We start from the raw sequence: 283,383 nt of genomic DNA on the forward strand, positions 1-283,383 counted from the left end.
GAAAAATGATAATGAGATGTGGTTCTTGATGCCATCTCTTATTTTCAACAAAGTTGGGGGGATCCTTTTAGTATGTGATTTTGACATTTCTAAACTACCCATAAAACTTTCCAAATTTCATCAACAAGTTTTGTTAAATTGTAAATTAATGTTTAAACATAACTTTAGTCCCCACAATGTTCCATTGTGGAATAATAGGGTGATATTGAATCGGGGGAAATCTATGTTTGTGGACGAATGGATGACAAAACAAATTTGGTCTGTGACACATATAATGGATGAAAATGGAGATATACTTGAATTAAACAGGCTTAATGAGAAATATGACATGAGTTGCTCGTTCGAGCTCTATAAAAAGGTTTCACAGAATATCCCAACAGTCCTTGTAAATACAATAAAGAACAATTTTTCAAATATACAGACTACAAATTTACATAAAGTTAAACTAGATGGTCTTGACTTGGTTAATGGAAAATGCAATAATCCATTTTTGAGGAGGTATTTGGTTAACACCTTATATCCAGGTAGGACAAAATTCTCCCTGTTCCATAAATCTCTTAAGCTAATAAATAAGCCCCAAGCAATCAAATTGCATAGATTTTTAGAAGAGTTTGATTTTTCTTAGCCCCTTATTTAAGTTATGTGTCTTGTTTATGGAACCTCACTTTTAGAGATTTTATGATCCCCCTTGTCTTCTTTATTTCTGTTCCTTGTTTTTCATTCTTTTTTTTATTGTTATTTATTTTTGTATTGGTTATTCATCTTTTTATATTATTATTATGTAGATGTGTGAATATGGATGTGTATGTATGCATGTGTATATGCATATATATGTATATATATGTATATATATGTATATATATGTATGTGTATGTGTATATATGTGTGTGTGTGTGTGTGTGTGTATGTATGTATGTTTACTTTCAGTTATTGTCGATTTCATTGTGGTGTACAGGAGATGTGATTCTGTTCTGATTGATTTAATATGTCGCTTGTCTCTTTGAGATTGTCATTGTTATTGTTCTAAATAAAGTTCATTTAAAAAACAAAACAAAACAAAAAACCTCACAGGGAGACGCCATGTTGTTTATACGGAGTTTATTCTCGTCTTCTTCCGGTTGACGTTCAGGCTCTCTCACGGTGCAGCGCCACCTCAGGTCAAATTATGTCATGCTCTAATGTATCGTGTTTTTCTTTTCTGTGCTTTAATTTGTCTACAAAGTGAAAATAACCATAAGAGCTTTTAAGTATACACAGACATGCGCTTCTTAAATTTAGCTTAATTGGCTCCACAGGTAGGAAGTAAAAAAGTAAAAAAAAACTTCCTTGCTGTACTTAATTTTTACTCCCTACATTTTTAAACAAATATCTGTAGTTTCCACTCCGTATTTTTGACAGAGAGGAGGGCTGGGTAGCCGTAGTTTTTGTTGACCGCTGCGCTGCACAACATGTTTCGCTTTGTTACATTAGAGCCTGTGATGTTTTAAGAGTCTGAATCAGGAGCTGATGACATTACTCTGTAAACTCTCAAAGCACTTTAATAAACAAGCAAACAATTCCACCTCTTGCATTATTGCGTAAAGTTGACAGCGTGTCAGGCAAATAGGCAGGCTCCATCCCTGGCCTCTAGCGACTGTGGAAGTCGCTACAGTAATGTTTGCATCAGTCTATCAGATGAATCCCCTCCAAGTCCAATATTTACATCAGTTACAGTGATAATGCTTGGTGTCTACTTTCAGCCACCGCAGTAGAATGCCAGGAATGAATCTCATTGAAATTGTAGTTGCATTTGCTATTTAATTTAATTGTCATGGATGATACACAGACAACCCAACAGCAAACAGAGGAAAACAATGGGCCACGTGGGACACAGGGGCAAGGCAAAGTAACAGAAACCTAAAGCCTAAGAATATAACACAAGAAGAAAACAATAAAGAGAACCAAAAACATACATAAGAATAATCAATGAATATAAATGAACAAACACAAAACACTGGGTCACAGACTCAGTACCATGACAGTTAAATGTACATAATAAATACTTTAAATCAGATGACAATGTAGCTGACACTGTGTTTATTAGTGTGTGGTCAACCACAAATCTTCATACTGTCATCCATAGATGAGGTCTTTATACAAATGATGAAAGATAATGAAAGAAACTGTTTAATTGATATGAAATGATTGAATTATATGAAATATTATGGCTTTGTCTGCCAGAGTGTTTTTCTGTAAACTACTTTGAACTACTGGCAGTCAGTGAAGTCACTGAAAGGCAAGATTCTATGTTGTGTTGCCGTAGTTTCCAGAGTTTACTTATAAAGCTCACTTACAGAATTCAGTTAGAAAAGTCAAGCATTTGAAAGGTGCACATTTGAAGAAGTATTAACTCAATATTAACTCATTACGGTTTACATTTTCGATTTTAAAGGGTCTCCGAAATTACAATGAAAAAGGAAACAAGAAAAATTACCACTCCGGCCGATAAGAAAGATTCAGGAGATCAAGGTAAGTAAAATAATAAAATAAGAACCTGGTAAAATCCAAATCCTAGAAATGTTGACACTGTGTGAATCATTTTTGAAGCAATTGAATCATATGTTTGATTGAAAATAGCTTTAATACAAGATGTCTAATCAAAGGAAGGTTACCGGTCTTTTGGTAAAATAATGTAATAAGTTTATTCTTGGACTCAACAGTAAAAACAGACCAACAAGTGTCATCAAGATCTAAGACTTAGTAAACCTAGTATCAATTCGCACTGGTCAGTTTTTTTAATCCCAAGAATAAACTTGTGATCATTTAAGCAAAAGCAATTTCAAATTCTTTGCCATCAAACTGCTTCCAGTCCTGATGTCGGGGACTCTTTTTCACCACTGTGTTGTTGTCGTCGTTTATAGATTGTAAGAGCAGGACTGCTAAAAGAAAGGCCAGTCCTGAAAAGGAGACCCCAATAAAAAGGAGGAGGGTCGCTGAGCAGGCTGGTCCTTCCACCAGCTCAGATGTGGTCAAAGGAGTGAAGCGCAAGGTTGTGCAAGATGAAGAGGGCACAACAAAGAAAGCAAAGAAGGCTAAACTTCTCGACCATACGAGCGGTGACAAGGAGCAAGCATCCTCCTCGTTGGACTCTGGTAAAGGTAGGCTAATTAGTTGAATAAGGGGGTAGATTAAGTGTGGTTGCTAGGTTTAAGATATTGGTGTTTAGTGTTTGTGTCTATCATCCAGTGAGCTGATGTGCTTTTGGTGTTTTCCACATCTCCAGACTTGAACAACAAACAGGAGTGCACAAAAAATGGCAAAAGAAAGGCCACGGGAGACAACAGAGAGCCACCCAAGAAAAAAAAAAGGAATGTGGACCAGGGCAAAAAATCAGTGGCAGACCAAAAACGTAAGTAGCAAGCAGCTTGGGTTTTATATTCAGGGGAAGGGCAGAAGGAACATTTAGGCTACAGAGGAGAGTAATTTGTGTCACAGCTGTAATAAAACAAGATTTGCTGTTTTGTCTGTTCAGGTGAATTCCAAGCCAGATATGTGGAGGAGCACCAGCTCGGAGAAGGAGGCTGCGGAGCAGTGTTTTCTGGCTACCGGATAGAAGATCGTTTTCCAGTAAGTGTTCAGATGATGGTAGTAAGACAGGCAGTAACGCAGATAATGGATAATATCGTAAACTGAGACGTCTGCTGTGTTTCCACCTTTCATTATGTCATACTGAGGAAATGCTCACCAATGCTCTGTGTCTTCTAGGTTGCCATCAAACACATTCCCAAAAATAAAGTCTACTGCAAAGTGGCGGTAAGCGTCCAACACTTGAATTAGTTTCACATTACTGGATTGAATGCGGCGTTCCTCATCATCCACTTTGTTGTAATATTTCAGGATGAAAATGGGAAGATGCTCTCGGTGGAAGTGGCCATTATGCTTAAACTTGCAGGTGAAGCAGAAGGGTCAGTGGGAATATCAGCACCTGTGTCCTTGCTGGAGTGGTTCGACTTTGGCAAAGAGCTGATCCTGGTGCTGGAGAGACCTGTCCCTGCTGTGGACCTGCAAAAATACAAAGCAGAAAATGGAAGAGCTTTACCAGAGGACAAGGCCAAGGTAGGTTGACTGGGAGAGCCTTAGACTGTACAGCATTCAATCAAGGCAGAAAAGCATTAACTCATTATTGTGTTTTTCATCTTTTCCAGGTCATTCTGAAGCAACTAGTTGATGCTGTAAAGGAACTTGAGGAGAAACACATCTTTCATCGGGACATCAAGGGACAAAACATTCTGATTGAGACCGGCTCAGATGTGCCTCGAGTTCGCATCATTGACTTTGGACTGAGCTGCTTTGTTAAACAGCGATCTCTGTATCGCATCTTCTATGGTAACATATTCTGCTCCTGCTTTTCACAGATGTAACAATTTGTGTCTTTTGTTTTAGAAGAAATTGCAATTGTGTCTGTTTGTTAGGCACTCCTCTTCACATCCCTCCCGAGTGGTACATTAGGAGCTGCTACAGGTGTGGACCCACCACGGTGTGGCAAATGGGAGTGGTGTTGTATGAAGCGCTTCATGCACGATACTTTAGTACCGCGAGGTTCCTCACAAAGCAACTGAGCATCAAAAAGCGTCTGTCCACAGGTAAGAAAACTTCACACTTCCACATTCACTGATGCCTTGGATCACTAGAACTATCATCTTCATCTTTTTGATCTTTTCTTTCTTTCAAGAATGCCGGAATTTCTTGGACGCATGTTTAGCTATAGTCCCGGAGAAGCGCCCAACACTGGAGGAGCTCCAGCTTCACCCCTGGCTAAGATAACACACACAAACACACAATTCACACCTTATCATGTAAGTGTGATACATTGTAGTAACTTCCTTTCTTTTTTCTGTTGGACAGGAATAGATAGAGTGGGTCAATCTTAAAAAATAAATAAATAAAAATTTAGCTTTTTCGGAGTTCCTGTAACCCCCCCAGCCATCCCAGGAAAGGGGATCTCTCTTTGAATGGGCTTTCCCGAGGTTTCTTCCCATCGATCTGGCCCCCTGGGGAGTTTTTCCTCGTCTTCATAGAGAGCTTGGGCTGGGTCAGGAGCTCCATCAAAACTGTCTTTATTTGATGACATTAAAGTCATCAAATAAAGATGTGTTTTACTTAAAGTAAAATTTGATCAAAATAAAACTTGTTTAATTCATCTTTGCTGAAGATTCTCCTTCATTACTATTTTGTTTTGTTTTTTTTACCCATGGTGCATTTTGACAAATAAGAAAACTGAATCAGGTTAAAGTGTGCACAAAGACAGTCACACTGCAAATGATCTGAAGACTTGCATCTGTTGCTCTAACCCCCAACTAGTTTAGACAGATTTCCTGGTTCTACCAGAGGTTTTTTCCTTCAAGAAGGGAGTTTTTCCTTCCCACTGTTGCTGAGTGTTTGCTCATAGTGGGTTGTAAAAGCATAAAAGTTAATAAGAGGCATTCATAGCAGAGTTATCACAGAGGGAACTATATAGCTTAAATGTACAATTTCTACAGGACGAATTATAACTTCATTATGTATAAAAGCTCCTGTGGATAATTACTCCTATTTGTAACTTTACACAAGAGAAAGTTTGCTGTCACACTATTTATAACAGGTTGGGTTTTGTCCTCTGAGTTGAGCCTTTGGTTGCAGTTTATTGAAGAATTTCCTCTAAAGTAGCTGTTGATAAAGATTTAAGGTCCTGTTTATATACAGAAATATGCTTTAGTTCATGTTTTTTTACATGTCTGCCTCAGTGGATCAGTAGAAGATCTGGCACAGGAAACTAGATGATGAAAAAAGGTTACGAATACACATATATATCTATATAGATACAGATATACTCATGGTGGGTTCACGCCCTCGGCCCACGCCCCTCTGAGGAGGAAACACCTGGGCCTCATCAGTGCAGCCAGCATTTAAGCCAGGGAGTGGCTTCTACTCATCGCTGGATCGTTGTGTGTGACTCGCGTCAGTGCAGCCCGGCTCTCAGCAAGTTCTCATTTGCTTCCCTGTGCAAAACCTCTAACGTGTGTTTCCTTCTGTACATAGATCCCCTGGACCCGACTCTGCATTCCCCGAGCGGATTCCCTTTTTGTGTGAGTGTTTGGAGAGAGAGTCAGAAGAGGAGCAAGTGTCTTTTCCCTACCTGGATTTCCCCGGAGCCTTTTCCCTGTCACCGCTTTGTATATAGCACTATCCCCTGCACTGTTTGTATATACACCTGGTGGAACTGTAATAAATACTGACTGTGCCTCTGAGTCCTGCATGTGAGTCCTCAAGCGAACCGTGACACCCACACAGATGAGAGCTTAGCAGTGAAGCTCTCTCTTAAAATTTGAGTTATAAAGTCAGAAGTTATCACTGACAGAGATCCATGTTCTTTTAACATAAGAAAGAATATTTGCTGAAATTGACATTAATCCAAGCCCTTAAAACGCCATTTTGGATTAAGCATTTCCTTTTAGAAAAGTCTTCAATGAGCAGGAAGCTCCAGTACTGAAAAAAGAAGCCAACATCAACTGCTAAACGTGCTAAAAGTAAGTAAGTCCCTGTAGACTCCTATGATCAAAACACATACAGTATAAAAGTTATAGGTTACAGATCTGAAAAGTAAAACAAATGTCAAAGTGCAAAAAGACTTATGGTCCCATAGAAGTCTATTCCATTTGCCTGGAATTAGGTGAACACCTTTGTGACAAATTTAATGGCTCAGTCATTTGTTTCATGTCATATTTAATAAAAGACTGACATGGTGGCATGTTGAATTGTCCATTTTGCACATATTTGGTCATTCTAAGCGTCAGAAGGGGAAAGATCATTCTGGGAATGCCTACTGGCGAAGGATGTGTGACTGACAAGTCCAGTGTGTGAAGTTTAACTACAGTCTAAGGAGCGTGGAAAGAAAAGCATCTGGACTTCTTTAAGTTTCTTGAAGATGTTTCACCTCTCATCTGAGAAGCTTCTTCAGTTCAGAATTTCTTCAGAGAACTGAAGAAGCTTCTTGAATGAGAGGTGAAACGCTCTTCAAGAAGCTTAAAGAAGTCCAGATGCTTTTCTTTCCAAGCTCCTTAGACTACGATGACCTGAACGACTGAGAACCTTAACAGACAGTTCTTCCCTTCATTCATCATGCCTGATTTCAAAACACCAAGATGGCAGTCGTGAAAACACTCATCTTGAGTCTTCATGGGACTACGGTGAGATCAGTTATGCCTCTTATGATGCTGTCCCAGACTTCAAAGCAGTATAAAACATGTTTGCATCCTGTAACAACTCCCACTTCCCTCATTACCTTCTGTGTATTTATAGTTTTGTATGACTTCTTATGTTCCTGTTAATAAAGACCTGCCTTTGAGTTCATTCCCGTGTGTCTAGAGCCGTGCATTTGGGTCCTCTCTTGCCTTCACACAGCCGCCGCACGACAGAACGACGCAACCACGAAATGGACCCAGCAGGCTCCGCCCGTGAGGGAGATATTCTCCGTGTACAGAGTCTGGTGCAACGAATAACCCGCGCCTCGGACTCACGGACAATTTCCGTCGGACTTAACGCCATAAAGGCAATAATCGAGGGAAACCCTTTCCTTCACCAGCTCACCTGCTATGAGGGCTTTATTGACGAACTGAGCCGAGCCAAGGAGGCATTACAAGCTCGTGAGCTGGCAGACAGTGTCTGTTCCCGGGATTCCACACCACAGCGACTGCAGACGGAGATCTCCGCCAGTCAGCCGCCGCAGCAGCAGCGGACTAAGCTCGCCGCGACGGCATCGCAGCAGCAGACGGGGCTCTCGGTATCGCAACAGCGGCTGCTAAAACGAGAGGGTTTTTTGGCGCTGCTGCCGCGGAGCCCTTCTCCATCCCCTCTCAGCTCTGACCGTCGCTCTCCCGCTGCTTTCCTAGCAGCGATGAGGTCGGATGATGAAGAGGAGACCGTCACCCCCGCATCATCACCGGTTTCCCCCGTCACCTCCGTTCCCTCATCAAGGAGGAGACGCCGTCGCCGGTCCTCTCCTCAGCCGGATTCCGGGACTACTGAGCAGCCGGCTGGGGTGAGTGACAAAGACACTCTTTCTGTTCACTCTGAGGCTAGTTCTCACTACTCTGAATGCAGGAATGCAAACTCTGTGACTCTTGCCGTAGGCTCTAAAGGCTCACGATCTGTAAATGTTGAATCCGAACCCGAACTTCTTATGAACCGTTGTACTGCCCGGAGGGTCAACTCAGAGACCGTTTCTCCTACGTTTGGACTCATATTTGAGAAAGATTATCCTTCGCTAGTGTTTCCTAGGTCTGAAAACTTGAAGTCAGCATTTCCTGAGTTAGAGACACCTGCTTCTGTGCCCTTTACCTGTGTGTCTGCTGAGAATGATTGTTTTGCAGTTAAGCTCACCACTGGGGCTTTAAAACCTGCCTCCTTAGATGTTAAAGCAGTAAAATCCAAGACTGTAAATGTTCCTGTGATAGCTCGACCCCAGCTCGTTACTTCTGAGCCATCACCCCAGGGGAAAGTCCATTCTGACGTATTTACTGATTCGAATGTTCTTGAGTCAGGGGGCTCTACACCCACCACTGTTTTCCCTAGGTTTACTGCTTCCAGCGATCCGGAGGTAAAAGACTTTGTTTCATCTGCCTCTCCGGTGCACAGACCTATGTTTACATCGGCTATTAACCCCTCCTCTGTCAGTATAAGCATGGTTAGCTCCGAAGAAAGAAGCTCTAAGACTGTTGGTGCATCAGCTGATCACATTTCTCTAGAGTCTGTAAACACTGAAGGTGGTGCATTAGTGCCTGTAAGCTACAGCTTTAGCACACTTAACGCTATGAAGTCAGAGCGCTGTTCCTCATCCGCTCACTCAGGGCAGGGAATTGATCTCTTGCAGACTGTTCTTTCTAGGCCCGCCTCCCAGGCCCCTTGCGTTCTAGGGATAGCTGCGGCCCAGCACTCCCCTGCACCTATCTCAGTTCCCCAGGTGAGGGGGGCTGGCGCCCAGCTGGTCCCTGTTCCGGTTTCCGGGTCGACTGAGGCTCTGCTGGTCCCTGCACCCGTATCAGCTCCTCGGGTGGGGACAGCAGCCGCCCAGTCCCTGCCGAAATCTGTGCCAACCACTGAGGTGAGGCCCGCCAGGACCCAGCCGATCTCTGCACCTGTACCTGCTCCTCAGGTGGGAGCGACTGGTGTCCAGCAGGTGCCTGCACCTTTCATCCGCATTGTAGGCTCAGGGGACCCGACACCACCACCTGTCCAACATTCGCTCCCACAACCATCATTACACTCAGCTGCACAGGATGCTCCTCAGTCAGTCAGTCAGCCTTCTCCTCAGTGTACAGTCCAGCCTTCTCCCCAACCGCCATTACTACCACTAGTTCAGTTTGCTACCCAGTCTCCCTCAGTTCAATCTGTAGCTCTGCCTCCTGTGTCCCCGCTGGCTCTGTCTCCTGTGTCCCCCGCACCTCAGTCAGCTACCCCACCACAAGCTCAATTTTCACCTCTACCATCACTTCAGTCATCAGTTCAGTCTGCCACTCAGTCGCCCGTAGCTCCATCATCCACACCATCACCCGCTTCTCTTCCACCACAACCATCACGACACTCAGCCATTCAGGCTGCTGCTCAGTCAGTCATTCAACCTGTAGTCCTGTCATTAATGCACTCCTTAGCTGAACCATTAGCACAGTCACCGTTAACTCAGTCATCCACTCCACCGCCCACTCCACTGTCACCACAACCATTACTACAGCCATCAGTTTGGTCCCCTGTAGCAGTTTGGTCTTCTGGTCAGCTTAACATTCAGCCAGGGGTCCCGATACCCTCTGGCGCTACATCAGCTCCGGCTGGAAGCTCGGATGAGCCCATCCAGCACTCCGCGGCTTCCACGCTGCCACCTGCCTTGTCCGCTGGGGGTTCTGGAGAGCCCAGCCAGCCCTTCCTCGTCTCCGCTGGAGGGTTCGAGGGGCCCGGCCTCCGGTCCCGCTCTGTAGCCGCCGCCTTCCACACGGCCGGCCTCCGGATCTGTTCTGCCGCCGTTGCCGTCCGCAAGGGCTGTCTGGAGTCAGCCCTTGAGGGGGGGTATTGTCATGGTCCTGGGTCATTTTGACCCAGTGTTCTCAGTTTTCCTGTGGTTTTGTATTTTGTTCCTTATGTCCATTGGATTGTTTGGTTTGGTAGTTGGATTCCCCCTGTGTCCATGCTTTTATTGTGGTGTTTGTTCTGGTACCGTGTTCCCGTCCGTTGTGTTCTGTGTTCTCCTCATCCCCTCGTATTCATCCTTGTTCTCTGCCTCTCTCTCTGTGCTCATCTCTGTGTACTGTGTTGTGTTTAAGGTCCACATCTTGGTGTCAGTATTTTCAGTTTCGTGTCCTCCCTGCTCGGTCATGAGTAATTGTCTTCAGCTGTGTTCCCCGTGTGTTCCCACTTCCCTCATTACCTTCTGTGTATTTATGTCAGAGTGTCCCTTTGTTCTGTGTTGCGTCATCCTTCTAGGTTGTGTGCATTTCCCGTGTCTTCCCAGCGCCTCAGCTTTAGTTTCTCCCAGTATAGTTTTGTATGACTTCTTATGTTCCTGTTAATAAAGACCTGCCTTTGAGTTCATTCCCGTGTGTCTAGAGCCGTGCAATTGGGTCCTCTCTTGCCTTCACACAGCCGCCGCATGACAGTTAATACTTCTCATGGATATCGCAGATCTCCATCACAAATAAAATAATAAAGGGCCATAATAAGAGTTAGAAATCCATTGTTACCGCTCAAGCTCCAGTCTGGCCCTCTCCTCCTCCAGCCGAGCCTGGATCTCCATATTAAGGGCAACTTCCAGCTGCTGCTGTGTCAGCTCCAGCTCCCTGATCCTCTTCTTCTGTTGTTCAGCCTCCTTTTCCTTCACCTGCATCTCAGCCTGCATGCTGTCTTTTATCTATGCACACACACACAGCTACATAAACAGATGCACCAACAGAGCGGTATAAACTGACCTATTCCTGAATCACCTTTTCCTGGACTGTCATAACCATTTTTCCAAATCATTGTGAATTTTATAATGACAGTCAACATTTTGCTGCAGTTCTCAAAGATCAAAGTCAAGGAGAAAAGACTCTGTACATAATTGGTGTCAAGTGGAAAACTTTTTTTTTTACCATCTCAGCCTCTTTCAGCTGTCTTTCCAGTTCCATCTGCACCTCCCTCTGCTTCCTCCGCTCTCTCTCCTCTGCCTCCCTTCGGCGAGTTTCCAGTTCCCGAGCATGCTGTGAAACAGATGAAAGAGCCATTGTTTGGTTTGTGTTTTCACCTCTATCCAGCAGGTGACACTAGGCCATCAGCTTCGAGGTTCAACGTATTGTGCTTTCAGCGGTGCTCTTCTTGATAACTTGGTTGAAGTAAGTGGGTATTTGAGTTCATGTTGCTTTCCTTACAGCTGTAAGTAATCTGCTCATTCCGCTTTTGATCTTTGGCACCAACAAGTGATTTTTTTCCCAGAGAAGTGCTGCTCACAGGAGATTTCCTCTATTTCAGACCATTTTCTATAAACCGGTTAGATGGTTGTACAGTTTCTGAAATACTCAGACAAGCCTGTCCGACACAAACAACAATGCATGTTCAAAGTCATTTAAATCCCATTTGACCTTCAGCAGGTCATCTTATTAATGTATACATGCCTAAATGCACTGAGCTGCTGCCATGTGATAGGCTGATTAGGTATTTGACCTAATGAGCAGCTCAACAGGTGTATCTAACAAAAATGTGGCCAGTGAGTGTACATGGTACTTTTTAAATGGACAAAATGAACTGCACTGGCAGCTGCCCAGTGCCACTATGACTTAGTTAAATAATCACTACCATGGATAGTTTGGTGCATGATGTAATTAAATAAATATTACAAAAAAAGATTCTTATAGCCCTCACTTACCTTGATAATGTTTTCAATCTCTAAGTCCTGTTTGTCTTTCTCTTTTTCTGTCTTCTCTGTCTCATGGATAGTCGAGTCATCAGATTGGCTGCCCCTGCTGCTGCAGCTGCTGCGGGCGCTCCGGCTGCGTTCCCGCTGACTGTTTTCCCGCTGGATCCGTCTCTTCAGTTTGAGTTCATGGTGAAGGGAAGACTTTCCCTCACTCTGAAGACGGAGGGCAGTTTGAATGGCTGAATACCAGATGTAAAATCTTGGGTATACTTTCCATTTAACTTTCCGAGTCAGACTGAATAGGATGGGTTATCTTTTAAAAATGAGGACTGGTGTAGCTTTACAGAGTAATTGAATACATGTTTCGGAAAATATGTTAATCCCTTTTGGATAAAGTGGCTGACTGACCTCCACCTGCCGGAGCACCTCTCTGAGAGGTTCAGTAGCCGATGCCATCAGCTCAGTATGGAACGCACCACTGACTGGGAGAGTTTTGGTCCGCATGAACTTTAGGCGCCGAGAGTTTTCCTGGAGGAAATCCAGAGCCTGAGAAGTCAAAGAAGACAGCAGAAATGACAAGAGCAGCTCTAACAACTTTTTTGATGGTTGAGAGAAGACAGAAAAGAGAACACAATAGATTCACGGTATATTAAAGCAGCAAGAATATATGAATGCATTACCTGCTGGTGCCCTGCAATAACCCTGCCATCTGGAAAAAGCTAGTTGGCCACAGAGCACACAGGATTCTCCATCCCCAGACTCTTGCAGTGCTCTTTTGCCTGCAGACTAGGGCTGCCACAAACGATTATTTTGATAGTCGACTAGTCACTGATTATTTTTGCGATTAGTCGACTAATCAGACTATCCACTCTGCCATAGCTCGGCTACAGACTCAGCACCCGAGTGCCTTTATTGTGATCTCGGGTGACTTCAACCATGTATCACTGGACAATACACTACCAACATTCAAACAATATGTGGACTGTCCCACCAGGGGAGAGAAAACTTTAGACTTACTGTATGCTAACGTCAAGGATGCATACAGCTCCTCCTCCCTCCCCCCACTTGGTAGGTCAGATCATAACCTGATTCACCTCACCCCCCGCTATGTGCCAATTGTGAGGAGGGAACCTGTGACCACCAGGACTGTTAGGAGGTGGTCAGAGGAGGCAATAGCGGAACTACAGGGCTGTTTCGAGGTGACCGACTGGGAAACACTCTGTGAGCCTCACGCCGAGGACATCAATGGGCTTACTGAGTGTATCACAGGCTACATAACTTTCTGCACCGACTCCATTGTTCCAGCTCAGACTGTTCATTGTTACCCAAATAACAAGCCGTGGGTGACTAAGGACATCAAAGCCCTCCTCAACAACAAGAAGAGGGCTTTCAGAGGGGGCAACAAAGAGGAGGTGAGGAAGATCCAGGTGTTACTAAAGGACAAGATCAGAGAGGCTAAGGACAATTACAGGAGGAAGCTGGAGTGGAAACTCCAGCAGAACAGCATGAGAGAGGTGTGGAGGGGCATGAAGACCATCACTGGATTCAGGCCAACCAACAGCAGGGGAGCTGAGGGAGGTGAGAATAGAGCCGACGAGTTGAATCTGTTTTTCAATAGATTCGACACCACAGTGTCTGCTCCTACCCCCACAACCTCACCTGCAGTCAGCCTGGAATCCAGAACCACACCACTGTGCCAGCCTCTCTCTTCACATGTTGCCTCCTGTGAGATTCCTGACACCCCTCCCCCACCCATCACCTTCACTCAATACCAGGTTGAGATGCAAATGAGGAGACTTCACTCAGGCAAGTCTGCTGGACCAGACGGAGTGAGTCCCCTTGTCCTCAAGACCTGTGCCCCCCAGCTGTGTGGAGTCTTTCATAAACTGTTTATGCTGAGTCTGAGTCTGCAGAGGGTCCCGGTGATGTGGAAGACATCATGCCTCGTCCCTGTACCAAAGACGCCTCGTCCCAGTGGCCCCCAGGATTACAGGCCCGTGGCACTGACCTCCCACATCATGAAGACCCTGGAAAGGCTCATCCTGGACCAGCTGCGACCCATAGTAAGACCACATCTGGATCCCCTTCAGTTCGCTTATCAGCCTCGTCTCGGAACAGAGGACGCCATCATCTACCTGCTCAATCGTGTCTACACCCATCTGGACCAGCCGGCGAGCACTGTGAGGGTCATGTTTTTTGACTTTTCCAGTGCTTTCAACACCATCAGGCCGACCCTCCTGGGTGATAAGTTAGCAGCGATGCAGGTGGATGCTTCTCTGGTGTCCTGGATTGTTGATTACCTGACAGGAAGACCACAATATGTACGTCTCCCACAGTGTGTGTCTGACAAGGTGATTAGCAACACAGGGGCACCACAGGGGACTGTCCTCTCCCCCTTCCTCTTCACCCTCTACACCACAGACTTCAGCCACTGCACAGAGACCTGCCATCTTCAGAAGTTTTCTGATGACTCTGCGGTGGTTGGATGCATCAGCAGGGATGATGAGACAGAGTACCGGGCTGTGGTCGACTCCTTTGTCACGTGGTGTGAGCAGAATCATCTGCAGCTCAACGTGGCAAAGACCAAGGAACTGATCGTGGACTTCAGGAAGACCAGGAAACACTTGACCCCTGTTTCAATCCAGGGGGTCAGTGTTGACATTGTGGAGGACTATAAATACCTTGGAGTACACATTGACAATAAACTGGACTGGGCTAAAAACACCACAGCACTTTACAGGAAGGGCCAGAGTCGTCTCTATTTTTTGAGGCGACTGAGGTCCTTCAACATCTGCCAGAAAATGCTGAGGATTTTCTATGAGTCTGTTGTGGCCAGTGCGATCCTCTATGCTGTTGCATGCTGGGGGAGCAGGCTGAGGGTCGCAGATGCCAACAGACTTAATAAACTGATCCGTAAGGCCAGCAATGTTGTGGGGATGGAGCTGGACTCCCTCAAGGTGGTGTCGGAGAGGCGGATGCTGTCCAAGATAAAGACAATGTTGGATAACACCTCCCACCCACTCCATGACATGTTGGTCAGTCACAGGAGCTCGTTCAGTGAGAGACTGAGATTACCGAAAAGCACCACTGAACGACACAGGAAATCATTCCTGCCTGTGGCCATCTCCCTGTACAACGCATCCACTTAACACACTGTTTACTGCTACAACTACACATGTTTCTTTTCCAACTATTTATTTATAAGTGACTTATGTATGTATGTATGTATATATATGTATATATTGTACTATTCTTAGTTAGCGTATTGTCTGTCTTGTCTTAATGTTGGTTTAAAATGGAGCACTGTAACAAAAAATAATTTCCCCCAGGGATCAATAAAGTATTCTGATTCTGATTCTGATTCATCATCCATTGGATGTAAAATGTTCAGCTTATTGCACCAGCAGCATCTGCTCTTATATAACTATCATTAGCTTACAGCTTTAAGTGTTTAAGGTATGTGCTAACTAAAAATAAAGACAAGATGATAGTTTATTAAATTTTAATGAAATTTGCAGATTGTTTCGGTGAAGTTTAATAAACTCCTTGCTATCTAAAATATAACAGGACACCGGAGAATATTCTCGAGCATCTCACACTTCTGATAATCAGCTGTCTGCTTGACGTTTATTCAGCTGTGTAAAAACTATAACTTTAATCTCAGCAAAACAGATTTACTCAGGAACAAATAAAATACTAAAATAAGCCAAACAATAACATTTTTAAGTTATCTAAGTGACTTATATATCATGTTTAACCTGAGCAGCGAAAGACAGCGGTGTGTTTGAAAACGATCTGCCGGGAGTCCGGTGTTCTCACAGCTCTAGTGAGCCTTGCCCCGGCTAGCTATCGAGCTAGTGGGTAACAGACGTCTCCGAAAACATCGGAGCGCTTTTGAAAATATGTGGTGTCTTGATAAACTGAGCAGATATTTGAGGTTTACACAGCTACATTCTCGCCTGAAAATATGTTAAACGTTTATTTTGTGACCCAGAAAGAATAATAAGAGTAATATTAAAACTAACTAGCTGCCGCCATTGTTGGAAATAGGGCTGGGTATCGTCACTGATTTCTAGAATCGATTCAATTCCGATCCACAAGGTCCCAAATCGATTCGATCCACGATTCGATTTAATTCGATTCGATTCGATTTAAATCTGGGAAATTTTGACAGTCAGAAGTATAATTCAGATCAGAACATTTACATATTTTTGTATCTATAAAAAGGAAGCTGACACTCGCAAGACTTTATCCAAGGTGTGAGCATCACAGCAGATGCCTTTGTGTCAAAGTAGCTGAGGATAAAACACAGAAAAACATGAAGGTTTTCCTGGCCTGGGATTTTATAAAAATATTCTGCAGTACATCAAAAACGAAAGAAAACCATTAATTAATGAACATTACCTCTGACGTTACAGCGGTTTTATTAGACACACGGCTAAGCATTTTGCATTTTGAATAATATTAAAAAGTTTAAATTTGTTCAGTATTGAACATCAGAAATGAGGTTTTCTTTTCGGAAGAATGTAAAAGGGAAAAAAACAGCGGCCGACAGCGCTGTAAACAACAGTAGACTTGTGCGTAACAAGCAAGCGAATAATGAAGAAAGCGAAACTGTTCGAGAGAGGGGGGGGGGGAGGGGGAGGGAGAGAGAGAGAGCTGCGCATCGCAATGGAAGCAAAACAGAGTGAATTCATGACGATGTTTATGTGAAGCGTTTGGATCTTCTTTTGCTGCTGGTTCGGTCAATATTGTTTGGAGAGAGATCAAACTAACAGCTTTAGAATCAGCGCATAAAGGGCGTGAACACAAAGCGCGGACCCGGATCAGCGAGCTGTCGGCTTTCAGCCCCGACTGTGAGAAAGGCGACATCTAACTGATTCTGATCCGCGGGTCGCGCTGTGTGTTTAAGTCTATGTGCAGAATCCCTGTACCTGCTCTCATTTACTGTTTGGTGGTTCTTGAAATTTTGTGAGATGTCACCAGAGATTCTGGCATTTCGGACAAAATAAATTTATATTAAAAAATCGATTCAGGATTTTAATGAATCGATTTTACGTTATCCAAGCCAGAATCGATTTTAATCGATGAATCGATTATAAAAACCCACCCCTAGTTGGAAACTGAGCTAGGCCGCGCTATGAATTCTGGGACACCGCTTCTTCTTCTTCTTCTTCTTCTTCGGGGTTTAACGGCAGCTGGCATCCTTGTATATGCAGTGCTGCCATCTTCTGTTTCAGTCCGTTATTACACTCTTAAATCCTGCTACTTATTCCTGCGTCTTTTGTGATCTTACAAAGCTTCAAATGCCGCCTCGACTATTAAATCAGTCGTCGACGATTTTGATAGTCGACGTAATCGTGACTAGTCGACTAATCGTGGCAGCCCTACTGCAGACAGGCATAATTATACTGAGCCTGAGGTCTACCAGTGACTGACAGCATCCCACTGGGAACCAGTTCTGAGGCCTTCTGCATAGTCTCCGCTCGCACCTTCACTGCATACAAAGCTAGAAGATGCATAAGGAGTAAATACAGAATATTAACCAAAGTTGTGATTAAAACACCTTTTACAAGTGCACAAAAAAACCCAAAAAAGAAATCTTTCTACCTTCTGCAAAGTCATTGCCCCAGAAAAGACAAGAGCAGCAAATTCTCCGACACTGAAACCTGCAGCAGCGACACACATCTCAATGGCCTGTGTACAGCAGGAAACAAGTCAAAAAAAAAAAATAAAAAAATAAAAATGTAACAGCCTCCCGATTATGACCGATATATCATTTATGTCACTGATACATCCGTAACTGAAATTAACTCAGAACAATTTGTTTATTTTTTTAAATGGTCATTCAGAATCAGAAGATTATTTACGGTGATGTTTTTGGTGGGAGTGAAACAACAATCTACTGATAAAAACAATAAAAACAAGATGTGATAATAAGAAATAACCACTGTTGGAAGCCTTATTTACTCTACCGCCTTAATCAGGTGCAGTAATTAAAGTTGAAATGAGAAACTTTGCATTTGAAAGATGCTCTTCTACTGGGCACTCAAGCATCATTCATCCACACCCTCATACATAATGTGCGCACATTTTAAATATAAATTAATATTACTGTAGCAGTATTTAAAAAAAAAAAAAAAGATAAAATGGCCACATTTAAGAAGGCAGGACCTGCAGTTATTGTCCTTTTTCCAGACATTTATCTGGCACTTACTTTGGGGTTTTCTTGGTTGAGTCTCTCCACAGCAGCCAGGGAGGTGACAAACACCGCCGGCTGACAGTGAACCGTTTTCTGCAGCTCGTCCTCGGGGCCCTCCAGACACAGAGACAGCAGGTCGTAACCCAGGATCTTCTGGGCTACGGTGAACATTTCTTTAACGTTGGGGTATTTTAAAAGTCCTCTGCCCATGCCCACAAACTGGCTGCCCTGACCGGGGAAGAGGAGCACGGAGCAGCCGCTGGGGTCTTTTTTGGGTCTCCGCTGAGGCGCCGCGGCTGGCTCGCTGTTCGGGGGAGAAGCGGGAACTTCAGCCGGAGAAGGGTAATCTCCAGCCGTGGAACCGGGCTTGTTGGTGGACAGCGTCCTGCTCAGAGAGACCAGCGACCTGACCTTCCCTCTGGAAGATGCTGCCATCCTGACTGCCACTGATGCCAACATGAGCTGTTCCTCATCCAACGACGTGTCTGCGGATGAAATAAGACGCACAGCCCGCCCGGACAAACTGTAATCACCGAAAGAGTCAACTTTGCTTGAACTCAACTCTGACATCTGCTCGGCATGACACCTCACAGGGAGACGAAAAGAATATTCAGAATACAATTGACAAATGCAAAAAAAACCCTCTAAACCATTGACTACAGAGAGATTTAACGTTGTTCGGCAGGATAATGTTGACCAAGGTTGAATCTTTGTCCAGTTTAATCTATCCAGCTTATTCCCTAGCCATCCCACCAAGAATTATAAAAGACATAAATAAGGCGAATTTTAATTTCATATGGAAAAATAAACATCATTATATTAGTAACAGGGACTTGATAAAAGATTATGAAGAGGGGGGTTTAAAAGCAATCGATTTTGAAATAATGAATGGCATTTTAAAGATTAATTGGCTACGATCTTTCTTGAAAAATGATAATGAGATGTGGTTCTTGATGCCATCTCTTATTTTCAACAAAGTTGGGGGGATCCTTTTAGTATGTGATTTTGACATTTCTAAACTACCCATAAAACTTTCCAAATTTCATCAACAAGTTTTGTTAAATTGTAAATTAATGTTTAAACATAACTTTAGTCCCCACAATGTTCCATTGTGGAATAATAGGGTGATATTGAATCGGGGGAAATCTATGTTTGTGGACGAATGGATGACAAAACAAATTTGGTCTGTGACACATATAATGGATGAAAATGGAGATATACTTGAATTAAACAGGCTTAATGAGAAATATGACATGAGTTGCTCGTTCGAGCTCTATAAAAAGGTTTCACAGAATATCCCAACAGTCCTTGTAAATACAATAAAGAACAATTTTTCAAATATACAGACTACAAATTTACATAAAGTTAAACTAGATGGTCTTGACTTGGTAAATGGAAAATGCAATAATCCATTTTTGAGGAGGTATTTGGTTAACACCTTATATCCAGGTAGGACAAAATTCTCCCTGTTCCATAAATCTCTTAAGCTAATAAATAAGCCCCAAGCAATCAAATTGCATAGATTTTTAGAAGAGTTTGATTTTTCTTAGCCCCTTATTTAAGTTATGTGTCTTGTTTATGGAACCTCACTTTTAGAGATTTTATGATCCCCCTTGTCTTCTTTATTTCTGTTCCTTGTTTTTCATTCTTTTTTTTATTTTTATTTATTTTTGTATTGGTTATTCATCTTTTTATATTATTATTATGTAGATGTGTGAATATGGATGTGTATGTATGCATGTGTATATGCATATATATGTATGTGTATGTGTATATGTGTGTGTGTGTGTGTGTGTGTGTGTGTGTGTATGTTTACTTTCAGTTATTGTCGATTTCATTGTGGTGTACAGGAGATGTGATTCTGTTCTGATTGATTTAATATGTCGCTTGTCTCTTTGAGATTGTCATTGTTATTGTTCTAAATAAAGTTCATTTAAAAAACAAAACAAAACAAAAAACCTCACAGGGAGACGCCATGTTGTTTATACGGAGTTTATTCTCGTCTTCTTCCGGTTGACGTTCAGGCTCTCTCACGGTGCAGCGCCACCTCAGGTCAAATTATGTCATGCTCTAATGTATCGTGTTTTTCTTTTCTGTGCTTTAATTTGTCTACAAAGTGAAAATAACTATAAGAGCTTTTAAGTATACACAGACATGCGCTTCTTAAATTTAGCTTAATTGGCTCCACAGGTAGGAAGTAAAAAAGTAAAAAAAAACTTCCTTGCTGTACTTAATTTTTACTCCCTACATTTTTAAACAAATATCTGTAGTTTCCACTCCGTATTTTTGACAGAGAGGAGGGCTGGGTAGCCGTAGTTTTTGTTGACCGCTGCGCTGCACAACATGTTTCGCTTTGTTACATTAGAGCCTGTGATGTTTTAAGAGTCTGAATCAGGAGCTGATGACATTACTCTGTAAACTCTCAAAGCACTTTAATAAACAAGCAAACAATTCCACCTCTTGCATTATTGCATAAAGTTGACAGCGTGTCAGGCAAATAGGCAGGCTCCATCCCTGGCCTCTAGCGACTGTGGAAGTCGCTACAGTAATGTTTGCATCAGTCTATCAGATGAATCCCCTCCAAGTCCAATATTTACATCAGTTACAGTGATAATGCTTGGTGTCTACTTTCAGCCACCGCAGTAGAATGCCAGGAATGAATCTCATTGAAATTGTAGTTGCATTTGCTATTTAATTTAATTGTCATGGATGATACACAGACAACCCAACAGCAAACAGAGGAAAACAATGGGCCACGTGGGACACAGGGGCAAGGCAAAGTAACAGAAACCTAAAGCCTAAGAATATAACACAAGAAGAAAACAATAAAGAGAACCAAAAACATACATAAGAATAATCAATGAATATAAATGAACAAACACAAAACACTGGGTCACAGACTCAGTACCATGACAGTTAAATGTACATAATAAATACTTTAAATCAGATGACAATGTAGCTGACACTGTGTTTATTAGTGTGTGGTCAACCACAAATCTTCATACTGTCATCCATAGATGAGGTCTTTATACAAATGATGAAAGATAATGAAAGAAACTGTTTAATTGATATGAAATGATTGAATTATATGAAATGTTATGGCTTTGTCTGCCAGAGTGTTTTTCTGTAAACTACTTTGAACTACTGGCAGTCAGTGAAGTCACTGAAAGGCAAGATTCTATGTTGTGTTGCCGTAGTTTCCAGAGTTTACTTATAAAGCTCACTTACAGAATTCAGTTAGAAAAGTCAAGCATTTGAAAGGTGCACATTTGAAGAAGTATTAACTCAATATTAACTCATTACGGTTTACATTTTCGATTTTAAAGGGTCTCCGAAATTACAATGAAAAAGGAAACAAGAAAAATTACCACTCCGGCCGATAAGAAAGATTCAGGAGATCAAGGTAAGTAAAATAATAAAATAAGAACCTGGTAAAATCCAAATCCTAGAAATGTTGACACTGTGTGAATCATTTTTGAAGCAATTGAATCATATGTTTGATTGAAAATAGCTTTAATACAAGATGTCTAATCAAAGGAAGGTTACCGGTCTTTTGGTAAAATAATGTAATAAGTTTATTCTTGGACTCAACAGTAAAAACAGACCAACAAGTGTCATCAAGATCTAAGACTTAGTAAACCTAGTATCAATTCGCACTGGTCAGTTTTTTTAATCCCAAGAATAAACTTGTGATCATTTAAGCAAAAGCAATTTCAAATTCTTTGCCATCAAACTGCTTCCAGTCCTGATGTCGGGGACTCTTTTTCACCACTGTGTTGTTGTCGTCGTTTATAGATTGTAAGAGCAGGACTGCTAAAAGAAAGGCCAGTCCTGAAAAGAAGACCCCAATAAAAAGGAGGAGGGTCGCTGAGCAGGCTGGTCCTTCCACCAGCTCAGATGTGGTCAAAGGAGTGAAGCGCAAGGTTGTGCAAGATGAAGAGGGCACAACAAAGAAAGCAAAGAAGGCTAAACTTCTCGACCATACGAGCGGTGACAAGGAGCAAGCATCCTCCTCGTTGGACTCTGGTAAAGGTAGGCTAATTAGTTGAATAAGGGGGTAGATTAAGTGTGGTTGCTAGGTTTAAGATATTGGTGTTTAGTGTTTGTGTCTATCATCCAGTGAGCTGATGTGCTTTTGGTGTTTTCCACATCTCCAGACTTGAACAACAAACAGGAGTGCACAAAAAATGGCAAAAGAAAGGCCACGGGAGACAACAGAGAGCCACTCAAGAAAAAAAAAAGGAATGTGGACCAGGGCAAAAAATCAGTGGCAGACCAAAAACGTAAGTAGCAAGCAGCTTGGGTTTTATATTCAGGGGAAGGGCAGAAGGAACATTTAGGCTACAGAGGAGAGTAATTTGTGTCACAGCTGTAATAAAACAAGATTTGCTGTTTTGTCTGTTCAGGTGAATTCCAAGCCAGATATGTGGAGGAGCACCAGCTCGGAGAAGGAGGCTGCGGAGCAGTGTTTTCTGGCTACCGGATAGAAGATCGTTTTCCAGTAAGTGTTCAGATGATGGTAGTAAGACAGGCAGTAACGCAGATAATGGATAATATCGTAAACTGAGACGTCTGCTGTGTTTCCACCTTTCATTATGTCATACTGAGGAAATGCTCACCAATGCTCTGTGTCTTCTAGGTTGCCATCAAACACATTCCCAAAAATAAAGTCTACTGCAAAGTGGCGGTAAGCGTCCAACACTTGAATTAGTTTTACATTACTGGATTGAATGCGGCGTTCCTCATCATCCACTTTGTTGTAATATTTCAGGATGAAAATGGGAAGATGCTCTCGGTGGAAGTGGCCATTATGCTTAAACTTGCAGGTGAAGCAGAAGGGTCAGTGGGAATATCAGCACCTGTGTCCTTGCTGGAGTGGTTCGACTTTGGCAAAGAGCTGATCCTGGTGCTGGAGAGACCTGTCCCTGCTGTGGACCTGCAAAAATACAAAGCAGAAAATGGAAGAGCTTTACCAGAGGACAAGGCCAAGGTAGGTTGACTGGGAGAGCCTTAGACTGTACAGCATTCAATCAAGGCAGAAAAGCATTAACTCATTATTGTGTTTTTCATCTTTTCCAGGTCATTCTGAAGCAACTAGTTGATGCTGTAAAGGAACTTGAGGAGAAACACATCTTTCATCGGGACATCAAGGGACAAAACATTCTGATTGAGACCGGCTCAGATGTGCCTCGAGTTCGCATCATTGACTTTGGACTGAGCTGCTTTGTTAAACAGCGATCTCTGTATCGCATCTTCTATGGTAACATATTCTGCTCCTGCTTTTCACAGATGTAACAATTTGTGTCTTTTGTTTTAGAAGAAATTGCAATTGTGTCTGTTTGTTAGGCACTCCTCTTCACATCCCTCCCGAGTGGTACATTAGGAGCTGCTACAGGTGTGGACCCACCACGGTGTGGCAAATGGGAGTGGTGTTGTATGAAGCGCTTCATGCACGATACTTTAGTACCGCGAGGTTCCTCACAAAGCAACTGAGCATCAAAAAGCGTCTGTCCACAGGTAAGAAAACTTCACACTTCCACATTCACTGATGCCTTGGATCACTAGAACTATCATCTTCATCTTTTTGATCTTTTCTTTCTTTCAAGAATGCCGGAATTTCTTGGACGCATGTTTAGCTATAGTCCCGGAGAAGCGCCCAACACTGGAGGAGCTCCAGCTTCACCCCTGGCTAAGATAACACACACAAACACACAATTCACACCTTATCATGTAAGTGTGATACATTGTAGTAACTTCCTTTCTTTTTTCTGTTGGACAGGAATAGATAGAGTGGGTCAATCTTAAAAAATAAATAAATAAAAATTTAGCTTTTTCGGAGTTCCTGTAACCCCCCCAGCCATCCCAGGAAAGGGGATCTCTCTTTGAATGGGCTTTCCCGAGGTTTCTTCCCATCGATCTGGCCCCCTGGGGAGTTTTTCCTCGTCTTCATAGAGAGCTTGGGCTGGGTCAGGAGCTCCATCAAAACTGTCTTTATTTGATGACATTAAAGTCATCAAATAAAGATGTGTTTTACTTAAAGTAAAATTTGATCAAAATAAAACTTGTTTAATTCATCTTTGCTGAAGATTCTCCTTCATTACTATTTTGTTTTGTTTTTTTTTACCCATGGTGCATTTTGACAAATAAGAAAACTGAATCAGGTTAAAGTGTGCACAAAGACAGTCACACTGCAAATGATCTGAAGACTTGCATCTGTTGCTCTAACCCCCAACTAGTTTAGACAGATTTCCTGGTTCTACCAGAGGTTTTTTCCTTCAAGAAGGGAGTTTTTCCTTCCCACTGTTGCTGAGTGTTTGCTCATAGTGGGTTGTAAAAGCATAAAAGTTAATAAGAGGCATTCATAGCAGAGTTATCACAGAGGGAACTATATAGCTTAAATGTACAATTTCTACAGGACGAATTATAACTTCATTATGTATAAAAGCTCCTGTGGATAATTACTCCTATTTGTAACTTTACACAAGAGAAAGTTTGCTGTCACACTATTTATAACAGGTTGGGTTTTGTCCTCTGAGTTGAGCCTTTGGTTGCAGTTTATTGAAGAATTTCCTCTAAAGTAGCTGTTGATAAAGATTTAAGGTCCTGTTTATATACAGAAATATGCTTTAGTTCATGTTTTTTTACATGTCTGCCTCAGTGGATCAGTAGAAGATCTGGCACAGGAAACTAGATGATGAAAAAAGGTTACGAATACACATATATATCTATATAGATACAGATATACTCATGGTGGGTTCACGCCCTCGGCCCACGCCCCTCTGAGGAGGAAACACCTGGGCCTCATCAGTGCAGCCAGCATTTAAGCCAGGGAGTGGCTTCTACTCATCGCTGGATCGTTGTGTGTGACTCGCGTCAGTGCAGCCCGGCTCTCAGCAAGTTCTCATTTGCTTCCCTGTGCAAAACCTCTAACGTGTGTTTCCTTCTGTACATAGATCCCCTGGACCCGACTCTGCATTCCCCGAGCGGATTCCCTTTTTGTGTGAGTGTTTGGAGAGAGAGTCAGAAGAGGAGCAAGTGTCTTTTCCCTACCTGGATTTCCCCGGAGCCTTTTCCCTGTCACCGCTTTGTATATAGCACTATCCCCTGCACTGTTTGTATATACACCTGGTGGAACTGTAATAAATACTGACTGTGCCTCTGAGTCCTGCATGTGAGTCCTCAAGCGAACCGTGACACCCACACAGATGAGAGCTTAGCAGTGAAGCTCTCTCTTAAAATTTGAGTTATAAAGTCAGAAGTTATCACTGACAGAGATCCATGTTCTTTTAACATAAGAAAGAATATTTGCTGAAATTGACATTAATCCAAGCCCTTAAAACGCCATTTTGGATTAAGCATTTCCTTTTAGAAAAGTCTTCAATGAGCAGGAAGCTCCAGTACTGAAAAAAGAAGCCAACATCAACTGCTAAACGTGCTAAAAGTAAGTAAGTCCCTGTAGACTCCTATGATCAAAACACATACAGTATAAAAGTTATAGGTTACAGATCTGAAAAGTAAAACAAATGTCAAAGTGCAAAAAGACTTATGGTCCCATAGAAGTCTATTCCATTTGCCTGGAATTAGGTGAACACCTTTGTGACAAATTTAATGGCTCAGTCATTTGTTTCATGTCATATTTAATAAAAGACTGACATGGTGGCATGTTGAATTGTCCATTTTGCACATATTTGGTCATTCTAAGCGTCAGAAGGGGAAAGATCATTCTGGGAATGCCTACTGGCGAAGGATGTGTGACTGACAAGTCCAGTGTGTGAAGTTTAACTACAGTCTAAGGAGCGTGGAAAGAAAAGCATCTGGACTTCTTTAAGTTTCTTGAAGATGTTTCACCTCTCATCTGAGAAGCTTCTTCAGTTCAGAATTTCTTCAGAGAACTGAAGAAGCTTCTTGAATGAGAGGTGAAACGCTCTTCAAGAAGCTTAAAGAAGTCCAGATGCTTTTCTTTCCAAGCTCCTTAGACTACGATGACCTGAACGACTGAGAACCTTAACAGACAGTTCTTCCCTTCATTCATCATGCCTGATTTCAAAACACCAAGATGGCAGTCGTGAAAACACTCATCTTGAGTCTTCATGGGACTACGGTGAGATCAGTTATGCCTCTTATGATGCTGTCCCAGACTTCAAAGCAGTATAAAACATGTTTGCATCCTGTAACAACTCCCACTTCCCTCATTACCTTCTGTGTATTTATAGTTTTGTATGACTTCTTATGTTCCTGTTAATAAAGACCTGCCTTTGAGTTCATCCCCGTGTGTCTAGAGCCGTGCATTTGGGTCCTCTCTTGCCTTCACACAGCCGCCGCACGACAGAACGACGCAACCACGAAATGGACCCAGCAGGCTCCGCCCGTGAGGGAGATATTCTCCGTGTACAGAGTCTGGTGCAACGAATAACCCGCGCCTCGGACTCACGGACAATTTCCATCGGACTTAACGCCATAAAGGCAATAATCGAGGGAAACCCTTTCCTTCACCAGCTCACCTGCTATGAGGGCTTTATTGACGAACTGAGCCGAGCCAAGGAGGCATTATAAGCTCGTGAGCTGGCAGACAGTGTCTGTTCCCGGGATTCCACACCACAGCGACTGCAGACGGAGATCTCCGCCAGTCAGCCGCCGCAGCAGCAGCGAACTAAGCTCGCCGCGACGGCATCGCAGCAGCAGACGGGGCTCTCGGTATCGCAACAGCGGCTGCTAAAACGAGAGGGTTTTTTGGCGCTGCTGCCGCGGAGCCCTTCTCCATCCCCTCTCAGCTCTGACCGTCGCTCTCCCGCTGCTTTCCTAGCAGCGATGAGGTCGGATGATGAAGAGGAGACCGTCACCCCCGCATCATCACCGGTTTCCCCCGTCACCTCCGTTCCCTCATCAAGGAGGAGACGCCGTCGCCGGTCCTCTCCTCAGCCGGATTCCGGGACTACTGAGCAGCCGGCTGGGGTGAGTGACAAAGACACTCTTTCTGTTCACTCTGAGGCTAGTTCTCACTACTCTGAATGCAGGAATGCAAACTCTGTGACTCTTGCCGTAGGCTCTAAAGGCTCACGATCTGTAAATGTTGAATCCGAACCCGAACTTCTTATGAACCGTTGTACTGCCCGGAGGGTCAACTCAGAGACCGTTTCTCCTACGTTTGGACTCATATTTGAGAAAGATTATCCTTCGCTAGTGTTTCCTAGGTCTGAAAACTTGAAGTCAGCATTTCCTGAGTTAGAGACACCTGCTTCTGTGCCCTTTACCTGTGTGTCTGCTGAGAATGATTGTTTTGCAGTTAAGCTCACCACTGGGGCTTTAAAACCTGCCTCCTTAGATGTTAAAGCAGTAAAATCCAAGACTGTAAATGTTCCTGTGATAGCTCGACCCCAGCTCGTTACTTCTGAGCCATCACCCCAGGGGAAAGTCCATTCTGACGTATTTACTGATTCGAATGTTCTTGAGTCAGGGGGCTCTACACCCACCACTGTTTTCCCTAGGTTTACTGCTTCCAGCGATCCGGAGGTAAAAGACTTTGTTTCATCTGCCTCTCCGGTGCACAGACCTATGTTTACATCGGCTATTAACCCCTCCTCTGTCAGTATAAGCATGGTTAGCTCCGAAGAAAGAAGCTCTAAGACTGTTGGTGCATCAGCTGATCACATTTCTCTAGAGTCTGTAAACACTGAAGGTGGTGCATTAGTGCCTGTAAGCTACAGCTTTAGCACACTTAACGCTATGAAGTCAGAGCGCTGTTCCTCATCCGCTCACTCAGGGCAGGGAATTGATCTCTTGCAGACTGTTCTTTCTAGGCCCGCCTCCCAGGCCCCTTGCGTTCTAGGGATAGCTGCGGCCCAGCACTCCCCTGCACCTATCTCAGTTCCCCAGGTGAGGGGGGCTGGCGCCCAGCTGGTCCCTGTTCCGGTTTCCGGGTCGACTGAGGCTCTGCTGGTCCCTGCACCCGTATCAGCTCCTCGGGTGGGGACAGCAGCCGCCCAGTCCCTGCCGAAATCTGTGCCAACCACTGAGGTGGGGCCCGCCAGGACCCAGCCGATCTCTGCACCTGTACCTGCTCCTCAGGTGGGAGCGACTGGTGTCCAGCAGGTGCCTGCACCTTTCATCCGCATTGTAGGCTCAGGGGACCCGACACCACCACCTGTCCAACATTCGCTCCCACAACCATCATTACACTCAGCTGCACAGGATGCTCCTCAGTCAGTCAGTCAGCCTTCTCCTCAGTGTACAGTCCAGCCTTCTCCCCAACCGCCATTACTACCACTAGTTCAGTTTGCTACCCAGTCTCCCTCAGTTCAATCTGTAGCTCTGCCTCCTGTGTCCCCGCTGGCTCTGTCTCCTGTGTCCCCCGCACCTCAGTCAGCTACCCCACCACAAGCTCAATTTTCACCTCTACCATCACTTCAGTCATCAGTTCAGTCTGCCACTCAGTCGCCCGTAGCTCCATCATCCACACCATCACCCGCTTCTCTTCCACCACAACCATCACGACACTCAGCCATTCAGGCTGCTGCTCAGTCAGTCATTCAACCTGTAGTCCTGTCATTAATGCACTCCTTAGCTGAACCATTAGCACAGTCACCGTTAACTCAGTCATCCACTCCACCGCCCACTCCACTGTCACCACAACCATTACTACAGCCATCAGTTTGGTCCCCTGTAGCAGTTTGGTCTTCTGGTCAGCTTAACATTCAGCCAGGGGTCCCGATACCCTCTGGCGCTACATCAGCTCCGGCTGGAAGCTCGGATGAGCCCATCCAGCACTCCGCGGCTTCCACGCTGCCACCTGCCTTGTCCGCTGGGGGTTCTGGAGAGCCCAGCCAGCCCTTCCTCGTCTCCGCTGGAGGGTTCGAGGGGCCCGGCCTCCGGTCCCGCTCTGTAGCCGCCGCCTTCCACACGGCCGGCCTCCGGATCTGTTCTGCCGCCGTTGCCGTCCGCAAGGGCTGTCTGGAGTCAGCCCTTGAGGGGGGGTATTGTCATGGTCCTGGGTCATTTTGACCCAGTGTTCTCAGTTTTCCTGTGGTTTTGTATTTTGTTCCTTATGTCCATTGGATTGTTTGGTTTGGTAGTTGGATTCCCCCTGTGTCCATGCTTTTATTGTGGTGTTTGTTCTGGTACCGTGTTCCCGTCCGTTGTGTTCTGTGTTCTCCTCATCCCCTCGTATTCATCCTTGTTCTCTGCCTCTCTCTCTGTGCTCATCTCTGTGTACTGTGTTGTGTTTAAGGTCCACATCTTGGTGTCAGTATTTTCAGTTTCGTGTCCTCCCTGCTCGGTCATGAGTAATTGTCTTCAGCTGTGTTCCCCGTGTGTTCCCACTTCCCTCATTACCTTCTGTGTATTTATGTCAGAGTGTCCCTTTGTTCTGTGTTGCGTCATCCTTCTAGGTTGTGTGCATTTCCCGTGTCTTCCCAGCGCCTCAGCTTTAGTTTCTCCCAGTATAGTTTTGTATGACTTCTTATGTTCCTGTTAATAAAGACCTGCCTTTGAGTTCATTCCCGTGTGTCTAGAGCCGTGCAATTGGGTCCTCTCTTGCCTTCACACAGCCGCCGCATGACAGTTAATACTTCTCATGGATATCTCAGATCTCCATCACAAATAAAATAATAAAGGGCCATAATAAGAGTTAGAAATCCATTGTTACCGCTCAAGCTCCAGTCTGGCCCTCTCCTCCTCCAGCCGAGCCTGGATCTCCATATTAAGGGCAACTTCCAGCTGCTGCTGTGTCAGCTCCAGCTCCCTGATCCTCTTCTTCTGTTGTTCAGCCTCCTTTTCCTTCACCTGCATCTCAGCCTGCATGCTGTCTTTTATCTATGCACACACACACAGCTACATAAACAGATGCACCAACAGAGCGGTATAAACTGACCTATTCCTGAATCACCTTTTCCTGGACTGTCATAACCATTTTTCCAAATCATTAAAGATGTGAATTTTATAATGACAGTCAACATTTTGCTGCAGTTCTCAAAGATCAAAGTCAAGGAGAAAAGACTCTGTACATAATTGGTGTCAAGTGGAAAACTTTTTTTTTACCATCTCAGCCTCTTTCAGCTGTCTTTCCAGTTCCATCTGCACCTCCCTCTGCTTCCTCCGCTCTCTCTCCTCTGCCTCCCTTCGGCGAGTTTCCAGTTCCCGAGCATGCTGTGAAACAGATGAAAGAGCCATTGTTTGGTTTGTGTTTTCACCTCTATCCAGCAGGTGACACTAGGCCATCAGCTTCGAGGTTCAACGTATTGTGCTTTCAGCGGTGCTCTTCTTGATAACTTGGTTGAAGTAAGTGGGTATTTGAGTTCATGTTGCTTTCCTTACAGCTGTAAGTAATCTGCTCATTCCGCTTTTGATCTTTGGCACCAACAAGTGATTTTTTTCCCAGAGAAGTGCTGCTCACAGGAGATTTCCTCTATTTCAGACCATTTTCTATAAACCGGTTAGATGGTTGTACAGTTTCTGAAATACTCAGACAAGCCTGTCCGACACAAACAACAATGCATGTTCAAAGTCATTTAAATCCCATTTGACCTTCAGCAGGTCATCTTATTAATGTATACATGCCTAAATGCACTGAGCTGCTGCCATGTGATAGGCTGATTAGGTATTTGACCTAATGAGCAGCTCAACAGGTGTATCTAACAAAAATGTGGCCAGTGAGTGTACATGGTACTTTTTAAATGGACAAAATGAACTGCACTGGCAGCTGCCCAGTGCCACTATGACTTAGTTAAATAATCACTACCATGGATAGTTTGGTGCATGATGTAATTAAATAAATATTACAAAAAAAGATTCTTATAGCCCTCACTTACCTTGATAATGTTTTCAATCTCTAAGTCCTGTTTGTCTTTCTCTTTTTCTGTCTTCTCTGTCTCATGGATAGTCGAGTCATCAGATTGGCTGCCCCTGCTGCTGCAGCTGCTGCGGGCGCTCCGGCTGCGTTCCCGCTGACTGTTTTCCCGCTGGATCCGTCTCTTCAGTTTGAGTTCATGGTGAAGGGAAGACTTTCCCTCACTCTGAAGACGGAGGGCAGTTTGAATGGCTGAATACCAGATGTAAAATCTTGGGTATACTTTCCATTTAACTTTCCGAGTCAGACTGAATAGGATGGGTTATCTTTTAAAAATGAGGACTGGTGTAGCTTTACAGAGTAATTGAATACATGTTTCGGAAAATATGTTAATCCCTTTTGGATAAAGTGGCTGACTGACCTCCACCTGCCGGAGCACCTCTCTGAGAGGTTCAGTAGCCGATGCCATCAGCTCAGTATGGAACGCACCACTGACTGGGAGAGTTTTGGTCCGCATGAACTTTAGGCGCCGAGAGTTTTCCTGGAGGAAATCCAGAGCCTGAGAAGTCAAAGAAGACAGCAGAAATGACAAGAGCAGCTCTAACAACTTTTTTGATGGTTGAGAGAAGACAGAAAAGAGAACACAATAGATTCACGGTATATTAAAGCAGCAAGAATATATGAATGCATTACCTGCTGGTGCCCTGCAATAACCCTGCCATCTGGAAAAAGCTAGTTGGCCACAGAGCACACAGGATTCTCCATCCCCAGACTCTTGCAGTGCTCTTTTGCCTGCAGACTAGGGCTGCCACAAACGATTATTTTGATAGTCGACTAGTCACCGATTATTTTTGCGATTAGTCGACTAATCAGACTATCCACTCTGCCATAGCTCGGCTACAGACTCAGCACCCGAGTGCCTTTATTGTGATCTCGGGTGACTTCAACCATGTATCACTGGACAATACACTACCAACATTCAAACAATATGTGGACTGTCCCACCAGGGGAGAGAAAACTTTAGACTTACTGTATGCTAACGTCAAGGATGCATACAGCTCCTCCTCCCTCCCCCCACTTGGTAGGTCAGATCATAACCTGATTCACCTCACCCCCCGCTATGTGCCAATTGTGAGGAGGGAACCTGTGACCACCAGGACTGTTAGGAGGTGGTCAGAGGAGGCAATAGCGGAACTACAGGGCTGTTTCGAGGTGACCGACTGGGAAACACTCTGTGAGCCTCACGCCGAGGACATCAATGGGCTTACTGAGTGTATCACAGGCTACATAACTTTCTGCACCGACTCCATTGTTCCAGCTCAGACTGTTCATTGTTACCCAAATAACAAGCCGTGGGTGACTAAGGACATCAAAGCCCTCCTCAACAACAAGAAGAGGGCTTTCAGAGGGGGCAACAAAGAGGAGGTGAGGAAGATCCAGGTGTTACTAAAGGACAAGATCAGAGAGGCTAAGGACAATTACAGGAGGAAGCTGGAGTGGAAACTCCAGCAGAACAGCATGAGAGAGGTGTGGAGGGGCATGAAGACCATCACTGGATTCAGGCCAACCAACAGCAGGGGAGCTGAGGGAGGTGAGAATAGAGCCGACGAGTTGAATCTGTTTTTCAATAGATTCGACACCACAGTGTCTGCTCCCACCCCCACAACCTCACCTGCAGTCAGCCTGGAATCCAGAACCACACCACTGTGCCAGCCTCTCTCTTCACATGTTGCCTCCTGTGAGATTCCTGACACCCCTCCCCCACCCATCACCTTCACTCAATACCAGGTTGAGATGCAAATGAGGAGACTTCACTCAGGCAAGTCTGCTGGACCAGACGGAGTGAGTCCCCTTGTCCTCAAGACCTGTGCCCCCCAGCTGTGTGGAGTCTTTCATAAACTGTTTATGCTGAGTCTGAGTCTGCAGAGGGTCCCGGTGATGTGGAAGACATCATGCCTCGTCCCTGTACCAAAGACGCCTCGTCCCAGTGGCCCCCAGGATTACAGGCCCGTGGCACTGACCTCCCACATCATGAAGACCCTGGAAAGGCTCATCCTGGACCAGCTGCGACCCATAGTAAGACCACATCTGGATCCCCTTCAGTTCGCTTATCAGCCTCGTCTCGGAACTGAGGACGCCATCATCTACCTGCTCAATCGTGTCTACACCCATCTGGACCAGCCGGCGAGCACTGTGAGGGTCATGTTTTTTGACTTTTCCAGTGCTTTCAACACCATCAGGCCGACCCTCCTGGGTGATAAGTTAGCAGCGATGCAGGTGGATGCTTCTCTGGTGTCCTGGATTGTTGATTACCTGACAGGAAGACCACAATATGTACGTCTCCCACAGTGTGTGTCTGACAAGGTGATCAGCAACACAGGGGCACCACAGGGGACTGTCCTCTCCCCCTTCCTCTTCACCCTCTACACCACAGACTTCAGCCACTGCACAGAGACCTGCCATCTTCAGAAGTTTTCTGATGACTCTGCGGTGGTTGGATGCATCAGCAGGGATGATGAGACAGAGTACCGGGCTGTGGTCGACTCCTTTGTCACGTGGTGTGAGCAGAATCATCTGCAGCTCAACGTGGCAAAGACCAAGGAACTGATCGTGGACTTCAGGAAGACCAGGAAACACTTGACCCCTGTTTCAATCCAGGGGGTCAGTGTTGACATTGTGGAGGACTATAAATACCTTGGAGTACACATTGACAATAAACTGGACTGGGCTAAAAACACCACAGCACTTTACAGGAAGGGCCAGAGTCGTCTCTATTTTTTGAGGCGACTGAGGTCCTTCAACATCTGCCAGAAAATGCTGAGGATTTTCTATGAGTCTGTTGTGGCCAGTGCGATCCTCTATGCTGTTGCATGCTGGGGGAGCAGGCTGAGGGTCGCAGATGCCAACAGACTTAATAAACTGATCCGTAAAGCCAGCAATGTTGTGGGGATGGAGCTGGACTCCCTCAAGGTGGTGTCGGAGAGGCGGATGCTGTCCAAGATAAAGACAATGTTGGATAACACCTCCCACCCACTCCATGACATGTTGGTCAGTCACAGGAGCTCGTTCAGTGAGAGACTGAGATTACCGAAAAGCACCACTGAACGACACAGGAAATCATTCCTGCCTGTGGCCATCTCCCTGTACAACGCATCCACTTAACACACTGTTTGCTGCTACAGCTACACATGTTTCTTTTCCAACTATTTATTTATAAGTGACTTATGTATGTATGTATGTATATATATGTATATATTGTACTATTCTTAGTTAGCGTATTGTCTGTCTTGTCTTAATGTTGGTTTAAAATGGAGCACTGTAACAAAAAATAATTTCCCCCAGGGATCAATAAAGTATTCTGATTCTGATTCTGATTCATCATCCATTGGATGTAAAACGTTCAGCTTATTGCACCAGCAGCATCTGCTCTTATATAACTATCATTAGCTTACAGCTTTAAGTGTTTAAGGTATGTGCTAACTAAAAATAAAGACAAGATGATAGTTTATTAAATTTTAATGAAATTTGCAGATTGTTTCGGTGAAGTTTAATAAACTCCTTGCTATCTAAAATATAACAGGACACCGGAGAATATTCTCGAGCATCTCACACTTCTGATAATCAGCTGTCTGCTTGACGTTTATTCAGCTGTGTAAAAACTATAACTTTAATCTCAGCAAAACAGATTTACTCAGGAACAAATAAAATACTAAAATAAGCCAAACAATAACATTTTTAAGTTATCTAAGTGACTTATATATCATGTTTAACCTGAGCAGCGAAAGACAGCGGTGTGTTTGAAAACGATCTGCCGGGAGTCCGGTGTTCTCACGGCTCTAGTGAGCCTTGCCCCGGCTAGCTATCGAGCTAGTGGGTAACAGACGTCTCTGAAAACATCGGAGCGCTTTTGAAAATATGTGGTGTCTTGATAAACTGAGCAGATATTTGAGGTTTACACAGCTACATTCTCGCCTGAAAATATGTTAAACGTTTATTTTGTGACCCAGAAAGAATAATAAGAGTAATATTAAAACTAACTAGCTGCCGCCATTGTTGGAAACTGAGCTAGGCCGCGCTATGAATTCTGGGACACCGCTTCTTCTTCTTCTTCGGGGTTTAACGGCAGCTGGCATCCTTGTATATGCAGTGCTGCCATCTTCTGTTTCAGTCCGTTATTACACTCTTAAATCCTGCTACTTATTCCTGCGTCTTTTGTGATCTTACAAAGCTTCAAACGCCGCCTCGACTATTAAATCAGTCGTCGACGATTTTGATAGTCGACGTAATCGTGACTAGTCGACTAATCGTGGCAGCCCTACTGCAGACAGGCATAATTATACTGAGCCTGAGGTCTACCAGTGACTGACAGCATCCCACTGGGAACCAGTTCTGAGGCCTTCTGCATAGTCTCCGCTCGCACCTTCACTGCATACAAAGCTAGAAGATGCATAAGGAGTAAATACAGAATATTAACCAAAGTTGTGATTAAAACACCTTTTACAAGTGCACAAAAAAACCCAAAAAAGAAATCTTTCTACCTTCTGCAAAGTTCATCGCCCCAGAAAAGACAAGAGCAGCAAATTCTCCGACACTGAAACCTGCAGCAGCGACACACATCTCAATGGCCTGTGTACAGCAGGAAATAAGTAAAAAAAAAATAAAAAAAATAAAAATGTAACAGCCTCCCGATTATGACCGATATATCATTTATGTCACTGATACATCCGTAACTGAAATTAACTCAGAACAATTTGTTTATTTTTTTAAATGGTCATTCAGAATCAGAAGATTATTTACGGTGATGTTTTTGGTGGGAGTGAAACAACAATCTACTGATAAAAACAATAAAAACAAGATGTGATAATAAGAAATAACCACTGTTGGAAGCCTTATTTACTCTACCGCCTTAATCAGGTGCAGTAATTAAAGTTGAAATGAGAAACTTTGCATTTGAAAGATGCTCTTCTACTGGGCACTCAAAATGCTTTCTTACAACAAGCATCATTCATCCACACCTTCATACATAATGTGCGCACATTTTAAATATAAATTAATATTACTGTAGCAGTATTTAAAAAAAAAAAAAAAAAGATAAAATGGCCACATTTAAGAAGGCAGGACCTGCAGTTATTGTCCTTTTTCCAGACATTTATCTGGCACTTACTTTGGGGTTTTCTTGGTTGAGTCTCTCCACAGCAGCCAGGGAGGTGACAAACACCGCCGGCTGACAGTGAACCGTTTTCTGCAGCTCGTCCTCGGGGCCCTCCAGACACAGAGACAGCAGGTCGTAACCCAGGATCTTCTGGGCTACGGTGAACATTTCTTTAACGTTGGGGTATTTTAAAAGTCCTCTGCCCATGCCCACAAACTGGCTGCCCTGACCGGGGAAGAGGAGCACGGAGCAGCCGCTGGGGTCTTTTTTGGGTCTCCGCTGAGGCGCCGCGGCTGGCTCGCTGTTCGGGGGAGAAGCGGGAACTTCAGCCGGAGAAGGGTAATCTCCAGCCGTGGAACCGGGCTTGTTGGTGGACAGCGTCCTGCTCAGAGAGACCAGCGACCTGACCTTCCCTCTGGAAGATGCTGCCATCCTGACTGCCACTGATGCCAACATGAGCTGTTCCTCATCCAACGACGTGTCTGCGGATGAAATAAGACGCACAGCCCGCCCGGACAAACTGTAATCACCGAAAGAGTCAACTTTGCTTGAACTCAACTCTGACATCTGCTCGGCATGACACCTCACAGGGAGACGAAAAGAATATTCAGAATACAATTGACAAATGCAAAAAAACCCTCTAAACCATTGACTACAGAGAGATTTAACGTTGTTCGGCAGGATAATGTTGACCAAGGTTGAATCTTTGTCCAGTTTAATCTATCCAGCTTATTCCCTAGCCATCCCACCAAGAATTATAAAAGACATAAATAAGGCGAATTTTAATTTCATATGGAAAAATAAACATCATTATATTAGTAACAGGGACTTGATAAAAGATTATGAAGAGGGGGGTTTAAAAGCAATCGATTTTGAAATAATGAATGGCATTTTAAAGATTAATTGGCTACGATCTTTCTTGAAAAATGATAATGAGATGTGGTTCTTGATGCCATCTCTTATTTTCAACAAAGTTGGGGGGATCCTTTTAGTATGTGATTTTGACATTTCTAAACTACCCATAAAACTTTCCAAATTTCATCAACAAGTTTTGTTAAATTGTAAATTAATGTTTAAACATAACTTTAGTCCCCACAATGTTCCATTGTGGAATAATAGGGTGATATTGAATCGGGGGAAATCTATGTTTGTGGACGAATGGATGACAAAACAAATTTGGTCTGTGACACATATAATGGATGAAAATGGAGATATACTTGAATTAAACAGGCTTAATGAGAAATATGACATGAGTTGCTCGTTCGAGCTCTATAAAAAGGTTTCACAGAATATCCCAACAGTCCTTGTAAATACAATAAAGAACAATTTTTCAAATATACAGACTACAAATTTACATAAAGTTAAACTAGATGGTCTTGACTTGGTTAATGGAAAATGCAATAATCCATTTTTGAGGAGGTATTTGGTTAACACCTTATATCCAGGTAGGACAAAATTCTCCCTGTTCCATAAATCTCTTAAGCTAATAAATAAGCCCCAAGCAATCAAATTGCATAGATTTTTAGAAGAGTTTGATTTTTCTTAGCCCCTTATTTAAGTTATGTGTCTTGTTTATGGAACCTCACTTTTAGAGATTTTATGATCCCCCTTGTCTTCTTTATTTCTGTTCCTTGTTTTTCATTCTTTTTTTTATTGTTATTTATTTTTGTATTGGTTATTCATCTTTTTATATTATTATTATGTAGATGTGTGAATATGGATGTGTATGTATGCATGTGTATATGCATATATATGTATGTGTATGTGTATGTGTGTGTGTGTGTGTGTGTGTGTGTGTGTATGTTTACTTTCAGTTATTGTCGATTTCATTGTGGTGTACAGGAGATGTGATTCTGTTCTGATTGATTTAATATGTCGCTTGTCTCTTTGAGATTGTCATTGTTATTGTTCTAAATAAAGTTCATTTAAAAAACAAAACAAAACAAAAAACCTCACAGGGAGACGCCATGTTGTTTATACGGAGTTTATTCTCGTCTTCTTCCGGTTGACGTTCAGGCTCTCTCACGGTGCAGCGCCACCTCAGGTCAAATTATGTCATGCTCTAATGTATCGTGTTTTTCTTTTCTGTGCTTTAATTTGTCTACAAAGTGAAAATAACTATAAGAGCTTTTAAGTATACACAGACATGCGCTTCTTAAATTTAGCTTAATTGGCTCCACAGGTAGGAAGTAAAAAAGTAAAAAAAAACTTCCTTGCTGTACTTAATTTTTACTCCCTACATTTTTAAACAAATATCTGTAGTTTCCACTCCGTATTTTTGACAGAGAGGAGGGCTGGGTAGCCGTAGTTTTTGTTGACCGCTGCGCTGCACAACATGTTTCGCTTTGTTACATTAGAGCCTGTGATGTTTTAAGAGTCTGAATCAGGAGCTGATGACATTACTCTGTAAACTCTCAAAGCACTTTAATAAACAAGCAAACAATTCCACCTCTTGCATTATTGCGTAAAGTTGACAGCGTGTCAGGCAAATAGGCAGGCTCCATCCCTGGCCTCTAGCGACTGTGGAAGTCGCTACAGTAATGTTTGCATCAGTCTATCAGATGAATCCCCTCCAAGTCCAATATTTACATCAGTTACAGTGATAATGCTTGGTGTCTACTTTCAGCCACCGCAGTAGAATGCCAGGAATGAATCTCATTGAAATTGTAGTTGCATTTGCTATTTAATTTAATTGTCATGGATGATACACAGACAACCCAACAGCAAACAGAGGAAAACAATGGGCCACGTGGGACACAGGGGCAAGGCAAAGTAACAGAAACCTAAAGCCTAAGAATATAACACAAGAAGAAAACAATAAAGAGAACCAAAAACATACATAAGAATAATCAATGAATATAAATGAACAAACACAAAACACTGGGTCACAGACTCAGTACCATGACAGTTAAATGTACATAATAAATACTTTAAATCAGATGACAATGTAGCTGACACTGTGTTTATTAGTGTGTGGTCAACCACAAATCTTCATACTGTCATCCATAGATGAGGTCTTTATACAAATGATGAAAGATAATGAAAGAAACTGTTTAATTGATATGAAATGATTGAATTATATGAAATATTATGGCTTTGTCTGCCAGAGTGTTTTTCTGTAAACTACTTTGAACTACTGGCAGTCAGTGAAGTCACTGAAAGGCAAGATTCTATGTTGTGTTGCCGTAGTTTCCAGAGTTTACTTATAAAGCTCACTTACAGAATTCAGTTAGAAAAGTCAAGCATTTGAAAGGTGCACATTTGAAGAAGTATTAACTCAATATTAACTCATTACGGTTTACATTTTCGATTTTAAAGGGTCTCCGAAATTACAATGAAAAAGGAAACAAGAAAAATTACCACTCCGGCCGATAAGAAAGATTCAGGAGATCAAGGTAAGTAAAATAATAAAATAAGAACCTGGTAAAATCCAAATCCTAGAAATGTTGACACTGTGTGAATCATTTTTGAAGCAATTGAATCATATGTTTGATTGAAAATAGCTTTAATACAAGATGTCTAATCAAAGGAAGGTTACCGGTCTTTTGGTAAAATAATGTAATAAGTTTATTCTTGGACTCAACAGTAAAAACAGACCAACAAGTGTCATCAAGATCTAAGACTTAGTAAACCTAGTATCAATTCGCACTGGTCAGTTTTTTTAATCCCAAGAATAAACTTGTGATCATTTAAGCAAAAGCAATTTCAAATTCTTTGCCATCAAACTGCTTCCAGTCCTGATGTCGGGGACTCTTTTTCACCACTGTGTTGTTGTCGTCGTTTATAGATTGTAAGAGCAGGACTGCTAAAAGAAAGGCCAGTCCTGAAAAGAAGACCCCAATAAAAAGGAGGAGGGTCGCTGAGCAGGCTGGTCCTTCCACCAGCTCAGATGTGGTCAAAGGAGTGAAGCGCAAGGTTGTGCAAGATGAAGAGGGCACAACAAAGAAAGCAAAGAAGGCTAAACTTCTCGACCATACGAGCGGTGACAAGGAGCAAGCATCCTCCTCGTTGGACTCTGGTAAAGGTAGGCTAATTAGTTGAATAAGGGGGTAGATTAAGTGTGGTTGCTAGGTTTAAGATATTGGTGTTTAGTGTTTGTGTCTATCATCCAGTGAGCTGATGTGCTTTTGGTGTTTTCCACATCTCCAGACTTGAACAACAAACAGGAGTGCACAAAAAATGGCAAAAGAAAGGCCACGGGAGACAACAGAGAGTCACCCAAGAAAAAAAAAAGGAATGTGGACCAGGGCAAAAAATCAGTGGCAGACCAAAAACGTAAGTAGCAAGCAGCTTGGGTTTTATATTCAGGGGAAGGGCAGAAGGAACATTTAGGCTACAGAGGAGAGTAATTTGTGTCACAGCTGTAATAAAACAAGATTTGCTGTTTTGTCTGTTCAGGTGAATTCCAAGCCAGATATGTGGAGGAGCACCAGCTCGGAGAAGGAGGCTGCGGAGCAGTGTTTTCTGGCTACCGGATAGAAGATCGTTTTCCAGTAAGTGTTCAGATGATGGTAGTAAGACAGGCAGTAACGCAGATAATGGATAATATCGTAAACTGAGACGTCTGCTGTGTTTCCACCTTTCATTATGTCATACTGAGGAAATGCTCACCAATGCTCTGTGTCTTCTAGGTTGCCATCAAACACATTCCCAAAAATAAAGTCTACTGCAAAGTGGCGGTAAGCGTCCAACACTTGAATTAGTTTTACATTACTGGATTGAATGCGGCGTTCCTCATCATCCACTTTGTTGTAATATTTCAGGATGAAAATGGGAAGATGCTCTCGGTGGAAGTGGCCATTATGCTTAAACTTGCAGGTGAAGCAGAAGGGTCAGTGGGAATATCAGCACCTGTGTCCTTGCTGGAGTGGTTCGACTTTGGCAAAGAGCTGATCCTGGTGCTGGAGAGACCTGTCCCTGCTGTGGACCTGCAAAAATACAAAGCAGAAAATGGAAGAGCTTTACCAGAGGACAAGGCCAAGGTAGGTTGACTGGGAGAGCCTTAGACTGTACAGCATTCAATCAAGGCAGAAAAGCATTAACTCATTATTGTGTTTTTCATCTTTTCCAGGTCATTCTGAAGCAACTAGTTGATGCTGTAAAGGAACTTGAGGAGAAACACATCTTTCATCGGGACATCAAGGGACAAAACATTCTGATTGAGACCGGCTCAGATGTGCCTCGAGTTCGCATCATTGACTTTGGACTGAGCTGCTTTGTTAAACAGCGATCTCTGTATCGCATCTTCTATGGTAACATATTCTGCTCCTGCTTTTCACAGATGTAACAATTTGTGTCTTTTGTTTTAGAAGAAATTGCAATTGTGTCTGTTTGTTAGGCACTCCTCTTCACATCCCTCCCGAGTGGTACATTAGGAGCTGCTACAGGTGTGGACCCACCACGGTGTGGCAAATGGGAGTGGTGTTGTATGAAGCGCTTCATGCACGATACTTTAGTACCGCGAGGTTCCTCACAAAGCAACTGAGCATCAAAAAGCGTCTGTCCACAGGTAAGAAAACTTCACACTTCCACATTCACTGATGCCTTGGATCACTAGAACTATCATCTTCATCTTTTTGATCTTTTCTTTCTTTCAAGAATGCCGGAATTTCTTGGACGCATGTTTAGCTATAGTCCCGGAGAAGCGCCCAACACTGGAGGAGCTCCAGCTTCACCCCTGGCTAAGATAACACACACAAACACACAATTCACACCTTATCATGTAAGTGTGATACATTGTAGTAACTTCCTTTCTTTTTTCTGTTGGACAGGAATAGATAGAGTGGGTCAATCTTAAAAAATAAATAAATAAAAATTTAGCTTTTTCGGAGTTCCTGTAACCCCCCCAGCCATCCCAGGAAAGGGGATCTCTCTTTGAATGGGCTTTCCCGAGGTTTCTTCCCATCGATCTGGCCCCCTGGGGAGTTTTTCCTCGTCTTCATAGAGAGCTTGGGCTGGGTCAGGAGCTCCATCAAAACTGTCTTTATTTGATGACATTAAAGTCATCAAATAAAGATGTGTTTTACTTAAAGTAAAATTTGATCAAAATAAAACTTGTTTAATTCATCTTTGCTGAAGATTCTCCTTCATTACTATTTTGTTTTGTTTTTTTTTACCCATGGTGCATTTTGACAAATAAGAAAACTGAATCAGGTTAAAGTGTGCACAAAGACAGTCACACTGCAAATGATCTGAAGACTTGCATCTGTTGCTCTAACCCCCAACTAGTTTAGACAGATTTCCTGGTTCTACCAGAGGTTTTTTCCTTCAAGAAGGGAGTTTTTCCTTCCCACTGTTGCTGAGTGTTTGCTCATAGTGGGTTGTAAAAGCATAAAAGTTAATAAGAGGCATTCATAGCAGAGTTATCACAGAGGGAACTATATAGCTTAAATGTACAATTTCTACAGGACGAATTATAACTTCATTATGTATAAAAGCTCCTGTGGATAATTACTCCTATTTGTAACTTTACACAAGAGAAAGTTTGCTGTCACACTATTTATAACAGGTTGGGTTTTGTCCTCTGAGTTGAGCCTTTGGTTGCAGTTTATTGAAGAATTTCCTCTAAAGTAGCTGTTGATAAAGATTTAAGGTCCTGTTTATATACAGAAATATGCTTTAGTTCATGTTTTTTTACATGTCTGCCTCAGTGGATCAGTAGAAGATCTGGCACAGGAAACTAGATGATGAAAAAAGGTTACGAATACACATATATATCTATATAGATACAGATATACTCATGGTGGGTTCACGCCCTCGGCCCACGCCCCTCTGAGGAGGAAACACCTGGGCCTCATCAGTGCAGCCAGCATTTAAGCCAGGGAGTGGCTTCTACTCATCGCTGGATCGTTGTGTGTGACTCGCGTCAGTGCAGCCCGGCTCTCAGCAAGTTCTCATTTGCTTCCCTGTGCAAAACCTCTAACGTGTGTTTCCTTCTGTACATAGATCCCCTGGACCCGACTCTGCATTCCCCGAGCGGATTCCCTTTTTGTGTGAGTGTTTGGAGAGAGAGTCAGAAGAGGAGCAAGTGTCTTTTCCCTACCTGGATTTCCCCGGAGCCTTTTCCCTGTCACCGCTTTGTATATAGCACTATCCCCTGCACTGTTTGTATATACACCTGGTGGAACTGTAATAAATACTGACTGTGCCTCTGAGTCCTGCATGTGAGTCCTCAAGCGAACCGTGACACCCACACAGATGAGAGCTTAGCAGTGAAGCTCTCTCTTAAAATTTGAGTTATAAAGTCAGAAGTTATCACTGACAGAGATCCATGTTCTTTTAACATAAGAAAGAATATTTGCTGAAATTGACATTAATCCAAGCCCTTAAAACGCCATTTTGGATTAAGCATTTCCTTTTAGAAAAGTCTTCAATGAGCAGGAAGCTCCAGTACTGAAAAAAGAAGCCAACATCAACTGCTAAATGTGCTAAAAGTAAGTAAGTCCCTGTAGACTCCTATGATCAAAACACATACAGTATAAAAGTTATAGGTTACAGATCTGAAAAGTAAAACAAATGTCAAAGTGCAAAAAGACTTATGGTCCCATAGAAGTCTATTCCATTTGCCTGGAATTAGGTGAACACCTTTGTGACAAATTTAATGGCTCAGTCATTTGTTTCATGTCATATTTAATAAAAGACTGACATGGTGGCATGTTGAATTGTCCATTTTGCACATATTTGGTCATTCTAAGCGTCAGAAGGGGAAAGATCATTCTGGGAATGCCTACTGGCGAAGGATGTGTGACTGACAAGTCCAGTGTGTGAAGTTTAACTACAGTCTAAGGAGCGTGGAAAGAAAAGCATCTGGACTTCTTTAAGTTTCTTGAAGATGTTTCACCTCTCATCTGAGAAGCTTCTTCAGTTCAGAATTTCTTCAGAGAACTGAAGAAGCTTCTTGAATGAGAGGTGAAACGCTCTTCAAGAAGCTTAAAGAAGTCCAGATGCTTTTCTTTCCAAGCTCCTTAGACTACGATGACCTGAACGACTGAGAACCTTAACAGACAGTTCTTCCCTTCATTCATCATGCCTGATTTCAAAACACCAAGATGGCAGTCGTGAAAACACTCATCTTGAGTCTTCATGGGACTACGGTGAGATCAGTTATGCCTCTTATGATGCTGTCCCAGACTTCAAAGCAGTATAAAACATGTTTGCATCCTGTAACAACTCCCACTTCCCTCATTACCTTCTGTGTATTTATAGTTTTGTATGACTTCTTATGTTCCTGTTAATAAAGACCTGCCTTTGAGTTCATCCCCGTGTGTCTAGAGCCGTGCATTTGGGTCCTCTCTTGCCTTCACACAGCCGCCGCACGACAGAACGACGCAACCACGAAATGGACCCAGCAGGCTCCGCCCGTGAGGGAGATATTCTCCGTGTACAGAGTCTGGTGCAACGAATAACCCGCACCTCGGACTCACGGACAATTTCCGTCGGACTTAACGCCATAAAGGCAATAATCGAGGGAAACCCTTTCCTTCACCAGCTCACCTGCTATGAGGGCTTTATTGACGAACTGAGCCGAGCCAAGGAGGCATTACAAGCTCGTGAGCTGGCAGACAGTGTCTGTTCCCGGGATTCCACACCACAGCGACTGCAGACGGAGATCTCCGCCAGTCAGCCGCCGCAGCAGCAGCGAACTAAGCTCGCCGCGACGGCATCGCAGCAGCAGACGGGGCTCTCGGTATCGCAACAGCGGCTGCTAAAACGAGAGGGTTTTTTGGCGCTGCTGCCGCGGAGCCCTTCTCCATCCCCTCTCAGCTCTGACCGTCGCTCTCCCGCTGCTTTCCTAGCAGCGATGAGGTCGGATGATGAAGAGGAGACCGTCACCCCCGCATCATCAACGGTTTCCCCCGTCACCTCCGTTCCCTCATCAAGGAGGAGACGCCGTCGCCGGTCCTCTCCTCAGCCGGATTCCGGGACTACTGAGCAGCCGGCTGGGGTGAGTGACAAAGACACTCTTTCTGTTCACTCTGAGGCTAGTTCTCACTACTCTGAATGCAGGAATGCAAACTCTGTGACTCTTGCCGTAGGCTCTAAAGGCTCACGATCTGTAAATGTTGAATCCGAACCCGAACTTCTTATGAACCGTTGTACTGCCCGGAGGGTCAACTCAGAGACCGTTTCTCCTACGTTTGGACTCATATTTGAGAAAGATTATCCTTCGCTAGTGTTTCCTAGGTCTGAAAACTTGAAGTCAGCATTTCCTGAGTTAGAGACACCTGCTTCTGTGCCCTTTACCTGTGTGTCTGCTGAGAATGATTGTTTTGCAGTTAAGCTCACCACTGGGGCTTTAAAACCTGCCTCCTTAGATGTTAAAGCAGTAAAATCCAAGACTGTAAATGTTCCTGTGATAGCTCGACCCCAGCTCGTTACTTCTGAGCCATCACCCCAGGGGAAAGTCCATTCTGACGTATTTACTGATTCGAATGTTCTTGAGTCAGGGGGCTCTACACCCACCACTGTTTTCCCTAGGTTTACTGCTTCCAGCGAGCCGGAGGTAAAAGACTTTGTTTCATCTGCCTCTCCGGTGCACAGACCTATGTTTACATCGGCTATTAACCCCTCCTCTGTCAGTATAAGCATGGTTAGCTCCGAAGAAAGAAGCTCTAAGACTGTTGGTGCATCAGCTGATCACATTTCTCTAGAGTCTGTAAACACTGAAGGTGGTGCATTAGTGCCTGTAAGCTACAGCTTTAGCACACTTAACGCTATGAAGTCAGAGCGCTGTTCCTCATCCGCTCACTCAGGGCAGGGAATTGATCTCTTGCAGACTGTTCTTTCTAGGCCCGCCTCCCAGGCCCCTTGCGTTCTAGGGATAGCTGCGGCCCAGCACTCCCCTGCACCTATCTCAGTTCCCCAGGTGAGGGGGGCTGGCGCCCAGCTGGTCCCTGTTCCGGTTTCCGGGTCGACTGAGGCTCTGCTGGTCCCTGCACCCGTATCAGCTCCTCGGGTGGGGACAGCAGCCGCCCAGTCCCTGCCGAAATCTGTGCCAACCACTGAGGTGGGGCCCGCCAGGACCCAGCCGATCTCTGCACCTGTACCTGCTCCTCAGGTGGGAGCGACTGGTGTCCAGCAGGTGCCTGCACCTTTCATCCGCATTGTAGGCTCAGGGGACCCGACACCACCACCTGTCCAACATTCGCTCCCACAACCATCATTACACTCAGCTGCACAGGATGCTCCTCTGTCAGTCAGTCAGCCTTCTCCTCAGTGTACAGTCCAGCCTTCTCCCCAACCGCCATTACTACCACTAGTTCAGTTTGCTACCCAGTCTCCCTCAGTTCAATCTGTAGCTCTGCCTCCTGTGTCCCCGCTGGCTCTGTCTCCTGTGTCCCCCGCACCTCAGTCAGCTACCCCACCACAAGCTCAATTTTCACCTCTACCATCACTTCAGTCATCAGTTCAGTCTGCCACTCAGTCGCCCGTAGCTCCATCATCCACACCATCACCCGCTTCTCTTCCACCACAACCATCACGACACTCAGCCATTCAGGCTGCTGCTCAGTCAGTCATTCAACCTGTAGTCCTGTCATTAATGCACTCCTTAGCTGAACCATTAGCACAGTCACCGTTAACTCAGTCATCCACTCCACCGCCCACTCCACTGTCACCACAACCATTACTACAGCCATCAGTTTGGTCCCCTGTAGCAGTTTGGTCTTCTGGTCAGCTTAACATTCAGCCAGGGGTCCCGATACCCTCTGGCGCTACATCAGCTCCGGCTGGAAGCTCGGATGAGCCCATCCAGCACTCCGCGGCTTCCACGCTGCCACCTGCCTTGTCCGCTGGGGGTTCTGGAGAGCCCAGCCAGCCCTTCCTCGTCTCCGCTGGAGGGTTCGAGGGGCCCGGCCTCCGGTCCCGCTCTGTAGCCGCCGCCTTCCACACGGCCGGCCTCCGGATCTGTTCTGCCGCCGTTGCCGTCCGCAAGGGCTGTCTGGAGTCAGCCCTTGAGGGGGGGTATTGTCATGGTCCTGGGTCATTTTGACCCAGTGTTCTCAGTTTTCCTGTGGTTTTGTATTTTGTTCCTTATGTCCATTGGATTGTTTGGTTTGGTAGTTGGATTCCCCCTGTGTCCATGCTTTTATTGTGGTGTTTGTTCTGGTACCGTGTTCCCGTCCGTTGTGTTCTGTGTTCTCCTCATCCCCTCGTATTCATCCTTGTTCTCTGCCTCTCTCTCTGTGCTCATCTCTGTGTACTGTGTTGTGTTTAAGGTCCACATCTTGGTGTCAGTATTTTCAGTTTCGTGTCCTCCCTGCTCGGTCATGAGTAATTGTCTTCAGCTGTGTTCCCCGTGTGTTCCCACTTCCCTCATTACCTTCTGTGTATTTATGTCAGAGTGTCCCTTTGTTCTGTGTTGCGTCATCCTTCTAGGTTGTGTGCATTTCCCGTGTCTTCCCAGCGCCTCAGCTTTAGTTTCTCCCAGTATAGTTTTGTATGACTTCTTATGTTCCTGTTAATAAAGACCTGCCTTTGAGTTCATCCCCGTGTGTCTAGAGCCGTGCAATTGGGTCCTCTCTTGCCTTCACACAGCCGCCGCATGACAGTTAATACTTCTCATGGATATCTCAGATCTCCATCACAAATAAAATAATAAAGGGCCATAATAAGAGTTAGAAATCCATTGTTACCGCTCAAGCTCCAGTCTGGCCCTCTCCTCCTCCAGCCGAGCCTGGATCTCCATATTAAGGGCAACTTCCAGCTGCTGCTGTGTCAGCTCCAGCTCCCTGATCCTCTTCTTCTGTTGTTCAGCCTCCTTTTCCTTCACCTGCATCTCAGCCTGCATGCTGTCTTTTATCTATGCACACACACACAGCTACATAAACAGATGCACCAACAGAGCGGTATAAACTGACCTATTCCTGAATCACCTTTTCCTGGACTGTCATAACCATTTTTCCAAATCATTAAAGATGTGAATTTTATAATGACAGTCAACATTTTGCTGCAGTTCTCAAAGATCAAAGTCAAGGAGAAAAGACTCTGTACATAATTGGTGTCAAGTGGAAAACTTTTTTTTTACCATCTCAGCCTCTTTCAGCTGTCTTTCCAGTTCCATCTGCACCTCCCTCTGCTTCCTCCGCTCTCTCTCCTCTGCCTCCCTTCGGCGAGTTTCCAGTTCCCGAGCATGCTGTGAAACAGATGAAAGAGCCATTGTTTGGTTTGTGTTTTCACCTCTATCCAGCAGGTGACACTAGGCCATCAGCTTCGAGGTTCAACGTATTGTGCTTTCAGCGGTGCTCTTCTTGATAACTTGGTTGAAGTAAGTGGGTATTTGAGTTCATGTTGCTTTCCTTACAGCTGTAAGTAATCTGCTCATTCCGCTTTTGATCTTTGGCACCAACAAGTGATTTTTTTCCCAGAGAAGTGCTGCTCACAGGAGATTTCCTCTATTTCAGACCATTTTCTATAAACCGGTTAGATGGTTGTACAGTTTCTGAAATACTCAGACAAGCCTGTCCGACACAAACAACAATGCATGTTCAAAGTCATTTAAATCCCATTTGACCTTCAGCAGGTCATCTTATTAATGTATACATGCCTAAATGCACTGAGCTGCTGCCATGTGATAGGCTGATTAGGTATTTGACCTAATGAGCAGCTCAACAGGTGTATCTAACAAAAATGTGGCCAGTGAGTGTACATGGTACTTTTTAAATGGACAAAATGAACTGCACTGGCAGCTGCCCAGTGCCACTATGACTTAGTTAAATAATCACTACCATGGATAGTTTGGTGCATGATGTAATTAAATAAATATTACAAAAAAAGATTCTTATAGCCCTCACTTACCTTGATAATGTTTTCAATCTCTAAGTCCTGTTTGTCTTTCTCTTTTTCTGTCTTCTCTGTCTCATGGATAGTCGAGTCATCAGATTGGCTGCCCCTGCTGCTGCAGCTGCTGCGGGCGCTCCGGCTGCGTTCCCGCTGACTGTTTTCCCGCTGGATCCGTCTCTTCAGTTTGAGTTCATGGTGAAGGGAAGACTTTCCCTCACTCTGAAGACGGAGGGCAGTTTGAATGGCTGAATACCAGATGTAAAATCTTGGGTATACTTTCCATTTAACTTTCCGAGTCAGACTGAATAGGATGGGTTATCTTTTAAAAATGAGGACTGGTGTAGCTTTACAGAGTAATTGAATACATGTTTCGGAAAATATGTTAATCCCTTTTGGATAAAGTGGCTGACTGACCTCCACCTGCCGGAGCACCTCTCTGAGAGGTTCAGTAGCCGATGCCATCAGCTCAGTATGGAACGCACCACTGACTGGGAGAGTTTTGGTCCGCATGAACTTTAGGCGCCGAGAGTTTTCCTGGAGGAAATCCAGAGCCTGAGAAGTCAAAGAAGACAGCAGAAATGACAAGAGCAGCTCTAACAACTTTTTTGATGGTTGAGAGAAGACAGAAAAGAGAACACAATAGATTCACGGTATATTAAAGCAGCAAGAATATATGAATGCATTACCTGCTGGTGCCCTGCAATAACCCTGCCATCTGGAAAAAGCTAGTTGGCCACAGAGCACACAGGATTCTCCATCCCCAGACTCTTGCAGTGCTCTTTTGCCTGCAGACTAGGGCTGCCACAAACGATTATTTTGATAGTCGACTAGTCACCGATTATTTTTGCGATTAGTCGACTAATCAGACTATCCACTCTGCCATAGCTCGGCTACAGACTCAGCACCCGAGTGCCTTTATTGTGATCTCGGGTGACTTCAACCATGTATCACTGGACAATACACTACCAACATTCAAACAATATGTGGACTGTCCCACCAGGGGAGAGAAAACTTTAGACTTACTGTATGCTAACGTCAAGGATGCATACAGCTCCTCCTCCCTCCCCCCACTTGGTAGGTCAGATCATAACCTGATTCACCTCACCCCCCGCTATGTGCCAATTGTGAGGAGGGAACCTGTGACCACCAGGACTGTTAGGAGGTGGTCAGAGGAGGCAATAGCGGAACTACAGGGCTGTTTCGAGGTGACCGACTGGGAAACACTCTGTGAGCCTCACGCCGAGGACATCAATGGGCTTACTGAGTGTATCACAGGCTACATAACTTTCTGCACCGACTCCATTGTTCCAGCTCAGACTGTTCATTGTTACCCAAATAACAAGCCGTGGGTGACTAAGGACATCAAAGCCCTCCTCAACAACAAGAAGAGGGCTTTCAGAGGGGGCAACAAAGAGGAGGTGAGGAAGATCCAGGTGTTACTAAAGGACAAGATCAGAGAGGCTAAGGACAATTACAGGAGGAAGCTGGAGTGGAAACTCCAGCAGAACAGCATGAGAGAGGTGTGGAGGGGCATGAAGACCATCACTGGATTCAGGCCAACCAACAGCAGGGGAGCTGAGGGAGGTGAGAATAGAGCCGACGAGTTGAATCTGTTTTTCAATAGATTCGACACCACAGTGTCTGCTCCCACCCCCACAACCTCACCTGCAGTCAGCCTGGAATCCAGAACCACACCACTGTGCCAGCCTCTCTCTTCACATGTTGCCTCCTGTGAGATTCCTGACACCCCTCCCCCACCCATCACCTTCACTCAATACCAGGTTGAGATGCAAATGAGGAGACTTCACTCAGGCAAGTCTGCTGGACCAGACGGAGTGAGTCCCCTTGTCCTCAAGACCTGTGCCCCCCAGCTGTGTGGAGTCTTTCATAAACTGTTTATGCTGAGTCTGAGTCTGCAGAGGGTCCCGGTGATGTGGAAGACATCATGCCTCGTCCCTGTACCAAAGACGCCTCGTCCCAGTGGCCCCCAGGATTACAGGCCCGTGGCACTGACCTCCCACATCATGAAGACCCTGGAAAGGCTCATCCTGGACCAGCTGCGACCCATAGTAAGACCACATCTGGATCCCCTTCAGTTCGCTTATCAGCCTCGTCTCGGAACTGAGGACGCCATCATCTACCTGCTCAATCGTGTCTACACCCATCTGGACCAGCCGGCGAGCACTGTGAGGGTCATGTTTTTTGACTTTTCCAGTGCTTTCAACACCATCAGGCCGACCCTCCTGGGTGATAAGTTAGCAGCGATGCAGGTGGATGCTTCTCTGGTGTCCTGGATTGTTGATTACCTGACAGGAAGACCACAATATGTACGTCTCCCACAGTGTGTGTCTGACAAGGTGATCAGCAACACAGGGGCACCACAGGGGACTGTCCTCTCCCCCTTCCTCTTCACCCTCTACACCACAGACTTCAGCCACTGCACAGAGACCTGCCATCTTCAGAAGTTTTCTGATGACTCTGCGGTGGTTGGATGCATCAGCAGGGATGATGAGACAGAGTACCGGGCTGTGGTCGACTCCTTTGTCACGTGGTGTGAGCAGAATCATCTGCAGCTCAACGTGGCAAAGACCAAGGAACTGATCGTGGACTTCAGGAAGACCAGGAAACACTTGACCCCTGTTTCAATCCAGGGGGTCAGTGTTGACATTGTGGAGGACTATAAATACCTTGGAGTACACATTGACAATAAACTGGACTGGGCTAAAAACACCACAGCACTTTACAGGAAGGGCCAGAGTCGTCTCTATTTTTTGAGGCGACTGAGGTCCTTCAACATCTGCCAGAAAATGCTGAGGATTTTCTATGAGTCTGTTGTGGCCAGTGCGATCCTCTATGCTGTTGCATGCTGGGGGAGCAGGCTGAGGGTCGCAGATGCCAACAGACTTAATAAACTGATCCGTAAAGCCAGCAATGTTGTGGGGATGGAGCTGGACTCCCTCAAGGTGGTGTCGGAGAGGCGGATGCTGTCCAAGATAAAGACAATGTTGGATAACACCTCCCACCCACTCCATGACATGTTGGTCAGTCACAGGAGCTCGTTCAGTGAGAGACTGAGATTACCGAAAAGCACCACTGAACGACACAGGAAATCATTCCTGCCTGTGGCCATCTCCCTGTACAACGCATCCACTTAACACACTGTTTGCTGCTACAGCTACACATGTTTCTTTTCCAACTATTTATTTATAAGTGACTTATGTATGTATGTATGTATATATATGTATATATTGTACTATTCTTAGTTAGCGTATTGTCTGTCTTGTCTTAATGTTGGTTTAAAATGGAGCACTGTAACAAAAAATAATTTCCCCCAGGGATCAATAAAGTATTCTGATTCTGATTCTGATTCATCATCCATTGGATGTAAAACGTTCAGCTTATTGCACCAGCAGCATCTGCTCTTATATAACTATCATTAGCTTACAGCTTTAAGTGTTTAAGGTATGTGCTAACTAAAAATAAAGACAAGATGATAGTTTATTAAATTTTAATGAAATTTGCAGATTGTTTCGGTGAAGTTTAATAAACTCCTTGCTATCTAAAATATAACAGGACACCGGAGAATATTCTCGAGCATCTCACACTTCTGATAATCAGCTGTCTGCTTGACGTTTATTCAGCTGTGTAAAAACTATAACTTTAATCTCAGCAAAACAGATTTACTCAGGAACAAATAAAATACTAAAATAAGCCAAACAATAACATTTTTAAGTTATCTAAGTGACTTATATATCATGTTTAACCTGAGCAGCGAAAGACAGCGGTGTGTTTGAAAACGATCTGCCGGGAGTCCGGTGTTCTCACGGCTCTAGTGAGCCTTGCCCCGGCTAGCTATCGAGCTAGTGGGTAACAGACGTCTCTGAAAACATCGGAGCGCTTTTGAAAATATGTGGTGTCTTGATAAACTGAGCAGATATTTGAGGTTTACACAGCTACATTCTCGCCTGAAAATATGTTAAACGTTTATTTTGTGACCCAGAAAGAATAATAAGAGTAATATTAAAACTAACTAGCTGCCGCCATTGTTGGAAACTGAGCTAGGCCGCGCTATGAATTCTGGGACACCGCTTCTTCTTCTTCTTCGGGGTTTAACGGCAGCTGGCATCCTTGTATATGCAGTGCTGCCATCTTCTGTTTCAGTCCGTTATTACACTCTTAAATCCTGCTACTTATTCCTGCGTCTTTTGTGATCTTACAAAGCTTCAAACGCCGCCTCGACTATTAAATCAGTCGTCGACGATTTTGATAGTCGACGTAATCGTGACTAGTCGACTAATCGTGGCAGCCCTACTGCAGACAGGCATAATTATACTGAGCCTGAGGTCTACCAGTGACTGACAGCATCCCACTGGGAACCAGTTCTGAGGCCTTCTGCATAGTCTCCGCTCGCACCTTCACTGCATACAAAGCTAGAAGATGCATAAGGAGTAAATACAGAATATTAACCAAAGTTGTGATTAAAACACCTTTTACAAGTGCACAAAAAAACCCAAAAAAGAAATCTTTCTACCTTCTGCAAAGTTCATCGCCCCAGAAAAGACAAGAGCAGCAAATTCTCCGACACTGAAACCTGCAGCAGCGACACACATCTCAATGGCCTGTGTACAGCAGGAAATAAGTAAAAAAAAAATAAAAAAAATAAAAATGTAACAGCCTCCCGATTATGACCGATATATCATTTATGTCACTGATACATCCGTAACTGAAATTAACTCAGAACAATTTGTTTATTTTTTTAAATGGTCATTCAGAATCAGAAGATTATTTACGGTGATGTTTTTGGTGGGAGTGAAACAACAATCTACTGATAAAAACAATAAAAACAAGATGTGATAATAAGAAATAACCACTGTTGGAAGCCTTATTTACTCTACCGCCTTAATCAGGTGCAGTAATTAAAGTTGAAATGAGAAACTTTGCATTTGAAAGATGCTCTTCTACTGGGCACTCAAAATGCTTTCTTACAACAAGCATCATTCATCCACACCTTCATACATAATGTGCGCACATTTTAAATATAAATTAATATTACTGTAGCAGTATTTAAAAAAAAAAAAAAAAAGATAAAATGGCCACATTTAAGAAGGCAGGACCTGCAGTTATTGTCCTTTTTCCAGACATTTATCTGGCACTTACTTTGGGGTTTTCTTGGTTGAGTCTCTCCACAGCAGCCAGGGAGGTGACAAACACCGCCGGCTGACAGTGAACCGTTTTCTGCAGCTCGTCCTCGGGGCCCTCCAGACACAGAGACAGCAGGTCGTAACCCAGGATCTTCTGGGCTACGGTGAACATTTCTTTAACGTTGGGGTATTTTAAAAGTCCTCTGCCCATGCCCACAAACTGGCTGCCCTGACCGGGGAAGAGGAGCACGGAGCAGCCGCTGGGGTCTTTTTTGGGTCTCCGCTGAGGCGCCGCGGCTGGCTCGCTGTTCGGGGGAGAAGCGGGAACTTCAGCCGGAGAAGGGTAATCTCCAGCCGTGGAACCGGGCTTGTTGGTGGACAGCGTCCTGCTCAGAGAGACCAGCGACCTGACCTTCCCTCTGGAAGATGCTGCCATCCTGACTGCCACTGATGCCAACATGAGCTGTTCCTCATCCAACGACGTGTCTGCGGATGAAATAAGACGCACAGCCCGCCCGGACAAACTGTAATCACCGAAAGAGTCAACTTTGCTTGAACTCAACTCTGACATCTGCTCGGCATGACACCTCACAGGGAGACGAAAAGAATATTCAGAATACAATTGACAAATGCAAAAAAACCCTCTAAACCATTGACTACAGAGAGATTTAACGTTGTTCGGCAGGATAATGTTGACCAAGGTTGAATCTTTGTCCAGTTTAATCTATCCAGCTTATTCCCTAGCCATCCCACCAAGAATTATAAAAGACATAAATAAGGCGAATTTTAATTTCATATGGAAAAATAAACATCATTATATTAGTAACAGGGACTTGATAAAAGATTATGAAGAGGGGGGTTTAAAAGCAATCGATTTTGAAATAATGAATGGCATTTTAAAGATTAATTGGCTACGATCTTTCTTGAAAAATGATAATGAGATGTGGTTCTTGATGCCATCTCTTATTTTCAACAAAGTTGGGGGGATCCTTTTAGTATGTGATTTTGACATTTCTAAACTACCCATAAAACTTTCCAAATTTCATCAACAAGTTTTGTTAAATTGTAAATTAATGTTTAAACATAACTTTAGTCCCCACAATGTTCCATTGTGGAATAATAGGGTGATATTGAATCGGGGGAAATCTATGTTTGTGGACGAATGGATGACAAAACAAATTTGGTCTGTGACACATATAATGGATGAAAATGGAGATATACTTGAATTAAACAGGCTTAATGAGAAATATGACATGAGTTGCTCGTTCGAGCTCTATAAAAAGGTTTCACAGAATATCCCAACAGTCCTTGTAAATACAATAAAGAACAATTTTTCAAATATACAGACTACAAATTTACATAAAGTTAAACTAGATGGTCTTGACTTGGTTAATGGAAAATGCAATAATCCATTTTTGAGGAGGTATTTGGTTAACACCTTATATCCAGGTAGGACAAAATTCTCCCTGTTCCATAAATCTCTTAAGCTAATAAATAAGCCCCAAGCAATCAAATTGCATAGATTTTTAGAAGAGTTTGATTTTTCTTAGCCCCTTATTTAAGTTATGTGTCTTGTTTATGGAACCTCACTTTTAGAGATTTTATGATCCCCCTTGTCTTCTTTATTTCTGTTCCTTGTTTTTCATTCTTTTTTTTATTGTTATTTATTTTTGTATTGGTTATTCATCTTTTTATATTATTATTATGTAGATGTGTGAATATGGATGTGTATGTATGCATGTGTATATGCATATATATGTATGTGTATGTGTATGTGTGTGTGTGTGTGTGTGTGTGTGTGTGTATGTTTACTTTCAGTTATTGTCGATTTCATTGTGGTGTACAGGAGATGTGATTCTGTTCTGATTGATTTAATATGTCGCTTGTCTCTTTGAGATTGTCATTGTTATTGTTCTAAATAAAGTTCATTTAAAAAACAAAACAAAACAAAAAACCTCACAGGGAGACGCCATGTTGTTTATACGGAGTTTATTCTCGTCTTCTTCCGGTTGACGTTCAGGCTCTCTCACGGTGCAGCGCCACCTCAGGTCAAATTATGTCATGCTCTAATGTATCGTGTTTTTCTTTTCTGTGCTTTAATTTGTCTACAAAGTGAAAATAACTATAAGAGCTTTTAAGTATACACAGACATGCGCTTCTTAAATTTAGCTTAATTGGCTCCACAGGTAGGAAGTAAAAAAGTAAAAAAAAACTTCCTTGCTGTACTTAATTTTTACTCCCTACATTTTTAAACAAATATCTGTAGTTTCCACTCCGTATTTTTGACAGAGAGGAGGGCTGGGTAGCCGTAGTTTTTGTTGACCGCTGCGCTGCACAACATGTTTCGCTTTGTTACATTAGAGCCTGTGATGTTTTAAGAGTCTGAATCAGGAGCTGATGACATTACTCTGTAAACTCTCAAAGCACTTTAATAAACAAGCAAACAATTCCACCTCTTGCATTATTGCGTAAAGTTGACAGCGTGTCAGGCAAATAGGCAGGCTCCATCCCTGGCCTCTAGCGACTGTGGAAGTCGCTACAGTAATGTTTGCATCAGTCTATCAGATGAATCCCCTCCAAGTCCAATATTTACATCAGTTACAGTGATAATGCTTGGTGTCTACTTTCAGCCACCGCAGTAGAATGCCAGGAATGAATCTCATTGAAATTGTAGTTGCATTTGCTATTTAATTTAATTGTCATGGATGATACACAGACAACCCAACAGCAAACAGAGGAAAACAATGGGCCACGTGGGACACAGGGGCAAGGCAAAGTAACAGAAACCTAAAGCCTAAGAATATAACACAAGAAGAAAACAATAAAGAGAACCAAAAACATACATAAGAATAATCAATGAATATAAATGAACAAACACAAAACACTGGGTCACAGACTCAGTACCATGACAGTTAAATGTACATAATAAATACTTTAAATCAGATGACAATGTAGCTGACACTGTGTTTATTAGTGTGTGGTCAACCACAAATCTTCATACTGTCATCCATAGATGAGGTCTTTATACAAATGATGAAAGATAATGAAAGAAACTGTTTAATTGATATGAAATGATTGAATTATATGAAATATTATGGCTTTGTCTGCCAGAGTGTTTTTCTGTAAACTACTTTGAACTACTGGCAGTCAGTGAAGTCACTGAAAGGCAAGATTCTATGTTGTGTTGCCGTAGTTTCCAGAGTTTACTTATAAAGCTCACTTACAGAATTCAGTTAGAAAAGTCAAGCATTTGAAAGGTGCACATTTGAAGAAGTATTAACTCAATATTAACTCATTACGGTTTACATTTTCGATTTTAAAGGGTCTCTGAAATTACAATGAAAAAGGAAACAAGAAAAATTACCACTCCGGCCGATAAGAAAGATTCAGGAGATCAAGGTAAGTAAAATAATAAAATAAGAACCTGGTAAAATCCAAATCCTAGAAATGTTGACACTGTGTGAATCATTTTTGAAGCAATTGAATCATATGTTTGATTGAAAATAGCTTTAATACAAGATGTCTAATCAAAGGAAGGTTACCGGTCTTTTGGTAAAATAATGTAATAAGTTTATTCTTGGACTCAACAGTAAAAACAGACCAACAAGTGTCATCAAGATCTAAGACTTAGTAAACCTAGTATCAATTCGCACTGGTCAGTTTTTTTAATCCCAAGAATAAACTTGTGATCATTTAAGCAAAAGCAATTTCAAATTCTTTGCCATCAAACTGCTTCCAGTCCTGATGTCGGGGACTCTTTTTCACCACTGTGTTGTTGTCGTCGTTTATAGATTGTAAGAGCAGGACTGCTAAAAGAAAGGCCAGTCCTGAAAAGAAGACCCCAATAAAAAGGAGGAGGGTCGCTGAGCAGGCTGGTCCTTCCACCAGCTCAGATGTGGTCAAAGGAGTGAAGCGCAAGGTTGTGCAAGATGAAGAGGGCACAACAAAGAAAGCAAAGAAGGCTAAACTTCTCGACCATACGAGCGGTGACAAGGAGCAAGCATCCTCCTCGTTGGACTCTGGTAAAGGTAGGCTAATTAGTTGAATAAGGGGGTAGATTAAGTGTGGTTGCTAGGTTTAAGATATTGGTGTTTAGTGTTTGTGTCTATCATCCAGTGAGCTGATGTGCTTTTGGTGTTTTCCACATCTCCAGACTTGAACAACAAACAGGAGTGCACAAAAAATGGCAAAAGAAAGGCCACGGGAGACAACAGAGAGTCACCCAAGAAAAAAAAAAGGAATGTGGACCAGGGCAAAAAATCAGTGGCAGACCAAAAACGTAAGTAGCAAGCAGCTTGGGTTTTATATTCAGGGGAAGGGCAGAAGGAACATTTAGGCTACAGAGGAGAGTAATTTGTGTCACAGCTGTAATAAAACAAGATTTGCTGTTTTGTCTGTTCAGGTGAATTCCAAGCTAGATATGTGGAGGAGCACCAGCTCGGAGAAGGAGGCTGCGGAGCAGTGTTTTCTGGCTACCGGATAGAAGATCGTTTTCCAGTAAGTGTTCAGATGATGGTAGTAAGACAGGCAGTAACGCAGATAATGGATAATATCGTAAACTGAGACGTCTGCTGTGTTTCCACCTTTCATTATGTCATACTGAGGAAATGCTCACCAATGCTCTGTGTCTTCTAGGTTGCCATCAAACACATTCCCAAAAATAAAGTCTACTGCAAAGTGGCGGTAAGCGTCCAACACTTGAATTAGTTTCACATTACTGGATTGAATGCGGCGTTCCTCATCATCCACTTTGTTGTAATATTTCAGGATGAAAATGGGAAGATGCTCTCGGTGGAAGTGGCCATTATGCTTAAACTTGCAGGTGAAGCAGAAGGGTCAGTGGGAATATCAGCACCTGTGTCCTTGCTGGAGTGGTTCGACTTTGGCAAAGAGCTGATCCTGGTGCTGGAGAGACCTGTCCCTGCTGTGGACCTGCAAAAATACAAAGCAGAAAATGGAAGAGCTTTACCAGAGGACAAGGCCAAGGTAGGTTGACTGGGAGAGCCTTAGACTGTACAGCATTCAATCAAGGCAGAAAAGCATTAACTCATTATTGTGTTTTTCATCTTTTCCAGGTCATTCTGAAGCAACTAGTTGATGCTGTAAAGGAACTTGAGGAGAAACACATCTTTCATCGGGACATCAAGGGACAAAACATTCTGATTGAGACCGGCTCAGATGTGCCTCGAGTTCGCATCATTGACTTTGGACTGAGCTGCTTTGTTAAACAGCGATCTCTGTATCGCATCTTCTATGGTAACATATTCTGCTCCTGCTTTTCACAGATGTAACAATTTGTGTCTTTTGTTTTAGAAGAAATTGCAATTGTGTCTGTTTGTTAGGCACTCCTCTTCACATCCCTCCCGAGTGGTACATTAGGAGCTGCTACAGGTGTGGACCCACCACGGTGTGGCAAATGGGAGTGGTGTTGTATGAAGCGCTTCATGCACGATACTTTAGTACCGCGAGGTTCCTCACAAAGCAACTGAGCATCAAAAAGCGTCTGTCCACAGGTAAGAAAACTTCACACTTCCACATTCACTGATGCCTTGGATCACTAGAACTATCATCTTCATCTTTTTGATCTTTTCTTTCTTTCAAGAATGCCGGAATTTCTTGGACGCATGTTTAGCTATAGTCCCGGAGAAGCGCCCAACACTGGAGGAGCTCCAGCTTCACCCCTGGCTAAGATAACACACACAAACACACAATTCACACCTTATCATGTAAGTGTGATACATTGTAGTAACTTCCTTTCTTTTTTCTGTTGGACAGGAATAGATAGAGTGGGTCAATCTTAAAAAATAAATAAATAAAAATTTAGCTTTTTCGGAGTTCCTGTAACCCCCCCAGCCATCCCAGGAAAGGGGATCTCTCTTTGAATGGGCTTTCCCGAGGTTTCTTCCCATCGATCTGGCCCCCTGGGGAGTTTTTCCTCGTCTTCATAGAGAGCTTGGGCTGGGTCAGGAGCTCCATCAAAACTGTCTTTATTTGATGACATTAAAGTCATCAAATAAAGATGTGTTTTACTTAAAGTAAAATTTGATCAAAATAAAACTTGTTTAATTCATCTTTGCTGAAGATTCTCCTTCATTACTATTTTGTTTTGTTTTTTTTACCCATGGTGCATTTTGACAAATAAGAAAACTGAATCAGGTTAAAGTGTGCACAAAGACAGTCACACTGCAAATGATCTGAAGACTTGCATCTGTTGCTCTAACCCCCAACTAGTTTAGACAGATTTCCTGGTTCTACCAGAGGTTTTTTCCTTCAAGAAGGGAGTTTTTCCTTCCCACTGTTGCTGAGTGTTTGCTCATAGTGGGTTGTAAAAGCATAAAAGTTAATAAGAGGCATTCATAGCAGAGTTATCACAGAGGGAACTATATAGCTTAAATGTACAATTTCTACAGGACGAATTATAACTTCATTATGTATAAAAGCTCCTGTGGATAATTACTCCTATTTGTAACTTTACACAAGAGAAAGTTTGCTGTCACACTATTTATAACAGGTTGGGTTTTGTCCTCTGAGTTGAGCCTTTGGTTGCAGTTTATTGAAGAATTTCCTCTAAAGTAGCTGTTGGTAAAGATTTAAGGTCCTGTTTATATACAGAAATATGCTTTAGTTCATGTTTTTTTACATGTCTGCCTCAGTGGATCAGTAGAAGATCTGGCACAGGAAACTAGATGATGAAAAAAGGTTACGAATACACATATATATCTATATAGATACAGATATACTCATGGTGGGTTCACGCCCTCGGCCCACGCCCCTCTGAGGAGGAAACACCTGGGCCTCATCAGTGCAGCCAGCATTTAAGCCAGGGAGTGGCTTCTACTCATCGCTGGATCGTTGTGTGTGACTCGCGTCAGTGCAGCCCGGCTCTCAGCAAGTTCTCATTTGCTTCCCTGTGCAAAACCTCTAACGTGTGTTTCCTTCTGTACATAGATCCCCTGGACCCGACTCTGCATTCCCCGAGCGGATTCCCTTTTTGTGTGAGTGTTTGGAGAGAGAGTCAGAAGAGGAGCAAGTGTCTTTTCCCTACCTGGATTTCCCCGGAGCCTTTTCCCTGTCACCGCTTTGTATATAGCACTATCCCCTGCACTGTTTGTATATACACCTGGTGGAACTGTAATAAATACTGACTGTGCCTCTGAGTCCTGCATGTGAGTCCTCAAGCGAACCGTGACACCCACACAGATGAGAGCTTAGCAGTGAAGCTCTCTCTTAAAATTTGAGTTATAAAGTCAGAAGTTATCACTGACAGAGATCCATGTTCTTTTAACATAAGAAAGAATATTTGCTGAAATTGACATTAATCCAAGCCCTTAAAACGCCATTTTGGATTAAGCATTTCCTTTTAGAAAAGTCTTCAATGAGCAGGAAGCTCCAGTACTGAAAAAAGAAGCCAACATCAACTGCTAAATGTGCTAAAAGTAAGTAAGTCCCTGTAGACTCCTATGATCAAAACACATACAGTATAAAAGTTATAGGTTACAGATCTGAAAAGTAAAACAAATGTCAAAGTGCAAAAAGACTTATGGTCCCATAGAAGTCTATTCCATTTGCCTGGAATTAGGTGAACACCTTTGTGACAAATTTAATGGCTCAGTCATTTGTTTCATGTCATATTTAATAAAAGACTGACATGGTGGCATGTTGAATTGTCCATTTTGCACATATTTGGTCATTCTAAGCGTCAGAAGGGGAAAGATCATTCTGGGAATGCCTACTGGCGAAGGATGTGTGACTGACAAGTCCAGTGTGTGAAGTTTAACTACAGTCTAAGGAGCGTGGAAAGAAAAGCATCTGGACTTCTTTAAGTTTCTTGAAGATGTTTCACCTCTCATCTGAGAAGCTTCTTCAGTTCAGAATTTCTTCAGAGAACTGAAGAAGCTTCTTGAATGAGAGGTGAAACGCTCTTCAAGAAGCTTAAAGAAGTCCAGATGCTTTTCTTTCCAAGCTCCTTAGACTACGATGACCTGAACGACTGAGAACCTTAACAGACAGTTCTTCCCTTCATTCATCATGCCTGATTTCAAAACACCAAGATGGCAGTCGTGAAAACACTCATCTTGAGTCTTCATGGGACTACGGTGAGATCAGTTATGCCTCTTATGATGCTGTCCCAGACTTCAAAGCAGTATAAAACATGTTTGCATCCTGTAACAACTCCCACTTCCCTCATTACCTTCTGTGTATTTATAGTTTTGTATGACTTCTTATGTTCCTGTTAATAAAGACCTGCCTTTGAGTTCATCCCCGTGTGTCTAGAGCCGTGCATTTGGGTCCTCTCTTGCCTTCACACAGCCGCCGCACGACAGAACGACGCAACCACGAAATGGACCCAGCAGGCTCCGCCCGTGAGGGAGATATTCTCCGTGTACAGAGTCTGGTGCAACGAATAACCCGCACCTCGGACTCACGGACAATTTCCGTCGGACTTAACGCCATAAAGGCAATAATCGAGGGAAACCCTTTCCTTCACCAGCTCACCTGCCATGAGGGCTTTATTGACGAACTGAGCCGAGCCAAGGAGGCATTACAAGCTCGTGAGCTGGCAGACAGTGTCTGTTCCCGGGATTCCACACCACAGCGACTGCAGACGGAGATCTCCGCCAGTCAGCCGCCGCAGCAGCAGCGAACTAAGCTCGCCGCGACGGCATCGCAGCAGCAGACGGGGCTCTCGGTATCGCAACAGCGGCTGCTAAAACGAGAGGGTTTTTTGGCGCTGCTGCCGCGGAGCCCTTCTCCATCCCCTCTCAGCTCTGACCGTCGCTCTCCCGCTGCTTTCCTAGCAGCGATGAGGTCGGATGATGAAGAGGAGACCGTCACCCCCGCATCATCAACGGTTTCCCCCGTCACCTCCGTTCCCTCATCAAGGAGGAGACGCCATCGCCGGTCCTCTCCTCAGCCGGATTCCGGGACTACTGAGCAGCCGGCTGGGGTGAGTGACAAAGACACTCTTTCTGTTCACTCTGAGGCTAGTTCTCACTACTCTGAATGCAGGAATGCAAACTCTGTGACTCTTGCCGTAGGCTCTAAAGGCTCACGATCTGTAAATGTTGAATCCGAACCCGAACTTCTTATGAACCGTTGTACTGCCCGGAGGGTCAACTCAGAGACCGTTTCTCCTACGTTTGGACTCATATTTGAGAAAGATTATCCTTCGCTAGTGTTTCCTAGGTCTGAAAACTTGAAGTCAGCATTTCCTGAGTTAGAGACACCTGCTTCTGTGCCCTTTACCTGTGTGTCTGCTGAGAATGATTGTTTTGCAGTTAAGCTCACCACTGGGGCTTTAAAACCTGCCTCCTTAGATGTTAAAGCAGTAAAATCCAAGACTGTAAATGTTCCTGTGATAGCTCGACCCCAGCTCGTTACTTCTGAGCCATCACCCCAGGGGAAAGTCCATTCTGACGTATTTACTGATTCGAATGTTCTTGAGTCAGGGGGCTCTACACCCACCACTGTTTTCCCTAGGTTTACTGCTTCCAGCGAGCCGGAGGTAAAAGACTTTGTTTCATCTGCCTCTCCGGTGCACAGACCTATGTTTACATCGGCTATTAACCCCTCCTCTGTCAGTATAAGCATGGTTAGCTCCGAAGAAAGAAGCTCTAAGACTGTTGGTGCATCAGCTGATCACATTTCTCTAGAGTCTGTAAACACTGAAGGTGGTGCATTAGTGCCTGTAAGCTACAGCTTTAGCACACTTAACGCTATGAAGTCAGAGCGCTGTTCCTCATCCGCTCACTCAGGGCAGGGAATTGATCTCTTGCAGACTGTTCTTTCTAGGCCCGCCTCCCAGGCCCCTTGCGTTCTAGGGATAGCTGCGGCCCAGCACTCCCCTGCACCTATCTCAGTTCCCCAGGTGAGGGGGGCTGGCGCCCAGCTGGTCCCTGTTCCGGTTTCCGGGTCGACTGAGGCTCTGCTGGTCCCTGCACCCGTATCAGCTCCTCGGGTGGGGACAGCAGCCGCCCAGTCCCTGCCGAAATCTGTGCCAACCACTGAGGTGAGGCCCGCCAGGACCCAGCCGATCTCTGCACCTGTACCTGCTCCTCAGGTGGGAGCGACTGGTGTCCAGCAGGTGCCTGCACCTTTCATCCGCATTGTAGGCTCAGGGGACCCGACACCACCACCTGTCCAACATTCGCTCCCACAACCATCATTACACTCAGCTGCACAGGATGCTCCTCAGTCAGTCAGTCAGTCAGCCTTCTCCTCAGTGTACAGTCCAGCCTTCTCCCCAACCGCCATTACTACCACTAGTTCAGTTTGCTACCCAGTCTCCCTCAGTTCAATCTGTAGCTCTGCCTCCTGTGTCCCCGCTGGCTCTGTCTCCTGTGTCCCCCGCACCTCAGTCAGCTACCCCACCACAAGCTCAATTTTCACCTCTACCATCACTTCAGTCATCAGTTCAGTCTGCCACTCAGTCGCCCGTAGCTCCATCATCCACACCATCACCCGCTTCTCTTCCACCACAACCATCACGACACTCAGCCATTCAGGCTGCTGCTCAGTCAGTCATTCAACCTGTAGTCCTGTCATTAATGCACTCCTTAGCTGAACCATTAGCACAGTCACCGTTAACTCAGTCATCCACTCCACCGCCCACTCCACTGTCACCACAACCATTACTACAGCCATCAGTTTGGTCCCCTGTAGCAGTTTGGTCTTCTGGTCAGCTTAACATTCAGCCAGGGGTCCCGATACCCTCTGGCGCTACATCAGCTCCGGCTGGAAGCTCGGATGAGCCCATCCAGCACTCCGCGGCTTCCACGCTGCCACCTGCCTTGTCCGCTGGGGGTTCTGGAGAGCCCAGCCAGCCCTTCCTCGTCTCCGCTGGAGGGTTCGAGGGGCCCGGCCTCCGGTCCCGCTCTGTAGCCGCCGCCTTCCACACGGCCGGCCTCCGGATCTGTTCTGCCGCCGTTGCCGTCCGCAAGGGCTGTCTGGAGTCAGCCCTTGAGGGGGGGTATTGTCATGGTCCTGGGTCATTTTGACCCAGTGTTCTCAGTTTTCCTGTGGTTTTGTATTTTGTTCCTTATGTCCATTGGATTGTTTGGTTTGGTAGTTGGATTCCCCCTGTGTCCATGCTTTTATTGTGGTGTTTGTTCTGGTACCGTGTTCCCGTCCGTTGTGTTCTGTGTTCTCCTCATCCCCTCGTATTCATCCTTGTTCTCTGCCTCTCTCTCTGTGCTCATCTCTGTGTACTGTGTTGTGTTTAAGGTCCACATCTTGGTGTCAGTATTTTCAGTTTCGTGTCCTCCCTGCTCGGTCATGAGTAATTGTCTTCAGCTGTGTTCCCCGTGTGTTCCCACTTCCCTCATTACCTTCTGTGTATTTATGTCAGAGTGTCCCTTTGTTCTGTGTTGCGTCATCCTTCTAGGTTGTGTGCATTTCCCGTGTCTTCCCAGCGCCTCAGCTTTAGTTTCTCCCAGTATAGTTTTGTATGACTTCTTATGTTCCTGTTAATAAAGACCTGCCTTTGAGTTCATTCCCGTGTGTCTAGAGCCGTGCAATTGGGTCCTCTCTTGCCTTCACACAGCCGCCGCATGACAGTTAATACTTCTCATGGATATCTCAGATCTCCATCACAAATAAAATAATAAAGGGCCATAATAAGAGTTAGAAATCCATTGTTACCGCTCAAGCTCCAGTCTGGCCCTCTCCTCCTCCAGCCGAGCCTGGATCTCCATATTAAGGGCAACTTCCAGCTGCTGCTGTGTCAGCTCCAGCTCCCTGATCCTCTTCTTCTGTTGTTCAGCCTCCTTTTCCTTCACCTGCATCTCAGCCTGCATGCTGTCTTTTATCTATGCACACACACACAGCTACATAAACAGATGCACCAACAGAGCGGTATAAACTGACCTATTCCTGAATCACCTTTTCCTGGACTGTCATAACCATTTTTCCAAATCATTAAAGATGTGAATTTTATAATGACAGTCAACATTTTGCTGCAGTTCTCAAAGATCAAAGTCAAGGAGAAAAGACTCTGTACATAATTGGTGTCAAGTGGAAAACTTTTTTTTTTACCATCTCAGCCTCTTTCAGCTGTCTTTCCAGTTCCATCTGCACCTCCCTCTGCTTCCTCCGCTCTCTCTCCTCTGCCTCCCTTCGGCGAGTTTCCAGTTCCCGAGCATGCTGTGAAACAGATGAAAGAGCCATTGTTTGGTTTGTGTTTTCACCTCTATCCAGCAGGTGACACTAGGCCATCAGCTTCGAGGTTCAACGTATTGTGCTTTCAGCGGTGCTCTTCTTGATAACTTGGTTGAAGTAAGTGGGTATTTGAGTTCATGTTGCTTTCCTTACAGCTGTAAGTAATCTGCTCATTCCGCTTTTGATCTTTGGCACCAACAAGTGATTTTTTTCCCAGAGAAGTGCTGCTCACAGGAGATTTCCTCTATTTCAGACCATTTTCTATAAACCGGTTAGATGGTTGTACAGTTTCTGAAATACTCAGACAAGCCTGTCCGACACAAACAACAATGCATGTTCAAAGTCATTTAAATCCCATTTGACCTTCAGCAGGTCATCTTATTAATGTATACATGCCTAAATGCACTGAGCTGCTGCCATGTGATAGGCTGATTAGGTATTTGACCTAATGAGCAGCTCAACAGGTGTATCTAACAAAAATGTGGCCAGTGAGTGTACATGGTACTTTTTAAATGGACAAAATGAACTGCACTGGCAGCTGCCCAGTGCCACTATGACTTAGTTAAATAATCACTACCATGGATAGTTTGGTGCATGATGTAATTAAATAAATATTACAAAAAAAGATTCTTATAGCCCTCACTTACCTTGATAATGTTTTCAATCTCTAAGTCCTGTTTGTCTTTCTCTTTTTCTGTCTTCTCTGTCTCATGGATAGTCGAGTCATCAGATTGGCTGCCCCTGCTGCTGCAGCTGCTGCGGGCGCTCCGGCTGCGTTCCCGCTGACTGTTTTCCCGCTGGATCCGTCTCTTCAGTTTGAGTTCATGGTGAAGGGAAGACTTTCCCTCACTCTGAAGACGGAGGGCAGTTTGAATGGCTGAATACCAGATGTAAAATCTTGGGTATACTTTCCATTTAACTTTCCGAGTCAGACTGAATAGGATGGGTTATCTTTTAAAAATGAGGACTGGTGTAGCTTTACAGAGTAATTGAATACATGTTTCGGAAAATATGTTAATCCCTTTTGGATAAAGTGGCTGACTGACCTCCACCTGCCGGAGCACCTCTCTGAGAGGTTCAGTAGCCGATGCCATCAGCTCAGTATGGAACGCACCACTGACTGGGAGAGTTTTGGTCCGCATGAACTTTAGGCGCCGAGAGTTTTCCTGGAGGAAATCCAGAGCCTGAGAAGTCAAAGAAGACAGCAGAAATGACAAGAGCAGCTCTAACAACTTTTTTGATGGTTGAGAGAAGACAGAAAAGAGAACACAATAGATTCACGGTATATTAAAGCAGCAAGAATATATGAATGCATTACCTGCTGGTGCCCTGCAATAACCCTGCCATCTGGAAAAAGCTAGTTGGCCACAGAGCACACAGGATTCTCCATCCCCAGACTCTTGCAGTGCTCTTTTGCCTGCAGACTAGGGCTGCCACAAACGATTATTTTGATAGTCGACTAGTCACCGATTATTTTTGCGATTAGTCGACTAATCAGATCATCATCCATTGGATGTAAAACGTTCAGCTTATTGCACCAGCAGCATCTGCTCTTATATAACTATCATTAGCTTACAGCTTTAAGTGTTTAAGGTATGTGCTAACTAAAAATAAAGACAAGATGATAGTTTATTAAATTTTAATGAAATTTGCAGATTGTTTCGGTGAAGTTTAATAAACTCCTTGCTATCTAAAATATAACAGGACACCGGAGAATATTCTCGAGCATCTCACACTTCTGATAATCAGCTGTCTGCTTGACGTTTATTCAGCTGTGTAAAAACTATAACTTTAATCTCAGCAAAACAGATTTACTCAGGAACAAATAAAATACTAAAATAAGCCAAACAATAACATTTTTAAGTTATCTAAGTGACTTATATATCATGTTTAACCTGAGCAGCGAAAGACAGCGGTGTGTTTGAAAACGATCTGCCGGGAGTCCGGTGTTCTCACAGCTCTAGTGAGCCTTGCCCCGGCTAGCTATCGAGCTAGTGGGTAACAGACGTCTCCGAAAACATCGGAGCGCTTTTGAAAATATGTGGTGTCTTGATAAACTGAGCAGATATTTGAGGTTTACACAGCTACATTCTCGCCTGAAAATATGTTAAACGTTTATTTTGTGACCCAGAAAGAATAATAAGAGTAATATTAAAACTAACTAGCTGCCGCCATTGTTGGAAACTGAGCTAGGCCGCGCTATGAATTCTGGGACACCGCTTCTTCTTCTTCTTCGGGGTTTAACGGCAGCTGGCATCCTTGTATATGCAGTGCTGCCATCTTCTGTTTCAGTCCGTTATTACACTCTTAAATCCTGCTACTTATTCCTGCGTCTTTTGTGATCTTACAAAGCTTCAAATGCCGCCTCGACTATTAAATCAGTCGTCGACGATTTTGATAGTCGACGTAATCGTGACTAGTCGACTAATCGTGGCAGCCCTACTGCAGACAGGCATAATTATACTGAGCCTGAGGTCTACCAGTGACTGACAGCATCCCACTGGGAACCAGTTCTGAGGCCTTCTGCATAGTCTCCGCTCGCACCTTCACTGCATACAAAGCTAGAAGATGCATAAGGAGTAAATACAGAATATTAACCAAAGTTGTGATTAAAACACCTTTTACAAGTGCACAAAAAAACCCAAAAAAGAAATCTTTCTACCTTCTGCAAAGTTCATCGCCCCAGAAAAGACAAGAGCAGCAAATTCTCCGACACTGAAACCTGCAGCAGCGACACACATCTCAATGGCCTGTGTACAGCAGGAAACAAGTCAAAAAAAAATAAAAAAATAAAAAAGTAACAGCCTCCCGATTATGACCGATATATCATTTATGTCACTGATACATCCGTAACTGAAATTAACTCAGAACAATTTGTTTATTTTTTTAAATGGTCATTCAGAATCAGAAGATTATTTACGGTGATGTTTTTGGTGGGAGTGAAACAACAATCTACTGATAAAAACAATAAAAACAAGATGTGATAATAAGAAATAACCACTGTTGGAAGCCTTATTTACTCTACCGCCTTAATCAGGTGCAGTAATTAAAGTTGAAATGAGAAACTTTGCATTTGAAAGATGCTCTTCTACTGGGCACTCAAAATGCTTTCTTACAACAAGCATCATTCATCCACACCTTCATACATAATGTGCGCACATTTTAAATATAAATTAATATTACTGTAGCAGTATTTAAAAAAAAAAAAAAAAAAGATAAAATGGCCACATTTAAGAAGGCAGGACCTGCAGTTATTGTCCTTTTTCCAGACATTTATCTGGCACTTACTTTGGGGTTTTCTTGGTTGAGTCTCTCCACAGCAGCCAGGGAGGTGACAAACACCGCCGGCTGACAGTGAACCGTTTTCTGCAGCTCGTCCTCGGGGCCCTCCAGACACAGAGACAGCAGGTCGTAACCCAGGATCTTCTGGGCTACGGTGAACATTTCTTTAACGTTGGGGTATTTTAAAAGTCCTCTGCCCATGCCCACAAACTGGCTGCCCTGACCGGGGAAGAGGAGCACGGAGCAGCCGCTGGGGTCTTTTTTGGGTCTCCGCTGAGGCGCCGCGGCTGGCTCGCTGTTCGGGGGAGAAGCGGGAACTTCAGCCGGAGAAGGGTAATCTCCAGCCGTGGAACCGGGCTTGTTGGTGGACAGCGTCCTGCTCAGAGAGACCAGCGACCTGACCTTCCCTCTGGAAGATGCTGCCATCCTGACTGCCACTGATGCCAACATGAGCTGTTCCTCATCCAACGACGTGTCTGCGGATGAAATAAGACGCACAGCCCGCCCGGACAAACTGTAATCACCGAAAGAGTCAACTTTGCTTGAACTCAACTCTGACATCTGCTCGGCATGACACCTCACAGGGAGACGAAAAGAATATTCAGAATACAATTGACAAATGCAAAAAAAACCTCTAAACCATTGACTACAGAGAGATTTAACGTTGTTCGGCAGGATAATGTTGACCAAGGTTGAATCTTTGTCCAGTTTAATCTATCCAGCTTATTCCCTAGCCATCCCACCAAGAATTATAAAAGACATAAATAAGGCGAATTTTAATTTCATATGGAAAAATAAACATCATTATATTAGTAACAGGGACTTGATAAAAGATTATGAAGAGGGGGGTTTAAAAGCAATCGATTTTGAAATAATGAATGGCATTTTAAAGATTAATTGGCTACGATCTTTCTTGAAAAATGATAATGAGATGTGGTTCTTGATGCCATCTCTTATTTTCAACAAAGTTGGGGGGATCCTTTTAGTATGTGATTTTGACATTTCTAAACTACCCATAAAACTTTCCAAATTTCATCAACAAGTTTTGTTAAATTGTAAATTAATGTTTAAACATAACTTTAGTCCCCACAATGTTCCATTGTGGAATAATAGGGTGATATTGAATCGGGGGAAATCTATGTTTGTGGACGAATGGATGACAAAACAAATTTGGTCTGTGACACATATAATGGATGAAAATGGAGATATACTTGAATTAAACAGGCTTAATGAGAAATATGACATGAGTTGCTCGTTCGAGCTCTATAAAAAGGTTTCACAGAATATCCCAACAGTCCTTGTAAATACAATAAAGAACAATTTTTCAAATATACAGACTACAAATTTACATAAAGTTAAACTAGATGGTCTTGACTTGGTAAATGGAAAATGCAATAATCCATTTTTGAGGAGGTATTTGGTTAACACCTTATATCCAGGTAGGACAAAATTCTCCCTGTTCCATAAATCTCTTAAGCTAATAAATAAGCCCCAAGCAATCAAATTGCATAGATTTTTAGAAGAGTTTGATTTTTCTTAGCCCCTTATTTAAGTTATGTGTCTTGTTTATGGAACCTCACTTTTAGAGATTTTATGATCCCCCCTGTCTTCTTTATTTCTGTTCCTTGTTTTTCATTCTTTTTTTTATTGTTATTTATTTTTGTATTGGTTATTCATCTTTTTATATTATTATTATGTAGCTGTGTGAATATGGATGTGTATGTATGCATGTGTATATGCATATATATGTATGTGTATGTATATATATGTATGTGTATGTGTATGTGTGTGTGTGTGTGTGTGTGTGTATGTATGTTTACTTTCAGTTATTGTCGATTTCATTGTGGTGTACAGGAGATGTGATTCTGTTCTGATTGATTTAATATGTCGCTTGTCTCTTTGAGATTGTCATTGTTATTGTTCTAAATAAAGTTCATTTAAAAAACAAAACAAAACAAAAAACCTCACAGGGAGACGCCATGTTGTTTATACGGAGTTTATTCTCGTCTTCTTCCGGTTGACGTTCAGGCTCTCTCACGGTGCAGCGCCACCTCAGGTCAAATTATGTCATGCTCTAATGTATCGTGTTTTTCTTTTCTGTGCTTTAATTTGTCTACAAAGTGAAAATAACCATAAGAGCTTTTAAGTATACACAGACATGCGCTTCTTAAATTTAGCTTAATTGGCTCCACAGGTAGGAAGTAAAAAAGTAAAAAAAAACTTCCTTGCTGTACTTAATTTTTACTCCCTACATTTTTAAACAAATATCTGTAGTTTCCACTCCGTATTTTTGACAGAGAGGAGGGCTGGGTAGCCGTAGTTTTTGTTGACCGCTGCGCTGCACAACATGTTTCGCTTTGTTACATTAGAGCCTGTGATGTTTTAAGAGTCTGAATCAGGAGCTGATGACATTACTCTGTAAACTCTCAAAGCACTTTAATAAACAAGCAAACAATTCCACCTCTTGCATTATTGCGTAAAGTTGACAGCGTGTCAGGCAAATAGGCAGGCTCCATCCCTGGCCTCTAGCGACTGTGGAAGTCGCTACAGTAATGTTTGCATCAGTCTATCAGATGAATCCCTTCCAAGTCCAATATTTACATCAGTTACAGTGATAATGCTTGGTGTCTACTTTCAGCCACCGCAGTAGAATGCCAGGAATGAATCTCATTGAAATTGTAGTTGCATTTGCTATTTAATTTAATTGTCATGGATGATACACAGACAACCCAACAGCAAACAGAGGAAAACAATGGGCCACGTGGGACACAGGGGCAAGGCAAAGTAACAGAAACCTAAAGCCTAAGAATATAACACAAGAAGAAAACAATAAAGAGAACCAAAAACATACATAAGAATAATCAATGAATATAAATGAACAAACACAAAACACTGGGTCACAGACTCAGTACCATGACAGTTAAATGTACATAATAAATACTTTAAATCAGATGACAATGTAGCTGACACTGTGTTTATTAGTGTGTGGTCAACCACAAATCTTCATACTGTCATCCATAGATGAGGTCTTTATACAAATGATGAAAGATAATGAAAGAAACTGTTTAATTGATATGAAATGATTGAATTATATGAAATATTATGGCTTTGTCTGCCAGAGTGTTTTTCTGTAAACTACTTTGAACTACTGGCAGTCAGTGAAGTCACTGAAAGGCAAGATTCTATGTTGTGTTGCCGTAGTTTCCAGAGTTTACTTATAAAGCTCACTTACAGAATTCAGTTAGAAAAGTCAAGCATTTGAAAGGTGCACATTTGAAGAAGTATTAACTCAATATTAACTCATTACGGTTTACATTTTCGATTTTAAAGGGTCTCCGAAATTACAATGAAAAAGGAAACAAGAAAAATTACCACTCCGGCCGATAAGAAAGATTCAGGAGATCAAGGTAAGTAAAATAATAAAATAAGAACCTGGTAAAATCCAAATCCTAGAAATGTTGACACTGTGTGAATCATTTTTGAAGCAATTGAATCATATGTTTGATTGAAAATAGCTTTAATACAAGATGTCTAATCAAAGGAAGGTTACCGGTCTTTTGGTAAAATAATGTAATAAGTTTATTCTTGGACTCAACAGTAAAAACAGACCAACAAGTGTCATCAAGATCTAAGACTTAGTAAACCTAGTATCAATTCGCACTGGTCAGTTTTTTTAATCCCAAGAATAAACTTGTGATCATTTAAGCAAAAGCAATTTCAAATTCTTTGCCATCAAACTGCTTCCAGTCCTGATGTCGGGGACTCTTTTTCACCACTGTGTTGTTGTCGTCGTTTATAGATTGTAAGAGCAGGACTGCTAAAAGAAAGGCCAGTCCTGAAAAGAAGACCCCAATAAAAAGGAGGAGGGTCGCTGAGCAGGCTGGTCCTTCCACCAGCTCAGATGTGGTCAAAGGAGTGAAGCGCAAGGTTGTGCAAGATGAAGAGGGCACAACAAAGAAAGCAAAGAAGGCTAAACTTCTCGACCATACGAGCGGTGACAAGGAGCAAGCATCCTCCTCGTTGGACTCTGGTAAAGGTAGGCTAATTAGTTGAATAAGGGGGTAGATTAAGTGTGGTTGCTAGGTTTAAGATATTGGTGTTTAGTGTTTGTGTCTATCATCCAGTGAGCTGATGTGCTTTTGGTGTTTTCCACATCTCCAGACTTGAACAACAAACAGGAGTGCACAAAAAATGGCAAAAGAAAGGCCACGGGAGACAACAGAGAGTCACCCAAGAAAAAAAAAAGGAATGTGGACCAGGACAAAAAATCAGTGGCAGACCAAAAACGTAAGTAGCAAGCAGCTTGGGTTTTATATTCAGGGGAAGGGCAGAAGGAACATTTAGGCTACAGAGGAGAGTAATTTGTGTCACAGCTGTAATAAAACAAGATTTGCTGTTTTGTCTGTTCAGGTGAATTCCAAGCCAGATATGTGGAGGAGCACCAGCTCGGAGAAGGAGGCTGCGGAGCAGTGTTTTCTGGCTACCGGATAGAAGATCGTTTTCCAGTAAGTGTTCAGATGATGGTAGTAAGACAGGCAGTAACGCAGATAATGGATAATATCGTAAACTGAGACGTCTGCTGTGTTTCCACCTTTCATTATGTCATACTGAGGAAATGCTCACCAATGCTCTGTGTCTTCTAGGTTGCCATCAAACACATTCCCAAAAATAAAGTCTACTGCAAAGTGGCGGTAAGCGTCCAACACTTGAATTAGTTTTACATTACTGGATTGAATGCGGCGTTCCTCATCATCCACTTTGTTGTAATATTTCAGGATGAAAACGGGAAGATGCTCTCGGTGGAAGTGGCCATTATGCTTAAACTTGCAGGTGAAGCAGAAGGGTCAGTGGGAATATCAGCACCTGTGTCCTTGCTGGAGTGGTTCGACTTTGGCAAAGAGCTGATCCTGGTGCTGGAGAGACCTGTCCCTGCTGTGGACCTGCAAAAATACAAAGCAGAAAATGGAAGAGCTTTACCAGAGGACAAGGCCAAGGTAGGTTGACTGGGAGAGCCTTAGACTGTACAGCATTCAATCAAGGCAGAAAAGCATTCACTCATTATTGTGTTTTTCATCTTTTCCAGGTCATTCTGAAGCAACTAGTTGATGCTGTAAAGGAACTTGAGGAGAAACACATCTTTCATCGGGACATCAAGGGACAAAACATTCTGATTGAGACCGGCTCAGATGTGCCTCGAGTTCGCATCATTGACTTTGGACTGAGCTGCTTTGTTAAACAGCGATCTCTGTATCGCATCTTCTATGGTAACATATTCTGCTCCTGCTTTTCACAGATGTAACAATTTGTGTCTTTTGTTTTAGAAGAAATTGCAATTGTGTCTGTTTGTTAGGCACTCCTCTTCACATCCCTCCCGAGTGGTACATTAGGAGCTGCTACAGGTGTGGACCCACCACGGTGTGGCAAATGGGAGTGGTGTTGTATGAAGCGCTTCATGCACGATACTTTAGTACCGCGAGGTTCCTCACAAAGCAACTGAGCATCAAAAAGCGTCTGTCCACAGGTAAGAAAACTTCACACTTCCACATTCACTGATGCCTTGGATCACTAGAACTATCATCTTCATCTTTTTGATCTTTTCTTTCTTTCAAGAATGCCGGAATTTCTTGGACGCATGTTTAGCTATAGTCCCGGAGAAGCGCCCAACACTGGAGGAGCTCCAGCTTCACCCCTGGCTAAGATAACACACACAAACACACAATTCACACCTTATCATGTAAGTGTGATACATTGTAGTAACTTCCTTTCTTTTTTCTGTTGGACAGGAATAGATAGAGTGGGTCAATCTTAAAAAATAAATAAATAAAAATTTAGCTTTTTCGGAGTTCCTGTAACCCCCCCAGCCATCCCAGGAAAGGGGATCTCTCTTTGAATGGGCTTTCCCGAGGTTTCTTCCCATCGATCTGGCCCCCTGGGGAGTTTTTCCTCGTCTTCATAGAGAGCTTGGGCTGGGTCAGGAGCTCCATCAAAACTGTCTTTATTTGATGACATTAAAGTCATCAAATAAAGATGTGTTTTACTTAAAGTAAAATTTGATCAAAATAAAACTTGTTTAATTCATCTTTGCTGAAGATTCTCCTTCATTACTATTTTGTTTTGTTTTTTTTTACCCATGGTGCATTTTGACAAATAAGAAAACTGAATCAGGTTAAAGTGTGCACAAAGACAGTCACACTGCAAATGATCTGAAGACTTGCATCTGTTGCTCTAACCCCCAACTAGTTTAGACAGATTTCCTGGTTCTACCAGAGGTTTTTTCCTTCAAGAAGGGAGTTTTTCCTTCCCACTGTTGCTGAGTGTTTGCTCATAGTGGGTTGTAAAAGCATAAAAGTTAATAAGAGGCATTCATAGCAGAGTTATCACAGAGGGAACTATATAGCTTAAATGTACAATTTCTACAGGACGAATTATAACTTCATTATGTATAAAAGCTCCTGTGGATAATTACTCCTATTTGTAACTTTACACAAGAGAAAGTTTGCTGTCACACTATTTATAACAGGTTGGGTTTTGTCCTCTGAGTTGAGCCTTTGGTTGCAGTTTATTGAAGAATTTCCTCTAAAGTAGCTGTTGATAAAGATTTAAGGTCCTGTTTATATACAGAAATATGCTTTAGTTCATGTTTTTTTACATGTCTGCCTCAGTGGATCAGTAGAAGATCTGGCACAGGAAACTAGATGATGAAAAAAGGTTACGAATACACATATATATCTATATAGATACAGATATACTCATGGTGGGTTCACGCCCTCGGCCCACGCCCCTCTGAGGAGGAAACACCTGGGCCTCATCAGTGCAGCCAGCATTTAAGCCAGGGAGTGGCTTCTACTCATCGCTGGATCGTTGTGTGTGACTCGCGTCAGTGCAGCCCGGCTCTCAGCAAGTTCTCATTTGCTTCCCTGTGCAAAACCTCTAACGTGTGTTTCCTTCTGTACATAGATCCCCTGGACCCGACTCTGCATTCCCCGAGCGGATTCCCTTTTTGTGTGAGTGTTTGGAGAGAGAGTCAGAAGAGGAGCAAGTGTCTTTTCCCTACCTGGATTTCCCCGGAGCCTTTTCCCTGTCACCGCTTTGTATATAGCACTATCCCCTGCACTGTTTGTATATACACCTGGTGGAACTGTAATAAATACTGACTGTGCCTCTGAGTCCTGCATGTGAGTCCTCAAGCGAACCGTGACACCCACACAGATGAGAGCTTAGCAGTGAAGCTCTCTCTTAAAATTTGAGTTATAAAGTCAGAAGTTATCACTGACAGAGATCCATGTTCTTTTAACATAAGAAAGAATATTTGCTGAAATTGACATTAATCCAAGCCCTTAAAACGCCATTTTGGATTAAGCATTTCCTTTTAGAAAAGTCTTCAATGAGCAGGAAGCTCCAGTACTGAAAAAAGAAGCCAACATCAACTGCTAAACGTGCTAAAAGTAAGTAAGTCCCTGTAGACTCCTATGATCAAAACACATACAGTATAAAAGTTATAGGTTACAGATCTGAAAAGTAAAACAAATGTCAAAGTGCAAAAAGACTTATGGTCCCATAGAAGTCTATTCCATTTGCCTGGAATTAGGTGAACACCTTTGTGACAAATTTAATGGCTCAGTCATTTGTTTCATGTCATATTTAATAAAAGACTGACATGGTGGCATGTTGAATTGTCCATTTTGCACATATTTGGTCATTCTAAGCGTCAGAAGGGGAAAGATCATTCTGGGAATGCCTACTGGCGAAGGATGTGTGACTGACAAGTCCAGTGTGTGAAGTTTAACTACAGTCTAAGGAGCGTGGAAAGAAAAGCATCTGGACTTCTTTAAGTTTCTTGAAGATGTTTCACCTCTCATCTGAGAAGCTTCTTCAGTTCAGAATTTCTTCAGAGAACTGAAGAAGCTTCTTGAATGAGAGGTGAAACGCTCTTCAAGAAGCTTAAAGAAGTCCAGATGCTTTTCTTTCCAAGCTCCTTAGACTACGATGACCTGAACGACTGAGAACCTTAACAGACAGTTCTTCCCTTCATTCATCATGCCTGATTTCAAAACACCAAGATGGCAGTCGTGAAAACACTCATCTTGAGTCTTCATGGGACTACGGTGAGATCAGTTATGCCTCTTATGATGCTGTCCCAGACTTCAAAGCAGTATAAAACATGTTTGCATCCTGTAACAACTCCCACTTCCCTCATTACCTTCTGTGTATTTATAGTTTTGTATGACTTCTTATGTTCCTGTTAATAAAGACCTGCCTTTGAGTTCATCCCCGTGTGTCTAGAGCCGTGCATTTGGGTCCTCTCTTGCCTTCACACAGCCGCCGCACGACAGAACGACGCAACCACGAAATGGACCCAGCAGGCTCCGCCCGTGAGGGAGATATTCTCCGTGTACAGAGTCTGGTGCAACGAATAACCCGCGCCTCGGACTCACGGACAATTTCCGTCGGACTTAACGCCATAAAGGCAATAATCGAGGGAAACCCTTTCCTTCACCAGCTCACCTGCTATGAGGGCTTTATTGACGAACTGAGCCGAGCCAAGGAGGCATTACAAGCTCGTGAGCTGGCAGACAGTGTCTGTTCCCGGGATTCCACACCACAGCGACTGCAGACGGAGATCTCCGCCAGTCAGCCGCCGCAGCAGCAGCGAACTAAGCTTGCCGCGACGGCATCGCAGCAGCAGACGGGGCTCTCGGTATCGCAACAGCGGCTGCTAAAACGAGAGGGTTTTTTGGCGCTGCTGCCGCGGAGCCCTTCTCCATCCCCTCTCAGCTCTGACCGTCGCTCTCCCGCTGCTTTCCTAGCAGCGATGAGGTCGGATGATGAAGAGGAGACCGTCACCCCCGCATCATCACCGGTTTCCCCCGTCACCTCCGTTCCCTCATCAAGGAGGAGACGCCGTCGCCGGTCCTCTCCTCAGCCGGATTCCGGGACTACTGAGCAGCCGGCTGGGGTGAGTGACAAAGACACTCTTTCTGTTCACTCTGAGGCTAGTTCTCACTACTCTGAATGCAGGAATGCAAACTCTGTGACTCTTGCCGTAGGCTCTAAAGGCTCACGATCTGTAAATGTTGAATCCGAACCCGAACTTCTTATGAACCGTTGTACTGCCCGGAGGGTCAACTCAGAGACCGTTTCTCCTACGTTTGGACTCATATTTGAGAAAGATTATCCTTCGCTAGTGTTTCCTAGGTCTGAAAACTTGAAGTCAGCATTTCCTGAGTTAGAGACACCTGCTTCTGTGCCCTTTACCTGTGTGTCTGCTGAGAATGATTGTTTTGCAGTTAAGCTCACCACTGGGGCTTTAAAACCTGCCTCCTTAGATGTTAAAGCAGTAAAATCCAAGACTGTAAATGTTCCTGTGATAGCTCGACCCCAGCTCGTTACTTCTGAGCCATCACCCCAGGGGAAAGTCCATTCTGACGTATTTACTGATTCGAATGTTCTTGAGTCAGGGGGCTCTACACCCACCACTGTTTTCCCTAGGTTTACTGCTTCCAGCGATCCGGAGGTAAAAGACTTTGTTTCATCTGCCTCTCCGGTGCACAGACCTATGTTTACATCGGCTATTAACCCCTCCTCTGTCAGTATAAGCATGGTTAGCTCCGAAGAAAGAAGCTCTAAGACTGTTGGTGCATCAGCTGATCACATTTCTCTAGAGTCTGTAAACACTGAAGGTGGTGCATTAGTGCCTGTAAGCTACAGCTTTAGCACACTTAACGCTATGAAGTCAGAGCGCTGTTCCTCATCCGCTCACTCAGGGCAGGGAATTGATCTCTTGCAGACTGTTCTTTCTAGGCCCGCCTCCCAGGCCCCTTGCGTTCTAGGGATAGCTGCGGCCCAGCACTCCCCTGCACCTATCTCAGTTCCCCAGGTGAGGGGGGCTGGCGCCCAGCTGGTCCCTGTTCCGGTTTCCGGGTCGACTGAGGCTCTGCTGGTCCCTGCACCCGTATCAGCTCCTCGGGTGGGGACAGCAGCCGCCCAGTCCCTGCCGAAATCTGTGCCAACCACTGAGGTGGGGCCCGCCAGGACCCAGCCGATCTCTGCACCTGTACCTGCTCCTCAGGTGGGAGCGACTGGTGTCCAGCAGGTGCCTGCACCTTTCATCCGCATTGTAGGCTCAGGGGACCCGACACCACCACCTGTCCAACATTCGCTCCCACAACCATCATTACACTCAGCTGCACAGGATGCTCCTCAGTCAGTCAGTCAGCCTTCTCCTCAGTGTACAGTCCAGCCTTCTCCCCAACCGCCATTACTACCACTAGTTCAGTTTGCTACCCAGTCTCCCTCAGTTCAATCTGTAGCTCTGCCTCCTGTGTCCCCGCTGGCTCTGTCTCCTGTGTCCCCCGCACCTCAGTCAGCTACCCCACCACAAGCTCAATTTTCACCTCTACCATCACTTCAGTCATCAGTTCAGTCTGCCACTCAGTCGCCCGTAGCTCCATCATCCACACCATCACCCGCTTCTCTTCCACCACAACCATCACGACACTCAGCCATTCAGGCTGCTGCTCAGTCAGTCATTCAACCTGTAGTCCTGTCATTAATGCACTCCTTAGCTGAACCATTAGCACAGTCACCGTTAACTCAGTCATCCACTCCACCGCCCACTCCACTGTCACCACAACCATTACTACAGCCATCAGTTTGGTCCCCTGTAGCAGTTTGGTCTTCTGGTCAGCTTAACATTCAGCCAGGGGTCCCGATACCCTCTGGCGCTACATCAGCTCCGGCTGGAAGCTCGGATGAGCCCATCCAGCACTCCGCGGCTTCCACGCTGCCACCTGCCTTGTCCGCTGGGGGTTCTGGAGAGCCCAGCCAGCCCTTCCTCGTCTCCGCTGGAGGGTTCGAGGGGCCCGGCCTCCGGTCCCGCTCTGTAGCCGCCGCCTTCCACACGGCCGGCCTCCGGATCTGTTCTGCCGCCGTTGCCGTCCGCAAGGGCTGTCTGGAGTCAGCCCTTGAGGGGGGGTATTGTCATGGTCCTGGGTCATTTTGACCCAGTGTTCTCAGTTTTCCTGTGGTTTTGTATTTTGTTCCTTATGTCCATTGGATTGTTTGGTTTGGTAGTTGGATTCCCCCTGTGTCCATGCTTTTATTGTGGTGTTTGTTCTGGTACCGTGTTCCCGTCCGTTGTGTTCTGTGTTCTCCTCATCCCCTCGTATTCATCCTTGTTCTCTGCCTCTCTCTCTGTGCTCATCTCTGTGTACTGTGTTGTGTTTAAGGTCCACATCTTGGTGTCAGTATTTTCAGTTTCGTGTCCTCCCTGCTCGGTCATGAGTAATTGTCTTCAGCTGTGTTCCCCGTGTGTTCCCACTTCCCTCATTACCTTCTGTGTATTTATGTCAGAGTGTCCCTTTGTTCTGTGTTGCGTCATCCTTCTAGGTTGTGTGCATTTCCCGTGTCTTCCCAGCGCCTCAGCTTTAGTTTCTCCCAGTATAGTTTTGTATGACTTCTTATGTTCCTGTTAATAAAGACCTGCCTTTGAGTTCATTCCCGTGTGTCTAGAGCCGTGCAATTGGGTCCTCTCTTGCCTTCACACAGCCGCCGCATGACAGTTAATACTTCTCATGGATATCTCAGATCTCCATCACAAATAAAATAATAAAGGGCCATAATAAGAGTTAGAAATCCATTGTTACCGCTCAAGCTCCAGTCTGGCCCTCTCCTCCTCCAGCCGAGCCTGGATCTCCATATTAAGGGCAACTTCCAGCTGCTGCTGTGTCAGCTCCAGCTCCCTGATCCTCTTCTTCTGTTGTTCAGCCTCCTTTTCCTTCACCTGCATCTCAGCCTGCATGCTGTCTTTTATCTATGCACACACACACAGCTACATAAACAGATGCACCAACAGAGCGGTATAAACTGACCTATTCCTGAATCACCTTTTCCTGGACTGTCATAACCATTTTTCCAAATCATTAAAGATGTGAATTTTATAATGACAGTCAACATTTTGCTGCAGTTCTCAAAGATCAAAGTCAAGGAGAAAAGACTCTGTACATAATTGGTGTCAAGTGGAAAACTTTTTTTTTTTACCATCTCAGCCTCTTTCAGCTGTCTTTCCAGTTCCATCTGCACCTCCCTCTGCTTCCTCCGCTCTCTCTCCTCTGCCTCCCTTCGGCGAGTTTCCAGTTCCCGAGCATGCTGTGAAACAGATGAAAGAGCCATTGTTTGGTTTGTGTTTTCACCTCTATCCAGCAGGTGACACTAGGCCATCAGCTTCGAGGTTCAACGTATTGTGCTTTCAGCGGTGCTCTTCTTGATAACTTGGTTGAAGTAAGTGGGTATTTGAGTTCATGTTGCTTTCCTTACAGCTGTAAGTAATCTGCTCATTCCGCTTTTGATCTTTGGCACCAACAAGTGATTTTTTTCCCAGAGAAGTGCTGCTCACAGGAGATTTCCTCTATTTCAGACCATTTTCTATAAACCGGTTAGATGGTTGTACAGTTTCTGAAATACTCAGACAAGCCTGTCCGACACAAACAACAATGCATGTTCAAAGTCATTTAAATCCCATTTGACCTTCAGCAGGTCATCTTATTAATGTATACATGCCTAAATGCACTGAGCTGCTGCCATGTGATAGGCTGATTAGGTATTTGACCTAATGAGCAGCTCAACAGGTGTATCTAACAAAAATGTGGCCAGTGAGTGTACATGGTACTTTTTAAATGGACAAAATGAACTGCACTGGCAGCTGCCCAGTGCCACTATGACTTAGTTAAATAATCACTACCATGGATAGTTTGGTGCATGATGTAATTAAATAAATATTACAAAAAAAGATTCTTATAGCCCTCACTTACCTTGATAATGTTTTCAATCTCTAAGTCCTGTTTGTCTTTCTCTTTTTCTGTCTTCTCTGTCTCATGGATAGTCGAGTCATCAGATTGGCTGCCCCTGCTGCTGCAGCTGCTGCGGGCGCTCCGGCTGCGTTCCCGCTGACTGTTTTCCCGCTGGATCCGTCTCTTCAGTTTGAGTTCATGGTGAAGGGAAGACTTTCCCTCACTCTGAAGACGGAGGGCAGTTTGAATGGCTGAATACCAGATGTAAAATCTTGGGTATACTTTCCATTTAACTTTCCGAGTCAGACTGAATAGGATGGGTTATCTTTTAAAAATGAGGACTGGTGTAGCTTTACAGAGTAATTGAATACATGTTTCGGAAAATATGTTAATCCCTTTTGGATAAAGTGGCTGACTGACCTCCACCTGCCGGAGCACCTCTCTGAGAGGTTCAGTAGCCGATGCCATCAGCTCAGTATGGAACGCACCACTGACTGGGAGAGTTTTGGTCCGCATGAACTTTAGGCGCCGAGAGTTTTCCTGGAGGAAATCCAGAGCCTGAGAAGTCAAAGAAGACAGCAGAAATGACAAGAGCAGCTCTAACAACTTTTTTGATGGTTGAGAGAAGACAGAAAAGAGAACACAATAGATTCACGGTATATTAAAGCAGCAAGAATATATGAATGCATTACCTGCTGGTGCCCTGCAATAACCCTGCCATCTGGAAAAAGCTAGTTGGCCACAGAGCACACAGGATTCTCCATCCCCAGACTCTTGCAGTGCTCTTTTGCCTGCAGACTAGGGCTGCCACAAACGATTATTTTGATAGTCGACTAGTCACTGATTATTTTTGCGATTAGTCGACTAATCAGACTATCCACTCTGCCATAGCTCGGCTACAGACTCAGCACCCGAGTGCCTTTATTGTGATCTCGGGTGACTTCAACCATGTATCACTGGACAATACACTACCAACATTCAAACAATATGTGGACTGTCCCACCAGGGGAGAGAAAACTTTAGACTTACTGTATGCTAACGTCAAGGATGCATACAGCTCCTCCTCCCTCCCCCCACTTGGTAGGTCAGATCATAACCTGATTCACCTCACCCCCCGCTATGTGCCAATTGTGAGGAGGGAACCTGTGACCACCAGGACTGTTAGGAGGTGGTCAGAGGAGGCAATAGCGGAACTACAGGGCTGTTTCGAGGTGACCGACTGGGAAACACTCTGTGAGCCTCACGCCGAGGACATCAATGGGCTTACTGAGTGTATCACAGGCTACATAACTTTCTGCACCGACTCCATTGTTCCAGCTCAGACTGTTCATTGTTACCCAAATAACAAGCCGTGGGTGACTAAGGACATCAAAGCCCTCCTCAACAACAAGAAGAGGGCTTTCAGAGGGGGCAACAAAGAGGAGGTGAGGAAGATCCAGGTGTTACTAAAGGACAAGATCAGAGAGGCTAAGGACAATTACAGGAGGAAGCTGGAGTGGAAACTCCAGCAGAACAGCATGAGAGAGGTGTGGAGGGGCATGAAGACCATCACTGGATTCAGGCCAACCAACAGCAGGGGAGCTGAGGGAGGTGAGAATAGAGCCGACGAGTTGAATCTGTTTTTCAATAGATTCGACACCACAGTGTCTGCTCCCACCCCCACAACCTCACCTGCAGTCAGCCTGGAATCCAGAACCACACCACTGTGCCAGCCTCTCTCTTCACATGTTGCCTCCTGTGAGATTCCTGACACCCCTCCCCCACCCATCACCTTCACTCAATACCAGGTTGAGATGCAAATGAGGAGACTTCACTCAGGCAAGTCTGCTGGACCAGACGGAGTGAGTCCCCTTGTCCTCAAGACCTGTGCCCCCCAGCTGTGTGGAGTCTTTCATAAACTGTTTATGCTGAGTCTGAGTCTGCAGAGGGTCCCGGTGATGTGGAAGACATCATGCCTCGTCCCTGTACCAAAGACGCCTCGTCCCAGTGGCCCCCAGGATTACAGGCCCGTGGCACTGACCTCCCACATCATGAAGACCCTGGAAAGGCTCATCCTGGACCAGCTGCGACCCATAGTAAGACCACATCTGGATCCCCTTCAGTTCGCTTATCAGCCTCGTCTCGGAACAGAGGACGCCATCATCTACCTGCTCAATCGTGTCTACACCCATCTGGACCAGCCGGCGAGCACTGTGAGGGTCATGTTTTTTGACTTTTCCAGTGCTTTCAACACCATCAGGCCGACCCTCCTGGGTGATAAGTTAGCAGCGATGCAGGTGGATGCTTCTCTGGTGTCCTGGATTGTTGATTACCTGACAGGAAGACCACAATATGTACGTCTCCCACAGTGTGTGTCTGACAAGGTGATTAGCAACACAGGGGCACCACAGGGGACTGTCCTCTCCCCCTTCCTCTTCACCCTCTACACCACAGACTTCAGCCACTGCACAGAGACCTGCCATCTTCAGAAGTTTTCTGATGACTCTGCGGTGGTTGGATGCATCAGCAGGGATGATGAGACAGAGTACCGGGCTGTGGTCGACTCCTTTGTCACGTGGTGTGAGCAGAATCATCTGCAGCTCAACGTGGCAAAGACCAAGGAACTGATCGTGGACTTCAGGAAGACCAGGAAACACTTGACCCCTGTTTCAATCCAGGGGGTCAGTGTTGACATTGTGGAGGACTATAAATACCTTGGAGTACACATTGACAATAAACTGGACTGGGCTAAAAACACCACAGCACTTTACAGGAAGGGCCAGAGTCGTCTCTATTTTTTGAGGCGACTGAGGTCCTTCAACATCTGCCAGAAAATGCTGAGGATTTTCTATGAGTCTGTTGTGGCCAGTGCGATCCTCTATGCTGTTGCATGCTGGGGGAGCAGGCTGAGGGTCGCAGATGCCAACAGACTTAATAAACTGATCCGTAAGGCCAGCAATGTTGTGGGGATGGAGCTGGACTCCCTCAAGGTGGTGTCGGAGAGGCGGATGCTGTCCAAGATAAAGACAATGTTGGATAACACCTCCCACCCACTCCATGACATGTTGGTCAGTCACAGGAGCTCGTTCAGTGAGAGACTGAGATTACCGAAAAGCACCACTGAACGACACAGGAAATCATTCCTGCCTGTGGCCATCTCCCTGTACAACGCATCCACTTAACACACTGTTTGCTGCTACAGCTACACATGTTTCTTTTCCAACTATTTATTTATAAGTGACTTATGTATGTATGTATGTATATATATGTATATATTGTACTATTCTTAGTTAGCGTATTGTCTGTCTTGTCTTAATGTTGGTTTAAAATGGAGCACTGTAACAAAAAATAATTTCCCCCAGGGATCAATAAAGTATTCTGATTCTGATTCATCATCCATTGGATGTAAAACGTTCAGCTTATTGCACCAGCAGCATCTGCTCTTATATAACTATCATTAGCTTACAGCTTTAAGTGTTTAAGGTATGTGCTAACTAAAAATAAAGACAAGATGATAGTTTATTAAATTTTAATGAAATTTGCAGATTGTTTCGGTGAAGTTTAATAAACTCCTTGCTATCTAAAATATAACAGGACACCGGAGAATATTCTCGAGCATCTCACACTTCTGATAATCAGCTGTCTGCTTGACGTTTATTCAGCTGTGTAAAAACTATAACTTTAATCTCAGCAAAACAGATTTACTCAGGAACAAATAAAATACTAAAATAAGCCAAACAATAACATTTTTAAGTTATCTAAGTGACTTATATATCATGTTTAACCTGAGCAGCGAAAGACAGCGGTGTGTTTGAAAACGATCTGCCGGGAGTCCGGTGTTCTCACGGCTCTAGTGAGCCTTGCCCCGGCTAGCTATCGAGCTAGTGGGTAACAGACGTCTCCGAAAACATCGGAGCGCTTTTGAAAATATGTGGTGTCTTGATAAACTGAGCAGATATTTGAGGTTTACACAGCTACATTCTCGCCTGAAAATATGTTAAACGTTTATTTTGTGACCCAGAAAGAATAATAAGAGTAATATTAAAACTAACTAGCTGCCGCCATTGTTGGAAACTGAGCTAGGCCGCGCTATGAATTCTGGGACACCGCTTCTTCTTCTTCTTCTTCTTCTTCTTCTTCGGGGTTTAACGGCTGGCATCCTTGTATATGCAGTGCTGCCATCTTCTGTTTCAGTCCGTTATTACACTCTTAAATCCTACTTATTCCTGCGTCTTTTGTGATCTTACAAAGCTTCAAACGCCGCCTCGACTATTAAATCAGTCGTCGACGATTTTGATAGTCGACGTAATTGTGACTAGTCGACTAATCGTGGCAGCCCTACTGCAGACAGGCATAATTATACTGAGCCTGAGGTCTACCAGTGACTGACAGCATCCCACTGGGAACCAGTTCTGAGGCCTTCTGCATAGTCTCCGCTCGCACCTTCACTGCATACAAAGCTAGAAGATGCATAAGGAGTAAATACAGAATATTAACCAAAGTTGTGATTAAAACACCTTTTACAAGTGCACAAAAAAACCCAAAAAAGAAATCTTTCTACCTTCTGCAAAGTTCATCGCCCCAGAAAAGACAAGAGCAGCAAATTCTCCGACACTGAAACCTGCAGCAGCGACACACATCTCAATGGCCTGTGTACAGCAGGAAACAAGTCAAAAAAAAATAAAAAAATAAAAATGTAACAGCCTCCCGATTATGACCGATATATCATTTATGTCACTGATACATCCGTAACTGAAATTAACTCAGAACAATTTGTTTATTTTTTTAAATGGTCATTCAGAATCAGAAGATTATTTACGGTGATGTTTTTGGTGGGAGTGAAACAACAATCTACTGATAAAAACAATAAAAACAAGATGTGATAATAAGAAATAACCACTGTTGGAAGCCTTATTTACTCTACCGCCTTAATCAGGTGCAGTAATTAAAGTTGAAATGAGAAACTTTGCATTTGAAAGATGCTCTTCTACTGGGCACTCAAAATGCTTTCTTACAACAAGCATCATTCATCCACACCTTCATACATAATGTGCGCACATTTTAAATATAAATTAATATTACTGTAGCAGTATTTAAAAAAAAAAAAAAAAAAAGATAAAATGGCCACATTTAAGAAGGCAGGACCTGCAGTTATTGTCCTTTTTCCAGACATTTATCTGGCACTTACTTTGGGGTTTTCTTGGTTGAGTCTCTCCACAGCAGCCAGGGAGGTGACAAACACCGCCGGCTGACAGTGAACCGTTTTCTGCAGCTCGTCCTCGGGGCCCTCCAGACACAGAGACAGCAGGTCGTAACCCAGGATCTTCTGGGCTACGGTGAACATTTCTTTAACGTTGGGGTATTTTAAAAGTCCTCTGCCCATGCCCACAAACTGGCTGCCCTGACCGGGGAAGAGGAGCACGGAGCAGCCGCTGGGGTCTTTTTTGGGTCTCCGCTGAGGCGCCGTGGCTGGCTCGCTGTTCGGGGGAGAAGCGGGAACTTCAGCCGGAGAAGGGTAATCTCCAGCCGTGGAACCGGGCTTGTTGGTGGACAGCGTCCTGCTCAGAGAGACCAGCGACCTGACCTTCCCTCTGGAAGATGCTGCCATCCTGACTGCCACTGATGCCAACATGAGCTGTTCCTCATCCAACGACGTGTCTGCGGATGAAATAAGACGCACAGCCCGCCCGGACAAACTGTAATCACCGAAAGAGTCAACTTTGCTTGAACTCAACTCTGACATCTGCTCGGCATGACACCTCACAGGGAGACGAAAAGAATATTCAGAATACAATTGACAAATGCAAAAAAACCCTCTAAACCATTGACTACAGAGAGATTTAACGTTGTTCGGCAGGATAATGTTGACCAAGGTTGAATCTTTGTCCAGATTAATCTATCCAGCTTATTCCCTAGCCATCCCACCAAGAATTATAAAAGACATAAATAAGGCGAATTTTAATTTCATATGGAAAAATAAACATCATTATATTAGTAACAGGGACTTGATAAAAGATTATGAAGAGGGGGGTTTAAAAGCAATCGATTTTGAAATAATGAATGGCATTTTAAAGATTAATTGGCTACGATCTTTCTTGAAAAATGATAATGAGATGTGGTTCTTGATGCCATCTCTTATTTTCAACAAAGTTGGGGGGATCCTTTTAGTATGTGATTTTGACATTTCTAAACTACCCATAAAACTTTCCAAATTTCATCAACAAGTTTTGTTAAATTGTAAATTAATGTTTAAACATAACTTTAGTCCCCACAATGTTCCATTGTGGAATAATAGGGTGATATTGAATCGGGGGAAATCTATGTTTGTGGACGAATGGATGACAAAACAAATTTGGTCTGTGACACATATAATGGATGAAAATGGAGATATACTTGAATTAAACAGGCTTAATGAGAAATATGACATGAGTTGCTCGTTCGAGCTCTATAAAAAGGTTTCACAGAATATCCCAACAGTCCTTGTAAATACAATAAAGAACAATTTTTCAAATATACAGACTACAAATTTACATAAAGTTAAACTAGATGGTCTTGACTTGGTAAATGGAAAATGCAATAATCCATTTTTGAGGAGGTATTTGGTTAACACCTTATATCCAGGTAGGACAAAATTCTCCCTGTTCCATAAATCTCTTAAGCTAATAAATAAGCCCCAAGCAATCAAATTGCATAGATTTTTAGAAGAGTTTGATTTTTCTTAGCCCCTTATTTAAGTTATGTGTCTTGTTTATGGAACCTCACTTTTAGAGATTTTATGATCCCCCTTGTCTTCTTTATTTCTGTTCCTTGTTTTTCATTCTTTTTTTTTATTGTTATTTATTTTTGTATTGGTTATTCATCTTTTTATATTATTATTATGTAGATGTGTGAATATGGATGTGTATGTATGCATGTGTATATGCATATATATGTATATATATGTATATATATGTATGTGTATGTGTATATATGTATGTGTGTGTGTGTGTGTGTGTGTGTGTGTGTGTGTGTGTGTGTGTGTGTGTGTGTATGTATGTTTACTTTCAGTTATTGTCGATTTCATTGTGGTGTACAGGAGATGTGATTCTGTTCTGATTGATTTAATATGTCGCTTGTCTCTTTGAGATTGTCATTGTTATTGTTCTAAATAAAGTTCATTTAAAAAACAAAACAAAACAAAAAACCTCACAGGGAGACGCCATGTTGTTTATACGGAGTTTATTCTCGTCTTCTTCCGGTTGACGTTCAGGCTCTCTCACGGTGCAGCGCCACCTCAGGTCAAATTATGTCATGCTCTAATGTATCGTGTTTTTCTTTTCTGTGCTTTAATTTGTCTACAAAGTGAAAATAACCATAAGAGCTTTTAAGTATACACAGACATGCGCTTCTTAAATTTAGCTTAATTGGCTCCACAGGTAGGAAGTAAAAAAGTAAAAAAAAACTTCCTTGCTGTACTTAATTTTTACTCCCTACATTTTTAAACAAATATCTGTAGTTTCCACTCCGTATTTTTGACAGAGAGGAGGGCTGGGTAGCCGTAGTTTTTGTTGACCGCTGCGCTGCACAACATGTTTCGCTTTGTTACATTAGAGCCTGTGATGTTTTAAGAGTCTGAATCAGGAGCTGATGACATTACTCTGTAAACTCTCAAAGCACTTTAATAAACAAGCAAACAATTCCACCTCTTGCATTATTGCGTAAAGTTGACAGCGTGTCAGGCAAATAGGCAGGCTCCATCCCTGGCCTCTAGCGACTGTGGAAGTCGCTACAGTAATGTTTGCATCAGTCTATCAGATGAATCCCCTCCAAGTCCAATATTTACATCAGTTACAGTGATAATGCTTGGTGTCTACTTTCAGCCACCGCAGTAGAATGCCAGGAATGAATCTCATTGAAATTGTAGTTGCATTTGCTATTTAATTTAATTGTCATGGATGATACACAGACAACCCAACAGCAAACAGAGGAAAACAATGGGCCACGTGGGACACAGGGGCAAGGCAAAGTAACAGAAACCTAAAGCCTAAGAATATAACACAAGAAGAAAACAATAAAGAGAACCAAAAACATACATAAGAATAATCAATGAATATAAATGAACAAACACAAAACACTGGGTCACAGACTCAGTACCATGACAGTTAAATGTACATAATAAATACTTTAAATCAGATGACAATGTAGCTGACACTGTGTTTATTAGTGTGTGGTCAACCACAAATCTTCATACTGTCATCCATAGATGAGGTCTTTATACAAATGATGAAAGATAATGAAAGAAACTGTTTAATTGATATGAAATGATTGAATTATATGAAATATTATGGCTTTGTCTGCCAGAGTGTTTTTCTGTAAACTACTTTGAACTACTGGCAGTCAGTGAAGTCACTGAAAGGCAAGATTCTATGTTGTGTTGCCGTAGTTTCCAGAGTTTACTTATAAAGCTCACTTACAGAATTCAGTTAGAAAAGTCAAGCATTTGAAAGGTGCACATTTGAAGAAGTATTAACTCAATATTAACTCATTACGGTTTACATTTTCGATTTTAAAGGGTCTCCGAAATTACAATGAAAAAGGAAACAAGAAAAATTACCACTCCGGCCGATAAGAAAGATTCAGGAGATCAAGGTAAGTAAAATAATAAAATAAGAACCTGGTAAAATCCAAATCCTAGAAATGTTGACACTGTGTGAATCATTTTTGAAGCAATTGAATCATATGTTTGATTGAAAATAGCTTTAATACAAGATGTCTAATCAAAGGAAGGTTACCGGTCTTTTGGTAAAATAATGTAATAAGTTTATTCTTGGACTCAACAGTAAAAACAGACCAACAAGTGTCATCAAGATCTAAGACTTAGTAAACCTAGTATCAATTCGCACTGGTCAGTTTTTTTAATCCCAAGAATAAACTTGTGATCATTTAAGCAAAAGCAATTTCAAATTCTTTGCCATCAAACTGCTTCCAGTCCTGATGTCGGGGACTCTTTTTCACCACTGTGTTGTTGTCGTCGTTTATAGATTGTAAGAGCAGGACTGCTAAAAGAAAGGCCAGTCCTGAAAAGAAGACCCCAATAAAAAGGAGGAGGGTCGCTGAGCAGGCTGGTCCTTCCACCAGCTCAGATGTGGTCAAAGGAGTGAAGCGCAAGGTTGTGCAAGATGAAGAGGGCACAACAAAGAAAGCAAAGAAGGCTAAACTTCTCGACCATACGAGCGGTGACAAGGAGCAAGCATCCTCCTCGTTGGACTCTGGTAAAGGTAGGCTAATTAGTTGAATAAGGGGGTAGATTAAGTGTGGTTGCTAGGTTTAAGATATTGGTGTTTAGTGTTTGTGTCTATCATCCAGTGAGCTGATGTGCTTTTGGTGTTTTCCACATCTCCAGACTTGAACAACAAACAGGAGTGCACAAAAAATGGCAAAAGAAAGGCCACGGGAGACAACAGAGAGTCACCCAAGAAAAAAAAAAGGAATGTGGACCAGGACAAAAAATCAGTAGCAGACCAAAAACGTAAGTAGCAAGCAGCTTGGGTTTTATATTCAGGGGAAGGGCAGAAGGAACATTTAGGCTACAGAGGAGAGTAATTTGTGTCACAGCTGTAATAAAACAAGATTTGCTGTTTTGTCTGTTCAGGTGAATTCCAAGCCAGATATGTGGAGGAGCACCAGCTCGGAGAAGGAGGCTGCGGAGCAGTGTTTTCTGGCTACCGGATAGAAGATCGTTTTCCAGTAAGTGTTCAGATGATGGTAGTAAGACAGGCAGTAACGCAGATAATGGATAATATCGTAAACTGAGACGTCTGCTGTGTTTCCACCTTTCATTATGTCATACTGAGGAAATGCTCACCAATGCTCTGTGTCTTCTAGGTTGCCATCAAACACATTCCCAAAAATAAAGTCTACTGCAAAGTGGCGGTAAGCGTCCAACACTTGAATTAGTTTTACATTACTGGATTGAATGCGGCGTTCCTCATCATCCACTTTGTTGTAATATTTCAGGATGAAAATGGGAAGATGCTCTCGGTGGAAGTGGCCATTATGCTTAAACTTGCAGGTGAAGCAGAAGGGTCAGTGGGAATATCAGCACCTGTGTCCTTGCTGGAGTGGTTCGACTTTGGCAAAGAGCTGATCCTGGTGCTGGAGAGACCTGTCCCTGCTGTGGACCTGCAAAAATACAAAGCAGAAAATGGAAGAGCTTTACCAGAGGACAAGGCCAAGGTAGGTTGACTGGGAGAGCCTTAGACTGTACAGCATTCAATCAAGGCAGAAAAGCATTAACTCATTATTGTGTTTTTCATCTTTTCCAGGTCATTCTGAAGCAACTAGTTGATGCTGTAAAGGAACTTGAGGACAAACACATCTTTCATCGGGACATCAAGGGACAAAACATTCTGATTGAGACCGGCTCAGATGTGCCTCGAGTTCGCATCATTGACTTTGGACTGAGCTGCTTTGTTAAACAGCGATCTCTGTATCGCATCTTCTATGGTAACATATTCTGCTCCTGCTTTTCACAGATGTAACAATTTGTGTCTTTTGTTTTAGAAGAAATTGCAATTGTGTCTGTTTGTTAGGCACTCCTCTTCACATCCCTCCCGAGTGGTACATTAGGAGCTGCTACAGGTGTGGACCCACCACGGTGTGGCAAATGGGAGTGGTGTTGTATGAAGCGCTTCATGCACGATACTTTAGTACCGCGAGGTTCCTCACAAAGCAACTGAGCATCAAAAAGCGTCTGTCCACAGGTAAGAAAACTTCACACTTCCACATTCACTGATGCCTTGGATCACTAGAACTATCATCTTCATCTTTTTGATCTTTTCTTTCTTTCAAGAATGCCGGAATTTCTTGGACGCATGTTTAGCTATAGTCCCGGAGAAGCGCCCAACACTGGAGGAGCTCCAGCTTCACCCCTGGCTAAGATAACACACACAAACACACAATTCACACCTTATCATGTAAGTGTGATACATTGTAGTAACTTCCTTTCTTTTTTCTGTTGGACAGGAATAGATAGAGTGGGTCAATCTTAAAAAATAAATAAATAAAAATTTAGCTTTTTCGGAGTTCCTGTAACCCCCCCAGCCATCCCAGGAAAGGGGATCTCTCTTTGAATGGGCTTTCCCGAGGTTTCTTCCCATCGATCTGGCCCCCTGGGGAGTTTTTCCTCGTCTTCATAGAGAGCTTGGGCTGGGTCAGGAGCTCCATCAAAACTGTCTTTATTTGATGACATTAAAGTCATCAAATAAAGATGTGTTTTACTTAAAGTAAAATTTGATCAAAATAAAACTTGTTTAATTCATCTTTGCTGAAGATTCTCCTTCATTACTATTTTGTTTTGTTTTTTTTTACCCATGGTGCATTTTGACAAATAAGAAAACTGAATCAGGTTAAAGTGTGCACAAAGACAGTCACACTGCAAATGATCTGAAGACTTGCATCTGTTGCTCTAACCCCCAACTAGTTTAGACAGATTTCCTGGTTCTACCAGAGGTTTTTTCCTTCAAGAAGGGAGTTTTTCCTTCCCACTGTTGCTGAGTGTTTGCTCATAGTGGGTTGTAAAAGCATAAAAGTTAATAAGAGGCATTCATAGCAGAGTTATCACAGAGGGAACTATATAGCTTAAATGTACAATTTCTACAGGACGAATTATAACTTCATTATGTATAAAAGCTCCTGTGGATAATTACTCCTATTTGTAACTTTACACAAGAGAAAGTTTGCTGTCACACTATTTATAACAGGTTGGGTTTTGTCCTCTGAGTTGAGCCTTTGGTTGCAGTTTATTGAAGAATTTCCTCTAAAGTAGCTGTTGGTAAAGATTTAAGGTCCTGTTTATATACAGAAATATGCTTTAGTTCATGTTTTTTTACATGTCTGCCTCAGTGGATCAGTAGAAGATCTGGCACAGGAAACTAGATGATGAAAAAAGGTTACGAATACACATATATATCTATATAGATACAGATATACTCATGGTGGGTTCACGCCCTCGGCCCACGCCCCTCTGAGGAGGAAACACCTGGGCCTCATCAGTGCAGCCAGCATTTAAGCCAGGGAGTGGCTTCTACTCATCGCTGGATCGTTGTGTGTGACTCGCGTCAGTGCAGCCCGGCTCTGAGCAAGTTCTCATTTGCTTCCCTGTGCAAAACCTCTAACGTGTGTTTCCTTCTGTACATAGATCCCCTGGACCCGACTCTGCATTCCCCGAGCGGATTCCCTTTTTGTGTGAGTGTTTGGAGAGAGAGTCAGAAGAGGAGCAAGTGTCTTTTCCCTACCTGGATTTCCCCGGAGCCTTTTCCCTGTCACCGCTTTGTATATAGCACTATCCCCTGCACTGTTTGTATATACACCTGGTGGAACTGTAATAAATACTGACTGTGCCTCTGAGTCCTGCATGTGAGTCCTCAAGCGAACCGTGACACCCACACAGATGAGAGCTTAGCAGTGAAGCTCTCTCTTAAAATTTGAGTTATAAAGTCAGAAGTTATCACTGACAGAGATCCATGTTCTTTTAACATAAGAAAGAATATTTGCTGAAATTGACATTAATCCAAGCCCTTAAAACGCCATTTTGGATTAAGCATTTCCTTTTAGAAAAGTCTTCAATGAGCAGGAAGCTCCAGTACTGAAAAAAGAAGCCAACATCAACTGCTAAACGTGCTAAAAGTAAGTAAGTCCCTGTAGACTCCTATGATCAAAACACATACAGTATAAAAGTTATAGGTTACAGATCTGAAAAGTAAAACAAATGTCAAAGTGCAAAAAGACTTATGGTCCCATAGAAGTCTATTCCATTTGCCTGGAATTAGGTGAACACCTTTGTGACAAATTTAATGGCTCAGTCATTTGTTTCATGTCATATTTAATAAAAGACTGACATGGTGGCATGTTGAATTGTCCATTTTGCACATATTTGGTCATTCTAAGCGTCAGAAGGGGAAAGATCATTCTGGGAATGCCTACTGGCGAAGGATGTGTGACTGACAAGTCCAGTGTGTGAAGTTTAACTACAGTCTAAGGAGCGTGGAAAGAAAAGCATCTGGACTTCTTTAAGTTTCTTGAAGATGTTTCACCTCTCATCTGAGAAGCTTCTTCAGTTCAGAATTTCTTCAGAGAACTGAAGAAGCTTCTTGAATGAGAGGTGAAACGCTCTTCAAGAAGCTTAAAGAAGTCCAGATGCTTTTCTTTCCAAGCTCCTTAGACTACGATGACCTGAACGACTGAGAACCTTAACAGACAGTTCTTCCCTTCATTCATCATGCCTGATTTCAAAACACCAAGATGGCAGTCGTGAAAACACTCATCTTGAGTCTTCATGGGACTACGGTGAGATCAGTTATGCCTCTTATGATGCTGTCCCAGACTTCAAAGCAGTATAAAACATGTTTGCATCCTGTAACAACTCCCACTTCCCTCATTACCTTCTGTGTATTTATAGTTTTGTATGACTTCTTATGTTCCTGTTAATAAAGACCTGCCTTTGAGTTCATTCCCGTGTGTCTAGAGCCGTGCATTTGGGTCCTCTCTTGCCTTCACACAGCCGCCGCACGACAGAACGACGCAACCACGAAATGGACCCAGCAGGCTCCGCCCGTGAGGGAGATATTCTCCGTGTACAGAGTCTGGTGCAACGAATAACCCGCGCCTCGGACTCACGGACAATTTCCGTCGGACTTAACGCCATAAAGGCAATAATCGAGGGAAACCCTTTCCTTCACCAGCTCACCTGCTATGAGGGCTTTATTGACGAACTGAGCCAAGCCAAGGAGGCATTACAAGCTCGTGAGCTGGCAGACAGTGTCTGTTCCCGGGATTCCACACCACAGCGACTGCAGACGGAGATCTCCGCCAGTCAGCCGCCGCAGCAGCAGCGGACTAAGCTCGCCGCGACGGCATCGCAGCAGCAGACGGGGCTCTCGGTATCGCAACAGCGGCTGCTAAAACGAGAGGGTTTTTTGGCGCTGCTGCCGCGGAGCCCTTCTCCATCCCCTCTCAGCTCTGACCGTCGCTCTCCCGCTGCTTTCCTAGCAGCGATGAGGTCGGATGATGAAGAGGAGACCGTCACCCCCGCATCATCACCGGTTTCCCCCGTCACCTCCGTTCCCTCATCAAGGAGGAGACGCCGTCGCCGGTCCTCTCCTCAGCCGGATTCCGGGACTACTGAGCAGCCGGCTGGGGTGAGTGACAAAGACACTCTTTCTGTTCACTCTGAGGCTAGTTCTCACTACTCTGAATGCAGGAATGCAAACTCTGTGACTCTTGCCGTAGGCTCTAAAGGCTCACGATCTGTAAATGTTGAATCCGAACCCGAACTTCTTATGAACCGTTGTACTGCCCGGAGGGTCAACTCAGAGACCGTTTCTCCTACGTTTGGACTCATATTTGAGAAAGATTATCCTTCGCTAGTGTTTCCTAGGTCTGAAAACTTGAAGTCAGCATTTCCTGAGTTAGAGACACCTGCTTCTGTGCCCTTTACCTGTGTGTCTGCTGAGAATGATTGTTTTGCAGTTAAGCTCACCACTGGGGCTTTAAAACCTGCCTCCTTAGATGTTAAAGCAGTAAAATCCAAGACTGTAAATGTTCCTGTGATAGCTCGACCCCAGCTCGTTACTTCTGAGCCATCACCCCAGGGGAAAGTCCATTCTGACGTATTTACTGATTCGAATGTTCTTGAGTCAGGGGGCTCTACACCCACCACTGTTTTCCCTAGGTTTACTGCTTCCAGCGATCCGGAGGTAAAAGACTTTGTTTCATCTGCCTCTCCGGTGCACAGACCTATGTTTACATCGGCTATTAACCCCTCCTCTGTCAGTATAAGCATGGTTAGCTCCGAAGAAAGAAGCTCTAAGACTGTTGGTGCATCAGCTGATCACATTTCTCTAGAGTCTGTAAACACTGAAGGTGGTGCATTAGTGCCTGTAAGCTACAGCTTTAGCACACTTAACGCTATGAAGTCAGAGCGCTGTTCCTCATCCGCTCACTCAGGGCAGGGAATTGATCTCTTGCAGACTGTTCTTTCTAGGCCCGCCTCCCAGGCCCCTTGCGTTCTAGGGATAGCTGCGGCCCAGCACTCCCCTGCACCTATCTCAGTTCCCCAGGTGAGGGGGGCTGGCGCCCAGCTGGTCCCTGTTCCGGTTTCCGGGTCGACTGAGGCTCTGCTGGTCCCTGCACCCGTATCAGCTCCTCGGGTGGGGACAGCAGCCGCCCAGTCCCTGCCGAAATCTGTGCCAACCACTGAGGTGAGGCCCGCCAGGACCCAGCCGATCTCTGCACCTGTACCTGCTCCTCAGGTGGGAGCGACTGGTGTCCAGCAGGTGCCTGCACCTTTCATCCGCATTGTAGGCTCAGGGGACCCGACACCACCACCTGTCCAACATTCGCTCCCACAACCATCATTACACTCAGCTGCACAGGATGCTCCTCAGTCAGTCAGTCAGCCTTCTCCTCAGTGTACAGTCCAGCCTTCTCCCCAACCGCCATTACTACCACTAGTTCAGTTTGCTACCCAGTCTCCCTCAGTTCAATCTGTAGCTCTGCCTCCTGTGTCCCCGCTGGCTCTGTCTCCTGTGTCCCCCGCACCTCAGTCAGCTACCCCACCACAAGCTCAATTTTCACCTCTACCATCACTTCAGTCATCAGTTCAGTCTGCCACTCAGTCGCCCGTAGCTCCATCATCCACACCATCACCCGCTTCTCTTCCACCACAACCATCACGACACTCAGCCATTCAGGCTGCTGCTCAGTCAGTCATTCAACCTGTAGTCCTGTCATTAATGCACTCCTTAGCTGAACCATTAGCACAGTCACCGTTAACTCAGTCATCCACTCCACCGCCCACTCCACTGTCACCACAACCATTACTACAGCCATCAGTTTGGTCCCCTGTAGCAGTTTGGTCTTCTGGTCAGCTTAACATTCAGCCAGGGGTCCCGATACCCTCTGGCGCTACATCAGCTCCGGCTGGAAGCTCGGATGAGCCCATCCAGCACTCCGCGGCTTCCACGCTGCCACCTGCCTTGTCCGCTGGGGGTTCTGGAGAGCCCAGCCAGCCCTTCCTCGTCTCCGCTGGAGGGTTCGAGGGGCCCGGCCTCCGGTCCCGCTCTGTAGCCGCCGCCTTCCACACGGCCGGCCTCCGGATCTGTTCTGCCGCCGTTGCCGTCCGCAAGGGCTGTCTGGAGTCAGCCCTTGAGGGGGGGTATTGTCATGGTCCTGGGTCATTTTGACCCAGTGTTCTCAGTTTTCCTGTGGTTTTGTATTTTGTTCCTTATGTCCATTGGATTGTTTGGTTTGGTAGTTGGATTCCCCCTGTGTCCATGCTTTTATTGTGGTGTTTGTTCTGGTACCGTGTTCCCGTCCGTTGTGTTCTGTGTTCTCCTCATCCCCTCGTATTCATCCTTGTTCTCTGCCTCTCTCTCTGTGCTCATCTCTGTGTACTGTGTTGTGTTTAAGGTCCACATCTTGGTGTCAGTATTTTCAGTTTCGTGTCCTCCCTGCTCGGTCATGAGTAATTGTCTTCAGCTGTGTTCCCCGTGTGTTCCCACTTCCCTCATTACCTTCTGTGTATTTATGTCAGAGTGTCCCTTTGTTCTGTGTTGCGTCATCCTTCTAGGTTGTGTGCATTTCCCGTGTCTTCCCAGCGCCTCAGCTTTAGTTTCTCCCAGTATAGTTTTGTATGACTTCTTATGTTCCTGTTAATAAAGACCTGCCTTTGAGTTCATTCCCGTGTGTCTAGAGCCGTGCAATTGGGTCCTCTCTTGCCTTCACACAGCCGCCGCATGACAGTTAATACTTCTCATGGATATCTCAGATCTCCATCACAAATAAAATAATAAAGGGCCATAATAAGAGTTAGAAATCCATTGTTACCGCTCAAGCTCCAGTCTGGCCCTCTCCTCCTCTAGCTGAGCCTGGATCTCCATATTAAGGGCAACTTCCAGCTGCTGCTGTGTCAGCTCCAGCTCCCTGATCCTCTTCTTCTGTTGTTCAGCCTCCTTTTCCTTCACCTGCATCTCAGCCTGCATGCTGTCTTTTATCTATGCACACACACACAGCTACATAAACAGATGCACCAACAGAGCGGTATAAACTGACCTATTCCTGAATCACCTTTTCCTGGACTGTCATAACCATTTTTCCAAATCATTATAGGTGTGAATTTTATAATGACAGTCAACATTTTGCTGCAGTTCTCAAAGATCAAAGTCAAGGAGAAAAGACTCTGTACATAATTGGTGTCAAGTGGAAAACTTTTTTTTTTTTACCATCTCAGCCTCTTTCAGCTGTCTTTCCAGTTCCATCTGCACCTCCCTCTGCTTCCTCCGCTCTCTCTCCTCTGCCTCCCTTCGGCGAGTTTCCAGTTCCCGAGCATGCTGTGAAACAGATGAAAGAGCCATTGTTTGGTTTGTGTTTTCACCTCTATCCAGCAGGTGACACTAGGCCATCAGCTTCGAGGTTCAACGTATTGTGCTTTCAGCGGTGCTCTTCTTGATAACTTGGTTGAAGTAAGTGGGTATTTGAGTTCATGTTGCTTTCCTTACAGCTGTAAGTAATCTGCTCATTCCGCTTTTGATCTTTGGCACCAACAAGTGATTTTTTTCCCAGAGAAGTGCTGCTCACAGGAGATTTCCTCTATTTCAGACCATTTTCTATAAACCGGTTAGATGGTTGTACAGTTTCTGAAATACTCAGACAAGCCTGTCCGACACAAACAACAATGCATGTTCAAAGTCATTTAAATCCCATTTGACCTTCAGCAGGTCATCTTATTAATGTATACATGCCTAAATGCACTGAGCTGCTGCCATGTGATAGGCTGATTAGGTATTTGACCTAATGAGCAGCTCAACAGGTGTATCTAACAAAAATGTGGCCAGTGAGTGTACATGGTACTTTTTAAATGGACAAAATGAACTGCACTGGCAGCTGCCCAGTGCCACTATGACTTAGTTAAATAATCACTACCATGGATAGTTTGGTGCATGATGTAATTAAATAAATATTACAAAAAAAGATTCTTATAGCCCTCACTTACCTTGATAATGTTTTCAATCTCTAAGTCCTGTTTGTCTTTCTCTTTTTCTGTCTTCTCTGTCTCATGGATAGTCGAGTCATCAGATTGGCTGCCCCTGCTGCTGCAGCTGCTGCGGGCGCTCCGGCTGCGTTCCCGCTGACTGTTTTCCCGCTGGATCCGTCTCTTCAGTTTGAGTTCATGGTGAAGGGAAGACTTTCCCTCACTCTGAAGACGGAGGGCAGTTTGAATGGCTGAATACCAGATGTAAAATCTTGGGTATACTTTCCATTTAACTTTCCGAGTCAGACTGAATAGGATGGGTTATCTTTTAAAAATGAGGACTGGTGTAGCTTTACAGAGTAATTGAATACATGTTTCGGAAAATATGTTAATCCCTTTTGGATAAAGTGGCTGACTGACCTCCACCTGCCGGAGCACCTCTCTGACAGGTTCAGTAGCCGATGCCATCAGCTCAGTATGGAACGCACCACTGACTGGGAGAGTTTTGGTCCGCATGAACTTTAGGCGCCGAGAGTTTTCCTGGAGGAAATCCAGAGCCTGAGAAGTCAAAGAAGACAGCAGAAATGACAAGAGCAGCTCTAACAACTTTTTTGATGGTTGAGAGAAGACAGAAAAGAGAACACAATAGATTCACGGTATATTAAAGCAGCAAGAATATATGAATGCATTACCTGCTGGTGCCCTGCAATAACCCTGCCATCTGGAAAAAGCTAGTTGGCCACAGAGCACACAGGATTCTCCATCCCCAGACTCTTGCAGTGCTCTTTTGCCTGCAGACTAGGGCTGCCACAAACGATTATTTTGATAGTCGACTAGTCACCGATTATTTTTGCGATTAGTCGACTAATCAGATCATCATCCATTGGATGTAAAACGTTCAGCTTATTGCACCAGCAGCATCTGCTCTTATATAACTATCATTAGCTTACAGCTTTAAGTGTTTAAGGTATGTGCTAACTAAAAATAAAGACAAGATGATAGTTTATTAAATTTTAATGAAATTTGCAGATTGTTTCGGTGAAGTTTAATAAACTCCTTGCTATCTAAAATATAACAGGACACCGGAGAATATTCTCGAGCATCTCACACTTCTGATAATCAGCTGTCTGCTTGACGTTTATTCAGCTGTGTAAAAACTATAACTTTAATCTCAGCAAAACAGATTTACTCAGGAACAAATAAAATACTAAAATAAGCCAAACAATAACATTTTTAAGTTATCTAAGTGACTTATATATCATGTTTAACCTGAGCAGCGAAAGACAGCGGTGTGTTTGAAAACGATCTGCCGGGAGTCCGGTGTTCTCACAGCTCTAGTGAGCCTTGCCCCGGCTAGCTATCGAGCTAGTGGGTAACAGACGTCTCCGAAAACATCGGAGCGCTTTTGAAAATATGTGGTGTCTTGATAAACTGAGCAGATATTTGAGGTTTACACAGCTACATTCTCGCCTGAAAATATGTTAAACGTTTATTTTGTGACCCAGAAAGAATAATAAGAGTAATATTAAAACTAACTAGCTGCCGCCATTGTTGGAAACTGAGCTAGGCCGCGCTATGAATTCTGGGACACCGCTTCTTCTTCTTCTTCGGGGTTTAACGGCAGCTGGCATCCTTGTATATGCAGTGCTGCCATCTTCTGTTTCAGTCCGTTATTACACTCTTAAATCCTGCTACTTATTCCTGCGTCTTTTGTGATCTTACAAAGCTTCAAATGCCGCCTCGACTATTAAATCAGTCGTCGACGATTTTGATAGTCGACGTAATCGTGACTAGTCGACTAATCGTGGCAGCCCTACTGCAGACAGGCATAATTATACTGAGCCTGAGGTCTACCAGTGACTGACAGCATCCCACTGGGAACCAGTTCTGAGGCCTTCTGCATAGTCTCCGCTCGCACCTTCACTGCATACAAAGCTAGAAGATGCATAAGGAGTAAATACAGAATATTAACCAAAGTTGTGATTAAAACACCTTTTACAAGTGCACAAAAAAACCCAAAAAAGAAATCTTTCTACCTTCTGCAAAGTTCATCGCCCCAGAAAAGACAAGAGCAGCAAATTCTCCGACACTGAAACCTGCAGCAGCGACACACATCTCAATGGCCTGTGTACAGCAGGAAACAAGTCAAAAAAAAAATAAAAAAATAAAAATGTAACAGCCTCCCGATTATGACCGATATATCATTTATGTCACTGATACATCCGTAACTGAAATTAACTCAGAACAATTTGTTTATTTTTTTAAATGGTCATTCAGAATCAGAAGATTATTTACGGTGATGTTTTTGGTGGGAGTGAAACAACAATCTACTGATAAAAACAATAAAAACAAGATGTGATAATAAGAAATAACCACTGTTGGAAGCCTTATTTACTCTACCGCCTTAATCAGGTGCAGTAATTAAAGTTGAAATGAGAAACTTTGCATTTGAAAGATGCTCTTCTACTGGGCACTCAAAATGCTTTCTTACAACAAGCATCATTCATCCACACCTTCATACATAATGTGCGCACATTTTAAATATAAATTAATATTACTGTAGCAGTATTTAAAAAAAAAAAAAAAAAAGATAAAATGGCCACATTTAAGAAGGCAGGACCTGCAGTTATTGTCCTTTTTCCAGACATTTATCTGGCACTTACTTTGGGGTTTTCTTGGTTGAGTCTCTCCACAGCAGCCAGGGAGGTGACAAACACCGCCGGCTGACAGTGAACCGTTTTCTGCAGCTCGTCCTCGGGGCCCTCCAGACACAGAGACAGCAGGTCGTAACCCAGGATCTTCTGGGCTACGGTGAACATTTCTTTAACGTTGGGGTATTTTAAAAGTCCTCTGCCCATGCCCACAAACTGGCTGCCCTGACCGGGGAAGAGGAGCACGGAGCAGCCACTGGGGTCTTTTTTGGGTCTCCGCTGAGGCGCCGCGGCTGGCTCGCTGTTCGGGGGAGAAGCGGGGGCTTCAGCCGGAGAAGGGTAATCTCCAGCCGTGGAACCGGGCTTGTTGGTGGACAGCGTCCTGCTCAGAGAGACCAGCGACCTGACCTTCCCTCTGGAAGATGCTGCCATCCTGACTGCCACTGATGCCAACATGAGCTGTTCCTCATCCAACGACGTGTCTGCGGATGAAATAAGACGCACAGCCCGCCCGGACAAACTGTAATCACCGAAAGAGTCAACTTTGCTTGAACTCAACTCTGACATCTGCTCGGCATGACACCTCACAGGGAGACGAAAAGAATATTCAGAATACAATTGACAAATGCAAAAAAAACCTCTAAACCATTGACTACAGAGAGATTTAACGTTGTTCGGCAGGATAATGTTGACCAAGGTTGAATCTTTGTCCAGTTTAATCTATCCAGCTTATTCCCTAGCCATCCCACCAAGAATTATAAAAGACATAAATAAGGCGAATTTTAATTTCATATGGAAAAATAAACATCATTATATTAGTAACAGGGACTTGATAAAAGATTATGAAGAGGGGGGTTTAAAAGCAATCGATTTTGAAATAATGAATGGCATTTTAAAGATTAATTGGCTACGATCTTTCTTGAAAAATGATAATGAGATGTGGTTCTTGATGCCATCTCTTATTTTCAACAAAGTTGGGGGGATCCTTTTAGTATGTGATTTTGACATTTCTAAACTACCCATAAAACTTTCCAAATTTCATCAACAAGTTTTGTTAAATTGTAAATTAATGTTTAAACATAACTTTAGTCCCCACAATGTTCCATTGTGGAATAATAGGGTGATATTGGATCGGGGGAAATCTATGTTTGTGGACGAATGGATGACAAAACAAATTTGGTCTGTGACACATATAATGGATGAAAATGGAGATATACTTGAATTAAACAGGCTTAATGAGAAATATGACATGAGTTGCTCGTTCGAGCTCTATAAAAAGGTTTCACAGAATATCCCAACAGTCCTTGTAAATACAATAAAGAACAATTTTTCAAATATACAGACTACAAATTTACATAAAGTTAAACTAGATGGTCTTGACTTGGTTAATGGAAAATGCAATAATCCATTTTTGAGGAGGTATTTGGTTAACACCTTATATCCAGGTAGGACAAAATTCTCTCTGTTCCATAAATCTCTTAAGCTAATAAATAAGCCCCAAGCAATCAAATTGCATAGATTTTTAGAAGAGTTTGATTTTTCTTAGCCCCTTATTTAAGTTATGTGTCTTGTTTATGGAACCTCACTTTTAGAGATTTTATGATCCCCCTTGTCTTCTTTATTTCTGTTCCTTGTTTTTCATTCTTTTTTTTATTGTTATTTATTTTTGTATTGGTTATTCATCTTTTTATATTATTATTATGTAGATGTGTGAATATGGATGTGTATGTATGCATGTGTATATGCATATATATGTATGTGTATGTATATATATGTATGTGTATGTGTATGTGTGTGTGTGTGTGTGTGTGTGTGTATGTATGTTTACTTTCAGTTATTGTCGATTTCATTGTGGTGTACAGGAGATGTGATTCTGTTCTGATTGATTTAATATGTCGCTTGTCTCTTTGAGATTGTCATTGTTATTGTTCTAAATAAAGTTCATTTAAAAAACAAAACAAAACAAAAAACCTCACAGGGAGACGCCATGTTGTTTATACGGAGTTTATTCTCGTCTTCTTCCGGTTGACGTTCAGGCTCTCTCACGGTGCAGCGCCACCTCAGGTCAAATTATGTCATGCTCTAATGTATCGTGTTTTTCTTTTCTGTGCTTTAATTTGTCTACAAAGTGAAAATAACCATAAGAGCTTTTAAGTATACACAGACATGCGCTTCTTAAATTTAGCTTAATTGGCTCCACAGGTAGGAAGTAAAAAAGTAAAAAAAAACTTCCTTGCTGTACTTAATTTTTACTCCCTACATTTTTAAACAAATATCTGTAGTTTCCACTCCGTATTTTTGACAGAGAGGAGGGCTGGGTAGCCGTAGTTTTTGTTGACCGCTGCGCTGCACAACATGTTTCGCTTTGTTACATTAGAGCCTGTGATGTTTTAAGAGTCTGAATCAGGAGCTGATGACATTACTCTGTAAACTCTCAAAGCACTTTAATAAACAAGCAAACAATTCCACCTCTTGCATTATTGCGTAAAGTTGACAGCGTGTCAGGCAAATAGGCAGGCTCCATCCCTGGCCTCTAGCGACTGTGGAAGTCGCTACAGTAATGTTTGCATCAGTCTATCAGATGAATCCCCTCCAAGTCCAATATTTACATCAGTTACAGTGATAATGCTTGGTGTCTACTTTCAGCCACCGCAGTAGAATGCCAGGAATGAATCTCATTGAAATTGTAGTTGCATTTGCTATTTAATTTAATTGTCATGGATGATACACAGACAACCCAACAGCAAACAGAGGAAAACAATGGGCCACGTGGGACACAGGGGCAAGGCAAAGTAACAGAAACCTAAAGCCTAAGAATATAACACAAGAAGAAAACAATAAAGAGAACCAAAAACATACATAAGAATAATCAATGAATATAAATGAACAAACACAAAACACTGGGTCACAGACTCAGTACCATGACAGTTAAATGTACATAATAAATACTTTAAATCAGATGACAATGTAGCTGACACTGTGTTTATTAGTGTGTGGTCAACCACAAATCTTCATACTGTCATCCATAGATGAGGTCTTTATACAAATGATGAAAGATAATGAAAGAAACTGTTTAATTGATATGAAATGATTGAATTATATGAAATATTATGGCTTTGTCTGCCAGAGTGTTTTTCTGTAAACTACTTTGAACTACTGGCAGTCAGTGAAGTCACTGAAAGGCAAGATTCTATGTTGTGTTGCCGTAGTTTCCAGAGTTTACTTATAAAGCTCACTTACAGAATTCAGTTAGAAAAGTCAAGCATTTGAAAGGTGCACATTTGAAGAAGTATTAACTCAATATTAACTCATTACGGTTTACATTTTCGATTTTAAAGGGTCTCCGAAATTACAATGAAAAAGGAAACAAGAAAAATTACCACTCCGGCCGATAAGAAAGATTCAGGAGATCAAGGTAAGTAAAATAATAAAATAAGAACCTGGTAAAATCCAAATCCTAGAAATGTTGACACTGTGTGAATCATTTTTGAAGCAATTGAATCATATGTTTGATTGAAAATAGCTTTAATACAAGATGTCTAATCAAAGGAAGGTTACCGGTCTTTTGGTAAAATAATGTAATAAGTTTATTCTTGGACTCAACAGTAAAAACAGACCAACAAGTGTCATCAAGATCTAAGACTTAGTAAACCTAGTATCAATTCGCACTGGTCAGTTTTTTTAATCCCAAGAATAAACTTGTGATCATTTAAGCAAAAGCAATTTCAAATTCTTTGCCATCAAACTGCTTCCAGTCCTGATGTCGGGGACTCTTTTTCACCACTGTGTTGTTGTCGTCGTTTATAGATTGTAAGAGCAGGACTGCTAAAAGAAAGGCCAGTCCTGAAAAGAAGACCCCAATAAAAAGGAGGAGGGTCGCTGAGCAGGCTGGTCCTTCCACCAGCTCAGATGTGGTCAAAGGAGTGAAGCGCAAGGTTGTGCAAGATGAAGAGGGCACAACAAAGAAAGCAAAGAAGGCTAAACTTCTCGACCATACGAGCGGTGACAAGGAGCAAGCATCCTCCTCGTTGGACTCTGGTAAAGGTAGGCTAATTAGTTGAATAAGGGGGTAGATTAAGTGTGGTTGCTAGGTTTAAGATATTGGTGTTTAGTGTTTGTGTCTATCATCCAGTGAGCTGATGTGCTTTTGGTGTTTTCCACATCTCCAGACTTGAACAACAAACAGGAGTGCACAAAAAATGGCAAAAGAAAGGCCACGGGAGACAACAGAGAGTCACCCAAGAAAAAAAAAAGGAATGTGGACCAGGGCAAAAAATCAGTGGCAGACCAAAAACGTAAGTAGCAAGCAGCTTGGGTTTTATATTCAGGGGAAGGGCAGAAGGAACATTTAGGCTACAGAGGAGAGTAATTTGTGTCACAGCTGTAATAAAACAAGATTTGCTGTTTTGTCTGTTCAGGTGAATTCCAAGCCAGATATGTGGAGGAGCACCAGCTCGGAGAAGGAGGCTGCGGAGCAGTGTTTTCTGGCTACCGGATAGAAGATCGTTTTCCAGTAAGTGTTCAGATGATGGTAGTAAGACAGGCAGTAACGCAGATAATGGATAATATCGTAAACTGAGACGTCTGCTGTGTTTCCACCTTTCATTATGTCATACTGAGGAAATGCTCACCAATGCTCTGTGTCTTCTAGGTTGCCATCAAACACATTCCCAAAAATAAAGTCTACTGCAAAGTGGCGGTAAGCGTCCAACACTTGAATTAGTTTTACATTACTGGATTGAATGCGGCGTTCCTCATCATCCACTTTGTTGTAATATTTCAGGATGAAAATGGGAAGATGCTCTCGGTGGAAGTGGCCATTATGCTTAAACTTGCAGGTGAAGCAGAAGGGTCAGTGGGAATATCAGCACCTGTGTCCTTGCTGGAGTGGTTCGACTTTGGCAAAGAGCTGATCCTGGTGCTGGAGAGACCTGTCCCTGCTGTGGACCTGCAAAAATACAAAGCAGAAAATGGAAGAGCTTTACCAGAGGACAAGGCCAAGGTAGGTTGACTGGGAGAGCCTTAGACTGTACAGCATTCAATCAAGGCAGAAAAGCATTAACTCATTATTGTGTTTTTCATCTTTTCCAGGTCATTCTGAAGCAACTAGTTGATGCTGTAAAGGAACTTGAGGAGAAACACATCTTTCATCGGGACATCAAGGGACAAAACATTCTGATTGAGACCGGCTCAGATGTGCCTCGAGTTCGCATCATTGACTTTGGACTGAGCTGCTTTGTTAAACAGCGATCTCTGTATCGCATCTTCTATGGTAACATATTCTGCTCCTGCTTTTCACAGATGTAACAATTTGTGTCTTTTGTTTTAGAAGAAATTGCAATTGTGTCTGTTTGTTAGGCACTCCTCTTCACATCCCTCCCGAGTGGTACATTAGGAGCTGCTACAGGTGTGGACCCACCACGGTGTGGCAAATGGGAGTGGTGTTGTATGAAGCGCTTCATGCACGATACTTTAGTACCGCGAGGTTCCTCACAAAGCAACTGAGCATCAAAAAGCGTCTGTCCACAGGTAAGAAAACTTCACACTTCCACATTCACTGATGCCTTGGATCACTAGAACTATCATCTTCATCTTTTTGATCTTTTCTTTCTTTCAAGAATGCCGGAATTTCTTGGACGCATGTTTAGCTATAGTCCCGGAGAAGCGCCCAACACTGGAGGAGCTCCAGCTTCACCCCTGGCTAAGATAACACACACAAACACACAATTCACACCTTATCATGTAAGTGTGATACATTGTAGTAACTTCCTTTCTTTTTTCTGTTGGACAGGAATAGATAGAGTGGGTCAATCTTAAAAAATAAATAAATAAAAATTTAGCTTTTTTGGAGTTCCTGTAACCCCCCCAGCCATCCCAGGAAAGGGGATCTCTCTTTGAATGGGCTTTCCCGAGGTTTCTTCCCATCGATCTGGCCCCCTGGGGAGTTTTTCCTCGTCTTCATAGAGAGCTTGGGCTGGGTCAGGAGCTCCATCAAAACTGTCTTTATTTGATGACATTAAAGTCATCAAATAAAGATGTGTTTTACTTAAAGTAAAATTTGATCAAAATAAAACTTGTTTAATTCATCTTTGCTGAGGATTCGCCTTCATTACTATTTTGTTTTGTTTTGTTTTTTTTTACCCATGGTGCATTTTGACAAATAAGAAAACTGAATCAGGTTAAAGTGTGCACAAAGACAGTCACACTGCAAATGATCTGAAGACTTGCATCTGTTGCTCTAACCCCCAACTAGTTTAGACAGATTTCCTGGTTCTACCAGAGGTTTTTTCCTTCAAGAAGGGAGTTTTTCCTTCCCACTGTTGCTGAGTGTTTGCTCATAGTGGGTTGTAAAAGCATAAAAGTTAATAAGAGGCATTCATAGCAGAGTTATCACAGAGGGAACTATATAGCTTAAATGTACAATTTCTACAGGACGAATTATAACTTCATTATGTATAAAAGCTCCTGTGGATAATTACTCCTATTTGTAACTTTACACAAGAGAAAGTTTGCTGTCACACTATTTATAACAGGTTGGGTTTTGTCCTCTGAGTTGAGCCTTTGGTTGCAGTTTATTGAAGAATTTCCTCTAAAGTAGCTGTTGATAAAGATTTAAGGTCCTGTTTATATACAGAAATATGCTTTAGTTCATGTTTTTTTACATGTCTGCCTCAGTGGATCAGTAGAAGATCTGGCACAGGAAACTAGATGATGAAAAAAGGTTACGAATACACATATATATCTATATAGATACAGATATACTCATGGTGGGTTCACGCCCTCGGCCCACGCCCCTCTGAGGAGGAAACACCTGGGCCTCATCAGTGCAGCCAGCATTTAAGCCAGGGAGTGGCTTCTACTCATCGCTGGATCGTTGTGTGTGACTCGCGTCAGTGCAGCCCGGCTCTGAGCAAGTTCTCATTTGCTTCCCTGTGCAAAACCTCTAACGTGTGTTTCCTTCTGTACATAGATCCCCTGGACCCGACTCTGCATTCCCCGAGCGGATTCCCTTTTTGTGTGAGTGTTTGGAGAGAGAGTCAGAAGAGGAGCAAGTGTCTTTTCCCTACCTGGATTTCCCCGGAGCCTTTTCCCTGTCACCGCTTTGTATATAGCACTATCCCCTGCACTGTTTGTATATACACCTGGTGGAACTGTAATAAATACTGACTGTGCCTCTGAGTCCTGCATGTGAGTCCTCAAGCGAACCGTGACACCCACACAGATGAGAGCTTAGCAGTGAAGCTCTCTCTTAAAATTTGAGTTATAAAGTCAGAAGTTATCACTGACAGAGATCCATGTTCTTTTAACATAAGAAAGAATATTTGCTGAAATTGACATTAATCCAAGCCCTTAAAACGCCATTTTGGATTAAGCATTTCCTTTTAGAAAAGTCTTCAATGAGCAGGAAGCTCCAGTACTGAAAAAAGAAGCCAACATCAACTGCTAAACGTGCTAAAAGTAAGTAAGTCCCTGTAGACTCCTATGATCAAAACACATACAGTATAAAAGTTATAGGTTACAGATCTGAAAAGTAAAACAAATGTCAAAGTGCAAAAAGACTTATGGTCCCATAGAAGTCTATTCCATTTGCCTGGAATTAGGTGAACACCTTTGTGACAAATTTAATGGCTCAGTCATTTGTTTCATGTCATATTTAATAAAAGACTGACATGGTGGCATGTTGAATTGTCCATTTTGCACATATTTGGTCATTCTAAGCGTCAGAAGGGGAAAGATCATTCTGGGAATGCCTACTGGCGAAGGATGTGTGACTGACAAGTCCAGTGTGTGAAGTTTAACTACAGTCTAAGGAGCGTGGAAAGAAAAGCATCTGGACTTCTTTAAGTTTCTTGAAGATGTTTCACCTCTCATCTGAGAAGCTTCTTCAGTTCAGAATTTCTTCAGAGAACTGAAGAAGCTTCTTGAATGAGAGGTGAAACGCTCTTCAAGAAGCTTAAAGAAGTCCAGATGCTTTTCTTTCCAAGCTCCTTAGACTACGATGACCTGAACGACTGAGAACCTTAACAGACAGTTCTTCCCTTCATTCATCATGCCTGATTTCAAAACACCAAGATGGCAGTCGTGAAAACACTCATCTTGAGTCTTCATGGGACTACGGTGAGATCAGTTATGCCTCTTATGATGCTGTCCCAGACTTCAAAGCAGTATAAAACATGTTTGCATCCTGTAACAACTCCCACTTCCCTCATTACCTTCTGTGTATTTATAGTTTTGTATGACTTCTTATGTTCCTGTTAATAAAGACCTGCCTTTGAGTTCATCCCCGTGTGTCTAGAGCCGTGCATTTGGGTCCTCTCTTGCCTTCACACAGCCGCCGCACGACAGAACGACGCAACCACGAAATGGACCCAGCAGGCTCCGCCCGTGAGGGAGATATTCTCCGTGTACAGAGTCTGGTGCAACGAATAACCCGCGCCTCGGACTCACGGACAATTTCCGTCGGACTTAACGCCATAAAGGCAATAATCGAGGGAAACCCTTTCCTTCACCAGCTCACCTGCTATGAGGGCTTTATTGACGAACTGAGCCGAGCCAAGGAGGCATTACAAGCTCGTGAGCTGGCAGACAGTGTCTGTTCCCGGGATTCCACACCACAGCGACTGCAGACGGAGATCTCCGCCAGTCAGCCGCCGCAGCAGCAGCGAACTAAGCTCGCCGCGACGGCATCGCAGCAGCAGACGGGGCTCTCGGTATCGCAACAGCGGCTGCTAAAACGAGAGGGTTTTTTGGCGCTGCTGCCGCGGAGCCCTTCTCCATCCCCTCTCAGCTCTGACCGTCGCTCTCCCGCTGCTTTCCTAGCAGCGATGAGGTCGGATGATGAAGAGGAGACCGTCACCCCCGCATCATCACCGGTTTCCCCCGTCACCTCCGTTCCCTCATCAAGGAGGAGACGCCGTCGCCGGTCCTCTCCTCAGCCGGATTCCGGGACTACTGAGCAGCCGGCTGGGGTGAGTGACAAAGACACTCTTTCTGTTCACTCTGAGGCTAGTTCTCACTACTCTGAATGCAGGAATGCAAACTCTGTGACTCTTGCCGTAGGCTCTAAAGGCTCACGATCTGTAAATGTTGAATCCGAACCCGAACTTCTTATGAACCGTTGTACTGCCCGGAGGGTCAACTCAGAGACCGTTTCTCCTACGTTTGGACTCATATTTGAGAAAGATTATCCTTCGCTAGTGTTTCCTAGGTCTGAAAACTTGAAGTCAGCATTTCCTGAGTTAGAGACACCTGCTTCTGTGCCCTTTACCTGTGTGTCTGCTGAGAATGATTGTTTTGCAGTTAAGCTCACCACTGGGGCTTTAAAACCTGCCTCCTTAGATGTTAAAGCAGTAAAATCCAAGACTGTAAATGTTCCTGTGATAGCTCGACCCCAGCTCGTTACTTCTGAGCCATCACCCCAGGGGAAAGTCCATTCTGACGTATTTACTGATTCGAATGTTCTTGAGTCAGGGGGCTCTACACCCACCACTGTTTTCCCTAGGTTTACTGCTTCCAGCGATCCGGAGGTAAAAGACTTTGTTTCATCTGCCTCTCCGGTGCACAGACCTATGTTTACATCGGCTATTAACCCCTCCTCTGTCAGTATAAGCATGGTTAGCTCCGAAGAAAGAAGCTCTAAGACTGTTGGTGCATCAGCTGATCACATTTCTCTAGAGTCTGTAAACACTGAAGGTGGTGCATTAGTGCCTGTAAGCTACAGCTTTAGCACACTTAACGCTATGAAGTCAGAGCGCTGTTCCTCATCCGCTCACTCAGGGCAGGGAATTGATCTCTTGCAGACTGTTCTTTCTAGGCCCGCCTCCCAGGCCCCTTGCGTTCTAGGGATAGCTGCGGCCCAGCACTCCCCTGCACCTATCTCAGTTCCCCAGGTGAGGGGGGCTGGCGCCCAGCTGGTCCCTGTTCCGGTTTCCGGGTCGACTGAGGCTCTGCTGGTCCCTGCACCCGTATCAGCTCCTCGGGTGGGGACAGCAGCCGCCCAGTCCCTGCCGAAATCTGTGCCAACCACTGAGGTGGGGCCCGCCAGGACCCAGCCGATCTCTGCACCTGTACCTGCTCCTCAGGTGGGAGCGACTGGTGTCCAGCAGGTGCCTGCACCTTTCATCCGCATTGTAGGCTCAGGGGACCCGACACCACCACCTGTCCAACATTCGCTCCCACAACCATCATTACACTCAGCTGCACAGGATGCTCCTCAGTCAGTCAGTCAGCCTTCTCCTCAGTGTACAGTCCAGCCTTCTCCCCAACCGCCATTACTACCACTAGTTCAGTTTGCTACCCAGTCTCCCTCAGTTCAATCTGTAGCTCTGCCTCCTGTGTCCCCGCTGGCTCTGTCTCCTGTGTCCCCCGCACCTCAGTCAGCTACCCCACCACAAGCTCAATTTTCACCTCTACCATCACTTCAGTCATCAGTTCAGTCTGCCACTCAGTCGCCCGTAGCTCCATCATCCACACCATCACCCGCTTCTCTTCCACCACAACCATCACGACACTCAGCCATTCAGGCTGCTGCTCAGTCAGTCATTCAACCTGTAGTCCTGTCATTAATGCACTCCTTAGCTGAACCATTAGCACAGTCACCGTTAACTCAGTCATCCACTCCACCGCCCACTCCACTGTCACCACAACCATTACTACAGCCATCAGTTTGGTCCCCTGTAGCAGTTTGGTCTTCTGGTCAGCTTAACATTCAGCCAGGGGTCCCGATACCCTCTGGCGCTACATCAGCTCCGGCTGGAAGCTCGGATGAGCCCATCCAGCACTCCGCGGCTTCCACGCTGCCACCTGCCTTGTCCGCTGGGGGTTCTGGAGAGCCCAGCCAGCCCTTCCTCGTCTCCGCTGGAGGGTTCGAGGGGCCCGGCCTCCGGTCCCGCTCTGTAGCCGCCGCCTTCCACACGGCCGGCCTCCGGATCTGTTCTGCCGCCGTTGCCGTCCGCAAGGGCTGTCTGGAGTCAGCCCTTGAGGGGGGGTATTGTCATGGTCCTGGGTCATTTTGACCCAGTGTTCTCAGTTTTCCTGTGGTTTTGTATTTTGTTCCTTATGTCCATTGGATTGTTTGGTTTGGTAGTTGGATTCCCCCTGTGTCCATGCTTTTATTGTGGTGTTTGTTCTGGTATCGTGTTCCCGTCCGTTGTGTTCTGTGTTCTCCTCATCCCCTCGTATTCATCCTTGTTCTCTGCCTCTCTCTCTGTGCTCATCTCTGTGTACTGTGTTGTGTTTAAGGTCCACATCTTGGTGTCAGTATTTTCAGTTTCGTGTCCTCCCTGCTCGGTCATGAGTAATTGTCTTCAGCTGTGTTCCCCGTGTGTTCCCACTTCCCTCATTACCTTCTGTGTATTTATGTCAGAGTGTCCCTTTGTTCTGTGTTGCGTCATCCTTCTAGGTTGTGTGCATTTCCCGTGTCTTCCCAGCGCCTCAGCTTTAGTTTCTCCCAGTATAGTTTTGTATGACTTCTTATGTTCCTGTTAATAAAGACCTGCCTTTGAGTTCATTCCCGTGTGTCTAGAGCCGTGCAATTGGGTCCTCTCTTGCCTTCACACAGCCGCCGCATGACAGTTAATACTTCTCATGGATATCTCAGATCTCCATCACAAATAAAATAATAAAGGGCCATAATAAGAGTTAGAAATCCATTGTTACCGCTCAAGCTCCAGTCTGGCCCTCTCCTCCTCCAGCCGAGCCTGGATCTCCATATTAAGGGCAACTTCCAGCTGCTGCTGTGTCAGCTCCAGCTCCCTGATCCTCTTCTTCTGTTGTTCAGCCTCCTTTTCCTTCACCTGCATCTCAGCCTGCATGCTGTCTTTTATCTATGCACACACACACAGCTACATAAACAGATGCACCAACAGAGCGGTATAAACTGACCTATTCCTGAATCACCTTTTCCTGGACTGTCATAACCATTTTTCCAAATCATTAAAGATGTGAATTTTATAATGACAGTCAACATTTTGCTGCAGTTCTCAAAGATCAAAGTCAAGGAGAAAAGACTCTGTACATAATTGGTGTCAAGTGGAAAACTTTTTTTTTACCATCTCAGCCTCTTTCAGCTGTCTTTCCAGTTCCATCTGCACCTCCCTCTGCTTCCTCCGCTCTCTCTCCTCTGCCTCCCTTCGGCGAGTTTCCAGTTCCCGAGCATGCTGTGAAACAGATGAAAGAGCCATTGTTTGGTTTGTGTTTTCACCTCTATCCAGCAGGTGACACTAGGCCATCAGCTTCGAGGTTCAACGTATTGTGCTTTCAGCGGTGCTCTTCTTGATAACTTGGTTGAAGTAAGTGGGTATTTGAGTTCATGTTGCTTTCCTTACAGCTGTAAGTAATCTGCTCATTCCGCTTTTGATCTTTGGCACCAACAAGTGATTTTTTTCCCAGAGAAGTGCTGCTCACAGGAGATTTCCTCTATTTCAGACCATTTTCTATAAACCGGTTAGATGGTTGTACAGTTTCTGAAATACTCAGACAAGCCTGTCCGACACAAACAACAATGCATGTTCAAAGTCATTTAAATCCCATTTGACCTTCAGCAGGTCATCTTATTAATGTATACATGCCTAAATGCACTGAGCTGCTGCCATGTGATAGGCTGATTAGGTATTTGACCTAATGAGCAGCTCAACAGGTGTATCTAACAAAAATGTGGCCAGTGAGTGTACATGGTACTTTTTAAATGGACAAAATGAACTGCACTGGCAGCTGCCCAGTGCCACTATGACTTAGTTAAATAATCACTACCATGGATAGTTTGGTGCATGATGTAATTAAATAAATATTACAAAAAAAGATTCTTATAGCCCTCACTTACCTTGATAATGTTTTCAATCTCTAAGTCCTGTTTGTCTTTCTCTTTTTCTGTCTTCTCTGTCTCATGGATAGTCGAGTCATCAGATTGGCTGCCCCTGCTGCTGCAGCTGCTGCGGGCGCTCCGGCTGCGTTCCCGCTGACTGTTTTCCCGCTGGATCCGTCTCTTCAGTTTGAGTTCATGGTGAAGGGAAGACTTTCCCTCACTCTGAAGACGGAGGGCAGTTTGAATGGCTGAATACCAGATGTAAAATCTTGGGTATACTTTCCATTTAACTTTCCGAGTCAGACTGAATAGGATGGGTTATCTTTTAAAAATGAGGACTGGTGTAGCTTTACAGAGTAATTGAATACATGTTTCGGAAAATATGTTAATCCCTTTTGGATAAAGTGGCTGACTGACCTCCACCTGCCGGAGCACCTCTCTGAGAGGTTCAGTAGCCGATGCCATCAGCTCAGTATGGAACGCACCACTGACTGGGAGAGTTTTGGTCCGCATGAACTTTAGGCGCCGAGAGTTTTCCTGGAGGAAATCCAGAGCCTGAGAAGTCAAAGAAGACAGCAGAAATGACAAGAGCAGCTCTAACAACTTTTTTGATGGTTGAGAGAAGACAGAAAAGAGAACACAATAGATTCACGGTATATTAAAGCAGCAAGAATATATGAATGCATTACCTGCTGGTGCCCTGCAATAACCCTGCCATCTGGAAAAAGCTAGTTGGCCACAGAGCACACAGGATTCTCCATCCCCAGACTCTTGCAGTGCTCTTTTGCCTGCAGACTAGGGCTGCCACAAACGATTATTTTGATAGTCGACTAGTCACCGATTATTTTTGCGATTAGTCGACTAATCAGACTATCCACTCTGCCATAGCTCGGCTACAGACTCAGCACCCGAGTGCCTTTATTGTGATCTCGGGTGACTTCAACCATGTATCACTGGACAATACACTACCAACATTCAAACAATATGTGGACTGTCCCACCAGGGGAGAGAAAACTTTAGACTTACTGTATGCTAACGTCAAGGATGCATACAGCTCCTCCTCCCTCCCCCCACTTGGTAGGTCAGATCATAACCTGATTCACCTCACCCCCCGCTATGTGCCAATTGTGAGGAGGGAACCTGTGACCACCAGGACTGTTAGGAGGTGGTCAGAGGAGGCAATAGCGGAACTACAGGGCTGTTTCGAGGTGACCGACTGGGAAACACTCTGTGAGCCTCACGCCGAGGACATCAATGGGCTTACTGAGTGTATCACAGGCTACATAACTTTCTGCACCGACTCCATTGTTCCAGCTCAGACTGTTCATTGTTACCCAAATAACAAGCCGTGGGTGACTAAGGACATCAAAGCCCTCCTCAACAACAAGAAGAGGGCTTTCAGAGGGGGCAACAAAGAGGAGGTGAGGAAGATCCAGGTGTTACTAAAGGACAAGATCAGAGAGGCTAAGGACAATTACAGGAGGAAGCTGGAGTGGAAACTCCAGCAGAACAGCATGAGAGAGGTGTGGAGGGGCATGAAGACCATCACTGGATTCAGGCCAACCAACAGCAGGGGAGCTGAGGGAGGTGAGAATAGAGCCGACGAGTTGAATCTGTTTTTCAATAGATTCGACACCACAGTGTCTGCTCCTACCCCCACAACCTCACCTGCAGTCAGCCTGGAATCCAGAACCACACCACTGTGCCAGCCTCTCTCTTCACATGTTGCCTCCTGTGAGATTCCTGACACCCCTCCCCCACCCATCACCTTCACTCAATACCAGGTTGAGATGCAAATGAGGAGACTTCACTCAGGCAAGTCTGCTGGACCAGACGGAGTGAGTCCCCTTGTCCTCAAGACCTGTGCCCCCCAGCTGTGTGGAGTCTTTCATAAACTGTTTATGCTGAGTCTGAGTCTGCAGAGGGTCCCGGTGATGTGGAAGACATCATGCCTCGTCCCTGTACCAAAGACGCCTCGTCCCAGTGGCCCCCAGGATTACAGGCCCGTGGCACTGACCTCCCACATCATGAAGACCCTGGAAAGGCTCATCCTGGACCAGCTGCGACCCATAGTAAGACCACATCTGGATCCCCTTCAGTTCGCTTATCAGCCTCGTCTCGGAACAGAGGACGCCATCATCTACCTGCTCAATCGTGTCTACACCCATCTGGACCAGCCGGCGAGCACTGTGAGGGTCATGTTTTTTGACTTTTCCAGTGCTTTCAACACCATCAGGCCGACCCTCCTGGGTGATAAGTTAGCAGCGATGCAGGTGGATGCTTCTCTGGTGTCCTGGATTGTTGATTACCTGACAGGAAGACCACAATATGTACGTCTCCCACAGTGTGTGTCTGACAAGGTGATTAGCAACACAGGGGCACCACAGGGGACTGTCCTCTCCCCCTTCCTCTTCACCCTCTACACCACAGACTTCAGCCACTGCACAGAGACCTGCCATCGTCAGAAGTTTTCTGATGACTCTGCGGTGGTTGGATGCATCAGCAGGGATGATGAGACAGAGTACCGGGCTGTGGTCGACTCCTTTGTCACGTGGTGTGAGCAGAATCATCTGCAGCTCAACGTGGCAAAGACCAAGGAACTGATCGTGGACTTCAGGAAGACCAGGAAACACTTGACCCCTGTTTCAATCCAGGGGGTCAGTGTTGACATTGTGGAGGACTATAAATACCTTGGAGTACACATTGACAATAAACTGGACTGGGCTAAAAACACCACAGCACTTTACAGGAAGGGCCAGAGTCGTCTCTATTTTTTGAGGCGACTGAGGTCCTTCAACATCTGCCAGAAAATGCTGAGGATTTTCTATGAGTCTGTTGTGGCCAGTGCGATCCTCTATGCTGTTGCATGCTGGGGGAGCAGGCTGAGGGTCGCAGATGCCAACAGACTTAATAAACTGATCCGTAAGGCCAGCAATGTTGTGGGGATGGAGCTGGACTCCCTCAAGGTGGTGTCGGAGAGGCGGATGCTGTCCAAGATAAAGACAATGTTGGATAACACCTCCCACCCACTCCATGACATGTTGGTCAGTCACAGGAGCTCGTTCAGTGAGAGACTGAGATTACCGAAAAGCACCACTGAACGACACAGGAAATCATTCCTGCCTGTGGCCATCTCCCTGTACAACGCATCCACTTAACACACTGTTTGCTGCTACAGCTACACATGTTTCTTTTCCAACTATTTATTTATAAGTGACTTATGTATGTATGTATGTATATATATGTATATATTGTACTATTCTTAGTTAGCGTATTGTCTGTCTTGTCTTAATGTTGGTTTAAAATGGAGCACTGTAACAAAAAATAATTTCCCCCAGGGATCAATAAAGTATTCTGATTCTGATTCATCATCCATTGGATGTAAAACGTTCAGCTTATTGCACCAGCAGCATCTGCTCTTATATAACTATCATTAGCTTACAGCTTTAAGTGTTTAAGGTATGTGCTAACTAAAAATAAAGACAAGATGATAGTTTATTAAATTTTAATGAAATTTGCAGATTGTTTCGGTGAAGTTTAATAAACTCCTTGCTATCTAAAATATAACAGGACACCGGAGAATATTCTCGAGCATCTCACACTTCTGATAATCAGCTGTCTGCTTGACGTTTATTCAGCTGTGTAAAAACTATAACTTTAATCTCAGCAAAACAGATTTACTCAGGAACAAATAAAATACTAAAATAAGCCAAACAATAACATTTTTAAGTTATCTAAGTGACTTATATATCATGTTTAACCTGAGCAGCGAAAGACAGCGGTGTGTTTGAAAACGATCTGCCGGGAGTCCGGTGTTCTCACGGCTCTAGTGAGCCTTGCCCCGGCTAGCTATCGAGCTAGTGGGTAACAGACGTCTCCGAAAACATCGGAGCGCTTTTGAAAATATGTGGTGTCTTGATAAACTGAGCAGATATTTGAGGTTTACACAGCTACATTCTCGCCTGAAAATATGTTAAACGTTTATTTTGTGACCCAGAAAGAATAATAAGAGTAATATTAAAACTAACTAGCTGCCGCCATTGTTGGAAACTGAGCTAGGCCGCGCTATGAATTCTGGGACACCGCTTCTTCTTCTTCTTCTTCTTCTTCTTCGGGGTTTAACGGCTGGCATCCTTGTATATGCAGTGCTGCCATCTTCTGTTTCAGTCCGTTATTACACTCTTAAATCCTACTACTTATTCCTGCGTCTTTTGTGATCTTACAAAGCTTCAAACGCCGCCTCGACTATTAAATCAGTCGTCGACGATTTTGATAGTCGACGTAATCGTGACTAGTCGACTAATCGTGGCAGCCCTACTGCAGACAGGCATAATTATACTGAGCCTGAGGTCTACCAGTGACTGACAGCATCCCACTGGGAACCAGTTCTGAGGCCTTCTGCATAGTCTCCGCTCGCACCTTCACTGCATACAAAGCTAGAAGATGCATAAGGAGTAAATACAGAATATTAACCAAAGTTGTGATTAAAACACCTTTTACAAGTGCACAAAAAAACCCAAAAAAGAAATCTTTCTACCTTCTGCAAAGTTCATCGCCCCAGAAAAGACAAGAGCAGCAAATTCTCCGACACTGAAACCTGCAGCAGCGACACACATCTCAATGGCCTGTGTACAGCAGGAAACAAGTCAAAAAAAAATAAAAAAATAAAAATGTAACAGCCTCCCGATTATGACCGATATATCATTTATGTCACTGATACATCCGTAACTGAAATTAACTCAGAACAATTTGTTTATTTTTTTAAATGGTCATTCAGAATCAGAAGATTATTTACGGTGATGTTTTTGGTGGGAGTGAAACAACAATCTACTGATAAAAACAATAAAAACAAGATGTGATAATAAGAAATAACCACTGTTGGAAGCCTTATTTACTCTACCGCCTTAATCAGGTGCAGTAATTAAAGTTGAAATGAGAAACTTTGCATTTGAAAGATGCTCTTCTACTGGGCACTCAAGCATCATTCATCCACACCCTCATACATAATGTGCGCACATTTTAAATATAAATTAATATTACTGTAGCAGTATTTTTTAAAAATGAAAAAAAAAAAGATAAACTGGCCACATTTAAGAAGGCAGGACCTGCAGTTATTGTCCTTTTTCCAGACATTTATCTGGCACTTACTTTGGGGTTTTCTTGGTTGAGTCTCTCCACAGCAGCCAGGGAGGTGACAAACACCGCCGGCTGACAGTGAACCGTTTTCTGCAGCTCGTCCTCGGGGCCCTCCAGACACAGAGACAGCAGGTCGTAACCCAGGATCTTCTGGGCTACGGTGAACATTTCTTTAACGTTGGGGTATTTTAAAAGTCCTCTGCCCATGCCCACAAACTGGCTGCCCTGACCGGGGAAGAGGAGCACGGAGCAGCCGCTGGGGTCTTTTTTGGGTCTCCGCTGAGGCGCCGCGGCTGGCTCGCTGTTCGGGGGAGAAGCGGGAACTTCAGCCGGAGAAGGGTAATCTCCAGCCGTGGAACCGGGCTTGTTGGTGGACAGCGTCCTGCTCAGAGAGACCAGCGACCTGACCTTCCCTCTGGAAGATGCTGCCATCCTGACTGCCACTGATGCCAACATGAGCTGTTCCTCATCCAACGACGTGTCTGCGGATGAAATAAGACGCACAGCCCGCCCGGACAAACTGTAATCACCGAAAGAGTCAACTTTGCTTGAACTCAACTCTGACATCTGCTCGGCATGACACCTCACAGGGAGACGAAAAGAATATTCAGAATACAATTGACAAATGCAAAAAAAACCTCTAAACCATTGACTACAGAGAGATTTAACGTTGTTCGGCAGGATAATGTTGACCAAGGTTGAATCTTTGTCCAGATTAATCTATCCAGCTTATTCCCTAGCCATCCCACCAAGAATTATAAAAGACATAAATAAGGCGAATTTTAATTTCATATGGAAAAATAAACATCATTATATTAGTAACAGGGACTTGATAAAAGATTATGAAGAGGGGGGTTTAAAAGCAATCGATTTTGAAATAATGAATGGCATTTTAAAGATTAATTGGCTACGATCTTTCTTGAAAAATGATAATGAGATGTGGTTCTTGATGCCATCTCTTATTTTCAACAAAGTTGGGGGGATCCTTTTAGTATGTGATTTTGACATTTCTAAACTACCCATAAAACTTTCCAAATTTCATCAACAAGTTTTGTTAAATTGTAAATTAATGTTTAAACATAACTTTAGTCCCCACAATGTTCCATTGTGGAATAATAGGGTGATATTGAATCGGGGGAAATCTATGTTTGTGGACGAATGGATGACAAAACAAATTTGGTCTGTGACACATATAATGGATGAAAATGGAGATATACTTGAATTAAACAGGCTTAATGAGAAATATGACATGAGTTGCTCGTTCGAGCTCTATAAAAAGGTTTCACAGAATATCCCAACAGTCCTTGTAAATACAATAAAGAACAATTTTTCAAATATACAGACTACAAATTTACATAAAGTTAAACTAGATGGTCTTGACTTGGTTAATGGAAAATGCAATAATCCATTTTTGAGGAGGTATTTGGTTAACACCTTATATCCAGGTAGGACAAAATTCTCCCTGTTCCATAAATCTCTTAAGCTAATAAATAAGCCCCAAGCAATCAAATTGCATAGATTTTTAGAAGAGTTTGATTTTTCTTAGCCCCTTATTTAAGTTATGTGTCTTGTTTATGGAACCTCACTTTTAGAGATTTTATGATCCCCCTTGTCTTCTTTATTTCTGTTCCTTGTTTTTCATTCTTTTTTTTATTGTTATTTATTTTTGTATTGGTTATTCATCTTTTTATATTATTATTATGTAGATGTGTGAATATGGATGTGTATGTATGCATGTGTATATGCATATATATGTATATATATGTATATATATGTATGTGTGTGTGTGTGTGTGTGTGTGTGTGTGTGTGTGTGTGTGTGTGTGTATGTATGTATGTTTACTTTCAGTTATTGTCGATTTCATTGTGGTGTACAGGAGATGTGATTCTGTTCTGATTGATTTAATATGTCGCTTGTCTCTTTGAGATTGTCATTGTTATTGTTCTAAATAAAGTTCATTTAAAAAACAAAACAAAACAAAAAACCTCACAGGGAGACGCCATGTTGTTTATAAGGAGTTTATTCTCGTCTTCTTCCGGTTGACGTTCAGGCTCTCTCACGGTGCAGCGCCACCTCAGGTCAAATTATGTCATGCTCTAATGTATCGTGTTTTTCTTTTCTGTGCTTTAATTTGTCTACAAAGTGAAAATAACCATAAGAGCTTTTAAGTATACACAGACATGCGCTTCTTAAATTTAGCTTAATTGGCTCCACAGGTAGGAAGTAAAAAAGTAAAAAAAAACTTCCTTGCTGTACTTAATTTTTACTCCCTACATTTTTAAACAAATATCTGTAGTTTCCACTCCGTATTTTTGACAGAGAGGAGGGCTGGGTAGCCGTAGTTTTTGTTGACCGCTGCGCTGCACAACATGTTTCGCTTTGTTACATTAGAGCCTGTGATGTTTTAAGAGTCTGAATCAGGAGCTGATGACATTACTCTGTAAACTCTCAAAGCACTTTAATAAACAAGCAAACAATTCCACCTCTTGCATTATTGCGTAAAGTTGACAGCGTGTCAGGCAAATAGGCAGGCTCCATCCCTGGCCTCTAGCGACTGTGGAAGTCGCTACAGTAATGTTTGCATCAGTCTATCAGATGAATCCCCTCCAAGTCCAATATTTACATCAGTTACAGTGATAATGCTTGGTGTCTACTTTCAGCCACTGCAGTAGAATGCAAGGAATGAATCTCATTGAAATTGTAGTTGCATTTGCTATTTAATTTAATTGTCATGGATGATACACAGACAACCCAACAGCAAACAGAGGAAAACAATGGGCTTAAATACACAGAGGGATAAATGAGGGAATAAGACACAGGATGAGAGCACAGCTGCGAGAAATCACAAACAGCAAGACCATGGGGAAGGAAAACTGAAAACACTAGTCTAAGGAGCTTAGAAAGAAAACGTCTGGACTTCTTTAAGTTGCTTGAAGACATTCAAGCAAAGTTTAAGTTCTGACGCTTTCTTTCCAAACTCCTTAGACTACGATGACCTAGATGACTGAGAACCTTCACAGACATGAAAACACTAACATAGCACACATGACTATCAAAGTAAAACAGCAAACAAGAGACTTTTACAAAGACACAGAGTTGACACAGAGACATGACTGACTGGGGAGAAATTGGGGAACATGGAAACAAGAATGAATAGATATGACACGTGGGACACAGGGGCAAGGCAAAGTAACAGAAACCTAAAGCCTAAGAATATAACACAAGAAGAAAACAATAAAGAGAACCAAAAACATACATAAGAATAATCAATGAATATAAATGAACAAACACAAAACACTGGGTCACAGACTCAGTACCATGACAGTTAAATGTACATAATAAATACTTTAAATCAGATGACAATGTAGCTGACACTGTGTTTATTAGTGTGTGGTCAACCACAAATCTTCATACTGTCATCCATAGATGAGGTCTTTATACAAATGATGAAAGATAATGAAAGAAACTGTTTAATTGATATGAAATGATTGAATTATATGAAATATTATGGCTTTGTCTGCCAGTGTTTTTCTGTAAACTACTTTGAACTACTGGCAGTCAGTGAAGTCACTGAAAGGCAAGATTCTATGTTGTGTTGCCGTAGTTTCCAGAGTTTACTTATAAAGCTCACTTACAGAATTCAGTTAGAAAAGTCAAGCATTTGAAAGGTGCACATTTGAAGAAGTATTAACTCAATATTAACTCATTACGGTTTACATTTTCGATTTTAAAGGGTCTCCGAAATTACAATGAAAAAGGAAACAAGAAAAATTACCACTCCGGCCGATAAGAAAGATTCAGGAGATCAAGGTAAGTAAAATAATAAAATAAGAACCTGGTAAAATCCAAATCCTAGAAATGTTGACACTGTGTGAATCATTTTTGAAGCAATTGAATCATATGTTTGATTGAAAATAGCTTTAATACAAGATGTCTAATCAAAGGAAGGTTACCGGTCTTTTGGTAAAATAATGTAATAAGTTTATTCTTGGACTCAACAGTAAAAACAGACCAACAAGTGTCATCAAGATCTAAGACTTAGTAAACCTAGTATCAATTCGCACTGGTCAGTTTTTTTAATCCCAAGAATAAACTTGTGATCATTTAAGCAAAAGCAATTTCAAATTCTTTGCCATCAAACTGCTTCCAGTCCTGATGTCGGGGACTCTTTTTCACCACTGTGTTGTTGTCGTCGTTTATAGATTGTAAGAGCAGGACTGCTAAAAGAAAGGCCAGTCCTGAAAAGAAGACCCCAATAAAAAGGAGGAGGGTCGCTGAGCAGGCTGGTCCTTCCACCAGCTCAGATGTGGTCAAAGGAGTGAAGCGCAAGGTTGTGCAAGATGAAGAGGGCACAACAAAGAAAGCAAAGAAGGCTAAACTTCTCGACCATACGAGCGGTGACAAGGAGCAAGCATCCTCCTCGTTGGACTCTGGTAAAGGTAGGCTAATTAGTTGAATAAGGGGGTAGATTAAGTGTGGTTGCTAGGTTTAAGATATTGGTGTTTAGTGTTTGTGTCTATCATCCAGTGAGCTGATGTGCTTTTGGTGTTTTCCACATCTCCAGACTTGAACAACAAACAGGAGTGCACAAAAAATGGCAAAAGAAAGGCCACGGGAGACAACAGAGAGTCACCCAAGAAAAAAAAAAGGAATGTGGACCAGGACAAAAAATCAGTAGCAGACCAAAAACGTAAGTAGCAAGCAGCTTGGGTTTTATATTCAGGGGAAGGGCAGAAGGAACATTTAGGCTACAGAGGAGAGTAATTTGTGTCACAGCTGTAATAAAACAAGATTTGCTGTTTTGTCTGTTCAGGTGAATTCCAAGCCAGATATGTGGAGGAGCACCAGCTCGGAGAAGGAGGCTGCGGAGCAGTGTTTTCTGGCTACCGGATAGAAGATCGTTTTCCAGTAAGTGTTCAGATGATGGTAGTAAGACAGGCAGTAACGCAGATAATGGATAATATCGTAAACTGAGACGTCTGCTGTGTTTCCACCTTTCATTATGTCATACTGAGGAAATGCTCACCAATGCTCTGTGTCTTCTAGGTTGCCATCAAACACATTCCCAAAAATAAAGTCTACTGCAAAGTGGCGGTAAGCGTCCAACACTTGAATTAGTTTCACATTACTGGATTGAATGCGGCGTTCCTCATCATCCACTTTGTTGTAATATTTCAGGATGAAAATGGGAAGATGCTCTCGGTGGAAGTGGCCATTATGCTTAAACTTGCAGGTGAAGCAGAAGGGTCAGTGGGAATATCAGCACCTGTGTCCTTGCTGGAGTGGTTCGACTTTGGCAAAGAGCTGATCCTGGTGCTGGAGAGACCTGTCCCTGCTGTGGACCTGCAAAAATACAAAGCAGAAAATGGAAGAGCTTTACCAGAGGACAAGGCCAAGGTAGGTTGACTGGGAGAGCCTTAGACTGTACAGCATTCAATCAAGGCAGAAAAGCATTAACTCATTATTGTGTTTTTCATCTTTTCCAGGTCATTCTGAAGCAACTAGTTGATGCTGTAAAGGAACTTGAGGAGAAACACATCTTTCATCGGGACATCAAGGGACAAAACATTCTGATTGAGACCGGCTCAGATGTGCCTCGAGTTCGCATCATTGACTTTGGACTGAGCTGCTTTGTTAAACAGCGATCTCTGTATCGCATCTTCTATGGTAACATATTCTGCTCCTGCTTTTCACAGATGTAACAATTTGTGTCTTTTGTTTTAGAAGAAATTGCAATTGTGTCTGTTTGTTAGGCACTCCTCTTCACATCCCTCCCGAGTGGTACATTAGGAGCTGCTACAGGTGTGGACCCACCACGGTGTGGCAAATGGGAGTGGTGTTGTATGAAGCGCTTCATGCACGATACTTTAGTACCGCGAGGTTCCTCACAAAGCAACTGAGCATCAAAAAGCGTCTGTCCACAGGTAAGAAAACTTCACACTTCCACATTCACTGATGCCTTGGATCACTAGAACTATCATCTTCATCTTTTTGATCTTTTCTTTCTTTCAAGAATGCCGGAATTTCTTGGACGCATGTTTAGCTATAGTCCCGGAGAAGCGCCCAACACTGGAGGAGCTCCAGCTTCACCCCTGGCTAAGATAACACACACAAACACACAATTCACACCTTATCATGTAAGTGTGATACATTGTAGTAACTTCCTTTCTTTTTTCTGTTGGACAGGAATAGATAGAGTGGGTCAATCTTAAAAAATAAATAAATAAAAATTTAGCTTTTTCGGAGTTCCTGTAACCCCCCCAGCCATCCCAGGAAAGGGGATCTCTCTTTGAATGGGCTTTCCCGAGGTTTCTTCCCATCGATCTGGCCCCCTGGGGAGTTTTTCCTCGTCTTCATAGAGAGCTTGGGCTGGGTCAGGAGCTCCATCAAAACTGTCTTTATTTGATGACATTAAAGTCATCAAATAAAGATGTGTTTTACTTAAAGTAAAATTTGATCAAAATAAAACTTGTTTAATTCATCTTTGCTGAAGATTCTCCTTCATTACTATTTTGTTTTGTTTTTTTTTACCCATGGTGCATTTTGACAAATAAGAAAACTGAATCAGGTTAAAGTGTGCACAAAGACAGTCACACTGCAAATGATCTGAAGACTTGCATCTGTTGCTCTAACCCCCAACTAGTTTAGACAGATTTCCTGGTTCTACCAGAGGTTTTTTCCTTCAAGAAGGGAGTTTTTCCTTCCCACTGTTGCTGAGTGTTTGCTCATAGTGGGTTGTAAAAGCATAAAAGTTAATAAGAGGCATTCATAGCAGAGTTATCACAGAGGGAACTATATAGCTTAAATGTACAATTTCTACAGGACGAATTATAACTTCATTATGTATAAAAGCTCCTGTGGATAATTACTCCTATTTGTAACTTTACACAAGAGAAAGTTTGCTGTCACACTATTTATAACAGGTTGGGTTTTGTCCTCTGAGTTGAGCCTTTGGTTGCAGTTTATTGAAGAATTTCCTCTAAAGTAGCTGTTGATAAAGATTTAAGGTCCTGTTTATATACAGAAATATGCTTTAGTTCATGTTTTTTTACATGTCTGCCTCAGTGGATCAGTAGAAGATCTGGCACAGGAAACTAGATGATGAAAAAAGGTTACGAATACACATATATATCTATATAGATACAGATATACTCATGGTGGGTTCACGCCCTCGGCCCACGCCCCTCTGAGGAGGAAACACCTGGGCCTCATCAGTGCAGCCAGCATTTAAGCCAGGGAGTGGCTTCTACTCATCGCTGGATCGTTGTGTGTGACTCGCGTCAGTGCAGCCCGGCTCTGAGCAAGTTCTCATTTGCTTCCCTGTGCAAAACCTCTAACGTGTGTTTCCTTCTGTACATAGATCCCCTGGACCCGACTCTGCATTCCCCGAGCGGATTCCCTTTTTGTGTGAGTGTTTGGAGAGAGAGTCAGAAGAGGAGCAAGTGTCTTTTCCCTACCTGGATTTCCCCGGAGCCTTTTCCCTGTCACCGCTTTGTATATAGCACTATCCCCTGCACTGTTTGTATATACACCTGGTGGAACTGTAATAAATACTGACTGTGCCTCTGAGTCCTGCATGTGAGTCCTCAAGCGAACCGTGACACCCACACAGATGAGAGCTTAGCAGTGAAGCTCTCTCTTAAAATTTGAGTTATAAAGTCAGAAGTTATCACTGACAGAGATCCATGTTCTTTTAACATAAGAAAGAATATTTGCTGAAATTGACATTAATCCAAGCCCTTAAAACGCCATTTTGGATTAAGCATTTCCTTTTAGAAAAGTCTTCAATGAGCAGGAAGCTCCAGTACTGAAAAAAGAAGCCAACATCAACTGCTAAACGTGCTAAAAGTAAGTAAGTCCCTGTAGACTCCTATGATCAAAACACATACAGTATAAAAGTTATAGGTTACAGATCTGAAAAGTAAAACAAATGTCAAAGTGCAAAAAGACTTATGGTCCCATAGAAGTCTATTCCATTTGCCTGGAATTAGGTGAACACCTTTGTGACAAATTTAATGGCTCAGTCATTTGTTTCATGTCATATTTAATAAAAGACTGACATGGTGGCATGTTGAATTGTCCATTTTGCACATATTTGGTCATTCTAAGCGTCAGAAGGGGAAAGATCATTCTGGGAATGCCTACTGGCGAAGGATGTGTGACTGACAAGTCCAGTGTGTGAAGTTTAACTACAGTCTAAGGAGCGTGGAAAGAAAAGCATCTGGACTTCTTTAAGTTTCTTGAAGATGTTTCACCTCTCATCTGAGAAGCTTCTTCAGTTCAGAATTTCTTCAGAGAACTGAAGAAGCTTCTTGAATGAGAGGTGAAACGCTCTTCAAGAAGCTTAAAGAAGTCCAGATGCTTTTCTTTCCAAGCTCCTTAGACTACGATGACCTGAACGACTGAGAACCTTAACAGACAGTTCTTCCCTTCATTCATCATGCCTGATTTCAAAACACCAAGATGGCAGTCGTGAAAACACTCATCTTGAGTCTTCATGGGACTACGGTGAGATCAGTTATGCCTCTTATGATGCTGTCCCAGACTTCAAAGCAGTATAAAATATGTTTGCATCCTGTAACAACTCCCACTTCCCTCATTACCTTCTGTGTATTTATAGTTTTGTATGACTTCTTATGTTCCTGTTAATAAAGACCTGCCTTTGAGTTCATTCCCGTGTGTCTAGAGCCGTGCATTTGGGTCCTCTCTTGCCTTCACACAGCCGCCGCACGACAGAACGACGCAACCACGAAATGGACCCAGCAGGCTCCGCCCGTGAGGGAGATATTCTCCGTGTACAGAGTCTGGTGCAACGAATAACCCGCGCCTCGGACTCACGGACAATTTCCGTCGGACTTAACGCCATAAAGGCAATAATCGAGGGAAACCCTTTCCTTCACCAGCTCACCTGCTATGAGGGCTTTATTGACGAACTGAGCCGAGCCAAGGAGGCATTACAAGCTCGTGAGCTGGCAGACAGTGTCTGTTCCCGGGATTCCACACCACAGCGACTGCAGACGGAGATCTCCGCCAGTCAGCCGCCGCAGCAGCAGCGAACTAAGCTCGCCGCGACGGCATCGCAGCAGCAGACGGGGCTCTCGGTATCGCAACAGCGGCTGCTAAAACGAGAGGGTTTTTTGGCGCTGCTGCCGCGGAGCCCTTCTCCATCCCCTCTCAGCTCTGACCGTCGCTCTCCCGCTGCTTTCCTAGCAGCGATGAGGTCGGATGATGAAGAGGAGACCGTCACCCCCGCATCATCACCGGTTTCCCCCGTCACCTCCGTTCCCTCATCAAGGAGGAGACGCCGTCGCCGGTCCTCTCCTCAGCCGGATTCCGGGACTACTGAGCAGCCGGCTGGGGTGAGTGACAAAGACACTCTTTCTGTTCACTCTGAGGCTAGTTCTCACTACTCTGAATGCAGGAATGCAAACTCTGTGACTCTTGCCGTAGGCTCTAAAGGCTCACGATCTGTAAATGTTGAATCCGAACCCGAACTTCTTATGAACCGTTGTACTGCCCGGAGGGTCAACTCAGAGACCGTTTCTCCTACGTTTGGACTCATATTTGAGAAAGATTATCCTTCGCTAGTGTTTCCTAGGTCTGAAAACTTGAAGTCAGCATTTCCTGAGTTAGAGACACCTGCTTCTGTGCCCTTTACCTGTGTGTCTGCTGAGAATGATTGTTTTGCAGTTAAGCTCACCACTGGGGCTTTAAAACCTGCCTCCTTAGATGTTAAAGCAGTAAAATCCAAGACTGTAAATGTTCCTGTGATAGCTCGACCCCAGCTCGTTACTTCTGAGCCATCACCCCAGGGGAAAGTCCATTCTGACGTATTTACTGATTCGAATGTTCTTGAGTCAGGGGGCTCTACACCCACCACTGTTTTCCCTAGGTTTACTGCTTCCAGCGATCCGGAGGTAAAAGACTTTGTTTCATCTGCCTCTCCGGTGCACAGACCTATGTTTACATCGGCTATTAACCCCTCCTCTGTCAGTATAAGCATGGTTAGCTCCGAAGAAAGAAGCTCTAAGACTGTTGGTGCATCAGCTGATCACATTTCTCTAGAGTCTGTAAACACTGAAGGTGGTGCATTAGTGCCTGTAAGCTACAGCTTTAGCACACTTAACGCTATGAAGTCAGAGCGCTGTTCCTCATCCGCTCACTCAGGGCAGGGAATTGATCTCTTGCAGACTGTTCTTTCTAGGCCCGCCTCCCAGGCCCCTTGCGTTCTAGGGATAGCTGCGGCCCAGCACTCCCCTGCACCTATCTCAGTTCCCCAGGTGAGGGGGGCTGGCGCCCAGCTGGTCCCTGTTCCGGTTTCCGGGTCGACTGAGGCTCTGCTGGTCTCTGCACCCGTATCAGCTCCTCGGGTGGGGACAGCAGCCGCCCAGTCCCTGCCGAAATCTGTGCCAACCACTGAGGTGGGGCCCGCCAGGACCCAGCCGATCTCTGCACCTGTACCTGCTCCTCAGGTGGGAGCGACTGGTGTCCAGCAGGTGCCTGCACCTTTCATCCGCATTGTAGGCTCAGGGGACCCGACACCACCACCTGTCCAACATTCGCTCCCACAACCATCATTACACTCAGCTGCACAGGATGCTCCTCAGTCAGTCAGTCAGCCTTCTCCTCAGTGTACAGTCCAGCCTTCTCCCCAACCGCCATTACTACCACTAGTTCAGTTTGCTACCCAGTCTCCCTCAGTTCAATCTGTAGCTCTGCCTCCTGTGTCCCCGCTGGCTCTGTCTCCTGTGTCCCCCGCACCTCAGTCAGCTACCCCACCACAAGCTCAATTTTCACCTCTACCATCACTTCAGTCATCAGTTCAGTCTGCCACTCAGTCGCCCGTAGCTCCATCATCCACACCATCACCCGCTTCTCTTCCACCACAACCATCACGACACTCAGCCATTCAGGCTGCTGCTCAGTCAGTCATTCAACCTGTAGTCCTGTCATTAATGCACTCCTTAGCTGAACCATTAGCACAGTCACCGTTAACTCAGTCATCCACTCCACCGCCCACTCCACTGTCACCACAACCATTACTACAGCCATCAGTTTGGTCCCCTGTAGCAGTTTGGTCTTCTGGTCAGCTTAACATTCAGCCAGGGGTCCCGATACCCTCTGGCGCTACATCAGCTCCGGCTGGAAGCTCGGATGAGCCCATCCAGCACTCCGCGGCTTCCACGCTGCCACCTGCCTTGTCCGCTGGGGGTTCTGGAGAGCCCAGCCAGCCCTTCCTCGTCTCCGCTGGAGGGTTCGAGGGGCCCGGCCTCCGGTCCCGCTCTGTAGCCGCCGCCTTCCACACGGCCGGCCTCCGGATCTGTTCTGCCGCCGTTGCCGTCCGCAAGGGCTGTCTGGAGTCAGCCCTTGAGGGGGGGGTATTGTCATGGTCCTGGGTCATTTTGACCCAGTGTTCTCAGTTTTCCTGTGGTTTTGTATTTTGTTCCTTATGTCCATTGGATTGTTTGGTTTGGTAGTTGGATTCCCCCTGTGTCCATGCTTTTATTGTGGTGTTTGTTCTGGTACCGTGTTCCCGTCCGTTGTGTTCTGTGTTCTCCTCATCCCCTCGTATTCATCCTTGTTCTCTGCCTCTCTCTCTGTGCTCATCTCTGTGTACTGTGTTGTGTTTAAGGTCCACATCTTGGTGTCAGTATTTTCAGTTTCGTGTCCTCCCTGCTCGGTCATGAGTAATTGTCTTCAGCTGTGTTCCCCGTGTGTTCCCACTTCCCTCATTACCTTCTGTGTATTTATGTCAGAGTGTCCCTTTGTTCTGTGTTGCGTCATCCTTCTAGGTTGTGTGCATTTCCCGTGTCTTCCCAGCGCCTCAGCTTTAGTTTCTCCCAGTATAGTTTTGTATGACTTCTTATGTTCCTGTTAATAAAGACCTGCCTTTGAGTTCATTCCCGTGTGTCTAGAGCCGTGCAATTGGGTCCTCTCTTGCCTTCACACAGCCGCCGCATGACAGTTAATACTTCTCATGGATATCTCAGATCTCCATCACAAATAAAATAATAAAGGGCCATAATAAGAGTTAGAAATCCATTGTTACCGCTCAAGCTCCAGTCTGGCCCTCTCCTCCTCCAGCCGAGCCTGGATCTCCATATTAAGGGCAACTTCCAGCTGCTGCTGTGTCAGCTCCAGCTCCCTGATCCTCTTCTTCTGTTGTTCAGCCTCCTTTTCCTTCACCTGCATCTCAGCCTGCATGCTGTCTTTTATCTATGCACACACACACAGCTACATAAACAGATGCACCAACAGAGCGGTATAAACTGACCTATTCCTGAATCACCTTTTCCTGGACTGTCATAACCATTTTTCCAAATCATTAAAGATGTGAATTTTATAATGACAGTCAACATTTTGCTGCAGTTCTCAAAGATCAAAGTCAAGGAGAAAAGACTCTGTACATAATTGGTGTCAAGTGGAAAACTTTTTTTTTACCATCTCAGCCTCTTTCAGCTGTCTTTCCAGTTCCATCTGCACCTCCCTCTGCTTCCTCCGCTCTCTCTCCTCTGCCTCCCTTCGGCGAGTTTCCAGTTCCCGAGCATGCTGTGAAACAGATGAAAGAGCCATTGTTTGGTTTGTGTTTTCACCTCTATCCAGCAGGTGACACTAGGCCATCAGCTTCGAGGTTCAACGTATTGTGCTTTCAGCGGTGCTCTTCTTGATAACTTGGTTGAAGTAAGTGGGTATTTGAGTTCATGTTGCTTTCCTTACAGCTGTAAGTAATCTGCTCATTCCGCTTTTGATCTTTGGCACCAACAAGTGATTTTTTTCCCAGAGAAGTGCTGCTCACAGGAGATTTCCTCTATTTCAGACCATTTTCTATAAACCGGTTAGATGGTTGTACAGTTTCTGAAATACTCAGACAAGCCTGTCCGACACAAACAACAATGCATGTTCAAAGTCATTTAAATCCCATTTGACCTTCAGCAGGTCATCTTATTAATGTATACATGCCTAAATGCACTGAGCTGCTGCCATGTGATAGGCTGATTAGGTATTTGACCTAATGAGCAGCTCAACAGGTGTATCTAACAAAAATGTGGCCAGTGAGTGTACATGGTACTTTTTAAATGGACAAAATGAACTGCACTGGCAGCTGCCCAGTGCCACTATGACTTAGTTAAATAATCACTACCATGGATAGTTTGGTGCATGATGTAATTAAATAAATATTACAAAAAAAGATTCTTATAGCCCTCACTTACCTTGATAATGTTTTCAATCTCTAAGTCCTGTTTGTCTTTCTCTTTTTCTGTCTTCTCTGTCTCATGGATAGTCGAGTCATCAGATTGGCTGCCCCTGCTGCTGCAGCTGCTGCGGGCGCTCCGGCTGCGTTCCCGCTGACTGTTTTCCCGCTGGATCCGTCTCTTCAGTTTGAGTTCATGGTGAAGGGAAGACTTTCCCTCACTCTGAAGACGGAGGGCAGTTTGAATGGCTGAATACCAGATGTAAAATCTTGGGTATACTTTCCATTTAACTTTCCGAGTCAGACTGAATAGGATGGGTTATCTTTTAAAAATGAGGACTGGTGTAGCTTTACAGAGTAATTGAATACATGTTTCGGAAAATATGTTAATCCCTTTTGGATAAAGTGGCTGACTGACCTCCACCTGCCGGAGCACCTCTCTGAGAGGTTCAGTAGCCGATGCCATCAGCTCAGTATGGAACGCACCACTGACTGGGAGAGTTTTGGTCCGCATGAACTTTAGGCGCCGAGAGTTTTCCTGGAGGAAATCCAGAGCCTGAGAAGTCAAAGAAGACAGCAGAAATGACAAGAGCAGCTCTAACAACTTTTTTGATGGTTGAGAGAAGACAGAAAAGAGAACACAATAGATTCACGGTATATTAAAGCAGCAAGAATATATGAATGCATTACCTGCTGGTGCCCTGCAATAACCCTGCCATCTGGAAAAAGCTAGTTGGCCACAGAGCACACAGGATTCTCCATCCCCAGACTCTTGCAGTGCTCTTTTGCCTGCAGACTAGGGCTGCCACAAACGATTATTTTGATAGTCGACTAGTCACCGATTATTTTTGCGATTAGTCGACTAATCAGATCATCATCCATTGGATGTAAAACGTTCAGCTTATTGCACCAGCAGCATCTGCTCTTATATAACTATCATTAGCTTACAGCTTTAAGTGTTTAAGGTATGTGCTAACTAAAAATAAAGACAAGATGATAGTTTATTAAATTTTAATGAAATTTGCAGATTGTTTCGGTGAAGTTTAATAAACTCCTTGCTATCTAAAATATAACAGGACACCGGAGAATATTCTCGAGCATCTCACACTTCTGATAATCAGCTGTCTGCTTGACGTTTATTCAGCTGTGTAAAAACTATAACTTTAATCTCAGCAAAACAGATTTACTCAGGAACAAATAAAATACTAAAATAAGCCAAACAATAACATTTTTAAGTTATCTAAGTGACTTATATATCATGTTTAACCTGAGCAGCGAAAGACAGCGGTGTGTTTGAAAACGATCTGCCGGGAGTCCGGTGTTCTCACAGCTCTAGTGAGCCTTGCCCCGGCTAGCTATCGAGCTAGTGGGTAACAGACGTCTCCGAAAACATCGGAGCGCTTTTGAAAATATGTGGTGTCTTGATAAACTGAGCAGATATTTGAGGTTTACACAGCTACATTCTCGCCTGAAAATATGTTAAACGTTTATTTTGTGACCCAGAAAGAATAATAAGAGTAATATTAAAACTAACTAGCTGCCGCCATTGTTGGAAACTGAGCTAGGCCGCGCTATGAATTCTGGGACACCGCTTCTTCTTCTTCTTCGGGGTTTAACGGCAGCTGGCATCCTTGTATATGCAGTGCTGCCATCTTCTGTTTCAGTCCGTTATTACACTCTTAAATCCTACTACTTATTCCTGCGTCTTTTGTGATCTTACAAAGCTTCAAACGCCGCCTCGACTATTAAATCAGTCGTCGACGATTTTGATAGTCGACGTAATCGTGACTAGTCGACTAATCGTGGCAGCCCTACTGCAGACAGGCATAATTATACTGAGCCTGAGGTCTACCAGTGACTGACAGCATCCCACTGGGAACCAGTTCTGAGGCCTTCTGCATAGTCTCCGCTCGCACCTTCACTGCATACAAAGCTAGAAGATGCATAAGGAGTAAATACAGAATATTAACCAAAGTTGTGATTAAAACACCTTTTACAAGTGCACAAAAAAACCCAAAAAAGAAATCTTTCTACCTTCTGCAAAGTTCATTGCCCCAGAAAAGACAAGAGCAGCAAATTCTCCGACACTGAAACCTGCAGCAGCGACACACATCTCAATGGCCTGTGTACAGCAGGAAACAAGTCAAAAAAAAAATAAAAAAATAAAAATGTAACAGCCTCCCGATTATGACCGATATATCATTTATGTCACTGATACATCCGTAACTGAAATTAACTCAGAACAATTTGTTTATTTTTTTAAATGGTCATTCAGAATCAGAAGATTATTTACGGTGATGTTTTTGGTGGGAGTGAAACAACAATCTACTGATAAAAACAATAAAAACAAGATGTGATAATAAGAAATAACCACTGTTGGAAGCCTTATTTACTCTACCGCCTTAATCAAGGGGCAGTAATTAAAGTTGAAATGAGAAACTTTGCATTTGAAAGATGCTCTTCTACTGGGCACTCAAAATGCTTTCTTACAACAAGCATCATTCATCCACACCTTCATACATAATGTGCGCACATTTTAAATATAAATTAATATTACTGTAGCAGTATTTAAAAAAAAAAAAAAAAAGATAAAATGGCCACATTTAAGAAGGCAGGACCTGCAGTTATTGTCCTTTTTCCAGACATTTATCTGGCACTTACTTTGGGGTTTTCTTGGTTGAGTCTCTCCACAGCAGCCAGGGAGGTGACAAACACCGCCGGCTGACAGTGAACCGTTTTCTGCAGCTCGTCCTCGGGGCCCTCCAGACACAGAGACAGCAGGTCGTAACCCAGGATCTTCTGGGCTACGGTGAACATTTCTTTAACGTTGGGGTATTTTAAAAGTCCTCTGCCCATGCCCACAAACTGGCTGCCCTGACCGGGGAAGAGGAGCACGGAGCAGCCGCTGGGGTCTTTTTTGGGTCTCCGCTGAGGCGCCGCGGCTGGCTCGCTGTTCGGGGGAGAAGCGGGAACTTCAGCCGGAGAAGGGTAATCTCCAGCCGTGGAACCGGGCTTGTTGGTGGACAGCGTCCTGCTCAGAGAGACCAGCGACCTGACCTTCCCTCTGGAAGATGCTGCCATCCTGACTGCCACTGATGCCAACATGAGCTGTTCCTCATCCAACGACGTGTCTGCGGATGAAATAAGACGCACAGCCCGCCCGGACAAACTGTAATCACCGAAAGAGTCAACTTTGCTTGAACTCAACTCTGACATCTGCTCGGCATGACACCTCACAGGGAGACGAAAAGAATATTCAGAATACAATTGACAAATGCAAAAAAAACCTCTAAACCATTGACTACAGAGAGATTTAACGTTGTTCGGCAGGATAATGTTGACCAAGGTTGAATCTTTGTCCAGTTTAATCTATCCAGCTTATTCCCTAGCCATCCCACCAAGAATTATAAAAGACATAAATAAGGCGAATTTTAATTTCATATGGAAAAATAAACATCATTATATTAGTAACAGGGACTTGATAAAAGATTATGAAGAGGGGGGTTTAAAAGCAATCGATTTTGAAATAATGAATGGCATTTTAAAGATTAATTGGCTACGATCTTTCTTGAAAAATGATAATGAGATGTGGTTCTTGATGCCATCTCTTATTTTCAACAAAGTTGGGGGGATCCTTTTAGTATGTGATTTTGACATTTCTAAACTACCCATAAAACTTTCCAAATTTCATCAACAAGTTTTGTTAAATTGTAAATTAATGTTTAAACATAACTTTAGTCCCCACAATGTTCCATTGTGGAATAATAGGGTGATATTGAATCGGGGGAAATCTATGTTTGTGGACGAATGGATGACAAAACAAATTTGGTCTGTGACACATATAATGGATGAAAATGGAGATATACTTGAATTAAACAGGCTTAATGAGAAATATGACATGAGTTGCTCGTTCGAGCTCTATAAAAAGGTTTCACAGAATATCCCAACAGTCCTTGTAAATACAATAAAGAACAATTTTTCAAATATACAGACTACAAATTTACATAAAGTTAAACTAGATGGTCTTGACTTGGTAAATGGAAAATGCAATAATCCATTTTTGAGGAGGTATTTGGTTAACACCTTATATCCAGGTAGGACAAAATTCTCCCTGTTCCATAAATCTCTTAAGCTAATAAATAAGCCCCAAGCAATCAAATTGCATAGATTTTTAGAAGAGTTTGATTTTTCTTAGCCCCTTATTTAAGTTATGTGTCTTGTTTATGGAACCTCACTTTTAGAGATTTTATGATCCCCCCTGTCTTCTTTATTTCTGTTCCTTGTTTTTCATTCTTTTTTTTATTGTTATTTATTTTTGTATTGGTTATTCATCTTTTTATATTATTATTATGTAGCTGTGTGAATATGGATGTGTATGTATGCATGTGTATATGCATATATATGTATGTGTATGTATATATATGTATGTGTATGTGTATATGTGTGTGTGTGTGTGTGTGTGTGTATGTATGTTTACTTTCAGTTATTGTCGATTTCATTGTGGTGTACAGGAGATGTGATTCTGTTCTGATTGATTTAATATGTCGCTTGTCTCTTTGAGATTGTCATTGTTATTGTTCTAAATAAAGTTCATTTAAAAAACAAAACAAAACAAAAAACCTCACAGGGAGACGCCATGTTGTTTATACGGAGTTTATTCTCGTCTTCTTCCGGTTGACGTTCAGGCTCTCTCACGGTGCAGCGCCACCTCAGGTCAAATTATGTCATGCTCTAATGTATCGTGTTTTTCTTTTCTGTGCTTTAATTTGTCTACAAAGTGAAAATAACCATAAGAGCTTTTAAGTATACACAGACATGCGCTTCTTAAATTTAGCTTAATTGGCTCCACAGGTAGGAAGTAAAAAAGTAAAAAAAAAAACTTCCTTGCTGTACTTAATTTTTACTCCCTACATTTTTAAACAAATATCTGTAGTTTCCACTCCGTATTTTTGACAGAGAGGAGGGCTGGGTAGCCGTAGTTTTTTTTGACCGCTGCGCTGCACAACATGTTTCGCTTTGTTACATTAGAGCCTGTGATGTTTTAAGAGTCTGAATCAGGAGCTGATGACATTACTCTGTAAACTCTCAAAGCACTTTAATAAACAAGCAAACAATTCCACCTCTTGCATTATTGCGTAAAGTTGACAGCGTGTCAGGCAAATAGGCAGGCTCCATCCCTGGCCTCTAGCGACTGTGGAAGTCGCTACAGTAATGTTTGCATCAGTCTATCAGATGAATCCCCTCCAAGTCCAATATTTACATCAGTTACAGTGATAATGCTTGGTGTCTACTTTCAGCCACCGCAGTAGAATGCCAGGAATGAATCTCATTGAAATTGTAGTTGCATTTGCTATTTAATTTAATTGTCATGGATGATACACAGACAACCCAACAGCAAACAGAGGAAAACAATGGGCCACGTGGGACACAGGGGCAAGGCAAAGTAACAGAAACCTAAAGCCTAAGAATATAACACAAGAAGAAAACAATAAAGAGAACCAAAAACATACATAAGAATAATCAATGAATATAAATGAACAAACACAAAACACTGGGTCACAGACTCAGTACCATGACAGTTAAATGTACATAATAAATACTTTAAATCAGATGACAATGTAGCTGACACTGTGTTTATTAGTGTGTGGTCAACCACAAATCTTCATACTGTCATCCATAGATGAGGTCTTTATACAAATGATGAAAGATAATGAAAGAAACTGTTTAATTGATATGAAATGATTGAATTATATGAAATATTATGGCTTTGTCTGCCAGAGTGTTTTTCTGTAAACTACTTTGAACTACTGGCAGTCAGTGAAGTCACTGAAAGGCAAGATTCTATGTTGTGTTGCCGTAGTTTCCAGAGTTTACTTATAAAGCTCACTTACAGAATTCAGTTAGAAAAGTCAAGCATTTGAAAGGTGCACATTTGAAGAAGTATTAACTCAATATTAACTCATTACGGTTTACATTTTCGATTTTAAAGGGTCTCCGAAATTACAATGAAAAAGGAAACAAGAAAAATTACCACTCCGGCCGATAAGAAAGATTCAGGAGATCAAGGTAAGTAAAATAATAAAATAAGAACCTGGTAAAATCCAAATCCTAGAAATGTTGACACTGTGTGAATCATTTTTGAAGCAATTGAATCATATGTTTGATTGAAAATAGCTTTAATACAAGATGTCTAATCAAAGGAAGGTTACCGGTCTTTTGGTAAAATAATGTAATAAGTTTATTCTTGGACTCAACAGTAAAAACAGACCAACAAGTGTCATCAAGATCTAAGACTTAGTAAACCTAGTATCAATTCGCACTGGTCAGTTTTTTTAATCCCAAGAATAAACTTGTGATCATTTAAGCAAAAGCAATTTCAAATTCTTTGCCATCAAACTGCTTCCAGTCCTGATGTCGGGGACTCTTTTTCACCACTGTGTTGTTGTCGTCGTTTATAGATTGTAAGAGCAGGACTGCTAAAAGAAAGGCCAGTCCTGAAAAGAAGACCCCAATAAAAAGGAGGAGGGTCGCTGAGCAGGCTGGTCCTTCCACCAGCTCAGATGTGGTCAAAGGAGTGAAGCGCAAGGTTGTGCAAGATGAAGAGGGCACAACAAAGAAAGCAAAGAAGGCTAAACTTCTCGACCATACGAGCGGTGACAAGGAGCAAGCATCCTCCTCGTTGGACTCTGGTAAAGGTAGGCTAATTAGTTGAATAAGGGGGTAGATTAAGTGTGGTTGCTAGGTTTAAGATATTGGTGTTTAGTGTTTGTGTCTATCATCCAGTGAGCTGATGTGCTTTTGGTGTTTTCCACATCTCCAGACTTGAACAACAAACAGGAGTGCACAAAAAATGGCAAAAGAAAGGCCACGGGAGACAACAGAGAGTCACCCAAGAAAAAAAAAAGGAATGTGGACCAGGACAAAAAATCAGTAGCAGACCAAAAACGTAAGTAGCAAGCAGCTTGGGTTTTATATTCAGGGGAAGGGCAGAAGGAACATTTAGGCTACAGAGGAGAGTAATTTGTGTCACAGCTGTAATAAAACAAGATTTGCTGTTTTGTCTGTTCAGGTGAATTCCAAGCCAGATATGTGGAGGAGCACCAGCTCGGAGAAGGAGGCTGCGGAGCAGTGTTTTCTGGCTACCGGATAGAAGATCGTTTTCCAGTAAGTGTTCAGATGATGGTAGTAAGACAGGCAGTAACGCAGATAATGGATAATATCGTAAACTGAGACGTCTGCTGTGTTTCCACCTTTCATTATGTCATACTGAGGAAATGCTCACCAATGCTCTGTGTCTTCTAGGTTGCCATCAAACACATTCCCAAAAATAAAGTCTACTGCAAAGTGGCGGTAAGCGTCCAACACTTGAATTAGTTTTACATTACTGGATTGAATGCGGCGTTCCTCATCATCCACTTTGTTGTAATATTTCAGGATGAAAATGGGAAGATGCTCTCGGTGGAAGTGGCCATTATGCTTAAACTTGCAGGTGAAGCAGAAGGGTCAGTGGGAATATCAGCACCTGTGTCCTTGCTGGAGTGGTTCGACTTTGGCAAAGAGCTGATCCTGGTGCTGGAGAGACCTGTCCCTGCTGTGGACCTGCAAAAATACAAAGCAGAAAATGGAAGAGCTTTACCAGAGGACAAGGCCAAGGTAGGTTGACTGGGAGAGCCTTAGACTGTACAGCATTCAATCAAGGCAGAAAAGCATTAACTCATTATTGTGTTTTTCATCTTTTCCAGGTCATTCTGAAGCAACTAGTTGATGCTGTAAAGGAACTTGAGGAGAAACACATCTTTCATCGGGACATCAAGGGACAAAACATTCTGATTGAGACCGGCTCAGATGTGCCTCGAGTTCGCATCATTGACTTTGGACTGAGCTGCTTTGTTAAACAGCGATCTCTGTATCGCATCTTCTATGGTAACATATTCTGCTCCTGCTTTTCACAGATGTAACAATTTGTGTCTTTTGTTTTAGAAGAAATTGCAATTGTGTCTGTTTGTTAGGCACTCCTCTTCACATCCCTCCCGAGTGGTACATTAGGAGCTGCTACAGGTGTGGACCCACCACGGTGTGGCAAATGGGAGTGGTGTTGTATGAAGCGCTTCATGCACGATACTTTAGTACCGCGAGGTTCCTCACAAAGCAACTGAGCATCAAAAAGCGTCTGTCCACAGGTAAGAAAACTTCACACTTCCAGATTCACTGATGCCTTGGATCACTAGAACTATCATCTTCATCTTTTTGATCTTTTCTTTCTTTCAAGAATGCCGGAATTTCTTGGACGCATGTTTAGCTATAGTCCCGGAGAAGCGCCCAACACTGGAGGAGCTCCAGCTTCACCCCTGGCTAAGATAACACACACAAACACACAATTCACACCTTATCATGTAAGTGTGATACATTGTAGTAACTTCCTTTCTTTTTTCTGTTGGACAGGAATAGATAGAGTGGGTCAATCTTAAAAAATAAATAAATAAAAATTTAGCTTTTTCGGAGTTCCTGTAACCCCCCCAGCCATCCCAGGAAAGGGGATCTCTCTTTGAATGGGCTTTCCCGAGGTTTCTTCCCATCGATCTGGCCCCCTGGGGAGTTTTTCCTCGTCTTCATAGAGAGCTTGGGCTGGGTCAGGAGCTCCATCAAAACTGTCTTTATTTGATGACATTAAAGTCATCAAATAAAGATGTGTTTTACTTAAAGTAAAATTTGATCAAAATAAAACTTGTTTAATTCATCTTTGCTGAAGATTCTCCTTCATTACTATTTTGTTTTGTTTTTTTTACCCATGGTGCATTTTGACAAATAAGAAAACTGAATCAGGTTAAAGTGTGCACAAAGACAGTCACACTGCAAATGATCTGAAGACTTGCATCTGTTGCCCCAACTAGTTTAGACAGATTTCCTGGTTCTACCAGAGGTTTTTTCCTTCAAGAAGGGAGTTTTTCCTTCCCACTGTTGCTGAGTGTTTGCTCATAGTGGGTTGTAAAAGCATAAAAGTTAATAAGAGGCATTCATAGCAGAGTTATCACAGAGGGAACTATATAGCTTAAATGTACAATTTCTACAGGACGAATTATAACTTCATTATGTATAAAAGCTCCTGTGGATAATTACTCCTATTTGTAACTTTACACAAGAGAAAGTTTGCTGTCACACTATTTATAACAGGTTGGGTTTTGTCCTCTGAGTTGAGCCTTTGGTTGCAGTTTATTGAAGAGTTTCCTCTAAAGTAGCTGTTGATAAAGATTTAAGGTCCTGTTTATATACAGAAATATGCTTTAGTTCATGTTTTTTTACATGTCTGCCTCAGTGGATCAGTAGAAGATCTGGCACAGGAAACTAGATGATGAAAAAAGGTTACGAATACACATATATATCTATATAGATACAGATATACTCATGGTGGGTTCACGCCCTCGGCCCACGCCCCTCTGAGGAGGAAACACCTGGGCCTCATCAGTGCAGCCAGCATTTAAGCCAGGGAGTGGCTTCTACTCATCGCTGGATCGTTGTGTGTGACTCGCGTCAGTGCAGCCCGGCTCTCAGCAAGTTCTCATTTGCTTCCCTGTGCAAAACCTCTAACGTGTGTTTCCTTCTGTACATAGATCCCCTGGACCCGACTCTGCATTCCCCGAGCGGATTCCCTTTTTGTGTGAGTGTTTGGAGAGAGAGTCAGAAGAGGAGCAAGTGTCTTTTCCCTACCTGGATTTCCCCGGAGCCTTTTCCCTGTCACCGCTTTGTATATAGCACTATCCCCTGCACTGTTTGTATATACACCTGGTGGAACTGTAATAAATACTGACTGTGCCTCTGAGTCCTGCATGTGAGTCCTCAAGCGAACCGTGACACCCACACAGATGAGAGCTTAGCAGTGAAGCTCTCTCTTAAAATTTGAGTTATAAAGTCAGAAGTTATCACTGACAGAGATCCATGTTCTTTTAACATAAGAAAGAATATTTGCTGAAATTGACATTAATCCAAGCCCTTAAAACGCCATTTTGGATTAAGCATTTCCTTTTAGAAAAGTCTTCAATGAGCAGGAAGCTCCAGTACTGAAAAAAGAAGCCAACATCAACTGCTAAACGTGCTAAAAGTAAGTAAGTCCCTGTAGACTCCTATGATCAAAACACATACAGTATAAAAGTTATAGGTTACAGATCTGAAAAGTAAAACAAATGTCAAAGTGCAAAAAGACTTATGGTCCCATAGAAGTCTATTCCATTTGCCTGGAATTAGGTGAACACCTTTGTGACAAATTTAATGGCTCAGTCATTTGTTTCATGTCATATTTAATAAAAGACTGACATGGTGGCATGTTGAATTGTCCATTTTGCACATATTTGGTCATTCTAAGCGTCAGAAGGGGAAAGATCATTCTGGGAATGCCTACTGGCGAAGGATGTGTGACTGACAAGTCCAGTGTGTGAAGTTTAACTACAGTCTAAGGAGCGTGGAAAGAAAAGCATCTGGACTTCTTTAAGTTTCTTTTTTTTTTTTTTAAATAAATAGGACAGGGGGAATGAATGAGAGAAAGAGGGGGAGAGAAAGAAAGAAAACCAAAGGGGAGAAGAGACGGTGAGAAGGGGGGGGAAGAGAGAGAGAAAAAAAAAAAAAAAGAACTCCTGGGTCACCTGTATGGAGAAAAAAAAACAAACAAACAAAAAAAACAAACAGAGGAGACAGCAAACAACAAAGAGCAACATAATAATAGAGAAAACAAAGCACCATCACAATAAACTAGCTAGTCATAGATATCAATATTTACTAAATAATAAACGATATTGTGCAGCACGCAAGATAGACAGCGCACAGTGTGCTTTGAGATAGCAGCCAAGAAAGCTTTAGTCCGCGTCTGTGAATACCCATGTGTGCATACCTGTGTGGATCAGCATGCTTGCATTCCAAAGGTTTCTCCATGTAATGATCTGCTAGGGAGTGTGGGGGGGCCACAGCCCCGTCCTCCAGGGTGTGAAGCGGGTATGGAGGAGATCAAAACTCCAGATATCCAGAGGCCCCCAGAACACAAGAGACCATGGAAGACCAACAGAGGGGCAGCCGCGCCACTATTCCAGTAAGAGCTGAGGAGAGTCCCAGATGAGGGCTCGCCCTGCAGCCGCGGAGCAGAAGTCAGGGGGAGTTGCAGTGACGCGCCCGTGAGCTCCGCCGGCCCCCAGCTGCGCCTGAGTGACCGAGCCCCAGGCCGAGAGGCCGGGGGCACCCCACCTCCAAAGGGGGCCCGAGCGAGCCCCAGGCCCCAGGCCCCGACAAGCGGCCGCCAAGGAGTGAGCCGGTGTGTACCCGGACGCCCACCCCCAGACACAAAGAACCACCAACACACCGACACCTGAGGGAGTCCGCCACCGGCAGGGGAAGTGGTGGTGGGTGGAGATAGGCCTCCAAACCTTGGAGGGCCTGAGGTGTCCCCAGAGAGGTGGCGTCTGATACCCAACCTGACATATAGACACAGACATACAGGCACACACAGACACAAACATCCATTCCCACCCTCATGCTCTCATATGCACTCACTCCACACTCAACCAACGTGGAGACAGACATAAAGAGACGCTGTACACACAATCACACTCCCCAAGCGTACTCTACAAACCGGGTCTAGGTACCCTTGCCCCTGGAGGGGGGAATTGCACCCAGACCCAGGTGGTGTTACCCTTTTCCCTGCGGTGGGGAGAGGCAGACCACCCCGACTCCGCAGCAGCAGGGAGGCCCCACACCCCAGACCGCAGTCGGACGGCCAACTCCTCCTACTAGCCCTCCCGATGTTTCACCTCTCATCTGAGAAGCTTCTTCAGTTCAGAATTTCTTCAGAGAACTGAAGAAGCTTCTTGAATGAGAGGTGAAACGCTCTTCAAGAAGCTTAAAGAAGTCCAGATGCTTTTCTTTCCAAGCTCCTTAGACTACGATGACCTGAACGACTGAGAACCTTAACAGACAGTTCTTCCCTTCATTCATCATGCCTGATTTCAAAACACCAAGATGGCAGTCGTGAAAACACTCATCTTGAGTCTTCATGGGACTACGGTGAGATCAGTTATGCCTCTTATGATGCTGTCCCAGACTTCAAAGCAGTATAAAACATGTTTGCATCCTGTAACAACTCCCACTTCCCTCATTACCTTCTGTGTATTTATAGTTTTGTATGACTTCTTATGTTCCTGTTAATAAAGACCTGCCTTTGAGTTCATCCCCGTGTGTCTAGAGCCGTGCATTTGGGTCCTCTCTTGCCTTCACACAGCCGCCGCACGACAGAACGACGCAACCACGAAATGGACCCAGCAGGCTCCGCCCGTGAGGGAGATATTCTCCGTGTACAGAGTCTGGTGCAACGAATAACCCGCGCCTCGGACTCACGGACAATTTCCGTCGGACTTAACGCCATAAAGGCAATAATCGAGGGAAACCCTTTCCTTCACCAGCTCACCTGCTATGAGGGCTTTATTGACGAACTGAGCCGAGCCAAGGAGGCATTACAAGCTCGTGAGCTGGCAGACAGTGTCTGTTCCCGGGATTCCACACCACAGCGACTGCAGACGGAGATCTCCGCCAGTCAGCCGCCGCAGCAGCAGCGAACTAAGCTCGCCGCGACGGCATCGCAGCAGCAGACGGGGCTCTCGGTATCGCAACAGCGGCTGCTAAAACGAGAGGGTTTTTTGGCGCTGCTGCCGCGGAGCCCTTCTCCATCCCCTCTCAGCTCTGACCGTCGCTCTCCCGCTGCTTTCCTAGCAGCGATGAGGTCGGATGATGAAGAGGAGACCGTCACCCCCGCATCATCACCGGTTTCCCCCGTCACCTCCGTTCCCTCATCAAGGAGGAGACGCCGTCGCCGGTCCTCTCCTCAGCCGGATTCCGGGACTACTGAGCAGCCGGCTGGGGTGAGTGACAAAGACACTCTTTCTGTTCACTCTGAGGCTAGTTCTCACTACTCTGAATGCAGGAATGCAAACTCTGTGACTCTTGCCGTAGGCTCTAAAGGCTCACGATCTGTAAATGTTGAATCCGAACCCGAACTTCTTATGAACCGTTGTACTGCCCGGAGGGTCAACTCAAAGACCGTTTCTCCTACGTTTGGACTCATATTTGAGAAAGATTATCCTTCGCTAGTGTTTCCTAGGTCTGAAAACTTGAAGTCAGCATTTCCTGAGTTAGAGACACCTGCTTCTGTGCCCTTTACCTGTGTGTCTGCTGAGAATGATTGTTTTGCAGTTAAGCTCACCACTGGGGCTTTAAAACCTGCCTCCTTAGATGTTAAAGCAGTAAAATCCAAGACTGTAAATGTTCCTGTGATAGCTCGACCCCAGCTCGTTACTTCTGAGCCATCACCCCAGGGGAAAGTCCATTCTGACGTATTTACTGATTCGAATGTTCTTGAGTCAGGGGGCTCTACACCCACCACTGTTTTCCCTAGGTTTACTGCTTCCAGCGATCCGGAGGTAAAAGACTTTGTTTCATCTGCCTCTCCGGTGCACAGACCTATTTTTACATCGGCTATTAACCCCTCCTCTGTCAGTATAAGCATGGTTAGCTCCGAAGAAAGAAGCTCTAAGACTGTTGGTGCATCAGCTGATCACATTTCTCTAGAGTCTGTAAACACTGAAGGTGGTGCATTAGTGCCTGTAAGCTACAGCTTTAGCACACTTAACGCTATGAAGTCAGAGCGCTGTTCCTCATCCGCTCACTCAGGGCAGGGAATTGATCTCTTGCAGACTGTTCTTTCTAGGCCCGCCTCCCAGGCCCCTTGCGTTCTAGGGATAGCTGCGGCCCAGCACTCCCCTGCACCTATCTCAGTTCCCCAGGTGAGGGGGGCTGGCGCCCAGCTGGTCCCTGTTCCGGTTTCCGGGTCGACTGAGGCTCTGCTGGTCCCTGCACCCGTATCAGCTCCTCGGGTGGGGACAGCAGCCGCCCAGTCCCTGCCGAAATCTGTGCCAACCACTGAGGTGGGGCCCGCCAGGACCCAGCCGATCTCTGCACCTGTACCTGCTCCTCAGGTGGGAGCGACTGGTGTCCAGCAGGTGCCTGCACCTTTCATCCGCATTGTAGGCTCAGGGGACCCGACACCACCACCTGTCCAACATTCGCTCCCACAACCATCATTACACTCAGCTGCACAGGATGCTCCTCAGTCAGTCAGTCAGCCTTCTCCTCAGTGTACAGTCCAGCCTTCTCCCCAACCGCCATTACTACCACTAGTTCAGTTTGCTACCCAGTCTCCCTCAGTTCAATCTGTAGCTCTGCCTCCTGTGTCCCCGCTGGCTCTGTCTCCTGTGTCCCCCGCACCTCAGTCAGCTACCCCACCACAAGCTCAATTTTCACCTCTACCATCACTTCAGTCATCAGTTCAGTCTGCCACTCAGTCGCCCGTAGCTCCATCATCCACACCATCACCCGCTTCTCTTCCACCACAACCATCACGACACTCAGCCATTCAGGCTGCTGCTCAGTCAGTCATTCAACCTGTAGTCCTGTCATTAATGCACTCCTTAGCTGAACCATTAGCACAGTCACCGTTAACTCAGTCATCCACTCCACCGCCCACTCCACTGTCACCACAACCATTACTACAGCCATCAGTTTGGTCCCCTGTAGCAGTTTGGTCTTCTGGTCAGCTTAACATTCAGCCAGGGGTCCCGATACCCTCTGGCGCTACATCAGCTCCGGCTGGAAGCTCGGATGAGCCCATCCAGCACTCCGCGGCTTCCACGCTGCCACCTGCCTTGTCCGCTGGGGGTTCTGGAGAGCCCAGCCAGCCCTTCCTCGTCTCCGCTGGAGGGTTCGAGGGGCCCGGCCTCCGGTCCCGCTCTGTAGCCGCCGCCTTCCACACGGCCGGCCTCCGGATCTGTTCTGCCGCCGTTGCCGTCCGCAAGGGCTGTCTGGAGTCAGCCCTTGAGGGGGGGTATTGTCATGGTCCTGGGTCATTTTGACCCAGTGTTCTCAGTTTTCCTGTGGTTTTGTATTTTGTTCCTTATGTCCATTGGATTGTTTGGTTTGGTAGTTGGATTCCCCCTGTGTCCATGCTTTTATTGTGGTGTTTGTTCTGGTACCGTGTTCCCGTCCGTTGTGTTCTGTGTTCTCCTCATCCCCTCGTATTCATCCTTGTTCTCTGCCTCTCTCTCTGTGCTCATCTCTGTGTACTGTGTTGTGTTTAAGGTCCACATCTTGGTGTCAGTATTTTCAGTTTCGTGTCCTCCCTGCTTGGTCATGAGTAATTGTCTTCAGCTGTGTTCCCCGTGTGTTCCCACTTCCCTCATTACCTTCTGTGTATTTATGTCAGAGTGTCCCTTTGTTCTGTGTTGCGTCATCCTTCTAGGTTGTGTGCATTTCCCGTGTCTTCCCAGCGCCTCAGCTTTAGTTTCTCCCAGTATAGTTTTGTATGACTTCTTATGTTCCTGTTAATAAAGACCTGCCTTTGAGTTCATTCCCGTGTGTCTAGAGCCGTGCAATTGGGTCCTCTCTTGCCTTCACACAGCCGCCGCATGACAGTTAATACTTCTCATGGATATCTCAGATCTCCATCACAAATAAAATAATAAAGGGCCATAATAAGAGTTAGAAATCCATTGTTACCGCTCAAGCTCCAGTCTGGCCCTCTCCTCCTCTAGCCGAGCCTGGATCTCCATATTAAGGGCAACTTCCAGCTGCTGCTGTGTCAGCTCCAGCTCCCTGATCCTCTTCTTCTGTTGTTCAGCCTCCTTTTCCTTCACCTGCATCTCAGCCTGCATGCTGTCTTTTATCTATGCACACACACACAGCTACATAAACAGATGCACCAACAGAGCGGTATAAACTGACCTATTCCTGAATCACCTTTTCCTGGACTGTCATAACCATTTTTCCAAAAACGATAACTAGCAATTGTTGATTTCACTAAAGTTTTTAAATTAAACTGAGTTAGAAATAAAACTTTCCATTTACAACCTAAAAAAGCTTGTCTACCCAACAAATTTCTTTCATTGTTGTCCTAACTAAGATTTTCTAGACAGCATAACAAAGATTATCAACTTTTGAGCAGAGTTTCTGAGTCAAGTTGGGAACCAGTGGGAAACCCCGTAGATGACTGGCACATGTGGTCTGAACAAGTTTGAACTAAACCAAACGGACTTTCAACTGAGCCTGAGCAGACCTGAGCTGTGTGATAGTGGTTTACCATGTGTTCTAGACTAAAAACCTCCTAAGAAAATTTGAACCATCGTGGCTAGATTTGGATGTAAATTGCAATTTTTCGACCATTGAGGATTTTCACTTCTGCAGTTGGAGTGTATAATTCTTTTGGACAGGTGCTGGAGCTCCGACCATTTACCCTAGCAGGTAAGCTAACTACATGTGTTATTAAGATTTTCTACAAGCGCCTAGGCTGCATCCTCCTGAGGACCCGGGAGGATGGAACTAGTAAAACACTGAAAAAGGCCAACAATAGCATTTTTAAGTTATCTAAGTGACTTAATTGATTTCCCCCCGGCTAGCTATCGAGCTGGTGGGTAACAGACGTCTCCGAAAACGTTGGAGCGCTTTTGCAAGCATATGTTGTCTTAATAAACTGAACAGATATTAGCAATTTACACAGCTACATTAACGCCTGAAAATATCTTAAAAGTTTATTTTGTGACCCAGAAAGAGTAATATTAAAACTAATTCCACAGGTAGAATTTGCACATGCGCAATAAGGATCGGGGAGTCCGATCCGTAACTTTTTTTTCTTGTTTTTTTTTCTACATTATATTGAAATGTTTCAATATTGCAAACATTTTAAGTGATGCTTATTGTAAGGAGGACGTATTTCTCGGACACATTTAGAGGAGTCCACTATGAATTTGGGCAGCCTTCGTCGCGCCGCTGTGTCGTAATCGGGCTACAAGCAGCCTCTGAAGGTTTTAGCTCAGAGTAGTGGCCAGCGCAAAAAGTAATGTTTAATGTTAAACACTCTGATATTTAGACAGACATCACTAAATGACGGTATCTCACACTGGCTTTTTACAGCACTTCTGCCATGGTAAAACTTATTAGCTTATTACCCGTTTTGTAACCAGTTTCAATGTTATCTTTGCATGAAAACGTTATGTTAACATTGACAACAAACTGGGCCAAGCACGCGTTGTCATGGAGACGCTTTCATGGGTCGGTGTAGGATATGTGCGCCAATTATATGACAGTGATATAAGTAATTTGCATATTGTCTAATATTGTTTTTTCACTTTTTCAATAGTCACCGTTTATCCGGTGCAGCACTGTTACTTTAAAGTAATGTTTAAAGCTGACTTGACAGTTTGTCAGCTGGTGTAAGATTGCCTAATGTACTGTAAGTTAATTGTCACACGCAAATTAAAGTTGTACTTCATGCTCTGTATTATAAGATTGCTACATTTTCAGAGCTTTTTACATAATGGGGAAGGAGACAATATTTAAGGAATGATTGTGTGTTGTTGATGTATATTGTGTTACAGATAGTATTATTTTTTCTTTAGTTATTGCATTTTTTTTTATCATAGTAACAAAAAAATGTTTGAATTCAAGCTTGCATTTATGTTACATGTCATGTATGTTATCAATCATATACTTGATATAGTAGACAAGTGGTTATATGTAAGTTAATATGATTCCTTACATATTTTTTTCATGATGTCTCTGGTTTTGGCTTGTTGATGTATTCAGCTCCTGCATCTATGGATTCCTTCTGTGTGTTAGATATGGATGTTTTATCCCATTGCAAAAGTGCTTTTGGCAAAATTGACTATGTCTCTTGTGTTTCAGGGGTGGATTTCATGCAATGCCGATTTTGCAAATTCACAAGCTCCAATCAAGAGACTCTTTTGAAACATTTCCGCCTTCATCACGGACAAGGTGCACATTGGCCATGCATTCACACAGACTGTGTATGTGTATTTAAAACACCTGGAGCATTACAATCACACCTCTCAAGGTCACACTCAATAGTAAAAATCCACAAAAATTCCACATTTCAGTGTGAACATAATATGTATTTGCATATTGATACTGTTTTTTGTGGAGGGTGTTTCTATTCCTGTGCAAAATGTGTATTCATGAGAGATTTTTGAAGTAGGTTTTGCGGTTGATAACACAGTCAGGCATACAACATGGTGCAGACTGTACAAGGCAGCTACCCAGAAATTTTCTGTGCTGAATAAATGGCAATATTTTGGTTATTGTCTTGTTTAGATATCTGAAGAATTTCATCGGATCACAAGCAAAGACCTCCTGGGGACGTTCAATGCATCCCTCGACAAATTTGTGCCTGGCCTGCTGAAACTATACCGGTCTAAGAAGGAAGCTCTTGGTGAGGACATGGAAGACCTCTTGGATAAACTTGATGAACAGGTAAGTGCTCCTTTACCTGACATTTTTAGAAGAGAGTATACCTTGGTCATAACAGAAAAAAATGTTGGCTTCAGCCAAAACACATCAATGGAAATGAATGTTATCAGTCATTACTTTGTTTTTATTTGGCGGTATTTTATTTAATTTGTAAAAAGAAAGTAAAATCGTTAAAATGGTGTTTTGTTTTTTTAAGTTTTACATGTTGCTGGGCCTGATCTGTATTTTATTTTCATTACTATAAGAGTTCTGATTTTGCATTGTGTGTAGGTACACCACGTTACTATACTAATTTAAATGCTTGTTTTCCACTGAATACTCTTTAGACATCTGACATTGTGTCCCACCGAAAGACAGCAGCACTGAGAGGCCTGCCCATTTTCCTCGGAGAGGATGCAACACAGATTTTCCTGAAGTGCTTAGTAAGTACAAAAAAGTAATGCAAGCAAAACTAATTGCTATGAGATGTTTTTAAAAGATGATTTATTCCAAAATGGAAATGTCCACTTCCTCAGTGCAGTCCAGATAATTTTATGGTGAGGATTGCAGTTGTCATAACTCTCGCTGCTTTTTTTTCTGCTGAGGAGCACCTGGGCATTTTTAGTGGGAGTTCAACAGCAGAAAATATTTTTGTACAAAACTCATCACAAGGTTGGTTGGTGAAAGATATTGTGCCGTTAATTAAAGGAAAATAAGCTTTTTCTTTTTAAAACCTCCATGAGTCAAATGAGCATCATGGTATAGAGGTTAAAGTTAAGATCTTTAGAAATGTACTTTGTCTTTAATTTTTCTTAGCTTTCAATAATTCATATTTTACTTTTCTTCTCTTCAGGACACTGACATTTTGGAACCAGTGTTGAACGGTGCATCAGTTGCCATCCTGACCATCCTGCAAGATGACGATGCCAATACTTCTGTTTGAGAACAGGCTGTTGTGTTGGAAGGGGACATCGTGCTACATAACATTCCAGACCTCTCTACTGCCTTGGCATACCTCTTTGGCCTTCTGTATGCCCTCAACATTGATTATCCAAAGCAGATGAGTTTACCTTTGAAGCAATTCAGGGCATCTTTTTTGAACTCGGTGGCTCTCGATGCTCACAGCGCATAAGGTCTCTAAAAACAAAGCTTTTGCTGTGTCTGTTAATGGGGAAGCCAGACATGAGTTTAACTTGTTCTTAAACATGTTCAAGTGCATTGTAGAGTCATGTAAAAAAACAAACAAAAAAAAAAAACAGTAGTTCAACCCCTTTCCCTCTATATAATTGTTCACCTGTTACAAAGAGTTGCATATTTAGTGTTTGAACTGTTAAAATTAATTAGGAATAAGTGAAGGAAAGAGGGAGGAAAGGAAGAAGGGAGAAAAGAAGGAACAGTCAAAACAGAATGGTTCATTTTGACCTGGTCGGTCAATATGAAGGTGAAGTGAATAAGTGATTATTTGAAATGTAAATATTAGTCAGATGAATCTGTATTATTGAGAATCTATGGTGAAATTTTGTCTTGTAGGATTTTAAAAGATTTGTTATAGTGTTTTTCACTCCACCTGAAGCATGGAACTGGTATTTTACCTGATAGTTCGCTGTTCATTGATGGTAACATTTCTAATGACTTTTGACTTCTGTAGTTCATCATCGTAAGCCCATGTAAAATGTCAATGTCTGGGTACATAGGCAATTGTTTGTTGCACTACCCTATTTAGTGTGCAATAGTTAAGTTAAGCTTTTACAGGACAGTCAGGGTGTGAACGTGAATGACTAAGCTGCTGGACACTTTTCTTTTTTTCTGGACTCTGGAATTTTAATGTCTCTGCTGGGGTGCTCAAAGCACCCTAAAGAAACTGGCAACACGTTTTTTTCTGTTTGTTTGCTTTTTTACAGAAATTCACCCCACTGCCCATGACCTTCTGAAATATACTGAAAGCACTGTTGAAAAAAATAAATACGTTTTTACATAACATTCAGTTGTGCTTTGTTTTATTCTATATCTGTTTGAGTGTTTTTTCAAGTACGATAACAGCATACATTTTTCTTTATTAATATTGGTAAATTTTCAACTCACTGGAGTAAGAATTGTATGATTATTCAACAAGAATATCTGTGTTTGGTGAATTTAGGAATACATGGCCTTGGAGGGAATAATTTTATGTTAATTCAACAGGAATATCTTTGTTTGGTGAAGGCAGAAATACATGGCATTGAAACCAGAATTTCTTTGTTAGACTTACAGGATTATCCTAATTAGGTGAACAAGTAGATCCAAGTTGGCAGAACATGAAAATATTAGTTAAGTCAACTACAGTTGGCAGAAGTTGAGAAAACTCAAAAATCTCTTGCATCATGTTGCCTTGAAATTTTAAGTTTTCTCAACTTTTTCTTTTTTACACTGTAGGTGTGAATTTTATAATGACAGTCAACATTTTGCTGCAGTTCTCAAAGATCAAAGTCAAGGAGAAAAGACTCTGTACATAATTGGTGTCAAGTGGAAAACTTTTTTTTTTTACCATCTCAGCCTCTTTCAGCTGTCTTTCCAGTTCCATCTGCACCTCCCTCTGCTTCCTCCGCTCTCTCTCCTCTGCCTCCCTTCGGCGAGTTTCCAGTTCCCGAGCATGCTGTGAAACAGATGAAAGAGCCATTGTTTGGTTTGTGTTTTCACCTCTATCCAGCAGGTGACACTAGGCCATCAGCTTCGAGGTTCAACGTATTGTGCTTTCAGCGGTGCTCTTCTTGATAACTTGGTTGAAGTAAGTGGGTATTTGAGTTCATGTTGCTTTCCTTACAGCTGTAAGTAATCTGCTCATTCCGCTTTTGATCTTTGGCACCAACAAGTGATTTTTTTCCCAGAGAAGTGCTGCTCACAGGAGATTTCCTCTATTTCAGACCATTTTCTATAAACCGGTTAGATGGTTGTACAGTTTCTGAAATACTCAGACAAGCCTGTCCGACACAAACAACAATGCATGTTCAAAGTCATTTAAATCCCATTTGACCTTCAGCAGGTCATCTTATTAATGTATACATGCCTAAATGCACTGAGCTGCTGCCATGTGATAGGCTGATTAGGTATTTGACCTAATGAGCAGCTCAACAGGTGTATCTAACAAAAATGTGGCCAGTGAGTGTACATGGTACTTTTTAAATGGACAAAATGAACTGCACTGGCAGCTGCCCAGTGCCACTATGACTTAGTTAAATAATCACTACCATGGATAGTTTGGTGCATGATGTAATTAAATAAATATTACAAAAAAAGATTCTTATAGCCCTCACTTACCTTGATAATGTTTTCAATCTCTAAGTCCTGTTTGTCTTTCTCTTTTTCTGTCTTCTCTGTCTCATGGATAGTCGAGTCATCAGATTGGCTGCCCCTGCTGCTGCAGCTGCTGCGGGCGCTCCGGCTGCGTTCCCGCTGACTGTTTTCCCGCTGGATCCGTCTCTTCAGTTTGAGTTCATGGTGAAGGGAAGACTTTCCCTCACTCTGAAGACGGAGGGCAGTTTGAATGGCTGAATACCAGATGTAAAATCTTGGGTATACTTTCCATTTAACTTTCCGAGTCAGACTGAATAGGATGGGTTATCTTTTAAAAATGAGGACTGGTGTAGCTTTACAGAGTAATTGAATACATGTTTCGGAAAATATGTTAATCCCTTTTGGATAAAGTGGCTGACTGACCTCCACCTGCCGGAGCACCTCTCTGACAGGTTCAGTAGCCGATGCCATCAGCTCAGTATGGAACGCACCACTGACTGGGAGAGTTTTGGTCCGCATGAACTTTAGGCGCCGAGAGTTTTCCTGGAGGAAATCCAGAGCCTGAGAAGTCAAAGAAGACAGCAGAAATGACAAGAGCAGCTCTAACAACTTTTTTGATGGTTGAGAGAAGACAGAAAAGAGAACACAATAGATTCACGGTATATTAAAGCAGCAAGAATATATGAATGCATTACCTGCTGGTGCCCTGCAATAACCCTGCCATCTGGAAAAAGCTAGTTGGCCACAGAGCACACAGGATTCTCCATCCCCAGACTCTTGCAGTGCTCTTTTGCCTGCAGACTAGGGCTGCCACAAACGATTATTTTGATAGTCGACTAGTCACCGATTATTTTTGCGATTAGTCGACTAATCAGACTATCCACTCTGCCATAGCTCGGCTACAGACTCAGCACCCGAGTGCCTTTATTGTGATCTCGGGTGACTTCAACCATGTATCACTGGACAATACACTACCAACATTCAAACAATATGTGGACTGTCCCACCAGGGGAGAGAAAACTTTAGACTTACTGTATGCTAACGTCAAGGATGCATACAGCTCCTCCTCCCTCCCCCCACTTGGTAGGTCAGATCATAACCTGATTCACCTCACCCCCCGCTATGTGCCAATTGTGAGGAGGGAACCTGTGACCACCAGGACTGTTAGGAGGTGGTCAGAGGAGGCAATAGCGGAACTACAGGGCTGTTTCGAGGTGACCGACTGGGAAACACTCTGTGAGCCTCACGCCGAGGACATCAATGGGCTTACTGAGTGTATCACAGGCTACATAACTTTCTGCACCGACTCCATTGTTCCAGCTCAGACTGTTCATTGTTACCCAAATAACAAGCCGTGGGTGACTAAGGACATCAAAGCCCTCCTCAACAACAAGAAGAGGGCTTTCAGAGGGGGCAACAAAGAGGAGGTGAGGAAGATCCAGGTGTTACTAAAGGACAAGATCAGAGAGGCTAAGGACAATTACAGGAGGAAGCTGGAGTGGAAACTCCAGCAGAACAGCATGAGAGAGGTGTGGAGGGGCATGAAGACCATCACTGGATTCAGGCCAACCAACAGCAGGGGAGCTGAGGGAGGTGAGAATAGAGCCGACGAGTTGAATCTGTTTTTCAATAGATTCGACACCACAGTGTCTGCTCCTACCCCCACAACCTCACCTGCAGTCAGCCTGGAATCCAGAACCACACCACTGTGCCAGCCTCTCTCTTCACATGTTGCCTCCTGTGAGATTCCTGACACCCCTCCCCCACCCATCACCTTCACTCAATACCAGGTTGAGATGCAAATGAGGAGACTTCACTCAGGCAAGTCTGCTGGACCAGACGGAGTGAGTCCCCTTGTCCTCAAGACCTGTGCCCCCCAGCTGTGTGGAGTCTTTCATAAACTGTTTATGCTGAGTCTGAGTCTGCAGAGGGTCCCGGTGATGTGGAAGACATCATGCCTCGTCCCTGTACCAAAGACGCCTCGTCCCAGTGGCCCCCAGGATTACAGGCCCGTGGCACTGACCTCCCACATCATGAAGACCCTGGAAAGGCTCATCCTGGACCAGCTGCGACCCATAGTAAGACCACATCTGGATCCCCTTCAGTTCGCTTATCAGCCTCGTCTCGGAACAGAGGACGCCATCATCTACCTGCTCAATCGTGTCTACACCCATCTGGACCAGCCGGCGAGCACTGTGAGGGTCATGTTTTTTGACTTTTCCAGTGCTTTCAACACCATCAGGCCGACCCTCCTGGGTGATAAGTTAGCAGCGATGCAGGTGGATGCTTCTCTGGTGTCCTGGATTGTTGATTACCTGACAGGAAGACCACAATATGTACGTCTCCCACAGTGTGTGTCTGACAAGGTGATTAGCAACACAGGGGCACCACAGGGGACTGTCCTCTCCCCCTTCCTCTTCACCCTCTACACCACAGACTTCAGCCACTGCACAGAGACCTGCCATCTTCAGAAGTTTTCTGATGACTCTGCGGTGGTTGGATGCATCAGCAGGGATGATGAGACAGAGTACCGGGCTGTGGTCGACTCCTTTGTCACGTGGTGTGAGCAGAATCATCTGCAGCTCAACGTGGCAAAGACCAAGGAACTGATCGTGGACTTCAGGAAGACCAGGAAACACTTGACCCCTGTTTCAATCCAGGGGGTCAGTGTTGACATTGTGGAGGACTATAAATACCTTGGAGTACACATTGACAATAAACTGGACTGGGCTAAAAACACCACAGCACTTTACAGGAAGGGCCAGAGTCGTCTCTATTTTTTGAGGCGACTGAGGTCCTTCAACATCTGCCAGAAAATGCTGAGGATTTTCTATGAGTCTGTTGTGGCCAGTGCGATCCTCTATGCTGTTGCATGCTGGGGGAGCAGGCTGAGGGTCGCAGATGCCAACAGACTTAATAAACTGATCCGTAAGGCCAGCAGTGTTGTGGGGATGGAGCTGGACTCCCTCAAGGTGGTGTCGGAGAGGCGGATGCTGTCCAAGATAAAGACAATGTTGGATAACACCTCCCACCCCCCACTCCATGACATGTTGGTCAGTCACAGGAGCTCGTTCAGTGAGAGACTGAGATTACCGAAAAGCACCACTGAACGACACAGGAAATCATTCCTACCTGTGGCCATCTCCCTGTACAACGCATCCACTTAACACACTGTTTGCTGCTACAACTACACATGTTTCTTTTCCAACTATTTATTTATAAGTGACTTATGTATGTATGTATGTATATATATGTATATATTGTACTATTCTTAGTTAGCGTATTGTCTGTCTTGTCTTAATGTTGGTTTAAAATGGAGCACTGTAACAAAAAATAATTTCCCCCAGGGATCAATAAAGTATTCTGATTCTGATTCTGATTCATCATCCATTGGATGTAAAACGTTCAGCTTATTGCACCAGCAGCATCTGCTCTTATATAACTATCATTAGCTTACAGCTTTAAGTGTTTAAGGTATGTGCTAACTAAAAATAAAGACAAGATGATAGTTTATTAAATTTTAATGAAATTTGCAGATTGTTTCGGTGAAGTTTAATAAACTCCTTGCTATCTAAAATATAACAGGACACCGGAGAATATTCTCGAGCATCTCACACTTCTGATAATCAGCTGTCTGCTTGACGTTTATTCAGCTGTGTAAAAACTATAACTTTAATCTCAGCAAAACAGATTTACTCAGGAACAAATAAAATACTAAAATAAGCCAAACAATAACATTTTTAAGTTATCTAAGTGACTTATATATCATGTTTAACCTGAGCAGCGAAAGACAGCGGTGTGTTTGAAAACGATCTGCCGGGAGTCCGGTGTTCTCACGGCTCTAGTGAGCCTTGCCCCGGCTAGCTATCGAGCTAGTGGGTAACAGACGTCTCCGAAAACATCGGAGCGCTTTTGAAAATATGTGGTGTCTTGATAAACTGAGCAGATATTTGAGGTTTACACAGCTACATTCTCGCCTGAAAATATGTTAAACGTTTATTTTGTGACCCAGAAAGAATAATAAGAGTAATATTAAAACTAACTAGCTGCCGCCATTGTTGGAAACTGAGCTAGGCCGCGCTATGAATTCTGGGACACCGCTTCTTCTTCTTCTTCTTCTTCTTCTTCGGGGTTTAACGGCTGGCATCCTTGTATATGCAGTGCTGCCATCTTCTGTTTCAGTCCGTTATTACACTCTTAAATCCTACTACTTATTCCTGCGTCTTTTGTGATCTTACAAAGCTTCAAACGCCGCCTCGACTATTAAATCAGTCGTCGACGATTTTGATAGTCGACGTAATCGTGACTAGTCGACTAATCGTGGCAGCCCTACTGCAGACAGGCATAATTATACTGAGCCTGAGGTCTACCAGTGACTGACAGCATCCCACTGGGAACCAGTTCTGAGGCCTTCTGCATAGTCTCCGCTCGCACCTTCACTGCATACAAAGCTAGAAGATGCATAAGGAGTAAATACAGAATATTAACCAAAGTTGTGATTAAAACACCTTTTACAAGTGCACAAAAAAACCCAAAAAAGAAATCTTTCTACCTTCTGCAAAGTTCATCGCCCCAGAAAAGACAAGAGCAGCAAATTCTCCGACACTGAAACCTGCAGCAGCGACACACATCTCAATGGCCTGTGTACAGCAGGAAACAAGTCAAAAAAAAAATAAAAAAATAAAAATGTAACAGCCTCCCGATTATGACCGATATATCATTTATGTCACTGATACATCCGTAACTGAAATTAACTCAGAACAATTTGTTTATTTTTTTAAATGGTCATTCAGAATCAGAAGATTATTTACGGTGATGTTTTTGGTGGGAGTGAAACAACAATCTACTGATAAAAACAATAAAAACAAGATGTGATAATAAGAAATAACCACTGTTGGAAGCCTTATTTACTCTACCGCCTTAATCAAGGGGCAGTAATTAAAGTTGAAATGAGAAACTTTGCATTTGAAAGATGCTCTTCTACTGGGCACTCAAAATGCTTTCTTACAACAAGCATCATTCATCCACACCTTCATACATAATGTGCGCACATTTTAAATATAAATTAATATTACTGTAGCAGTATTTAAAAAAAAAAAAAAAAAAGATAAAATGGCCACATTTAAGAAGGCAGGACCTGCAGTTATTGTCCTTTTTCCAGACATTTATCTGGCACTTACTTTGGGGTTTTCTTGGTTGAGTCTCTCCACAGCAGCCAGGGAGGTGACAAACACCGCCGGCTGACAGTGAACCGTTTTCTGCAGCTCGTCCTCGGGGCCCTCCAGACACAGAGACAGCAGGTCGTAACCCAGGATCTTCTGGGCTACGGTGAACATTTCTTTAACGTTGGGGTATTTTAAAAGTCCTCTGCCCATGCCCACAAACTGGCTGCCCTGACCGGGGAAGAGGAGCACGGAGCAGCCGCTGGGGTCTTTTTTGGGTCTCCGCTGAGGCGCCGCGGCTGGCTCGCTGTTCGGGGGAGAAGCGGGAACTTCAGCCGGAGAAGGGTAATCTCCAGCCGTGGAACCGGGCTTGTTGGTGGACAGCGTCCTGCTCAGAGAGACCAGCGACCTGACCTTCCCTCTGGAAGATGCTGCCATCCTGACTGCCACTGATGCCAACATGAGCTGTTCCTCATCCAACGACGTGTCTGCGGATGAAATAAGACGCACAGCCCGCCCGGACAAACTGTAATCACCGAAAGAGTCAACTTTGCTTGAACTCAACTCTGACATCTGCTCGGCATGACACCTCACAGGGAGACGAAAAGAATATTCAGAATACAATTGACAAATGCAAAAAAACCCTCTAAACCATTGACTACAGAGAGATTTAACGTTGTTCGGCAGGATAATGTTGACCAAGGTTGAATCTTTGTCCAGTTTAATCTATCCAGCTTATTCCCTAGCCATCCCACCAAGAATTATAAAAGACATAAATAAGGCGAATTTTAATTTCATATGGAAAAATAAACATCATTATATTAGTAACAGGGACTTGATAAAAGATTATGAAGAGGGGGGTTTAAAAGCAATCGATTTTGAAATAATGAATGGCATTTTAAAGATTAATTGGCTACGATCTTTCTTGAAAAATGATAATGAGATGTGGTTCTTGATGCCATCTCTTATTTTCAACAAAGTTGGGGGGATCCTTTTAGTATGTGATTTTGACATTTCTAAACTACCCATAAAACTTTCCAAATTTCATCAACAAGTTTTGTTAAATTGTAAATTAATGTTTAAACATAACTTTAGTCCCCACAATGTTCCATTGTGGAATAATAGGGTGATATTGAATCGGGGGAAATCTATGTTTGTGGACGAATGGATGACAAAACAAATTTGGTCTGTGACACATATAATGGATGAAAATGGAGATATACTTGAATTAAACAGGCTTAATGAGAAATATGACATGAGTTGCTCGTTCGAGCTCTATAAAAAGGTTTCACAGAATATCCCAACAGTCCTTGTAAATACAATAAAGAACAATTTTTCAAATATACAGACTACAAATTTACATAAAGTTAAACTAGATGGTCTTGACTTGGTAAATGGAAAATGCAATAATCCATTTTTGAGGAGGTATTTGGTTAACACCTTATATCCAGGTAGGACAAAATTCTCCCTGTTCCATAAATCTCTTAAGCTAATAAATAAGCCCCAAGCAATCAAATTGCATAGATTTTTAGAAGAGTTTGATTTTTCTTAGCCCCTTATTTAAGTTATGTGTCTTGTTTATGGAACCTCACTTTTAGAGATTTTATGATCCCCCCTGTCTTCTTTATTTCTGTTCCTTGTTTTTCATTCTTTTTTTTATTGTTATTTATTTTTGTATTGGTTATTCATCTTTTTATATTATTATTATGTAGCTGTGTGAATATGGATGTGTATGTATGCATGTGTATATGCATATATATGTATGTGTATGTATATATATGTATGTGTATGTGTATATGTGTGTGTGTGTGTGTGTGTGTGTGTGTGTGTATGTATGTTTACTTTCAGTTATTGTCGATTTCATTGTGGTGTACAGGAGATGTGATTCTGTTCTGATTGATTTAATATGTCGCTTGTCTCTTTGAGATTGTCATTGTTATTGTTCTAAATAAAGTTCATTTAAAAAACAAAACAAAACAAAAAACCTCACAGGGAGACGCCATGTTGTTTATACGGAGTTTATTCTCGTCTTCTTCCGGTTGACGTTCAGGCTCTCTCACGGTGCAGCGCCACCTCAGGTCAAATTATGTCATGCTCTAATGTATCGTGTTTTTCTTTTCTGTGCTTTAATTTGTCTACAAAGTGAAAATAACCATAAGAGCTTTTAAGTATACACAGACATGCGCTTCTTAAATTTAGCTTAATTGGCTCCACAGGTAGGAAGTAAAAAAGTAAAAAAAAACTTCCTTGCTGTACTTAATTTTTACTCCCTACATTTTTAAACAAATATCTGTAGTTTCCACTCCGTATTTTTGACAGAGAGGAGGGCTGGGTAGCCGTAGTTTTTGTTGACCGCTGCGCTGCACAACATGTTTCGCTTTGTTACATTAGAGCCTGTGATGTTTTAAGAGTCTGAATCAGGAGCTGATGACATTACTCTGTAAACTCTCAAAGCACTTTAATAAACAAGCAAACAATTCCACCTCTTGCATTATTGCGTAAAGTTGACAGCGTGTCAGGCAAATAGGCAGGCTCCATCCCTGGCCTCTAGCGACTGTGGAAGTCGCTACAGTAATGTTTGCATCAGTCTATCAGATGAATCCCCTCCAAGTCCAATATTTACATCAGTTACAGTGATAATGCTTGGTGTCTACTTTCAGCCACCGCAGTAGAATGCCAGGAATGAATCTCATTGAAATTGTAGTTGCATTTGCTATTTAATTTAATTGTCATGGATGATACACAGACAACCCAACAGCAAACAGAGGAAAACAATGGGCCACGTGGGACACAGGGGCAAGGCAAAGTAACAGAAACCTAAAGCCTAAGAATATAACACAAGAAGAAAACAATAAAGAGAACCAAAAACATACATAAGAATAATCAATGAATATAAATGAACAAACACAAAACACTGGGTCACAGACTCAGTACCATGACAGTTAAATGTACATAATAAATACTTTAAATCAGATGACAATGTAGCTGACACTGTGTTTATTAGTGTGTGGTCAACCACAAATCTTCATACTGTCATCCATAGATGAGGTCTTTATACAAATGATGAAAGATAATGAAAGAAACTGTTTAATTGATATGAAATGATTGAATTATATGAAATATTATGGCTTTGTCTGCCAGAGTGTTTTTCTGTAAACTACTTTGAACTACTGGCAGTCAGTGAAGTCACTGAAAGGCAAGATTCTATGTTGTGTTGCCGTAGTTTCCAGAGTTTACTTATAAAGCTCACTTACAGAATTCAGTTAGAAAAGTCAAGCATTTGAAAGGTGCACATTTGAAGAAGTATTAACTCAATATTAACTCATTACGGTTTACATTTTCGATTTTAAAGGGTCTCCGAAATTACAATGAAAAAGGAAACAAGAAAAATTACCACTCCGGCCGATAAGAAAGATTCAGGAGATCAAGGTAAGTAAAATAATAAAATAAGAACCTGGTAAAATCCAAATCCTAGAAATGTTGACACTGTGTGAATCATTTTTGAAGCAATTGAATCATATGTTTGATTGAAAATAGCTTTAATACAAGATGTCTAATCAAAGGAAGGTTACCGGTCTTTTGGTAAAATAATGTAATAAGTTTATTCTTGGACTCAACAGTAAAAACAGACCAACAAGTGTCATCAAGATCTAAGACTTAGTAAACCTAGTATCAATTCGCACTGGTCAGTTTTTTTAATCCCAAGAATAAACTTGTGATCATTTAAGCAAAAGCAATTTCAAATTCTTTGCCATCAAACTGCTTCCAGTCCTGATGTCGGGGACTCTTTTTCACCACTGTGTTGTTGTCGTCGTTTATAGATTGTAAGAGCAGGACTGCTAAAAGAAAGGCCAGTCCTGAAAAGAAGACCCCAATAAAAAGGAGGAGGGTCGCTGAGCAGGCTGGTCCTTCCACCAGCTCAGATGTGGTCAAAGGAGTGAAGCGCAAGGTTGTGCAAGATGAAGAGGGCACAACAAAGAAAGCAAAGAAGGCTAAACTTCTCGACCATACGAGCGGTGACAAGGAGCAAGCATCCTCCTCGTTGGACTCTGGTAAAGGTAGGCTAATTAGTTGAATAAGGGGGTAGATTAAGTGTGGTTGCTAGGTTTAAGATATTGGTGTTTAGTGTTTGTGTCTATCATCCAGTGAGCTGATGTGCTTTTGGTGTTTTCCACATCTCCAGACTTGAACAACAAACAGGAGTGCACAAAAAATGGCAAAAGAAAGGCCACGGGAGACAACAGAGAGTCACCCAAGAAAAAAAAAAGGAATGTGGACCAGGGCAAAAAATCAGTGGCAGACCAAAAACGTAAGTAGCAAGCAGCTTGGGTTTTATATTCAGGGGAAGGGCAGAAGGAACATTTAGGCTACAGAGGAGAGTAATTTGTGTCACAGCTGTAATAAAACAAGATTTGCTGTTTTGTCTGTTCAGGTGAATTCCAAGCCAGATATGTGGAGGAGCACCAGCTCGGAGAAGGAGGCTGCGGAGCAGTGTTTTCTGGCTACCGGATAGAAGATCGTTTTCCAGTAAGTGTTCAGATGATGGTAGTAAGACAGGCAGTAACGCAGATAATGGATAATATCGTAAACTGAGACGTCTGCTGTGTTTCCACCTTTCATTATGTCATACTGAGGAAATGCTCACCAATGCTCTGTGTCTTCTAGGTTGCCATCAAACACATTCCCAAAAATAAAGTCTACTGCAAAGTGGCGGTAAGCGTCCAACACTTGAATTAGTTTTACATTACTGGATTGAATGCGGCGTTCCTCATCATCCACTTTGTTGTAATATTTCAGGATGAAAATGGGAAGATGCTCTCGGTGGAAGTGGCCATTATGCTTAAACTTGCAGGTGAAGCAGAAGGGTCAGTGGGAATATCAGCACCTGTGTCCTTGCTGGAGTGGTTCGACTTTGGCAAAGAGCTGATCCTGGTGCTGGAGAGACCTGTCCCTGCTGTGGACCTGCAAAAATACAAAGCAGAAAATGGAAGAGCTTTACCAGAGGACAAGGCCAAGGTAGGTTGACTGGGAGAGCCTTAGACTGTACAGCATTCAATCAAGGCAGAAAAGCATTAACTCATTATTGTGTTTTTCATCTTTTCCAGGTCATTCTGAAGCAACTAGTTGATGCTGTAAAGGAACTTGAGGAGAAACACATCTTTCATCGGGACATCAAGGGACAAAACATTCTGATTGAGACCGGCTCAGATGTGCCTCGAGTTCGCATCATTGACTTTGGACTGAGCTGCTTTGTTAAACAGCGATCTCTGTATCGCATCTTCTATGGTAACATATTCTGCTCCTGCTTTTCACAGATGTAACAATTTGTGTCTTTTGTTTTAGAAGAAATTGCAATTGTGTCTGTTTGTTAGGCACTCCTCTTCACATCCCTCCCGAGTGGTACATTAGGAGCTGCTACAGGTGTGGACCCACCACGGTGTGGCAAATGGGAGTGGTGTTGTATGAAGCGCTTCATGCACGATACTTTAGTACCGCGAGGTTCCTCACAAAGCAACTGAGCATCAAAAAGCGTCTGTCCACAGGTAAGAAAACTTCACACTTCCACATTCACTGATGCCTTGGATCACTAGAACTATCATCTTCATCTTTTTGATCTTTTCTTTCTTTCAAGAATGCCGGAATTTCTTGGACGCATGTTTAGCTATAGTCCCGGAGAAGCGCCCAACACTGGAGGAGCTCCAGCTTCACCCCTGGCTAAGATAACACACACAAACACACAATTCACACCTTATCATGTAAGTGTGATACATTGTAGTAACTTCCTTTCTTTTTTCTGTTGGACAGGAATAGATAGAGTGGGTCAATCTTAAAAAATAAATAAATAAAAATTTAGCTTTTTCGGAGTTCCTGTAACCCCCCCAGCCATCCCAGGAAAGGGGATCTCTCTTTGAATGGGCTTTCCCGAGGTTTCTTCCCATCGATCTGGCCCCCTGGGGAGTTTTTCCTCGTCTTCATAGAGAGCTTGGGCTGGGTCAGGAGCTCCATCAAAACTGTCTTTATTTGATGACATTAAAGTCATCAAATAAAGATGTGTTTTACTTAAAGTAAAATTTGATCAAAATAAAACTTGTTTAATTCATCTTTGCTGAAGATTCTCCTTCATTACTATTTTGTTTTGTTTTTTTTTACCCATGGTGCATTTTGACAAATAAGAAAACTGAATCAGGTTAAAGTGTGCACAAAGACAGTCACACTGCAAATGATCTGAAGACTTGCATCTGTTGCTCTAACCCCCAACTAGTTTAGACAGATTTCCTGGTTCTACCAGAGGTTTTTTCCTTCAAGAAGGGAGTTTTTCCTTCCCACTGTTGCTGAGTGTTTGCTCATAGTGGGTTGTAAAAGCATAAAAGTTAATAAGAGGCATTCATAGCAGAGTTATCACAGAGGGAACTATATAGCTTAAATGTACAATTTCTACAGGACGAATTATAACTTCATTATGTATAAAAGCTCCTGTGGATAATTACTCCTATTTGTAACTTTACACAAGAGAAAGTTTGCTGTCACACTATTTATAACAGGTTGGGTTTTGTCCTCTGAGTTGAGCCTTTGGTTGCAGTTTATTGAAGAATTTCCTCTAAAGTAGCTGTTGATAAAGATTTAAGGTCCTGTTTATATACAGAAATATGCTTTAGTTCATGTTTTTTTACATGTCTGCCTCAGTGGATCAGTAGAAGATCTGGCACAGGAAACTAGATGATGAAAAAAGGTTACGAATACACATATATATCTATATAGATACAGATATACTCATGGTGGGTTCACGCCCTCGGCCCACGCCCCTCTGAGGAGGAAACACCTGGGCCTCATCAGTGCAGCCAGCATTTAAGCCAGGGAGTGGCTTCTACTCATCGCTGGATCGTTGTGTGTGACTCGCGTCAGTGCAGCCCGGCTCTGAGCAAGTTCTCATTTGCTTCCCTGTGCAAAACCTCTAATGTGTGTTTCCTTCTGTACATAGATCCCCTGGACCCGACTCTGCATTCCCCGAGCGGATTCCCTTTTTGTGTGAGTGTTTGGAGAGAGAGTCAGAAGAGGAGCAAGTGTCTTTTCCCTACCTGGATTTCCCCGGAGCCTTTTCCCTGTCACCGCTTTGTATATAGCACTATCCCCTGCACTGTTTGTATATACACCTGGTGGAACTGTAATAAATACTGACTGTGCCTCTGAGTCCTGCATGTGAGTCCTCAAGCGAACCGTGACACCCACACAGATGAGAGCTTAGCAGTGAAGCTCTCTCTTAAAATTTGAGTTATAAAGTCAGAAGTTATCACTGACAGAGATCCATGTTCTTTTAACATAAGAAAGAATATTTGCTGAAATTGACATTAATCCAAGCCCTTAGAACGCCATTTTGGATTAAGCATTTCCTTTTAGAAAAGTCTTCAATGAGCAGGAAGCTCCAGTACTGAAAAAAGAAGCCAACATCAACTGCTAAACGTGCTAAAAGTAAGTAAGTCCCTGTAGACTCCTATGATCAAAACACATACAGTATAAAAGTTATAGGTTACAGATCTGAAAAGTAAAACAAATGTCAAAGTGCAAAAAGACTTATGGTCCCATAGAAGTCTATTCCATTTGCCTGGAATTAGGTGAACACCTTTGTGACAAATTTAATGGCTCAGTCATTTGTTTCATGTCATATTTAATAAAAGACTGACATGGTGGCATGTTGAATTGTCCATTTTGCACATATTTGGTCATTCTAAGCGTCAGAAGGGGAAAGATCATTCTGGGAATGCCTACTGGCGAAGGATGTGTGACTGACAAGTCCAGTGTGTGAAGTTTAACTACAGTCTAAGGAGCGTGGAAAGAAAAGCATCTGGACTTCTTTAAGTTTCTTGAAGATGTTTCACCTCTCATCTGAGAAGCTTCTTCAGTTCAGAATTTCTTCAGAGAACTGAAGAAGCTTCTTGAATGAGAGGTGAAACGCTCTTCAAGAAGCTTAAAGAAGTCCAGATGCTTTTCTTTCCAAGCTCCTTAGACTACGATGACCTGAACGACTGAGAACCTTAACAGACAGTTCTTCCCTTCATTCATCATGCCTGATTTCAAAACACCAAGATGGCAGTCGTGAAAACACTCATCTTGAGTCTTCATGGGACTACGGTGAGATCAGTTATGCCTCTTATGATGCTGTCCCAGACTTCAAAGCAGTATAAAATATGTTTGCATCCTGTAACAACTCCCACTTCCCTCATTACCTTCTGTGTATTTATAGTTTTGTATGACTTCTTATGTTCCTGTTAATAAAGACCTGCCTTTGAGTTCATTCCCGTGTGTCTAGAGCCGTGCATTTGGGTCCTCTCTTGCCTTCACACAGCCGCCGCACGACAGAACGACGCAACCACGAAATGGACCCAGCAGGCTCCGCCCGTGAGGGAGATATTCTCCGTGTACAGAGTCTGGTGCAACGAATAACCCGCGCCTCGGACTCACGGACAATTTCCGTCGGACTTAACGCCATAAAGGCAATAATCGAGGGAAACCCTTTCCTTCACCAGCTCACCTGCTATGAGGGCTTTATTGACGAACTGAGCCGAGCCAAGGAGGCATTACAAGCTCGTGAGCTGGCAGACAGTGTCTGTTCCCGGGATTCCACACCACAGCGACTGCAGACGGAGATCTCCGCCAGTCAGCCGCCGCAGCAGCAGCGAACTAAGCTCGCCGCGACGGCATCGCAGCAGCAGACGGGGCTCTCGGTATCGCAACAGCGGCTGCTAAAACGAGAGGGTTTTTTGGCGCTGCTGCCGCGGAGCCCTTCTCCATCCCCTCTCAGCTCTGACCGTCGCTCTCCCGCTGCTTTCCTAGCAGCGATGAGGTCGGATGATGAAGAGGAGACCGTCACCCCCGCATCATCACCGGTTTCCCCCGTCACCTCCGTTCCCTCATCAAGGAGGAGACGCCGTCGCCGGTCCTCTCCTCAGCCGGATTCCGGGACTACTGAGCAGCCGGCTGGGGTGAGTGACAAAGACACTCTTTCTGTTCACTCTGAGGCTAGTTCTCACTACTCTGAATGCAGGAATGCAAACTCTGTGACTCTTGCCGTAGGCTCTAAAGGCTCACGATCTGTAAATGTTGAATCCGAACCCGAACTTCTTATGAACCGTTGTACTGCCCGGAGGGTCAACTCAGAGACCGTTTCTCCTACGTTTGGACTCATATTTGAGAAAGATTATCCTTCGCTAGTGTTTCCTAGGTCTGAAAACTTGAAGTCAGCATTTCCTGAGTTAGAGACACCTGCTTCTGTGCCCTTTACCTGTGTGTCTGCTGAGAATGATTGTTTTGCAGTTAAGCTCACCACTGGGGCTTTAAAACCTGCCTCCTTAGATGTTAAAGCAGTAAAATCCAAGACTGTAAATGTTCCTGTGATAGCTCGACCCCAGCTCGTTACTTCTGAGCCATCACCCCAGGGGAAAGTCCATTCTGACGTATTTACTGATTCGAATGTTCTTGAGTCAGGGGGCTCTACACCCACCACTGTTTTCCCTAGGTTTACTGCTTCCAGCGATCCGGAGGTAAAAGACTTTGTTTCATCTGCCTCTCCGGTGCACAGACCTATGTTTACATCGGCTATTAACCCCTCCTCTGTCAGTATAAGCATGGTTAGCTCCGAAGAAAGAAGCTCTAAGACTGTTGGTGCATCAGCTGATCACATTTCTCTAGAGTCTGTAAACACTGAAGGTGGTGCATTAGTGCCTGTAAGCTACAGCTTTAGCACACTTAACGCTATGAAGTCAGAGCGCTGTTCCTCATCCGCTCACTCAGGGCAGGGAATTGATCTCTTGCAGACTGTTCTTTCTAGGCCCGCCTCCCAGGCCCCTTGCGTTCTAGGGATAGCTGCGGCCCAGCACTCCCCTGCACCTATCTCAGTTCCCCAGGTGAGGGGGGCTGGCGCCCAGCTGGTCCCTGTTCCGGTTTCCGGGTCGACTGAGGCTCTGCTGGTCCCTGCACCCGTATCAGCTCCTCGGGTGGGGACAGCAGCCGCCCAGTCCCTGCCGAAATCTGTGCCAACCACTGAGGTGAGGCCCGCCAGGACCCAGCCGATCTCTGCACCTGTACCTGCTCCTCAGGTGGGAGCGACTGGTGTCCAGCAGGTGCCTGCACCTTTCATCCGCATTGTAGGCTCAGGGGACCCGACACCACCACCTGTCCAACATTCGCTCCCACAACCATCATTACACTCAGCTGCACAGGATGCTCCTCAGTCAGTCAGTCAGCCTTCTCCTCAGTGTACAGTCCAGCCTTCTCCCCAACCGCCATTACTACCACTAGTTCAGTTTGCTACCCAGTCTCCCTCAGTTCAATCTGTAGCTCTGCCTCCTGTGTCCCCGCTGGCTCTGTCTCCTGTGTCCCCCGCACCTCAGTCAGCTACCCCACCACAAGCTCAATTTTCACCTCTACCATCACTTCAGTCATCAGTTCAGTCTGCCACTCAGTCGCCCGTAGCTCCATCATCCACACCATCACCCGCTTCTCTTCCACCACAACCATCACGACACTCAGCCATTCAGGCTGCTGCTCAGTCAGTCATTCAACCTGTAGTCCTGTCATTAATGCACTCCTTAGCTGAACCATTAGCACAGTCACCGTTAACTCAGTCATCCACTCCACCGCCCACTCCACTGTCACCACAACCATTACTACAGCCATCAGTTTGGTCCCCTGTAGCAGTTTGGTCTTCTGGTCAGCTTAACATTCAGCCAGGGGTCCCGATACCCTCTGGCGCTACATCAGCTCCGGCTGGAAGCTCGGATGAGCCCATCCAGCACTCCGCGGCTTCCACGCTGCCACCTGCCTTGTCCGCTGGGGGTTCTGGAGAGCCCAGCCAGCCCTTCCTCGTCTCCGCTGGAGGGTTCGAGGGGCCCGGCCTCCGGTCCCGCTCTGTAGCCGCCGCCTTCCACACGGCCGGCCTCCGGATCTGTTCTGCCGCCGTTGCCGTCCGCAAGGGCTGTCTGGAGTCAGCCCTTGAGGGGGGGTATTGTCATGGTCCTGGGTCATTTTGACCCAGTGTTCTCAGTTTTCCTGTGGTTTTGTATTTTGTTCCTTATGTCCATTGGATTGTTTGGTTTGGTAGTTGGATTCCCCCTGTGTCCATGCTTTTATTGTGGTGTTTGTTCTGGTACCGTGTTCCCGTCCGTTGTGTTCTGTGTTCTCCTCATCCCCTCGTATTCATCCTTGTTCTCTGCCTCTCTCTCTGTGCTCATCTCTGTGTACTGTGTTGTGTTTAAGGTCCACATCTTGGTGTCAGTATTTTCAGTTTCGTGTCCTCCCTGCTCGGTCATGAGTAATTGTCTTCAGCTGTGTTCCCCGTGTGTTCCCACTTCCCTCATTACCTTCTGTGTATTTATGTCAGAGTGTCCCTTTGTTCTGTGTTGCGTCATCCTTCTAGGTTGTGTGCATTTCCCGTGTCTTCCCAGCGCCTCAGCTTTAGTTTCTCCCAGTATAGTTTTGTATGACTTCTTATGTTCCTGTTAATAAAGACCTGCCTTTGAGTTCATTCCCGTGTGTCTAGAGCCGTGCAATTGGGTCCTCTCTTGCCTTCACACAGCCGCCGCATGACAGTTAATACTTCTCATGGATATCTCAGATCTCCATCACAAATAAAATAATAAAGGGCCATAATAAGAGTTAGAAATCCATTGTTACCGCTCAAGCTCCAGTCTGGCCCTCTCCTCCTCTAGCCGAGCCTGGATCTCCATATTAAGGGCAACTTCCAGCTGCTGCTGTGTCAGCTCCAGCTCCCTGATCCTCTTCTTCTGTTGTTCAGCCTCCTTTTCCTTCACCTGCATCTCAGCCTGCATGCTGTCTTTTATCTATGCACACACACACAGCTACATAAACAGATGCACCAACAGAGCGGTATAAACTGACCTATTCCTGAATCACCTTTTCCTGGACTGTCATAACCATTTTTCCAAATCATTATAGGTGTGAATTTTATAATGACAGTCAACATTTTGCTGCAGTTCTCAAAGATCAAAGTCAAGGAGAAAAGACTCTGTACATAATTGGTGTCAAGTGGAAAACTTTTTTTTTTTACCATCTCAGCCTCTTTCAGCTGTCTTTCCAGTTCCATCTGCACCTCCCTCTGCTTCCTCCGCTCTCTCTCCTCTGCCTCCCTTCGGCGAGTTTCCAGTTCCCGAGCATGCTGTGAAACAGATGAAAGAGCCATTGTTTGGTTTGTGTTTTCACCTCTATCCAGCAGGTGACACTAGGCCATCAGCTTCGAGGTTCAACGTATTGTGCTTTCAGCGGTGCTCTTCTTGATAACTTGGTTGAAGTAAGTGGGTATTTGAGTTCATGTTGCTTTCCTTACAGCTGTAAGTAATCTGCTCATTCCGCTTTTGATCTTTGGCACCAACAAGTGATTTTTTTCCCAGAGAAGTGCTGCTCACAGGAGATTTCCTCTATTTCAGACCATTTTCTATAAACCGGTTAGATGGTTGTACAGTTTCTGAAATACTCAGACAAGCCTGTCCGACACAAACAACAATGCATGTTCAAAGTCATTTAAATCCCATTTGACCTTCAGCAGGTCATCTTATTAATGTATACATGCCTAAATGCACTGAGCTGCTGCCATGTGATAGGCTGATTAGGTATTTGACCTAATGAGCAGCTCAACAGGTGTATCTAACAAAAATGTGGCCAGTGAGTGTACATGGTACTTTTTAAATGGACAAAATGAACTGCACTGGCAGCTGCCCAGTGCCACTATGACTTAGTTAAATAATCACTACCATGGATAGTTTGGTGCATGATGTAATTAAATAAATATTACAAAAAAAGATTCTTATAGCCCTCACTTACCTTGATAATGTTTTCAATCTCTAAGTCCTGTTTGTCTTTCTCTTTTTCTGTCTTCTCTGTCTCATGGATAGTCGAGTCATCAGATTGGCTGCCCCTGCTGCTGCAGCTGCTGCGGGCGCTCCGGCTGCGTTCCCGCTGACTGTTTTCCCGCTGGATCCGTCTCTTCAGTTTGAGTTCATGGTGAAGGGAAGACTTTCCCTCACTCTGAAGACGGAGGGCAGTTTGAATGGCTGAATACCAGATGTAAAATCTTGGGTATACTTTCCATTTAACTTTCCGAGTCAGACTGAATAGGATGGGTTATCTTTTAAAAATGAGGACTGGTGTAGCTTTACAGAGTAATTGAATACATGTTTCGGAAAATATGTTAATCCCTTTTGGATAAAGTGGCTGACTGACCTCCACCTGCCGGAGCACCTCTCTGAGAGGTTCAGTAGCCGATGCCATCAGCTCAGTATGGAACGCACCACTGACTGGGAGAGTTTTGGTCCGCATGAACTTTAGGCGCCGAGAGTTTTCCTGGAGGAAATCCAGAGCCTGAGAAGTCAAAGAAGACAGCAGAAATGACAAGAGCAGCTCTAACAACTTTTTTGATGGTTGAGAGAAGACAGAAAAGAGAACACAATAGATTCACGGTATATTAAAGCAGCAAGAATATATGAATGCATTACCTGCTGGTGCCCTGCAATAACCCTGCCATCTGGAAAAAGCTAGTTGGCCACAGAGCACACAGGATTCTCCATCCCCAGACTCTTGCAGTGCTCTTTTGCCTGCAGACTAGGGCTGCCACAAACGATTATTTTGATAGTCGACTAGTCACCGATTATTTTTGCGATTAGTCGACTAATCAGACTATCCACTCTGCCATAGCTCGGCTACAGACTCAGCACCCGAGTGCCTTTATTGTGATCTCGGGTGACTTCAACCATGTATCACTGGACAATACACTACCAACATTCAAACAATATGTGGACTGTCCCACCAGGGGAGAGAAAACTTTAGACTTACTGTATGCTAACGTCAAGGATGCATACAGCTCCTCCTCCCTCCCCCCACTTGGTAGGTCAGATCATAACCTGATTCACCTCACCCCCCGCTATGTGCCAATTGTGAGGAGGGAACCTGTGACCACCAGGACTGTTAGGAGGTGGTCAGAGGAGGCAATAGCGGAACTACAGGGCTGTTTCGAGGTGACCGACTGGGAAACACTCTGTGAGCCTCACGCCGAGGACATCAATGGGCTTACTGAGTGTATCACAGGCTACATAACTTTCTGCACCGACTCCATTGTTCCAGCTCAGACTGTTCATTGTTACCCAAATAACAAGCCGTGGGTGACTAAGGACATCAAAGCCCTCCTCAACAACAAGAAGAGGGCTTTCAGAGGGGGCAACAAAGAGGAGGTGAGGAAGATCCAGGTGTTACTAAAGGACAAGATCAGAGAGGCTAAGGACAATTACAGGAGGAAGCTGGAGTGGAAACTCCAGCAGAACAGCATGAGAGAGGTGTGGAGGGGCATGAAGACCATCACTGGATTCAGGCCAACCAACAGCAGGGGAGCTGAGGGAGGTGAGAATAGAGCCGACGAGTTGAATCTGTTTTTCAATAGATTCGACACCACAGTGTCTGCTCCTACCCCCACAACCTCACCTGCAGTCAGCCTGGAATCCAGAACCACACCACTGTGCCAGCCTCTCTCTTCACATGTTGCCTCCTGTGAGATTCCTGACACCCCTCCCCCACCCATCACCTTCACTCAATACCAGGTTGAGATGCAAATGAGGAGACTTCACTCAGGCAAGTCTGCTGGACCAGACGGAGTGAGTCCCCTTGTCCTCAAGACCTGTGCCCCCCAGCTGTGTGGAGTCTTTCATAAACTGTTTATGCTGAGTCTGAGTCTGCAGAGGGTCCCGGTGATGTGGAAGACATCATGCCTCGTCCCTGTACCAAAGACGCCTCGTCCCAGTGGCCCCCAGGATTACAGGCCCGTGGCACTGACCTCCCACATCATGAAGACCCTGGAAAGGCTCATCCTGGACCAGCTGCGACCCATAGTAAGACCACATCTGGATCCCCTTCAGTTCGCTTATCAGCCTCGTCTCGGAACAGAGGACGCCATCATCTACCTGCTCAATCGTGTCTACACCCATCTGGACCAGCCGGCGAGCACTGTGAGGGTCATGTTTTTTGACTTTTCCAGTGCTTTCAACACCATCAGGCCGACCCTCCTGGGTGATAAGTTAGCAGCGATGCAGGTGGATGCTTCTCTGGTGTCCTGGATTGTTGATTACCTGACAGGAAGACCACAATATGTACGTCTCCCACAGTGTGTGTCTGACAAGGTGATTAGCAACACAGGGGCACCACAGGGGACTGTCCTCTCCCCCTTCCTCTTCACCCTCTACACCACAGACTTCAGCCACTGCACAGAGACCTGCCATCTTCAGAAGTTTTCTGATGACTCTGCGGTGGTTGGATGCATCAGCAGGGATGATGAGACAGAGTACCGGGCTGTGGTCGACTCCTTTGTCACGTGGTGTGAGCAGAATCATCTGCAGCTCAACGTGGCAAAGACCAAGGAACTGATCGTGGACTTCAGGAAGACCAGGAAACACTTGACCCCTGTTTCAATCCAGGGGGTCAGTGTTGACATTGTGGAGGACTATAAATACCTTGGAGTACACATTGACAATAAACTGGACTGGGCTAAAAACACCACAGCACTTTACAGGAAGGGCCAGAGTCGTCTCTATTTTTTGAGGCGACTGAGGTCCTTCAACATCTGCCAGAAAATGCTGAGGATTTTCTATGAGTCTGTTGTGGCCAGTGCGATCCTCTATGCTGTTGCATGCTGGGGGAGCAGGCTGAGGGTCGCAGATGCCAACAGACTTAATAAACTGATCCGTAAGGCCAGCAGTGTTGTGGGGATGGAGCTGGACTCCCTCAAGGTGGTGTCGGAGAGGCGGATGCTGTCCAAGATAAAGACAATGTTGGATAACACCTCCCACCCCCCACTCCATGACATGTTGGTCAGTCACAGGAGCTCGTTCAGTGAGAGACTGAGATTACCGAAAAGCACCACTGAACGACACAGGAAATCATTCCTACCTGTGGCCATCTCCCTGTACAACGCATCCACTTAACACACTGTTTGCTGCTACAACTACACATGTTTCTTTTCCAACTATTTATTTATAAGTGACTTATGTATGTATGTATGTATATATATGTATATATTGTACTATTCTTAGTTAGCGTATTGTCTGTCTTGTCTTAATGTTGGTTTAAAATGGAGCACTGTAACAAAAAATAATTTCCCCCAGGGATCAATAAAGTATTCTGATTCTGATTCTGATTCATCATCCATTGGATGTAAAACGTTCAGCTTATTGCACCAGCAGCATCTGCTCTTATATAACTATCATTAGCTTACAGCTTTAAGTGTTTAAGGTATGTGCTAACTAAAAATAAAGACAAGATGATAGTTTATTAAATTTTAATGAAATTTGCAGATTGTTTCGGTGAAGTTTAATAAACTCCTTGCTATCTAAAATATAACAGGACACCGGAGAATATTCTCGAGCATCTCACACTTCTGATAATCAGCTGTCTGCTTGACGTTTATTCAGCTGTGTAAAAACTATAACTTTAATCTCAGCAAAACAGATTTACTCAGGAACAAATAAAATACTAAAATAAGCCAAACAATAACATTTTTAAGTTATCTAAGTGACTTATATATCATGTTTAACCTGAGCAGCGAAAGACAGCGGTGTGTTTGAAAACGATCTGCCGGGAGTCCGGTGTTCTCACGGCTCTAGTGAGCCTTGCCCCGGCTAGCTATCGAGCTAGTGGGTAACAGACGTCTCCGAAAACATCGGAGCGCTTTTGAAAATATGTGGTGTCTTGATAAACTGAGCAGATATTTGAGGTTTACACAGCTACATTCTCGCCTGAAAATATGTTAAACGTTTATTTTGTGACCCAGAAAGAATAATAAGAGTAATATTAAAACTAACTAGCTGCCGCCATTGTTGGAAACTGAGCTAGGCCGCGCTATGAATTCTGGGACACCGCTTCTTCTTCTTCTTCTTCTTCTTCTTCGGGGTTTAACGGCTGGCATCCTTGTATATGCAGTGCTGCCATCTTCTGTTTCAGTCCGTTATTACACTCTTAAATCCTACTACTTATTCCTGCGTCTTTTGTGATCTTACAAAGCTTCAAACGCCGCCTCGACTATTAAATCAGTCGTCGACGATTTTGATAGTCGACGTAATCGTGACTAGTCGACTAATCGTGGCAGCCCTACTGCAGACAGGCATAATTATACTGAGCCTGAGGTCTACCAGTGACTGACAGCATCCCACTGGGAACCAGTTCTGAGGCCTTCTGCATAGTCTCCGCTCGCACCTTCACTGCATACAAAGCTAGAAGATGCATAAGGAGTAAATACAGAATATTAACCAAAGTTGTGATTAAAACACCTTTTACAAGTGCACAAAAAAACCCAAAAAAGAAATCTTTCTACCTTCTGCAAAGTTCATCGCCCCAGAAAAGACAAGAGCAGCAAATTCTCCGACACTGAAACCTGCAGCAGCGACACACATCTCAATGGCCTGTGTACAGCAGGAAACAAGTAAAAAAAAAATAAAAATGTAACAGCCTCCCGATTATGACCGATATATCATTTATGTCACTGATACATCCGTAACTGAAATTAACTCAGAACAATTTGTTTATTTTTTTAAATGGTCATTCAGAATCAGAAGATTATTTACGGTGATGTTTTTGGTGGGAGTGAAACAACAATCTACTGATAAAAACAATAAAAACAAGATGTGATAATAAGAAATAACCACTGTTGGAAGCCTTATTTACTCTACCGCCTTAATCAGGTGCAGTAATTAAAGTTGAAATGAGAAACTTTGCATTTGAAAGATGCTCTTCTACTGGGCACTCAAAATGCTTTCTTACAACAAGCATCATTCATCCACACCTTCATACATAATGTGCGCACATTTTAAATATAAATTAATATTACTGTAGCAGTATTTAAAAAAAAAAAAAAAAAGATAAAATGGCCACATTTAAGAAGGCAGGACCTGCAGTTATTGTCCTTTTTCCAGACATTTATCTGGCACTTACTTTGGGGTTTTCTTGGTTGAGTCTCTCCACAGCAGCCAGGGAGGTGACAAACACCGCCGGCTGACAGTGAACCGTTTTCTGCAGCTCGTCCTCGGGGCCCTCCAGACACAGAGACAGCAGGTCGTAACCCAGGATCTTCTGGGCTACGGTGAACATTTCTTTAACGTTGGGGTATTTTAAAAGTCCTCTGCCCATGCCCACAAACTGGCTGCCCTGACCGGGGAAGAGGAGCACGGAGCAGCCGCTGGGGTCTTTTTTGGGTCTCCGCTGAGGCGCCGTGGCTGGCTCGCTGTTCGGGGGAGAAGCGGGAACTTCAGCCGGAGAAGGGTAATCTCCAGCCGTGGAACCGGGCTTGTTGGTGGACAGCGTCCTGCTCAGAGAGACCAGCGACCTGACCTTCCCTCTGGAAGATGCTGCCATCCTGACTGCCACTGATGCCAACATGAGCTGTTCCTCATCCAACGACGTGTCTGCGGATGAAATAAGACGCACAGCCCGCCCGGACAAACTGTAATCACCGAAAGAGTCAACTTTGCTTGAACTCAACTCTGACATCTGCTCGGCATGACACCTCACAGGGAGACGAAAAGAATATTCAGAATACAATTGACAAATGCAAAAAAACCCTCTAAACCATTGACTACAGAGAGATTTAACGTTGTTCGGCAGGATAATGTTGACCAAGGTTGAATCTTTGTCCAGTTTAATCTATCCAGCTTATTCCCTAGCCATCCCACCAAGAATTATAAAAGACATAAATAAGGCGAATTTTAATTTCATATGGAAAAATAAACATCATTATATTAGTAACAGGGACTTGATAAAAGATTATGAAGAGGGGGGTTTAAAAGCAATCGATTTTGAAATAATGAATGGCATTTTAAAGATTAATTGGCTACGATCTTTCTTGAAAAATGATAATGAGATGTGGTTCTTGATGCCATCTCTTATTTTCAACAAAGTTGGGGGGATCCTTTTAGTATGTGATTTTGACATTTCTAAACTACCCATAAAACTTTCCAAATTTCATCAACAAGTTTTGTTAAATTGTAAATTAATGTTTAAACATAACTTTAGTCCCCACAATGTTCCATTGTGGAATAATAGGGTGATATTGAATCGGGGGAAATCTATGTTTGTGGACGAATGGATGACAAAACAAATTTGGTCTGTGACACATATAATGGATGAAAATGGAGATATACTTGAATTAAACAGGCTTAATGAGAAATATGACATGAGTTGCTCGTTCGAGCTCTATAAAAAGGTTTCACAGAATATCCCAACAGTCCTTGTAAATACAATAAAGAACAATTTTTCAAATATACAGACTACAAATTTACATAAAGTTAAACTAGATGGTCTTGACTTGGTTAATGGAAAATGCAATAATCCATTTTTGAGGAGGTATTTGGTTAACACCTTATATCCAGGTAGGACAAAATTCTCCCTGTTCCATAAATCTCTTAAGCTAATAAATAAGCCCCAAGCAATCAAATTGCATAGATTTTTAGAAGAGTTTGATTTTTCTTAGCCCCTTATTTAAGTTATGTGTCTTGTTTATGGAACCTCACTTTTAGAGATTTTATGATCCCCCTTGTCTTCTTTATTTCTGTTCCTTGTTTTTCATTCTTTTTTTTTTATTGTTATTTATTTTTGTATTGGTTATTCATCTTTTTATATTATTATTATGTAGATGTGTGAATATGGATGTGTAGGTATGCATGTGTATATGCATATATATGTATATATATGTATTTATATGTATGTGTATGTGTATATGAGTGTGTGTGTGTGTGTGTGTGTGTGTGTGTATGTATGTATGTTTACTTTCAGTTATTGTCGATTTCATTGTGGTGTACAGGAGATGTGATTCTGTTCTGATTGATTTAATATGTCGCTTGTCTCTTTGAGATTGTCATTGTTATTGTTCTAAATAAAGTTCATTTAAAAAACAAAACAAAACAAAAAACCTCACAGGGAGACGCCATGTTGTTTATACGGAGTTTATTCTCGTCTTCTTCCGGTTGACGTTCAGGCTCTCTCACGGTGCAGCGCCACCTCAGGTCAAATTATGTCATGCTCTAATGTATCGTGTTTTTCTTTTCTGTGCTTTAATTTGTCTACAAAGTGAAAATAACCATAAGAGCTTTTAAGTATACACAGACATGCGCTTCTTAAATTTAGCTTAATTGGCTCCACAGGTAGGAAGTAAAAAAGTAAAAAAAAAACTTCCTTGCTGTACTTAATTTTTACTCCCTACATTTTTAAACAAATATCTGTAGTTTCCACTCCGTATTTTTGACAGAGAGGAGGGCTGGGTAGCCGTAGTTTTTGTTGACCGCTGCGCTGCACAACATGTTTCGCTTTGTTACATTAGAGCCTGTGATGTTTTAAGAGTCTGAATCAGGAGCTGATGACATTACTCTGTAAACTCTCAAAGCACTTTAATAAACAAGCAAACAATTCCACCTCTTGCATTATTGCGTAAAGTTGACAGCGTGTCAGGCAAATAGGCAGGCTCCATCCCTGGCCTCTAGCGACTGTGGAAGTCGCTACAGTAATGTTTGCATCAGTCTATCAGATGAATCCCCTCCAAGTCCAATATTTACATCAGTTACAGTGATAATGCTTGGTGTCTACTTTCAGCCACCGCAGTAGAATGCCAGGAATGAATCTCATTGAAATTGTAGTTGCATTTGCTATTTAATTTAATTGTCATGGATGATACACAGACAACCCAACAGCAAACAGAGGAAAACAATGGGCCACGTGGGACACAGGGGCAAGGCAAAGTAACAGAAACCTAAAGCCTAAGAATATAACACAAGAAGAAAACAATAAAGAGAACCAAAAACATACATAAGAATAATCAATGAATATAAATGAACAAACACAAAACACTGGGTCACAGACTCAGTACCATGACAGTTAAATGTACATAATAAATACTTTAAATCAGATGACAATGTAGCTGACACTGTGTTTATTAGTGTGTGGTCAACCACAAATCTTCATACTGTCATCCATAGATGAGGTCTTTATACAAATGATGAAAGATAATGAAAGAAACTGTTTAATTGATATGAAATGATTGAATTATATGAAATATTATGGCTTTGTCTGCCAGAGTGTTTTTCTGTAAACTACTTTGAACTACTGGCAGTCAGTGAAGTCACTGAAAGGCAAGATTCTATGTTGTGTTGCCGTAGTTTCCAGAGTTTACTTATAAAGCTCACTTACAGAATTCAGTTAGAAAAGTCAAGCATTTGAAAGGTGCACATTTGAAGAAGTATTAACTCAATATTAACTCATTACGGTTTACATTTTCGATTTTAAAGGGTCTCCGAAATTACAATGAAAAAGGAAACAAGAAAAATTACCACTCCGGCCGATAAGAAAGATTCAGGAGATCAAGGTAAGTAAAATAATAAAATAAGAACCTGGTAAAATCCAAATCCTAGAAATGTTGACACTGTGTGAATCATTTTTGAAGCAATTGAATCATATGTTTGATTGAAAATAGCTTTAATACAAGATGTCTAATCAAAGGAAGGTTACCGGTCTTTTGGTAAAATAATGTAATAAGTTTATTCTTGGACTCAACAGTAAAAACAGACCAACAAGTGTCATCAAGATCTAAGACTTAGTAAACCTAGTATCAATTCGCACTGGTCAGTTTTTTTAATCCCAAGAATAAACTTGTGATCATTTAAGCAAAAGCAATTTCAAATTCTTTGCCATCAAACTGCTTCCAGTCCTGATGTCGGGGACTCTTTTTCACCACTGTGTTGTTGTCGTCGTTTATAGATTGTAAGAGCAGGACTGCTAAAAGAAAGGCCAGTCCTGAAAAGAAGACCCCAATAAAAAGGAGGAGGGTCGCTGAGCAGGCTGGTCCTTCCACCAGCTCAGATGTGGTCAAAGGAGTGAAGCGCAAGGTTGTGCAAGATGAAGAGGGCACAACAAAGAAAGCAAAGAAGGCTAAACTTCTCGACCATACGAGCGGTGACAAGGAGCAAGCATCCTCCTCGTTGGACTCTGGTAAAGGTAGGCTAATTAGTTGAATAAGGGGGTAGATTAAGTGTGGTTGCTAGGTTTAAGATATTGGTGTTTAGTGTTTGTGTCTATCATCCAGTGAGCTGATGTGCTTTTGGTGTTTTCCACATCTCCAGACTTGAACAACAAACAGGAGTGCACAAAAAATGGCAAAAGAAAGGCCACGGGAGACAACAGAGAGTCACCCAAGAAAAAAAAAAGGAATGTGGACCAGGGCAAAAAATCAGTGGCAGACCAAAAACGTAAGTAGCAAGCAGCTTGGGTTTTATATTCAGGGGAAGGGCAGAAGGAACATTTAGGCTACAGAGGAGAGTAATTTGTGTCACAGCTGTAATAAAACAAGATTTGCTGTTTTGTCTGTTCAGGTGAATTCCAAGCCAGATATGTGGAGGAGCACCAGCTCGGAGAAGGAGGCTGCGGAGCAGTGTTTTCTGGCTACCGGATAGAAGATCGTTTTCCAGTAAGTGTTCAGATGATGGTAGTAAGACAGGCAGTAACGCAGATAATGGATAATATCGTAAACTGAGACGTCTGCTGTGTTTCCACCTTTCATTATGTCATACTGAGGAAATGCTCACCAATGCTCTGTGTCTTCTAGGTTGCCATCAAACACATTCCCAAAAATAAAGTCTACTGCAAAGTGGCGGTAAGCGTCCAACACTTGAATTAGTTTTACATTACTGGATTGAATGCGGCGTTCCTCATCATCCACTTTGTTGTAATATTTCAGGATGAAAATGGGAAGATGCTCTCGGTGGAAGTGGCCATTATGCTTAAACTTGCAGGTGAAGCAGAAGGGTCAGTGGGAATATCAGCACCTGTGTCCTTGCTGGAGTGGTTCGACTTTGGCAAAGAGCTGATCCTGGTGCTGGAGAGACCTGTCCCTGCTGTGGACCTGCAAAAATACAAAGCAGAAAATGGAAGAGCTTTACCAGAGGACAAGGCCAAGGTAGGTTGACTGGGAGAGCCTTAGACTGTACAGCATTCAATCAAGGCAGAAAAGCATTAACTCATTATTGTGTTTTTCATCTTTTCCAGGTCATTCTGAAGCAACTAGTTGATGCTGTAAAGGAACTTGAGGAGAAACACATCTTTCATCGGGACATCAAGGGACAAAACATTCTGATTGAGACCGGCTCAGATGTGCCTCGAGTTCGCATCATTGACTTTGGACTGAGCTGCTTTGTTAAACAGCGATCTCTGTATCGCATCTTCTATGGTAACATATTCTGCTCCTGCTTTTCACAGATGTAACAATTTGTGTCTTTTGTTTTAGAAGAAATTGCAATTGTGTCTGTTTGTTAGGCACTCCTCTTCACATCCCTCCCGAGTGGTACATTAGGAGCTGCTACAGGTGTGGACCCACCACGGTGTGGCAAATGGGAGTGGTGTTGTATGAAGCGCTTCATGCACGATACTTTAGTACCGCGAGGTTCCTCACAAAGCAACTGAGCATCAAAAAGCGTCTGTCCACAGGTAAGAAAACTTCACACTTCCACATTCACTGATGCCTTGGATCACTAGAACTATCATCTTCATCTTTTTGATCTTTTCTTTCTTTCAAGAATGCCGGAATTTCTTGGACGCATGTTTAGCTATAGTCCCGGAGAAGCGCCCAACACTGGAGGAGCTCCAGCTTCACCCCTGGCTAAGATAACACACACAAACACACAATTCACACCTTATCATGTAAGTGTGATACATTGTAGTAACTTCCTTTCTTTTTTCTGTTGGACAGGAATAGATAGAGTGGGTCAATCTTAAAAAATAAATAAATAAAAATTTAGCTTTTTCGGAGTTCCTGTAACCCCCCCAGCCATCCCAGGAAAGGGGATCTCTCTTTGAATGGGCTTTCCCGAGGTTTCTTCCCATCGATCTGGCCCCCTGGGGAGTTTTTCCTCGTCTTCATAGAGAGCTTGGGCTGGGTCAGGAGCTCCATCAAAACTGTCTTTATTTGATGACATTAAAGTCATCAAATAAAGATGTGTTTTACTTAAAGTAAAATTTGATCAAAATAAAACTTGTTTAATTCATCTTTGCTGAAGATTCTCCTTCATTACTATTTTGTTTTGTTTTTTTTTACCCATGGTGCATTTTGACAAATAAGAAAACTGAATCAGGTTAAAGTGTGCACAAAGACAGTCACACTGCAAATGATCTGAAGACTTGCATCTGTTGCTCTAACCCCCAACTAGTTTAGACAGATTTCCTGGTTCTACCAGAGGTTTTTTCCTTCAAGAAGGGAGTTTTTCCTTCCCACTGTTGCTGAGTGTTTGCTCATAGTGGGTTGTAAAAGCATAAAAGTTAATAAGAGGCATTCATAGCAGAGTTATCACAGAGGGAACTATATAGCTTAAATGTACAATTTCTACAGGACGAATTATAACTTCATTATGTATAAAAGCTCCTGTGGATAATTACTCCTATTTGTAACTTTACACAAGAGAAAGTTTGCTGTCACACTATTTATAACAGGTTGGGTTTTGTCCTCTGAGTTGAGCCTTTGGTTGCAGTTTATTGAAGAATTTCCTCTAAAGTAGCTGTTGATAAAGATTTAAGGTCCTGTTTATATACAGAAATATGCTTTAGTTCATGTTTTTTTACATGTCTGCCTCAGTGGATCAGTAGAAGATCTGGCACAGGAAACTAGATGATGAAAAAAGGTTACGAATACACATATATATCTATATAGATACAGATATACTCATGGTGGGTTCACGCCCTCGGCCCACGCCCCTCTGAGGAGGAAACACCTGGGCCTCATCAGTGCAGCCAGCATTTAAGCCAGGGAGTGGCTTCTACTCATCGCTGGATCGTTGTGTGTGACTCGCGTCAGTGCAGCCCGGCTCTGAGCAAGTTCTCATTTGCTTCCCTGTGCAAAACCTCTAATGTGTGTTTCCTTCTGTACATAGATCCCCTGGACCCGACTCTGCATTCCCCGAGCGGATTCCCTTTTTGTGTGAGTGTTTGGAGAGAGAGTCAGAAGAGGAGCAAGTGTCTTTTCCCTACCTGGATTTCCCCGGAGCCTTTTCCCTGTCACCGCTTTGTATATAGCACTATCCCCTGCACTGTTTGTATATACACCTGGTGGAACTGTAATAAATACTGACTGTGCCTCTGAGTCCTGCATGTGAGTCCTCAAGCGAACCGTGACACCCACACAGATGAGAGCTTAGCAGTGAAGCTCTCTCTTAAAATTTGAGTTATAAAGTCAGAAGTTATCACTGACAGAGATCCATGTTCTTTTAACATAAGAAAGAATATTTGCTGAAATTGACATTAATCCAAGCCCTTAAAACGCCATTTTGGATTAAGCATTTCCTTTTAGAAAAGTCTTCAATGAGCAGGAAGCTCCAGTACTGAAAAAAGAAGCCAACATCAACTGCTAAACGTGCTAAAAGTAAGTAAGTCCCTGTAGACTCCTATGATCAAAACACATACAGTATAAAAGTTATAGGTTACAGATCTGAAAAGTAAAACAAATGTCAAAGTGCAAAAAGACTTATGGTCCCATAGAAGTCTATTCCATTTGCCTGGAATTAGGTGAACACCTTTGTGACAAATTTAATGGCTCAGTCATTTGTTTCATGTCATATTTAATAAAAGACTGACATGGTGGCATGTTGAATTGTCCATTTTGCACATATTTGGTCATTCTAAGCGTCAGAAGGGGAAAGATCATTCTGGGAATGCCTACTGGCGAAGGATGTGTGACTGACAAGTCCAGTGTGTGAAGTTTAACTACAGTCTAAGGAGCGTGGAAAGAAAAGCATCTGGACTTCTTTAAGTTTCTTGAAGATGTTTCACCTCTCATCTGAGAAGCTTCTTCAGTTCAGAATTTCTTCAGAGAACTGAAGAAGCTTCTTGAATGAGAGGTGAAACGCTCTTCAAGAAGCTTAAAGAAGTCCAGATGCTTTTCTTTCCAAGCTCCTTAGACTACGATGACCTGAACGACTGAGAACCTTAACAGACAGTTCTTCCCTTCATTCATCATGCCTGATTTCAAAACACCAAGATGGCAGTCGTGAAAACACTCATCTTGAGTCTTCATGGGACTACGGTGAGATCAGTTATGCCTCTTATGATGCTGTCCCAGACTTCAAAGCAGTATAAAATATGTTTGCATCCTGTAACAACTCCCACTTCCCTCATTACCTTCTGTGTATTTATAGTTTTGTATGACTTCTTATGTTCCTGTTAATAAAGACCTGCCTTTGAGTTCATTCCCGTGTGTCTAGAGCCGTGCATTTGGGTCCTCTCTTGCCTTCACACAGCCGCCGCACGACAGAACGACGCAACCACGAAATGGACCCAGCAGGCTCCGCCCGTGAGGGAGATATTCTCCGTGTACAGAGTCTGGTGCAACGAATAACCCGCGCCTCGGACTCACGGACAATTTCCGTCGGACTTAACGCCATAAAGGCAATAATCGAGGGAAACCCTTTCCTTCACCAGCTCACCTGCTATGAGGGCTTTATTGACGAACTGAGCCGAGCCAAGGAGGCATTACAAGCTCGTGAGCTGGCAGACAGTGTCTGTTCCCGGGATTCCACACCACAGCGACTGCAGACGGAGATCTCCGCCAGTCAGCCGCCGCAGCAGCAGCGAACTAAGCTCGCCGCGACGGCATCGCAGCAGCAGACGGGGCTCTCGGTATCGCAACAGCGGCTGCTAAAACGAGAGGGTTTTTTGGCGCTGCTGCCGCGGAGCCCTTCTCCATCCCCTCTCAGCTCTGACCGTCGCTCTCCCGCTGCTTTCCTAGCAGCGATGAGGTCGGATGATGAAGAGGAGACCGTCACCCCCGCATCATCACCGGTTTCCCCCGTCACCTCCGTTCCCTCATCAAGGAGGAGACGCCGTCGCCGGTCCTCTCCTCAGCCGGATTCCGGGACTACTGAGCAGCCGGCTGGGGTGAGTGACAAAGACACTCTTTCTGTTCACTCTGAGGCTAGTTCTCACTACTCTGAATGCAGGAATGCAAACTCTGTGACTCTTGCCGTAGGCTCTAAAGGCTCACGATCTGTAAATGTTGAATCCGAACCCGAACTTCTTATGAACCGTTGTACTGCCCGGAGGGTCAACTCAGAGACCGTTTCTCCTACGTTTGGACTCATATTTGAGAAAGATTATCCTTCGCTAGTGTTTCCTAGGTCTGAAAACTTGAAGTCAGCATTTCCTGAGTTAGAGACACCTGCTTCTGTGCCCTTTACCTGTGTGTCTGCTGAGAATGATTGTTTTGCAGTTAAGCTCACCACTGGGGCTTTAAAACCTGCCTCCTTAGATGTTAAAGCAGTAAAATCCAAGACTGTAAATGTTCCTGTGATAGCTCGACCCCAGCTCGTTACTTCTGAGCCATCACCCCAGGGGAAAGTCCATTCTGACGTATTTACTGATTCGAATGTTCTTGAGTCAGGGGGCTCTACACCCACCACTGTTTTCCCTAGGTTTACTGCTTCCAGCGATCCGGAGGTAAAAGACTTTGTTTCATCTGCCTCTCCGGTGCACAGACCTATGTTTACATCGGCTATTAACCCCTCCTCTGTCAGTATAAGCATGGTTAGCTCCGAAGAAAGAAGCTCTAAGACTGTTGGTGCATCAGCTGATCACATTTCTCTAGAGTCTGTAAACACTGAAGGTGGTGCATTAGTGCCTGTAAGCTACAGCTTTAGCACACTTAACGCTATGAAGTCAGAGCGCTGTTCCTCATCCGCTCACTCAGGGCAGGGAATTGATCTCTTGCAGACTGTTCTTTCTAGGCCCGCCTCCCAGGCCCCTTGCGTTCTAGGGATAGCTGCGGCCCAGCACTCCCCTGCACCTATCTCAGTTCCCCAGGTGAGGGGGGCTGGCGCCCAGCTGGTCCCTGTTCCGGTTTCCGGGTCGACTGAGGCTCTGCTGGTCCCTGCACCCGTATCAGCTCCTCGGGTGGGGACAGCAGCCGCCCAGTCCCTGCCGAAATCTGTGCCAACCACTGAGGTGAGGCCCGCCAGGACCCAGCCGATCTCTGCACCTGTACCTGCTCCTCAGGTGGGAGCGACTGGTGTCCAGCAGGTGCCTGCACCTTTCATCCGCATTGTAGGCTCAGGGGACCCGACACCACCACCTGTCCAACATTCGCTCCCACAACCATCATTACACTCAGCTGCACAGGATGCTCCTCAGTCAGTCAGTCAGCCTTCTCCTCAGTGTACAGTCCAGCCTTCTCCCCAACCGCCATTACTACCACTAGTTCAGTTTGCTACCCAGTCTCCCTCAGTTCAATCTGTAGCTCTGCCTCCTGTGTCCCCGCTGGCTCTGTCTCCTGTGTCCCCCGCACCTCAGTCAGCTACCCCACCACAAGCTCAATTTTCACCTCTACCATCACTTCAGTCATCAGTTCAGTCTGCCACTCAGTCGCCCGTAGCTCCATCATCCACACCATCACCCGCTTCTCTTCCACCACAACCATCACGACACTCAGCCATTCAGGCTGCTGCTCAGTCAGTCATTCAACCTGTAGTCCTGTCATTAATGCACTCCTTAGCTGAACCATTAGCACAGTCACCGTTAACTCAGTCATCCACTCCACCGCCCACTCCACTGTCACCACAACCATTACTACAGCCATCAGTTTGGTCCCCTGTAGCAGTTTGGTCTTCTGGTCAGCTTAACATTCAGCCAGGGGTCCCGATACCCTCTGGCGCTACATCAGCTCCGGCTGGAAGCTCGGATGAGCCCATCCAGCACTCCGCGGCTTCCACGCTGCCACCTGCCTTGTCCGCTGGGGGTTCTGGAGAGCCCAGCCAGCCCTTCCTCGTCTCCGCTGGAGGGTTCGAGGGGCCCGGCCTCCGGTCCCGCTCTGTAGCCGCCGCCTTCCACACGGCCGGCCTCCGGATCTGTTCTGCCGCCGTTGCCGTCCGCAAGGGCTGTCTGGAGTCAGCCCTTGAGGGGGGGTATTGTCATGGTCCTGGGTCATTTTGACCCAGTGTTCTCAGTTTTCCTGTGGTTTTGTATTTTGTTCCTTATGTCCATTGGATTGTTTGGTTTGGTAGTTGGATTCCCCCTGTGTCCATGCTTTTATTGTGGTGTTTGTTCTGGTACCGTGTTCCCGTCCGTTGTGTTCTGTGTTCTCCTCATCCCCTCGTATTCATCCTTGTTCTCTGCCTCTCTCTCTGTGCTCATCTCTGTGTACTGTGTTGTGTTTAAGGTCCACATCTTGGTGTCAGTATTTTCAGTTTCGTGTCCTCCCTGCTCGGTCATGAGTAATTGTCTTCAGCTGTGTTCCCCGTGTGTTCCCACTTCCCTCATTACCTTCTGTGTATTTATGTCAGAGTGTCCCTTTGTTCTGTGTTGCGTCATCCTTCTAGGTTGTGTGTGTAACCCTGGAGAGTTACTAAGGGGTTCTAGTGTGTTATGAGTGATGTTAGTATTTTGAGTTCACTGTTAAGTTTTATTAAGTTAAATTATTTTGTTGAGAATTAATAAAATAGAAGATGTCTATAATGTCCTGATGGTCCTTGAAGTATACAGGGGGAAGTACCGCCTCCTGCCGTTCACTGCATAGCAGCTACGGATATCAGGAGAGAGGGAGAGGAAGAAAAGTCCGTTTTTCCAAGTGGAAAGCGTGGTTGTTTTTATCCTGTACGGTGGAAATAAGCTATCTAGGAATTGTTGTTACCCAGAAAGGAGTTTGTTACTGCTCGGATTCTTCTGGGTGAGTTAATTTGTTGTGAACAAGAATATTGTGAGTTTAAGCCACTAACGATGACATGCTAGCGGCTATCGCGGCTATTGCTATTAGCCATGTGGCTGTACATGTGTGATTGTGAGGATTAAACTGTATGTTAGAGTTTGTTAGCTTCCTATGACGATGCATGTAAAGATTGTAAGTCATATGTATGCTGTAGATGTTGATATGTTCCTATATCAATCCTTAATTGCGTTCATTGTGAGGTGAATACAGTTTAAAGAAAATGGGGTTATGTTTCTTTGTAGTTGTGCTACAACGCTTCACCATCGCCATTTTGAAGCTCCAGGAGAGTCCATTTTATTGGTTACTTTGGTAAGAAGTTATCATTGTCTATGTTTTGGAATATTCTGTCGTTCTTTCTGTATACTGGAAAGGTAAAATGCAAATTTGTTAGTATGTATGAACGAAACATAAGAAAGGATATATGTATAAATGACTAAATATAGATTTTTGAATGTTATTCTGACTGTGTTATACAGGTCAGGTTTTTTACTTGGGCGTACAGTTCAGTGATGATCCAGTCCAAAGATGGCGAGCCACCCCTCCAGGACCCTTGAGATGATTGCTCTAGGAAGAGAACTAAATTCTTTGGACGAACTGTGAACTGTACAAACTCTACTTAAGTGGTAGGACAGATTTGCACGTCATTCCTCCTTTGCACATCCTGCAAAGAGAATCCTCATTGCTGGACTCACACTTAAGGGTGTCGGCTGACACGAGAGAGAGAGACTGAGTCAAATCCCCCGGGGTTGTGTGTGTTTTGTTTATTATTTTCCGTGACTTGGGCCCAATTTTTCCTTTCATGTACTGTTATTGTTTTCATTGTATGTATGTAAGATTCTTTAATTGTGAATACAAATTGATCAAACCAAGTTCTCAGAGCGTTTCATTAGTCATCCACTGCTCCAGTAGTCGAACCTCAGCTATTGGCCCAACACACAGGTAACCATTTAAATCTGTATCCCAAGTGTTGAAAGGGGTGTTACAGAAAATTGGCGAGCCAGCCAGGAGCAGGTGGCAGACTATTGACGCTTTGTTTTCATTTTTTCTCCTTTTTGGGCAAAAATTCTTATCTTCAGTCATTTTAACAGTAATTTGCCAAATTGGTGACATGGAGGTAGTGACACGTGAGCTGGTAAAGATCCCTAACTCTGTCATGGTTGAAGGGTTAACCTGGACTGAGGTGGACAATGAAGTACAGAGCTATTTAGAGACTCATGGTTCTATTAACCGTGTCCTGCGTATAGATGAACCAAACTCAGAGTTCCATAACAATGCAATTGTTGAGTTCACTTTTGGTACTGCGTTGCAAACGCTTGCTCCCTTGTTGCCATTTAAATACAAAAGCCCCACTCGGCCTGATGTGACTTTCCACGTGTGTGCGCTTGCTAGTGTCTATACCCCTGTGGTTAGCAATAGTGCTACTGAGAGTTACATGTCTGAGTTGCAAAACATTGCTAAGTTAACAGGGAAGTCATTTCAGCTTCTTTTGCAAGATGAACTAACTAAGTTGAGCTCTACAGTTGCAGCCACAGTAGAAAATGCCCCTGTGGACAGGAGTCAACATGAGGGAAGTCAGGCACCTAATTTCAGCTCGGCCTCATTACCGCAAGGTGCAATGCAATCTAGAATTGCTCCTGATACCACTATTCAGGGTGCTGCACTACGCTCAGCTCCAGAGATACAAAACCTGACCAAAGAGCAACATCCGAGAATACCACCAGTGACGGTGAGTTCATGCCCAGATCTAAGCCCCAGTGATCTCAACCCCCCTGAGATACAAAAGGTCGTTGTGGAGCATATTGTGCGAAATGAGGAGGCACCGCCACACCATTATGCTGCCTCACGCCTTCGAGTCTTTTCAGGCCGATTGCCGCGGCCAAATAATGAAACAGATTATGAGACCTGGCGCTCTAGTGTGGAACTTCTTTTAACAGACCCAGCATTGTCTGATTTAAGTCGCTCCAGGAAGATTGTTGACAGCTTGTTGCCCCCTGCTTCAGATTTCATTAGGCATCTTGATTCACAAGCTTTACCTTCTGCATATTTGCAGCTTCTTGACTCAGCTTATGGTGCTGTGGAGGATGGAGATGAGCTGTTTGCTAAGTTTATGGGTACTCTGCAGAATGCTGGTGAGAAACCATCAAACTACCTTCACAGACTCCAAGTTGTGCTTAACACCGCTACAAGGAGAGGAGGGGCCTCTGCTGATGAGTTTGATAGGCAGTTGTTGAAGCAGTTTTGTAGAGGCTGCTGGGATGACTCCTTAATAGCAGAGCTCCAGCTTGAACAAAAAATTAAAAACCCTCCTAGTTTTGCTGAATTATTGCTCCTGTTGCGTACTGAGGAAGACAAGCATGCTAACAAGGCAGTACGTATGAAAAAGCACCTTGGTACTTCCAGGCAACAGCCAGCCCCACCCAAACAGCATGTTTGGTCTCAACTGCAAACTGCCTGTGTTTGCTCTGAGTCTAAGGCTGTAGCAGAAACCAATCTCCTGAAGAAACAAGTTATTGAGTTACAGGCTCAAATGGCTCAGTTAACCCCCCACAGGAAAAGCAGGGGTAACAACGCAAACTCAAATGCAAAGGTGACTGTGCAGACCAATCCTGCTCCTGAGCAGCCCTTGACAGTGCCTGTTCCAGAGCACCAGCCACCTCCCAGGCCACGCCCGTGGTACTGCTTTCGGTGTGGAGAGGATGGCCATGTAGCCTTGAGATGCAGTAATGAGGCTAACCCCGTGCTAGTAGCAGCAAAAAGGAAGCAATTTCAAAGAAAACGGCAGGAGTGGGAGACGCAGAATGGCTCTGTGGATCCACACCATTTAAACTGACAGCAACTCCTGTTGTGGGACAGACAGGAGTTCAGTCTAACACTAGTCCCTCTACCTCCAAGCAAAAAGGCAAAAGACAGCCAAAATGTCAGCCATGTGGGCTGCCACAGAGGTTAGTTGGAAGCAAATGCACTGCTGAAGTGTGTGTTGCAGAGAAAAGAGTAAACTGTCTTTTAGACTCTGGATCTCAAGTTACAACGATCCCATGGTCCTTCTATGAAAGCAATCTGAAGGACCAAGAAATTAAATCATTAGATGATTTGTTGGAGGTTGAAGGAGCTAATGGACAGCAAGTTCCATATTTTGGCTATGTGGAGATAGATATCACTTTTCCCAAAGAGTTTGTAGGAGAGGAGATTGAGATTCCTACTTTAGCCCTTGTGGTTCCAAACATGAGAGAAAAGGCCCAAGAGCAAATTCTCATTGGCACCAATACACTAGACGTGTTGTACTCAAGTGTTGCTACTCACATGAATGAATTTGGCCTACCTGTCCAGTATGGCTACCGAGCAGTCCTCAAAGCCTTGGAGCTTAGGCACAGACAGCAACCAAATGGCAAGCTGGGCCAAGTAAAACTGTCTGGGGGGAAATCTGAGACGATTCCTGCTGGACGGACTGTTGCTTTAGAAGGGGTAGCCCTTGTTGGGAGCTCCTTTAATGAAAAGTGGGCCTTGGTAGAGCAACCAACCACACCCTCCTTGCCTGGTGGCCTACTGGTAGCGAATTGTTTAGTCACATTGCCTAAGAAAAGGGCGAGCACATTGGCAGTGATAGTCAAAAATGAAACCGCCCATGATGTAACGATCACACCAAAAACAGTGATTGCTGAACTCAGTGCTGTTCAACAAATAGTAGCACATAAGTCTGACACAAATGTACCTGACTCTGTCAAAGACAAGAACAATTCTAGTCCAGATTTACAGTTTGACTTTGGAGATTCTCCTTTGTCAGCTGACTGGAAGGAAAGAGTAACACAAACATTGAAGTCAATGCCAGAAGTGTTTGCTCACCATGACCTCGACTTTGGTCATGTAGGTCAGGTCAAGCATCACATCAGACTTCACGACCAGACACCTTTTAAGCAGAGAGCCCGGCCAATACACCCACAGGATGTTGATGCCGTGAGGAAACATTTAAGGGAGCTGTTGGATGCAGGCGTGATTCGCGAATCTGAGTCTCCTTTTGCGTCCCCTATTGTGGTGGTCCGGAAGCGTGATGACTCCATCCGTCTCTGCATCGATTACCGCAAATTGAACTCACAGACAATCAAGGACGCCTATGCCCTTCCCAATCTTGAAGAGGCTTTTTCAGCTCTCACAGGCTCAAAGTGGTTTTCGGTTTTAGACTTGAAATCCGGCTATTACCAAATTGAAATGGAGGAGGCCGATAAGGAGAAGACAGCGTTCGTGTGTCCCTTGGGATTTTATGAATTTAATAGAATGCCGCAAGGAGTCACAAATGCCCCCAGCACCTTCCAGCGCTGCATGGAGCGTTGCATGGGTGATCTGAACCTGAAAGAGGTGTTAGTTTTTATTGATGACCTTATCATTTTTTCAGACACAGTTGAAGAGCACGAGAGGCGCCTTCTGCATGTTCTGAATCGCCTGAAGGAATATGGTCTCAAACTTTCACCAGAGAAGTGTAAGTTCTTTCAGTCTTCTGTCCGATATCTAGGCCATATTGTTTCCCAGAACGGAGTTGAGACTGATCCAGAGAAAACTAGTGCCCTGAAAACCTGGCCAAAGCCATCTAACCTAAAAGAACTGAGGTCCTTCCTTGGGTTCAGCGGTTACTATCGCAGGTTTATTCAGGATTTCTCCAGAATTGTGAAGCCGCTGAATGAGCTAACAGCTGGATATCCTCCAACCTGCAAGAACAAGGAAAGAAAGGCCAATGTCAAGTACCGCAATCCTAAAGAGCCATTTGGTGAGCGCTGGACTGCTTCTTGTCAACAGGCTTTTGACACCATAATCGAGAGGCTCACTTCAGCACCTGTCTTGGGTTTTGCTAATCCTAAACTTCCCTACCTGCTCCACACAGATGCGAGTACGACTGGGTTAGGTGCAGCCTTATACCAAGAGCAAGATGGTGAGCTTAAGGCTATAGCATTTGCAAGCAGAGGGTTGTCTAGAAGTGAAGCTAAGTATCCAGCACATAAGTTGGAGTTCCTAGCCCTTAAGTGGGCTGTCACAGAAAAGTTTAGTGACTACCTTTATGGGGCTGGTTTCACTGTGGTCACCGATAGCAACCCCCTTACATATATTCTAACCTCTGCCAAGCTTGACGCGACTAGTTATAGATGGCTGTCTGCTCTCTCCACCTACTCATTCAAGCTGCAGTATAGGGCTGGAAAACAGAATGTGGACGCAGATGCATTATCACGAAGGCCACATGGTGGACTCATAGATGATCATATCTCAGTGAAAGAGAAGGAAAGGATCTGTAAGTTCACTGCCAACCATCTATCAGAAACGGAAACTTCAGAGGTCATTCAACCAGAGGTGATCAAAGCCATCTGTGAGCGGCATGACATCTATTTTGCTGGTGAAGGTTCTGAGTGCTCTGATCACTCAGTTGCTTTGGTTGAGTCCATAGCACTCAGTCCTGAAGCCCTGCCACCTTGCTTCCAAGGGAATGACAGTCATGGGCTGCCAGTTATCCCCTTTTTCTCATTTGCTGAAATCTTAGAGAAACAGCAAGCAGACGCAAGCATCAGAGAAATAATTACTCAGTTGGGAAGTGGTGAGACACCTCCACCTCAGGTGAGAAAGGAGCTCCCTGAGTATGGACTCTTGTTGAGAGAATGGAACCGGCTAGAGCTCAAAAATGGAGTCTTGTTTCGCAAGAGACAGGGAGTGATGGGAGTGACTCATCAACTTGTCTTACCAAGAGAACTGAGAGATATGGTACTTGAAAGTCTACACGACGACATGGGCCATCTTGGTGTTGAACGCACCCTTGATCTAGTGAGAACTAGATTTTATTGGCCTAAAATGTCCTCAGTGGTTGAAGAAAAGATTAAGACTTGTGATCGCTGTGTGAAAAGAAAAACTCCACCAGAGAGAGCAGCCCCAATGGTTTCAATAGCGACCACCAGACCATTGGAATTAGTCTGCATGGACTTTCTGAGTGTGGAACCAGATCAAAGTAATACCAAGGACATATTAGTAATAACGGATCATTTTACTAAGTATGCCCTCGCAATACCAACGCCAAACCAAAAGGCGACTACCGTGGCTAAGTGTCTGTGGGAACATTTTATATCACATTATGGGTTCCCTGAAAAACTCCATAGTGATCAGGGCCCCGATTTTGAGTCCCGTACCATTAAGGAGCTGTGTGAAATGGCAGGAATCCGGAAGACACGGACAACCCCGTACCATCCAAGGGGTAACCCTGTTGAGCGTTTTAACAGAACGCTGCTGCAGATGCTAGGCACTCTAAATAATAAGGACAAGTCACGTTGGAGGGACTATGTTAAGCCTCTTGTGCATGCATACAACTGCACAAAGCATGAAGCCACAGGGTTTGCACCTTATGAGCTTATGTTCGGGAGACAACCAAGACTCCCTGTGGACTTAGCTTTCGGGCTTCCTGTTGATCCTCTGCCATTGTCTCATTCACAGTATGTGCAAGGCCTGAAGAACCGCCTGAAAGAGAGTTATGAGCTTTCAAGCAGAAATGCTAAGAAATCTGCAGATCGTAACAAAACTAGGTTCGACCAGAGAGTTACAGGGTCTAGCCTTGAACCAGGGGATCGAGTGCTAGTTCGAAATGTGAGACTGAGGGGAAAGCACAAGCTAGCAGACAAATGGGAGGCAGATGTGTATATAGTTGTGTCACATGCTAATGACCTTCCCGTGTATACAGTGCGGCCTGAGGCTGGAAATGGTCCTTTGCGCACTTTACACAGGGACCTCCTGTTGCCCTGTGGGTTTCTGCCCGTAAGTGCTCCTGAAACCCCAGTACCGCCAACAGTGCGAAGGCCAAGAACCCGTCAAAACCCAGGTCATGTAAACGAATGCTTTGATGATGTCATGTCAGACGAAGAAGAAGTGTATCCTTCAAGGGTTGTACTTTTGGATCCAGCTGCCTCCACCCTAATGCCCAAGGTTGACCACGTTTCATCCGACATTCCACCAGAGCAGCACGTTACTGACAATGTGATCCCTCTTAGCAGAGTGGTTGTTCCCGGAGCAGTTTCAGATGAAATTGAGGTGGAAATTCCCATAGAAGCAGGGGAGGAGCCCCCAGCCACAAGCTCACCTCAGGTCAGCTTTCTTGACCGTGAAGAACCAGGAAGAACTGGAGGTGATGAAAGTGAATCTTCTGGGAAGATTGGTGAGATTTCAGTGCCCCTCATTTCACCTGTTGGGCAATCTCAGCTGCTTGACATTGAAGGTACACAAGATGTTCCTGAAACTGATGACATAGCTAATTTAACCCACATAAAAGAGCCATCAGAGGGGTTAGATGAGGCCGTCAGATGTTCAAACAGGCAGCGAAGTCGACCAAAGAGACTCCATTATGCTGAACTTGGAAACCCTTTAATAGAGGTGGTTCAGTCACTTTTTCATGGTCTGGGTGCTGCTATAATAAGGTCAATGGATGCTGCAGAACCGTTGTGGTACAATCAAACCACCATCCCTCCTGTCGATCCAGTAACAACACAGCCGCAGAGAAGGTGCACGGGGACGTGCCACCCTTCAGTGGGGGAGGGTGTAACCCTGGAGAGTTACTAAGGGGTTCTAGTGTGTTATGAGTGATGTTAGTATTTTGAGTTCACTGTTAAGTTTTATTAAGTTAAATTATTTTGTTGAGAATTAATAAAATAGAAGATGTCTATAATGTCCTGATGGTCCTTGAAGTATACAGGGGGAAGTACCGCCTCCTGCCGTTCACTGCATAGCAGCTACGGATATCAGGAGAGAGGGAGAGGAAGAAAAGTCCGTTTTTCCAAGTGGAAAGCGTGGTTGTTTTTATCCTGTACGGTGGAAATAAGCTATCTAGGAATTGTTGTTACCCAGAAAGGAGTTTGTTACTGCTCGGATTCTTCTGGGTGAGTTAATTTGTTGTGAACAAGAATATTGTGAGTTTAAGCCACTAACGATGACATGCTAGCGGCTATCGCGGCTATTGCTATTAGCCATGTGGCTGTACATGTGTGATTGTGAGGATTAAACTGTATGTTAGAGTTTGTTAGCTTCCTATGACGATGCATGTAAAGATTGTAAGTCATATGTATGCTGTAGATGTTGATATGTTCCTATATCAATCCTTAATTGCGTTCATTGTGAGGTGAATACAGTTTAAAGAAAATGGGGTTATGTTTCTTTGTAGTTGTGCTACAACGCTTCACCATCGCCATTTTGAAGCTCCAGGAGAGTCCATTTTATTGGTTACTTTGGTAAGAAGTTATCATTGTCTATGTTTTGGAATATTCTGTCGTTCTTTCTGTATACTGGAAAGGTAAAATGCAAATTTGTTAGTATGTATGAACGAAACATAAGAAAGGATATATGTATAAATGACTAAATATAGATTTTTGAATGTTATTCTGACTGTGTTATACAGGTCAGGTTTTTTACTTGGGCGTACAGTTCAGTGATGATCCAGTCCAAAGATGGCGAGCCACCCCTCCAGGACCCTTGAGATGATTGCTCTAGGAAGAGAACTAAATTCTTTGGACGAACTGTGAACTGTACAAACTCTACTTAAGTGGTAGGACAGATTTGCACGTCATTCCTCCTTTGCACATCCTGCAAAGAGAATCCTCATTGCTGGACTCACACTTAAGGGTGTCGGCTGACACGAGAGAGAGAGACTGAGTCAAATCCCCCGGGGTTGTGTGTGTTTTGTTTATTATTTTCCGTGACTTGGGCCCAATTTTTCCTTTCATGTACTGTTATTGTTTTCATTGTATGTATGTAAGATTCTTTAATTGTGAATACAAATTGATCAAACCAAGTTCTCAGAGCGTTTCATTAGTCATCCACTGCTCCAGTAGTCGAACCTCAGCTATTGGCCCAACACACAGGTAACCATTTAAATCTGTATCCCAAGTGTTGAAAGGGGTGTTACATGTGCATTTCCCGTGTCTTCCCAGCGCCTCAGCTTTAGTTTCTCCCAGTATAGTTTTGTATGACTTCTTATGTTCCTGTTAATAAAGACCTGCCTTTGAGTTCATTCCCGTGTGTCTAGAGCCGTGCAATTGGGTCCTCTCTTGCCTTCACACAGCCGCCGCATGACAGTTAATACTTCTCATGGATATCTCAGATCTCCATCACAAATAAAATAATAAAGGGCCATAATAAGAGTTAGAAATCCATTGTTACCGCTCAAGCTCCAGTCTGGCCCTCTCCTCCTCTAGCCGAGCCTGGATCTCCATATTAAGGGCAACTTCCAGCTGCTGCTGTGTCAGCTCCAGCTCCCTGATCCTCTTCTTCTGTTGTTCAGCCTCCTTTTCCTTCACCTGCATCTCAGCCTGCATGCTGTCTTTTATCTATGCACACACACACAGCTACATAAACAGATGCACCAACAGAGCGGTATAAACTGACCTATTCCTGAATCACCTTTTCCTGGACTGTCATAACCATTTTTCCAAATCATTATAGGTGTGAATTTTATAATGACAGTCAACATTTTGCTGCAGTTCTCAAAGATCAAAGTCAAGGAGAAAAGACTCTGTACATAATTGGTGTCAAGTGGAAAACTTTTTTTTTTTACCATCTCAGCCTCTTTCAGCTGTCTTTCCAGTTCCATCTGCACCTCCCTCTGCTTCCTCCGCTCTCTCTCCTCTGCCTCCCTTCGGCGAGTTTCCAGTTCCCGAGCATGCTGTGAAACAGATGAAAGAGCCATTGTTTGGTTTGTGTTTTCACCTCTATCCAGCAGGTGACACTAGGCCATCAGCTTCGAGGTTCAACGTATTGTGCTTTCAGCGGTGCTCTTCTTGATAACTTGGTTGAAGTAAGTGGGTATTTGAGTTCATGTTGCTTTCCTTACAGCTGTAAGTAATCTGCTCATTCCGCTTTTGATCTTTGGCACCAACAAGTGATTTTTTTCCCAGAGAAGTGCTGCTCACAGGAGATTTCCTCTATTTCAGACCATTTTCTATAAACCGGTTAGATGGTTGTACAGTTTCTGAAATACTCAGACAAGCCTGTCCGACACAAACAACAATGCATGTTCAAAGTCATTTAAATCCCATTTGACCTTCAGCAGGTCATCTTATTAATGTATACATGCCTAAATGCACTGAGCTGCTGCCATGTGATAGGCTGATTAGGTATTTGACCTAATGAGCAGCTCAACAGGTGTATCTAACAAAAATGTGGCCAGTGAGTGTACATGGTACTTTTTAAATGGACAAAATGAACTGCACTGGCAGCTGCCCAGTGCCACTATGACTTAGTTAAATAATCACTACCATGGATAGTTTGGTGCATGATGTAATTAAATAAATATTACAAAAAAAGATTCTTATAGCCCTCACTTACCTTGATAATGTTTTCAATCTCTAAGTCCTGTTTGTCTTTCTCTTTTTCTGTCTTCTCTGTCTCATGGATAGTCGAGTCATCAGATTGGCTGCCCCTGCTGCTGCAGCTGCTGCGGGCGCTCCGGCTGCGTTCCCGCTGACTGTTTTCCCGCTGGATCCGTCTCTTCAGTTTGAGTTCATGGTGAAGGGAAGACTTTCCCTCACTCTGAAGACGGAGGGCAGTTTGAATGGCTGAATACCAGATGTAAAATCTTGGGTATACTTTCCATTTAACTTTCCGAGTCAGACTGAATAGGATGGGTTATCTTTTAAAAATGAGGACTGGTGTAGCTTTACAGAGTAATTGAATACATGTTTCGGAAAATATGTTAATCCCTTTTGGATAAAGTGGCTGACTGACCTCCACCTGCCGGAGCACCTCTCTGACAGGTTCAGTAGCCGATGCCATCAGCTCAGTATGGAACGCACCACTGACTGGGAGAGTTTTGGTCCGCATGAACTTTAGGCGCCGAGAGTTTTCCTGGAGGAAATCCAGAGCCTGAGAAGTCAAAGAAGACAGCAGAAATGACAAGAGCAGCTCTAACAACTTTTTTGATGGTTGAGAGAAGACAGAAAAGAGAACACAATAGATTCACGGTATATTAAAGCAGCAAGAATATATGAATGCATTACCTGCTGGTGCCCTGCAATAACCCTGCCATCTGGAAAAAGCTAGTTGGCCACAGAGCACACAGGATTCTCCATCCCCAGACTCTTGCAGTGCTCTTTTGCCTGCAGACTAGGGCTGCCACAAACGATTATTTTGATAGTCGACTAGTCACCGATTATTTTTGCGATTAGTCGACTAATCAGACTATCCACTCTGCCATAGCTCGGCTACAGACTCAGCACCCGAGTGCCTTTATTGTGATCTCGGGTGACTTCAACCATGTATCACTGGACAATACACTACCAACATTCAAACAATATGTGGACTGTCCCACCAGGGGAGAGAAAACTTTAGACTTACTGTATGCTAACGTCAAGGATGCATACAGCTCCTCCTCCCTCCCCCCACTTGGTAGGTCAGATCATAACCTGATTCACCTCACCCCCCGCTATGTGCCAATTGTGAGGAGGGAACCTGTGACCACCAGGACTGTTAGGAGGTGGTCAGAGGAGGCAATAGCGGAACTACAGGGCTGTTTCGAGGTGACCGACTGGGAAACACTCTGTGAGCCTCACGCCGAGGACATCAATGGGCTTACTGAGTGTATCACAGGCTACATAACTTTCTGCACCGACTCCATTGTTCCAGCTCAGACTGTTCATTGTTACCCAAATAACAAGCCGTGGGTGACTAAGGACATCAAAGCCCTCCTCAACAACAAGAAGAGGGCTTTCAGAGGGGGCAACAAAGAGGAGGTGAGGAAGATCCAGGTGTTACTAAAGGACAAGATCAGAGAGGCTAAGGACAATTACAGGAGGAAGCTGGAGTGGAAACTCCAGCAGAACAGCATGAGAGAGGTGTGGAGGGGCATGAAGACCATCACTGGATTCAGGCCAACCAACAGCAGGGGAGCTGAGGGAGGTGAGAATAGAGCCGACGAGTTGAATCTGTTTTTCAATAGATTCGACACCACAGTGTCTGCTCCTACCCCCACAACCTCACCTGCAGTCAGCCTGGAATCCAGAACCACACCACTGTGCCAGCCTCTCTCTTCACATGTTGCCTCCTGTGAGATTCCTGACACCCCTCCCCCACCCATCACCTTCACTCAATACCAGGTTGAGATGCAAATGAGGAGACTTCACTCAGGCAAGTCTGCTGGACCAGACGGAGTGAGTCCCCTTGTCCTCAAGACCTGTGCCCCCCAGCTGTGTGGAGTCTTTCATAAACTGTTTATGCTGAGTCTGAGTCTGCAGAGGGTCCCGGTGATGTGGAAGACATCATGCCTCGTCCCTGTACCAAAGACGCCTCGTCCCAGTGGCCCCCAGGATTACAGGCCCGTGGCACTGACCTCCCACATCATGAAGACCCTGGAAAGGCTCATCCTGGACCAGCTGCGACCCATAGTAAGACCACATCTGGATCCCCTTCAGTTCGCTTATCAGCCTCGTCTCGGAACAGAGGACGCCATCATCTACCTGCTCAATCGTGTCTACACCCATCTGGACCAGCCGGCGAGCACTGTGAGGGTCATGTTTTTTGACTTTTCCAGTGCTTTCAACACCATCAGGCCGACCCTCCTGGGTGATAAGTTAGCAGCGATGCAGGTGGATGCTTCTCTGGTGTCCTGGATTGTTGATTACCTGACAGGAAGACCACAATATGTACGTCTCCCACAGTGTGTGTCTGACAAGGTGATTAGCAACACAGGGGCACCACAGGGGACTGTCCTCTCCCCCTTCCTCTTCACCCTCTACACCACAGACTTCAGCCACTGCACAGAGACCTGCCATCTTCAGAAGTTTTCTGATGACTCTGCGGTGGTTGGATGCATCAGCAGGGATGATGAGACAGAGTACCGGGCTGTGGTCGACTCCTTTGTCACGTGGTGTGAGCAGAATCATCTGCAGCTCAACGTGGCAAAGACCAAGGAACTGATCGTGGACTTCAGGAAGACCAGGAAACACTTGACCCCTGTTTCAATCCAGGGGGTCAGTGTTGACATTGTGGAGGACTATAAATACCTTGGAGTACACATTGACAATAAACTGGACTGGGCTAAAAACACCACAGCACTTTACAGGAAGGGCCAGAGTCGTCTCTATTTTTTGAGGCGACTGAGGTCCTTCAACATCTGCCAGAAAATGCTGAGGATTTTCTATGAGTCTGTTGTGGCCAGTGCGATCCTCTATGCTGTTGCATGCTGGGGGAGCAGGCTGAGGGTCGCAGATGCCAACAGACTTAATAAACTGATCCGTAAGGCCAGCAGTGTTGTGGGGATGGAGCTGGACTCCCTCAAGGTGGTGTCGGAGAGGCGGATGCTGTCCAAGATAAAGACAATGTTGGATAACACCTCCCACCCCCCACTCCATGACATGTTGGTCAGTCACAGGAGCTCGTTCAGTGAGAGACTGAGATTACCGAAAAGCACCACTGAACGACACAGGAAATCATTCCTACCTGTGGCCATCTCCCTGTACAACGCATCCACTTAACACACTGTTTGCTGCTACAACTACACATGTTTCTTTTCCAACTATTTATTTATAAGTGACTTATGTATGTATGTATGTATATATATGTATATATTGTACTATTCTTAGTTAGCGTATTGTCTGTCTTGTCTTAATGTTGGTTTAAAATGGAGCACTGTAACAAAAAATAATTTCCCCCAGGGATCAATAAAGTATTCTGATTCTGATTCTGATTCATCATCCATTGGATGTAAAACGTTCAGCTTATTGCACCAGCAGCATCTGCTCTTATATAACTATCATTAGCTTACAGCTTTAAGTGTTTAAGGTATGTGCTAACTAAAAATAAAGACAAGATGATAGTTTATTAAATTTTAATGAAATTTGCAGATTGTTTCGGTGAAGTTTAATAAACTCCTTGCTATCTAAAATATAACAGGACACCGGAGAATATTCTCGAGCATCTCACACTTCTGATAATCAGCTGTCTGCTTGACGTTTATTCAGCTGTGTAAAAACTATAACTTTAATCTCAGCAAAACAGATTTACTCAGGAACAAATAAAATACTAAAATAAGCCAAACAATAACATTTTTAAGTTATCTAAGTGACTTATATATCATGTTTAACCTGAGCAGCGAAAGACAGCGGTGTGTTTGAAAACGATCTGCCGGGAGTCCGGTGTTCTCACGGCTCTAGTGAGCCTTGCCCCGGCTAGCTATCGAGCTAGTGGGTAACAGACGTCTCCGAAAACATCGGAGCGCTTTTGAAAATATGTGGTGTCTTGATAAACTGAGCAGATATTTGAGGTTTACACAGCTACATTCTCGCCTGAAAATATGTTAAACGTTTATTTTGTGACCCAGAAAGAATAATAAGAGTAATATTAAAACTAACTAGCTGCCGCCATTGTTGGAAACTGAGCTAGGCCGCGCTATGAATTCTGGGACACCGCTTCTTCTTCTTCTTCTTCTTCTTCTTCGGGGTTTAACGGCTGGCATCCTTGTATATGCAGTGCTGCCATCTTCTGTTTCAGTCCGTTATTACACTCTTAAATCCTACTACTTATTCCTGCGTCTTTTGTGATCTTACAAAGCTTCAAACGCCGCCTCGACTATTAAATCAGTCGTCGACGATTTTGATAGTCGACGTAATCGTGACTAGTCGACTAATCGTGGCAGCCCTACTGCAGACAGGCATAATTATACTGAGCCTGAGGTCTACCAGTGACTGACAGCATCCCACTGGGAACCAGTTCTGAGGCCTTCTGCATAGTCTCCGCTCGCACCTTCACTGCATACAAAGCTAGAAGATGCATAAGGAGTAAATACAGAATATTAACCAAAGTTGTGATTAAAACACCTTTTACAAGTGCACAAAAAAACCCAAAAAAGAAATCTTTCTACCTTCTGCAAAGTTCATCGCCCCAGAAAAGACAAGAGCAGCAAATTCTCCGACACTGAAACCTGCAGCAGCGACACACATCTCAATGGCCTGTGTACAGCAGGAAACAAGTAAAAAAAAAATAAAAATGTAACAGCCTCCCGATTATGACCGATATATCATTTATGTCACTGATACATCCGTAACTGAAATTAACTCAGAACAATTTGTTTATTTTTTTAAATGGTCATTCAGAATCAGAAGATTATTTACGGTGATGTTTTTGGTGGGAGTGAAACAACAATCTACTGATAAAAACAATAAAAACAAGATGTGATAATAAGAAATAACCACTGTTGGAAGCCTTATTTACTCTACCGCCTTAATCAGGTGCAGTAATTAAAGTTGAAATGAGAAACTTTGCATTTGAAAGATGCTCTTCTACTGGGCACTCAAAATGCTTTCTTACAACAAGCATCATTCATCCACACCTTCATACATAATGTGCGCACATTTTAAATATAAATTAATATTACTGTAGCAGTATTTAAAAAAAAAAAAAAAAAGATAAAATGGCCACATTTAAGAAGGCAGGACCTGCAGTTATTGTCCTTTTTCCAGACATTTATCTGGCACTTACTTTGGGGTTTTCTTGGTTGAGTCTCTCCACAGCAGCCAGGGAGGTGACAAACACCGCCGGCTGACAGTGAACCGTTTTCTGCAGCTCGTCCTCGGGGCCCTCCAGACACAGAGACAGCAGGTCGTAACCCAGGATCTTCTGGGCTACGGTGAACATTTCTTTAACGTTGGGGTATTTTAAAAGTCCTCTGCCCATGCCCACAAACTGGCTGCCCTGACCGGGGAAGAGGAGCACGGAGCAGCCGCTGGGGTCTTTTTTGGGTCTCCGCTGAGGCGCCGTGGCTGGCTCGCTGTTCGGGGGAGAAGCGGGAACTTCAGCCGGAGAAGGGTAATCTCCAGCCGTGGAACCGGGCTTGTTGGTGGACAGCGTCCTGCTCAGAGAGACCAGCGACCTGACCTTCCCTCTGGAAGATGCTGCCATCCTGACTGCCACTGATGCCAACATGAGCTGTTCCTCATCCAACGACGTGTCTGCGGATGAAATAAGACGCACAGCCCGCCCGGACAAACTGTAATCACCGAAAGAGTCAACTTTGCTTGAACTCAACTCTGACATCTGCTCGGCATGACACCTCACAGGGAGACGAAAAGAATATTCAGAATACAATTGACAAATGCAAAAAAACCCTCTAAACCATTGACTACAGAGAGATTTAACGTTGTTCGGCAGGATAATGTTGACCAAGGTTGAATCTTTGTCCAGTTTAATCTATCCAGCTTATTCCCTAGCCATCCCACCAAGAATTATAAAAGACATAAATAAGGCGAATTTTAATTTCATATGGAAAAATAAACATCATTATATTAGTAACAGGGACTTGATAAAAGATTATGAAGAGGGGGGTTTAAAAGCAATCGATTTTGAAATAATGAATGGCATTTTAAAGATTAATTGGCTACGATCTTTCTTGAAAAATGATAATGAGATGTGGTTCTTGATGCCATCTCTTATTTTCAACAAAGTTGGGGGGATCCTTTTAGTATGTGATTTTGACATTTCTAAACTACCCATAAAACTTTCCAAATTTCATCAACAAGTTTTGTTAAATTGTAAATTAATGTTTAAACATAACTTTAGTCCCCACAATGTTCCATTGTGGAATAATAGGGTGATATTGAATCGGGGGAAATCTATGTTTGTGGACGAATGGATGACAAAACAAATTTGGTCTGTGACACATATAATGGATGAAAATGGAGATATACTTGAATTAAACAGGCTTAATGAGAAATATGACATGAGTTGCTCGTTCGAGCTCTATAAAAAGGTTTCACAGAATATCCCAACAGTCCTTGTAAATACAATAAAGAACAATTTTTCAAATATACAGACTACAAATTTACATAAAGTTAAACTAGATGGTCTTGACTTGGTTAATGGAAAATGCAATAATCCATTTTTGAGGAGGTATTTGGTTAACACCTTATATCCAGGTAGGACAAAATTCTCCCTGTTCCATAAATCTCTTAAGCTAATAAATAAGCCCCAAGCAATCAAATTGCATAGATTTTTAGAAGAGTTTGATTTTTCTTAGCCCCTTATTTAAGTTATGTGTCTTGTTTATGGAACCTCACTTTTAGAGATTTTATGATCCCCCTTGTCTTCTTTATTTCTGTTCCTTGTTTTTCATTCTTTTTTTTTTATTGTTATTTATTTTTGTATTGGTTATTCATCTTTTTATATTATTATTATGTAGATGTGTGAATATGGATGTGTAGGTATGCATGTGTATATGCATATATATGTATATATATGTATTTATATGTATGTGTATGTGTATATGAGTGTGTGTGTGTGTGTGTGTGTGTGTGTGTGTATGTATGTATGTTTACTTTCAGTTATTGTCGATTTCATTGTGGTGTACAGGAGATGTGATTCTGTTCTGATTGATTTAATATGTCGCTTGTCTCTTTGAGATTGTCATTGTTATTGTTCTAAATAAAGTTCATTTAAAAAACAAAACAAAACAAAAAACCTCACAGGGAGACGCCATGTTGTTTATACGGAGTTTATTCTCGTCTTCTTCCGGTTGACGTTCAGGCTCTCTCACGGTGCAGCGCCACCTCAGGTCAAATTATGTCATGCTCTAATGTATCGTGTTTTTCTTTTCTGTGCTTTAATTTGTCTACAAAGTGAAAATAACCATAAGAGCTTTTAAGTATACACAGACATGCGCTTCTTAAATTTAGCTTAATTGGCTCCACAGGTAGGAAGTAAAAAAGTAAAAAAAAAACTTCCTTGCTGTACTTAATTTTTACTCCCTACATTTTTAAACAAATATCTGTAGTTTCCACTCCGTATTTTTGACAGAGAGGAGGGCTGGGTAGCCGTAGTTTTTGTTGACCGCTGCGCTGCACAACATGTTTCGCTTTGTTACATTAGAGCCTGTGATGTTTTAAGAGTCTGAATCAGGAGCTGATGACATTACTCTGTAAACTCTCAAAGCACTTTAATAAACAAGCAAACAATTCCACCTCTTGCATTATTGCGTAAAGTTGACAGCGTGTCAGGCAAATAGGCAGGCTCCATCCCTGGCCTCTAGCGACTGTGGAAGTCGCTACAGTAATGTTTGCATCAGTCTATCAGATGAATCCCCTCCAAGTCCAATATTTACATCAGTTACAGTGATAATGCTTGGTGTCTACTTTCAGCCACCGCAGTAGAATGCCAGGAATGAATCTCATTGAAATTGTAGTTGCATTTGCTATTTAATTTAATTGTCATGGATGATACACAGACAACCCAACAGCAAACAGAGGAAAACAATGGGCCACGTGGGACACAGGGGCAAGGCAAAGTAACAGAAACCTAAAGCCTAAGAATATAACACAAGAAGAAAACAATAAAGAGAACCAAAAACATACATAAGAATAATCAATGAATATAAATGAACAAACACAAAACACTGGGTCACAGACTCAGTACCATGACAGTTAAATGTACATAATAAATACTTTAAATCAGATGACAATGTAGCTGACACTGTGTTTATTAGTGTGTGGTCAACCACAAATCTTCATACTGTCATCCATAGATGAGGTCTTTATACAAATGATGAAAGATAATGAAAGAAACTGTTTAATTGATATGAAATGATTGAATTATATGAAATATTATGGCTTTGTCTGCCAGAGTGTTTTTCTGTAAACTACTTTGAACTACTGGCAGTCAGTGAAGTCACTGAAAGGCAAGATTCTATGTTGTGTTGCCGTAGTTTCCAGAGTTTACTTATAAAGCTCACTTACAGAATTCAGTTAGAAAAGTCAAGCATTTGAAAGGTGCACATTTGAAGAAGTATTAACTCAATATTAACTCATTACGGTTTACATTTTCGATTTTAAAGGGTCTCCGAAATTACAATGAAAAAGGAAACAAGAAAAATTACCACTCCGGCCGATAAGAAAGATTCAGGAGATCAAGGTAAGTAAAATAATAAAATAAGAACCTGGTAAAATCCAAATCCTAGAAATGTTGACACTGTGTGAATCATTTTTGAAGCAATTGAATCATATGTTTGATTGAAAATAGCTTTAATACAAGATGTCTAATCAAAGGAAGGTTACCGGTCTTTTGGTAAAATAATGTAATAAGTTTATTCTTGGACTCAACAGTAAAAACAGACCAACAAGTGTCATCAAGATCTAAGACTTAGTAAACCTAGTATCAATTCGCACTGGTCAGTTTTTTTAATCCCAAGAATAAACTTGTGATCATTTAAGCAAAAGCAATTTCAAATTCTTTGCCATCAAACTGCTTCCAGTCCTGATGTCGGGGACTCTTTTTCACCACTGTGTTGTTGTCGTCGTTTATAGATTGTAAGAGCAGGACTGCTAAAAGAAAGGCCAGTCCTGAAAAGAAGACCCCAATAAAAAGGAGGAGGGTCGCTGAGCAGGCTGGTCCTTCCACCAGCTCAGATGTGGTCAAAGGAGTGAAGCGCAAGGTTGTGCAAGATGAAGAGGGCACAACAAAGAAAGCAAAGAAGGCTAAACTTCTCGACCATACGAGCGGTGACAAGGAGCAAGCATCCTCCTCGTTGGACTCTGGTAAAGGTAGGCTAATTAGTTGAATAAGGGGGTAGATTAAGTGTGGTTGCTAGGTTTAAGATATTGGTGTTTAGTGTTTGTGTCTATCATCCAGTGAGCTGATGTGCTTTTGGTGTTTTCCACATCTCCAGACTTGAACAACAAACAGGAGTGCACAAAAAATGGCAAAAGAAAGGCCACGGGAGACAACAGAGAGTCACCCAAGAAAAAAAAAAGGAATGTGGACCAGGGCAAAAAATCAGTGGCAGACCAAAAACGTAAGTAGCAAGCAGCTTGGGTTTTATATTCAGGGGAAGGGCAGAAGGAACATTTAGGCTACAGAGGAGAGTAATTTGTGTCACAGCTGTAATAAAACAAGATTTGCTGTTTTGTCTGTTCAGGTGAATTCCAAGCCAGATATGTGGAGGAGCACCAGCTCGGAGAAGGAGGCTGCGGAGCAGTGTTTTCTGGCTACCGGATAGAAGATCGTTTTCCAGTAAGTGTTCAGATGATGGTAGTAAGACAGGCAGTAACGCAGATAATGGATAATATCGTAAACTGAGACGTCTGCTGTGTTTCCACCTTTCATTATGTCATACTGAGGAAATGCTCACCAATGCTCTGTGTCTTCTAGGTTGCCATCAAACACATTCCCAAAAATAAAGTCTACTGCAAAGTGGCGGTAAGCGTCCAACACTTGAATTAGTTTTACATTACTGGATTGAATGCGGCGTTCCTCATCATCCACTTTGTTGTAATATTTCAGGATGAAAATGGGAAGATGCTCTCGGTGGAAGTGGCCATTATGCTTAAACTTGCAGGTGAAGCAGAAGGGTCAGTGGGAATATCAGCACCTGTGTCCTTGCTGGAGTGGTTCGACTTTGGCAAAGAGCTGATCCTGGTGCTGGAGAGACCTGTCCCTGCTGTGGACCTGCAAAAATACAAAGCAGAAAATGGAAGAGCTTTACCAGAGGACAAGGCCAAGGTAGGTTGACTGGGAGAGCCTTAGACTGTACAGCATTCAATCAAGGCAGAAAAGCATTAACTCATTATTGTGTTTTTCATCTTTTCCAGGTCATTCTGAAGCAACTAGTTGATGCTGTAAAGGAACTTGAGGAGAAACACATCTTTCATCGGGACATCAAGGGACAAAACATTCTGATTGAGACCGGCTCAGATGTGCCTCGAGTTCGCATCATTGACTTTGGACTGAGCTGCTTTGTTAAACAGCGATCTCTGTATCGCATCTTCTATGGTAACATATTCTGCTCCTGCTTTTCACAGATGTAACAATTTGTGTCTTTTGTTTTAGAAGAAATTGCAATTGTGTCTGTTTGTTAGGCACTCCTCTTCACATCCCTCCCGAGTGGTACATTAGGAGCTGCTACAGGTGTGGACCCACCACGGTGTGGCAAATGGGAGTGGTGTTGTATGAAGCGCTTCATGCACGATACTTTAGTACCGCGAGGTTCCTCACAAAGCAACTGAGCATCAAAAAGCGTCTGTCCACAGGTAAGAAAACTTCACACTTCCACATTCACTGATGCCTTGGATCACTAGAACTATCATCTTCATCTTTTTGATCTTTTCTTTCTTTCAAGAATGCCGGAATTTCTTGGACGCATGTTTAGCTATAGTCCCGGAGAAGCGCCCAACACTGGAGGAGCTCCAGCTTCACCCCTGGCTAAGATAACACACACAAACACACAATTCACACCTTATCATGTAAGTGTGATACATTGTAGTAACTTCCTTTCTTTTTTCTGTTGGACAGGAATAGATAGAGTGGGTCAATCTTAAAAAATAAATAAATAAAAATTTAGCTTTTTCGGAGTTCCTGTAACCCCCCCAGCCATCCCAGGAAAGGGGATCTCTCTTTGAATGGGCTTTCCCGAGGTTTCTTCCCATCGATCTGGCCCCCTGGGGAGTTTTTCCTCGTCTTCATAGAGAGCTTGGGCTGGGTCAGGAGCTCCATCAAAACTGTCTTTATTTGATGACATTAAAGTCATCAAATAAAGATGTGTTTTACTTAAAGTAAAATTTGATCAAAATAAAACTTGTTTAATTCATCTTTGCTGAAGATTCTCCTTCATTACTATTTTGTTTTGTTTTTGGTTGGGTTTTGTCCTCTGAGTTGAGCCTTTGGTTGCAGTTTATTGAAGAATTTCCTCTAAAGTAGCTGTTGATAAAGATTTAAGGTCCTGTTTATATACAGAAATATGCTTTAGTTCATGTTTTTTTACATGTCTGCCTCAGTGGATCAGTAGAAGATCTGGCACAGGAAACTAGATGATGAAAAAAGGTTACGAATACACATATATATCTATATAGATACAGATATACTCATGGTGGGTTCACGCCCTCGGCCCACGCCCCTCTGAGGAGGAAACACCTGGGCCTCATCAGTGCAGCCAGCATTTAAGCCAGGGAGTGGCTTCTACTCATCGCTGGATCGTTGTGTGTGACTCGCGTCAGTGCAGCCCGGCTCTCAGCAAGTTCTCATTTGCTTCCCTGTGCAAAACCTCTAACGTGTGTTTCCTTCTGTACATAGATCCCCTGGACCCGACTCTGCATTCCCCGAGCGGATTCCCTTTTTGTGTGAGTGTTTGGAGAGAGAGTCAGAAGAGGAGCAAGTGTCTTTTCCCTACCTGGATTTCCCCGGAGCCTTTTCCCTGTCACCGCTTTGTATATAGCACTATCCCCTGCACTGTTTGTATATACACCTGGTGGAACTGTAATAAATACTGACTGTGCCTCTGAGTCCTGCATGTGAGTCCTCAAGCGAACCGTGACACCCACACAGATGAGAGCTTAGCAGTGAAGCTCTCTCTTAAAATTTGAGTTATAAAGTCAGAAGTTATCACTGACAGAGATCCATGTTCTTTTAACATAAGAAAGAATATTTGCTGAAATTGACATTAATCCAAGCCCTTAAAACGCCATTTTGGATTAAGCATTTCCTTTTAGAAAAGTCTTCAATGAGCAGGAAGCTCCAGTACTGAAAAAAGAAGCCAACATCAACTGCTAAACGTGCTAAAAGTAAGTAAGTCCCTGTAGACTCCTATGATCAAAACACATACAGTATAAAAGTTATAGGTTACAGATCTGAAAAGTAAAACAAATGTCAAAGTGCAAAAAGACTTATGGTCCCATAGAAGTCTATTCCATTTGCCTGGAATTAGGTGAACACCTTTGTGACAAATTTAATGGCTCAGTCATTTGTTTCATGTCATATTTAATAAAAGACTGACATGGTGGCATGTTGAATTGTCCATTTTGCACATATTTGGTCATTCTAAGCGTCAGAAGGGGAAAGATCATTCTGGGAATGCCTACTGGCGAAGGATGTGTGACTGACAAGTCCAGTGTGTGAAGTTTAACTACAGTCTAAGGAGCGTGGAAAGAAAAGCATCTGGACTTCTTTAAGTTTCTTGAAGATGTTTCACCTCTCATCTGAGAAGCTTCTTCAGTTCAGAATTTCTTCAGAGAACTGAAGAAGCTTCTTGAATGAGAGGTGAAACGCTCTTCAAGAAGCTTAAAGAAGTCCAGATGCTTTTCTTTCCAAGCTCCTTAGACTACGATGACCTGAACGACTGAGAACCTTAACAGACAGTTCTTCCCTTCATTCATCATGCCTGATTTCAAAACACCAAGATGGCAGTCGTGAAAACACTCATCTTGAGTCTTCATGGGACTACGGTGAGATCAGTTATGCCTCTTATGATGCTGTCCCAGACTTCAAAGCAGTATAAAACATGTTTGCATCCTGTAACAACTCCCACTTCCCTCATTACCTTCTGTGTATTTATAGTTTTGTATGACTTCTTATGTTCCTGTTAATAAAGACCTGCCTTTGAGTTCATCCCCGTGTGTCTAGAGCCGTGCATTTGGGTCCTCTCTTGCCTTCACACAGCCGCCGCACGACAGAACGACGCAACCACGAAATGGACCCAGCAGGCTCCGCCCGTGAGGGAGATATTCTCCGTGTACAGAGTCTGGTGCAACGAATAACCCGCGCCTCGGACTCACGGACAATTTCCGTCGGACTTAACGCCATAAAGGCAATAATCGAGGGAAACCCTTTCCTTCACCAGCTCACCTGCTATGAGGGCTTTATTGACGAACTGAGCCGAGCCAAGGAGGCATTACAAGCTCGTGAGCTGGCAGACAGTGTCTGTTCCCGGGATTCCACACCACAGCGACTGCAGACGGAGATCTCCGCCAGTCAGCCGCCGCAGCAGCAGCGAACTAAGCTCGCCGCGACGGCATCGCAGCAGCAGACGGGGCTCTCGGTATCGCAACAGCGGCTGCTAAAACGAGAGGGTTTTTTGGCGCTGCTGCCGCGGAGCCCTTCTCCATCCCCTCTCAGCTCTGACCGTCGCTCTCCCGCTGCTTTCCTAGCAGCGATGAGGTCGGATGATGAAGAGGAGACCGTCACCCCCGCATCATCACCGGTTTCCCCCGTCACCTCCGTTCCCTCATCAAGGAGGAGACGCCGTCGCCGGTCCTCTCCTCAGCCGGATTCCGGGACTACTGAGCAGCCGGCTGGGGTGAGTGACAAAGACACTCTTTCTGTTCACTCTGAGGCTAGTTCTCACTACTCTGAATGCAGGAATGCAAACTCTGTGACTCTTGCCGTAGGCTCTAAAGGCTCACGATCTGTAAATGTTGAATCCGAACCCGAACTTCTTATGAACCGTTGTACTGCCCGGAGGGTCAACTCAGAGACCGTTTCTCCTACGTTTGGACTCATATTTGAGAAAGATTATCCTTCGCTAGTGTTTCCTAGGTCTGAAAACTTGAAGTCAGCATTTCCTGAGTTAGAGACACCTGCTTCTGTGCCCTTTACCTGTGTGTCTGCTGAGAATGATTGTTTTGCAGTTAAGCTCACCACTGGGGCTTTAAAACCTGCCTCCTTAGATGTTAAAGCAGTAAAATCCAAGACTGTAAATGTTCCTGTGATAGCTCGACCCCAGCTCGTTACTTCTGAGCCATCACCCCAGGGGAAAGTCCATTCTGACGTATTTACTGATTCGAATGTTCTTGAGTCAGGGGGCTCTACACCCACCACTGTTTTCCCTAGGTTTACTGCTTCCAGCGATCCGGAGGTAAAAGACTTTGTTTCATCTGCCTCTCCGGTGCACAGACCTATGTTTACATCGGCTATTAACCCCTCCTCTGTCAGTATAAGCATGGTTAGCTCCGAAGAAAGAAGCTCTAAGACTGTTGGTGCATCAGCTGATCACATTTCTCTAGAGTCTGTAAACACTGAAGGTGGTGCATTAGTGCCTGTAAGCTACAGCTTTAGCACACTTAACGCTATGAAGTCAGAGCGCTGTTCCTCATCCGCTCACTCAGGGCAGGGAATTGATCTCTTGCAGACTGTTCTTTCTAGGCCCGCCTCCCAGGCCCCTTGCGTTCTAGGGATAGCTGCGGCCCAGCACTCCCCTGCACCTATCTCAGTTCCCCAGGTGAGGGGGGCTGGCGCCCAGCTGGTCCCTGTTCCGGTTTCCGGGTCGACTGAGGCTCTGCTGGTCCCTGCACCCGTATCAGCTCCTCGGGTGGGGACAGCAGCCGCCCAGTCCCTGCCGAAATCTGTGCCAACCACTGAGGTGGGGCCCGCCAGGACCCAGCCGATCTCTGCACCTGTACCTGCTCCTCAGGTGGGAGCGACTGGTGTCCAGCAGGTGCCTGCACCTTTCATCCGCATTGTAGGCTCAGGGGACCCGACACCACCACCTGTCCAACATTCGCTCCCACAACCATCATTACACTCAGCTGCACAGGATGCTCCTCAGTCAGTCAGTCAGCCTTCTCCTCAGTGTACAGTCCAGCCTTCTCCCCAACCGCCATTACTACCACTAGTTCAGTTTGCTACCCAGTCTCCCTCAGTTCAATCTGTAGCTCTGCCTCCTGTGTCCCCGCTGGCTCTGTCTCCTGTGTCCCCCGCACCTCAGTCAGCTACCCCACCACAAGCTCAATTTTCACCTCTACCATCACTTCAGTCATCAGTTCAGTCTGCCACTCAGTCGCCCGTAGCTCCATCATCCACACCATCACCCGCTTCTCTTCCACCACAACCATCACGACACTCAGCCATTCAGGCTGCTGCTCAGTCAGTCATTCAACCTGTAGTCCTGTCATTAATGCACTCCTTAGCTGAACCATTAGCACAGTCACCGTTAACTCAGTCATCCACTCCACCGCCCACTCCACTGTCACCACAACCATTACTACAGCCATCAGTTTGGTCCCCTGTAGCAGTTTGGTCTTCTGGTCAGCTTAACATTCAGCCAGGGGTCCCGATACCCTCTGGCGCTACATCAGCTCCGGCTGGAAGCTCGGATGAGCCCATCCAGCACTCCGCGGCTTCCACGCTGCCACCTGCCTTGTCCGCTGGGGGTTCTGGAGAGCCCAGCCAGCCCTTCCTCGTCTCCGCTGGAGGGTTCGAGGGGCCCGGCCTCCGGTCCCGCTCTGTAGCCGCCGCCTTCCACACGGCCGGCCTCCGGATCTGTTCTGCCGCCGTTGCCGTCCGCAAGGGCTGTCTGGAGTCAGCCCTTGAGAGGGGGTATTGTCATGGTCCTGGGTCATTTTGACCCAGTGTTCTCAGTTTTCCTGTGGTTTTGTATTTTGTTCCTTATGTCCATTGGATTGTTTGGTTTGGTAGTTGGATTCCCCCTGTGTCCATGCTTTTATTGTGGTGTTTGTTCTGGTACCGTGTTCCCGTCCGTTGTGTTCTGTGTTCTCCTCATCCCCTCGTATTCATCCTTGTTCTCTGCCTCTCTCTCTGTGCTCATCTCTGTGTACTGTGTTGTGTTTAAGGTCCACATCTTGGTGTCAGTATTTTCAGTTTCGTGTCCTCCCTGCTCGGTCATGAGTAATTGTCTTCAGCTGTGTTCCCCGTGTGTTCCCACTTCCCTCATTACCTTCTGTGTATTTATGTCAGAGTGTCCCTTTGTTCTGTGTTGCGTCATCCTTCTAGGTTGTGTGCATTTCCCGTGTCTTCCCAGCGCCTCAGCTTTAGTTTCTCCCAGTATAGTTTTGTATGACTTCTTATGTTCCTGTTAATAAAGACCTGCCTTTGAGTTCATTCCCGTGTGTCTAGAGCCGTGCAATTGGGTCCTCTCTTGCCTTCACACAGCCGCCGCATGACAGTTAATACTTCTCATGGATATCTCAGATCTCCATCACAAATAAAATAATAAAGGGCCATAATAAGAGTTAGAAATCCATTGTTACCGCTCAAGCTCCAGTCTGGCCCTCTCCTCCTCCAGCCGAGCCTGGATCTCCATATTAAGGGCAACTTCCAGCTGCTGCTGTGTCAGCTCCAGCTCCCTGATCCTCTTCTTCTGTTGTTCAGCCTCCTTTTCCTTCACCTGCATCTCAGCCTGCATGCTGTCTTTTATCTATGCACACACACACAGCTACATAAACAGATGCACCAACAGAGCGGTATAAACTGACCTATTCCTGAATCACCTTTTCCTGGACTGTCATAACCATTTTTCCAAATCATTATAGGTGTGAATTTTATAATGACAGTCAACATTTTGCTGCAGTTCTCAAAGATCAAAGTCAAGGAGAAAAGACTCTGTACATAATTGGTGTCAAGTGGAAAACTTTTTTTTTTTACCATCTCAGCCTCTTTCAGCTGTCTTTCCAGTTCCATCTGCACCTCCCTCTGCTTCCTCCGCTCTCTCTCCTCTGCCTCCCTTCGGCGAGTTTCCAGTTCCCGAGCATGCTGTGAAACAGATGAAAGAGCCATTGTTTGGTTTGTGTTTTCACCTCTATCCAGCAGGTGACACTAGGCCATCAGCTTCGAGGTTCAACGTATTGTGCTTTCAGCGGTGCTCTTCTTGATAACTTGGTTGAAGTAAGTGGGTATTTGAGTTCATGTTGCTTTCCTTACAGCTGTAAGTAATCTGCTCATTCCGCTTTTGATCTTTGGCACCAACAAGTGATTTTTTTCCCAGAGAAGTGCTGCTCACAGGAGATTTCCTCTATTTCAGACCATTTTCTATAAACCGGTTAGATGGTTGTACAGTTTCTGAAATACTCAGACAAGCCTGTCCGACACAAACAACAATGCATGTTCAAAGTCATTTAAATCCCATTTGACCTTCAGCAGGTCATCTTATTAATGTATACATGCCTAAATGCACTGAGCTGCTGCCATGTGATAGGCTGATTAGGTATTTGACCTAATGAGCAGCTCAACAGGTGTATCTAACAAAAATGTGGCCAGTGAGTGTACATGGTACTTTTTAAATGGACAAAATGAACTGCACTGGCAGCTGCCCAGTGCCACTATGACTTAGTTAAATAATCACTACCATGGATAGTTTGGTGCATGATGTAATTAAATAAATATTACAAAAAAAGATTCTTATAGCCCTCACTTACCTTGATAATGTTTTCAATCTCTAAGTCCTGTTTGTCTTTCTCTTTTTCTGTCTTCTCTGTCTCATGGATAGTCGAGTCATCAGATTGGCTGCCCCTGCTGCTGCAGCTGCTGCGGGCGCTCCGGCTGCGTTCCCGCTGACTGTTTTCCCGCTGGATCCGTCTCTTCAGTTTGAGTTCATGGTGAAGGGAAGACTTTCCCTCACTCTGAAGACGGAGGGCAGTTTGAATGGCTGAATACCAGATGTAAAATCTTGGGTATACTTTCCATTTAACTTTCCGAGTCAGACTGAATAGGATGGGTTATCTTTTAAAAATGAGGACTGGTGTAGCTTTACAGAGTAATTGAATACATGTTTCGGAAAATATGTTAATCCCTTTTGGATAAAGTGGCTGACTGACCTCCACCTGCCGGAGCACCTCTCTGAGAGGTTCAGTAGCCGATGCCATCAGCTCAGTATGGAACGCACCACTGACTGGGAGAGTTTTGGTCCGCATGAACTTTAGGCGCCGAGAGTTTTCCTGGAGGAAATCCAGAGCCTGAGAAGTCAAAGAAGACAGCAGAAATGACAAGAGCAGCTCTAACAACTTTTTTGATGGTTGAGAGAAGACAGAAAAGAGAACACAATAGATTCACGGTATATTAAAGCAGCAAGAATATATGAATGCATTACCTGCTGGTGCCCTGCAATAACCCTGCCATCTGGAAAAAGCTAGTTGGCCACAGAGCACACAGGATTCTCCATCCCCAGACTCTTGCAGTGCTCTTTTGCCTGCAGACTAGGGCTGCCACAAACGATTATTTTGATAGTCGACTAGTCACCGATTATTTTTGCGATTAGTCGACTAATCAGACTATCCACTCTGCCATAGCTCGGCTACAGACTCAGCACCCGAGTGCCTTTATTGTGATCTCGGGTGACTTCAACCATGTATCACTGGACAATACACTACCAACATTCAAACAATATGTGGACTGTCCCACCAGGGGAGAGAAAACTTTAGACTTACTGTATGCTAACGTCAAGGATGCATACAGCTCCTCCTCCCTCCCCCCACTTGGTAGGTCAGATCATAACCTGATTCACCTCACCCCCCGCTATGTGCCAATTGTGAGGAGGGAACCTGTGACCACCAGGACTGTTAGGAGGTGGTCAGAGGAGGCAATAGCGGAACTACAGGGCTGTTTCGAGGTGACCGACTGGGAAACACTCTGTGAGCCTCACGCCGAGGACATCAATGGGCTTACTGAGTGTATCACAGGCTACATAACTTTCTGCACCGACTCCATTGTTCCAGCTCAGACTGTTCATTGTTACCCAAATAACAAGCCGTGGGTGACTAAGGACATCAAAGCCCTCCTCAACAACAAGAAGAGGGCTTTCAGAGGGGGCAACAAAGAGGAGGTGAGGAAGATCCAGGTGTTACTAAAGGACAAGATCAGAGAGGCTAAGGACAATTACAGGAGGAAGCTGGAGTGGAAACTCCAGCAGAACAGCATGAGAGAGGTGTGGAGGGGCATGAAGACCATCACTGGATTCAGGCCAACCAACAGCAGGGGAGCTGAGGGAGGTGAGAATAGAGCCGACGAGTTGAATCTGTTTTTCAATAGATTCGACACCACAGTGTCTGCTCCTACCCCCACAACCTCACCTGCAGTCAGCCTGGAATCCAGAACCACACCACTGTGCCAGCCTCTCTCTTCACATGTTGCCTCCTGTGAGATTCCTGACACCCCTCCCCCACCCATCACCTTCACTCAATACCAGGTTGAGATGCAAATGAGGAGACTTCACTCAGGCAAGTCTGCTGGACCAGACAGAGTGAGTCCCCTTGTCCTCAAGGCCTGTGCCCCCCAGCTGTGTGGAGTCTTTCATAAACTGTTTATGCTGAGTCTGAGTCTGCAGAGGGTCCCGGTGATGTGGAAGACATCATGCCTCGTCCCTGTACCAAAGACGCCTCGTCCCAGTGGCCCCCAGGATTACAGGCCCGTGGCACTGACCTCCCACATCATGAAGACCCTGGAAAGGCTCATCCTGGACCAGCTGCGACCCATAGTAAGACCACATCTGGATCCCCTTCAGTTCGCTTATCAGCCTCGTCTCGGAACAGAGGACGCCATCATCTACCTGCTCAATCGTGTCTACACCCATCTGGACCAGCCGGCGAGCACTGTGAGGGTCATGTTTTTTGACTTTTCCAGTGCTTTCAACACCATCAGGCCGACCCTCCTGGGTGATAAGTTAGCAGCGATGCAGGTGGATGCTTCTCTGGTGTCCTGGATTGTTGATTACCTGACAGGAAGACCACAATATGTACGTCTCCCACAGTGTGTGTCTGACAAGGTGATTAGCAACACAGTGGCACCACAGGGGACTGTCCTCTCCCCCTTCCTCTTCACCCTCTACACCACAGACTTCAGCCACTGCACAGAGACCTGCCATCTTCAGAAGTTTTCTGATGACTCTGCGGTGGTTGGATGCATCAGCAGGGATGATGAGACAGAGTACCGGGCTGTGGTCGACTCCTTTGTCACGTGGTGTGAGCAGAATCATCTGCAGCTCAACGTGGCAAAGACCAAGGAACTGATCGTGGACTTCAGGAAGACCAGGAAACACTTGACCCCTGTTTCAATCCAGGGGGTCAGTGTTGACATTGTGGAGGACTATAAATACCTTGGAGTACACATTGACAATAAACTGGACTGGGCTAAAAACACCACAGCACTTTACAGGAAGGGCCAGAGTCGTCTCTATTTTTTGAGGCGACTGAGGTCCTTCAACATCTGCCAGAAAATGCTGAGGATTTTCTATGAGTCTGTTGTGGCCAGTGCGATCCTCTATGCTGTTGCATGCTGGGGGAGCAGGCTGAGGGTCGCAGATGCCAACAGACTTAATAAACTGATCCGTAAGGCCAGCAGTGTTGTGGGGATGGAGCTGGACTCCCTCAAGGTGGTGTCGGAGAGGCGGATGCTGTCCAAGATAAAGACAATGTTGGATAACACCTCCCACCCACTCCATGACATGCTGGTCAGTCACAGGAGCTCGTTCAGTGAGAGACTGAGATTACCGAAAAGCACCACTGAACGACACAGGAAATCATTCCTGCCTGTGGCCATCTCCCTGTACAACGCATCCACTTAACACACTGTTTGCTGCTACAGCTACACCTGTTTCTTTTCCAACTATTTATTTATAAGTGACTTATGTATGTATGTATGTATATATATGTATATATTGTACTATTCTTAGTTAGCGTATTGTCTGTCTTGTCTTAATGTTGGTTTAAAATGGAGCACTGTAACAAAAAATAATTTCCCCCAGGGATCAATAAAGTATTCTGATTCTGATTCTGATTCATCATCCATTGGATGTAAAACGTTCAGCTTATTGCACCAGCAGCATCTGCTCTTATATAACTATCATTAGCTTACAGCTTTAAGTGTTTAAGGTATGTGCTAACTAAAAATAAAGACAAGATGATAGTTTATTAAATTTTAATGAAATTTGCAGATTGTTTCGGTGAAGTTTAATAAACTCCTTGCTATCTAAAATATAACAGGACACCGGAGAATATTCTCGAGCATCTCACACTTCTGATAATCAGCTGTCTGCTTGACGTTTATTCAGCTGTGTAAAAACTATAACTTTAATCTCAGCAAAACAGATTTACTCAGGAACAAATAAAATACTAAAATAAGCCAAACAATAACATTTTTAAGTTATCTAAGTGACTTATATATCATGTTTAACCTGAGCAGCGAAAGACAGCGGTGTGTTTGAAAACGATCTGCCGGGAGTCCGGTGTTCTCACGGCTCTAGTGAGCCTTGCCCCGGCTAGCTATCGAGCTAGTGGGTAACAGACGTCTCCGAAAACATCGGAGCGCTTTTGAAAATATGTGGTGTCTTGATAAACTGAGCAGATATTTGAGGTTTACACAGCTACATTCTCGCCTGAAAATATGTTAAACGTTTATTTTGTGACCCAGAAAGAATAATAAGAGTAATATTAAAACTAACTAGCTGCCGCCATTGTTGGAAACTGAGCTAGGCCGCGCTATGAATTCTGGGACACCGCTTCTTCTTCTTCTTCTTCTTCTTCTTCTTCTTCGGGGTTTAACGGCTGGCATCCTTGTATATGCAGTGCTGCCATCTTCTGTTTCAGTCCGTTATTACACTCTTAAATCCTACTACTTATTCCTGCGTCTTTTGTGATCTTACAAAGCTTCAAACGCCGCCTCGACTATTAAATCAGTCGTCGACGATTTTGATAGTCGACGTAATCGTGACTAGTCGACTAATCGTGGCAGCCCTGCTGCAGACAGGCATAATTATACTGAGCCTGAGGTCTACCAGTGACTGACAGCATCCCACTGGGAACCAGTTCTGAGGCCTTCTGCATAGTCTCCGCTCGCACCTTCACTGCATACAAAGCTAGAAGATGCATAAGGAGTAAATACAGAATATTAACCAAAGTTGTGATTAAAACACCTTTTACAAGTGCACAAAAAAACCCAAAAAAGAAATCTTTCTACCTTCTGCAAAGTTCATCGCCCCAGAAAAGACAAGAGCAGCAAATTCTCCGACACTGAAACCTGCAGCAGCGACACACATCTCAATGGCCTGTGTACAGCAGGAAACAAGTCAAAAAAAAAAATAAAATAAAAATGTAACAGCCTCCCGATTATGACCGATATATCATTTATGTCACTGATACATCCGTAACTGAAATTAACTCAGAACAATTTGTTTATTTTTTTAAATGGTCATTCAGAATCAGAAGATTATTTACGGTGATGTTTTTGGTGGGAGTGAAACAACAATCTACTGATAAAAACAATAAAAACAAGATGTGATAATAAGAAATAACCACTGTTGGAAGCCTTATTTACTCTACCGCCTTAATCAGGTGCAGTAATTAAAGTTGAAATGAGAAACTTTGCATTTGAAAGATGCTCTTCTACTGGGCACTCAAAATGCTTTCTTACAACAAGCATCATTCATCCACACCTTCATACATAATGTGCGCACATTTTAAATATAAATTAATATTACTGTAGCAGTATTTAAAAAAAAAAAAAAGATAAAATGGCCACATTTAAGAAGGCAGGACCTGCAGTTATTGTCCTTTTTCCAGACATTTATCTGGCACTTACTTTGGGGTTTTCTTGGTTGAGTCTCTCCACAGCAGCCAGGGAGGTGACAAACACCGCCGGCTGACAGTGAACCGTTTTCTGCAGCTCGTCCTCGGGGCCCTCCAGACACAGAGACAGCAGGTCGTAACCCAGGATCTTCTGGGCTACGGTGAACATTTCTTTAACGTTGGGGTATTTTAAAAGTCCTCTGCCCATGCCCACAAACTGGCTGCCCTGACCGGGGAAGAGGAGCACGGAGCAGCCGCTGGGGTCTTTTTTGGGTCTCCGCTGAGGCGCCGCGGCTGGCTCGCTGTTCGGGGGAGAAGCGGGAACTTCAGCCGGAGAAGGGTAATCTCCAGCCGTGGAACCGGGCTTGTTGGTGGACAGCGTCCTGCTCAGAGAGACCAGCGACCTGACCTTCCCTCTGGAAGATGCTGCCATCCTGACTGCCACTGATGCCAACATGAGCTGTTCCTCATCCAACGACGTGTCTGCGGATGAAATAAGACGCACAGCCCGCCCGGACAAACTGTAATCACCGAAAGAGTCAACTTTGCTTGAACTCAACTCTGACATCTGCTCGGCATGACACCTCACAGGGAGACGAAAAGAATATTCAGAATACAATTGACAAATGCAAAAAAAACCTCTAAACCATTGACTACAGAGAGATTTAACGTTGTTCGGCAGGATAATGTTGACCAAGGTTGAATCTTTGTCCAGATTAATCTATCCAGCTTATTCCCTAGCCATCCCACCAAGAATTATAAAAGACATAAATAAGGCGAATTTTAATTTCATATGGAAAAATAAACATCATTATATTAGTAACAGGGACTTGATAAAAGATTATGAAGAGGGGGGTTTAAAAGCAATCGATTTTGAAATAATGAATGGCATTTTAAAGATTAATTGGCTACGATCTTTCTTGAAAAATGATAATGAGATGTGGTTCTTGATGCCATCTCTTATTTTCAACAAAGTTGGGGGGATCCTTTTAGTATGTGATTTTGACATTTCTAAACTACCCATAAAACTTTCCAAATTTCATCAACAAGTTTTGTTAAATTGTAAATTAATGTTTAAACATAACTTTAGTCCCCACAATGTTCCATTGTGGAATAATAGGGTGATATTGAATCGGGGGAAATCTATGTTTGTGGACGAATGGATGACAAAACAAATTTGGTCTGTGACACATATAATGGATGAAAATGGAGATATACTTGAATTAAACAGGCTTAATGAGAAATATGACATGAGTTGCTCGTTCGAGCTCTATAAAAAGGTTTCACAGAATATCCCAACAGTCCTTGTAAATACAATAAAGAACAATTTTTCAAATATACAGACTACAAATTTACATAAAGTTAAACTAGATGGTCTTGACTTGGTTAATGGAAAATGCAATAATCCATTTTTGAGGAGGTATTTGGTTAACACCTTATATCCAGGTAGGACAAAATTCTCCCTGTTCCATAAATCTCTTAAGCTAATAAATAAGCCCCAAGCAATCAAATTGCATAGATTTTTAGAAGAGTTTGATTTTTCTTAGCCCCTTATTTAAGTTATGTGTCTTGTTTATGGAACCTCACTTTTAGAGATTTTATGATCCCCCTTGTCTTCTTTATTTCTGTTCCTTGTTTTTCATTCTTTTTTTTTATTGTTATTTATTTTTGTATTGGTTATTCATCTTTTTATATTATTATTATGTAGATGTGTGAATATGGATGTGTATGTATGCATGTGTATATGCATATATATGTATATATATGTATATATATGTATGTGTATGTGTATATATGTGTGTGTGTGTGTGTGTGTGTGTGTGTGTGTGTATGTATGTATGTTTACTTTCAGTTATTGTCGATTTCATTGTGGTGTACAGGAGATGTGATTCTGTTCTGATTGATTTAATATGTCGCTTGTCTCTTTGAGATTGTCATTGTTATTGTTCTAAATAAAGTTCATTTAAAAAACAAAACAAAACAAAAAACCTCACAGGGAGACGCCATGTTGTTTATACGGAGTTTATTCTCGTCTTCTTCCGGTTGACGTTCAGGCTCTCTCACGGTGCAGCGCCACCTCAGGTCAAATTATGTCATGCTCTAATGTATCGTGTTTTTCTTTTCTGTGCTTTAATTTGTCTACAAAGTGAAAATAACCATAAGAGCTTTTAAGTATACACAGACATGCGCTTCTTAAATTTAGCTTAATTGGCTCCACAGGTAGGAAGTAAAAAAGTAAAAAAAAAAAACTTCCTTGCTGTACTTAATTTTTACTCCCTACATTTTTAAACAAATATCTGTAGTTTCCACTCCGTATTTTTGACAGAGAGGAGGGCTGGGTAGCCGTAGTTTTTGTTGACCGCTGCGCTGCACAACATGTTTCGCTTTGTTACATTAGAGCCTGTGATGTTTTAAGAGTCTGAATCAGGAGCTGATGACATTACTCTGTAAACTCTCAAAGCACTTTAATAAACAAGCAAACAATTCCACCTCTTGCATTATTGCGTAAAGTTGACAGCGTGTCAGGCAAATAGGCAGGCTCCATCCCTGGCCTCTAGCGACTGTGGAAGTCGCTACAGTAATGTTTGCATCAGTCTATCAGATGAATCCCCTCCAAGTCCAATATTTACATCAGTTACAGTGATAATGCTTGGTGTCTACTTTCAGCCACCGCAGTAGAATGCCAGGAATGAATCTCATTGAAATTGTAGTTGCATTTGCTATTTAATTTAATTGTCATGGATGATACACAGACAACCCAACAGCAAACAGAGGAAAACAATGGGCCACGTGGGACACAGGGGCAAGGCAAAGTAACAGAAACCTAAAGCCTAAGAATATAACACAAGAAGAAAACAATAAAGAGAACCAAAAACATACATAAGAATAATCAATGAATATAAATGAACAAACACAAAACACTGGGTCACAGACTCAGTACCATGACAGTTAAATGTACATAATAAATACTTTAAATCAGATGACAATGTAGCTGACACTGTGTTTATTAGTGTGTGGTCAACCACAAATCTTCATACTGTCATCCATAGATGAGGTCTTTATACAAATGATGAAAGATAATGAAAGAAACTGTTTAATTGATATGAAATGATTGAATTATATGAAATATTATGGCTTTGTCTGCCAGTGTTTTTCTGTAAACTACTTTGAACTACTGGCAGTCAGTGAAGTCACTGAAAGGCAAGATTCTATGTTGTGTTGCCGTAGTTTCCAGAGTTTACTTATAAAGCTCACTTACAGAATTCAGTTAGAAAAGTCAAGCATTTGAAAGGTGCACATTTGAAGGAATATTAACTCAATATTAACTCATTACGGTTTACATTTTCGATTTTAAAGGGTCTCCGAAATTACAATGAAAAAGGAAACAAGAAAAATTACCACTCCGGCCGATAAGAAAGATTCAGGAGATCAAGGTAAGTAAAATAATAAAATAAGAACCTGGTAAAATCCAAATCCTAGAAATGTTGACACTGTGTGAATCATTTTTGAAGCAATTGAATCATATGTTTGATTGAAAATAGCTTTAATACAAGATGTCTAATCAAAGGAAGGTTACCGGTCTTTTGGTAAAATAATGTAATAAGTTTATTCTTGGACTCAACAGTAAAAACAGACCAACAAGTGTCATCAAGATCTAAGACTTAGTAAACCTAGTATCAATTCGCACTGGTCAGTTTTTTTAATCCCAAGAATAAACTTGTGATCATTTAAGCAAAAGCAATTTCAAATTCTTTGCCATCAAACTGCTTCCAGTCCTGATGTCGGGGACTCTTTTTCACCACTGTGTTGTTGTCGTCGTTTATAGATTGTAAGAGCAGGACTGCTAAAAGAAAGGCCAGTCCTGAAAAGAAGACCCCAATAAAAAGGAGGAGGGTCGCTGAGCAGGCTGGTCCTTCCACCAGCTCAGATGTGGTCAAAGGAGTGAAGCGCAAGGTTGTGCAAGATGAAGAGGGCACAACAAAGAAAGCAAAGAAGGCTAAACTTCTCGACCATACGAGCGGTGACAAGGAGCAAGCATCCTCCTCGTTGGACTCTGGTAAAGGTAGGCTAATTAGTTGAATAAGGGGGTAGATTAAGTGTGGTTGCTAGGTTTAAGATATTGGTGTTTAGTGTTTGTGTCTATCATCCAGTGAGCTGATGTGCTTTTGGTGTTTTCCACATCTCCAGACTTGAACAACAAACAGGAGTGCACAAAAAATGGCAAAAGAAAGGCCACGGGAGACAACAGAGAGTCACCCAAGCAAAAAAAAAGGAATGTGGACCAGGACAAAAAATCAGTAGCAGACCAAAAACGTAAGTAGCAAGCAGCTTGGGTTTTATATTCAGGGGAAGGGCAGAAGGAACATTTAGGCTACAGAGGAGAGTAATTTGTGTCACAGCTGTAATAAAACAAGATTTGCTGTTTTGTCTGTTCAGGTGAATTCCAAGCCAGATATGTGGAGGAGCACCAGCTCGGAGAAGGAGGCTGCGGAGCAGTGTTTTCTGGCTACCGGATAGAAGATCGTTTTCCAGTAAGTGTTCAGATGATGGTAGTAAGACAGGCAGTAACGCAGATAATGGATAATATCGTAAACTGAGACGTCTGCTGTGTTTCCACCTTTCATTATGTCATACTGAGGAAATGCTCACCAATGCTCTGTGTCTTCTAGGTTGCCATCAAACACATTCCCAAAAATAAAGTCTACTGCAAAGTGGCGGTAAGCGTCCAACACTTGAATTAGTTTTACATTACTGGATTGAATGCGGCGTTCCTCATCATCCACTTTGTTGTAATATTTCAGGATGAAAATGGGAAGATGCTCTCGGTGGAAGTGGCCATTATGCTTAAACTTGCAGGTGAAGCAGAAGGGTCAGTGGGAATATCAGCACCTGTGTCCTTGCTGGAGTGGTTCGACTTTGGCAAAGAGCTGATCCTGGTGCTGGAGAGACCTGTCCCTGCTGTGGACCTGCAAAAATACAAAGCAGAAAATGGAAGAGCTTTACCAGAGGACAAGGCCAAGGTAGGTTGACTGGGAGAGCCTTAGACTGTACAGCATTCAATCAAGGCAGAAAAGCATTAACTCATTATTGTGTTTTTCATCTTTTCCAGGTCATTCTGAAGCAACTAGTTGATGCTGTAAAGGAACTTGAGGAGAAACACATCTTTCATCGGGACATCAAGGGACAAAACATTCTGATTGAGACCGGCTCAGATGTGCCTCGAGTTCGCATCATTGACTTTGGACTGAGCTGCTTTGTTAAACAGCGATCTCTGTATCGCATCTTCTATGGTAACATATTCTGCTCCTGCTTTTCACAGATGTAACAATTTGTGTCTTTTGTTTTAGAAGAAATTGCAATTGTGTCTGTTTGTTAGGCACTCCTCTTCACATCCCTCCCGAGTGGTACATTAGGAGCTGCTACAGGTGTGGACCCACCACGGTGTGGCAAATGGGAGTGGTGTTGTATGAAGCGCTTCATGCACGATACTTTAGTACCGCGAGGTTCCTCACAAAGCAACTGAGCATCAAAAAGCGTCTGTCCACAGGTAAGAAAACTTCACACTTCCACATTCACTGATGCCTTGGATCACTAGAACTATCATCTTCATCTTTTTGATCTTTTCTTTCTTTCAAGAATGCCGGAATTTCTTGGACGCATGTTTAGCTATAGTCCCGGAGAAGCGCCCAACACTGGAGGAGCTCCAGCTTCACCCCTGGCTAAGATAACACACACAAACACACAATTCACACCTTATCATGTAAGTGTGATACATTGTAGTAACTTCCTTTCTTTTTTCTGTTGGACAGGAATAGATAGAGTGGGTCAATCTTAAAAAATAAATAAATAAAAATTTAGCTTTTTCGGAGTTCCTGTAACCCCCCCAGCCATCCCAGGAAAGGGGATCTCTCTTTGAATGGGCTTTCCCGAGGTTTCTTCCCATCGATCTGGCCCCCTGGGGAGTTTTTCCTCGTCTTCATAGAGAGCTTGGGCTGGGTCAGGAGCTCCATCAAAACTGTCTTTATTTGATGACATTAAAGTCATCAAATAAAGATGTGTTTTACTTAAAGTAAAATTTGATCAAAATAAAACTTGTTTAATTCATCTTTGCTGAAGATTCTCCTTCATTACTATTTTGTTTTGTTTTTTTTACCCATGGTGCATTTTGACAAATAAGAAAACTGAATCAGGTTAAAGTGTGCACAAAGACAGTCACACTGCAAATGATCTGAAGACTTGCATCTGTTGCTCTAACCCCCAACTAGTTTAGACAGATTTCCTGGTTCTACCAGAGGTTTTTTCCTTCAAGAAGGGAGTTTTTCCTTCCCACTGTTGCTGAGTGTTTGCTCATAGTGGGTTGTAAAAGCATAAAAGTTAATAAGAGGCAGAGTTATCACAGAGGGAACTATATAGCTTAAATGTACAATTTCTACAGGACGAATTATAACTTCATTATGTATAAAAGCTCCTGTGGATAATTACTCCTATTTGTAACTTTACACAAGAGAAAGTTTGCTGTCACACTATTTATAACAGGTTGGGTTTTGTCCTCTGAGTTGAGCCTTTGGTTGCAGTTTATTGAAGAATTTCCTCTAAAGTAGCTGTTGATAAAGATTTAAAGTCGTGTTTATATACAGAAATATGCTTTAGTTCCTGTTTTTTTACATGTCTGCCTCAGTGGATCAGTAGAAGATCTGGCACAGGAAACTAGATGATGAAAAAAGGTTACGAATACACATATATATCTATATAGATACAGATATATATACACACACACACAGGTTGCAACGTAGTATTTTCATTTTTTCTTAGTATTTCTTTAACGTCTTGGTGCAAAAGAATTCCTGCATTTGTGTGTAAAGAAATGTTACATATATACTCAAAACAGTTGGAAAAAAGAACTACAAATTTGGAAAGGAATTTATTCATGTTCTTACTCATGGATGGAGTACATGGTTTAAAAAACACTGAGGAAACAGATATGAGGCGGCTGTATCAACATAAAAACATTAATACAGTTAAAAATGAATAAAAAGTTGCACGCTTAAACTTATTTCTCTACAGTTTGTACAATTAATCCATGTAACAATAGGTTCTCTCTTAATATAGTAGTTATTAAAATATCTTTACATAAAAATACATTTTTAAGTACTCTCCAGTGGAAGTCTGTTGTGGCTTATGTTTCTAAATGACACAACCATAAAGCAGCCCACAGAATATACAAATATGTCTTTGATAAGTGAATGTTGGCTCCCACAATGGCCTGTTAAGTTATTGCAAAAATAATTTACTGCATAATATGTCAGATTAGAACATGTTATAAGCACAAAACTGAAGGGGAAACAATAAAAACAAAAATTAAAAAACAAATACTAAATTAAGTTAAAGGATATTTCTTACTATACTATATAATTGTATAATGTTGCGTTTGATTGCAAAAGAAAACCCACCAAGAAAAAAAGAAAGAAAAAAAGAGAGAATAGAGTTTAATTTATTCAAAACACATTCTTTTCTTTTATTTAAGCTGTAGCGAGATTCAAATGGACAAAAGAGAAAGAAAAATATTACAGATTTGTTTTATTAATCATGAATAAACTTTATTATACACAACTCTAAATTTCAGTTGGTCTTAGTCAGATGTGTTTTTAATTAAATCCTGCAACACTGTGCTCGCTGCCACGCTGCCATCACTTTATATCTTAGTGTGCAATTCAAATATATACTTATTGCAATATTTTTCCCCCTTAACTCTCAACTCGCGTTTTTAAAATGTCTGTGATCATATTTGTCCGTTGACTTCTGTCTGGGCCTCGAACGATTCATCAGACAGGTTGGCAGCCTCCAACTGATGCTCCAGACTTTCATCATCGCCTCTATTCTGATCAACTCTTATCTTAAACTTAGTGATGAACTCATTACTGGCCAGCGCGTCCTCCTTTTTAGGGCATGTGGGCTTTGATAACAGCCGGCTTTCCAGTCGCTCTGCAAAGAAAATTCACAAAACATTTCTTATTTGGTAAGCTTGTTAACAAATTTTAGTTCAGTTTTGCTGAAAGTTATAGCATGCATCAGGTAAGAAGCAATTGGTTTTTAAAAAGCATATACATTCCCCAAAACATTTTTATTATGTGCATTTTGGAGAATAAAAGATTGTACACAATTTCCCTTTTTAAAGTAAAAAGATTATTAAGTCTAATTCTTACTTATTCAGTAGATTAAAGTATTGAAACATCATTATTCATAAAATATGCACATTACAAAATTAAAGTTATTCAAAAATTACTCAAGTACTTACTCCAATACTCACATTATTCAAGTAAATGTAATTTTTGCCAATGTAATGTCACATAAAATCTTAATCTGAATAAGGGATTTGAACCCCACTGTCACGGCCAGGGGATCAGCAGGCCGCTGACTAGTAGTGTTCTCTCTCTTGCTCTCTCGCCAGGGCGGAACTCATGGTGGGTTCACGCCCTCGGCCCACGCCCCTCTTAAGAGGAAACACCTGGGCCTCATCAGTGCAGCCAACATTTAAGCCAGGGAGTGGCTTCTACTCATCGCTGGATCGTTGTGTGTGACTCGCGTCAGTGCAGCCCGGCTCTGAGCAAGTTCTCATTTGCTTCCCTGTGCAAAACCTCTAACGTGTGTTTCCTTCTGTACATAGATCCCCTGGACCCGACTCTGCATTCCCCGAGCAGATTCCCTTTTTGTGTGAGTGTTTGGAGAGAGAGTCAGAAGAGGAGCAAGTGTCTTTTCCCTACCTGGATTTCCCCGGAGCCTTTTCCCTGTCACCGCTTTGTATATAGCACTATCCCCTGCACTGTTTGTACTGTGCATGCGGTTATTTTTCGTTTTAAGATTTCCGTGTTTAAATCATAATAAGATTTAGTTTTAATTTTTTTTTCTTTTTTTCTTTTTTTCTTCTCGCCTGTCCCATTTGGTTCTTTAGCCGTCAGAATTGTTGTCTGAAGACCAACAAGGATACCCAATGGATTTACTTTGCCAAATGGATCATCGTGGCATTGCCGTATTGGTCCATTTGGTCGATCTTTGTTTTTATTATTTATTATATTTTATTTTCAGATGTTACAGACGGGACAGACATGAGTGAGAGATAGGAAAGGGAGAAAGAAAGAGGAAGGAAAGGAAAAACAGAAGGGGAGAGGGACAGTGAGAAAGGGGGGGAGAAAAAAAATAAAAAATCTCCTGGATCACCTGTTGAGAGAAGAATAGAAAACAAGCAAAAAAAGACAAAAAAAAAAACAAAGCAACATACTAAACACAACACCATCGCATTAATCTAGCTAAGTGTAAACAGCAGTAAATACTAAATATTCAATGTTGTTGTGCAGCACGCAGGACAGATGTGCTTCGAAGTAGCAGCCAAGAAAGGTGTAATTTGGGTCTACGAGCAGTGAACACCCGTGTGCATACCTGTGTGGATCAGCGCGCTTGTATTCCAAAGGTTTCTCCATGTAACGATCTGCTAGGGAGTGTGGGGGGGCCACAGCCCCGTCCTCCAGGGTGTGAAGCAGCCTTAATTAGTTTTAATTTTACTTGTTTACTAGTTTTAATTAACTTGAGGTGAGTCAGATTCTTTCATTCAAGTCACTGAATTAATCTCTTGACATGTTTGGGGGTAGGTGCCTTTTGTAGCATTTTAATGCAATTATCTGACAGATTATATGGTCTACACTGTTATTAACTATACTAACACTCTGTTCCTGAAGTCTGTACCGCAAAGAGGCAAAGTGAATACCGCACCTGCAGGAGTAATGGGGGTCATCAGTCGGTTCAGCTGGATGTTCCAGTGCCGTACATGTTGACTGGCATTCCTCAGCCTCTCCTGGACCTCCTGGAAACAAAAATCATGCAGGCATCCTCATCAGTGTTGTTTTAGAAGAGCACTAAATAAGATGCTGCTCACAAAGCCAGTCAAAACAAACTTGCTCACCTCCAGACGCTGGTGACTTCTTTGGCGAGATGCCTGCAGATCCTGGAGCTCCTGAGAGGCAGAGTTGAGGGCTGAGGGGGTGTCCTCATCGGGACTGCCATCTGACAGCTCCTGTATGGGGCTGAGGTTTTGCATTGTACGTTGCTGCTCCTGGAGGAGCTGGAAATGTTTCCTCTTTTCATCTTCAGCCTGCAGCAACCTGAAGGAGGGGAAAAAGGGAAGAAGCAACTGAAAATGTTAATACTTCTCATGGATATCTCAGATCTCCATCACAAATAAAATAATAAAGGGCCATAATAAGAGTTAGAAATCCATTGTTACCGCTCAAGCTCCAGTCTGGCCCTCTCCTCCTCCAGCCGAGCCTGGATCTCCATATTAAGGGCAACTTCCAGCTGCTGCTGTGTCAGCTCCAGCTCCCTGATCCTCTTCTTCTGTTGTTCAGCCTCCTTTTCCTTCACCTGCATCTCAGCCTGCATGCTGTCTTTTATCTATGCACACACACACAGCTACATAAACAGATGCACCAACAGAGCGGTATAAACTGACCTATTCCTGAATCACCTTTTCCTGGACTGTCATAACCATTTTTCCAAATCATTAAAGACTAGGTGTGAATTTTATAATGACAGTCAACATTTTGCTGCAGTTCTCAAAGATCAAAGTCAAGGAGAAAAGACTCTGTACATAATTGGTGTCAAGTGGAAAACTTTTTTTTTTTACCATCTCAGCCTCTTTCAGCTGTCTTTCCAGTTCCATCTGCACCTCCCTCTGCTTCCTCCGCTCTCTCTCCTCTGCCTCCCTTCGGCGAGTTTCCAGTTCCCGAGCATGCTGTGAAACAGATGAAAGAGCCATTGTTTGGTTTGTGTTTTCACCTCTATCCAGCAGGTGACACTAGGCCATCAGCTTCGAGGTTCAACGTATTGTGCTTTCAGCGGTGCTCTTCTTGATAACTTGGTTGAAGTAAGTGGGTATTTGAGTTCATGTTGCTTTCCTTACAGCTGTAAGTAATCTGCTCATTCCGCTTTTGATCTTTGGCACCAACAAGTGATTTTTTTCCCAGAGAAGTGCTGCTCACAGGAGATTTCCTCTATTTCAGACCATTTTCTATAAACCGGTTAGATGGTTGTACAGTTTCTGAAATACTCAGACAAGCCTGTCCGACACAAACAACAATGCATGTTCAAAGTCATTTAAATCCCATTTGACCTTCAGCAGGTCATCTTATTAATGTATACATGCCTAAATGCACTGAGCTGCTGCCATGTGATAGGCTGATTAGGTATTTGACCTAATGAGCAGCTCAACAGGTGTATCTAACAAAAATGTGGCCAGTGAGTGTACATGGTACTTTTTAAATGGACAAAATGAACTGCACTGGCAGCTGCCCAGTGCCACTATGACTTAGTTAAATAATCACTACCATGGATAGTTTGGTGCATGATGTAATTAAATAAATATTACAAAAAAAGATTCTTATAGCCCTCACTTACCTTGATAATGTTTTCAATCTCTAAGTCCTGTTTGTCTTTCTCTTTTTCTGTCTTCTCTGTCTCATGGATAGTCGAGTCATCAGATTGGCTGCCCCTGCTGCTGCAGCTGCTGCGGGCGCTCCGGCTGCGTTCCCGCTGACTGTTTTCCCGCTGGATCCGTCTCTTCAGTTTGAGTTCATGGTGAAGGGAAGACTTTCCCTCACTCTGAAGACGGAGGGCAGTCTGAATGGCTGAATAGTGAAAGAATACATAAAAATAGTAATGCAATTTTGTTGCCTTGCTATAGAAAATAATATATTAAAACAATTAAAAAAACAATATATTCCTTTTATAGCTTCCCTCAGAAAAGACTTCTTGCTATGAGTTGCATCTTAGCAAACCCTCATCATCACCTTCATTATCACCTGGATCAGCTGCCACACTATCATTAATCTTTGCAGACACCACATTTGCTGCTATAAATAGAATGAACAGCCTACGAACAAAGCAAAGTTACAAACTACATGTACACTTTGTTTTTACATGAGAAAGCCATGGCAGCATTCTTTCATGAAAAAAAAAAAAAAGATGCGTCTCAGTGTTACAAGGCAGAGCTGTAAAAAAAATAGTTATGTCCACTTTAACCCAAACTTTGTACTTCTTTGTCTTTTTTTGTAGAAGAGGTGTTTTGTGCCCCTCTGTCAGTGACCTCTTTTCAAATTACCAAGCTGTCTGAACCTATTATTCATGAAATGTGGCTCCTTATCTCAGTCACAATCATAGGCAAACACAATTTGTTATTACAGGAAGCAGTAACTAACTAGTTAAATCTCATTTAGTATCAACAACCTCCATCACACCTTTTCTTGCAGCTGTTTAAGAGACTTGCATAACCTAAAATCATGATGCTACCTGCACCATGCTTAATAGTGTTGTGCAGTGTTTTTGGTCATTGCTTCTTTTTTCTCAACTCTTAAAACTCCTTCTGATAAAAGGAGAAAGTCCTTGATTTTCTCCATTCGTAGACAGCTGCATTCTATAATGCTTCTTGTGGAAGTTAATGGCACTGAGTCATGGTTGAAAGCAGTTTTTATATAGTTACCAGAGACCATTTTTGTGCTTTATCTCTGTCCAACACCACAGTAAATTTTAAATTAAACAATCAAGACGTGACTGAAGTGCAGACTTTCACCTTTAATTCAAAGGTTTTTGAAAAAATAATGCATTAACTCTTTAGGAATTACAGCCATTTTTATACACAGTCCTCCATTTTCAAATGCTCAAAAACACCAATTGGCTAAAAAGCAGTTTCAGTGAGTCCCCTTGTTATTTTATGACAAATAAAGCAGACATAATATCTGTAATTTTAAAGAGGAGACCCAAAGAGATATCAGTGCAAATGAAGGAGGCCATCATTAGGCTGAAAACCTAAAATACACCTATCAGAGTATAGGTAGAGATATCACTGTTAAAGTCTGTAATCAAGAGGTGCCTTCATGAATGGAAATACAGAGAGCTTACAACAAGGTCCAAAGCACTGGTTACGCTCAAGAACTGGAAGGTCAGGTTAAACATTACTAAGAATAAAAAAGAGCCTGCACAGTTATGAAAAATATTGTAAAGATGAAATTGAGTTTAACTTGGAAATGTAGACAACGTCCTCCGTCAAACATGGTGGAGACAAAGAACTGAGTCACTAGTGTTTATTGAAGGTGTGACTGCTTATAGAAGTGGCACGATGAATTGTGGAGATACTGACCCAAAACATCGAGGGAAAACTATTTTAGCATTATCGAGTCTGGCTGTAACTGTGACTTAGTCAACATTTTATAAGCTTCAGCTGACTTCTGAAAGTTTTCTTAATCATTGGCAAAAGAAACACAAATAATTAGCAACCAATGAAACACAGATTGTTTGACAAGTGGCCTCAATATATCTGAAAGATCCTGGAATTATTTATATACACTATGATAAGCTTCAGTACATTTCAACCACACTAAACCAATGAGCACACACATTGTAAGTTACACACCTTGAGTCCACTCCACTTTCTGTTTCTGGTCAGGCGCGCTCATCTCGTAGGTTTTACTATGGGTTTTCACACAGAACAGACAGCGCTTCCCCTCCCTGTCTGGAATAGACTGAAACAAAAAATGTATGTAAGTCACAGCGTTGGTTGGTGAAGAGTTAAACATGCTGAGTTTTCCTCACTAACCTCTATGACACAGTTCTGATCCAGCTGGATCTCCCCTCTCTTGTCTTTTAAGTCCTCGCTGACATAGTAGGCCATGGAGGAGGGCTTCAGCACAAACCAGCGCTCAGTCCAATTCCTACGCACATGCCCCTTTTTCCACATGTAACCCTACAAAACAAGGGATCAATTGAAGAACAAAGAAAGACAAAAATGTCAAGGGAGCAGTCAAATAGGCTCCAGTGACACAGCACAACTCACTCTCTTGAGAACGCTGTGATAGATCTCCAGGAACACCTCATCTAAAGCCAGGCTGAAGGCCTCAGCGCTGGTGACGCTCAGCAGCCGGCCTGCACTCATATCCTCCAGGAAGGTCCACACGGACATTCCCTCTTCCCACACTGTAGCATCCTGCGATAGTAAGTCCTCCATGGGCTTCCCATCCCACTCCTCGCTCATCGCAGTGGAGATTTTCTTGAGGAGATACTCCACCTAGAAGCATTCAAATATTTGTATACGAAACTTTTTGCACATCGCTAAAACCAAATATTAACGGCACCGACAATGCAAATACTGACTCAACACAGATTGTATTCTGTGGTTTTGGGATATCACTCTTCATGAGGAGCTCACTGAGTGACTTCTACAGAAGCCGTTTATTTTTATCTCTGTCGACAGGAAACCAAAAGCATTATGGAGGAAGTGCAGGAAGGAAGAGCCTCATTAACTAACTTACTTGCACTTGTATTTTCCTACTGAGAAAATCTTTAAACTGTCCTAACTCTGTCATCACACACAAATTATATTTCTTTTTGGGTATTTGGGTATAGCAGTGTCTAAAAACTACAAGCGTTGCTGGTGTTTGTTCCTCTAACTCTCTTAAATTGTTTCTTTTAAATCAAAAGTGAATTGTTTAACTTTTTGTACAATGTGTGTCCATTTTTCCATTTATAGCATACAAATGACTTAAAATATAATCACTGTGGATTTGAGCCTTTTCAAGAAAGCCCTAATGAATCAGGCCTCAAGCAGTTGCCTAAAATAAAATCCTCTCCAACTTTAAGTGTTTCTACAAATTCTCAGTGAACACATTTCACTCTCCTTATTCTTCATAACTATTACCTCCTCTGGTATCATCACCAGTGGGTATCGGTCCTCTGACAGAAGGTTGAATAAACAGAAGAGCTTGAAGCAGTCCCTTTCCGATAGCAGTGTCCCCTGTGGCACCCTTCTGAAGTTCTTCTTCATGGTCATTGTCCAGCACAGGTCATCAAATTTCTCCTTATCAAACATCCCCTTTTTGACCTGGAAATGCAAAACTGGAAATGCTCTGAACTGAAACTAAAATTGCACTTTTTAAAACAGTTTTACATAAGATTATTTGTTTCCTGAGGGGTGTGTTATGAAGGAAGTTCAACACTGCCTGGCTTTCTTATCATGACACTGGTTATCATCTTTCTCGATTAACTCACGCTTTCTGCTTCAATCTCTGTGCACACTTATATAAAATGGGACTCGACTGAGCACTGCGTGCTGCAGTCAGAAGAAACGGGTTACAAAGATCTCTAAAGTTTATATAAATATAAGAGTAAAACACAACACTGCTGCTGCAAATAAGACTGACTGCTTCAGAAGATCATTAAGTTACAATAACTCAGCTACAACTCTTAACAGTGTAAAAAAAGGACTTCAGCAGCATTGGCATCAAGCATAAAAATATCACCAGCTGAGTACATGGAAAATCCTGTGACAATGTGACACACATTTCCACTGCTATGTTGCTAGTGAGGTGCACTCATTTTGTTAGATACACCTGTTTGGCTTCTCATTAACACAAATATTTAATTAGCCAGTCACATGGCAGCAGATCAATGCATTTAGGCGTGTAGATATTATTAAGTAAAGACGACCTACTGAAGTGCAAACTGAGCATCAGAATGGGGAAGAAAGATGATTTTAGTGACTTTAAATGGCATGATTGTTGGTGCCAGATAGTCTATGTCAAAAAACTGCTGATCTGCTGGGATTTCCCCACACAGCATTCTCTGGGGTTTACAGAGAATGGTCAGAAAAAGAGAAAACATTGAGTGGTAAAAAATCCCTTGACTGCTTCAACAGTGATTGAAATAACTACTCATTACAACAAAGGTATGGAGAAGAGCATCTCTGATGTACAAAACAGTCAAACATTGAAATAGATGGGCTACAGCAGCAGAAGGCCACACTTCTATCAGCTAAAACAGGAAACTGAGGCTGTAATTCACACAGGCTCACCGAAACAGGACAAAATATAATTGGGAAAATGTTTTCTGGTCTGAGGAGTTTTGATCTCTGCTGTGACAAGTATTTTTTGTTGATGTAATAGTGGTGGGAATACTTTTTTGACACACTTTTACCCCTGAGTACCAACTAAGAATCACTGAAAGATTGCAGCCTACCTGAGAGTCACTGTAAAAAGAACCCAGCTGCGCTATAAAAATTGAAAAAGTCCCAGTGATTTTCTGCCAGTACATTTTCTGTTTTTTGAGAGAGGTTTTCATAAAGTGTAAATAGTCAAATTCAACGTGTGCTTAAAAAAATTACAGTTTTTTTTGTTTGTTTGTTTGTTTTTGCTGACCATATCCACCCCTTTATGACCACAGTGTACACTTCCTCTGATGGATGCTTCCATGCTCCATGTCACGAAGCTCAAATAATCTCAAACTGGTTTCTGTAACATGATAAAGAGTTCACTTGAATTAAATGGCCTCCACAGCCACCAGATTTCCATCCAATAAAGTACCTTTGTGATGTAGTGGAATGGGAGATGTGCACCAACTGTGTGATGCTATCATGTCACCATAATCTCTGGGGAATGTTTCCAGCATCTTGTTGAATCTGTGCCGAAGGTTTAAGGCAGCTCTGAAGCACAGTGTGACTATTAGGCTAGCTAACACGTATTTCTTCAGCAGAGAATGTTGGGCTTTCAAAACTGAAACTCTGAACATAAACTGCCCGACCACGTTACGGTCTCAGCATAATGTCAAAAGAGAGTCGACCTTTGTGTCGCTGGAATGTCTGACTTTAAGATCACGATAGCCTGCTAACTAATCTCGCTTTGTAATCTTCATTTCTGGTTGTAAGCAATGTAACAATAGTTACAAACAAAGAAAAACCTGACAAAACAAAACCCAGGGGGTTTGACTGAACTGTTAATAAAGTACTAGCTGGAAGTATTCAGGCACAGCTAGGTTAAATTAAAGGGAAAATGTAAAATAGATATAAGGGCTATATTTTCCTCATCTCAATAAGTCCAAAACCAACAACTAGTCGGTTCTGAATTTCTTTTTAAGTTAGCCGGGTACTGTAGGTTTTTGCAAGTGTTACTCGAAACTGAGTAAATACTGCATGAAATGGGAATGTCATTCAACTGCAGATCGGCACACAGTACTGCACGACCAGCTGGCACGCAATGTAAACATAAACTTAAGTTAATGATCGTGGTAATGAAGGAGCATGAGATCGAGGGTAAAGGTACTGCTCAGTGATGTGTTCGTAAGAGTTTTGAACAACATAAATACAAGTATAACTGCAGCTGAAGGAAAACCCTTTGCATAGATTGTATTTTTTACATTACCTTATCCAGTATGTATTTGCTGAGGTAGGGCATGTAGCCATGATTAGACACTGGTCCATCATCATCATCCTGGAAATGCTGCTCCAGAGCAACGGGATCATGTGGGATGTTCAACACTGTGTACAAGTTGTGGGACAGCACCTGGAGAATTCAAACAGACATACAGCATAAGTGGATGGATAAAACTAAGCACAACTCCCGCACACTCCCTTGTTTCTTCACATATCAGCAAACAAACGCTCACAAGCACAGGCAGCTAGTCACCAGTGAGTAAGCATGTCAGGGCAGCTTTCTGCTATTTCCCTGGATTCTTCTAACCAAGAGGGGGGGGTCAGTTAGGCATGTAGGGAGTGGAGGGAAAGCAAGTTAACAGGCAAAATAAAACCTACCGAGGGGAAAAGAAGGCAAAACATAATATTCGTCTTTTATTTAGAAACCCTGACAATTTTGTGTGGTATCAAGGCCATGATAAGGTTGGACTTTCACCTCCACTCTGAACAGGCTAAACGTCTGTTAATGTCTGAAAAGATCTGGATTTGAGTGCGAGCTTTTAATCTGTCTGCGTGTCTCATGTTCCTCTGATTACAACACGAATTCACGCACAGTATGCCACCACACGTACACACCACTACGTTTGAGTTCTGACTTTAGACAGAGTCGAAGTGATGACCAAAGTAAAACTGCAAGAATATAAAGCGTTTGTGTTTGTCTCTGTGCTCTCTCCAGCGGACGCCCCTCGGTCTCAGTTTCCTGATCTTAAAAACGTCTCGCACTAAAATTCTCCTTACCTTTAACTGCGACTTGGAAACTTTCCCGCACTTCTCCACGTCCAGCGACGTGAAAGCGTACCAGATGGACTTCAGGAGTTCGGATTTTAGGTCCATTTTTGGAGACCGCCGGGGACGCGCAAAACTACATTTCCGAAGCGGTGCGCAGCGGCTTTTTACGCAGCCACGGGTGAGCGCCCGTGTGGTGAGAACAGCCAAGCAAAATGTGGAGCAGAGCACTCACTGCGGTGCAAACGACAAAGGCCCAAAGTATCAGATGTGGTGCAGACTTAAAGAGGCGGAGAGCCGAAACAAAACCTGGAGCACCACACGGTCCTCCTCCCTTCTCATAATTCAACAAAACGATTTAAAATAGTGGGGAAAAAAGCAGACATGGATAGATCTCGACAGTGTGAAAACATTTACGTGATGATTTCACACTACATGTATTCACAGAACTGTATCTAAGGTATTTCTCCTGATAGGGTGGGCTCCAGAATTCCTCAACGCACTGCCAAAAACCAAAACCAAAGAGGAGGAATCCTGTTATCAGATTCAGGAGACTTGCTAAAGGACACACCCACCTTGGTAAAGAGCCCAAGGACACATTTGTTTGAGTAGGTTAAAAATCTTAAAGGTTTGGGGGTGCCACAATATGTAGCCTGTGGCAAGGCTGAAGCACTTGAGCTTAATATTAGTAGTAGCAGTAAATGTTTTATTATTTAGCTCAGTGACTACGGATTATTTTTCCACTTTTCATGTTGTGTTTATGTGCATAACTTGCACACATTGCAGACATTTATTTTTGTACCTGATGAGCCTTTGATTTCATGCAATGGCGTTAAAAAATCGTGTATGCTGGGTTCAGACCTTTGATTCAATTCAAATGGACTAGAAATAGAGCATAAAAAGTTTGGCGTTTGTCTGAATTCAGGTGTCTAAATCTCTCTCAGAGCTCCTCTTTGGTTTGATTAAACTGGAGGTGGAGGCATGGCCTAACCTCGGGCAAAATAGAATACAACAAGCACAGCCTAATCAGACAGAAACCTTATTAGAGCACAATGTAGGCTAATCAATAGCATAATTAGGTCATGAAAATGGTTGTCATTGTTCAGAGGTCATAGCCTAAAGTCTCTCTACATCTAACAGCCATAGATGTTGGTTTTAAGGTAAATGTGGGGGTAAAGTATGAAAGACTTGATCACAATTTCTATTTCCATAATTTATTATTTTGTGCTCCATTGACCAATCAATGCTGGCTCAGGGTGCTCTGTTTCATCACCCTCAGCTGTGCATATGCTGCATATGCTGCACTCTGTTATCTCCCTTCAAGGGCAGATCTAATCACCATCGTCTCAGGTGCACAGCAGAAATGAGATGTCACTCAGTTAGCAATAATTCAGATTTACGTGGCCAGAGGTCCCAGCCATGATCTACTTCTCAATGCAATGAGAATTTCCTGCTCTGGCACACCTCCAGCATGACCTTCCCAACGAAATAAAGACATAGAGCTGCTTCTATAGCTCTTTAAAATGCATGCAAAAGGTTCCCACATTAAAGATGAAGGCTATAAATCAACATTAAAGAGAAAGAAAAACACATTAGAACCCCAAAGAGCTTCACAACATGTTTATTATGCATCAATTCTTCATTACCAGAATTTATACATTTAACATAATCGAGGGTAGAAGACTGTGGCAATCAACATTATATCACATATTTAGGCAAGTGTTTTCTTTGTTTATTGTTTACATAAATAGTTTACAGTGTAGGTCATGCTTGCTTGCAGAGCTGGTAATCATATACCAGTTATGCATTATTAAATAGGGAACGTTTATCATATATTACATTAATAAGAACAATAAAAAAGAAGAAATTTGGAGATGCACCATAATGAGAAGGCTGAAAGGGTTTCATATAATTTCAGTGCATAGTAATACTAAAACATGTACAATAAAACACATTCACATTCATCTTATTGAAATACTTTCTTTATAAGGTTGCATATGTCTCACAAGTATAATGCTAAGCTAAAAATCTAAGAAGAAGAGCAAGACAAATGTTTATATAACCCAACTTTTTGCTGTTGCTTGTTGTTTCATGCCAGTAGTGCGTGTTTCTAGTCATACCTTTCAATGATGTGCTTTGGAACAACACAGTGACATCTGGAAGAAACTGATCGAAAGCAGTCATAATTGAATAAACTCTCTAACCAAAGCTCTCGACACAGTGGAAATTAGTACGCACTACTGGGTGTAAAAACAACACAAAATACCAGACAGTAATATTAATCTCTTTTTAAAGCACCAAAACCAGCACAGAGTGATCTCTGAGATGGGAAAACTAAATGAAGTAGATACAAACATCTGTGAGCACAGCCAGACTAAACGATCAAAGTGGAAAACAGCTGGTGAACATTCCTGTGCATTTAGGACTGAGGTGTGCCAGAGGTGAAAAGGTCCAAGGATCAAGTATGTAACACAGAGAGGTATATTATTTCATGCCATCATTTAAATATTTCTTAATTAATTCATACAGCAAAAAGGAGAAAATGTCTCACTGTACTGCCACCGGGTGAGATCTGAAGTCTGTTACGCAAACCCAGTTGTTCCTACGCTGTTGCATGTAGCACAAAAAACATTACATGAGAAGACAACCTCCATTATTCATGCTGAGGCCAGTGAGTGTAATACAGCTGCAAAGGCAAAAGTGACGCACAAAAGTAGTAACTTGACTGAAACCGCTGAAGGATAATATAAGAACATCATTAAAGTTGCAATATGCATTTTTTCCTGTAATACTTCATTTTAAAGTAAATATTAACTACACAATGATCAGTTTGGTAATCTATAGAGTGCTCAGCCCCAAGGTATTAAATTTTTCAGGAAAATGCCCGATTTTGCAATGCAAAGAGGAAAAAGAGCATATTGACTTCCCTGGCATCTATCTGTAGCTTCCCTCATCTAGCTGTAAAGAAGGACAGTGAAGGAATTTAAGCAATGTGCTGGATTTCTGAACACAAGTTTGGACCTTTGACTGTTTTGTCAAAGAATCACGTGTCATATGTTTGAGTAACTTTTAGTGTTATATAAGTCCTACAAATTCCTGGGGGTTTTCAAACTTCCCAACTCTATTAAACCCAAATGGCCAATCCACCAGCTAGCCTTATTAATTAAGTATTAATGTGCTACTACACGTCCATGCTGTCTCGGTGCCAGTTTATTGGCTAACAGACAAGCCAGGGCAATGCCTCCAATCTGTGTGAAGGCTAACCCCAGCACAGTAGCAGCAATATGGAAGACATTGTCATTGACCAAGCTGAAGACTTTGCGGAAGCAGCCATGCGGATGGATCCCCGCGGCAGCCACACCGTCACCGTCATCTGCCAGAAGAGGCCGATTCTTGCAACCCTTTCGCCTCACGCAGCAGCTGTCGGGCAAGGACACCGAGGTGCCATTCTCAATGGGCAGGAAGTTCATATGCTGGATAGCCCAGTCAGACACAAGCCAGTCGCGCCAACCGTCAGCTCCACAACACTTCAGAGCCCTCTGAAGGCTGTCTAGAGCATCAGCACGGCCTTCATCCTCTGTGTAGCCCGCCACTGCTCGCTGTAAACCGCTGCGAAATCCACCGGCAATTTCTTCACGGTAGAAGAGGCCCGAGAGTCCTGCTGCCAAACCGGCTACAAGTGCAGCAAGCTGAAAGAAGCCGTAAGCCCTTAGCACGCAAGGCAGGTTTGCAGCCACCCCCAGGCAACCCAGGAAGCCCCATGCTGTGATGGCCGCACCTGTGGACAGAAGGATGAGCGGGGCATTGGGGTAGCGGTTGGCGGAGAGCATCATGTAGTCTGCCAGGGAAATTTGAGCCCACACGCCCAGTGTGAAGATAGCCAGTCCAGCTGCCCAGAAGAGGCAGCTGAAGGCTAGGAGACCCAGACGCAAGAGGTGCATGACTCCCACGGAATGGCAGCAGGGTGGGCCAGCACCCACAGGTGGAGGAGCAGGGGGCGCCAGGGAGGCTTCTGAGCACACGGACAAGGAGAGACGCTGCTGTTGCTGCTGCTGCAGGCTGAGCTGCTCCTCTTGACCTTGGTATGGAGGCAGCAGGTAGCAAGGGATGGCAGAGGGTCGACGAGGAAGAGGAGGCGGAGTCAGCAAGTCAAGACTCCGTGAAGACAGTCGTCGCACAGCTAGCTGCTCATGCTCCCAGTCCAAAGCTTGTCTGCTGGGACTCGGCCGAGCCGACAGCGAGTCGTAAGGCAGTGCACTCATAATCCTGGCTTTATCTACTCACTTCTCTCTCCGTTACACTCTCCCTCTCGCCTCCTTTTTCTCCTATCAGTGCCTTCACCCTCGTCCTCCTGCAACACACACAGCCGTTCTCCCAAAGCTTTATGACTGTTTATTAATCCGCCACCAGCAAAACCATTGCCAACTGGACTGTAAATCACACTGATGGGTGCGCGTTGAGTCGTTATCTGCATCCGCAGCTGCCTTGTTTCCACCTTATTTATCTGTTTATTCTGAAGGTTTTTTCCACCTGCTTGGTCACCAGTCCTCCAAAGTCCTCCGCTGACAGTCACATCCCGACATCTGCCTGCTCGCCGCTGCCCTGATCAAGAGAAGAGGTGATTGCAGGGGGAAATGACCGAGAATCAACCAATGCACACCCTCTCTCGGTGTGGAGGAGCCATCCCTTTGACTTTTACAGTTTTCCATTTGTAGAATAAATGATTCCAGGATAAGTGCAGTAAAAGGTTATTTTTAAAAGCTTAAAAGACCCTTAGATACTACATATTGTTTTTAAAAATACAAACAAGTCTATTCTGCTTCATCAGGACTGCACTGGTGTTATTATTGTAGCACAAAAACACTGATACTTATGTATTTTAATGATGTTCAGTAGAAAAAACAAACGAAAATATAAAGTGAGTAAAAGGCAAGTTAAAAATAGAAACCCACTACCTCACCCACTATTATTCTGCTTCAGTTAGTCTCCCATTAATATGACAGGGACATTTTTATTCTGGTGACTCCTGCTTGGCATGCCCTCTCCACCAATCACCTACCTGCCTAGTCAGAGCTAATGAAAACATCTCGGTTAATTAACCACATTCAACTTCCTCTTTTTATAAGGATAACCATAATACTGACATGATGACAGAGAGGGAATACCCAGAAAAAGTGGCAGGAGAAGACTGATCTCATTTTGTGGCAGTTTGGGATCTAAGCCAGTTTTGCTTTTTCTTCTTTTGTTTTTTTTTTATTTTTACACATCATTTCAAACTTCCCTGTTGAGGGTGCTTTTACATAATACAGGCTTATTTTTTTAAATCAAAATTTCTGGAAGAGCCTTGGCCTTTTTAGTAATGAGCCTCTGAATTGTCCTAGAAATCTTTGCAGAGATAATGTTTCCCTAATGCTGATTTTTTTTAAAAAAAAAAATTCTTTAAATCTTAGAGAAATTGTTTTGGTGTTTGAAATACTTTTACCAAAGTATAAAAAATTACAAAAGCTGTGGACTACATCCAAAAAGAAAAAAAAAAAGATTTGAATATCGTTGAATGTCGTTCTACTTTTATGAAATTTTAGTGGGACTGGGATAAAGTGAGACTGACTGGTGACTTCAAACATTTTGTAATTTATAGGATGTTAAAAATGGCCAAAAATCTACACACCACTTACTTCTTATAAAATATTAATCTTTTCATGTTTTCGACCATCACGCCAAGTGGCCATCTGCACGCAGAGAGAAACATAACACAGCCAATCTCAGATCTCCTGGGATCTGTGGTGAGCGCAGGAATGTGACACATGTTTTGCCACGGCTGCCGAGGCGAGCTGTGTGGTGTTGGAGGAAAGGAGGACCCAAAATGCAGGTGATGACTCATGATTCGAGTGATGTTTATTTACAGGGTGGTGTAGTGGCAAATAGGCAGTGAGGGATGACAGGGAACTAAAGAAACCTAAACTGGAAAAACGAAATAACAAACCTGAGAACATAAGAAACGGGGAGCGAGGCAAAGAGCCGCAGACAAGGGACAGGACAACGTGGAACACAGACGAACCGGCAACAGGCAGGAGAACACACAGGGCTTAAATACACACAGCAGTAATCAGGGGATGAGAGACAGGAGGGCAACACACCTGGAAGAAGTCAGAGCTGACGGGACAGGGGAAACGTAAACTGAACACACTCACACGAGACAGGGACTTTCAGAATAAAACAGGAAACTCAGACACAGAGAACCAGACATGACACTGAACTAACTAAACAGACAGATTCACAAACAGACAGTGTGACACCATAGACCAGGGGTGTGCAATCTCAGTCCACAAGGGCCGGTGTCCCTGCAGGTTTTAGATCTCACCTTGGGTCAACACACCTGAATCACATGATTAGTTCGTTACCAGGCCTCTGGGGAACTTCAGGACATGTTGAGGAGCTAATTTAGCCATTTAAATCAGCTGTGTTGGTTCGAGGACACATCTAAAACCTGCAGGGACACCGGCCCTCGTGGACTGAGATTGCCCACCCCTGCCATAGACAGACAGAACACAGAAGTGGGACCAGGGTAAGCACAGAACAGTAACCTAACAACTGGCAAATCATAACAGAATACATACTCAGGATAAACAAAAGCATAAAGAAACACAAAACACTGAGTCGGCAGACTCAGGACCATGACATGTTTACGCTTTTACAGATACCTTTGTTTGGGAATTATCCACAGACCAAATTAAAGAGGGGCTAGGCCACACTGATTAAAAAACAAAACAAAACAAGTATTAGTGTTCATTTTCAAGTCAAAACTTGAAATTCTATTTTAAGAATAAAGTGGAAATAATGAAATTAGAAAGAAAGTCTTGTCACGGTCTGGGTGCGCAAATCATGTGGAGTAAGGATGAGGACCCAAAATTTGAGTCCCAAATGCAGATAAAGAGGCTGAAACTGAATCTTAACAAAAGGTAAGCTGAGACTAGAGTAACTAACTTCAACTGGGTGAAATTAAACACTAAGGGTGTGGTACATAAAGAACATAGAAATACCTAAAACCTGGAACATAGAAGGAGCCAGACAGGCAAAAAATGCACTAAAGGACAAAGGAAAACTGACACTATATAACAAATTTCCCACATGTGGGACTAATAAAAGTTATCTTATCTTATATTCACATCAGGGTGATATAGGGAAGTGGAAACACAGGGGAACAAAGCTGGAATTAATAGACATAACGAGATGAGGGAAGCAAAATTGAACACACTGAACACAGGGCAAGAGACTAGCACGATAAAACAGAAAACACACTGAGAAGAAGACACGCTTGACACTGGGGCAGATATAAGAACAAAACAGACGAGAGAAAAGTAGGACCAAACGAGATAAAACATGAAGACATGAGTGTCTAAACATGAAGAGCGGAACACAGGGGAGGTATGGCAACAGAAACCTGAAGATTAGAAAATGTACATTGCTAACATTAGCTAAGCTGGCTAATCAAGTTGTTTCACAAATTCATCTACATGAGGCATTTTGTAGAGCGTATAGCAACCATGGCAGTTGTTTGACTTAGAACATCAGGTTAAATCTCCACATTTGGACTTTTTTCTCAAAAAACTTTCAACCGTATTCTCAAAATGAACACTGATTTTTTTTCTTAATTCGGCTCTAATGCTCAGCTGCAGATGTCACTCATTGCTTTTACATATTTCGACTCTTTAGTGTTAGCATTTTAGCTATCACTTTGTTGTGTTTTTGAACCATGAAGTGACCATATTAGGATGAAAGAGTGGAGTGCTATAATATGCGCTAATGCTAGCAATCTTTAACTTTAGCGGTACAAAGCACAGATACACAGACAGCATCTGCTAAGTAGTGCTAGAATTTCACTCACCACTAGTGAAGCTTTTTGGATGGTCTGGACCACAAAGTAAGCATCATATATGCCATTACTAAAGGACGACAACACCACATACAAGTAAGAAAGTTCCAGGTCAGTCACTTAGAGTGTTATATAAACAATTTCTAAATTTACTTTATTTAGAATCACTTGATCAAAGTTAATTATGATCATTTTTTGACCTTATAATGTGAATCTGCTTAATCAATGGTCATGGCAATTTGCATATTAATGATAAAGGAACTGACCTCACAGACCATTGTTCATTGAGTAGACTAGGTTCAGTTGTTGTGCAAATGTCCTGTTTCTAAGATTGGGGAAACCTGCAGTCAGCTGAGACTGAAGAAGATTCTCCCACTGAAAACGCTACATCCAGATGTATAGAACGAACCTTTTGGGATTTACTTACCTGGATGATTGAGCATGCATCAAGACGCGGCTCTGCTTACCAATTCTTCTGTTTTTTTGGTGGGAAAAGAGAGAGAGAAAAAAAGAAGAAAAGAATCAAGAACAAAAAACAGTATAATTAAAAATAAATAAATAAATAAATTAGGTACAACAACATCTCAACAGAGATAAATGGTACTAATATAGCAATATATTATAATGTAATAATATACAGTTCTCCTTTTGAACATGCTTTTTCGAACATCAACAGTTTTCAAGATATCATTGTCAAATTTTATGTGACGGTAGATACAACACTGATTTAATTTTGGGAAAATTGGTCAAAGGTCAAGGTCAAAATCAATAAAAACTTTATATTACCCACACAGAACAAACAGCACACAGCTAGAGGGAGAACACAACAAAGAGCGAGGGAAGTCTGAGACAATATATACACCGAGGGTAATGAGGAAACAGGAAGTTATAAAGCTTACACTAATTACAGACTAAAGAGACAGGGAAAGCAAAATGGAACACGGTGCACATAGGCCTATCAAAATATAACAGGAAGACACTAATACTGAGACCAGCACTAACATATGGAAACTTGACACAAAGACAGAAGTTAAAACAGAAAGAGACGAGACTAAAAAAAATAGAAGAGGAATACCAAAAGGGAATTAACCAATCAATCAACTAAGCAATCAGAAAACTAACGGCACAGAAAACAGGATTCATCATAAGCCCAGGAAAATAAATATAACACTATAACCAGAAGACATAATAATACACAATATAGAGACCACAACATCAAAAATACTAAACCAGAAACCCCCAAATATTCAAGAAGCTCAAAAACAGGGACCAAGGAAATTTCATTATCCACTGTTGCATTGATATGACAGCATATATTTTTCTTGGTGCACAGGAGGGCAAATCAGATTTATGAGAGAGATCAGGCTTTTGCCACACTTAATTTGTGGCAACCCACCCATGACACCCACAAGAACAAAGAGGCTACATGTATGGAGGCGGTTCACAGTCTGAGATTGTGTTCTTAAGAGTTCTTCTGGACTGCATCGATGCAGAAAGCATCCTCACAATCTTCACAACAGCCTTGTACCATAGCAGAAAATTTACATGAAGTTATGGAAAATTTTCCAATGTTTTAAAATAGACACCGAACACCATTAGTTCTCAGTTAGTGTATGAGGAACTCTATCAGAAAATGAAGGGGACAGACTGCTTTTTACCACAGACAGCTGGAGCTGTGTGAAGGAAATTAGGTTATGTTTATCATCTTTATAACACCATAACCATCAGATCAATGAGTCATTTGGTTTTTATGTGAACTGCCGACACAAATAAAGAAGACACATCACCTGACATGCAGAATCATTTTTCAAGGTCACCTCAACAGCACCAAATGTCACCAAGCACGTTTTCGCAAGAGTTCCACATTTAAACAAATTAAGGCTTGCTTGCAGGTCCTAAATGGGCCCCTCGTGTATGTCACAAAACGAGATGGTGATCGGACAAAACTGAATCAGAGACACAAAATCAAACAAAAAAAAAGAAAGAAGAAGAGACAAACAGAACATAAAGGACCTCAAAGAGCAATGAAAAGTTGGAGAGGGTGCATTTATGATCAGTGGTGCAAAATGAGATATGAAACAAAAACCGAGACACAGAAAGATAAAGAGATTAAAAAAAACAATCAAATGATACACAAAGATCCAACATAGGATAAAACATGACTGTAATGAGACAAAATGTTGTAGAACATCAGCAAACTGTCCATTTGGTGAGACAAAACTACCAAAACTCTGCGTGGTTTTCAGCTTCTCTGTGGGATGAGTGAGGAAGATACATGTGCCCAGAGGCCCTAAACTTTCATAATCCGTCCATGCATTTTGCATGTTGTGTATGTTCAGGTCTTTTATCGTCTCAAATTATTAAGGCCTAAATGGAAGAAACTTACCGCAACAAAGCGCTAAGACTTACTAATGAGCAGAATTATCACTACAGATGTAAGGCAATGGCGGTGACAGAAAACCTGTTTCTGTACAGGTATTATAAATAGTCCTGAGGGGAGGATGTGCATGTCTGACCACATTTCACAATAATGCATTCAGTAGCCGCCGAGATATCAACCTCTGATTTCCTGTCATTGTTACTCATCACAACACTGAACTATGTAACCCTTTGAGGTTGCTTGGTTTGGCCTTAAAGTTGAATGCAATCCAACATACAACACTTTCTCAGCAAAAAAAGAAACATTACATACATCATAAAAGGATGATTTATTGCATGATGCTCATTTTAATGTTTGATGACAACAGTTCTCCAAGAAGTCTAGAAAATCATGTTTTTCCTTTCTTTACTACCTGCTGGTAGTATCTTTGGTTTCAGGTGGGCAATAGTACAATGGCAACACAAAGAAGGAAAAAGGCAGTACATGCAGTGAAAAAGTTTTTGTTCATCTTCCGTTTGAAAGTATTTTGAATATGATTTCCTTGTTGTGAAGTGAAAAGAGTAAAACTGCCAATATAAAAATTTATTTTTTTAAAAGAAAAAATCGATTTTGCTGACAAGCTGAGGGCCTGTTGTTTCGCTCCTGATCTGCATAAAATATATTTTCTCCAATTATATAAATCTAAACATCTAAACAAAATATTCCTTCCCCACCCTACTTATTTAACCTCTGGGAGTTTCTGTTACAAGTTTCATTCCTTGGTCTCTACAGACTGCACTGTGTCTCCTTCGTCTCTATGTGTCTCCATGTGTTTTTTCAGTTTGGCCTTAGATGCGAACGTCATCATGCACCGCTCGCAGCGCGGCTTCACCCGCTTTAAGCCAGAATGGCTGCGTTTGTGTCGTGCCAGCTCGGACGAGCTCTTGAACTTCAGCTCGCATGTGTCGCAGGGATACGGGCGTTCCCCCGTGTGGATTCTCTGATGCAACTGAGCCTCACTGAGGGTGAGGAAGGACTTCTCACAGTGTCCACAGGGGAATGGCCGCTCTCCTGTGTGGATCAGGTTGTGTCTGGTGAGGGCGTAGGGTTTGGTGAAGCCCTTCCCGCAGTAAGTGCAGGGGTAGGGGCGGGCCCCAGTGTGTGAGACGATGTGCTCTTGCTGTGTTTTCTTGCTCTTAAAGCGCTTCCCGCACTGAGGGCAGGAGTACGGCCTGTCGTCCACGTGTGACCTGTGATGTTTTGAGAGCTCGCCCTGTGACAAAAAGCCTTTCCCGCACTGAGAACAGAGGAAGGGTTTCTCCCCGGTGTGCATCCTCTCATGTCTGGCCAGCACAGACACCAAGGTGAACCTCTTTGGGCAGTGGGAGCACTGGAAAGGGCGCTCACCCGTGTGAACACGGAGGTGTTTGATGAGCATGAAGCGCAGCGAGAATCGTTTGCTGCACTGGTTGCACTGGTAGGGTCGCTCCCCAGTATGGGTGGACAGATGTCTCTTAACGTCAGACCTCCGAGTGTACGTCTTCTCACAATGTGGACATTTAAACTGACGCTTCACCTGATGCATCTGCCTGTGCTGAGAGCGTGCGAGTAGGGTGTCGAAGCCTTCGCCGCACTGCTGGCAGATGTAGCGTTTAGCGGTGACGTGGGACTTCCTGTGCTCCAGCAGCTCAGACGGAGTCGGGAAACTCTGACTGCAGATGGAGCACATTTGAGGCAGCTGGCTCTCCTGCGAGTGAGACTTTTTATGGTGGACAGTCAACGCCCTCAGGTTAGCGAAGGAGCTCCTGCATACCTGGCAGGTGAAGGAGATGGCTATGCCGTGATGTTTGCTCTCGTGCTTCGCCAGATCCCACGAGTGCTGGAAGGTTCGGTCACACTGCGAGCAGTGAAACGGTCTCTCTCCCGTGTGAGTGAGCTGGTGTCTCCTGACATCCGATGTCCGGGTGAACGTCTTACCGCATGTTTCGCATGTGAGTGATCTCTGACGGCCGTGCAACTGAGAAACACTCTCTCTGCTTTGCTCTGGCTGCTCTGCTTTTCTCTCCTCCGAGTTTCCTCTGGGAAAAAGTTTAATAGATGTAAATATTTCATCTGTGCTGGAGGGGGATGGTGTAAATTTAACTCCTGAGAGAGTCCTGTATGCTTCTTTGCGAACGCTCTGCATGTGGAAGTGTGGAGGACTGTTTTCATCCGAGTTATGGAAAGGACACTGCGAGCAGGTGAAGATGATAGACGTCATCTCGTGTGAATCTCCTGCATTAAAATAAAGGAACAGATACATGAGTGGATTTATTTAAGAAGTTCAACATTGTTTTCTTCTTGACATCACATCACCTTTGTCAGATCCTTTGATGGCTATCACAGAAGGGGCAGCTGATCCATCAGCAGTGCTCCTGGAGAAATCAAAACACTGTGTCACAATATTTAAAGGAAAATCTCTCAGACTTCTCACATTTTTGTGATATGAACAAGTAGAAGAAAGTGTAACAGGAAACCATAAATGTTTAATCAGAATGCTAAAGTACATAAAGCACATAAAAATCCTTTCAAAGTCTGTCATCTTGTCCTGGGATACAGCAGTTTATATGCACTCATCATAGGGATTAATATCATGGTAATTTCGAGCTTTTAAAGAATTGGGTGCACAAGTACAACAAATTCTTGCTTTTTAAAGTAATTAAATATGTATGCTGTACAATCATTTCACCTTGGAAAAAGAACAAATCAAGGAAATCATTAAAAGCTCAAAATTACCCCGATATTCATGTCCACAATGACTGCATGCAAACTTGATCTGCAGATGAGAAGCTGCTCATATCTGTGTACTAAATATGCTCCAGTGAGCACAAAGACGTTAAAACCAGGGAATCGTCCAGCCTATAACATGTTAATTAGTGAGGTTTTAGCAGTGCTGACGGGCAGATTTATTTATTTTTTAACATTTGCACCGATCCAGAGCAAGCATTTAAGGATGCTGGGTGTGGCTTCACATTTACCAACCAGACATGACAGTAATGACCTATTTTCTTATATTATTTTAACCGTGACCAGGAATATTTTAACCATACTTAAATGGATGAGCATGAATTAAAAAGTGCATCTTTAGATTATAATAGCTATACCCAAGATCAACATAACCAAATTAATCAGATTTTTTTTTGTTATTCTAATAAGGTGTACATTTCTGCTAAAGATATTTGGAATGAAAATAATGTTTTTGTACATTTTTGGTTCTTCAGGATTTTCTCTTGTTGTCCTTTTTATTTTACACGTCTCGTTGCAACTCGGCGAAGTCTTTAGTTGCAGACGTGTGGATCTGCGCATGTTTCCTGACGTGTCAGACTCCTGTGCTTCCGACATTTCGGTCTGGATTTCTGCCATTTCTTGAGCAGAAAATGAATTATCTTTCAGGTCTGCGCATATATTTCTCTCTATGCCTCCAAGCTGGAACTCATCTGTCACTTCTTCTGCAATGACTTCCCGTTTCCCTTTAGTCACTTGGTCACTTATTTCAAGCCCTTCATGGCTTTTTCCTTCATCTGTTCCCTTTCCTGGTTCAAGATCGTCATTTATGGATGACTGGTTGTTCTTTTCTGTAAGTACGTCTTGCCCCCTTAATGCAAAGGTTCTCGTCAACGTCTCCAAAGCTTTCGCTACATCCACAGTCTCACTCGTTTCTTCAGCCCTCACAGCAGGAGCCTCTTCGTCGCCAGCGCTATCAGCACTTACAGCCACTATCTCCTCTTCATAGAAATCTGTCTGAACTTGAACTGCAGCTGACTCCATCATTTGCTCATCCACCTCAGCTGCTCCGACTTCCACTTCAGTGTAAACGGTGACCACGCTGTACTGGTCGGTTCCCACTAAAGTGACTGGGTTCAATACGTTAGCGTAGTTATGGATGGCGTCCAGTCCAACTGATACGTTTGTCTTTTGTGAGGGAGGGATTGATAATGCAGACATGATGGAGTTACCAGCAGTGGAAGAAGGACCGTCTGCAAAAAAGAGACTCATCAGCTACTGCAGAGAGAGACATATGTGAACAAAATCTCTCAATTCATTTTATTTATATAGTGCCAATCAAAACAGACTCAGGTACTAGGAAGTAAGAGTATAAAGTGTATACTAATAATAGTACACACACACACACACACACGTATATAATACAAACAAATGTATTTAGGTGCGATGAACACGACATCTATTGTATCTGTTATTAAACATTTAGTTGACGTGTTACAAATATGTGGGAATCAAAGTAGGTTAAAGCCTGGTTACACTATCATTTTGTGGAATCAGTCTAAAACATAAATATATACAATAGAATATGGAATGACTGAGTTCATTTATATGCAAAGTAATATGATGTATTTGATTGTATTTCCAAGCCAATTCAACCTTTTCTCTCAAACCTTCTCTTCAAAACATTGAACCTGAGAGGACACTTAGATATATTCTCAGAAATTGTCATTTAAAGTTTGCTGATAAAAGCATTAGGAAGTCACGAGCACCTCTATATTTTGGTGTCAAAATTATGTTAACATACTGTAATACACAATTCACTCAAACATGGCAAACAAGAAGAGGATTAAATACATTTAGTTTTGTTTATACAACTTGTGTTTTTTAATTTCTTTTGGCATAAAAAAGATTAAAAATATAATTTATTACATTAGGAAATGTCACTAAAATAGCTTTGTCACTTAACAGCCATCAGGTCACCCCTATCCCACTTTGAGCTAAGGTTGAGTTAATATTCACCTCTCTTCGTGGAATTTTCCCCGTTTAGAAAAACCAAATGGAAAATCCCATCAATGAATAACTGCAAGGCCAAAATGTATGAAGGAGACTTCATTTGAAAAATAACAACTTCTAGTTTCTGGAAATTTATTTGTTTAGCATGTGAGTGAAACATCACCTAACCCCAAATGGTTTGCTGGAGATTTGGTGGGTGTTTAGACTTTAGATAATTCAATTCAATTTTATTCATATAGCGCCAATTCAGTCGCCTCAAGGTGCTTTATATCGTGATGGAAAGACCCTCCAATTTTAGAAAGAAACTGACAATCACGCAACCACCTATGAGGACAAAAAAAAGTATTTAACAGAATGAAACCTCACGCAGAAATAGGCTGAGGGAGGTGCTGTCAGTGCTGTCACAGTTGAGTTAAGGAAAGCAAACCAGTAGTCTAAGCCTATTGCATCACAATGAGTCCACTAGGGTCTATTTGACATAATCTGGTCATCAGATGGTGATTGTGAGGGTTACATGGAGATGTGATCCTCACATATTGAAATGCACCAACTATACATGCATACCAGGTGGACTTTAAGTGGGCTTTTAACAAGTAAAACAGGAATGAGTGCTCGGCTGTTGGTGCTTTAGCTGTTCCTCTCCATAACAGAGTAAAATCAAGGCCTAAGGGAGGATTCAGAGTCACCTGATCCAGCTCTAACTATAAGTTTTATCAAAAAGTAAAGTTTTAGGCCTAATCTTAAAGGTAGAGAGGGTGTCTGTCTTCAGAATCCAAACTGGGAGCTGGTTCCACAGAAGAGGGGCCTGATAGCCGAAGACTCTACCTCCTGTTCTACCTCTAAAAACTCTAAGAACCATAAGTAAGCCCGCAGAGAGAGGGCAAAGACCTCATTAGGTAATATGACACTAATAGGTCTTTAAACAGGGCCTGTTAAGATAAGCATTATATCTCAGAAAGTTCTGATAAAGTGCATTACTATACACTACAAACCTGTTGCTATGAATTTATCCACTGATCTTGAAATATTAAGAAGTGAGAACTAATTATGCAACTTTAAATCTGACTTTTTAACCCAGCTGTGATGATGCAACATCTTGCTTCATAGTTTTGTTGATTGTGAAAACTGCTGCAGCTCTACTTAAAGTAAAGCGCTATACAAATACAGGCCATTTTACTTACATGCCATTTTCAGTAGTCCTGAACTTTTGTAGTGCTGGTAGATAAAGCTCAGATCTTCAGTTGACAACTGAATGCATTCCCCCAAAACAGAAGGAGCTGAGTCCAGCCAGGCTACAGTCTGTAATCACAGCACAATGTTAATATAACCCGCTGAAAATCACCTGAAACAATTATGTTATCTGACTGAATACCTGCTTTAGGTCTGGTACTGGAAGCAACTTTTCCAGCTTGGAGAGCAGATTCCATAATAACATATTTAGTGCTGAGTCATACTGTGGACCGTATTCCACTGGAAACACTTCCTGTAAGATAATAAGATGTTATTTTTATTCTGAGCATTTTCAAGCAAAGATATGAAATACTAAAATATGTCCTACCTGAAAAAAATATGCCCTCTCAATTGGATCTTTCAGCAGACTTTGAACCAGAGCGACAAAAGTAGACTCTGTTGTTTTCACCTCTGCATCCCTATACTGCAACAAATTGAAGTGATATCTTGAAAAAAGTACTGGGCACACTTTATTTTATCCGCTTCTCTTTAACGTACTTACATCTGTGTTTTCAGAGGTTACTGGGAGTCTGTCCAAATGGCTCTGGATTGCTTGAGAATCAACAGAACCGCGTGTCGAGCCTTTGCAAAGCTCCAGTATCAACTGAAATATCAATAAACTGAGTTTTTACAGAATCAACGCAGCAAAATAAACATACATGGATGGCATGTCAGCCAGACTACCTCCTCACCCTCGCTCTGAGTCCGAGGATGAGCTGGGCTCTCTGCCTGTGGCTGATCAGACCAGGAATCGCCTCTGTCACTGTGAACACGAACTCCTGCAGCTTCTGGTAGTTCATCACATCTTTCTGCTTCACCAGCTGCCACATGGAGGCAGACAGAAGCTGCAGAGGTGGCACCAGGAGTTGGAGGGATGAGAGAGACAGGCTTGGATCTAAAACATAAAGGTGTAATGTAACAAATGGTCTTTAGAGGGCAGCAATCAGCTTTAAACTCCAGAACTCACATTATAACAATACATATGTTATTCATTTAATTCAGTGCTGTTCATATATTACTATGGTAATAATTTTCTCAGGTAAAGCAGTGCACACATATGTATTTTTTTTTGCCCTGCATTTAAACAGCCATAAGCTTGGGAACCCGAATAATTGCTGGGCCGCCCTTAATAAAAGGAGTTTTAAATTGCGATTCTTCAAATATATCATCACCTATGGTTTAGACAATAAATTAAGCATAATACTTGACAGAATAATAAAAAAAACTGAAAATAATTGATTTATTTTTCATGCTAAAGCTTAAATCGTGCGTATCACGATTCCTTTAAATAGACGGCCCCCGCTAACTGTGTAACCGGCATAGACGTAGCTTACTTTATATCGCAGCTGGTTCAGATTGCCACTGTACCCACCGTTTGTTTTCTCTGCAGAGTCGAGAACCTCCATGGGTGCACTGTGCCTCTTGTGGCGCCGAAAATTAGGTGTTAAGTTGTTTTGTTTTAGTTAGCAGCTAACATGCGCTGTTCGGACGCAAGCACCGTTTCCTCAACGCTTATACTCCGATTCCGCTTTTCAAAATAAAAATATCAAAGCTGACAGGCGACTTGTCTCGCTGACATTAATTTCTTACAGTTTTGTTTTTAGTTGGAAGACAAGATAGGACAGACTTTCCTAATCCTACAAATCCTAAAAAATTTGTAATTCAAATGTTACATAAATTAAAAAGTAAGTAAACAAGTAAACATTGCATCTGCATGCCTTTCCCCAGCATGAAGCTATACTGCTGCTTACTGATCGTCACCTCTCTTCTTAACCTAGCTTGTAGAATTCCTTCTCATAGCGTCACGGTTTGGCACATCAGCCTTATCCCTCTGTAGTTACTACAGCTCTGTACATCACCCTTGTTCTTGGCAGTCAGTACCACGATATTCATGTCCATGTAAAAAAACCAAAAACAAAACAGTAGACCGTAATAAAGTAAAAATATCTCCTATCTAACAAAGCAAGATTTAAAGAATTAAAATTTGCAACAATATAACTCCAAGCATTCTTTTAACTGAGATTTTTTTTAATTTAAAAAGCATGAACATTATCTGATAATGAAGACCTCATTGTTTGAGTTCATTGTTTTGCTTGCCTCCTATAATCTGTTCTTTATTTTTTGTTGTCAAAAACCTATAAATAAATAACTAAATAAATGCAAATTCTATACAACAATGATATTTTCATGGCTAAATTACAATTAGCTCCGAATGTAGCAAAAGTTCAACTTTTACTTTGAAGTAACACCCAACCCACCACCCCCTCTTAACTTTATTTTAACACAAACAATTTACAGAAAAATACAAACATGGCGGTTGACAGTGCATATAATTTAGGTAAAGCGGGGAACAAGAAAAAATACAGGGTTAAAAAAAAATACAGGCTCGAGGGTTTTTGAAGTGCGACTTCGAGGCAGACTTCTGCTACGCAGTTGGTGACGTCAGGACGTGATCACGCAACCCAGAGTCACGTGAACCGTTTCACATATGTAAATGTTTTAATAACCTGTTTTCGGTCTTTTTTGCAGTGAAATTTCTTGCTGCTGAATTTGAAAGTGCACTTTAATCTTCAGCCATCCAACATGGACGAGGACGGGCTGCCCATCGTGGGCTCTGGAGTCGACCTTACCAAGGTTGGCGTTGACTAGTTAGCTAACATAGCTATTTGAGTAGCTGGTGAGGAAATGAAAGCAGGCACAAGCAGAGCTGCTTGACATATGTTTTGTTTAAGAAGTAAGATAACACAAAGGCTGTTTATCGGTGATAGAAGCCTATAGCTTGTAAGTCATTAACAGATATGACTGTCGCAAGCGCTTGTAGTTCAATTTCCCTGATAAATGTGGGATTTTTTTTTCTGAAGTGAATATATGTTGTTTCTACACTTGATCTTCCAGGTTAACAGATTTAACCTTTGCAAAGAGATATACTTACGCTTATCTTTTTTTAAACAGTTTTGTTTAAAATAAATCTATGAAGTGAAAATGTCTGTCTTTTGTATAAATAACTGTTTTTCGGGAAGGGATGCTTTTTATTTTATTAACCGTTCTGGGCAATATTAGCTAATCTAAAATGCTGTTTTGCTCTTGTGAAATATAAGTGGTATATTTTGCATTCAGCATTTGAAGTTGCCTGTGAATGACTGTCAGTATGTTAAACTTGTTCTACTCATTATTTTTTTTCACAAGAATAATAAAAATATTTTTGCATCACGTTTAAAAGCAAGATACTTCACAAAAAACTGATTAAAAGGTTATAAAAGACAGAAAATGAGAAAATAAAAAGAAAGCAAAACATAACAATAAAATATGAAATGGCATATATATCGTTTGGAGACAGCACTACTAAAGAAGTTGTTAAAAAGATGAAAATGTTCAGATTTTGATTGGGAGTGATCAGGGTGGACCTGGAGACAAGGCGGACATGGTTTGGATGTGCAGAGGAGGGATATATTGGACAAAGGGTGTTAAACGTGGAGCTGCCTGGCAGGAGCAAAAGGGAAAGACCACAGAGGGGGTTCATGGATGAAGTGAAGGAGGATGATTTTCAGGGCAGGGTGAAGTGGAGGTGAATGATCTGATGTGCCGACACCTAAAAGGAGCAGGGGAAAGAAGATGTGTGCAGCCTAGGGAGGAGAAGTTGCTTTAAGGGGAGATTGGACTGGGAGTTGTTTCATTTCCTTGTTATATTACACTTATGTTCCTTCTACCTTAAATTCCTTTTCCTGTGTTTCCTTCAGGTTCCTGCGATCCAGCAGAGAAAAATTGTTGCCTATCTCAATCAATTTGTTGCACACACTGTCCGCTTCCTTAACCGCTTTTCCACAGTGTGTGAAGAGGTTTGTTTATCTTTATTTCTCTTCTGTTCTCGTCATGAAACAAAAAATGTCTGTAACACTTAAATCCTGAACTGTTGTATAACATCTTCCCCCAGAAACTTGCAAACATATCTCTTCGCATACAGCAGATAGAAACCAGCCTGTGCATTTTGGAGGCCAAGGTGAGTTCTGAAGCCTCTGCAGGCTGCAGTGCAACATTATCTTAATTTCATGCCAATTTACTTGATATTTATGGAGCAATATTGTGCTCTGTGTAGTTGTCTTCCATTCCTGGACTGGAGGACGTCACAGTCGAAGGACTCAGTAAGCAGCAGCAGACTGCACAGGCCAATGGACCCATCATCCCCAATCAGAGCCAAATCGATGGTCCAGTAGCAGCGCCTCAAGAAGAGGTAGATACACAAACTCGTACACATGGAAACATAGCTCCATCCAGCTTCGCTGAACTGCAAAGTCGAGGATTTTTTTTGACAGTTTTAAAAATAAACCTGTGAGCAGACAAAGGTTTCAAAGCACCCCCAAGACCACCTAATTAGAACTTAATATCTGACCTGTTTAGTCCATTTTCAACTTGACAATCCCACATTGAGAGAGGCTCCTCTAATATATCTTTGACACGATGGGAGCCAGAGCAGCTTTTCTCTTCTGTATTTGTTGTCCAGACATTCAAGTAAAAATTTCCACTGTTTTGACTACAGTGGGATGATGTCCCACCACATGTGGTTTTTGTTTTTCTTCCTCTAGATGAAGAAAGGGAATATTTCCATGGAGCTTTATCTGGCTGAAGTTCAGTTGTTTCCAGAGTAGCTCTTTTAATGCAAGAGAGCCAGTAAAGAGAAAAAACTGAAGTAGTTGAAGACAAATTAAACTTTGGTGTTTTTTCTTTTTGGGAATATAATCAAATTGTAGTGGTTTTGATGACCTCCACCTCTGTTACTGAAGTGAAAATGAAAGAACTTCAAAGCAGGAATCTCCCACTTGTATTATTTATATCTACCAGTGGAGCAATTTTAAAAAAGAGCCACATGAAGATAGTTTAGTGTAAATGAGATGATGAAAAGAGCATAAATGTTATTTGAAAGATCCCTTGCAAAGAGGACCTCAAACAGAAAACTTTTACAGGCTTTCATTTCTCTTATTGTGAAACATTTGCAGAAACATGTTGTGGAAAAGTCAAACTTTTTTATTTAAAGACAAAACATTTATCTTTTTACTAGGGGTGCAACGATACTCGTATCGATATTGAACCGTTCGATACAGTGCTTTCGGTTCGGTACGCATATGTATCGAACAATACAAATTTTTTAAATTAATTTTATCAACTTTCCTTCTGACGATGCTGTCTGTGCTGAGCGCTGAGTGGATCTGCGCTCGACAGTGCAGCCTAGGCGGAGTAGTCGAACGCAGATTCACTGAGCGCAGGGCAAGCTAGCGAGACAGAAGTTAAGCTCTCCTTGCAACATGGCAAATTGAACCTCCCCCACCCTCATTCAGATGTGGTGTTTGGAACTATTTTGGTTTTCATGTGACGTATGACCCTGAAGGTAAGCGCGTCATGGACAAAAGAAAAACAGTATGTCGGTTGTGCCACGCAATGCTCAATTACATTGGTGGGAACTAGTGTGTTAGCGCAGTTAGCTCGTTAACGTGTTGACGCCGTCCAGCCCCACGCACGGGGCGATCCGTGGTAGCTCGTTAACGGAGATTTGCCGTGTTGTGGCTTTAACGCCATTTCAACGAGATTAACGCTGACAGCACTAGTGGGAACACAACGAATATGACTGCACATTTACTCCAACAGCATCCTAGTGCAAAGACAAGTGGAAGCAGACAAAAACAACAAGCACGGATGCTACAAACAAGAAGCGTATAGTATAGCTTTTATTTTGGAAAGAGCCATTTCTCTGTAATAAACTCTCCTTTCCAAAGATGAGTGATTCCTCAATCAGATTTTTTTTTATCCCTTTGTTGTTTCAGCAACATTAAATTTAAAAACTGTACTTTTGAGTTAAAATATATATTTATAATTTTAATAAATGACAAATTAAAAAGGCATGAACATTTTTTTTTGTATCGAAAAAATATCGAACCGTGACACCAAAGTATCGAACCGAACCGTGAATTTTGTGTATTGTTGCACACTTACTTTTTACAGTTAACACTTCATGCATTATTCTACCACAAAAGAGAATAGATGAGAGGGGGGGGGCAACAAATCTCTGGAAAAGGGGAAAAGGGACCTGTTTAAGTAGAGAAAGGTGTGATGAATGACTGAATGCCAAAGGAGATGGTCTTACAGGGGAAGATTTATTTAAGCTAAATATCATCACTGAAATCCTGTACTATGAGATCCCACAGGGCTCCATCATAGGACCGTTGCTGTTTAGTGTATTCACCAATCATTTTTTATGATCTTGTTGCTGGGAGTGTTGCATGTACATTGTAATGTCTTTGAGCAAGTTGCTGTTAAGTTAGCATTCACCATTCAAAAAGTTATCAAATGCTCTGAGCAAATTTGCAGAGCGATCGGGTCCACCACAAGGGGGCACTGTAGCGTGCCTGAGCAAGGCACCACTTTTTTACAGTCTACTTTCCCTAACAGATAAAATAAAGCTTGGAATTTGCTTCCAAAGGATTTGCAGATTTGCACAGATTCTCTTCTCATGATTTGGATAAAAAAAGGATTTTGAGAATTAATTTCATTATAATTTTCTTTTTGTTTTTGCAAAATCTATTTGTTTTTTATTATATGTGTGTCTATGCACATATTTATTTGGTATTTCATCATGTGCATATCTGTTATTTGGTGATTTCACTGGTTTTTAACTGCCCAGGGCCTGCAGATGGACAGTAGTAGCTAGTAGCTAAATCTAATACAAAGCATCTTTTGCTTTCATGTGACTAATATATTTAGTACATGGTCCCTTAAAGAAATAAACAGGTAGCACTACGCCCCTAAAAAAAGTGATGAAATGTGTATGTTTCCAGGTACTTCCAAAATTGTATCACCTGATTTAAAAACATATCTTAAACTATGAAAATGTAAAACCTGTCAGGATATCTACTGTCATCTAAACCGCTTCACTCTGCCTTCGTTTCTGTGCATGTGTCATGTTGCAGCCTGCTCAGACCACACCAGAAGCTTCAGCGACGCAAAAAGCAGAAGCGGCTGCAGAGAACGTCATGACGGTGGCCAAAGACCCGCGCTATGCCCGATACCTGAAAATGGTTCAAGTGGTGAGTTATTATTACTGCTGCTGTGGTTACCTGCGTAACGGTTTAGTTTTGTGCCTTAATGTGATGTTTAATGTGCCACAGGGGGTTCCGGTGATGGCCATACGGAATAAAATGGTCATGGAGGGTTTGGATCCCAATCTGCTTGAGTGAGCGTTTTTTAAATTACTGTTCTGGTTATTACCAGTTTTCTGATAAACTGACAAACAATATGTGACTTGTTCTCTGTTGACCATAGCACACCTGATGCCCCCGTGCCCGACGGAGGAACGAAGACCTCAGAGGACCAAGACGCTGCCGGCAGCAACTCTGATAGTGAATCATCTTTTAGTGACTGAAATTGCTCATTTGTCCTCAACACACAAAGTTTCCTCATCCATCGCTGTCTGCACAGCTTTAGGCCCATAGCGAGGAAGTATGAGGTACCTGTTAAGGGCTTCGAAGGAGGTGGTGTGAATGTAGGTGCCTGAAACAGGAAATCCAAATTGAGTGACTGTAGTTTCAGTTTAAAAGAGCTGAACTGGTTCTCCTGTTTAGTCATTCAGTGACCTTTATTTTTGAAAAAAAAAATTTTTTCTCATAAATTACTTTTCAAGAGGAGGAGATCATTTTTTCCTCTTAATCATACAAGCAGCAGTCAGAAGATGACAGTAGCAAGTGTTTTAACAAAACCAAACCATATCACATAGAGGTCTTCTGTGGTAGTTGCACCACTGACTAATCACTAATGTCTAATGTCTGAAATGTTGTGTTCACACCAGCTGCAGAGAATATAGCTGGAAACCCATGAACATTCACTCTTAACAACCAGCAGGATGAGAAGGAATCAAGTTACAGTACATTAATTTAGAACTTAACATAATGTCCCAAACATTTACTCATGTTCATCTAAACCTTCTCCTTTTTCCTGTCTCTGTTTCAAAGCAAAGTTCAACTATACAGCTCGAGATTACCTCAAGTTTGTCTTTTATTTCTTATCGGCACTGAGGAGAATCTGAGGTCATGTAGCATGAAGTGAACTTTTTGGTAAAGTTGAAATATTTTAACTACTCCCCTCAGCTCACATCAGTTCTATGGAGGCTTATTACTGCCACTGAATTTTTTCCCATTGATAACTCAGACTTTCGGAACCTAATTAAATTTTTAAAAATGAAATAAAAATTGAAATTAAAATAAGTTTTTTTTTGAGTGGCGAAAACGAGCTTCCATAGATTTTGCCTCCGCATAAACTTTATTAATAGGAAGAACAAATATGTTGGTATTTTCAATGTTGGATATGTTCATGTGCATTCAGGGGTAAATTAAATCTTTGGATCTTGAAACGCTTTTCTCTCTATTTTAAAAAAAAAATTGTACTGTTGTTTAATTATTTTTAAGTTAGAAGTAAATACGTAACAGTTCTAACACAAAGACTATATATCATTTACATCCTATACTATATACAGTATAGTCTTCACCATGCCTGGTGAAATGTAATAATAAAGGAAAGTCCAGTGCAGCAACTGAACTTGGATATACATCACAGTAGTGACGTGGTGTATTTTTTTTTCATTATCAAAGAGATCAGACTTGTGGCAAAAAAAAGAAAAAAACTTATCTCGGTTTTGTTATTTATCCACTCTAAATAAAAGCAGAGGTATGAACTGATCTGATCTGTGGTTTAAATGGGAAGAATTAAATGGGAAGATTCACACTTCTTACATGTGTTATACTATAAATGCTTTTTGTTTTCACTCTAAAGTGCTTAACTATCTCACCTAAGGTTTGTATTACACTCCTGAATATGACTTCCTGATTGTGCTGGCTGATGCGTTCATCAGCCAGGTGTGCTTGCATTTCGAGCTGCCCTCACGTCTGTGTTTACCCAGCCGTCACGGGCAGAGCCAGCAACGTGTCGTACTTGGACGAGGCTCAATGAGAAACCTATGACTGATCTCATTCATGGAACCTGTCATATCTGCATCAACTCACACAAAGGAAAAGTTGCTCTGCAGCTGCTAATCAGGCTCACTTATAATAATTTCCTCACTCTGTATGATGTATGGGTATGATTTTTTTTTTATTTTTTAAAGAGATGGAGGTGAAAAAAATGATTTTACATTACATAAATTAAATGTAGTATAAGTGTCCACACCACCTTTATTCGAGCAACAAATGTAGGTATCAGAGCGCCGTCTTTCGGAGACATCACAACATAAACACTTGCTGATTATGAGCAAAAGTGGCTAATATTTGCCATGTTATTCAGAAATGGTTTATTCTCCAATAATGGTAAGACTTGTGCAGTAATCTTTTTGATTATTGTGTAACCTTGATGGAAAAAGAGGATGCTGTTCAGACTAAAATATTCTTTATCAAGACTTTAAATCCGTACCTGCAGCACTGCCTAGTGCACTTTCATCCATTTAGTTGAATCTAATAATTTATAACAATAAAACTATTTTCTTTTTGATATTTGTTTGTTGTTTGATATTCAAATTCTTTGAAAAATGTTAATTTCCCAAAGCTGCTTAAGTTTTGATGTTTGATACAGAGAAATTAATTACTGTACTATTAAGACACTGAGTACTAATACACTCTACAGCCAGTCAGTCCAATGACATGCCTCTTGATCTTCACCTGGTTTTGTAGAGTTATGCTCTAGCTTTTGTAGGTGATGTGTGAACTGCAGTCTTTCTTGTGGTGTTTGTTGTTGGTAGGAAGTACGACTCTTCATCGTCATGTGATTCAAAGCTTGTGGGTACAAGCCTGAGAAAGAGGGGCAATCATGTCATCGCTGTCAGGGATAAGATGTCTTTTAACAGATGCTAAATTGAAGTGAGATAAGTGTGGAGTTGTACTGAAAAAACACCATGCTGGATCTGTGATTCTGCCTTAAATAAACACTCGTACACTTTTTCTTTTCTTTTTTTAAATATGTGCTTTTATTATGCATCTCAGCTGTGCATTACAATCTGTGTTGTAACTCATTTTATAAGCAAAAGTACAAAAGTAGTTCAGAAAAAACAAAAATAAAATGTTTCCCTCTTATAAAAACAGTACCTGTAGTGAAATGGTTACAACCTGTATACATCACTGCGCAGGATCCTTTTATTTTCTTTAATGTACAGTACGTTTATTCCAGCTCCACATTAACAGCTCCAGTCGAGAGCAGTTCAGCAGAAGTATGTGCCTGCTGCTCCGCTAAAACTTGACCACTTTTCTCAGTTTGCATGTCTCTCTGTCTGAGAGATTAAAGGTAATGAAACTTTCAAGTAGCCTTCTAGTTTGTTAATATCTTCCCTTGTTCCTTTTATGTAACAATCTCTAAATCACACATTTTTCTCAGTTTTACAGCCCTCTTCTAGTCTCCCAGTGATTTTACTTTGCTGATTTTTGGCTAAAACGGTGGCTCTTAATTTTAGATGTTTTCTTCTAAACATCTAAAAGTAAATAAATAAATTACGCCAAATTACACCAGCTGCAATGCCACAAACGTCTCACCCCACCCACCTGCTAAAATCAATATTTGGAACATGGGTGTAGTCCAACACCCTTTAAGTATGGGGTGTCAAACATAAGGCCTGGGGCCAGAATCGGCCTGGTAAAGACTCCAATTTGCCACTCGGCAGGTCTGGAAAATGTGATGGAGTGCATAGACTTTGTACTTTTAACTGTATTCTGATATGTTTTTGAGCTTGGCAGACATACTACGCCAAAGTAATTCATAGATAAACAAGAAAATGACAGCAAGTTCCTGTTTTTTCACTGTCATCTATATAAATTCAAGCTTTTGACAGCGGACTGGACAAAGACTGTCTGGGTAATAAATTACCAAAAGCTTTTCTATGATTTTACATATTTATCATGTAATTCCACTGGTCCAGCTCATTTAAGATCAAAATTGTCTAAAGTTTGCCATCCTTACTTTAAAGTCAGCCTGCACACCTAAAATGATCCATGACTCATACCTTACACACTTAAAAAACATCTTTTTCTTACTAGGTACAAGATCCATACTTGGTACCAGAAACTTCTGCCTAGATTAAAACCGTACGATGTAAGGTTACAAGTGAAAAACCAGCCAGAAGCCCTATTGAATGAACCTCCAGAATTCCAGCTTTACTTTCGGTTCATATTGTATAATTCCTACTAAAAAGTAGCATAATTCCTATTACCTGTATGAAAATCTACATTTGTAGCAGCACCAGAGATGATATTGGAGTGTCTGCTAGCATGACTGAGAACGTGAACAGTATACAGTAACTCATGTCAGTCAGAAACACCATGTTAGACTTTTCATGAGGACAGATTCAAATACCGAAACCAAAACTGTGAATCTGAGCATCCACAGCAGGAGGTTTTCCTCCTTAATTTGATGTTGCAATAATGTGGTCATCCAATAAAACTGGGAATTCATAAACCTCTGCACAAAACCAACAACTAGTACACATTTACTGTCAGTCAAAGACAGGTCAGACTGCCAAGTAGCCACAGACATACTGAGTGGTCTGAGTGGTATTGTCATTTAGCCCCGAGTGCACCGATCATGTGCTTACTGTGTGATGAACTTCTCCTATGTAAAGTCAGAGCTCTCACAGAATGTGTCATGCTGGTGTGGCAACAGCAAAGTGCAAAGTAAGCAGGCAACATTAAGTACACTTGAAAATAGTTTGTGTAAAAACAATGTAATAATACAGTATTTGCATAGTTTTTCCATCTGTCACACGTGACAGACAGCCAGTTGTACTAAAATGCATAAATAGATATATTTTTAAGTATCTACTGTATTCTACCAAAATTTCAGCCAGGGGAAATTGGACAGGAATAAAGATACATACATAAAATGTAAATACTTATTTATCTTAATGTTTGTGGCCCAAAATGTTCCAAGACTAATCCTCAAGTTCTGCTTTCACCCGTAAGGTAAAGAACTGTAGGAGAATAAAAAAAGAAGAATTTTAGCAAATGAATAAATATATATTAAAAAACTATATACTATGTGTGACAGTGAGATACTGACCTTGAAATCATGAATGTATGTGAAGAAGAAGAAGACAAAGGTAAAGGCAACAATCCACTCGCATACTGCACTGGCTACATGGAAGGGATAGTCCTGCACGATGGAAACAGACGCTTAAATCAGAAAATTCTATGCATCTAATAATGATTATTATAATTTTTGGTCCATAAATGTTGGAACTTTCTGTCCAATGATGCCAAATATACTTCGACTAGTTTACTGTTAGAATACTTTTTTGCACAACTTCTCACATTTAGGCAGCGCAGATGAACAATGGACAATGGCAACGGTAAACAGTTCTCACATATTATCTGATATTGGCGTTTGAACATTATTTGCATCACCATTTGTTTTTCTCTGCTGCTTCTTTTCAGACTCTCTTAACTTCCACAAAAGGTTTCTAGTTCTTTTAGCTGACTCATGGCAGTGAGAAGTTTGTGTTATGCACACACTTCCATTTAATGCCAATAGTAAATTTACCAAAAATCATCACTGACATGTTGGGGAATGTTTGTTGGATCTATGTATTAGACCCCCCCCCCCCCCCCCCCCCCCCAAAAAAAAACCCCCAAACATTTCCCACATTTTGACACTTTATGTCACTATTTTGACACTATACGTTTTATTCCTGATCTGTGCTGTGATCTGATGCAATGTGCTGACACACTGTGGCCTACCTTGTCATGCTTTTGTCTGTGCAGCTCCGTTTGTTTCACGTAAAATGCACAGATGACAGCTGAGTTATCCGTGAAGGAAAACACTGAGTCGATACAGGAAATGACACTAATCATAATATTCTGCAGGTCATACATTTACATATTGCCAAGAGAAAAATAAAGTCAAAAAAAAAGTTTATATATCAGGTTGTAATAAAAAGTCTGCCGGCCCTCAGCAGGGGTTAAAATTATGTAAATACAGTCTGACTTTGCTTTTATTACTTCTTATTTAGATTACTGAAACTCTTTATATGTTGGCTCTGATCAGTCTTTATTGCCTGCAAGCTTTTCGAAATGCAGCTGCTCGCCTTTTGACGGGAAAGAAACGACGTGAACACATTACACCTACACTGGCCTACTTAGACTGGTTTCCACTCCATTTCAGTATTCAGTTTAAAATTCTCTTACTTGGTTTTAAGTCTCAAGGGTTTGGTGCCACACTTTTGAAACCCTGCAATCCTACCAGAGCACTGAGGCCTCTAAACCAGCTGCTCTTAAATAAGTCCTAATCCAGGCTTAAAAGCACAGGGGATAGACTCTTTTCAGTGGTGGCTCTTAATCGTTATAACAACTTGCTGTTTCACATAAGAGCTGCCCAGTCTCTCAATCATTTTAAAACCCTTGGCTGTTATTTATACTGCATATTATGTACAACTAAGGTTGTTTAAAACTTTGTCTTGGCTAATTTCAGGTGAATAGAACATAACATGATACACAGTGCTATTATTTATTTTAAAAGTCGATGTGAGGGACTAGTAAAAAAAGTTTCAGTACTACACTGCTTCTGCATTTCAGCTTAGTTTTTGTTATAAATAATATAAATAAATATAAATAAGTAAATAATGACGGTATAATACGTCACATATTATTGTTCATCTAAAGTTGTATTTAAATCATTTTCAAACCTAAGAAGGACCAGATGACTTATTTTTCTAAGTCCTGATATATGAAAGCTTCATCATCGTTATCATGATCACAAAGTTAAATCACACAGACATTTGAACACTCAAAAAGGATACTGGGTACAAATGCAACAGCAGCAAGGGAGGCGATAGCGACCCGCACACAAAACACATACTTGGAGCACCCATACGGATGGGCTTGAAATGATATAAAACACTGGAGGATAATGTACACAATGCCACAGACAAAAAACAGAATTGCTCCAATATCATGGACTATTTGCACTACTGTTTCCTGCAATCAAGAAAAAAGAAAAGAAAAGGCACCACTTGTAATTACACTGAATTAGTTGTGATGTGTTAAATGTGATTTTAATGTGAGTACATACTTGGAAAGTAGCAACAATGCACATGCCAAAACATGAGATCACACCAAGCCAAAGCGCTGCTTTGTTGAGGCGTGCGCTCACATTAGTGGCGTCCTCCCTCAGCAATTCCACGTGCTTGTATCTGGCATAAATTGTGCCCACACCTGTGCAAAAAACACAGAGAGTCACGAGAGTGTGCAAACCTACACATTTACCCTAATCCATGAGTTGTACTTTCATTTTCTTAAAAAAGGGGAAATGTGAGAAGCATCTTTGGAAAGCATGCTTCCTCCTTAGGGAAAGCCCAGAGTTGCCTAAAAAGAGTCAGTTCACAGAGATGACACTGCAGATGTCCACACTGGAATTTCAAATACCTGCACATGCAGAAATAAAAGTCATCAGACCAAAAATGCAGCTTTCTGGGGGGCTGACACCTGTGTCGCTGAAAAGAAAAAGAAAAAGAGTAAAGACCCGTGCAGATTTTCAGTTCGGGTTAAACGTACAATACGTGGGTTGTGTGACTGTGTTTTGTACAATATTAAACATTTAGTTGCCTCTTCTTAACATAAAAGTCTTCTAATGAAAGCGAAGTGAAAGAACATTTTTCCGCTAGTCTCCTACAATAAACAGATGTGCAGGCTACACGCAGCTGGTGTTTGTTATAGCGGAAGAAACCGAAACTAAGACGTTTTCTCATGAAACGTTTTCCACGGCTCCGAATCAGGTTGAGCATGAGAGAAAGGCTGCTTTGTGTGAGCTCTTCAAATAAACTTACCTTATGTACGGGAAGATTACATCGACGTCGTGCCTGTAAATCGCGATGATATAACAAATAATGAAAGTGGCGGAAGACCAGACGACCAGGAACGCTGGCAGGACGCACAGACCTTGCTCGAACCAGTACATCTCCAGTTTTTGCGCTCAGCTTCAGGCAGACTTTCTCTCACGTATATATGCGCAGAGTAAACAGAGCCATGCGATAAGAAAAGCTGGTGTAGGAACAGGAGTGTCAGCTGCCGTCTGTGGTCTGCGAACGACAGTCACATGCAGCGGTGTGTGAGCAACAATGAACTTGGCCTCGGCCAGTAAGCAGCATATACAGTGTACAGTAACCTCTAGCCCAGAGCTACTCCCCCGTAGGGCGATCAAGCGCTTCCTTCTTCCTTTTGATCTTTGTGAAAACACACACACACACACACACACACACACACACACAACAGCAAAATACCAAACTAATGAAGTGTCTTATAACTTAACTTCAACCGGAGGTGATACTCAGAGTTTCCACAGCAGAGTGAGCAGCAGTTCTACATTTATATGAACAGATTTGAGTTTATAGAGTGAAAAATCTGCATAACTGCCTGCGTTTGTGAAGTAAAAATAACTGTCTTTGAATTATACATTATGACTTGTTATGCGTTTTTTTTTTATTTCACAGCTGTGCAAAACTCTTGAACCAACACTCATTTCTTTGTATTTTTCCTTCTAGACTATAACTTTTTTTTTTCCCCTACACTCATTTTCAGTCCAGTCTAGCTACCTGAACATTTTCAGGGGGATATTTCTTACTTTTTTGGTTTAGTTTAGTTTTTTTGTTAGGTCACTTAACACTGAGGTATGAACGATGGGCCAGTGTTTCGTCTGCTCATAACAGACAACTTAGCAAAGAACCAAATTTAACTTGTATCTTAAGGCCCTTTTTAATCAGCAGTCTGTGGCAAAAACACATGATTTATTCCCATTTCTTTAGTCGAATCTATGAAAATTGCCAAAGATAACAAATTTGGACCTGAGTGATGCATCCGGCCCTTGAGTTGATCCCCTACTGTTGACTGAAGCCTCGTCAACTACTGTCAGGTTTTGATCCACCACGCATTAACATTTTGAAACCATTTGATTGGAAACTGTTTCATTTTCAGCATGGCAGCGAGCCCCAGAAGATTGGCCTCCTCAGAGCCTGAACCTCAACGCTCAACATTATTAAAGCAGCACGGGATTATCTTGACAGAGAACAGAAGAAAAGGCAGAAACACCCAAAGAAGACCTTTGAAGGTCCTTCAAGAGGCGTGAAGAACTATTAAAGAAATTACACCAAAGCTTGTGTTGAAGAATAAAGATGGTCATACCAAACATTGACTTTCAAGTTAATTGTATTGTGCACAGTATTTTCGTGTATGTTTGGATGTTTCAATAAATCCCTGCACATATTTCTCATTTTCATAACAAAATATAAAGAAAAGAGTGGTGGCTGGGGACTTGTTGACACTTATGTAGTTTTGTGGAGGTACTTGTCGTGATCCTTATGTCCTCTCAGGTTGCGTTCTTTCTATCTCTCTGTTGTGTACATGCATGTGTGGGAATGTTCATGATGTAACTGTACTTATGTTATACAAGTAGTAATTGTAACTGCCAGATTCCAGATTCCACACACAACTGATATGAATCTATGGTTCCAACGGTTCTCCTGCCCTTCCCTTACTGGATCATTCGGCTGCTGATCTTATCCTTGTGTGCCCACCTGCCTCTCCATTCTGGGGAAACATCCCTGTCCACTCTACACACAAAGAAATACTTACCAGCTCCCTGGCCTGTAGACAAAAAGAGTACCCTTAGATGCAGCTGTGGCTGTGAAAACTGAGAAGACGCACCTCCAGCCTCTCCTGTAAAAGCAATTACTGCTTAACTGAATCAACAACCCATGAGAACAGAACAGTTGTGAATCGCACAGTTTCAGTAAATTTCTGAACAACTGCAAATAGTGCAAAAAGCGTTCAATTAAATCTTTAAATCTACATTTGAGTCTTTTCACTTTTCTTGTCCATGACACAAAGGAATGAAAAGCACTTAAAATGCCTCCTTCTATGTGTGCCGAAGAATTGGATTTACTTTCTAGTTCTTTCCCAGGAATACTCAGTTTCTATGGGGAACCACGTTGTCCTCATGCCAACATTTACAGCATAAATGACAGCAGTGTAAAGCAAGTTAGGTCCGGTTGGTCTGGTAATTCGTGCTTCCTCATATTTTCTTTATATTTTATACTTTTAACTCCCTACATTGAGCAGCCAAACACATCTAGATACAAATTTAATTACTGTGTTATATAACGCGGTACTTCATTTGGTTAAAAGGACTAGATGTTACAGTCCCTGATAATGCATTGCTTTAGATGGGGAGACTCTTTAGGGACGGCTGTTATGAGGAAAGGCAGCCCAGAAACTTTGCCAGCTGCACACATCGTTGTGTGCCTCAACGTTCGCTCTTTTACCCAGGCTAATCTGCCATTTTCCTTCCTTGGTTAGGTTTAGGGATTAAAGATTGATCTAGATTATCATTTTAAATTTGGGACATATCATCAGTAGTGGACCTTGGATTCATTACGTGTTTCAGCCATTATCACTAGACACCTTCATCCAAAGAGGCCCTGCCAGGGTATAAGTAATTAATATATTTTAAGGTTCCTTTGCAGTAATTCTATTTTTAATTCTTTGTGGGAATTATCCTACGAGCATGGCGCATCTTTCTTTTGTTTGTTTTCTTCTTGGAGCGTTCAGCCTTGGTGCACAGGTCTCAGATGCTCTGTTGGCCTCAGGTCTGGACCTGATTTTTTCTAGACTCTGGGTGTCTCTCACAGTAACCACCAGCTTCTTGGTTACTTGCTTGTCTAAGGTCTTTTGTCCTCTGTTACTCAGGCTGGGAGGCTAAATGTATGCATTCGCATGTTCCCAGGGAAATATGGTTTACTGGAACCCCACCCCCCATCCACGCACACTCTCCAACAAGGAAACACTCTCTGAACCAAGAACTGGAAAACATTCCTGACTGCAAACAATTACCTCTGCATTACAATTGCACACACCTGCTGCTATATATTTTTAGTATTTCTTTTAGCACTATTTATATTATTATATTACTATTACTGCTGCTATAGTCTTATGCTGCATTAAAACAAAAACCCCTACCAACCACAACCTGGGACTACCTCAAGTAGACTAGTATACTATTTTCCAGGGAACACTGTTGGAACACTTTATTTTTATTTATTTTTAGGTCTTGTCTATCCTGTTACCTATTTAATATTACCTTATTGTTAGGGTTGTTTTTGTTGTGCATCTGCACTTTATTGTTGTCAATGTCTACGCATTGTCACGGACCGCCGGGGCAGACCGTGTGGAGAGTGCGTGGAGGACTCAGGTGCAGACACGAGTGACACGGGAGTAAACTTTAAACAAAAGCGAGCCTTTTATTGTGGCTGGTAACGCAAGAGAAACAAACAAGAATAAGGGCAGCTCAAAAGCAATAACTAAACAGAAACCTAAACTGGGAATGAACTAAGGTAAGGCTATGAATACAACAGACCGGGCATGGAAACATGGAGGGTGGGAACACAGACGACGCGACGCAGCCTACATGAAACACAGAGACTAAATACACATGAGGAATGATCAGGGGAAGTGGCCACACATGGGAACGCAGCTGACACACATGAACTTAACGACAGGACAGGAGGAGTGAAACTGAATACACAGACAGTGAATGCAGGCCTTCAAAGTAAAACAGGAAACATGAGACATGAACCGGGGAGACGTAGTACAGGGGGAGGTGACATAACTGACAGCATGAACTTGACAGTACAAGACACACAGACATGAACACACGAAGGGCAAGGGAGACGTAATGCAAGGGTGGTATATACAGATGGCTGGACTAACTTAATGAACCTAAACAATCAATAAACATCAAAATAGACTAAACACAAAACACTGGGTCGCACGACCCAGGACCATGACACGCATGGGACAGTGTGAATTTCAATTCCTTTGTATGGCAAGTACATTTGAAGAAATTGACAAATAAAGTTTTCTATTCTATTTCTATTCTATTCTATTTGCAGCATCTAGCATGACACCTACAGGTGAGGTATAAAAAGGGCACCTGCGTAACCTCCATGCTAGTAGTCAAATAATTTCAAGTGTACCAATATAGTACATTTGTATCTGATACATTCCTTTAGTGCAATTTTAATAATAATATGAGGCTGACACCGAATTTAAAGGAACGCACGAGACTGTCTTGTGGGAACCACTGCTACTTTTTACGTTTCTCAGTAGCTACTCCTGCAACAACCTGTGATGTGCTGTGTCCCTGCCACGAAGACCATCATTTGACTCGCTTTGCATCGTCCTTACTCGTCACGGGACTCTGGAGAATTCTCTTGACCACATGTGGTTTCCACAATTCATTTCCTTCTAACCCGTAACTGTCAGAAAATCCCTACTTCCTGTCTCCCGTTTGTCGTGTTGTTCTCAAACTCCAGCCTCTGTCATTGTTGCATTGTTTTACATTACAGTGGAATCTTGTATTATGGTAATAATAATAATGATGATGATGATGATGATGTGGTTTGACTTTCATCAGACAGAATAGAGGAAAGGGAGAAATGACTGAAACGCAGCAGAGATTCCTCCAAAGAAGCTGACATTCTGGTTTCAGGAGTTGCACAATACAGTGTTATGAAGAAACCTTTATTTTCATTTTTACTGTAAGTGGTGGCATGAACAGCAATACAGTCATGAGACTTTTCAATCATATGACAGTATGACATAAAGACAATAATAAAATGACATTATTCAGTTGTTCAGTGATGATGATCAAGGACAAACTGAATTTATTTGAACAACTGAAAAACACTTAATTCTAGTGCATTTTAGTAAAAAAAAGATAAGCTTTCATGTATTCTGTATTTGGTGGATGTTAAGTGAAATCATTTGAGCATTTTTAAACTTTAATTTGAATAATTATGGCATAAAAAATCCATCCAGTATTTCTATTAGATTATTAGAGTATTTTATGAGGTCAAAAAATAACTAGTATTACAGAAATGTTCAACTTCTGTAAGTACTGTATGTTCATTTCACACTGTACTTGGTTTTGGGCTCCTTTACCATGAATTACAGCAGCCTAAGCTGGAGGTGATCAGGTTGTAGTACTGCTAATGTATTACTGATAACCAGGTTGGGTTTTTTTCTAATTGTCTCTTTTGGGCTTTCTAGTCTTTGTTAGACAGATTAGTGAAGAAGAGACAAGAAAGCGCACAGCAAAGACCCTCAGGTCAGAGTCCAACCTGGGCAGCTGCATATCTTCGTTGGCTCGGTCACTGAGCCAAACTGGTAACCGCCTTCAGCTCTTTTCGGTCGAGTGTTTCTTATCTTCCTCGTGATGATGTCTCATATTTGGAGATTCTCTGTGGTGTTCTGATTAGGTGAGTTGGCTGGTCCATTAAGCACAGCAATAACGTGGCCAGCAAATCATTTGGTTGTAGCTTTGGCACTGTGGGCAGCTGCTAAAGAAATCAGCCTGTCAGCAGGTGGAAGCTGACATGCTCTAAAATCTCTTGGTAGAAGCTAAGTTGACTTTGGACTAACCACCACAAACACCAGCAGATGCCATGCACCCAGAAACTTCTCACACCTTGGAGTCTGTGTCTCTCCACTCTTCCATCAGCCTCCAGGATCTTGAGTTCCAAATGAAATGCAAAATTTACCTTTATTTTAAAAGTTTCTGTTTCTCTCTTCAGTCCAGGTAAGACTCTTCTGACACCGTATCTGGTTCAGGAGTGCTTGCTACTAGGACACAACAGTTGGTAGTTATTAATGCTCTGACACCAGCCTTAGTCCACTCCCCATGAAGTCCTGAGTAACATGAGTAATTCATTCAAATTGACTTTTGTCTCACGAAAGTTGATTTGAGCCTCTCTAGCCAGCGGATACCGCTGTTGCTTTTGCCTTCCAGTCAGCTTTCCACTAATATGCATTGTTAGAGCACTCTGTGAACAGCCAGTCTTTCCACCAACGACCTGCTGTGGCTCACTTGCCCCTCCTTGTGGAGGGTGTTGATTATCGTCATCTGGACGATTGTGATTGTGGATGAATTTACTGAACAAAGGACATGCTGTATTTATGCCTTTTGAATCCCAATCCACTTACATTGAAAATGAATTGATAAAGAAAATAATGTGATTATTAATTAATGTTAATTAATAATTATAACTAAGTGAACTACTGTATTTCTGGTTTTCATGAGTCATAATCATCTAAATTAGAAGAACAAAATTCTTATAACTTTTCACTTTATGTGTAATTAATATAGATTATATGTAAATTTACCTGTTTGAAGTACATTTAAGAAAAAAAAAATCACCAGACTACTGTCGTTTAACACTATGTCAACAGCTACATGCAGGGTAAAGTTTGATTACGCGGCACAGAGTGGACATGCTACTGATTACATCTAACTTTAAAAAAAAAGAAGCACAAAAACTATTCAGTTTAAAGGTTTGTACCACGTGTTTGGTGAGCACAATTTTGCCAGTCACCACACCCTTTTCTGATCGTGTGTTTCAGCAGATGGAGGGCTTATTTACTACTTGTATTCTTACAAATAAAATCATAAAAACACAGGACTTTTATTTAAATTGAATTTACAGGACGCTGGAGAGCTTTGCTGCATTACAGTATGTTGAATGTTGTTGACATTCCCACAGTAGAAATACACAAATTAGCACATTTTTAAAAATGACCTTAAATCAAGAATTTGGGAATTTGATCTTCCAAATTTCTTGGAGGAGAACCCTCAGACCCATTTTTATTCATATTTTTAGACTTTGGCAAAGTGGTGCCATATTGGATAACTTGTATTTACGCACAGTTATTTGAACAGATGATCTTGTACTGCAGTTGTTCAGAAATGTTCCATTAAGCTCCTGAAATGACATTTCCAAAGCCCCAAACTCAAGGGAGAAATATAATATATATAATATTATAATATACCCCTTTTGTACAATACTAGCAAAACCCCCCAGATAAAAACTACCCTGCACTTTTCATTATAGAATGAAAGTTGCACTTTCAGCATTAGCTCATTGTTTTTGAATTCCTGTCCTTTCTATACACTTATTTTAATAATTAGACTGCAATATGATACATTTTTGTCCAGCAGAAAACTGCTTCCATTTCTTGTGTCCATTTTAGGAGGAATACAAGTTACAGTCTAAGGAAGATGCATATTAAAACTACATATATTGTCATTGTTTTTGTTTACACAGACCCAGTGGTGAAGACAGCAGGTGAAAAATGTGAAGTAAATGTAAAATGAAGTTTTTGGAGTGAAAATAAAGAAACAACAGTTCTGATGCAGTTCCACTGATGAAAGACACTATTATTTAAGTCAACCTCAGTATTGATGCTTTTTATAAATGGTAAAATGGTAAATGGCCTGTATTTGTATAGCGCTTTATGTGGTCCCTATGGACCCCAAAGCACTTTATACTACATTCAGTCCTCCACCCATTCACACACACATTCACACACTGGTGATGGCAAGCTACATTGTAGCCACAGCTGCCCTGGGGCGCACTGATTCAGTAATTCATAAAAAGTTGTGAATATAATATAATATAATATAATATAATATAATATAATATAATATAATATAATATAATATAATATAATATAATACATTTGAAATGTATAAAATGTATTAGGGACAATTGGCATACCGCGAGTTACTCAGTGAGAGAAGGCCGTGAAGGCACCATGCATTCTGCTCCTCGCCGCCAGAGGGCAACAATGAGCTTAAGAGGTGGTGATGGCAGCCGTGCGCGTGCTGCTTCATCAGCGCTGAGGAAGAGTCACAAGCCCGGTTGTCATGTGTCTTGCTCTGTGGCAGGCAGTCAGCTGACAAATCCGGCTCCTGTGTGATGTTTACTTTCTGTTTTCAGCGCGTTTATCTGCGTTTTTTCTGAATGAATGCGGCGCTATGCTTCGCCCAGGAGGACCATGGTAGTCGTGAACTCGGTGTTGAAGCTGGTGCAGAGGCAGACGTACACCTGTCTGTCCCACCGATACGGGCTGTACCTCTGCTTCGGGGGGATCGTGCTCATGATTGTTTCCGCCTTTCAGTTTGGGGAGGTGAGGTTTCTTCTCTTGTTTCAGCTCCTGTCTCTTACAGACAGCCGCTTCTGCTGTCGAGTTAGCTAGCATTTACTTTCTCCTAACAGCTGTTTTCAGCACACCACCTTCCCACCAGAGTCCACTAAAAATTGCTTGTTTGAGCAGATCTTCCTGAAAGTAAACAGAAATGTATTGCATGTCTTTAAACGACACGTCTCCCCAGACTGCCTCTGTTCTGTGTGTATTCTCCATTAAAACCACTACTGTAGCTCTAGTTTAATTAAACTGCCTGCCCCTTTTTTTCAGATGTAGTTTAGATTTAGTTACACCAACTGCTACTTGATTTACGTGGAATATCAGATACTAAATCTCCCAAAAATGATTCAGCACTGTAGTGTGCGTGTGATTTTAAAATCGTGAACTACACGGCGTGTTCTTCTGTCCATGCAGGTGGTGGTGGAGTGGAGTAGGGACCAGTATCATGTGCTGTTTGACTCCTACAGAGACAACGTGGGTGGGAAATCATTCCAAAGCAGGTAAAAGAAACCAACCTTGAGCTCATTTCATAGATACATTTTGTGTCTTAGAGGAAATCTATCTTAAGGCATTAGGAACTAGAAATCATAAAAATCTCAAAGCACATTGCACATTTTCTAATCCTAGCAGACAAGAAATGTGAAAGAACCAGACAGGGTTTAGCCATGCATGGATAAAAGTTAATTTACAGAGAAGTGTGTGCTGGGGAGGAAAACGGGGTTGTGGATTTGCAGTTTAAGCGCTGTCTGTTGAATTATGTGTGTGTTTGATTTATTATTTATTTTGGGGTTGTTGTTTTTTTTTGTTTTTTGCAGGCTTTGTCTGCCCATGCCTATTGATGTGGTGTACACATGGGTGAATGGCACAGACATGGCGCTGCTGAGGGAATTGAAGGCAGTCAAAGAGCAACTGGAGGAAGAACAAAAAGCTCAGAGGTAGCTTTATCTCCTAAAGTTCCCAAATACAGTAAAACTCAGCACGAAGGTCAGAGCATCATCAGCTGACATTGATTGGCTTGCTGATGCATGGGAAAAAAAGGGAATTGTGTGATTTTTATCCACCTCTGAAATGTCATCTGGTGTTAAAATAGACTGCAACAGCCCAATAAAATATAAATGCACTGTTCGTTTACACACAGGGAACGCCTGGGGAGAAACACAAGCGAGACAACTGAAGTGCCAAAAGACAGGTGAGTGTGATGATGGTGTACACAGTGGGTGTGTGATCTGTGAAGTTAAATAAGATGAAGTCTTATTTGTTTAGCAGTTCGTTATTTGGAGTACATATTTAGGGTGTGTGTGTAACAATTATGTGGCGACACAGTAGTGCGGGGGTTGGGACTGTTTCCTCACAGCACCTCCAGTTGTGCATGTTAGGTTAACTGTTTATTCTAAACTGACTGCTGAATGTGAGAGTGATTGCATGTTTGTGTAAAAATAATATGCAAGTTCAGGATTTAGATAAAGTGCTTGTGCTCAGTGTTTGTTGCAACACAGTCCACAAGAGTCTAATGCAATGAGAGATATGGAGAAGAAAATCTGGGAAGCTGGTAGCTGTTCTTGTGGACTTTGCCCTGTGTCCCCCACCTCGGAGGAAAATATAAGTTTTTAGTTTGTTTTGGGAACTTCTGGTGCAGCTAATGAACATTGAAGCCTAGCCTTCCTCTTCTGTGTGTTGGTCTGTGATTACAAATAGAAAAATAAATAAAAATGCACATACACACCTTAAGACACCTGCTGTTTTATGCTGGTTCTACACTATATTGCCAAAAGTGTTCTCTTGTCTCTTGTTTACACAGATTGAGTGACAGCCCATTCTTAATCCATAGGGTTTAATATGATCTCAGCCCACACTTTGCAGCTAAAACAGCTTCAGCACTTCAGAAGGCTTTCCACAAGGTTTAGGAGTGTGTTTATGGGAATTTTGGACCATTTTTCTAGAGGTGCATCTGTGAGTCAGACACCGATGTTGGACGGGAGGCTGCCTGCACTCCAATTCATCCCAGAAGTGTTCTGTCGGGTTGAAACCAGGACTCTGTGCAGGTCTATGTCTTTATCAGCTTTGCTTTGTGCACTGGTCTGCAGTCATGTTGGAGCATGAAGGGGCCATCCCCAAACTGTTCTCACAAAGTTCGGAGCATGAAATTGTCCAAAATGTCTTGGTGTGCTGAAACATTAAGTTTGTCCTTCACTGGAACTAAGGGGTTGAGCCCAACTCCTGAAAAAAACAAAAACCACACCTTAATCCCCCTCCACCAAACTTTACTTTTAACACAGTGCTTTTGTGTTTATCTATGCAGTCTAATGCAGCTAAGTACCACAGTTCTGCATCATACTGCTCGTCTGTTAACTTACAGAGAGGTTAAAAACAGGTTGCGTTAGTGTGGGTACATGGTGTGTTGAGTTTATTCTCAGACTTGTAGGTGTTGTGAAAAACCTGCTAAATGACTGTTAAAGTCGCAATGCAGTGGCATTGTGTGAACACCGAGGCTGATGTTGAAACAGGAAACACTGGTGGGTTGCACCACACAGAGGGTGTCAACTGATGGGATACCAGTTAGAGAAAAGCAGTTATTATTTTATTAACCAGAATGTTT

The 283,383-nt window shown here is 43.0% G+C and overlaps 18 protein-coding genes, 2 long non-coding RNA genes and 12 pseudogenes across 34 annotated transcripts in view; 16 read left to right on the top strand and 16 right to left on the bottom strand.

Moving 5' to 3' along the window:
- Positions 1-2,447: 2,447 nt before the first annotated feature.
- Positions 2,448-4,803, top strand: LOC308399821 (serine/threonine-protein kinase pim-2-like; the record flags this gene model as incomplete). Its single annotated transcript, XM_080887246.1, has 8 exons — positions 2,448-2,508; positions 2,901-3,137; positions 3,512-3,606; positions 3,745-3,792; positions 3,877-4,095; positions 4,185-4,365; positions 4,452-4,622; positions 4,712-4,803. The coding sequence occupies 8 exons, from the start codon at positions 2,448-2,450 to the stop codon at positions 4,801-4,803; spliced, it is 1,104 nt and encodes a 367-aa protein (XP_080743372.1).
- Positions 4,804-9,795: 4,992 nt separating this feature from the next.
- Positions 9,796-18,689, bottom strand: LOC308399822 (annotated as a pseudogene). The gene is made up of 9 exons: positions 18,111-18,689; positions 17,504-17,590; positions 17,285-17,402; positions 12,574-12,679; positions 12,302-12,439; positions 11,903-12,106; positions 11,133-11,240; positions 10,746-10,912; positions 9,796-10,063 (listed from the first exon to the last, which is right to left on the bottom strand). The product of its transcript is annotated as an uncharacterized misc_RNA (transcript).
- A 10,097-nt stretch (positions 18,690-28,786) lies between these two features.
- Positions 28,787-36,619, bottom strand: LOC308399823 (annotated as a pseudogene). Its single transcript has 9 exons — positions 36,041-36,619; positions 35,415-35,502; positions 35,196-35,313; positions 31,570-31,675; positions 31,298-31,435; positions 30,899-31,102; positions 30,129-30,236; positions 29,737-29,903; positions 28,787-29,054 (listed from the first exon to the last, which is right to left on the bottom strand). The product of its transcript is annotated as an uncharacterized misc_RNA (transcript).
- Positions 36,620-39,362: 2,743 nt separating this feature from the next.
- Positions 39,363-41,718, top strand: LOC308399824 (serine/threonine-protein kinase pim-2-like; the record flags this gene model as incomplete). The annotated part of the gene is made up of 8 exons (XM_080887247.1): positions 39,363-39,423; positions 39,816-40,052; positions 40,427-40,521; positions 40,660-40,707; positions 40,792-41,010; positions 41,100-41,280; positions 41,367-41,537; positions 41,627-41,718. 8 exons carry the CDS (start codon positions 39,363-39,365, stop codon positions 41,716-41,718), a joined length of 1,104 nt encoding a protein of 367 aa, XP_080743373.1.
- A 4,993-nt stretch (positions 41,719-46,711) lies between these two features.
- Positions 46,712-54,544, bottom strand: LOC308399825 (annotated as a pseudogene). Its single transcript has 9 exons — positions 53,966-54,544; positions 53,340-53,427; positions 53,121-53,238; positions 49,495-49,600; positions 49,223-49,360; positions 48,824-49,027; positions 48,054-48,161; positions 47,662-47,828; positions 46,712-46,979 (listed from the first exon to the last, which is right to left on the bottom strand). The product of its transcript is annotated as an uncharacterized misc_RNA (transcript).
- A 2,743-nt stretch (positions 54,545-57,287) lies between these two features.
- Positions 57,288-59,643, top strand: LOC308399826 (serine/threonine-protein kinase pim-2-like; the record flags this gene model as incomplete). The annotated part of the gene is made up of 8 exons (XM_080887248.1): positions 57,288-57,348; positions 57,741-57,977; positions 58,352-58,446; positions 58,585-58,632; positions 58,717-58,935; positions 59,025-59,205; positions 59,292-59,462; positions 59,552-59,643. 8 exons carry the CDS (start codon positions 57,288-57,290, stop codon positions 59,641-59,643), a joined length of 1,104 nt encoding a protein of 367 aa, XP_080743374.1.
- A 4,996-nt stretch (positions 59,644-64,639) lies between these two features.
- On the bottom strand, positions 64,640-69,972 carry LOC308399827 (annotated as a pseudogene). Its single transcript has 9 exons — positions 69,394-69,972; positions 68,768-68,855; positions 68,549-68,666; positions 67,424-67,529; positions 67,152-67,289; positions 66,753-66,956; positions 65,983-66,090; positions 65,590-65,756; positions 64,640-64,907 (listed from the first exon to the last, which is right to left on the bottom strand). The product of its transcript is annotated as an uncharacterized misc_RNA (transcript).
- A 2,761-nt stretch (positions 69,973-72,733) lies between these two features.
- LOC308399828 (serine/threonine-protein kinase pim-2-like) lies at positions 72,734-75,089 on the top strand (the record flags this gene model as incomplete). Its single annotated transcript, XM_080887249.1, has 8 exons — positions 72,734-72,794; positions 73,187-73,423; positions 73,798-73,892; positions 74,031-74,078; positions 74,163-74,381; positions 74,471-74,651; positions 74,738-74,908; positions 74,998-75,089. 8 exons carry the CDS (start codon positions 72,734-72,736, stop codon positions 75,087-75,089), a joined length of 1,104 nt encoding a protein of 367 aa, XP_080743375.1.
- Positions 75,090-80,082: 4,993 nt separating this feature from the next.
- Positions 80,083-87,921, bottom strand: LOC308399829 (annotated as a pseudogene). The gene is made up of 9 exons: positions 87,343-87,921; positions 86,716-86,803; positions 86,497-86,614; positions 82,868-82,973; positions 82,596-82,733; positions 82,197-82,400; positions 81,427-81,534; positions 81,033-81,199; positions 80,083-80,350 (listed from the first exon to the last, which is right to left on the bottom strand). The product of its transcript is annotated as an uncharacterized misc_RNA (transcript).
- Positions 87,922-90,163: 2,242 nt separating this feature from the next.
- Positions 90,164-95,164, top strand: LOC308400014 (serine/threonine-protein kinase pim-1-like). The gene is made up of 9 exons (XM_080887478.1): positions 90,164-90,782; positions 91,175-91,411; positions 91,537-91,662; positions 91,786-91,880; positions 92,019-92,066; positions 92,151-92,369; positions 92,459-92,639; positions 92,726-92,896; positions 92,986-95,164. Exons 1-9 carry the CDS (start codon positions 90,722-90,724, stop codon positions 93,075-93,077), a joined length of 1,230 nt encoding a protein of 409 aa, XP_080743604.1. The 5' UTR covers positions 90,164-90,721; the 3' UTR covers positions 93,078-95,164.
- A 2,906-nt stretch (positions 95,165-98,070) lies between these two features.
- On the bottom strand, positions 98,071-103,406 carry LOC308399831 (annotated as a pseudogene). Its single transcript has 9 exons — positions 102,828-103,406; positions 102,201-102,288; positions 101,982-102,099; positions 100,857-100,962; positions 100,585-100,722; positions 100,186-100,389; positions 99,416-99,523; positions 99,021-99,187; positions 98,071-98,338 (listed from the first exon to the last, which is right to left on the bottom strand). The product of its transcript is annotated as an uncharacterized misc_RNA (transcript).
- Positions 103,407-106,169: 2,763 nt separating this feature from the next.
- Positions 106,170-108,525, top strand: LOC308399832 (serine/threonine-protein kinase pim-2-like; the record flags this gene model as incomplete). The annotated part of the gene is made up of 8 exons (XM_080887251.1): positions 106,170-106,230; positions 106,623-106,859; positions 107,234-107,328; positions 107,467-107,514; positions 107,599-107,817; positions 107,907-108,087; positions 108,174-108,344; positions 108,434-108,525. The coding sequence occupies 8 exons, from the start codon at positions 106,170-106,172 to the stop codon at positions 108,523-108,525; spliced, it is 1,104 nt and encodes a 367-aa protein (XP_080743377.1).
- A 4,998-nt stretch (positions 108,526-113,523) lies between these two features.
- On the bottom strand, positions 113,524-121,344 carry LOC308399833 (annotated as a pseudogene). The gene is made up of 9 exons: positions 120,766-121,344; positions 120,155-120,242; positions 119,936-120,053; positions 116,307-116,412; positions 116,035-116,172; positions 115,636-115,839; positions 114,866-114,973; positions 114,474-114,640; positions 113,524-113,791 (listed from the first exon to the last, which is right to left on the bottom strand). The product of its transcript is annotated as an uncharacterized misc_RNA (transcript).
- Positions 121,345-124,502: 3,158 nt separating this feature from the next.
- Positions 124,503-126,858, top strand: LOC308399834 (serine/threonine-protein kinase pim-2-like; the record flags this gene model as incomplete). The annotated part of the gene is made up of 8 exons (XM_080887252.1): positions 124,503-124,563; positions 124,956-125,192; positions 125,567-125,661; positions 125,800-125,847; positions 125,932-126,150; positions 126,240-126,420; positions 126,507-126,677; positions 126,767-126,858. The coding sequence occupies 8 exons, from the start codon at positions 124,503-124,505 to the stop codon at positions 126,856-126,858; spliced, it is 1,104 nt and encodes a 367-aa protein (XP_080743378.1).
- Positions 126,859-131,851: 4,993 nt separating this feature from the next.
- LOC308399835 lies at positions 131,852-137,185 on the bottom strand (annotated as a pseudogene). Its single transcript has 9 exons — positions 136,607-137,185; positions 135,980-136,067; positions 135,761-135,878; positions 134,636-134,741; positions 134,364-134,501; positions 133,965-134,168; positions 133,195-133,302; positions 132,803-132,969; positions 131,852-132,119 (listed from the first exon to the last, which is right to left on the bottom strand). The product of its transcript is annotated as an uncharacterized misc_RNA (transcript).
- Positions 137,186-139,950: 2,765 nt separating this feature from the next.
- Positions 139,951-142,306, top strand: LOC308399836 (serine/threonine-protein kinase pim-2-like; the record flags this gene model as incomplete). The annotated part of the gene is made up of 8 exons (XM_080887253.1): positions 139,951-140,011; positions 140,404-140,640; positions 141,015-141,109; positions 141,248-141,295; positions 141,380-141,598; positions 141,688-141,868; positions 141,955-142,125; positions 142,215-142,306. The coding sequence occupies 8 exons, from the start codon at positions 139,951-139,953 to the stop codon at positions 142,304-142,306; spliced, it is 1,104 nt and encodes a 367-aa protein (XP_080743379.1).
- A 6,271-nt stretch (positions 142,307-148,577) lies between these two features.
- On the bottom strand, positions 148,578-161,298 carry LOC308399837 (annotated as a pseudogene). The gene is made up of 9 exons: positions 160,720-161,298; positions 160,092-160,179; positions 159,873-159,990; positions 156,235-156,340; positions 155,963-156,100; positions 155,564-155,767; positions 154,794-154,901; positions 149,528-149,694; positions 148,578-148,845 (listed from the first exon to the last, which is right to left on the bottom strand). The product of its transcript is annotated as an uncharacterized misc_RNA (transcript).
- Positions 161,299-164,069: 2,771 nt separating this feature from the next.
- Positions 164,070-166,425, top strand: LOC308399838 (serine/threonine-protein kinase pim-2-like; the record flags this gene model as incomplete). Its single annotated transcript, XM_080887254.1, has 8 exons — positions 164,070-164,130; positions 164,523-164,759; positions 165,134-165,228; positions 165,367-165,414; positions 165,499-165,717; positions 165,807-165,987; positions 166,074-166,244; positions 166,334-166,425. The coding sequence occupies 8 exons, from the start codon at positions 164,070-164,072 to the stop codon at positions 166,423-166,425; spliced, it is 1,104 nt and encodes a 367-aa protein (XP_080743380.1).
- A 4,993-nt stretch (positions 166,426-171,418) lies between these two features.
- On the bottom strand, positions 171,419-179,256 carry LOC308399839 (annotated as a pseudogene). Its single transcript has 9 exons — positions 178,678-179,256; positions 178,061-178,148; positions 177,842-177,959; positions 174,204-174,309; positions 173,932-174,069; positions 173,533-173,736; positions 172,763-172,870; positions 172,369-172,535; positions 171,419-171,686 (listed from the first exon to the last, which is right to left on the bottom strand). The product of its transcript is annotated as an uncharacterized misc_RNA (transcript).
- A 2,778-nt stretch (positions 179,257-182,034) lies between these two features.
- On the top strand, positions 182,035-184,390 carry LOC308399840 (serine/threonine-protein kinase pim-2-like; the record flags this gene model as incomplete). Its single annotated transcript, XM_080887255.1, has 8 exons — positions 182,035-182,095; positions 182,488-182,724; positions 183,099-183,193; positions 183,332-183,379; positions 183,464-183,682; positions 183,772-183,952; positions 184,039-184,209; positions 184,299-184,390. 8 exons carry the CDS (start codon positions 182,035-182,037, stop codon positions 184,388-184,390), a joined length of 1,104 nt encoding a protein of 367 aa, XP_080743381.1.
- Positions 184,391-190,134: 5,744 nt separating this feature from the next.
- Positions 190,135-191,474, top strand: LOC308400145. The gene is made up of 3 exons (XR_013972324.1): positions 190,135-190,423; positions 190,705-190,771; positions 190,939-191,474. It is a non-coding gene; the product is annotated as an uncharacterized lncRNA (long non-coding RNA).
- A 6,075-nt stretch (positions 191,475-197,549) lies between these two features.
- Positions 197,550-199,354, top strand: LOC308399978. The gene is made up of 3 exons (XR_013972281.1): positions 197,550-198,351; positions 198,633-198,699; positions 198,867-199,354. It is a non-coding gene; the product is annotated as an uncharacterized lncRNA (long non-coding RNA).
- A 269-nt stretch (positions 199,355-199,623) lies between these two features.
- LOC308399842 lies at positions 199,624-206,515 on the bottom strand (annotated as a pseudogene). Its single transcript has 8 exons — positions 205,937-206,515; positions 205,320-205,407; positions 205,101-205,218; positions 201,463-201,568; positions 201,191-201,328; positions 200,792-200,995; positions 200,022-200,129; positions 199,624-199,794 (listed from the first exon to the last, which is right to left on the bottom strand). The product of its transcript is annotated as an uncharacterized misc_RNA (transcript).
- Positions 206,516-209,295: 2,780 nt separating this feature from the next.
- LOC308399843 (serine/threonine-protein kinase pim-2-like) lies at positions 209,296-211,651 on the top strand (the record flags this gene model as incomplete). The annotated part of the gene is made up of 8 exons (XM_080887256.1): positions 209,296-209,356; positions 209,749-209,985; positions 210,360-210,454; positions 210,593-210,640; positions 210,725-210,943; positions 211,033-211,213; positions 211,300-211,470; positions 211,560-211,651. 8 exons carry the CDS (start codon positions 209,296-209,298, stop codon positions 211,649-211,651), a joined length of 1,104 nt encoding a protein of 367 aa, XP_080743382.1.
- Positions 211,652-216,247: 4,596 nt separating this feature from the next.
- LOC308399844 lies at positions 216,248-224,092 on the bottom strand (annotated as a pseudogene). Its single transcript has 9 exons — positions 223,514-224,092; positions 222,893-222,980; positions 222,673-222,791; positions 219,033-219,131; positions 218,761-218,898; positions 218,362-218,565; positions 217,592-217,699; positions 217,198-217,364; positions 216,248-216,515 (listed from the first exon to the last, which is right to left on the bottom strand). The product of its transcript is annotated as an uncharacterized misc_RNA (transcript).
- A 2,781-nt stretch (positions 224,093-226,873) lies between these two features.
- Positions 226,874-229,229, top strand: LOC308399845 (serine/threonine-protein kinase pim-2-like; the record flags this gene model as incomplete). The annotated part of the gene is made up of 8 exons (XM_080887257.1): positions 226,874-226,934; positions 227,327-227,563; positions 227,938-228,032; positions 228,171-228,218; positions 228,303-228,521; positions 228,611-228,791; positions 228,878-229,048; positions 229,138-229,229. The coding sequence occupies 8 exons, from the start codon at positions 226,874-226,876 to the stop codon at positions 229,227-229,229; spliced, it is 1,104 nt and encodes a 367-aa protein (XP_080743383.1).
- A 1,180-nt stretch (positions 229,230-230,409) lies between these two features.
- Positions 230,410-242,031, bottom strand: LOC308399957 (differentially expressed in FDCP 6 homolog). 2 transcript variants are annotated; one of them, XM_080887410.1, is made up of 12 exons: positions 241,520-242,031; positions 240,732-240,872; positions 238,238-238,420; positions 237,377-237,607; positions 237,140-237,286; positions 236,957-237,065; positions 234,946-235,175; positions 234,176-234,283; positions 233,777-233,943; positions 233,456-233,654; positions 233,266-233,356; positions 230,410-231,483 (listed from the first exon to the last, which is right to left on the bottom strand). In XM_080887410.1, exons 1-12 carry the CDS (start codon positions 241,613-241,615, stop codon positions 231,281-231,283), a joined length of 1,905 nt encoding a protein of 634 aa, XP_080743536.1. In that variant the 5' UTR covers positions 241,616-242,031; the 3' UTR covers positions 230,410-231,280. The 2 variants fall into 2 exon arrangements, 1 of the variants encoding a protein (XP_080743536.1); XR_013972278.1 differs by having other exon boundaries at positions 231,353-231,483; positions 232,263-233,356.
- Positions 242,032-243,228: 1,197 nt separating this feature from the next.
- LOC308399629 (tetraspanin-7-like) lies at positions 243,229-246,795 on the bottom strand. The gene has a single exon (XM_080886994.1). The coding sequence runs from the start codon at positions 245,767-245,769 to the stop codon at positions 244,678-244,680; it is 1,092 nt and encodes a 363-aa protein (XP_080743120.1). The 5' UTR covers positions 245,770-246,795; the 3' UTR covers positions 243,229-244,677.
- A 5,465-nt stretch (positions 246,796-252,260) lies between these two features.
- On the bottom strand, positions 252,261-259,281 carry LOC308399714 (uncharacterized protein). Of its 2 annotated transcripts, XM_080887100.1 has the most exons (9): positions 259,118-259,281; positions 258,438-258,640; positions 258,248-258,349; positions 258,074-258,169; positions 257,888-257,998; positions 257,697-257,814; positions 254,984-255,755; positions 254,095-254,153; positions 252,261-254,013 (listed from the first exon to the last, which is right to left on the bottom strand). In XM_080887100.1, the coding sequence occupies exons 1-9, from the start codon at positions 259,149-259,151 to the stop codon at positions 252,512-252,514; spliced, it is 2,997 nt and encodes a 998-aa protein (XP_080743226.1). In that variant the 5' UTR covers positions 259,152-259,281; the 3' UTR covers positions 252,261-252,511. The 2 variants fall into 2 exon arrangements, with proteins under 2 accessions (XP_080743226.1, XP_080743227.1); XM_080887101.1 differs by lacking the exons at positions 258,438-258,640; positions 259,118-259,281 and having other exon boundaries at positions 258,074-258,164.
- Positions 259,282-260,191: 910 nt separating this feature from the next.
- Positions 260,192-268,490, top strand: washc3 (WASH complex subunit 3). Its single transcript, XM_080886071.1, has 7 exons — positions 260,192-260,379; positions 261,483-261,581; positions 261,677-261,742; positions 261,839-261,973; positions 264,702-264,818; positions 264,900-264,964; positions 265,054-268,490. The coding sequence occupies exons 1-7, from the start codon at positions 260,329-260,331 to the stop codon at positions 265,151-265,153; spliced, it is 633 nt and encodes a 210-aa protein (XP_080742197.1). The 5' UTR covers positions 260,192-260,328; the 3' UTR covers positions 265,154-268,490.
- Positions 268,491-268,999: 509 nt separating this feature from the next.
- Positions 269,000-272,839, bottom strand: dram1 (DNA-damage regulated autophagy modulator 1). The gene is made up of 7 exons (XM_080887621.1): positions 272,579-272,839; positions 272,178-272,245; positions 271,825-271,967; positions 271,553-271,730; positions 270,495-270,553; positions 269,818-269,910; positions 269,000-269,728 (listed from the first exon to the last, which is right to left on the bottom strand). Exons 1-7 carry the CDS (start codon positions 272,707-272,709, stop codon positions 269,690-269,692), a joined length of 711 nt encoding a protein of 236 aa, XP_080743747.1. The 5' UTR covers positions 272,710-272,839; the 3' UTR covers positions 269,000-269,689.
- A 7,650-nt stretch (positions 272,840-280,489) lies between these two features.
- gnptab (N-acetylglucosamine-1-phosphate transferase subunits alpha and beta) overlaps positions 280,490-283,383 on the top strand; it is a 24,413-nt gene continuing 21,519 nt past the window's right edge. Inside the window, exons 1-4 of the mRNA XM_080886617.1 lie at positions 280,490-280,769; positions 281,202-281,287; positions 281,603-281,722; positions 281,926-281,976. Of these exons, the coding sequence (XP_080742743.1) occupies positions 280,608-280,769; positions 281,202-281,287; positions 281,603-281,722; positions 281,926-281,976 (419 nt within the window). The 5' untranslated portion in view covers positions 280,490-280,607. The remainder of the gene's footprint in view (positions 280,770-281,201; positions 281,288-281,602; positions 281,723-281,925; positions 281,977-283,383) is intronic.

The sequence above is a fragment of the Rhamphochromis sp. 'chilingali' genome (assembly GCF_963969265.1).
Source record: "Rhamphochromis sp. 'chilingali' genome assembly, chromosome: 7".
NCBI classification, from domain to species: domain Eukaryota; kingdom Metazoa; phylum Chordata; class Actinopteri; order Cichliformes; family Cichlidae; genus Rhamphochromis; species Rhamphochromis sp. 'chilingali'.

Coding starts and splice junctions, on each gene's coding strand:
- LOC308399957 (XM_080887410.1), bottom strand. CDS start 241,615: ATGGACCTAAAATCCGAACTCCTGAAGTCCATCTGGTACGCTTTCACG. Junction 234,284..234,945: donor AGATTGAAAACATTATCAAG/GTAAGTGAGGGC, acceptor TCTGTTTCACAG/CATGCTCGGGAACTGGAAAC. Junction 233,655..233,776: donor GCCAGACTGGAGCTTGAGCG/GTAACAATGGAT, acceptor CCCCTCCTTCAG/GTTGCTGCAGGCTGAAGATG.
- LOC308400014 (XM_080887478.1), top strand. CDS start 90,722: ATGAAAAAGGAAACAAGAAAAATTACCACTCCGGCCGATAAGAAAGAT. Junction 92,370..92,458: donor TACCAGAGGACAAGGCCAAG/GTAGGTTGACTG, acceptor CATCTTTTCCAG/GTCATTCTGAAGCAACTAGT. Junction 92,897..92,985: donor CAAAAAGCGTCTGTCCACAG/GTAAGAAAACTT, acceptor CTTTCTTTCAAG/AATGCCGGAATTTCTTGGAC.
- dram1 (XM_080887621.1), bottom strand. CDS start 272,709: ATGTACTGGTTCGAGCAAGGTCTGTGCGTCCTGCCAGCGTTCCTGGTC. Junction 270,554..271,552: donor TGCTGTTGCATTTGTACCCA/GTATCCTTTTTG, acceptor CGGATAACTCAG/CTGTCATCTGTGCATTTTAC. Junction 269,729..269,817: donor CATACATTCATGATTTCAAG/GTCAGTATCTCA, acceptor ATTCTCCTACAG/TTCTTTACCTTACGGGTGAA.
- LOC308399714 (XM_080887100.1), bottom strand. CDS start 259,151: ATGGAGGTTCTCGACTCTGCAGAGAAAACAAACG. Junction 258,350..258,437: donor TCCTCGGACTCAGAGCGAGG/GTGAGGAGGTAG, acceptor TTGATATTTCAG/TTGATACTGGAGCTTTGCAA. Junction 257,815..257,887: donor CAGTACCAGACCTAAAGCAG/GTATTCAGTCAG, acceptor CTGTGATTACAG/ACTGTAGCCTGGCTGGACTC.
- washc3 (XM_080886071.1), top strand. CDS start 260,329: ATGGACGAGGACGGGCTGCCCATCGTGGGCTCTGGAGTCGACCTTACC. Junction 261,582..261,676: donor TTTCCACAGTGTGTGAAGAG/GTTTGTTTATCT, acceptor ATCTTCCCCCAG/AAACTTGCAAACATATCTCT. Junction 261,743..261,838: donor TGTGCATTTTGGAGGCCAAG/GTGAGTTCTGAA, acceptor TGCTCTGTGTAG/TTGTCTTCCATTCCTGGACT.
- LOC308399629 (XM_080886994.1), bottom strand. CDS start 245,769: ATGAGTGCACTGCCTTACGACTCGCTGTCGGCTCGGCCGAGTCCCAGC.